Source organism: Balaenoptera ricei, chromosome 3 (genome assembly GCF_028023285.1).
Source record: "Balaenoptera ricei isolate mBalRic1 chromosome 3, mBalRic1.hap2, whole genome shotgun sequence".
NCBI classification, from domain to species: domain Eukaryota; kingdom Metazoa; phylum Chordata; class Mammalia; order Artiodactyla; family Balaenopteridae; genus Balaenoptera; species Balaenoptera ricei.
The window spans coordinates 64,626,125-64,870,917 of record NC_082641.1 but is presented as its reverse complement, the minus strand read 5'-3'; the positions used below and the strand labels follow the sequence as shown (position 1 = coordinate 64,870,917).

Sequence of the window (244,793 nt, the reverse complement as noted above, 5' to 3'; positions counted from 1 at the left end):
TTCTGCATATGATATACTCAGATATTTTCTAGGCTCTCCTATGTTCTTTCATTAAACAATTGCAGATTGGGACCAACCAAACTGTTCCTCTAAAGAGTTGAGTTCCCAGTGTGCACATGATTCTCTAAAGAGTTGAGTTCCCAGTGCGCACATTCTGTCCTAACGGACCGTGGTCCCTCCGGCTCCCCTGGCAGAACAGGCAGCAAGCTAGAGGTCTGTGGGGCTCACCAGCTGCTGTTTCGCTCTTTCGCTGTTTCATGGCACTTCAGGCATCAGGTGAAATAAATCCAGTGAGCCTGAAATAGCCCAGATCCCAGATCCAGAGAACGGTGAGGCTTTTGAAGAGCACGGAGATGTAGAATTTAAAGGATGGCAGTTACAGTGAGAAACCACTCTTTCTTTTTCCCCAATTCCTTACTAATGGACATTTAGCCTCCCCCCCCACCTCCCACACCTTACCTCAACCCCTCATCTTTTACAGTGTAATTTTACATAAGTTAGTAAGTAAGGTCAGAAGAGAAGTTGGGATCTTATTGAGAAAAGGGGTGTGGTATCTTCTTTTGGGGGCCTAGTCATCCTTACACTTAACGATAAATGTGGTGTGATGGGATGGCAGCCTCCACAGGTGACTCAACAGAAATTCCAGATTTCTGAAAATCCTTCAGATGTGATCTCTGTCATATGACATGTACTCCTTTCTTATCATTGCCAACTCCCTGCAAAGGGTGGAGGCTCTTTCCACACCTAGTGGCCAGGGTGGCCATGTGGCTGGCTCTTGCCATAGGGACAGGAACAGAAGTGAAGTGTGTAACTGCCCTTTCACTTGCTCTAAAGGAGATCTCCTGTCGTGGGCTTATTCTCTTTCCTGTTCCCGAATCCAGCTGGAGCCTGGATTTAGCAGGACCCAGATTTGACCAGTAGGCAAGGGCGATGCCATAGGGAATGACCAAGTAACACGAGGAAAGGAACCTGGGTTCCTGAATCCCCACCAGGCTGATTGCTCATTTCAGAAATGGAAAAGGAAACCAGTGGGACAGAAGGGACCTACATTCTTCCTTTCCTCAGTTCTCTCTCGTGCTCAACAGCTGTGTCATGTTTCCTTCAGCTCTAAATGTTAGGACAACTTCATCTACTTGACAAAAGTTTAAGTATTTTCATATGTATTATTCCACGTAACTATTGCAGTAATTCTAGATGGCTCGGGGGCTCATCCAGGGTTGGAGCCGGTGACGGCTGGGCCAGGCCTCCACCTCAGCACCTTTTCTCTCCACAGCCTGTTTGTGAGCTGCCATTAGGTGAACAGAGCTGTTTGGACAGTAATGAGTTCTGTGCCTGGAGGTGGTCAAACCTGGGCTGACGATGGCACAGGAAAGACGTAAGCCCTGGAGAGACAGTGGAACTAGATGACCCTTAATATTTTTTTGAGGTCCTCCAAATTCTCTAATATTTTAGTACCTGCAGCATGGCTTCCTCTAAACCTTTTCCCCCACCAAACTTCAGAAGTATAACAAAAGAATATCTGAAGGAGCCCATTGTGATGAAAGAGACAAGAGAGAAAAATGCTAAAAGAATCAAATGAAGAGACTAAGGAGATTTTGGAGAATTCGAGAAAGGCAAAGTTTAATTTGCATACAGGCATAACCCACACCTCACCCGGCAAGTGTTAGGCCACAGCACAAACCCCTCTGGCGGAGTCACAAATGTCCGTAGATTTGCAAAGCAACTGGACACAAACGATATACTTCTCAAAGTAACACGTGGGTTTGTCCATCTCACACACACATACAAATCACAAAGAAATACACTTAAATCCTCTGCAAAAGAGAGATGAGGATGGTAATCAAGTTACCTCACATTTGGACAGCACTTTACAGTTTACAGTCTAATCCATTTTGTCCTCATGACAGCCCTGTGAGGTAGGCAGCACAGGAATCACTATTAACTCCATTTCACAGATGAAGAAACTGAGGCTCAGAGAGGTTTCAGCACTGGCCTAAGGCTTTAGATGTAGACCTGAGCCTAGGACTCAGGGCTAGAATGCCCAGTCCAGGGCTCTTTCACAACTGCCTTTCCATGGAAAAATCAACGGTGGTGTCAAAGACAGTGGTTCAACCTCATTTATTGATGAACTCTTATTTTTCTTGAGCAAGTGAGATCAAGTACAATCAAATCAACCCTAATATTCACGTCATGTGGTGTGGTAGCCAAGATGAATAATTTTCTGAATCATTCATGTGTTTATACCTACAACAAAATGGTTGTTTTCTACTTTAGCTCTGCCCTGCCTTAATGTTAAGTCACTGACAGACATGGAGAAATGACACTCTGATTAGATTTCACTGACTCAAGTCTTATTACCAGGATTCACACAGTGGTGTCTGTAATCAAGTCATTATTTAAAGCTACAATCTGTTGTCTTTCTGAAATGAAAATGAATCCTATTCACTTACTCCTTCTGACTGTGGACATTAGCCTAGCTCTATCCTTTAGCCATAAATAATATGTTATCTTTTATACCATTTCAACAGCAGTAAAAATGATAAACTTCACAGGCTGGTTTTTTAAAAATCTTATAAAGTGAAGGGAAAGGTTTTTTTTTTCTTTTTTTCCCATCCAGGGGGAATAAAATAAAACTTTGAAAAGCTAAATAAAATCCTTTATTTTAAAATAAAAGTTAATTTTATTAGGAACAACCCCTCTATTGCATTACTCTTTTTAGTTAAGAATTTAAAAGTGGCCCAATCATTGCTGACCCACGGTCTTGTCTGTTATAGCACTGTGAGAAAAAAAAAAAGAGGGGCGGGTCCATCATCACCCACACTCCAATTGGAACATAACGGAGTTTTCTCTGCAAAGGTATTCAGTATCTGTACTGAAATTTAGCAAACAGTAATGGGGACTTGGTGTGAAAGCCAGTTGAAAATATTGCAACAGTTGTTTAAAATTCCCTCCTTAAATTCCTTCAGAGAAACACTAAGGAAAAGTGGCAACATCCTACTTCATGCCTGAATCTGTATAATATATTGGCTTATGTAAGAGATTTGTCCCTGTAGCAAAACTGGATGTCTTAGTTAATAACCAAAGGCATCCCCTAAAATCCCCAAGATAATTTCATTGACAGTACAAAATGTGGCTATTCATCTGAAAGCAAGAAACTGGATTTTACTTCTGATTTTCTGGGTTCATTTTGCAAGAATATAAGTGTTCTCTACTTGGCTGTTAGGGCCTGACCTCCCATCTAGTCACAGAAATGGGTCTCATATAATAGAATATAAGCAGACAAAGCCAGGGGTGCACGCTCCAACAGTCACACAAAGCTTGCAAGGCAGAAGAGGATGGGTGCTTTAAACAATCAAAAAGAAACCACAAATTGCTCTTGGGGATTTTAAGTGTGACCAAGTTGAAAAATGCACTTTCTCTCCCAGCTGGCCCCAAAATAGTGCAGGTCATCAAAAGCAACTCCCTTGGAGGTGGAGTTCTCTCTCTTGCAGCTCCAGCAAGGCTTCAGACTACGAAGCAGAAGGAGGGGTGTGTGACTCTCAATAGAATGCAAAGGTCAGCATAGACTACTGACAGTGCCCAAAGTTGACCACTGGGGGGCGCTTCCAACATCCTGCAGGAAATAGGCCTGAAAGCTTTGTCACTAGTTGAGGAAAACCTGTATGCCAAAAGGGGAGACGTATTTGGAAATTCCTCTAGTTCCTATTTTTCTCTAATAAGAATGGCTGCATTGCCTCTGGAACATTTGGGTCAGAGAATTAAGGGTCCAAACTTCCAGGGACAGTGCCCACAGAACCACACCCTCCCTTCTGGAAGACTTTGGGGACTCTAAGGGCAGAGTCCGATGCATCAACCTTTCTGCGTGTTGCTCTGCCTGAAACTACTATGTGTGTGGTCCTTTCACTGATTTGTCCTGGTTTTAGTTCACCTTCAAAACTATGTTTTTGCACCAAGAAAGTTAACCTTTACTTTCATATTCTTTTGCAAGACTTTGAGGTGCTTGGTGCAACTGACATATATTAGTTCAAACTCTGTTTCTGAACATTGAGAAACAAATTGTAAGTTATGCATTGTTAGGATCCAAACAACCCATGCTTCTTATCATGCATCAAGATGCATCAACCTCTTATTTGAAATTAAAGAGAAAAAACGAGCAACTTTTTTAAAAAAAATAAAAATAAAGCATCCATAAGTCACCCTCCTTGGGTTTAGTGCTATCCTGTTGGCTAATATGAGCTATTGAAAATATTTTTGTAATGGTCTTCAAATATTATAAGTATTTTCTTTTACTGACTTGATATTTCACTACATAGTTATGTACAGACATGGCCCTTACCATGCAGGAAAAATGTACATTCTCCACCTCTGTGGGACATTATCAGTTCCCTGGGTCTTATGAGCCAGCAAGTTGAATTTATTAGTCAGCTGTCAGCTCTAACAACATAATTAAAGTGCAAAGAAAGAGAGAAAGCAGCCAGGTCAATTTTTTTTCATTGTCTGCATCAATATGCTTCATGCCTGCCAGATGCAATAGGCTCAGGTAACAATAACTCTATATCTTTTCTCTTCTTTGAAAGCAGAGGTCTCCCTGAGAAGAGAAGAGGGAGGTAAACATGAGATAGCCCTATTTCTTCAACAACCAACAATCCTGGGAGAAGCAAGGTTGCTTTCCCAGCCTAGGGTAGGAGGACTAACCCCTGCATTTGGTTTTCTGACACAAGGGCTGTTGAGTGGTTGGGTCCATTTCCCATATACTTACAATATTTTCACTCAGAAATGTCTCAAAATTTAAAGACTGGGGAAGAACCGTCTACCAACAGCACACAGAAAGGTGGGTTTTAAAAAGAAAATCCCACTAAACAGCTTTAAAAAAAAAAATACAATCAACGTTCATAGTGAGGCTAAAAATGGTTTGTGTAAATCAGAATAGATTCCCACAATACCAATGGTGGGGGGCGGCGGGGGGGGGGGGGAAGAAAACAAGCACAGCAAGGTGCAGAGATGATTTTTAAGTGTATCTTTTCACTTAGCATTGAAACCCACTCTTCCCTGTAGCACTTTGTGGCCTTTTGTCGTATTCCACAGTTTTGTCGGTGAGGTGCGTGGGCATCGTTTTGCAAAGCCTGCACCTGTCTCTCCAGGGGCATTGGCTTCCTGGTCTCCACAGCCTCAGGAAGAAGCCCCCCAGTCCCCCACCTCGAGAGAGCCACTGGCTGGGCTCCTCAGGGGCACAGCTACTGAGTTTTTAATTATGGAAATGTTACGTACAAATCCACCTGACTTTCAACCTGTCTTTCCTGTCCTGTTGCCTAAAGACTGAAAGAGCAGTTTCAGAACATGCCATTCCTCCAATATAAATATTTATGATGCACTGAGAACCATGCACATGCTGAGGACTGAAATTGCTTATGTGTCGGCCCATCCCTACAGAGGCAGCCTCGGCTCTTCTGGAAGCCTGTAACAAAGGAAATGTAACAGAAGCAGTTAAACCCTAGGAGAAGACTGGGAGGTGCACCGGGCCAGTAAAGTACCAGCGAAACATCACAAGTCTTTTCCATGGACCCTCGTCCCCGAGTTCTAACAGAACATGCAGCAGAGTTTCAAATTCCCCTTCTTAACCTGCTTCATTAAAATGGCTACCAGCACCTCCCATCTTATATTCCCTCATGCAAATGTGCCCTCAGCTTTACCAAATATCAATCTCTTCACCTTCCCACCCAAGTCTGAAGCATCTGTCTTCGACTCCAACCAACTGGGCTTCCCTGGCTGGAGACAGAATTCCCGTTTGGTTCCATCATCTTCGGGGGACAAAGGAGACTGGCTTCGTCGTCTCCATCACCCCCGTCCTCCCTGCACTGTGGGAGGCGTGGCGTGCACAGTTCTGTCCCTTCTGCTTTCCACGAAAATTCCACGGACTCGGGGCAAGGCTGGATCGTCAAGCAGGGAGCCGAGGTTCAATTTTTAGAGACAGCTCATACAGTGTATCTTCATCTATGATGAGGGCTTTGTCAAGCAAGTACTGAGTGACCTGGAGAAAAAAGGGGAATCCCCACTTTGAGTTTTTTCACAACACCAGTACGTACATTTTCTGGATGGAACCCGACACAATTCAACGTTTTCTCCTAAGCATTGAAATACTTTAGGTAACTAAAAAAATTATGAATATATTCTTACTGTAAAAAAGAAAAATAATCACACATCTCTAGTCCTCTGTCAGCTCCCACCCCCAGGCACTGCCCTCAAGAATTGCCACTGTTATCAGTTGACTTGTATTCTCCCAGACATTTTTCTGTGTCTTTCTAGACATTACCATGCACTTACAGAAATCATTTTTTCCCCTTATAAATGGTATCAAAACGATACATTTTATTCTGCTTTTGTCAAACTAGAAGTCGTGGAGATCTCCCCATGTCAGTACAAAGAGCTCTAACTGCTGTGCACCATTAACAGTGTGACATATCAGAGTTTCTTTAATGATCTCATATTGATGGGTGTTTGGTTGCTGTCAATGTTTCACTATGACACAAAGTTACAGTGAAGTCCTTGTTAGCATGTTTCCTAGTGTTCACATGTGAATGGTCCTCTAGACACTGGAAATGAAATGAAAGGAAAGCATATGAAAATGAACATGTTGGAACATGGGGTAGCTCCATGAAAATATTTCTTTATTTTTACTGAGATATAACAGACATAAGTAAAATTAATAGCTTGATTAGTTTTGACAAATGTAAACACCCATGTAACTTACATATATAGCATGCTAGAGAATAACTCCATCACCCCAGAAAGTTCCCTCATGCAGCTTCCCAATTAACCTGCTGCCAGAAGCAATCGCTGCTCAGATTTCTATCACCACATGTTCTGTCTGCTCTAGAACTTCACGCAAATGGAATCACACAGTATGCACTCTTTTGTGTCTGGCTTCTTTCACTCAGCATAATGTTTTGAGATTCATCTATATTGTGGTGTGTTTCAGTGGTTTGTCCTCTTCCACTGCTGAGTAGTGGGTCCATTGTATAGATGTACCACAATTTGTTTATCCATTCGTCTATTTATGGACACCTGGGCTGTTTCCAATTTTTGGCTATTATTAAGAAATGCTATAAACATTTTATACAAGACTTTTAATGGGCATGTTTTCACTTCCCTCTTGGATAAATACCTGGGTCATAAGGTAGATGCATATTTAACATTTCAAGAAACCTCCAAATGACACAGTTTTCCAAAGAGGTTGTACCGTGTTACTCTCACCAGCAGTGTATAAGAATTCCGGTTACTTGGTATATTAATTTTTAATTTTAAAAGATAACATAAAATGACCTCCAAAATTGTTGTACCTATAGTACCTAAAAGCACCTGTTATCCCATACGCTAACTAATGTTTGCTGTTATCAATATTTTAAAAATTTGTCTTTCTGATAGCTGATAATGATGCTTCATAATTTGCATTTTTTCTTATTAATGAAGTGGAACATTTTCCAAATATTTATTTGTTTCTTCTTCTGTGAGTTACCTGCTTATAGCTTTGTCAATTTTCCTATTGAGCTATTTATGCTTTTCTTATAGATTTATAGGAACACTTTTACTCTGTCTCTTTGTTTTACATGTTACAAATATTGTCTCCTAGTCTACTGCTTGTATTTTGACTTTTTAAACAATTGCCCTTTGTCATATAGAAGTTTTAGATTTTGATTCAGCAAACTTTATCAAGCTTGTCTTTTACAGATTTTGCATTCTGTGTTTAGGGTCTTTCAAACCCAAAGGTCATGAAATTTTATCCTATATTTTATTTAAATAATTTAATATTTCTTTTTATATTTAAGTAGTGAATTCATCTGGAATTTATTTTTGTGAATGGTATAAGATAGCCAAAATTCCTATTCCATTTACACAATGGTCAGTTTCTTTCTGGTGCTTTCTTTAAACGTCTCCTTTATCCCATATTAGATTTTCATATAGACAAAATCTGCATCTGGACTTTATCCTGCTCCATTGAGTTTGTATTCCTGTGCCAATATAGTCCTGTTTTATTCACTACAGTTTCAGTGTCTGTATCTGGTAGGGAAGGCTCTCCCTTACTCTTCTTATTTTTCAAAAAGTCCTTATTTTTTGGGGGCCTATTAAAGCTTCCTTATGAGTTTCATAATAAGTATGTCAGGTTCCATGAACTAATAGGGATAATTGGCTGTGAGTTATATGAGAATCTTCTGTCTTACCTTCTCAATTTTTCTGTAAAGCTAAAATGATTCTAAAAAATAACGTCTATTAAAAAATGAAAAGAAAAGAAGGAAGGAAGGGAGGGAGGGATGGAGGGAGGGAGGAAGGAAGGAACAAAAGTAAAGAAAGAAGAAAGAAAGAGGTAATAAAGACCAGTTGTGTTTGGGATGGAGAAAGGAAGGGGGTATAAGACGTGAGATGAATCTTGAAAGATGAGTAGGGACCACACAATGCAAGACTTTTTGGACATATCAAGATTTTTTTCTTTCCTTATCCTAAGAGCAAAGGGAAGCCAATAAAGCAAACAACTTCCACTGTGTGTTTCAGAGAGTTCTATCTGGCTGTAAATTTGTAGAATGGATTTGCATTCTGTAGACCAGGTAACAGATATTGGTAGTTTGGACCAGGGGTGGTGGTGGTAGGGGTGGTTCCAGCTTCACAAGAAATACAGGATGTAAAATAGATAGAATTTGATGATGAATTGATATTCTTTTTGCTTTCTTTCTTGTTTTTCTTACTCAGAGTTACCAAAGGTTTGTCTGTTTTATTGGTCTTTTCTTTGAGTCAGCTTTTGGTATTATTGATCTACTCTACTGCTGTTTCCAATTAATTAATTTCCACTTTTTTCTTCATTAAATTCTCTTACAACCACACAATATTACCTTTGGCTGATGGTCTATTCGATAGGAAGTCTGCTGGAACTGGCGTATCTCTCTGATGATGTGTGATATCTGACAGAGAAACAACAAAAGCAAAGCCTAAGTACTGCCCTGTGCTGCAGCACATTCTTCTGGGAGCCCATCCCAGAGTAGTCAGTCCCTTCCTCCAGTGAGGTATCTGGAGCCCTGTCCTATCACGCTCCAGGCCCCAGGGCTTTCTTGCCCTTTAATGAGCCACACAAAATGTTAACAGCAAGGAAATACTGAATTCACCATCAGGGAAACAGCTGTCACGGGGTGGCCTCAGGTTCAGGAGTGGCAAGCCCTGGGTGCTAGTGTCCATGGGCTCCTTGCTTCTAACTTGGTGCTTAGAACCCAGCTGTCCAGCAAGAAGCCTCAGCATCTGTCTATCACTGGTCAGTCCTAGAAAGTCATCCCTGGAGCTTTTTTCCCTACCCTCTTTGTCCAGACTGCAAGCTGAAATGGGCCTGCGAAAATCTCCTGAATCAGCCAACATCAGGTGTCCACCACCAGTGTCCACCACCTCTTCCACCTCGAGCGTAAAAAGAAGTGAACTTCCATGACGTCGCCTCTTCTCTATAAGCCACTGATGTCACTGAGACAGCCTGATTGTATGAAATTCTTACCTACCATTCTCATCTTGGAGAAATTGACGAGGCCTTCCTCAGTAAAGTTTGGTGTTCCTTCTTCAATAAATGCCAGGTCTGTCAGGTACATCCCCAGATAAGGAACAGCAGGGGGGTTACAGCTGCAAGACCAAGAGGTACTGTTGTCATGCTCATTCCCACCAGTGTCCACTTACCTCCCCATTTAAAATAAATAGGAAGCAAATGTGCTGCTCCCACCCTGAAGAATAAAGTCTTTTAATTCCATTTTCAGAAGCACACTTACGATATGCAGAGTTTTAAATATGCCTCACAATAGAATATGATACAAAATTACCGCCCATGCTTTACTATGTGTTTGAGACAATGGTATTTCAAACAACAGGATGTCTTACAGACAAATACAAACGTTTGCTAGCGAGACTTGCTTGCAGTATTTATCTGCATTGGCCACACTTCTCTGAGGAGTAAAAGCATGTAGGAAAACCCCATGCCCTCACCTCATTAAAGTGCAAACATTCAACCTTAAAGAAGTGGGTGGAAAAAAAAATCAATGTAATTAGAGCTTGTAAAACTTGTTTTCTGTTTTAGTTAGTATTTAAATGTTTTAGAAGGTATAGACTTAATTAATATCACAACTACATGCTAAAGTGAGACCTTTGCTGTTTGGAAGGGGGATGAACTTGTTTTTCTCAAGGAGTCTAGAGGCTGAGAATATGGCCTTTTGATCCAGAGTGAACTGGGTTTGAGTCCCTGCTTGACCACTTACTAAGTGATGCAGGGCAAACTCTCTGAACCGCAGTTTTCTCGTCTGTAAAATGGAGACAATAAAACTTATCTCTTTAGTTTGCTGTGAGGCTTAAATTAGACACATCAAGCACTTCACATAGAGTCTGTCATTTAGCCAGTATTCAGTGAATAGTTCTTGTACTACTGTTGTCATTGTTGTTACTATGAGTCTTTCTTTCTCTCATGGCATCACAGGACAATATTTTCCAGAGTAAGGCAAGTATGTGCAGTAGATGATAAGAAAACAAGTTGCAGGAGAATACATTTTATTCTCTCTCTCTCTCTATCTCTGTGCGCGCGTGCGTGTGTGTGTGTGTGTGTGTGCGTGTCTGTAGAAAGAGAGAATGATCCAGCAATAAAAGGTCAAAAATACATAATAATAATCAATAGGCACTGGAATATTTAAATAAAAAAATCACAGGAGGGCTTCCCTGGTGGCGCAGTGGTTGAGAGTCTGCCTGCCAATGCAGGGGACACGGGTTCGAGCCCTGGTCTGGGAAGATCCCACATGCCGCGGAGCAACTGGGCCCGTGCGCCACAATTACTGAGCCTGCGCATCTGGAGCCTGTGCTCTGCAACAGGAGAGGCCGCGATAGTGAGAGGCCCGCGCACCGCGATGAGGAGTGGCCCCCGCTTGCCACGACTGGAGGAAGCCCTCGCGCAGAAACGAAGACCCAACACAGCCATAAATAAAAATAAATAAATAAATAATTTTTAAAAAAATTAAAAAAAAAAAAATCACAGGAGATCACTGTGTTTAAGAAATACCAAGTCAAGAAACTCTTTATAGTAAAAGAGTTTGATTTACTCTTTATGTGGTTTGATTTACTATGGTGATATTTTCTTCTTATTTGGAAAGCTCTGCATACCATGAGTATATCTATAAGCTATTTACTTACTGTATCCACAGTATTCCAAATGAAAAGGGAAATCAGAAAAACACCTATATGATGGGAGTTGTTCCCATTTGTTTTTCTTTTCAAACCAAAGTAGGAGGTAAGTGACTATTTGTACACTATAAAAATTATATAAACATATTTCTGAATTATGAATAATTTAATAATTAAGATAGACATACTTTTTAAGGGTTTCTCTGAGATTTTTAAATCTTCCTTCAGATGAAATAGTCTTCTGAAGCTTGTCCATTAGAGCTTTTGTCTAGAAAGAAACAAATAACTTAGTATGTCATGAAAATATTCCTATGGTTTGATAAGGTGGTAAGTTACCAAAAGATGCTCAGTTCTCTTCTACAGTGGCAGTTACTGATACCTTTGCCAGACTACTGTGATGTGATATGACTTTCAAAGTATAGAGGGGGGCATTATTTTTAAACTTAATGTTTAAACAAAGGAGGGAGAACACGTGGAGAAGAAAAGTGACTACACTAATCATTGAGCCAAAAAGAGAGAAAATGTGTAGAAAAGAAAAACTGTAATGCACAAGAAACTTAGGAACTTAAAGAACTGAAAAGCACATGTTGAATAGGGAATCTTAAAGGAGAGGTCTTGTGTCAGGGAGTTTTCACGATGAATCTTTTCGACTGTTAATTTCCAAGTCATCAAAGCACGTATTCTGTTGCTTGGCTATGGACTGACCAATATCGACTCTGATGAAATGTGACATGTGTGTGACAGGATAATATGCTCTTTGTATCCAGTGCCTAATGGCTGAGGCCACCACTGCCTTAGAGGAAGGCAAAACCCAGCCATGGCCAAGGGGTCAGTGTCCAGCTTTTAGATTCTGATATAGCTGTTTGAAGCCCACTTTAAAAATACTATTCCATAAAGACGCAGACGTAGAGAATGGACTTGAGGACATGGGGAGGGGGAAGGGTAAGCTGGGACAAAGTGAGAGGGTGGCATGGACATATATACACTACCAAATGTAAAATAGATAGATAGTGGGAAGCAGCCACATAGCACAGGGAGATCAGCTCGGTGCTTTGTGACCACCCAGAGGGTGGGATACGGAGGGTGGAAGGGAGACTTAGGAGGGAGGAGATATGGAGATATATGTTTATGTATAGCTGATTCACTTTGTTATACAGCAGAAACTAACACAACATTGTAAAGCAATTATACTCTAATAAAGATGTTAAAAATTTTTTTTAAATTAAAAAATTAAAATAAATAAAATAAAAATACTATTCCAATACCCATTCATCATAAAATCTCTCAAAAACTAGGGAAAAGAAAGTAGCTTCCTCAATTTTATGAAAAGCATTTACAAAAAGCCTGCAGCTAACACCATCCTTAATGGTGAAAAGCTGAAAGCTTTCCCCCCAAGATCAAGAGCAAGGTAAAAATGTCCTCTCTTACTATCTCATTCAACATAGCATTGGAAAGTCTAGCCAGAGCAACAAGGCAAGAAAAGGAAATAAAAGGCATATAAATTGGAAAGAAAGAAATAAGATTGTTCCTATTTACAAGTGACATAATTGTCTATGTAGAAAATTCCAAGGAATCTACAAAAAAGCTCCTAGGACTAATAAGTGAGTTCAGCAAGGTTACGGATACAAGACCAACACAAAAAAATCAATTACATTTGTATGTACTAACAATGAATGTGTGGAAACCAAAATTAAAACCACAAGAACGTTTAAATATCTCCAAAGAAAACGAAATATTTAGGCATAAATCTAACAAAACATATACAGGACTTGTATGTTGAAGATTTCAAAATGCTGATTTAAGAAATCAAAGAAAACCTAAAGAAATTGTGAGAAATACTGTGTTTATGGACTGGAAGACTCAGTGTAGTAAAGATGTCAATTCTCCCTAAATTGACTGGTTTAATGGAATTTCAATGGAAATCTCAGTAAAGCTTTTAAGACAGAGTTTTTATCCTAAAATTTATATGGAAGTCACAGCACCTAAGGTAGCTAAAATAATTTTGAAAGAGAAGAATAAAGTGGAGGAATATAGAAAGAACTCTCAAATCACAAAGGTAAAAAAACCAAACAATCTAATTAAAAAATGAGCTGAAGACATGAGTAGGCATTTTGCTGAAGAGGATATACAGATGCAAACAAGCACATGAAAAGATGTTTAACATTATTAGCCATTAGCAAGTGCAAATTAAAACAATGGTGAGATTTCAAAATGGCTAAAATTAAAAATAGTGATAACACCAAATGCTGACAAGAATGTGGAGAAACTGGTTTACTCATACACTCCTGATAGGAATGTAAAATGGTACAGCTTCTCTAGAAAAGAGTGGCAGTTTCTTATAAAACTAAATACACAATTACCATATGACCCAGCAATCGCACTCTTAGGCATTTATCCCAGAGAAATGAAAACTTATAGTCACATAAAACATATTCATGAATGTTCATAGCAGCTTTATTTGTAATAGCTGAAACTGAAAACAACCCAGATGTCCTTCAAGGGGTGAATGCTTAAATGAAACGTCATATATCTACACCAGGAGGTACCGTTCAGCAATAAAAAGGAACTAAGAATTGATACATGTAACAACTTTAATGGATTTCAAAGGAATTATTCTGAGTTTAAAAAAAGGCAATCTCAAAATGTCATATACTGCATGATTCCATTTATACAACATTCTTGAAATGACAAAATTACAGAGATGGAAAACAGATCTGTGGTTGCCAGGAGTTAGGGAGGGAGAGGGGGGAAGGTGGCTGGCGCTATAAAAGGGTGGCAGGAGGGATCCTAGTGATAGAACTGTTCTGTATCTTCACTCTGGTGGTGATTACATGCATCTATCCCTGTAATAAAAGCACACTAAACACACACACACACACACACACACACACGTATACACACAAATGAATACATGTAAAAGTAATGAAGTCTGTATAAGATTGGTGGATGGTACCAATGGTTAATTTTGTGGTTGTGATATTGCCTGTAGTTATGTGAGATGTTACCACTGGGGGACACTGGGTATAGGGTGGAAGGGATTTCTATTATTTCTTATAATTGCATATGGACCTACAATGATCTCAACATTAAAAGTTTTTTAAAAACAGTTTTTATAAAAGCTGTGGCTTTAATTTGCAAGGTCCAGGCTTTATTCACAGAAGAGTTTGCCAGTTCTAGGGGCCAAACTTGGGATTCTTAGAGCGTTCCATTTTTACTAAGGAATGGGGGGAGGGGATAAAAGATATGACTTAGGCTTGGTTTCTTGCTACATAGGGAGGAATTTAAAAGGCTTGGAGAGAGCAAAGAAAATAGAATAGAGTAAGAAGCAATGTCTCTGAGAGGGGCTTAAACCCTCAGAAGGGGCAACAGAAACCAGACAGCTTTGAGGAAATGTCAGCAGAATATATGCTATTCTTCCTGCCTGAAACCCTGGAGGTGGGCACCCTGAAGACACCCTTCACCAACTTTGGGTGGTCACAACAAGGCAGGCACAGTGGTCTGTGAAAGAAGGATATGTAGAGAGGGCCTGGCATAAACACTCCTAGCCTCTGGCGCCCATGGGACATGGAGGAGCCTAGAAAATTCCCCCAACACCCTTTGAGAGGGTCAAGTGAGTTATCTAGTAATGAAGAATTAGCCTGCCCACTAGGGATCAGCAAGGGGCACCACAGCCTGTAGTAGAGGTAATACGCACCCCATCTCAGAGAATCAGTGGAGCCAGTGAGAGATGAAGGGGAGGTGAGGTCAGCCAAGCTCCCTGCGTGCAATAACCATGCCATGTTCCTGGCAGGGTAGGATGACCATTTGAACACAAGGCACAGTCAACTCACAGTGGCTTGTACCCAATGACTAAACTGCCAAAGACTACAGCAGGAGGCCAGTGGGTGCACACAGCCTTCCACAAGCCTGGAAAAGCCCTCCCTAACACCCACTGACACTCAGGGGGAAGAACAGGAGGAAGAGCAGGGGGAAAATGGTGATGTCACTTGAATCTTGAAATTATCTGAAGGAAAAAATAAGCGTGAACAAGCTAAGTCCAATTAAAAGAAAATTAAGAAAGTTATATTTCTTCACATTCAAGTCATTATGCCCAAACTTGACTACCTGAATGACAAAGAAGAGGTGAACATGGAGGCCCTCTGTCCCTGGTCTTTGGCCCTAAGGCATTTGTACCTTTACTTTGAGGGAGAAAGAATGGATCCACGGACATCACTGTGCCCACTTGGAATCAATGCGCCCTCCCTAAATAATTCAGGGAACAGCTCCTGACTGTCAACCACATTGTCTGAAGTTGTCCCCAGATATGTTATAATGAATATTTTGGTTTGCATTTTCTTTTCTAAATTAACCATTTAGAAACGTATATGAGCGGAATCAATTAAGTGGTAAGAGCACAGTAATTACCCATGTTGGCACCTTTCTTTGGCAACAGAGCTGCTCCTTTCAGCTAATTATTTCCTAATCAGTAATATTTATCTTGGCTCTGATCTCCCAGTGTCATCTCCTCCTCGCGGCAGCGGGAGGTGTCGCCCGCTGATGCTCACCTGCTTGGACACCTTGGCCCAGGTTTTCTTCAGCCGGTAGATGGCACTTCTGTTTAAGGCTGAGGTGATCTCCAGCACGCCGTTGTAGTTGTGCAGGCACCGGCAGATGTCCGCCACGGCCACCCACTTCTCAATTGCGTTGGCTCGGGAGCTGACATCCGCATAATTCATGATCTGGGAGGCCACCAGGTTACTCATCTGAGACAACGGAAAAGCCAAGAGAGGGCAGCTAAGAGTCAAAGCAATTCATGCAGGCACGATACCTGAATTACCTACAGAAATGTCAGCAAAGCAGGTGTCAAGGGATGCGAGATCAAGGTCCATCTAGATATCAACCTTCTGAAGAAACTAAATGATAACAATAACAACACACGAATGAACACCTGCTCATCCTGAGTGAAGAGACGGGTTGTTCGGCATCAGCTTGTTGGGGGAAGAGGTGATTTTGCTAATCAGTAATTTTGATGAAGGAGTCATTTCCAGTAATTATTGAGAGAATGGCAGAGAATGAGCTAACCCCTGAGGAATGGAACCTTTGCAGATCAGGGGTTTCACTTATTGGGGCCTCTCCCAATGTTCCTTGGGTCCCAACAGTGTGGGGATAGTCACTCTAGGAAGCCTCAGTTATCACAAAGAAAACACATTTCCCCCCAATCAAATCAAACTCTAACCTACCAACTCTCAAACCAGAAACCCTTAGGTGCAGAAGAGAGAACATTTTCATCTTCTCATCTTGCTGAATTTTTTTTCCACCAGCAGTTAAAGGGACCTATAGTTTCAAGGCTAAGCACTGTAATTCTATTAGTTAAAGCCAAGAGAAAAAGAGGCAGCTTAAGAGGCTCAACACTTAGAATATGGAAAGGAAAAGGCTAGAACAGGATTGATTACTAATAAAGGGAATCTAGGGTCCATAATCTTATATCCAAACACTAAATCTGATGAGTACACCAATTCTTTGATAATTCCATAGGTATTTTAAATCTCACAGGGCCTCAGAACTATCATTGTGCATATTTATTAAAGAAATTATTTTGTACTGAGCACCTAGTAAGGACCATTCTTTTAGGTTGTGGGAACAAGAAAAATAAATAAATCAGTCTCCCTGACCTTAAGGCGCTGAGCCTGGTTAGGTGGGAAGGTGAGGAGAGGCAGACAGAAACAAGTCAATACCACAAAGCGAAACGCAAAGCTAGGGCTGTGTGGAGGGGGAGCTTGAGAAGCAGAGGCAGCATGGGGCAGGTGGCCTAGTACAGAGGAAAGAGATCGTGCCTGCACTGAACCCTGAAGGGTGAGGAAGAGCTAGCTACTGCTTCCCATCAAAGTAGAGGAGTGTCTGCAAAGGGACAGAGGGGGAAGGCGTGGTGGCATGGAGAATCTGGCAGCTGTCCGAAGAGCACGGGGGTTGGTGAGAGACAAGGATGGCAGGAGGCAGGGCTCCTGCAGGCCGGGTTGAGCGGCTGGGGCCGTATTGTGAAGGTGAGAGGAAGCCACTGACAAAATGTCATCAAAGAGATGTAATTCGATGGGCCTCTTAGAGAAGTTATTTCCGTGACACTGTGTGAAGAAAGGGTTGGGTGGCAGTGAGATGGGGGTGGGGAGATAGTGAGTTAGGAGCTCTTGGAGAAAAGAATGAAAGGCCAAATCAAGATTATGGCAGTGGGAAGGGAGGGGAAAAGAAGAGTCTGAGACATGTAGATTTAGGGTTCACTAACATGTTGAGGGGTGAGTGAGGTGGGGATAGGAGAAGAAAGAGTCGAAGATGACCTCCAGATTCCGTGCTTGGTTGAGTGAGTGGCTAGTGGGGCCATTACCCAAGACCAAGAACAGAGAATAAGATGAAGAAGCAGGCTTGGTGGGTCTGGGAGGTGATGATGATGAGTTCCATTTGCAATCTGGACACAGTGCAAGTGGCCACCCAAGTAGAGACATGTGGGTATGGAGCCTGGGACTGAACCTCTGATTTCAGTGTCCATTTCATCCCAAGTGTATGTACAGCACAGGCAAAAAAGAAAAAAAAAAGGTTTATTGTGCACAGAAGGGGCTCTGCTTCTCAAAGAGTGGCCCAGACAGGTCATGTGTCCTGTCCTTTAGGAAGCAGTGGCATTTGATGCTTATTATGTAATAACATCTATTCCACATGTACCCTCAGCAAAGCACTGTCTTGGGAATTTGCACTGTTGTTTTGTGTTTTGATTCTGGATGACATTAATTTACCTACAGGTTTCCTGGTAGTCTTCTTTTTTTAAACATTATCATTACTCCTTTTACCGTACTTTAGTAGAATTGAAAAGGGAGCCTTCCCTTTGCCGGGATAGGCCTGAAGACATTCCAACATCTGTGGTTCTTCCACAGGACTAAGACCATTAGAACAGCACCAATAGGGAGTAGGAGGGTATAAAAGCAACTCCATCTTACTGCTGCAGAAGAGCAGAGGGGGAGATGGACCGACAGCTGGTTACCTTTGCACACAGTCTCAGCGTCACTGTAATTATGCTCAAAGAGGTTCCTTCCCACCCTGGAATGTATTGGGACTGAATGATGTCAGTAATGACGAGGAGCAGCTGTACCAACCCAGTCTTACCATCACCAGTGCCACCAGGGGCCAGTGACACAGTGCTGTTAGAACTAGTCAATCTACGACCATGAAGTAATGATGATCATGATAAAAATAACAGCAGCTACCTATGCATCATTGAGCACTTACCAGACTTGTGTACCATCAAATGTGAACCTCTTACGTCTGGAAGGTAACTGGAAGTTATCACATCACTATGAACTCTTAGAGGAGATTTAAGCTTATTTTTTTTTTTTTTAACATTCCATCAGTTTTGTTTAAAAAGTGGGTGGCAGACTTCCTTTCATTTAGAGAAGGCATCTAAAGACCCTGATACTCATCTTCCTATAACACGCCCACACAAGGTTTTATTTTTATGGTTACTCACATCATTGAAGTGTTGGCTGGTTTTCATAATGTAAGGTGTTCTTTCATTTTTATCCAGCTTCATCCACCCCTGCCCAAGAAATTCTCTGAAAATTCAAAACAAAACACAAAATCAATTAAGTTTTTTAAGGGTGCCTATGATCCTGGATAATTATTATGAATATTATGTACATTAAACTTGACATTGCCCAACTCCTGCTGTTCCATCTCAAATGAATTTTAGCTCAATTCTACCATTTCACCACTTGATGCCAAAATGAAAAAGATTCTTCAGTTTCAGCTTTCTCTTATAAATGTTTGGAACCGGGTCCCTATTAGGATCATTATAAAGGCTTCTCTGAAATTGGAAAACAATGACAGGAGGAATAAAGAGCTTAAGTGCTAACTCAGAAACCAAGATCATTTTCCCTGGATCAGCTTTAAAAAAATCTTAAGCCTTAGCAGAAGGCTTGAAAAATCCATCACTACCAAAAATGTTAATCAAGAACAGCATGTTTTCCTCCACTTTGCTCTGACAGTCTCCAGGAGAATGTCAATTCCATGGGCAGGGACTTTCCTTTGTTCTCCCCAGAGCCCGGAACAGTACACGTGGTAAGGGCCGAATGAACAAATGCTGGTGTTAGCACTTTGCAGCCCGTTCATGTGATGAAGGCAGTTACGGTGGTGGGAGCTCAGCCTGGAGGAAGGTCTGTCTTCCGAATAACATCCCTGCTCCTTCATTTCACTCGTGAGTGGGTCACCGGATCACAGCAAGCAAGGGACAATCAAGCTGGAGCATACAGGAATTATTTTGTCAAGGCATTACCAAAAATAAAATGAAATTACTCTGACACATTCTTAATCCAGCAATGTTGACTGAGTCCCTTGACGTGGGTGGTACTGTTCCCATCCTGCAAGGCTGCTGGACATAAAGATGTGCTTTTTCCACGGATGAAGATTGGTACATGTTCACAGCGGCACAGAGGAGGAGAGGTGAGAAGGGTCCCGGGAAGAGACCACACCAAGGGCAACCACAAAGATTCAGGCTTTGCCGTTTCTCCTCTTCCATAGTGGTCATGCTCCCCTCCCTCCTGAATCCTCACCGCACTGGAGGATAGTCAGGAGGTGGGGGGAAGAGGCACTGCACTCCTAACTCAAGTCATCAAATAGTCAGTGGGTTCATTTGTACTGCCAAGGGGCCACGTTCCTTTTTTCCCCATGTTCATGGATGGGCCTACAATTGCTGAAAGAGGGAAATAAGATAAAATGCATAAAAGAAAAGTCTGCAGGAGCATCTTCCGGCCCTGCCCCTTATACTGTAGCTCCGACCAGCAACACGGCTACGCCTGAGCCTCCATCATCCTGGATGTCCTCTTCTCTACACGCGACATGGACCACACTCATACCTCTTAGCCAGCCCCTCCCTTACCTTTCATTTAGTTATAATTTCACAGGGGACTTATGCCAACAGTTGTTACTTGTCCAAACAAAGGCCTTGGTTGTGGAGCTGCTGATTAGGACAGCAGGAGGGGGCTTAAAGAGCCTCCCTTACTCTGCACACGAGGCAGTTAAAAGGCAGTAGTGACACAGATGCTCATTACGTGACATGACAGCGTTCACTCGGCAGATACCCACTCCAAGTGTGCTCTGTGCAAAGCACTGTCTTGGGAGTCTACGCTGTTCCGGAGTCTCGATGCTCAGCAATACCTGCTGATTTATGGATGTAGGGGGAAAATTGCAGCAGAATTTACAGAATTTCCCAACATCAGTGTTTCTCAAAGTATAGTCTTAGACCACGCAGAATTATCTGGGAGTCTCATTGAAAATGAAATTTCCTGGGCCTCAAACCTACTGGAATCAGGATCTCTGGCGGGGGGGTGGGCAGGGGGCGGTACCTAGGGATGTACATTTTTAACAGGTCTCCCAAATGATTTTAGGCACCATGAAGTTTGAGAACCACTGTTATACTGTATTGAGGTTTCTATAACACAAAGATGTGAGAGGACAGAGAACTTTGCATTCTATGGTAACTGTAGTACATACAGAAACACAAGAGTGACCATCCTGAGAGCTCCCAATATTTCCATATAAATATTTCCAATATAAAGTGGAACCAAAAGACATTCAAGTGGGACCAAACCAACATAAGATTAAGAGCCACAGCTCTGCGCACACACATCTGCTGAGGAGCAATGTCAGCTGTGAGGCAGCCAGCCCTGCCTTCAGGGACCTGCTGCTGTGAGGGCACACTCACTCGTAGGGAATGCTTCTGAAAACGATGTGGTCCAGGAGGGTGATCTGCTCAGCCAGCTCCATGGCTGACAAGGTCTCAAAGCACTCAGCCTTTGCACAGTCCGTCTGCAAGAGATGAGGGCAGGGAATGAAACACACCTGGAAGCAAGGTGCCGGCCAGCTCACTGCAGCTGCTTGGAGTACGAAGTCCACCCTAGATTCCAGCTATGAAGAAAAGGGTAGAAAGCTCAGAAATATCAGCCGGCGTTAACATCATGGACCAACTGCTAAACCCCAAGCCAAATCTGGTTCTTCTCACACAGTTGCAGCGACAGAATATACAGTCCAGTTATGGGCACAGTGCTTGCCTTTGAGAGGTAAGTCTTACATATAATTGTGCAGGATAAGACCACGGCTGAACTTACCAGTTGAATTATATCCTCCAGTTTTAGGTGGATGTCATCTTGATCATCTTGTGAAAGGGCCCTAAAAAAAGAGTCAAAATATCCTCCATGAAAAGAAAATAGACATACCAGAAATGAAATGACAAAATGCAGTTCAGTTTTCCCTGGGGGGAAGTCGGAGGGTTCCGGTCTGCGAGGCTGTGGAGACGTGAGTTGAAGACAGAGGGTCAAGGAAACAGGAAAACACACATGTTAAAGGCAGAGGAGGATCATCAAGAGAGCTGACTTATAACAAGGAGCCAACCTGCTACATACAAGTTGTAAATCAAACACCCACTGTGAAAGTGAAGCAGAGGGTAAGCTGGTGCTTTGCGTTACTGAGCGGATCTATGCCACGAATCTGGGTGCCTTGCGTTGCTATCAGTCAGGGTTTCTAACAGGCCCAAGTGTCCCATCCACAATCCTCCAGCCCCTACCTGGCCCCTCCCTGCTGATGCTGAGGCAGAAGATGCAGGCATAGGTAGACCAGAAGCTCAGGGGAGTTCCTGGGCAGCAAGAGTTCAAACAATACCAGGTAGAAAGCCAGCAGGTGAACTCTTCCCCTTTGCTTCCCAGATGGGCTTTCCTGAGACACATTTGGTACTGTATCCCCACACTTGGTGTTATTCAGCTCTCAATAAATATGTTTTTTGATCAGTGACAAATGAATAAATGAATACGTAAGTTAAGGTGGGTGCTGGTTTCAGAGTGACAGTGATGCTTTCACGTCCAAGAGAAGTTCAGGGTCCAGGAAAATTAACCTGATTATATAGCTTGCCACCTGGACCAAACACTTTAAGTGTCCTAAAAGGAAGGCACAATCACATATTAAAAGTATTAAAATATTTAAACAGTGCCCAACCATGTAGCCTGTCTGCTGGAGGACGCTAGTTTTAAAAAGCAACAATGATGTGATGTTCTATTGTGTTCTGAGTTGATAAAAACAAAACTATCACCCTCGAAAATACAAAATCAACTGAGGTGGGTACTTGTATGCTCATTACATGCCAGGCACGTGCTAACCATCTGACACACACTCTCTCCTATATCATAAAAAATCCCTTTAAAGTAAGCATTATTATCTCCATTTTATAGATGAGGAAACAAAAGCTCGAAGTAATGGGACTAACTGGCCCAGGGTTCGGTCCAGTTTGCTTTCCTGTTGCTCTTGCTTGTCATGAGCAGGCTTATGAAAGGCACCACTTCAAAGGTCCAGCATAGAACACACACCAGAAAAGGTCAATTCCCTTTCCTCTATCTTCCTTCTCTCTAACAAAAGTTCTTGGCTGTTTACCCGGGAGCAGAATCCTTCTAGATCACAGGAATGGCAGTCTTCCTGTTTGCAATTAGCCGTATCATTTGTGAGAAGAAAAAGTCACCATATGCTAAAGGGCAGATTAAGGTGAGGAAAAAATGAGTAAACATAACTCTTTCTCCAAAGACTGTTACATCACACTTAAGGGTTAGACACAGGGGAAAAGTGACTCTTTCCCAAAGCGCATGTCATCCTTTCTACGGTAGCCTGTGTTCTTGGAGAGAGATCAGTGGCCTTATAACTATGTGTACCCATGGAAAAGATCCTTTTTATGAGGCTGGGCAATATTCTTAGCTTGGAAAGAAATGGTCCAGAAGTTATTTCGCTTCTATCAAATGTTCCTCTCCTCAACGATCTTACCCTAATGTTCCAGGATACATCTGGCCCCATTCAGTTACCTAACATTTCTCTCTTCAAAAGAGTCTGCCCTATAAATCAAAATAAATGCTATCTCTTTTGAAAGTGTCCCCTTAGAACAAAAGTTCTTAACCCTAGAGTATCACTAAATAATCTCTAGAGGTCCACAAACTTTTAAAAATGATATGCAAATGTGTGCATATATTCATATGTTCATTTTTCTGAGAGGAGACTGCTTCCATCATCTTCTTTTGGGGAATCCATGACCCCCAACAAGGTTAAAAATAACTATAGAAATGTATACTCTGCCATAAAATGGCATGTGACATTGCCATTTTACAAAAGATTTTCAGTATTATTATTAAGGAACCAGCTCCAGAATTTGATGCCCACCCATGAATTCATTAGTGATGGCAAGTCGAATTCTTTTTTCTTTTCTTTTTTTATGCATATAGTTACAGTTTTATTATAAAGGATATAACTCAGGAACAGCCAAGTAAAAGGAAGAGATGCATAGGGCAAGTCGAATTCTTAAGGTAGATGTGACTCGAGGAAATAGCTCAGAAAAATATAGAGATGTGTTTAATAAATGAGGATGGGGCTTCCCTGGTGGCGCAGTGGTTGAGAATCTGCCTGCCAATGCAGGGGACACGGGTTCGAGCCCCGGTCTGGGAAGATCCCACATGCCGCGGAGCAACTGGGCCCGTGAGGCACAACTACTGAGCCTGCGCATCTGGAGCCTGTGCTTCGCAACAAGAGAGGCCGCGATAGTGAGAGGCCCACGCACCGCGATGAAGAGTGGCCCCCGCTCGCCGCAACTAGAGAAAGCCCTCACACAGAAACGAAGACCCAACACAGTTAAAAATAAATAAATAAATAAATTTATAAAAAAAAAAATGAGGATGATCCAGCTGTCAAAAAATACTTTATGCTTTGTGACCACCTAGAGGGGTGGGATAGGGAGAGTGGGAGGGAGGGAGAGGCAAGAGGGAAGAGATATGGGAACATATGTATATGTATAACTGATTCACTTTGTTATAAAGCAGAAACTAACACACCATTGTAAAGCAATTATACTCCAATAAAGATGTTTAAAAAAAATACTTTGCACCAAAATTAAAAGTGATTAGAAAGTAAAAAACTGAATTATGACTAATTATCTTTGAAGACATTTTCAAGCCAGGAGGTGAACAAAATCCACCTAGTAAGAGAGGTAGCCCTGACTACAAATAAAGAGTAGGAGCAAGAGGTCATTTTGGTGTAAAAGTTCTAATGGGTCTGAACAAAATAAATGCTATGCCTAAACACCGACATGTCAAATATTCTTGACCTGTAACATGTAAACATCCACAGTGAGTACCTTAGTTTGATGCAAAAGTTTCACAGAAACACAATCGCCTGGATTTCCTTTGATTCTGGTAAACTGATTCAATTAAACCAAGCAAAACATTTATCCTGGCCTGTTCATTTGAATACCTGGTTTATTGTATGAAGCAATTTGAAGAAAGTAGTTTTTCTTCTACAAAAAAAAGGAGTCTAATGCTGCTTGGGGCTGTGTGAGGTTTGTGGGTCCCCTTTTCATGACTGAACCCATTCCAGTTGACCATCCAAGAAGTCAATCATTGTTTCTTTTCATTCTATGGCACGTTAGTTGTCTACAAAAAAAACTATACTGCATAGATTCAAAAGCCAGCTGGTCAGACAACGTTGGAGGGTCGTGGTATTTTAGGAATACAAAAGTCTTGAGCCTAGGTTTTTATTCACAAACAGGGCCACAAAATACCTATGCTAATTAAACTTCTTCAGCATAAAGTAACCCCTGTGACACTGTGTAAGGAGGGGATGATTCATCATAGAAAGCTTTCACTTTACTGCATTAATGTATTATGTGTTTAAACACGTGTCATGTTTATATCTCACTGTTATATGACTTGAATGCATCTAAATCTTTAACATTGGGACTTTTTTTTTTTTTTTTTACCTCTCACAATCCTAACTTGTATTCCATGGGAGGTATGTTCAGAAAAGTTCCCTTCAGATGTGAAGGCCTCTCTAACCCTGGTCCAGTTCCAGCAGAGGATGAATTTGCTTCTAGTCTTCTGACTACCTTAGAGTTTGATGAATACTCCAGGATCCTGGGTTTTCCCCACATGTATCACTCATTATGATCAATTTAATATTTATGCACTTATAATGCAATACCAGATAAAAAACTTAAAAGGAAAAGGGATTATGCAAATTCTAGAACTAGAAAATTTCCCCTTCAAGTGTAGAAATCATGTAGTCTTAAAAACAGAGCCAAGAGCAACTGGCCTCTGTCCTCGCATGGGCTGCTTGCTTGCTACTGTGACAGGCTGGCCTGGGCCCATGGCATGGCCTGCCTCAGACTCTTCTCCTCCCCACCTTGTGAATGGTTTAATCTCATGCTGCTTCTGGGACCTGCCAGACCACCTCTTCCTTCCCGTGCTTTCTCAAGCATGACTTTCCTTCCTGCTGGGCTTACTGGAGCCATTGTTACCTATGCTCTGGCACTTTTTTTTTTTTTAAAAGGCAGATGTCCATAAATGCATGGAAATGTTTAATACTAAATTCTCTTTGTTTCAGCTGAAAATAATTCCCTGTTTGTTTTCAAATTAAGAAATGAACTAACAGGAAAATCTTTATAATTTTCAGGGTTGTTAAATAATCCTTTTTATTTCTGTTTCTTTCTCATATACCCCATGATTTCCTTTTTTTCACAAAGAGATTTCATGAATGATAACATTCCTTCAGTTGATGGTTCTGTCTAGGTCTTACTTCCTACTCTACTTCCTAATCATTCTGACATGATTTTTAAAAACACACATTTCATACATATAAACATAAGTATCGGATATGGAAAACTATCAAAACCCCTAAAAACTAATACATGATTTATTCCTCCTATAATCACAATCTCATGTGCTGGGATAGGGACCCTGAAACACAGTGCAAGTGGAATGAATTACTTGGTAGGAGAAATTCAATCAAATATCAGTTGTTTTCTTGTACCAAGGTTTTTTTTTGTTTTGATTTCCACAAATCTATTCACTGGCTTGTTGGGAAGATAAGTTAGTGCCCCAGGGACTCAGCTGATTCAAACTGTGACTCAGGGTCTGGCTGTCTGCTCAGCTGATGGGCTGGTGACCCCACCAGTATCTGTCAGCTTTAGCTGACATGTTCAGGGCTAAACAAAGGCTTTGGTTTTGTTTTGGCTTCATGGGAAGAAAGATGGTGAGAGATGGGAGAATAGGTGGGGTAGTGTAACATCTATTCCCTGCTTGGCTCTGCAGGTGGCTTTTGAATTCTTACGGTGAAAGACGGTGGAACCAGGTAAGACGTGGAAAGAGCTGTTTTCACGAGAGACAGAGACTCTGGGTTGAGTGAGGCTGCTCTGGGACCCAGGTGGCACAGGGACAGGGCAGGTGGCATCTTTCTCAGCTTTTTGATAGGGAAATGGTGGCTTCACAAGACTGCCAGGCAGCATGCTCCACAGAAACCGCGCTGGCACTGAAAGGTCTCTCCCTCAAGGAGCCTCAGGGCGGTGGGCTTGAATAAAGACGCTGAGGCAGGGAAATGACTGGGTTCTTTCCTGAGCACATATTTCTGGAGACTTTCAGAATACTTGGAAGACTCTGCAAGGGACTAGAATTCTGGGTGGGCAGCTAGGGGGCACGCCACCAGTGGAATTGCTTTTTTGTTTTGTTTTTAACTTCTTTTTTTTCTTTTACAAAGTAGCAGTAAGTGGGTTATGACTATGGGGGTTTCTTTGGTAAGAAATTTGTTGAGATATAATTCACATACCAAACAATCCATCCATTTAAAGTGTATGTGTATATATATATATATATATATATTTTTTTTTTTTTTTACTATTTTTTAAATAGATCTTTACTGGAGTATAATTGCTTCACAATACCGTGTTAGTTTCTGTTGCACAACAAAGTGAATCAGCCATATGCATACACATGTCCCCATATCCCCTCCCTCTTAAGCCTCCCTCCCACACTCCCTATCCTACCTCTCTAGGTCATCGCAAAGCACCGAGCCAGTCTCCCTCGGCTATGCTGCTGCTTCCCACCAGCCAACTATTTTACATTCAGTAGTGTATATATGTCGATGCTACTCTCACTTTGCCCCAGCTTCGCCTTCCCACTCCATGTCCTCAAGTCCATTCTCTGTGTCTACCTCTTTATTCCTGCCCTGCAACTAGGTTTATCAGTACCATTTTTTTTTTTTTTTTTAGATTCCATATATATGCGTTAGCATACGGTATTTGTTTTTCTCTTTGTGACTTGCTTCACTCAGTATGACAGACTCTAGGTCCATCCACCTCACTACAAATAACTCAATTTTGTTTCTTTTTATGGCTGAGTATTATTCCATTGTATATATGCGTCACATCTTCTTTATCCATTCATCTGTTGATGGACATTTAGGTTGCTTCCATGTCCTGGCTATTGTAAATAGAGCTGCAATGAACATTGTGGTACATGTCTCTTTTTGAATTATGGTTTTCTCAGGGTATATGCCCAGTAGTGGGATTGCTGGGTCATGTGGTAGTTCTATTTTTAGTTTTTAAAGGAACCTCCATACTGTTTTCCATAGTGGTTGTATCAATTTACATTCCCACCAACAGTGCAGGAGGGTTCCCTTTTCACCACTCCCTTTCCAGCATTTATTGTTTCTAGCTTTTTTGATAATGGCCATGCTGACTGGCGTGAGGTGATACCTCATTGTAGTTCTGATTTGCATTTCTCTAATAATTAGTGATGCTGAGCATCTTTTCATGTGCCTCTTGGCCATCTGTATGTCTTCCTTGGTGAAATGTCTATTTAGGTCTTCCGTGCATTTTTTAACTGGATTGTTTGCTTTTTTGATATTGAGCTCCATGAGCTGTTTGTGTATTTTGGAGATTAATCCTTTGTCTGTTGTTTCATTTGCAAATATTTTCTCCCATTCTGAGGGTTGTCTTTTTGTCTTGTTTATGGTTTCCTTTGCCGTGCAAAAGCTTTTACGTTTAAGTCCCATTTGTTTATTTTTGTTTTTATTTCTGTTACTCTAGGAGGTGGGTCAAAAAAGATCTTGCTGTGGTTTATGTCAAAGAGTGTTTTTCCTGTTTTCCTCTAAAAGTTTTATATTGTCTGGTCTTACATTTAAGACTTTAATCCATTTGGAGTTTAGTTTTGTGTATGGTGTTAGGTAGTGTTCTAATTTCATTCTTTTACATGTAGCTGTCCAGTTTTCCTAGCACTACTTATTGAAGAGGCTGCCTTTTCTCCATTGTATGTTCCTGCCTCCTTTGTTGTAAATTAGGTGCCCACATGTGCTTGGGTTTATCTCTGGGCATTCTATCCTGTACCACTGATCTATATTTCTGTTTTTGTGCCAGTACCATACTGTCTTGATTACTGTAGCTTTGTGGTACAGTTTGAAGTCGGGGAGCCTGATTCCTCCAACTCTGTTTTTCTTTCTCAAGATTGCTTTGGCTGTTCAGGGTCTTTTGTATTTCCATACAAATTGTAAGATTTTTTGTTCTAATTCTGTGAAGAATGCCATTGATAGTTTGATAGGGATTGCATTGAATATGTAGATTGCTTTGGCTGTTCGGGGTCTTTTGTATTTCCATACAAATTGTAAGATTTTTTGTTCTAATTCTGTGAAGAATGCCATTGATAGTTTGATAGGGATTGCATTGAATCTGTAGATTGCTTTGGGTAGAATAGTCATTTTCACAATATTGATTCTTCCAATCCAAGAACATGGTATATTTCTCCATCTGTTTAATGTCATTTTTGATTTCTTTCATCAGTGTTTTATAGTTTTCTGAGTACAAGTATTTCACCTCCTTAGGCTGGTTTATTCCTAGGTATTTTATTCTTTTTGTTGCAATGGTACATGGGAGTGTTTCCTTAATTTCTCTTTCTGATTTTTCATTGTTGGTGTATAGGAATGCCAGAGATTTCTGTGCATTAATTTTGTATCCTGCAACCTTACCAAATTCATTGATTAGTTCTAGTAGTTTTCCAGTGGCATCTTTAGGATTTTCTATGTATAATATCATGTCATTGGCAAACAGTGACAGGTTTACTTCTTTTTCGATTTGTATTCCTTTTATTTCTTTGTCTTCTCTGATTGCTGTGCCTAGGACTTCCAAAACTATGTTGAATAAGACTGGCGAGAGTGGACATCCTTGTCTTGTTCCTGATCTTAGAGGAAATGCTTTCAGTTTTTCACTATTGAGTATGATGCTTGCTGTGGGTCTGTCATATGTGGCCTTTATATGTTGAGGTAGGTTCCCTCTGTGCCCATTTTCTGCAGAGTTTTTATCATAAATCGGTGTTGAATTTTGTCAGAAGCTTTTTCTGCATCTACTGAGACGATCATATGGTTTTTATTCCTTACTTTGTTAATGTGGTGTATCACATTGGTTGATTTGCGTATATTGAAGAATCCTTGCATCCCTGGGATAAATCCCACTTGATCATGGTGTATGATCCTTTTAATGTGTTGTTGGATTCTGTTTGCTAGTATTTTGTTCAGGATTTTTGCATCTATGTTCATCAGTGATATTGGTCTATAATTTTCTTTTTTTGTGATATCTTTTCTGGTTTTGGTATCAGGGTGTTGGTGGCTTTGTAGAATGAATTTGGGAGTGTTTCTCCCTCTGCAATTTTTTGGAAGAGTTTGAGAAGGATGGGTGTTAGCTCTTCTCTAAATGTTTGATAGAATTCGCCTGTGAAGCCATCTGGTCCTGGACTTTTGTTTGTTGGAAAATTTTTAATTACAGTTTCAATTTTATTACTTGAGATAGGTCTGTTTATATTTTCTAATTCTTCCTGGTTCAGTCTTGGAAAATTGTACCTTTCCAAAAATTTGTCCATTTCTTCATGGTTGTCCATTTTATTGGCACATAGTTGTTTGTAGTAGTCTCTTATAACCCTTTGTATTTCTGCAGTGTCAGTTGTGATTTCTCCTTTTTCATTTCTAATTTTATTGATTTGCATCCTCTCCCTTTTTTTCTTGATGAGTCTGGCTAAGGGTTTATCAATTTTGTTTATCTTCTCAAAGAACCAGCTTTTAGTTCTATTGATCTTTGGTATTGTTTTCTTTGTTTCTATTTCATTTATTTCTGCTCTGATCTTTATGATTTCTTTCTTTCTACTGACTTTGGGTTTTCTTTGTTCTTCTTTCTCTAGTTGTTTTAAGTGTAGGGTTAGATTGTTTATTTGAGATTTTTCTTTTTTCTTTAGGTGAGATTGAATTGCTATAAATTTCCCTCTTAGAACTGCTTTTGCTGCATCTCATAGGTTTTGGGTAGTTGTGTTTTTGTTGTCATTTGTTTCTATGTATTTTTTAATTTCTTCTTTGATTTCTTCAGTGATCTCTTGGTTATTTAGTAGCACACTGTTTAGCCTCCATGTATTTGTGTTTTTTACAGTTTTTTTCCTGTAATTGATTTCCAATCCCACAGCATTGTTGTCAGAAAAGATGCTTGATAGGATTTCAATTTTCTTAAATTTACTGAGGTTGATTTGTCCCAAGATGTGATCTATCCTGGAGAATGTTCCGTGGCACTTGAGAAGAAAGTGTATTCTGCCACTTTTGGGTGGAATGTTCTACAAATATCAATGAGATCTATCTGTTTTATTGTGTCATTTAAAGCTTGTGTTTCCTTTTCTATTTTCTGTTTGGATGATCTGTCCATTGGTGTAAGTGGGGTGTTAAAGTCTCCTACTATTATTGTGTTACTGTCAATTTCTCCTTTCATGGTTGTTAGCATTTGCCTTAGGTATTTAGGTGCTCCTATGCTGGGTGCATAAACATTTATAATTGTTATATCTTCTTTTGGATTGATCCTTTGATCATTATGTAGTGTCCCTCCTTATCTCTTGTAGCAGTCTTTATTTTAAAGTCTATTTTATCTGATACAAGTATTGCTACTCCAGCTTTCTTTCGATTTCCATTTGCATGGAATTTCTTTTTCCATCCCTTCACTTTCAGTCTGTATGTGTCCCTAGGTCTGAAGTGGGTCTCTTGTAGACAGCATATATGTGGGTCTTGTTTTTGTATCCATTCAGCCAGTCTGTGTCTTTTGGTTGGGGCATTTAATCCATTCACATGCAAGGTTATTATCGATATGTATGTTCCTATTACCATTTTCTTAATTGTTTAGCGTTTGTTTTTGTGAGTCTTTTTCTTCTCTTGTGTTTCCTGCTTACAGAAGTTTCTTTAGCATTTGTTGTAAAGCTGGTTTGGTGGTGCTGAATTCTCTTAGTTTTTGCTTGTCTGAAAAGCTTTTGACTTCTCCATCAAATCTGAATGAGATCTTTGCTGGGTAGAGTAATCTTGGTTGTAGGTTTTTCTGTTTCATCACTTTAAGTATATCCTGCCACTCCCTTCTGACCTGCAGAGTTTCCACTGAAAAATCAGCTGATAACCTTATGGGGATTCCTTTGTATGTTATTTTTTGTTTTTCCCTTGCTGCTTTTAATATTTTTTCTTTGAATTTAATTTTTGTTAGTTTGATTAATATGTGTCTTGGTGTGTTATTCCTAGGGTTTATCCTGTATGGGACTCTCTGTGCTTCCTGGACTTGGGTGACTATTTCCTTTCCCATGTTAGGGAAGTTTTCAACTATAATCTCTTCAAATATTTTCTCAGCCCCTTTTTTTTTCTCTTCTTCTTCTGGGACCCCTATAATTTGAATGTTGGTGCATTTAGTGTTGTCCCAGAGGTCTCTGAGATTGTCTTCAATTCTTTTCATTCTTTTTTCTTTATCCTGCTCCTTGGCAGTTATTTCCACCATTTTGTCTTCCAGCTCACTCATTCATTCTTCTGCCTCAGTTATTCTGTTATTGATTCCTTCTAGTCTATTTTTCATTTCAGTTATTGTGTTGTTCATCTCTGTTTGTTTGTTCTTTAGTTCTTCTAGATCTTTGTTAAACATTTCCTGCATTTTCTCAATCCGTGCTTCCATTCTATTTCCGAAATTCTGGATCATCTTTACGATCATTACTCTGAATTCTTTTTCAGGTAGATTGCCTATTTCCTCTTCATTTATTTGGTCTTGTAGGTTTTTACCTTGTTCCTTCATCTGTGACATATTTTTTTGCTCTCTCTCTTTTTTTTTTTTTTATGAGTTGGATGTGTTCCTGTCTTACTGGTTGTTTGGCCTGAGGCTTCCAAGACTGGAGTTTATAGGCTATTGGGTAGAGCTGGGGCTTGGTGTTGAGATGAGGACCTCTGTGAGACCTCACTCCGATGAATAGTCCCTGGAGTCAGAGGTTCTCTGTTAGTCCAGTGGTTTGGACTCAGATTAAAGTGTACATTTGAATGATTTTTTTAATTGCATTCACTTGTTTATTTATTTAATATTGTTGTGCAATACTAAATTAGTTTTTTTTAATTGAAGTGTAGTTGATTTACAATATTGTGTTAGTTTCAGGTGTACAGCACGATTCAATATTTTTCCACATTATAATCCATTATAGGTTTTTAAAGTTATTATCATTTCTTTTCTATAGACAAGGTAATGAAGCCTAAGGAAAGTTGAGTTTGACAAAGATGTAGCCTGGTTTTACTTGGGCTGTATTGGCTTGATGGCAGAAACTATTTTTCCCAAGAGCTACTGTCAGTGCTTTCTAATAATAATAATAACAACACCTGTAGCAGTAATATGAGTACTAATTATGTTTCAGGCATTGTGTTAACCTCTTTACACATATTACATCATGTGATTTTCACAACAACCCAATGAGGAAGGTATTGATAGCTCCACTTTATAAACGAGGAAAATGAGGTTGAGATTGATTAAGAAACTTGACAGCTATTAGTGGCTGAGCAAAGATTTAAACCTGTGACATCCTGCAAAAGTTAGAATCAGACTCTGCTAGGTGTTACACTCCCAGGCTGTACCATCTACTAAAATTTCCATTTCTTATCAGTCTTACACTTCTAATTCTCAGGTCACTTACTCAGCAAAAAGAATTTGTACATCTTAAGCCTGATGAATAATAAAGACCTGAGATGGTAAGTAAGTTTCATCTGAAGTAGTAGTGCCAATCGGCTGAGTTCTGAGCTCGCCTGCGGGTGCAGGAAGAAAGCGCTCAGGATTGATTGGTGATATCTGGCATGGGTGCTGTGATAGGACAGGCAACATGAGGGCCTCAAACTGGCCAATCCTGACAGCCTTTCCCAGTCTGAGCCCCACCCCACCCCCATTTCCCTGCCAGCTATTTAGTCAGACGTTCCTAGGGGCACACACTTCCAGAACCTAGCTTTTAATTATCAATGTTTTAAATACAAGGAGGATAATCAACTGTTCATGTGGAGAATAGAGGAACAGCAATCACTCACAGATATGACCACTCATCCACCGATATCAGGCTTTATCTGAAGATGTATTTAGAATTTTAAAATCTGAAAATAAACATAGTAACTGAGTCCCTAAGCTCACTTAGATGTTTCATAGGATGGAAAAAGTGACAAAGGCTCTTAATAGTTTCCTAGGGTTGTCCTAAACAAGTACAACAAACTAGGCGGCTTGAAACAACAGAAATTCATTGTCTTAGAGTTCTAGAGGCTTGAAGTCCAAAGTCAAGGTGTCCGCAGGGCCATGCTCTCTCTGAAACCTGTAGAGGAATCCTTCCTTGCCTTTTCCCAGCTTTTGGTGGTTTGCCAGCCAATTCTTGGCATTCCTTGGCTTGCAGCTGCATCACTCCAATCTCTGCTCCACCTTCACATGGCCTTCTCTCTGTGTCTCCCTCTGTCTTCCCACGGGCATCTTCTTATAAGGACACCACTCACATTGGATTAGGTGCTTGCCTGCCTCCAGTATGACCTCACCTTAACTAAGTACATCTGCAATAGCCCTATTTCCACATAAGGTCATATTCTCAGGTACTGAGGGTTAGGACCTCAACATACTTTTGAGGGGGACACAATTCAACCCATAATAGCCCACAGACCAAAGAAGGGTCTGGCTATGGGATCTTGAGCTAATGGGACTAAGAATGACTTGTAGGCCAATTGCTAAAATGGTACAGACCAGAATCTGGCATTGCTGCATCAGGGAGGGGCCTCCAAAGGCATGGTGGATTGAGCTAAATTGGACTCCCCTCTACACACAATCATTCTGGAAAACGAAGAAACAACAATAGAGTTGAGCATAGAAGAAAGGAAGGGGTCTTTCCAGAGGTTGCGAATGAAGAGGGAAAGTAGAAATCAGAACGGTGAAGGAGTACCAGGCCCTGGCAGATAGGTGCTGGGCTTTCCACCCCGAGTAGGGACAGACATATAGTGAGGTGGAAAGCTGTAACTGAAATGTCCACACAGAGACATGGATGGCTGCCCTCTTCATGTAGAGTGGACTGGAAAAAATCCACCCATCTGTTCGAGAAGCTATAAGAAAGTTTGTTACCTGCTTGGATGCTTGGTGTAATGACAGACACAAGCAGCCTCTAGTGGGAAACCTGAAGTACAAGACTTTGTCACACTGAAGTGTGGGGTCCAAATTTATACAACCTACCTGATGTGGAAATCTCCACCTAAGAAGCTGATGGTAAAATTGGTCCAGGACCAGTGAAACAAGCTGAAGAAAACGCATAGCTGCTCTATGGCGGCATATCCACAAGCCAGGTGCACAAGACTCCCGCAGAAACACTACAACCCCGCTCATATACATGAGCTTGTAATAGACATTTAGAACCCACATGAGGAAAAAACACCTCTGCAATGCCTGCTGGACCTGCAGGAGAGGATCTTCAGGCTTTTCGTTCTACAGTAAACCACCATCTGCCCACACAAACAGGAGCGATTGTACTGCACACAAGTTATGTCACCCAGTCTGAAGTCTTCCCGAGGCAGCTTTCCCAGTGAGGACAGAATCCCTGCTGCCCCTCAGGAGTCTAATATACATCCTTCTGGTTTGACAAGATCTTATTTTCTATGAACACAGCACAAATCAACCAGTGTGATTAATAGGCACCTACAACTGCCTTTACCTCAGGATATTCGCTGTGGCTTTCCGTTCTTGGGGAAGAAGATCTGGGTCTCGCAAAACTTCTTCTAGCAAGTTTAGGACGTTCATCTTTAGTTCGTTGTTGAGTTCAAAATCCTATAAGATGAAATGGATCTTTTTAAATTTTAGTTTTGAAGGGTTTAGCTCCATGACACCGTTCCTCGTGACAAATTTATGGAAATTAAAATGTATGGGCCCTAGACCCTTCCCCCTCCAGAGATTCTGACTTAGTTGGTTTGGGATGGGGCCCTGCCACTAGGCTCCCTGGGGGATAGGAATTCCTCAAAGAGACATGTGTGCCCCTTAGCCTGGAACACTGCCTCCCCCCAGGTTTATTTCTATTCATCTCTCAGCTCTAGGAGGTGATACATTTTCTCCCAGGAGCCTTCTTAAGTTGACCGAGTGGGATAAAGAGCTTTTCCTTGGTGTTCCCATGGTACAACCTATCATAACTTACTGTACTATAAGGGCTGATTTAATTGTCTGGTTTCCCATTGGTCCGTGAGTAAGATCAGTAACTGGGGCATAGCAATAGCTAAAAAAAAGATTTTTGCAAGAATAAAATCTGTCATTTGGGCAGTGATTTGAATGAAGAACTTCAGTACAGATATGCTAAAGAATAAATGATACACACCAATGGGGCCATGTCAAACAAACACAGGAGTGAGGTTGAAAGGGTACCCACCCAGCAAAGTTGGGACCATATGAACACCAAAATGATTAATGAGAGTAATAAGTAATAACCACCTGAATCAAAACCACCTGCAAGTCCCTACTGATGCCCACAAACAAATACATAAATAGAGAAATACATAAAGAGGGCGGAAGAGAAAACTATTCTTTACAGTGGACTTCCAATAAATGCAAAGGAATATAAGAGTTAGAAAATCACCATTTTTGACTAAAGCAGTAATAACTGATCGGGTAAGGATCATGAATAGATGCTGAAATTTATGGGGAAACAGAATTAATAGTGTCAGAGTACTCCCCCCAACAATGCTACCATTAGAGATTATTTATTAATTACAAAGGAAGAATCTGACAGATGCCACCTGAACCAAGTGATCAGAGTTGCCATCACCAGTAATGGAGCAAACCAACATCATGCAACCACTAGTGTAATGTTCCGTGAAGAATCATCACTTAGTATTTTTGTCGCATAATCTCTCACCTGCATTGCGAGGAAGCACTGACCTGCACACTCCAAAAATGTTAATGTCATCAAAGACAAAGAGAAACTGAGAAACTGGTCCAGTTTAAAGGACACCAAAGGGACCAGAGCTAAATGCAACAGGTGAGCCTGGATTAGATCCGGGATCGAGGGGGAACTGCTACACAGGGCATTACTGGGACAACCAGCAAAAACTGAGTCAGAACTATGTACTAGTTGAGAGCATCCTATCCATGTTAAATGGTCCTGAATTTGATCATTTTGCCGGGGCTGTTTCAGAGCAGGTCCTCGTTCTTTGTTGGGGTGAGGGGAGGAGAGAGAGAATGTGAGAGAGAAAAAGGAGAGGGAGGGAGAACACACATGTGGTAAACATGTGAACTATCAGTGATTCCAGATGTGTATCCGTGCACTTTGTTTAATTCTGACATTTTCTCTTGATTTGAAAATTTTCAAAGTAAAAAGTTAATAAAAAGGTAAAGTTGTAGTTCTTTTATTACATGCATTCTCATAAAATACCAACAGCATACTGGCAGCATCCTGGGATTGTCAGGTATTCAGAGGTGAACTGAATGCTGCCATGACTTGCTTTCAAGATCTGACTCTGACAGACGATCTTTGTACATGCAGGCATGAGGGTTTATTTTCCCTCCTATATAAAGTTACCTATTATAAGTACATTTTAACTTTAGGAAAACTAATTTTGAAGCACTGACATTCTGAATTCTTTTAAATGATTAGAGAGAATATTGCTAATTGCAATGGATCCAATAAAAAGAAAACAGCATACTTTTACTATATTTAGTAAATTAGGAGCATAAAGTCCATAATTCCACAAATTGTAGACAATGCAAAAGTCTAACTTAACTTGAACTGAATATTTGTGAGCCTCAGGTTGGTGGAGAACAGTGTCATTCATTTTTCTCAATATTTCACTTTCACTGTTTGACAATCAGTACCATTTCTTCGAGAACAGGAGCCACTAGGGCCCCAGGCAACACCTTCAGCTGATAAATTTTCCTAAAATTTCACCTACTTATTGTCCAACAGCTTCTTGGTTATTGCTATTCTTTTAAAATGTATGCGAGGAGGAGAGAGTAATACCTTGCTGCCGCTCTTTTCCTTTGTCCCCACCCCCCAATTTCAAAGGTAATGGGAATGATGTTTATAAACAGTTAATGATCTCACCTACTTCAATCTTCATGCACTACCAAAGGATTTCTCAGCCACCAGGAGTCTTTGCTTAATGAATATTTGATATTTATTATTGAGATGATTGAGTCCTGTAGCTATATTGAATCTCTCAATGATGCAAATAATCTGATTATCATAAATGGATTAGTGTGAAGGACATCAAGCCAGTGTTTGGACCTTGTTGGGGGCTAATTAGTGGTTTAATCAACAAGCATCCCCAAGCACCTACTGTGTCCCAACCTGGGCTCAACAGGAGGAATGCTTCTGAGACCCCAGGAAGGCAAATTCTGTGAAAGGTCTTGTTAAAGAAAACAGAATGTAATTTGATTATTCTGAGCTCTGGGAAGACTAGCCTAAGAGAGACCTTTGCAAACTTGGTGAAATCTGCCCAGACACTATCTGAAGCACAACAAACGGTTACAGGTGAATACTCGCTTTGCTGAGGATGTAGCTAATATGAAGTAGATTAGCTAATGATGGCTGACTATGAAATGTAAGAATTCTCACTCATAATTTTCCTTTACACTTGCACAGGCTTTTATCACGTTCAAAGTGACCTTCTGTATATGATTTCAGCTCTTCCTCAGCCGACCCAGGGGCAGGTAAGGCGGGAACTAAGATCCAGTTTCACACCCAGGCGGCTGAGGCTGACAGAATGTGATCACGTGGGGTGAGATGAGGCACACAAGGACGCGGCCGCGCGGGGACAAGAGCACAGATCTTCCACCTTACTTCCACCTGCGCTTCGCAAACTGTCACGTGCCCACGAATCACCGCGGATTCCGGTGCACCAGGTCTGGAATGGGGACTGAGACTCTAATTTTCTAACGAGCTCCTGGGTTTTGCTGGTCACACTTTGAGTAACAAAACTTTGTCATTAAAAAAAATTCATGCAAAAAACAACTCAGAAACTGATAACAATCTGAATCCTGTGATGTACAACTTAGAACGTAAATTTTTCTTTTTTCACCAGTGCATGTAAAATCCAGAATTGGCCGTTCAAAAATCCCTGTTAAAAACATAGTACCTACTACTCAATGAAAAGAAATCTGAATCAGCTAAAAGGCACTTGCCCTATTTAAACCCAGAGGTAGATTATTCACAGTACGTCTGCCTGACCGCCATTTTGTAATTATCTAGAATCTCATTTTTGGCTACATTTCCCCAGGTCCTGAAATGGGAAACCAGAATACTGGGTGGTGGAGGAACACCGGCTCCTTGGCAAAGTCAGCAAGCAAGGCGCCCACAAGGTGGCGCTCCTGGGTCGCCTGGCTCGTCGGGAGTCGGCAGCGCCTTTCCCGGACCCGCGGGCGGTGTAGAGCGAGCCGGGCCCGAGCCAGGGAGCTTCGGGGTAAGATGAGTGAACCCCGCGGCACCCAAGAGGGCCTGCAGTTATCCCAGCAACAGCTTACTTAGGTTAGTTTTCATTTTCCAATTCATCAAGCAGGGCTGAGGAGGCTGAAGACTGGAAAAAAGAAACCACCCTGTTTTCAAAGAGGCAGAGCCCAGAAAATGTGAGACTTTTACATTTCAGTCTCTAAATAGGAGACTATAGCTCGTGTTCTTTCAGCAATTACTGAGCACCTCAATACCTAGGGCTCTGGGGGAGACACAGAACAGCCAACAGAAGGCTGGGCGAATGGAGGAGATACTAACCAATGAAATCCAGGGAGAGGGGCTTTAAGAGGGGGGCATCCCGGGCTTCCCTGGTGGCGCAATGGTTAAGAATCCATCTGCCAATGCAGGGGACACGGGTTCGATCCCTGGTCCGGGAAGATCCCACATGCCACGGAGCAACTAAGCCTGTGCGCCACAACTACTGAGCCTGCGCTCTAGAGCCTGCGAGCCACAACTACTGAGACTGCATGCCACAACTACTGAAGCCCGTGCGCCTAGAGCCTGTGCTCCTCAACAAGAGAAGCCACCACAATAAGAAGCCTGTGCACTGCAACGAAGAGTAGCCCCCGCTCACCACAACTAGAGAACGCCCGCGTGCAGCAACGAATACCCAACGCAGCCAAAAATAAATTTATTAAAAAAAAAAAAAAGGGGGAGCATCTAAAAGCAGGTGAGACCCTGGTGCCTGACTGAGTCTTAGGAGAGGGGCAGGTCTGGAAACCCCCTGTAAAGAGGTGACAGCTTAAGCAGAGTGTCCAAGAGTGGAATGTGGCACACAGCAAACGCTTAGGAACAAAAAGTTACCAACCGATGATGCGAGAATCCTCCTGGAGAGGTAAGCTATTGGGACATAAGGATATTTTACCAAGATTTTATAGACTCTACTCAAACACATTCAAAAATGATTAGGAGAGTCAATATTTTCTCTAGGTTAGTGAACAACTCCTGAGGTAATTATCATAACTGAGACTTAGTGAGAGTTTGCCACACGCTAGATGATATTCTAACCACCCTATTATCTAATTCAACCCTCAATAGCAACACAGTTACAATCATTATTATTCCCATTTCACATATGCGGGAGCCAAAGTACAGAGACTTTAAGTATCTTGTCCAAAGTCGCACAGGTAGCAAGTGGCAGACCCAGGACACAAACCTGGGCAGTGTCAGCTGAAGCCTGAGTTTTTAACTGCTACATAAGGACTCTCCAGAAACAGTGGTTATCATTGAAGAAGCACTGGTGGCTTGGGCTGAAAGACACATCCGAACAGTAGCTGGTTACCGTGCTGAGCCTGGAACTATCTCCCACCTATACTAACAACCTTTTGAGACACAGATCCTGAGGCTGAGGTTTGTATGAATAAGACTAGACTATAGAACAGAAAAATCTGTGAGGCAATAAATCAGATTCTCTAGCACTTTAAAATTAACCCCTGTTGATAGTTTAGACACCTTGGAAATTACCTTCATTCTTTCAGGAGAGCAGGGTAATAATTATAATATACTACATATGGCCAAGGGAACTCTAGGACATTGGGAAAGGCTGATTCAATAAACACAGTTTGAGGGTAAAGAGAATTATGAGAGTAATTTTCTCACTGTAATCAGTACAGTGTATTCCTAACAGTGGCCAGAGTTTTTAAAAGGAAAGTGGAAATACTGCAGAGTGGAGTAAAACCCCATAAATTTTAATACCTAGACCGAAAGACTCATAAAGAAGGGGCTTAGGATGTGTTAGGCTCAAAAATAAGAGCCTAAGGTTTGACTTAATGATTTTCAAGAAAAGGAAAAGCAGCCTACTGTTTCCTGCCTTCTTGACTACAGAAGATGACAATTTTAATTGAAATTGTGGTGTAGATTTAGGTTAGATCCGGGCCATTTTGTCAAATGGGAAACTGAGGCAAAGATGCTGACCAATCTTCCCAAATCTACACAAATCTACGATCTCCCCTGGATGTTAATGAACTAAAAATAACAAGCCTCGGGCTCCCCTGGTGGCGCAGTGGTTGAGAGTCTGCCTGCCAATGCAGGGGACACGGGTTCGAGCCCTGGTCTGGGAAGATACCACGTGCCGCGGAGCAGCTGGGCCCGTGAGCCACAGTTACTGAGCCTGCGCGTCTGGAGCCTGTGCTCCGCAACAAGAGAGGCCGCGACAGTGAGATGCCCGCGCACTGCGATGAAGAGTGGCCCCCGCTCACCGCAACTAGAGAAAGCCCTCGCACAGAAACAAGGACCCAACATAGCCATAAATAAATAAATTAAATAAATTAAAAAAAAAAAAAAAGCTTGCCTTCAATTTAAAAAAAATAATAATAATAACAAGTCTCTAAAACAGTGTGGTTTTCAGCTCTTCTGGGAAGGGGAAACTTCCTTTAGAACTTTAATGTTGACACCTGATCCCAGGGGGGATTGTGCTGGCTGAAAGCTGGTATGGGGGACCCTGCCCATTACCTGCCTGGCCTTGTCTACCTGCCACCACCCTGGTTTGCCCGCCTTCTCACCACCTCTGGGCAACCTTGACTCTGAATTGGGGTTTCTCACTGGAAAAGTGAACGGTAGAGTGTTCCAGCATTTCTCATCACCGAACTACAAAAATATTTTAACCACTATAAAATTTGGTTTTGTCTGCACTATAAAAAGAACAGCCTGGGACTTCCCTGGCGGTCCAGAGGTTAAGACTTCACCTTCCAATGCAGGGGGTGCGGGTTCGATCCCTGGTGGGGGAGATAAGATCCCACATGTCTTGCGGCCAAAAAATCAAAACATAAAACAGAAGCAATATTGTAACAAAATCAATAAAGACTTTCAAAAAATATGGTCCACATCAAAAAAATCGTTTAAAAAAAAAAAAAAAAGAACAGTCTAACTGAAAATTTTAAGGAAGGGCATTAAGTTTGGAAGGAAACCCTACAAAGCAATACCATAGTAATTCTAAACTTTCCAATACCTGTTCAACACTTACGAGTTATTAATTACTCATAAGATTTAGAATCTTCAAAGAGGGACAGGATAGATAGGAAATGTGTGCCTGACTGTCATGTAGGAGCTTATTATGTACCAGGAAAAGGTAGTAAAATCCAGATATAATTAAACCCCAAATCTGGTAAGCATGGGTGCTCCTGGTGGGCCCTCAAATATTTGTTGGATGAATGGATAAAAGTTCCTGGGAAGGGTTCTTAACTTCGAGACAAGTGGTAATAAGCTACCTAATTCTTCTTAAACTGGCAGCTTGGGAAATTAGTTTAGCAGATGTGAAGTGGGAGGCTACGCGAGGAGAAGGCACAATGCAAAGTGTGGAAGCTATGTCAGAACAAAAATAACTGGGAAGAGGCAAATGGCAAGGAATGACACCAACTCAGCGAGAAGGAAAAAGCCATGCAGAAAATCATTTGTTTGATCATTTTCTAACATGACTCTGCATGTGAATGACTTGCTAAAATTCAGCCTCTGGACCTGAAGAGCTGTGTGTATAAGAATTTTAAATATTGCCCTACAACCTTGAAATCAGATAGCTCCCAAGCTTACATCTTTAAGGTTCAAAAGAGAATCAGCCTGTTTAAAAAGCATTCATCAGAAAAAAAGAGAATTTTTCCACATGCTGTGTTTTCCATTGGTTTCTAGATAGGTGGTTAATTGATATGGATTGTAGCTTTCAAGACAATGGCAAGGATTGGAGGGAGAAAGAAGAGTTTGGAAGGGCCTGGTTTTTTTTTGTTTGTTTGTTTGGGTTTTTTTTTTTTAACGTCTTTATTGGAATATAATTGCTTTACAATGGTGTGTTAGTTTCTGCTTCATAACAAAGTGAATCAGCTATACATATACATATATCCTCATATATCCTCCCTCTTGCGTCTCTCCCTCCCACCCTCCCTTATCTCACCCCTCTAGGTGGTCACAAAGCACCAAGCTGATCTCCCTGTTCTATGTGGCTGCTTCCCACTACCTATTGATTTTACATGTGGTAGTGTATATATGTCCATGAAGGGCCTGGTTTTAAGCCTGATTTTGTAAACTTCTTAGTTAATTAATGCCACATGCCAAGAAAATTTAACTCGAATAAAAGCCTTAGGAAAACGCTAGAATGTGTTCTCTAAGCTATGCTTTGTTCTCCCTTCCTGGATTCATGAGAGGGGAAAAAACTGATAAACAGCTGGTAGGTTTTCCCCACAGAGAAGAGACTCAGAGTCATAGGAATGTGGTAGAATTAGAACCTTTGACATCCATCCAGAGAGAAACTTTACACCAGGAGATGAAACATAGGTTGGTGACAGACTGGGAGCAGAGTGGAGAGGAGAGAAACACAAAGGAAATGGCAGCAGGTGAGATAACACCTTGGACCTGAATGAACAATTTGATGGACCAACGTTAAGCGGGCTCCTTAACGGAGCGGAGTCCTAAGGTGACTTAAAGTGATGGAGGGTTGCTAGTCCTGAGGACTCAACTGCACGCCATGGTCTCCAGAAACGCTTCCAAGGTCCAAGAGTGATTATGAGCATGCAGAATGTACACTGGGAAAAATGAGGACCCCCTATGGCACTTTCATCAGAAAACTCTTACAGCAGAGATAAGAAGCTATCAAAGTACATAAAATCCCATGTGTGCTTCTCCGCATTTTCTCTGTCAATAAACTCCATCCACAAAAGGTTAAAGAATCCCACTAGTTCTAAAGGGAAAACTAAATTTCTGTCTCAGCAACTAATGGAAACTGAAAGTAAGTTCCATTTAAGACACGGGTTTCTTAAACTCTTAATTCTATTTCACACTGACTTGAATAAATCCTGTTGTAAATGTCTTGCCAAGCATTTTTTAAAAGACAAGCATGGAAAGCTTAAGGAGAGTTTAAAGGATAACAGTAGGGATGCATAAAAGATAAGAAAAAGCTCTGGTAAGCAGTTCAAGGAACTAGGATCTTCTTACTTGGTTGTTTACTTGGACCAGAGAAAAAGAGTTAGGATCTGTCTTCAAGATTTAAAAAAAAAATAAAGAGAACCCATATTTATCAGATAATAGTTTCTTATATTTTATATTTTCTAGAGCAATTTGACAAATCATTCTTTTCTGCAGAAGAACCCCATACAGATCATTAGGCCAATTTTACAAATTTACAGTCAGCACATACTGGGATCAGACTAGAATTCAGGTTTCCAGATTTCTCTCCTCACGTGAGTCCTTTTTGATCCAGAAATTAAAGTGAAATGTGATGCTATTCTGAGGGGAGGAGAGAACAATGTCAAAAACAACAACAACAAAACCCAGCAGGATCAAATACTACACAGGTGAAAATAAGTACCAGCCTATGTGTCCAGGAAATCAGGAGGAGCCAAAAGGACTTTAAGTTGCTGTCCTAATTAAACTAAAGAGAGCATTCCCTATTTCATTTTGGCTGCCTTCGTGGGAAGTCTGAGCTTGTGAACTAACGCTGGTTTGTACCTGGTGGATGTTTGAGATTTCATAGCTTAGGCATTCAGAGGACAACGGTGGCGGTGTGGCCAGCTAGAAGCAAATGGGGACCAATTAATAAGGACGAGACTAATATAAAAGGTATGTGGCCCACGGATTATATTCCCATTTGGTGATTTTTATAAAAGCATTTGCAAGGTTGAAGCAGTAGATGACTAATTTATCATTAAAAATAAATTTTTCATAGCTGCCAGCATGTCACATTGTGACTGAATTCTCTCTTCTTGTTCCCGGCACCCTCCCCCCAGAACCCACTGGCAGGGGAAGGCCCAGAAGCCTCCTTGTACTTAGGGGCCCCTGAGCGGTGGGGCTGCATCCCGATCCACCTAGGATAGTGGGGTCTGGGGTCCCGAGGCCTGGAGAATAGCGGGGGTTTTCTGACCTGTGACCGTGGACAGCACCAGCCCCAACTCCTGCCCTGGCCAGTGACCGGCGGAGACTGTTAATCACTGTCTGAACGCAGGAGGCACTGCAGTGGTTTCTGGAAGGGAGAAAGGGCTCTGCCCCATGTCAACCTTTAGCAAATACAAATCCTTTGTCTAAGTGACACAGAGTCTAGGACGAAAGTAACTTTTCTAAGAGAAGACTTAGAGGAAGCAGTGTCAGTGCTAACATATGATACGCTCACTGTTTTGAGTCAGAAGTGGCTTTTTACTTTACACTTTTGAGCGGTCTGCATCCCAAGCGTTGGCCGGCGAGATGGGGAGGCTGTGAGATGGTTGGTTACGAGCCTGAGCTGGGCAGCCAGCAGCCCGGGTGCGAAACCTGGTTCTGCCACTTGCCACCTGCATCATCTTGGGCAAACTGTTTCATCTCCAACCTTCAATTTCCCCATCTACAAAGCTGGGATTATACCTTCCCTCTCTCAAAAGGCTGGAGTGAGGAGTAAAGGACTTAGTATTTGAAAACTGCTTAACAATACAGTATTGTTAAAGAATGTTTTGAAAACACTGGGAGTCTGTCATTCAGAATGCATCGTCAGAGAGGAAACTGCCTTCTAGGTGGGGGGTTAGGTTTTCAATTTCTTGTAAAAGATGGTATGTCCCATATTGTAACTAAGACAATCTCAAACCTCAGGCTGGCTCAGAGATCATTTGCCTGGAATCCCATCACCCCTCCTCCCAGCTCGTGCCAGGGGCACATCTCCCCTGGGAGTGGACATGGGGAAATCTCATCCAGCTGTGGTGAGGATTCGGGAACGGGGCGTTTGTAAAGTCCTGGGCATCTTCAGGAGAGTGAGGTCAGGAAGCACCCACGTGTGGCAGAGAGTACTGTGGACAGGGAAGCACTCTTTCTCCTGAGAAAACTCCAAGATCAGGCAACCCTACTCTGAAGGCTGCCTTGTGAGTGGAAAGAAGATCTGTGGCCCAGGAGCAGACACTGGGCAGTGCATGCGGACAGGGTAAGTCCTCCACGGCAGACTCGTAGGAGCGGGTATAGACAAGGAGGGGGCTGAGCCCGAGGAGAGGACAGGGCCGGAAGCAGGCAGAGAGCTGTCCGTCGAGGCGATGGGAGCTGCCTGTTCAGTAGCTGGTTCTTTTTTATGCATTTCATTCTCCCGCCCACAACAAAAGTCTGTACTGTGCTTGTCCTGGTCCAACCTCCGTTTCAGATTTGCAGCAAAGGATAAATCTGAATTTAGTGCTTTAATCTGAGGCTGGATTTTGCGTTTTACTAAGCAACGTCAACAAATTAAAAAATTTTAAAGGGCCCCCTGTCATCTGTCAAAATAAGAAACAGAAGAGATGAAATGATAAACTCCCATTTTAGGACACCCTGATCCCTGAGGTCTTTGAACACACTAAGCACTGGCCATCACGGCAGCACCCACTTTTCTGCCTCAATAAGTCAACAGGGCATGTTCCCACTGTACCGCTGGCCTGGGGCTGCAGGCCCAAACCAAACCTAAGGATGCTCATTGTGCTTCCTTACTGGGAAAAAGCCATCATCTCCTCTGTCAGATTTATAACCCCAACACCAATGTTACATAAAGGTTTTGCTTTTGTCTACATAAGCCCAGTATGGGTGTGTCCCCCTTCAGCAGGCTCACTGGGGCCATAGCGGGGACCACCCATCAGGTTCCTGCTTCCAAGGAACGGGGCACTGCAGGGGAGCGTGGAAAGAATTCTGAGCCAGACGTCAGAGCTGGGTCTGGCTCACTGCTGAACTTCTGAGTGGCCTGGAACTGTGTTTGTTATTCTGTAGCCACTAGTCACACGGGGCCAGAGGCTACTATTCTGGATGCTATGCACGTAGAACATTTCCACCGCTATAGAAAGTTCACTGGGCAGTGCTGATCGAACCTCCCTGAGACCTAACGGCTTCACTGGTCAAATAGGGGTAATAGCATTTTGTCTGAAAGCCTGGGTGCAGCCCAGATGCACCCTCACAGGGCTCTACCGAGAGCAGCCATCCGCAGTGTTCTGAGGATCCATCTAGAACAGTTACTCTAACAGGAGTTACCTTCCGTAACCCCTCACAGTCACAGGGTGGAGTAAGTAGCACCATCCCCACTTCATAGAAGAAAGGGAGGCCTGGGGGAGCGAAGCAGTTTGCTGACACACGATAGGGAAGGGTTTCAATCCAGGCAACTTTGACTCTGAAGCCTGTGCTCTTACCCACATCGTCCTGCTTTTCCAACAAGATCCTGAAGGCCCCTCTGCTCGGGATCCATGGAACATGGACAGACGGCCTGGGTTCAGCTCCTACTAGGACTTTTGGAGGCGTAAGAACTTTCACCTCTGCTGCTCTGAGTGACTACGGAGTGGGGCTGTGAGGGCTGCTAATTCCTGTCTGATACCTCAAGCTACATTTATTTGTTAATTGTGTTCAGAAAGTGTTATAGAATATATTTTTTAAGGTTATACAATAATATTTATTTTCCGTTTAAAAGATTATTTTGGGCTACTCAAATACAATAGGCTTCATATTAGAATTTTTGAAAGCTGTTGTTTTCCCTAAGCACTCTCTCACTCTGACAATCAGTTGCAGATGATAAAAATTTACTAGCTTTGTCCTTTCTTTGTCCTTTCCTTGATACACGTATGGTAGTTAATCTAGTTTGTAAAGGATACAAGTAAGAATGACTATAAAGTGACACTGTCACCTCATAACTGCCTCCTTTTAAGTTGACCTGTTTTTATACCCTACCATGCAGCTAATAGACAGTAGCATACAAATAGCCTTATAGAATATATTTTTTAATGAAAAGACTAATAGGGTCTGTGTGAGTATGTGTATATGTGTGTATATATTTCTATGATAAAGTATATATAAAACCCTCTTATAAATGTATACATACTTACACCCTTATGAATATAAATTTTAAAAGTATCATACACAATGTTAAAAGTAAAAGAGCAAACTGGGGGAGGTAATAGAAATAAAAGCAAAAATAAACAAATGGGACCTAATCAAACTTACAAGCTTTTGCACAGTAAAGGAAACCATAAGCAAAACGAAAAGACAACCTACGGACTGGTGGAAAATATTTGCAAATGATGTGATTGACAAGGGCTTAATTTCCAAAATATGCAAACAGCTCATACAACTCAACAACAAAAAAACAACCCAATCGAAAAACTGGTAGAAGATCTAAATAGACATTTCTCCAAAGAAGACATACAGATGGTCAATAGGCACATGAAAAGATGCTCAAAATCGCTAATTATTAGAGAAATGCAAATCAAAACTACAATGAGGTGCCACCTCACACCTGTCAGAATGGCTATCATTGAAAAGTCTACAAATAATAAATGCTGGAGAGGGAGGAAAGGGAACCCTCCTACACTATTAGTGGGAATGTAAGTTGGTACAGCCACTGTGGAAAACAATATGGAGGTTCCTCAAAAAACTAACAATAGAGTTGCTGAATGATCCAGCAATCCCACTCCCGGGCATATACCTGGACAAAATAATAATTCTAAAAGATACATGCACCCCTATGTTAATAGAAGCACTATTCATAATAGCCAAGACATGGAAGCAACCTAAATGCCCATCGACATTTATGATGGACATTTATGAATGAAGAAGATGTGGTAATATATATATATATATATATATATACACACACACACACACACACACACACACAATGGAATATTACTCAGCCATAAGAAAAAATGAAATAATGCCATTTGCAGCAACATGGATGAACCTAGAGATTATCATACTAAGTGAAGTAAGTCAGAAAGAGAAAGACAAATGCCATATGATATCATTTATACGTGGAATCTAAAATGTGACACAAATGAACCTATCTACAAAACAGAAACAGATTCACAGACATAGAGAACAAATTTGTGGTTGCCAAGAGGGAGGGGAGGTGGGAGAGGAATGGATTGGGAATTTGGGGTTAGCAGATGCAAACTATTATATATAGAATGGGTAAACAACAAGGTCCTATTGTATAGCACAGGGAACTATATTTAATATCCTGTGATAAACCATAATGGAAAAGAACATAAAAAAGAATGTATATATTGGGTTGGCCAAAAAGTTACAGAAAAACCCAAATGAACTTTATGGCCAACTCAGTATACGTATAACTGAATCACTTTGCTGTACAGCAGAAATTAACACAACACTGTAAATCAACTATACAAATTTTTTTTTAAAAAGAACAAACTGGGGGAAATGAATGTAATTGGCAGATAAAGGGCTTAATCCTTACATATAACAAGTATATAATATCAATAAGAACAATACTAAAAGTAACAGAAAACTGAGTAATGCCCAGGAAGAGGGACACTTGACTGGGAGGGGCCTCTCCAGTGCCAGAAATGTTCCATTTCTTGCTCAGGGTGGGAGTTGTACAGGTGTGTTCATAGGTAAAAAGTCATTGAGTTATACTCATGTTCAGTGCCCTTTATTTGAAGTATGTAATATCTCAATAAAATGCAAAAAAGCACATAAACTAAGGAGTTCTTCATCAGCAGCTAAATATGCTCTGGGTCCATCATACAATGAAGGTAAGAGGACTGAAGTGAGTTAGAAACATAAGAGTTGAGTTATTTTGATAAAGTCTGTGAAATTACTCTTGCCAAGGCGACCTACACTTCCTGTACCATGAACAATAATGAAATAATCAGGCGGTGGTACTATTTTTCATAGATCTCATTAAATTGCTCTGTAGGCCATCCTTCCCCACCCTTTAGGGCAGGCACTAAAGTCATCCAGAAGCTTTACTTACGAGAACAATCTCTTCAATCAAAATGTCCAATCGAATATATTAATCGAAGTTCCATTTCAGTCCAGAATAAGCCGTTTCCCTCCTGCCTCTGCCTGGCCTGCCTCAAACCTAGAAGCCCACATGGGAGGCCCCTTCTTCTCTCTCCACAACCTCCTCTCTGCTTTCTTGCTATCACTTCTGACCTTCCAGGGAAAGAAGGTAACCTGATGTTCTGGAGCAGGTGGAGCCTGGGCTGGTTCCTACTGGATGTGGTGGATGGGACAGTGGCTAGCTCCCCCTTTTGTGGCACTTGGTGGGATTTTTGGAGACCACTCTGCTGGAGACGTAAGGTCTGCTACCCCGACTCCGTCAATGTCTGGATTTTGCTCATGCTCACATCTACCCCAGTGTCTGGCACACTCTTGGGCTCAGTTCTTATTAGTAAATGAATGAAGGAGGTGAGAAAACTGAAAAGGGAGTAACAATATTCCCTCCATAAACTCCTTTGGGAAGAAGATTTTTATGTAAGTAGGCCATTTCTGTCTGACCTTACACTTTTAAAACATGTAGGCTAATTCCCTCTAGCCTACAATTAAGAAAATAAATGACGGTTTCATTCTCAGCCACTTGTCATTCAGATGGTACCCCTTGTCTGATGAAGCAAGTCGTAACCTGCGGACACAGCTGCAGGCTCCTTTATCAGTGCCATTCCATGGTCTGTAAAATCCCACAAACAAGTGGACAGAGTATTTTTTCAGAATTAGTTGATCAATAAGACAACTCAGGAAAATCAAAATTGCTATAGATTAAACAAACGAGACCTTCCACAGATACTCGAGTGTAGATCTGAGCTGTTTATAGCCAGCCTCCAAGTCCCTCCCTGGCTGTGCACAGAGGACACAAGCAGAAACGCTAACTCAAAAATATACACGCACCCCAATGTTCATAGCGGCATTATTTGCAATTGCCAAGATATGGAAGCAACTTAATGTCCATCAACAGATGAATGGATAAAGAAGATGTGAGATATACACACACACACACACACACACACACGCATATATACAATGGAATATTAGCCATAAAAAAGAATGAAATTTTGCCATTTGTAGCAACATGGATGGACTTGGAGGGTATTAGACTAAGTGAAATAAGTCAGACAGAGAAAGACAAATACTGTATGATATCACTTATATGTGGAAACTAAAAAATACAACAACTAATGAATACAACACAAAAGAAGCAGACTCACAGATATAGAGAATACCCCAGTAGTTACCAGTGGGGAGAGGGAAGGAGGTGGGGGGCAATATAGGGGTAAGGGGCTAAGAGGTACAAACTAGTGTGTATAAAATATGCTATAAGGATATATTGTACAACATGGGGCCAATATTTTATAATAGCTATAGAGTATAACCTTTAAAAATTGTGACTCACTATATTGTACACCTGTAACTTATAAAATATTGTACATCAACTATACTTCAATTAAAAAAAATTTTTTTAAAAAGCTCTACAGTCCTGAAATATGCAGACACCTTGGAATTGTGTGACTGACACGTAAGGCTGTCCGGCAGGACACCCTTAAGAAGGGTGTGGACACCTAGTGAAAACACTCGCTTTACTCAGATTCTCTCTACACACAGCCCTGATTTCTGGTCCACTAGAGGTTGTATTCTCTGTCTTGGCTGACTTTGGAAACTATAAAGGCTAGAAAATGACTTCCTGGAGAGAATGAACAACAGCAACATTAAAATATAAACTCAACCACTATTACTGGGCCTCTACCATGTACTCAGCATTGCGGAGCCGGTGAAAGGAGATACAAAGATCCCTGTCTGGACGGAGCTTCCAGGCTGGTTGGAGGGAGAGGAAGTGCGTATCTCTCCTGGCCTCAGCTGCAAGGGGTATAGTCATAGGCACCTATGTTGTACTTTATGTCCTTCAAGCTTCTTAATCCAACGTCACCTTTAATTCTCACCACTTCCTTAGGTGAGGTAAAACAGGGATGATTGTTCTCTTTTTTAGAGGGGGAAATGAGCACCCAGAGAGACTGAGTGACCAGCTCAGGGCCCCAGGGAAGATACAGTGGCGGAGCTGGAAGGAAACCACAGGTCGTCCCCGACTCTGGGCTGCCGCTTCTCCTGCTGGTCCATAGACAGGGCACACGGGAGAAACTCAGCTCGGCCTTGTGGCTGCACTTTCAACATGCAAGGAAAAAACTGAGTGAAAAAGCACAACAAAATGAGGAGCAATTAGGGCAGAGTATGTTCACAGATGAAAATGTTTAGAATCAGGAAAAAAAGGAAACATTTTAGCCTTACCAAATACTAAAGGCTAGAAGTTTCCAGGAGAAGAAATGGCATTCTAGCACTACCTTTGGGGGGATGGGGAGAGTTGAAGGAGACATCCTAGGGAAATTTTATATCTCTGGAGAACCAACACCCATACTTCTGCAACTCTTTATTTCTCCTGAAATAAGTTCAGGGTAGCATCTGCCAATATTAGTTACCTTTGATGAGAAATGAGAAATAAATGCATGATATCCAATACTTTGTAGGAGACTCGATTTTCTAGATCATTTGGAGACAAATTTACATCTTGTGTCACTGTGGCTTTTCTGTTTTCTACAAATTGCAGTGGTGTCCCTACTTAGTCTACCATGTGAGAAAAAATGCAATTGTTAGCATGCTGCACTGCTTTGTGAAATGAGGACAACTCCCTACTCATTTTTTTAAAAGCTACTACTTCAGGTAGCCACAATAATGCTACATTCTTCCTTATATGGACTCAACTGGTACTGAATGAATCAGATAACAAAACCCCTCTTGTCCCAGCCCTTCATGTGTGATGTGAAAACCAAAGACAACAAAGATGAGGGTTAACTGGCAGAGTCAGATTATAGCCCAAGTTTTCTGACCAGCAGTCTCATCTCACAGCTGGACGTTGCCTTTGGAAGAGTAGAGACCTTTAGATAAACCTGACATATATACACTACCAAACGTAAAATAGATAGCTAGTGGGAAGCAGCCGCATAGCACAGGGAGATCAGCTCGGTGCTGTGTGACCACCTAGAGGGGTGGGATAGGGAGGGTGGGAGGGAGGGAGATGCAAGAGGGAAGAGATATGGGAACATAAGTATATGTATAACTGATTCACTTTGTTATAAAGCAGAAACTAACACACCACTGTAAAGCAATCATACTCCAATAAAGATGTTAAAAAAAAAAAAACCTGAATAAAGGCATCAAGCTGTGCTGTTAATCCTTCTTTAAACACCGTGGTGGTCACCCTGCTTAGGGTCCCTCAAGTCAGGGGACACACTCCCACCTCCTCTAACTCACCTGGCTGGGGCTGTGCCACAGTGGTGAGAGGAGATGCTGGGCACACAATGGGGCCTCTAGGACCGTGAGCTGAACCAGCTCTGTCCACTGGAACTGTTTACTAATCCATTACCAAGAGCCTGCCTTGACCTGCTCTTGGTAACAACCCACTAAATTGATTCCTCTTTCCATTAAGACATTATGACTGGTCTGGTCTCTATAATGGTCACATAGGAAACGTAATGAATTTGGAGAAAGAGTACATTTTAATTGTAATTACATTTAAAATAAAATGTAATTAAAATTGAATTTAATTACATTTTACTTGCAATGTCAGTTGGATAAATAAAGGTTTTGTTTAAAATCCATTACCATATGAAACTCTATAATGGTGCTATGCCCTTACTGCTCTACAAAATTCAGAAGAGAGAATTAAAAGGAAAGCACTTACTTTCCCAAAATAGTCAAATAGCAACTTCTCTTGTAAGTATTGTTTACCAACTGGCAAGTAAAACCTAAAGTCTAAACCTTGGATCCAGGCCATGAGGTGTAATTAAAAGCACTCTGGCTTTGAAATGGACAGACCTGGGCTCAAGTCAAGCCTAAAGCAAATCAGTAAAGGGAGGAAAGGAGACCTGGACACTGACACCAGCAAAGAAAGTCCTAAAGCACCTGCCAAGAAGCAGAATGTTACAGAAACACCCTGCACCTCAAGTGCTTACACAGAGGACGATGGAGAACTCGGCTGAATGAGGAAGGTGACAGGCTGTGCACATGATGAAGTTATGCCAGGACCATCGAATGCTAACCGCAGATCCCCGCAATCCACTCACTCGTGCAGGGAAGGTAAGAAAAGACAAATGAGTGAGTGGTAAGAACTGCCTTTGGCACATCGGGGTCTAAATTTTATACTGTAATCCTGACAGGAGAATAGACTGGATGCCTCAGCAATTTGTACCATCCACACATGTAGCGATGTACCCCCTGATGTGGAGAGGGTCTGGGAAGCTGGGCTTCCCAGTGTGGTTCCCTAATTGGAATTGATTACAATGTGCTTTCCCATGTGTGAGCACATCTGAAGTAACAGGCTGCAAAGTATCTGAACTGTCCAAAGAAAAGATAACACCTAGGGGCTTTTTGGATTAGAACTAAAGGCCACCAGGACAATCTGAATAAAGAGATTCTTGCTTTCACATCAATCCATTTTCTACTCCAAGGGCTTGGTGCTATTCAACTTGATATTGCCTGTATGAACACATGTATACATGCATGTACAAGGTAGCTATCAAATCAGACGATAACATTTTGCTCTAAATCTCTTAATTATAAGTGACGGATTCAGTACACCAATCTCTTCCCATCATGAATTCTCTCTACCAAAAGTAAAATAACCCCAGCCTACTGTAATTTGATTTGTGGTACTTTTCCAGCTACTATAAGAGTTATATGTGAATTGTGAGGGATCCCTGTTTGAGATTTGAAAAAGAGGGCACTGGACTTCCCTGGTGGTGCAGTGGTTAACAGTCCGTCTTCCAATGCAGGGGACACGGGTTCAAGCCCTCATCCGGGAGGATCCCACATGCCACGGAGCAGCTAAACCCATGGGCCACAACTACTGAGCCTGCAAGCCACAACTACTGAGCCCACATGCCGCAACTGCAGAGGCCACCGTGATGAGAGGCCCATGCACCGTGGTGAGGAGTGGCCCCTGCTTACAGCAACTGGAGGGAGCCCGTGCACAGAAACGAAGACCCAACGCAGCCAAGAATAAAAACAAATAAATACATAAATTTATAAAAAAAAGAAAAAGAAAAAGAGGGCACTGGGGATTGATAAAAGGAAAGTGAGGCTGATGGGGAAGCAAGGTTAGAGCTCCTGAGGGAAGATGTGGAGGAGAGGAGGGAGCTGGGGCCAGGGAAACCTGGGCTGTGACTTTGAGTCTTGGTGTGAACTTGCAGGGGCCAAGCTGTGACCGGGGAAGAGAGCAAATTAGCATCTGCTCAACTTTGTCTATCGAAGCTACTCTGCATCTCTAAGCCACTGTCGGATCCAGGAATCAGAAGTCAAGACTCTGAGTCAAAACCCAGAGATGATGGGATGGACGGTCAGGTGCAAGAGAAATATCACTATCATGTTTTATCTGCAATGAGGCAAAAGGGATTCAAAGCAGCTCACTGAGACTGTGCAAAAGAGAGACTAGACATTTCCAATGAGCTAAGGATGGTTCTCAGAATTTGGGTCATACAGGATCCATTTTTATTTACTAAAGATGTGTAAGATGAAATGTTTACATACTTTATTTAATGTGCTGTCTTTGTTTTTATTTTAATTAGTATTTAAGAGTTGTCACAGGCTAACTGGTGGTGAGGTCCAAATCCCACTTGTTCCAATTAGTGAATTGTCTTGCCACAGGGGTTTCAGAAGCCTGGCCCTCGTGTGACTCTCTCTGATGAGCGTTCATTACCAAGGGCCAGGCGGTAGACCTCTGAGAATATAATGAAGTGAGCCATGGGAGTTCCTTGCATTTTTTTCTTTTTCTCTCCTCATTAGCTAACTCACATTTTATGTTTCCCGTGTTCTGATCTGAGCCATGAAGGGCCCCCTTCTCTCTCTCAAACTCTCCTTGCTGGGTGCTAGCCAGCCAGTGTCCAGGAGGGCCCACCCTTTATTTGGCAGTGGGGGCATTGTTTGGCACAATTCATGCCTTGAATCAATGAGGCAAAGGGGGCCCTTGCTTCATTTTGTGAGATGGTGAAATCCATATAAATTCTATAAACTTGCACTGAAAACACACAAATAGATAACAAGCAGGTGTCCTGTCAGCATGATGCAATTTAAAAACAGAGTACATTAGACTCTTGAACAACACAGATTTGAACTGCATGGGTCCACTTGTATGTGGATGTTTTTCAATAGTAAGTTCTACAGTACTGCACAATCTGCAGTTGGTTGAATCCTCAGACGTGGAGGAACAACATATATCACATGACCATGGGTACAGAGGGCCAACTATAAGTTATATGCAAATTTTCCACTGCGCAGAGGGCTGGTGCTCCTCACCATCATATTCAAGAGACAACTGCACTAGAAACCAAAACGTCAAAGGGCATGAGGCAAAGTATCTTCTGAATCGGGCTGAGAAAACACTCCCTGACCAGACACCAGAGTGTCTGGTACCAGAATGCTGCTTACTTCCAGGGGCACCTGCCGTTTACTTCCAGGAGGTACCACCCCAGCTGAGCCAACTCCACTTACAGAGAGGGCCCTGTGAACAGTGCTCCCGGGTGGCAGGGGACAGTGGCCCTGCCACAGCTCTAGTGCCCACAGTGGGTGCTGTTGCCTGAGAGATGAGGGAAGAGGGGAGCCCTGCTTGATCTCTTGTGCCGTGCCCTTTGTAGATCTGAAACAGCAGATGTTAGCGGTACACATTAGTTTGCTTTGATCTGTATGCCCGCCCTCCAGTTTCTTCCCTTCCTATGTTCCAATTTCAAGGTTTCAAACTCCATCTCAAAAGAATCAGAAGGCGTTGTAATGATTTAAAAAGTTGGTTTTAAAAAAAATCCTTGAAAGTCATTACCGAGGCCACTGAATTACCTGTGCGTGCTTTGAGACCCAGTGACGGAGGACGTTCAGTACGCGATTGGTGGCTGTTCTACGTATGATAAACTCTTTGTCACATGTTCTCTCGGTGTTGTTAAATCCTTAGGAGGAAAAGAAACACACACATGTTGTAGTTAAAGCCACTCCCCAGGGACCTGGAAAAGGTCACTTATTTTGGGACATTGGTTAATGAAACTCACAAATGACACATCTTGGCAGAGGAGCAAGTGGCTTCAGACTGCTGTGGGTGCTGCTTACTTACCTATTATACCCTCAGCAGCGAGGCCACCACATAGTTACAGGTGCAATTAAATGAATAATGTGCACATATTTGTTAAAGGCCACTGATTGAAGCTAAAGCCGGTCTGGTGACACTTCCATTTGTGCCTGTCTTGTTATATAATATAAAGCCAAGAAGAAGTTTTAACAAAGTGTTTGAATCAACATTAGTTTATACTTTTGCTCCAAAGGCATTATATAACCACAAACATTTTCAATATCTGTAGATGGATGAGCCTTGGCTCACAGATGATACAAATACTTTCTTGTGCACCCATGTATTGAGAAGCAGTATAGCATAGTGGTTAAGAACATGAACTCCACAGTCAGACTGTCTGGGTTCAAATCCCTGTTCTCCTACTATGTAAGTTATGGCTCCTCTTTGGTGACCAGTTTCCTCATGTCCTGCATGGGATAAGTGTACCAGCCTCAGAGACTTGTTTGGAGATTAAGTTAGTGCATGTTAAGCATTTAGAATGGCACTTGAGAAAACAGTGGGAGCTTATTAAAGTCACCAATAACCTCCATGTCTCTATACTCAAGGGATATCTATCATATCTCCATAGGAAATCTCATCTAATGATCACCTATAAAAAATTACTCACATATTTATGTCCCAAGATTTCTTCTCCGAACTCTAGACCCATACATCCAATTGCCTCTTGATATTTTCCTCTTAGATGTTTCAAAAACCTCAAACTCAATATGTGCAAAAGAAAAACCGATGGCCTTTCCACCAAACCTTGTCCTTTTCCAGTGTTCCCCATCTCAGTAAAGGAACACCATCAGCCATCCAGTTACATAAGCCTGAAACTTTGGAATTGTTCTTAGACCATCTCTCTTCTTCTCCCTGATAACTTTACTTGCAAAATAAATCTCAAATCTGTCCACGTCATCATATCCACAAAGCCAAAACTGGCATCGAGCTCCAGCAATTATCATCTAGTCCACTGACAATAGCCTCCTAACTAGTTTCATTGTCACTCCTGCCTCCTCAAATCTGTTCTCTTTTCTGAAGTCAGAAAGATCTTCCAAAGGGCAAATTAGATGTGTCATTCCCCTGTTTAAAGCCCTTCAATGACTCAGGATAAATACAAAACTCCTTAACACAGCCTACAACATTGTCCATGGTTTGGCTCTTAGCTCCCCCTCAGCCTTTTCTGAGACCATATTCTTCTCACTATTTCCTCTTCCATTTAACCACCCTTCTTTCAGCCCCTCATCCTCACCCCAGCGCCTTTGCATATACCGTCTTTCACTCAGTGAAAGCCACTCTTATTTCACTTCCCCAAATGAGCCCTTCCTGGCTTGAGCTGGGTAAATCCCCCATCACACATCTCACAGCAACATGCACGTTTACTTTCTGACACTTGCTACATTTGCAATTTTACATTCATTTATGTGATTATTTGTGTCCTCCATGAAGATAAGGATCAGATATGTTTTTGCTGAGCGTGAGCACATATGCGGCATGTAGCAGATGCTGGACACAATATATATTTGCTGAATGAATGAACAAAAGCTTGGATAGTAGGAACTAACTATTTATTTGAATATGCTACAAATGTAAGGATGATTCAGTGAAAGACTGAACGAACAGTCATCAGAACCCATGAATGAGTTACACGAAAAAGTCCATGAGCTTCTAAAGGGCAGGGACCCCTTCTCCATACTCCTCTTTGACTGTAGACAGGCATCTTCCACCCACTAGCAGACACTGTCAGAGGACGATGATGTGCTCTTGGCAGACTAGGTATCTTGAAAAAATCTTTTGCTATTAGAAGCTTAGAAATTCTGGGTAAAATATAATAAATATCTTTTTAAATGCATAGCTGAGTTCTCAAGAAAATAAGGAATTTTCCAGGGTCAAACACACAGAGAGATCTGAAAACCAGAACTAAGCCTCTGAATTATTGCTGTCTGCCTTAAGAGGAGAGCAGTTTACCAGTCTTGGTAACAGGAGAGGTGGATTGTAAATCCACGTGATTCAGGAGACGAAGGCCCAGGAAGTGTGAGTGACAGAATTAGAACTGAGACTCCCACATAAAGTTGGAACTCTCGAAAGACCATTCCCTCTGCCCAAGAGAGGATTAGGAAAAGAAATTCTCCAACCCGCAAAAGGAGACAGTTAAGAAACTTGACTGTCTTAGCCTGGATCTCAGTGAGGGTGAAACAAAGGCTCCCTGAGAACTGATAACCACAGGAGCACCTCATGTAGGTTTGAAGCCCAGATTGAACCACTACTGGCTGGCCCCAGCCAGGGATAACTCTGGAGGCCCTGACAAAAGCACACACAAAACCTCTCCGGAGGGACAAACGCTCGCCCTCAGCCTATACTGGATGACCAACAAGAAAGGCCTCTGAAGAAAACCTCACAATCCCAAAGTACAAAACACACAAGCCATCCACCATGAACACGGGTCTGTAGACACAGGGATCAGGAGCTCCCCACCTCACCCCCCCCCCCACCACCAAGAATTTCAGAAACTAGAACTATGCAATAGTTCTAGTTCAAATATCCTAAAATTAGGATGTTTATAAAGTCTAAAGATATAAAAGTAGGAACTGAAAACATGTGAAAAGAATTTAAAATATTTCAAGTCAAATTTTACAAGAACCACATAAAATGTCTTCAAATTAATGGAATTATTCTTTCAATTACTGCTGACAAATAGACAAGTTGAAATTTAAAACGTGGATAGATATTATAAATAAATACAGGTTAGACCCAGTTGAATAAAGAAAGAGTAAACTGTAAAGAGATCTGAAAAATAGATCTGAGAAAATTACCCAAATGCAGTACAAAGAGCTAAAGAGGTAGAAAACAAACATACATATGGAATGTAAAAAAAAAAAAAAAAAAAAAATGGTTCTGAAGAACCTAGGGGCAGGACAGGAATAAAGAATGCAGATGTAGAGAATGGACTTGAGGACACGGGGAGGGGGAAGGGTAAGCTGGGACGAAGTGAGCGAGTGGCATTGACATACACACACTACCAAATGTAAAATAGATAGCTAGTGGGAAGCAGCCGCATAGCACAGGGAGATCAGCTCGGTGCTTTGTGACCACCTAGAGGGGTGGGATAGGGAGGGTGGGAGGGAGACACAAGAGGGAGGAGATATGGGGATGTATGTATACGTATAGCTGATTCACTTTGTTATACAGCAGAAACTAACAACACTGTAAAGCAATTATACTCCAATATAGATGTTAAAAACAATAAAAAAGTAAAGAGGTAGAAAACAGGAAAGAGGGGAGACTGGCTGTCTGATTGGGAGCGTGGTTTTACGTGCTATATTACAGCAAGACCATCCGTATCAGCTGAGCACATGAGAGCACAGTTAAGGCAACTTCAGTTAATGACTGGGCAGCAGCCCCGTTTATAAAACTTGATCTATCAGGATTTACTACAGGTATGCCCCTCAGATAGATAGTTTATGTATCTGGTTTAGGGAATTTCTAAATTGGTGGTTTAAATAGAATTGACAGAGTATTTCTAAGATCAAAGACCTCCATCTGTTGATCAAGCAGTGAAAAAGAGTCCCATTTTTAACAGATTTTAAAGCTCTGTGATCAGAGCAACAATTTTCTGCAACTTGTCAGATTTCCTCCTTATTGCAAACCACCATCTAAGCTGGGGGCTGCTTGGGCAATATTTATTTCTGAATTTAAACATGAACCACATAGCGAATTGGTGGCAATATCCATGTAGAAGGCATTCTGTCATAAAATAATGGATCTACCCCCAAGAAGTTCTTATGCCATTTTTTGGAAGAGCAAAGTGTCACAGCACAACCAAACTCCACAGACACCAGGAGAGTTTGTTTTACTAACATCACACATCTGGAATACTGTCACCCCGAGATTCCTGTCTTTCCAATTTATGCATGTCTTTTTTTCAGTTGTAGGCACTGGTCAAACAAGCTAATTTGGGTTAAAAAGCCATCTGGAAAAGTGTTAAGAACCAAATCACCGTATGTGTGAATTTAAGAATGAGATTCAACTTTATGGTCCTTCCCCCAGACACCTTGTGAGTCATTCTCTCCCTTATAGCAATTGGTAGATGCAACATCTCTCTGATTGAACTATACACTCCCTGGTGAAGGGATTTTATCTCAGGCATCTTTGTAGGCCCTTCAGCTTTGCACACAGGCACTCAGCAGTTATTTTTCTTAACAAAAATTGCAGCACTCCCAATGAAAACTATTTGAAAGTGTCTGCAGATGCTATGTATCTGAATTAAGGGCATTTTCCCACCATATTGCTATGATGACTATGTATTTGAAATCTATCACAAGCAGGACATACAATAAAGTAGTGGGGAGGGAGGCAAGGAAATTTTAAAATAGAGAAAAGGAGGAAATTTTTCATTTTATACTTCAAATGATGTGATACTTAGCTAACTTCACTGCCTACTTTGTAAGAGGCAAGTAAAATAATGGTGAGATGGCAATAAGATTACATGTAGGTGGATTATGGGCTTGTCCAGTTAGAGCTGAGGACAAACTGTCAAAGACAAGGAATTCTTGAACATGGGAAGGTATTTTAACATCTAAAGTAGATCGCCAAGAAGTGGACCATGGAGTTGTTGTTAAGGCCAACAAAGCATCTTTAGGCCATCCTCTGACTTGGTGAGGAAAGTTAGAGTACAATCAGGAAGAGCCAAAAAGCACAGAGATAATATTGATGTCAGTGGTCCATGGTGATGGGCTGCTTGGAAGGAAACGTAAATGCTAACTATTGGTTACTTTAACCATGCTTCTAGAACCTGTTTCTTATTGTGAATAATTTTATCCCCAGTACCTGGCATTGTAGGTCTTAATAAATTTAGGCTTATTGAATGAATGCATTGAGATCACGTTAATGACTATATCAGTGAGGCAATTAAGAAAAATGCCACAACAGTGATGAATAATTTTTTACAATATACAAATGGGACTCAATCTCTCCAATAACATCAATGTTATCCATGTGCTTTACTTTGTCCAGTAGATATCTTTCTTTAAAAATCACGTGCAGTACAAAATCATATAATTGGTTTGTACATTTCTGTATTGGATTACAACTGTATTTCTACTCTGGTTGTTGGCATGGAAAAATCGTTCATATTTATTGTTTCTTTGTGCCAGGCATTGTGCTAGGAGCTTAACAAGTGGTCTATATTTTAACCCTTGAAATAATAACAATTGGCATTTATTGCATGCCCACCAAGTACCAAATATAGGACCATGAGTAATGTGGCTTCTTCAACAACAACAGCAACAAAGTAGGGTAAATGTTGTTTTCCCCATTGACAGACAAATAAACAGGAAATCAGAGAGGTTAAGAAACCTGACAAAGGTCACAGAGTTAATAAGTGGCAGAACCAGGACTTGAGCCCAGGTCTGTCCATTTCCAAAGCCAGAGTGCTTTAAATTATACCTCATAGCCTGGATACAAAGTTTAGACTTTAAGTTTTACTTGCAAGTTGGTAAATATTATTAAAGCTACAAGAGAAGATGCTATTTGACTATTTTGAGAAAGTACTTGCTGTTCTCTTAATTCTCTTTTCTAAATTTTGAAGAGCGATAAGAACATAGCACCATTATAGAGTTTTATACGGTAATGGATTTTAAATGAAAACTTTTATTTATCTAACTGGAATTTAAATTTTCTCAAAGTGTACTCTTTCCACAAATTCATTACATTTCCTATGTGACCATTATATAAACCAGGGCTTTTAAAACTTCCAGTCATGACTATTAATGGGCAGTGAGATCAGTTTAGTGGGTTGTTATCAGCATTTAAACAATGAAATAGATGAAAACTGAGTAGACTGTACATAGTGAGAGTGAGTATTCTTTAGGGAAAATTTTGTACCAGTTGTGTGTGTGTGTGTGTGTGTGTGTGTATCCTGGGTCAAAATGTAAAATGTATGAGAGTGGGTTGCAATAAAACAGTTTGAAAGTGACTAATACAGAGAATCTGATTATTAGCACTATGTTTAAACCACCTGCATTCATTTCCCAGAAATTCTGGATAACTAAGTCTGTTCCTTACTCTGAAACATGTCTGAAGGAACAAGCAGAGGATGCTCATCCTCTTATGGTCCCCCCTTTGTTTCTGTCACTAAACACTCTTCCCATTTTCCACCCAATCCTCCAGGTTGTCCACCTCTGCCTCATTGCTTGGTTTCTGGTCTGTTCTTGAGCTGACTCCATCCAGTTCTCCCTCCCTCGGGGACATGATTCTCTCCCACGGGTTTTTCTACATATTCCAAACTGACACCTCCAGTTCCACCGTTTCCCCAAATCCCTCATTCCTTGTAAGAAATGCTTCTTACAAGATATTTCCATATTAATGACACATTCTTCTCTCATAAAAAACATATCCCAAAATCAAATTTATGTTTTTTGCTCTCAAGCGCCTCCCCACCCTACCTTTCCTGTTGACTTAATGGAACAACGATGGTTTCCACTTCTCAGGTGGGAAACCTCACGCCTCTCTGTCTCTCCTTGCTTTTTCCCATTAGGTCAACAAATACTGTTACCTTTTTGGTAGCGTCTATCAACCTATGTTCCAGGTTCTCTGTAGGTATTGGGTGAACAAGAGATGTGGTCCCTGCTCTCATGGAGCTGGCTCTTTAAATGGGGAGAAGGTAGCCTCCAAACAAGTAAAACACCAAAAATGTGTAATTCAAAACCCTGCAAATGAGCACGGTGCTGTCTCTTCAAGAGTAATCTCAAATATCCCTCTAATTTGTTACTGCTCCAGCACCAAGTACTTCTAATGTCTCCGTATTGTCCACTGAACCAAGTCTAGAATATTTTCCTATATATGAAGAGGTTTTATTAGCTAGTAAACTGAAAAAAAAAAACAGGCTAATGCAGACAAGCAGATTTGCATGTACACTGTGCTGAACATCGTGATAACAGTATTCACTGAGTCTATAAACTAACAGACTCATTCTTGAGAGATGATCTAGAATAGCTACAATTATGGAAACTGAACTTTAGTCTGTATATGGTAGGAAATTTGGTGTAGTAATCTACTGGTACATTCAATTACTCCTATTTTAATGGACTCTTAGTTGGCAATCTTTTATTTGCAAAGGGACAGAACACCCAATTCAAACTCGCTTAGAGTAAAAAGGGAATTACTATTTTATATATCTGGAGATAGTTCTAGATTCAGATCCTGTTTGATTCAGAGGCTCATGTTAGCCTGGCCCATGTCTACTTCTCTTTAGTGCTTTAATTCTGCTCTCATTTCCAGGTAGCAAAAATGGGTAAGGCCATGCTAGACTTATAACCTCATATCACACCATCCAGAGGATGAGAGGGCATTCTTTCTGGTACCTTCCACTAAAGATAAAGAAATTTGTAACCTAGAAGTCCTTCAAAACATCTTTGCATTTCATTGACCCAAACTGCATCATCCCCCTTCCTCAAACTCATATCACTACGGCAATGGTGGGGGAGGTGTCAGAGATGGCGGGGAGATGCATGTGTGTGTGTGTGTGTGTGTGTGTGTGGGTGGGTGTGTGTGTATGTGTGTGTTATGAGGAGGTAAGCTCCCACTCAAAGCACATGGCCAGAAATGTGAAAGGACTAATGAGGCAATGAACAAATTTTGCATAGTGGGTTTTAAAACAATTTTTCTGTAAGTGTGTCCTTATCCTTGGTTTGTAAAGTTCTTCTCCTTACTCAGCTTAACCTGAGATTTTCTCTAAGTGCAATTAACTGTAACAATGAAAAGAACCACATCCTTGTAGAATGAGGAAAAGAAGCTCAGCAGGTCTATCATTATTTGTGATTAAAAAAATACATGAAGAACGGCAAAATCAGTATCTTCCCTTTGCTTTCACCTTTCAAGAAAATCAGTAACTAAGACTGTCAGCTGAATTGTTCTCATGGATTTTTAAAAATATGTGCTGTTTAGATTCTTGAAGAAATGATTATATACTAAGTTTAAAACAAAACTTATTGAGAACCATTGGGTGTTACTTCTTTTAATTCTCACAATTGTATAAAATATATTCCTCATTTTTACAGATGAGGAAACTGAGACTCAGAGAAGTCCAGTAGCCACCTAAGGTCACAGATGGTAAGAGCAGAGCCAGGATTTACGGCGAGGTCACTGGATTCTAAAATCCAGCCTCTTCCCACTGAAACACCCTGTCTGAATGCCTATTCACAAGAAGCGCTAGCTGCCCATGCTTATCGCTATGTAAGCTCCAGCCCTCCCATTGCTGCCATCAGCTTTTGTGCTGGTGTAAAGATGCAACAAGGACACACAGCCAGTATGGAGGGCGACGGTGACTTCTGACAAAGAAGAATGGGGTCCTTTGACGAGTCGGCGACAAGTGAAGCCACAGAATAAGCAAATTTAAATGAGTTTTCAAGAAAACTGCTGAGACAAGAAGGAAAGAGACAGGCTAGAAACTGAGAGGGGACACAGGTTTGTGGGAGACAATAACTTGAACCAGTTTGAAAATTAAAATATGGCAATATATTAAAAGAAACCAAGAAATCTAATACTCTTGGTCAGAGTTTCTTGACAGTAAAACCAGTATTACCCAGGCCTTTGAAAAATACAGTAAATGCTCTAGAAATGGTTAACATAAAGAACACCAAAAAACAAAAGGAACAAACTTTAAATTTCCCAATTATTTATTTTTCTGCCCAACTTTATAACCAACTATCTGAAAAAAGAAAGGAGGACGATTTTTCTGTACGTTATCTGAATTCTCTGATGGGCATCTGCTACCTCTTCTGGATAAGAGGCAGCTCACCAGTCTGATGTGGAACAATATTCCTATCCTTGCATTAGGCAAAATTTCCCCACAAACCAAAATAATAGTAATTTTCCAAATCCTTCGACATTTCTTTCTACAGAATGCTACACACACATCTAGAAATGCTTTTCCACAGGGACAGGGATGGGACAATGAGTGATAGCTCCTGACCCCGGGAGGTGTGTATAAAGCGTGTAAACAGTTGTGAAGGAGCATGTGCCTAAGTGTGCAAGGAGCGGGGATGGCTACAGAATTAGCTGAGCTATTCTGAAGAAGCCACTGCAGAGAATTTTAGAGATGGTTGGGGAGGGGGGATAAAAATAGGCCATTTTCTCCCCCTCAATTGTTAACATTGGAATGTACACAAAAAGTTTCAATGTATAAAAGCACTAAATTTTGCCAGTAGAAAATGAAACATACCTTGGGAGGGAGGGTGGGAGCCACAAAACACAAAGGAAGCCCATTTTACCAGACACAGAATACTGTCTTTGTGCCAATCACTTTCATAGGAACTGGGGTACAGAGGTGGACAAAGGGAAACTAATTAGCTGCTTACAGGAACTTACGTTCTACTGGGGGAGACAGAAATAATAAATAATAAATCATGTCAGTGGTATTATTATCTACATACAAATGAATAAGGTAAATTCAGATATTGAAAAGAAGAGCCATGTGGAAGGTAAACAGGCTAGTGTGTGTGCGTGTGTGTGTGTGTGCGTTCGAGAGAGACACACACACAGAGAGAGACACAGAGAGAGAGACACACAGAGACACAGAGAGAGAGAGAGACACAGAGAGAGAGACACACACACACAGAGACACAGAGAGAGACACAGAGAGAGAGAGAGAGAGACTCACAGAGAGAGAGAGAGACACACACACACACAGACACAGAGAGAGAGAGAGACACAGAGAGACACACACAGAGAGAGAGACACACAGAGAGAGACACAGAGAGAGAGACACAGAGAGAGACACACACACATACACACACACACAGAGACACACACAGAGAGACGCACAGAGAGAGACAGAGGGAGAGACACAGAGAGAGAGAGACACACAGAGAGAGAGAGACACACACACACAGAGACACAGAGAGAGAGAGAGAGAGAGGACATTTGCTAGGCTGGGTTGGGAAGGCCTTTCTAAGGAGGGGATGGAGACAGGTGAGCTGGGACTTGAACAATGAATAGGAAATGGTCAAATGAAGATCTGGGGGAAGAGTGTTTCAAGCAGAACGGTGAATGAAAAGGCCACAAGACAGCTCAGCTTGACTGAGGGCCAGAAAGTGGCCCAGTGTGGCTGAGGCCCAGAGAACATGGGGCCCGGAGACGGGAGATGAAGCTGGAGGGCGGGCAAAATCACCAAGCATCTTTCAAGCCAAGTGAAAGAGCTGGACTGTGTTCCCTGGTATTGGGAAGCCGCCAGAGGGTTTTGTGCAAGGGAATCATGATTTCACTGACACTCTAAACAGGTTCCTCTGGCTGCCTTGGGTAGTGTGGACTGGAGGGGGCCACAGTGGTGTGGGAAAGACCAGGTATGAGGCTGTAATCCAGGTGATGCTGGTTTGCACAAAGCTTGTGGCAGCAGTGGTAAGAACTGTTGGAGATGGAGGGGCTAAGACTCGCTGATGGACTGGATGTGGAGGTCTGTACTGAACTGGATAGTGTTTCCCCAAATTCATGTTCACTCAGAACATGTCAGTTGTTATTTTATTTGGAAACAGGGTCTTTGCAGAAGTAATCAAGTTAAGATGTCAAACTGGGTTAGGGAGGGTCCTAAATCCAATGACTGGTATGGTTATAAGAAGAAGGAGATTTGGACACTGCCACCGCCAGAGGGAAGAAGGCCCTGTGACAACAGAGGTAAAGAACAGAGTTATGGGGCCACAAGCCAGGGAACACCAAGGCCTGCCAGCAATCACCAGAGGTTGGCAGAGGCAAGGCAGACTCCTTCTCCAATGCCTTTGGAGAACACGGCCCCGCTGCCACCTTGATTTCAGATTTCTAGCCTCCAGAACCATGAAAGAACACATTTCTGCTGTTTTTAGCCAACCACTTGAGGTAATTTTTTACAGCAGCCCTAAGAAGCCAAAACGAGGTCTAAAGGAAAGAGAGGAATCAGGAATGGTTCCACTGTTTGGGGCCTGAGCAGCTAGGTTAGATGATGATGCCATTTCCTGAAATTGGGGAAGGGTAGGTTTTAGGGAGAAAAATCAAGAGTTTGGTTTTAACCTGAAAGATGTCTCTTTCAGACATCTAAGTGGCAATATCCATGAGGCTCTTAGGCATAACAACCTGAAACTCAGATAGAAAGGCTCAGACTGGGAACGTAAATTGGAGACTATCAAGCATTTACATAGTACTTAGAATCATAAGGCTGCATGAGCTTACTTAGGCAGAGAGCGTAGACAGGAAAAAAGGCCACATGCAGCCCTTTGATCCCACGACCGGTAGAGATTTTGTATAAGAGGAGCCAGCAAATGAGACCAAAAGGGGGAGAAGAGCAAGGTGAAAGGAAAATCTGGCACGTGTGGTGTCATGGGGACAAAGAGGACAAGTGTTTCAACATGGAGGATGCGATCAGCTGCCCCAAAGGCTGCTGAGAGGCTGACTAACATGAGGGCTTTGGCTTCAGCAAGATGTAGGTCACAGGAGACAAGAGTCATTTCAGAGTGAAAGTCCAAGAGGATAGGTTGGGGGGAAATGGAGGTGATGAAGTGGAGACATTAAGTATGGCTCACTTGTTCAAGACACTTTGCTTTGAAAACAAGCAGCGAAATGGAACAGGAGCTGGTAAAATGGGTGATGTAAGGACACGGTGGCATGCTGATGGGGATGATTGGGTAGAGGGGGAACTGAGGATGAGGGAGGAAAGGGTAGTAACTGCGTGAGAACACTTCTCGAGCACGTGGAAAGGGAGGGGTGGACCCAACAGCAGGGCAGGGATGATTCTTCCAGAACCACTGGGAGAAGCCAGAGGATGAGTCCAAGCGCAGTGGGCTGGTGAAACTAGTGGAGGAGAGAGGTCATCCTTCCTGTTTTCACTGTGCAAACAGTAGGAGAGAAGCTCCTCAGCGAATATGGAGAGGAAGGTGGAGATGTGAAGACAGGAGAGGACTAGAAATCCTGGCATGTAGGAAAGTGACTTTACTAGGATTCCTGGCAGCACAGAACACCCATTTGAGATCTGAAGACGAAAGGTGAGTCCAGGCAGCACAATTCTGCAGGCCTCTCAAAAGAGCAGCTCCACTCTATGTGAATACCAAGTCCATCTGATTCTGTCAATGTTCAGTTAAGGTCCTGGTTGCTCCAGGCTCCACGCCTTTGATCACACCATCAGAACTTGCCAGGCGGGCTTCTCCCAGAGGCGGCCGCAGAGAGGCGGAGGGGCAGAATGCAGGCTTTCAAGCCTGCAGCCGCTCTGTGGCCTTTCATTTAAAATTCTGTGCGTGCTTTGAAACTTACAGAAAGCTCAGCGGGGAGAGTATCACTGCCATCCAATTGTGTACTGAAGTGTGCAGTTTACAGACCTCTCCCAGGATTTCAGACAGATTCTGAGCAGCTTGCTGTATAATTCTACTCCAGTGAATTAGTTTAACAGTGCTGACGGACGGATGATCCAACCCTGGTCCCTTAGGCCAACAACTTCAGATCCATCACCTTAGTTGCCGAGGGCAACGTCAAACAACTCACAATTCTGATAACGGTGCAGTATGGCAAGACTCTAAGCACACGCTGCCAGGATGGTCCCATTCCTTCACCCTCAGCACGCCTCGCCACCTGTGACTTGAAGACTGCAGGGACATCAGGAGACACCGAGCTCCCCTCTTCAAAATCTCTCTGCCACTCCATCCCCACTCTCTTCTTTCCTCCCAGGAGAGAGCAGCAAATGTGATAGAAGAAATAACAGACTGGGGATTTTTACCTTATCTTACTGAGTGGCCTTGGAAAAGTCCCTTTGTCTCTCAGGGTCTCAGTTTCCTCTTTGGTATCATGCGGAGCTTATCTAGATGCCCCTAAAGTCCCTTCCTCAGGGCCTCCTTGGATAAAGCTCAGGTCTCCCCACCACGTGTCTGACACCCTCGCTTCCCTGGCATCATCAATTACCTGCCCCCCCCCCTTCCCCCATCTTTCCTCTAGCACCTTAGTCTCCACGGATCCCTCCCCTCTGCTTACAAAGGCCTGTCCTCAATGCTGCCACTCCTTCACATGTGACAATGGATGCTGTGTCTTTCTCGCTTATCCTAGGTATCCCTAGAATTATAAGTAGGCAAGGGCTTTTGGCAGGAGAAATAAAGTGTCACCTTGCCCCAGTAATCCACCTTTGGTCCTGAGCGCTTCTTGGTCAAGTAGGGCAACACCAATTCCATACATCTGATTGCATCTGTGATTTTACATAAGGCCTCCTTATGACCAGAGCCCCATCTCTTTTCTTTGAGGTTCAGTGACACTGAGGTACACCAGGTGGCCCCATGTGGCACAGACAGAACCAGGTCAGACTGTAGGAAAGGATGCTGGGGCTCCTAAGAGTCAAGTCACCAGAAGGAAGGAGAAGTCTGAACTGATACCCAGAATAAGTCCCAGAGCTTAGGGAAGGTGTAAACCACGTGGTCTGAGCAAATCAGCAGAGATCTGCACGGGCCCCAGGGGTGGCCATAAAGAGAGAAGGGTTCACAGGAGCATCTCTGTGAACTGGCCAAAGCTTCCACATCAGCAGCAGAGGCACCTAAGACCAGCGAGTGGGGTCTTGATGTACTTAGAACTTGACATCCGATCTAGAGAAGCACCAGGCAAGTGAGGACAGGGAAACACACCACCTGCAATTCTTCGAAATATTCCCAAGGAAGTATTTGAAAGATGGACGTTCCAATGATAATCCATATTGGAAGCAAGGTGGAAGAGGCAGTTCTTAAATTGATTTAATTCAGGTATAAGAAGAAATCAGGCCTCACTTTGAGGTTCCAGGCTGAAAGCCTGGGACATTGTGTTACGTTTGCATGTCTCTTCATGTAAAGAGTCTTAACACACAGTGGGAACTGAGTCAACCTGTTTAATTGTTGTTATTTTTTTTTATTCCAGGATTTTTTCATTCACTTCATCACTGTGGATAAACATACCAACATAGACTGGTTCCACTTATTGGAAGACCTTGGAATGTCCTGAGTCAGGAGATTCCTGAACTTCCCTGCCTTGGAATTTACCACACTTTGCTTCCCATCCCAGCCTCCCCAGGGTCTGTAACCACAAGACTTGAGGTGCCGTAAAGTACTTTCAGTTTGGTAACTGAGGACTCGGAAGAAAGGCTTGTACACAGCTGTGAAACCTTCAGCCCCAGGAAACGCCATCTGCGTGAAGGCAGGGTTGCACTGGGCCCTGTCCTTGCGGCTGGGAAGCCATGTCTCCGCAGAGTGTTGCAGACAAAATCTATTTGTATCATTTCAATGGAAGACGGCTGCTCCATGCTCAGTGTTGAAAACTTTCCAATAGATGACTAACAATTCTTAAAACATGTTTGAAAGCTTCAGAATTCCTCTTTGCGCTACCCAGACACCTTTATCTCATCTACATAGGACTTTAACTCCCATATAGGAATTTCATAGGGAACTTCTTCCCTCCAGAATCCATACTTTGCTGATCAGATCAACACCTGCTAACTGGTGTGCAACTGCCAGAAGGTACCAGAAGCTCCCCAAGAATTCCATCCCCTATTCTGTGTTACTGTCACTATTCGTCAGGCTAGAGAAAATCCTTTTTTAAAACCACAAATTCTGAAAGTATGTACTTTTTAACTTCCCAAGAAATGATTCAACAGTCTAAAAATGATTCAACACTCTACTAGATACTTCTGCAAAAATATTTTCTACCAAATCAAGTCAAAGTATTTGGTTAATATAAATACAAATTAACAAACCATATTGATTCCTAAACTTCATGAAGGTTGGACCTATTTTGTCATCTAACTTGGCCCAATTTTAAGGCCAGAGACCTTAATTCACACAGTGAATAGTGTGGTGTAAAGTCGTTTTGGTTAGAAAAATAATTTTCCAAAGGTAAACTAACTTCTTGGACTTGAGGTTCTATTGCAAGGCTGTAAAGTATACTAAAGCCGTGGACTAAGTGTGAGCATGGCTGAGAAGTCACCTTGCCCAGAAGAAGAAAAGATGGCCCTTGTGCTCGTCTCTCAAATTCAAGACAGCGACTCTGTCTTTCTCATCAGAGGTAGAAGGCCTCTGGATTAAAAGGTCTAGGGAAATATGTTACAATGCAAGCATCATTCTACGAGTTAAAACATTATGGTTATTGTTATTTTATAGCTAGCATTCATTCAGTGCTCACTTATGCCGGGGACTAAACTCATGTAAGCTTTCCAACAATCCTAGAAGTCATTTACCCTCGTTTTACAGAAAATAATAATGATTAAATAAAAATAATAATAGTAATAATAGCAATTATTTATATAGTATTCATTATATGCCAGGCACTGTTCTAGCACTTTACACTTATTTAACCCGCACAATAACCTCATGAGGTAGCGGAGTTTTTGCACATACAGTGTCATCAGGTACCAGTCACATCAACTACAGATGTGACTGCAGCAGTCCTAGGTTCTAATTTCCCCAGCTTACAAAAGTTCCCCAATGAGCAAACACATCCTGGTGCCATCAGCCAAGCCCAGCTCTCTGATTACACATCATCTCATGCTGGGACACACGTTGCATCTGTACTTCCCAGGTCAGAAAAGAAGTGCTGTTTATTCTCAGCACAGGACTTGATGTGCACTCATATACACATAACTGGGGTCCCACACGGACACTCTAATCGCATGTTTCTTTTGTAGCTAGACCACATGTTGCGCAAACATTGCTTTGCTTGAAGATATTTCAAATTACTGAGTTTGGTGGTCAAGAGAGGTGCATTTAAATTTGTGAGAGCACGTTATGTGCCTATGGACTACCTCATTTTTGCATATTCTTCCAATACGGTTGTTCATGTCTGTATTTGAATTAAGATGGTTTAAAAAGAACATTTTTTTTGTAAGCATAACTAACTACAGTAAGTCCCCTACATACGAACCTTCAAGTTGAGAACTTTCAAAGATGCGAACATGCGTTCCACCAACGTCAGGCGTGAGTGAAATTGCAGCCTGCCCTCCGTCTCCTATTGCTGACGATCCTTCGGCTCTACCATCTCCCACCTCCTCTCCCTCCTCCAGTCAGTAACTCTTCTTGCCTGTTCACTCGATGCCAGCCCCTGTATGCCAGCTGTTGTACTGTACTACTGTACTTTTGAAAGTACTGTACAATTTAAAATGTTTTATTTTTTGTGTTTGTTTTTTATGTATTATTTGTGTGAAAAGTATTATAAACCTATTATAGTACAGTACTATATAGCCAATTGTGTTAGTTGGGTACCTAGGCTAACTTTGTTGGACTTACGAACAAATTGGACTTACGAACACGGTCTGGGAACAGAACTTGTTCATATGTAGGGGAATTACTGTACATGTAAATGCCGAAGATGGAGAGGAGTTCCTTCATGTCCTCTGGGGCTGAAAGGCTCAAAAGTATTTGGCTAAAAATTGCATTTCCCAGGCTCTCCTGCAACTCAGGTTCTGAATGCAAATTAGAGCATCTGCTCAGGGCCTGGAAGGTGGAAATGAGACAGAGGCCATTACCACTGCAACAGCCATTTCTGCTGGCAGGCATGGCCACGGAGGCCAGCAGTGCCCCAGCCCACAGGGGCAGCCTCCGCAGAGGCAGGCCGCAGTTTCCTGATCACTGATGGAATGAAGTCAATGTCTTCTTGGGTCAGCAGTTTCCCGAGATCTCCTGTGTGTCCACCATCCAAGGACAGCAGAAGCAGCAGCCCCAGGTGGGCGAGTTCTACATGGTCCCCCATAAGTGATTCCCTGAAGCCCAGTCTTAAGCCTATTCCTTCCTCTGTACCCAATTCCCTGTAATAAATCTCTTCCCAAGGGAAATAGCTAATTTGTTCCCTACAACCAAACTTCCATAGATAACAGTTAGCAAGTGTCCAATGCCAAAGGTCCAGGAATTAGCCTATGATGCTCAATATTTGTAATCAGAAATGAGGCAGACGAGGAGGTCAGTGTCTGAATAAGTCTTGACATTCAATTAAAACAGCACATCCCACATTCAGGGGTACCTGGAGGCTCTTCAGTTTTGTTATGCTGAAGCCTGCCTTCTAATAGACCTCCATGATTTCTAGGTAAAAACCCACTGATCAAAATTGCTTTCTATATATGCCAGAAGGAAAGAAGGAAAGAAAGGGGGGGGAGGGGTGTAGAGAGAGAGAGAGAGAAAGAAGTCTCAGTAGAGGTAAGGAGACTTCACACAGAAGCTTCTCTCTCACCCTGAGGACAGTTCTGGGTGAATTAGGCACTCTTGAGCCCATCTTTAGAAGATAGCCTGTGAGAATTTTTAAAAACCTGTCTCTGTCTATGTTTCAGAGAAAAAGCCTGACTGACAAAAGAAATGAATTTAAATAGACAATGATTGAGTTATTTGTAGTGAAGTGGATGGACCTAGAGTCTGTCATACAGAGTGAAGTCAGAAAGAGAAAAACAAATACTGTATGCTAACTCACATATATGGAATCTAAAAAAAAAAAAAAAAAAAAAAAAGATTATGAAGAACCTAGGGGCAGGAAAGGAATAAAGACTCAGATGTAGAGAATGGACTTGAGGACACAGGGATGGGGAAGGGTAAGCAGTGACCAAGTGAGAGAGTGGCATGGACATATAAACACTACCAAACGTAAAATAGATAGCTAGTGGGAAGCAGCCGCATAGCACAGTGAGATCAGCTCGGTGCTTTGTGACCACCTAGAGGGGTGGGATAGGGAGGGTGGGAGGGAGACACAAGAGGGAGGAGATATGGGGATATATGTATATGTATAGCTGATTCACTTTGTTATAAAGCAGAAACTAACACACCATTGTTAAGCAAATATACTCCAATAAAGATGTTAAAATAAATAAATAAATAAATAGAAGATGATAATGCATATCTGACTAACACACAGGCAATGAGCTCACCGGTGCCAATAATGCTCATAGTAATTAGTAATCTTCATTACAAGGATTTAAATAAGGTATCAAATCATTTGCACACAATTATATACAGGAATCTTTGTATACAAGATGGAAAGAGGCTACAGTAGAGACAAAACAATATTTATATTTTGTCTAAGAGGTCCTCTCCAGTGTTCAGTAAGTTCAGCAAATTAGAAAAGCCTATGACTGGTAAATAGCACATCCTCCCGATGGCATACTTTCCACCTCTGGCTCCTGAAGACTCTAAGAGCCAGCTCTTATACTCAGCTCCAAGGGCGAGGATTTAATAGCATCTCAATCATACAGTGAGGTCATTCATTAGTACTTATTCCCCATCATCAGCCCAGAGAAAAGGCTGTTTTCTTTCAAGATCACACCTCAGAAATGCTCTCTGATGAGGGAAATTAAACCAAATCAGTAGATCACTGCACCAGCCATCACGTGGCCCTCTTTCTCTCAGTATGACCAATTCTGTCACCAGCAAGATAATTTTTAGTTCCATGAAAGCCTGCCTTTGTACCAGGAATGCCAGTGGTTCTACACTTTACTAACTTACTCTCTTGGTAAGATGCTGTGGGCAATTGTGCAATGATCCCAAGATGAATTTGAATTGAGTCCTTGACCCATCTCAGCCTCAGATCTCATGATGGGAATGCAATGATCACAGCAGACAACTGGCACACACAAATGCCCTCTTCTTAGCTTAAGAAATCTTCAAAAGGCATGGACAGTTCCTTAAGCATCAGATGAATTAACCTACTCTAGTTTAGGTTAGATATTATAAGAACTTTTAAAGAAGGCAGGAAAGAAATACATACAATTAGAAGCTCCTTTCTTACCCACCTCCAAAACCACATTCCCTGACATTTGGTTTCAGATACTCCAGCATTGATGATGCTATAAAGCTTCCTTCAGAGTTCTTACTAGGGTTTTCCTTATAATAAGATCCCTGGGAGAGAGTTCAGAAAGAACTCACCTAATTCATATCAACTTTTGCTCTAGAGGGAAGAGTTCAAAGTTACAAGGCACTTATAAAACTCTCTAAGCACTGCTCTTAGCTGGAATAGTAGAGTCACTAATAAAATAAAATTTTCACTGGAGACAAAAGTAATAATATGAAGATAAAATAGCTAAGCCAGTAAACAAAAGAAATGAACAAATGAAAGCACATATAATTTTTAACAGGTTTACTGAGATAATTTACAAGCCATGAAATTCACCCCTTTTAAGTGTATAATTCGCTGATAGGTAGTAAATTTATAGGGTTGTGCAACCATGATCACAATCCAATTACAGAACATTTCCATCACCCCCAAAATATCCCTAGTGCTTACCTGCACTCATTCCCTGTTCCCACCCCCATGCCAGGCAAGCATGAATCTGCTTTCTGTCATCATAGATTTACTTTTTGATCATTCACATAAATGGAATCATCCTGTGTGTGGTCTTTTGCATCTGGCTTCTTTCACTTAGCACAGGAGTCAGCAAAGTACCTACTGCTTATTTTTGTAAATAAAGTTTTATTGGCACACAATAACACCCAATCATTTACATATTGTCTGTTGCTGCTTAGAGAGCAGAGTTGGGAAGTTGCCACAGAGACTATATGGTCTCCAAGCCTAAAATATTCACTACCTAACCTTTAAAAAAAAAACCATTGCTGATCCTGACTTAACATGGTATTTTCGAGGTCCATCCATGTTGTAACATGTATCAGTCAGTCATTACTTTTTCTTGTGGAATAACATTCTATTGTATGCATATATCACATTTGTTTATCCATTCACTTGTTGATGGCATTTGGTCTGTTTCTAATTTGGGGCTATTATGAATAATGCTGCTCTACACATTCACGTTTAAGTCTTTGTGTGAACATAATGGCTTAATTTCTCTTGCGTAGATGCCTAGTACCCAGGAGTGAAACTGCTGGATCCTATGGCAAGCTTATGTTAAACATTTTAAGAAACTACCAAACTGTTTTCCAAAGTAGCTGTTCTTTTCCACTTTCCCACGAGCAATGTAGGAGGGTTCCTGTTTCTCCACATTCTCACAGCCACTTGTTATTTTTTTGGTCAATTTTATTATAGCTGTTCTAATGGGTATGACGTAGTATCTCATCGTGATTTTAATTTGTATTTTCCCTGATGACTAATGAGCATCTTTTCATGTGCTTTTTAGCCATTGCTTTATTTTCTTTGGTGAGATATCTACTCAAAAATTCTAGCCACTTTTACTTCAGTAGTTGGTCTTCTTATTATTGAGTTCTTTATATATTCTGGATAGAAGTCCTTTGTCAAATATATGATTTGCAAATATTTCCTCCCACTCGTCTACAGGTTATCTTTTTCGCTTTCTTCTTGGTGTCCTCTGAAGCCCAAAAGTTTTCAATTTTGATGAAGTCCAATTTATCAATTTTTTTTCATTTATGGATCTTGATTTTGATGTTGTATCTAAAAATTCTTTGCCCAACCCATGCACTAAGACTTTCTCCTATGTTTCTTACTGAAGTTCATCATTTTAGCCCTGACATTTAGGATTAAGTTAATCTTTTTGCTTGCAGCCAGCCATTGCTCCAGCACCATTTGTTGAAAAAGACTATCCTTTCCCCTCTTGAATTGCTTTGGTACCTTCATAAAAAAAAATCAATGGACCATAAATTTAAGGATTTATTTCCAGACTCCTACTTCTGTTTCACTGAAATTTATGACTATCCTTATGCCAGTACCCTATTATCTTGCAAACTGTAGTCTTCTGTTAAGTTTTGCAATCAGGAAGTAGAAGTCCTCCAACGTAGTTCTTATTTTTCAAAATTTGTCTTAGCTATTCTGAGTCCTTTGCATTTCCATAAAAATGTTAGTACTCTACCAGAACAAAAAAAAAAAAGAGAAAGCAAAAATAAATATACATTTAAAGCTACGTGTTTTTTTAGGACCAGCTTGTCACTTCCTGGAAACAAACCCATTGGTATTTTGATAGGAACTGTGTTGAATATACAGATTAGTTTTGGGAAAACTGAACCTTCTAATCAATGGGCTTGGTACATCTCTCCATTAATTTCTCTCAGCAATGTTCTGTACGTTATAGGATACAAGCCTTTCACTTCTTTTGTTAAATTTATTCCTAAGTGTTTAAATTCTTTTTGATGCTTTGTGAATAGAATTGTTTTCTTAATTTCATTTCAGTTCATTGTTAGTATATAACATACAATTGACTTTTATATATTGATCTTATATTCTGCAACCTTACTGAACTTGTTTATCAGTTCTGGTAGGTTTTCTTTGAGGATCCCTTATGGTTTTCAGCATATAGGATCATGTCATCTGTGGATAATGACAGTTTTACCTCCTTCCTTTCTTCCAGTCAGGATGCCTTTATATTATTATTTTTTTCCCTCTGGAAAAATACTCCAGTACAATGTTGAATAGAAGTGGCCAGATATCCTTCATATTGTTCTTGATATTAGGAGGAAAGCATTCAGTCTTTCACTATTAAGTAAGATGTAAGCTGTCCATTTTCCATAAATGCCTTTAATCAGACTAAGGAATTGCCCTTCTAGTCCTACTTTCTTGGTTGGATCATATGAAATGTTTTCTCTGTTCCTGTAAAGATAATCATATGATTTTTATCCTTTATTATATTTATATGATGTATTATATTAATTGATTTTCTGATGTTAAACCAATTTCACATTCCTGAGATAAAATATATTTGTTCATGGTGTTTAATACTTTTCATAAGTTGCTAGATTTGGTTTGCTAATATTTTATTGAGAATTTTTATATTTTATGTTCATAAACACTATTTCCCTGTAGTTTTCTTTTCTTCTTATGTCTTTGTCTGGTTTTGGTATCATGGTAATACTGGCCTCATAAAATGAGTTGGAAAGTGTTTCCTCCTCCATTTCCTGGAAGATTTTGTGAAGCACTGACATTATTTACTCTTTAAATGTTTGGTAGAAATCACCTGTGAACCCATCTAGGTCTGGGATTTTCTTTTGGGGAAGATTTTGAGTTAATAATTCAATTTCTTCATCTGTAGTATAAAGTCACCCTATTTCTGAATCTGATAGCTTTGTACTGGGAAGGGAGTCATATACTACCAAAAAACCTACCCACCTATACCTGAACAGAAAATGGATAACCTGAATTTGGATATCCTTTTCTTTTTTAGATATGTTAAACCATTTCATACATTGACAAAAAGAGTATTGAGGATTTTAGCGACAGCTTCAAATTATTAGCAATAATTGTCCAAAGGCTGAGTTTAGTACTTATAATCTTTATTTGAATTTGAACAAAAATACCTCTTCGTTCCATAGATTTAGTATTGCGTCTCAAGATCCTTCTAACTACAGAAAAATCCAGTGTTTCCAGTACTTCAACATAAATGAATAAAGTATTATAATCATTATGCATAAAAATTAATCAGGGGCTTCCCTGGTGGCGCAGTGGTTGAGAATCTGCCTGCCAATGCAGGGGACACGGGTTCGAGCCCTAGTCCGGGAAGATCCCACATGCCGCGGAGCAACTAGGCCCGTGAGCCACAATTACTGAGCCTGTGCATCTGGAGCCTGTGCTCCGCAACAAGAGAGGCCGCGATAATGAGAGGCCCGCGCACCACGATGAAGAGTGGCCCCCGCTTGCCACAACTAGAGAAAGCCCTCGCTCAGAAACAAAGACCCAACACAGCCATAAATAAAAAAATTAATTAATTAAAAATTAAAAAAAAAATTAATCAGGATTGAAAAAAATCACAAACCGAACTGAACAACAATGGAAACTATTCTGGAGCATATACATGATCATAGCACCAGTATGGCTGAGTCCAACCCCGGATATGGTCCAAGACAGTACCTATGAAAATCATCCACGGGAATGTCAGTTCCAGCAGCTGGACCTGTGATAGACTAGCATGGCTGCGGCAGTGTCAGGGGAAGTCTCGAGGAACCCTTACCTAAGAAAATACCAGAACTTACCACAGTAGGTGAAATAACGCTATTCAGTCATATTGGAGATATTCTCCTTGATCCCAGACTTCCTGCCTTTCCAATCTCAGAATTCTCTCTATCCGACAGAACCATCTCTTTCTGGCACAGGACAACCAAATGGTAGGATTGTGTCAATAAGCATGAAGCACCAGGAAGTGGGGGTTAATTCATTTGCCATCCTGCAACCTACACTACAAATTTGTCTTCACGTAGCCCCTTTCCTTCTGATTATCACTGTGCTGGAAAAAAGTAAGTTAATTCTCAAAGTTCCAGCAAATTAGACACGATCATTCCTTTTTTAGTGATGAGGAAACCGATGCCCAAAAGAGCTAGTAAGTGACTTAACCCGGAACTTGCGGGTAACACAACAGGCAATCAGGCAGGGCACCCGCCCCTCAAGCCACTGAAAAGTACAGCCAGTGCATGAAAGCAAACACCATGTCAGATGACCTCGCCTTTGATAATGGCAACATTTTGCGCAAGATTTGTTTGCTGGGATGTGTGACACTTTCAGGCTAGAAGGTTGCAAGTGTAATTGTCATTATTAAGATACCAGTTCCCTATGGACCGAAACTCAATTCCCCTTGGACTCTACCCAGAATGGAGCCCAGGTAAATGCCTTCTGACTCGCAGTGCAGCCAGGGATTTGCCTCAAGCCCTTTCCTAAGTGACATGAGGCATAAATAAATAAGCTCAGGGGACATCTCTCTAGGGGTGAGAGGGGCTGGACAAGCTCATCTGGGAAGTGCATTAGTCCCTTCTCTTTGGTTCTCCCCACTTAGATTTCTTACTGACACCTAACACTTAGCTAATTGTGAACTGAGATCATTATACTGTTAACTCAGTCTTTCAGGCCTTGGACGTGCAATTGAACCGTCTGTGTGGCTTCTCTTTTTCACCAGGTACTATATATATAGTCCATCAAAAATGTCTACACTGACATTTCTCAGACTCCTCCCCCTTCTGGAACAGTCCAGTGCAAATCCTAAAGCATCTCCTACTATTACTACTGTAAAAACATACTGGTGAGCTGCTCGCCTCTTCTCTCCCCAGTTACCTGTCATAATACATAAGAGTCAGCTGTAGTGGATACCATTATATAGCACAGATTCATGTAACAAAGTTATTTCTAAGTCTCTTGATTGTGCCCAGAAACTACATTCTTTTCATCAGATGACTATGGGATGACACACAATTAATACTCTTTTGCAGTTATTTTACTAATTCTTGTCCCTATAAAAGTAGTCAGTAGGGGGCATGGTATACATGTATGTGTGCATGCTCACACATGCGTGCACATAAGTGAGACCGGAAGAGACAAAGAGAATAAATGGATGACAGGAGAATGCATTCATTTGAATTCAGCTCCGGCTTGTTATGATGACAGGGGCTGGAGATCTAATGGTAAACACAACAGTCCCTGTTCTCAAAAAGCTTATGAATCATGTGGAGGAAACAGTCAATAATAACAGCGGGAAATATTCATTGAGTGCTTAGCTGGTTCCAAATGCTAAGAACTGCACATAGATCATCTCTTCTAATCCTCATGACAACTCTATGAGGGAGGTACAATCATTACTCTCACTTTTCTCAAAGATGAGAAAAATCAGACTTAGAGAGTCTGCCCTAGATCACACTGCTTAGACAAGTGGCAGAACTCAGATACAGGTTTATTTGACACCAAAATCCACTCTCTTAACCACTTTCAATCCTGACTCCTTGGAGAATCAGTCATAACTGCTCTCACCGATACCCCATTCCCTCTAAGGCCCGCATGGTCCCTGTTCCCTGAATAACTTCTTTTCCCACAGCCAGATCACCAGACACCAGCAATCAGAGGCCACTTCTCCAGTAAGCACTGTTCTCAGGAGGGGACACTCAGCCTTTCTTCCCACCCTCAATGTGATAAAAACAGAAGCTCGAATCCTCAGGCCTGTTAACTCCCACCAAGAGGGCAAGAGGGCTTCTTAACGGCATCCTCCACGCACCTGACAGCTCCAAGTGGACCAGACACTCTGAGCGCACCACAGATCCCAACTGAATTGTTTTCCACAGGAAACAGCCTGAGTATTCTCAAAACCCAGATTGGAATTCCACTAAAGATGGCAGGGCAATACTAAAAGCCATCAAACTGTATGCTTTAAATGGGTGAGCTGTATGGTATATAAAATATATCTCAGTAAGGCTGTTTAAAAATTTGAAAATGACAGGGCAGCCAATCCTTGAAAATAAAAGGCTTCTATCTCTAAGCCACCATCGAAGGTAGCTGAATGGCAGAATGTATTTCAAGGAAATGCATGGGCATGGTGGGTGGATTTTTAAATGATAAAGTAAATAAGTAAAATCTGGTTGGTGAGTTCAGGGTTTTCTTCTATTTGCCATGATATTTATCTGAAGAAATGTTTAGGAGAACAAACAAATATGTTCAAATCCCTAAAAAATGTCTTTCTTTGTGTCAATCAGTATCCAAGAACCAACCTCAAGAATGCTTTGGTGGTAGTCCCTGAGCCCTGCTGGAGAATTAAATACAAATTATGAAACACGCAAAGGAAACCAGGAATAAAAGGCAATCTTTAAAACTTCCTTATGTATAGGAAGTGACTGAATCTGAGCGGGAAGGAAACTGAGATTCATATTTGAAGATGGTTAATAATTAAAATCATTAAAGAATTAATTAATTGGATACCAACTAATTGTTCAACTGTCCCTTGACATTTCAGAGGTATGGCTCTGAAATACCACTTTACAAAAGTAACCTGGTTTAATAGAATGAGCACTGGACCAGGAGTCCAGAGACTTGGACTCAGGGCCTGTGCCTGCAATTTATAACCGCCTGTAAGTCACTTCCCCTCGCTGAGCCCGTTTCTTTATATATTAGAAGAGAAAGATAATACCTACCTCTCCATTTCCCAGCCTGGTTGTGATGGACACACATGCTGTTACTTATAAAAGGGCTTTGAAATTGTAAGGCAGTATACAAACGTGAGGTGTAGGATTAGGTCTTCATAAACCCATACTGCTAGGATAGAAAAAAAGGAACGAGAACATCACTTACAAATCTTTAACACTGCAGTGAGCAAGGTAAGCCAGGTGGAGGCAGGAAACTCTAGCCTTTGCTAAGACTGTTAGCTTCCGTGCCTGCCGCTAAAGGGGACTGTGGCTTGTTTTCCACACATCCCACAGGGATCAAGAGAACTGACTCTGGTAGCGTATTTGCCAGATGAAACTTTATCCTGACTAAGATGCTCTGTTTTGAATTAATTCTGAATGGTGTACAGGATCTTGAAAATTAGAAACAAGCCCAAAGAGAAGTCTAGAAAGTGGAGGAGGACTAGAGGCAGTTAACATCTGCACTGTTGCCACTCGAATGCGACACACGACTAAACGTCGAGCCTCAGAGTCTTTACAGCTGGTGATCCAATACAGTAAGTCCCCTACATACGAACGAATTCCATTCCAAGAGTGCATTCATAAGTCCAATTTGTTTGTAAGTCCAACAAAGTTAGCCTAGGTACCCAACTAACACAATCAGCTAGATAGTACTGTACTGTAATAGGTTTATAATGCTTTTCACACAAATAATACATAAAAAACAAACAAAAAATAAAGACATTTTTAATCTTACAGTACAGTACCTTGAAAAGTACAGTAGTACAGTACAACAGCTGGCATATAGGCCTGGCATCGAGTGAACAGGCAAGAAGAGTTACTGACTGGAGGAGGGAGAGGAGGTGGGAGATGGTAGAGCCGAAGGATCGTCAGCAATAGGAGACGGAGGGCAAGCTGCAATTTCACTCACGCCTGAGGTTGATGGCACAGGTTCTGGTTCCGTGCTGGATTCAATTCTATCTACCCTCTTGAAAAAACGATCTAGTGATGTCTGGGTAGTAGCTCTTTTTTTCTCATGACAGATGACATGGTAGCACTGGATTGCATTCTGAACGGCTGCTGCAGGTTCATATACATTCTACATTCAGGTCCTGTGCCTCAAAAACTAACAGTACCTTCTCAAATAAAGAAAATCCCCTTGCCATTTCCTATATCATGAATCTCTTCGGTTCTCCAGTTATTACTTCCTCTTGTCTCTCTTTGTCCTTTCTCTGGGCCTCCAATTCCTGGCGCTTCTTAGTAGTACCAGCTACATCACCGCTGCTTTTACGCTTACTTCCGGACATCCTGGGCTTGAAATAAAGACACTGTACTACTGTACTCTATACAGTATTGTACAGTAAAGTACACAAAAGCACAACCACTTACGGAGGATGCACGCACATGACAATGTACTCCAGACACGTGAACTAACTTATGTGACTGGACATGCAAATGCACGTTTGCATCTTTGAAAGTTCGCAACTTGAAGGTTCCTATGTAGGGGACTTCCTGTAATATCTAAAAAAGGAGCTGTTTGCCCCTCCATGACTATTTGTTACATTTATTAAAAACAAACAAACAAACAGACATGCACACAAAAACTTATCAGGATACTATTATTTATCTCTATTTCAACAAGTCTATTTCCAGTTTTCTGTAGGTTTATAGCTTCTGATTTTGTAAGACACTGAAATATACTTTGTATAAGACTTTCATCACTTCTCCTTCTGATTCACGTGTCGACATCTTGGTAATGTTAATTTACTCCAGTACGACAGACACTGCCTCCACTTAATGTAAAACCAGCCAAACTGCTAAGACTATAACACACACCACGAAGTGTGCAACCATAGGAATAATGTGCAGATCCAGAGGAAAATGCTGTCCCAAAGTCAAAAACAAAAAAGCTTCAAAAACCTATGTTCAGAAAACTGACTAATTGGAAGAGTGAATGCATGAAATACTTTGAAACTATATTAACTTTTTCTTTCAGCGTCATGTACTGAAGGCTTATTATTTTGCTAATGTGACATTTTCTCTGGGTTCTCAAGTCCAGAATTTAATAACCAATAATTATACTGATTATTATCAGTATCCTAGAGTTTACATCTTGATCATTTGAAATTTACTTTATGCCTGTTCATCTAATCTCCTCAATGGGATTGTCAGTTCTTAGAGGGTAGAGGCAATGCCTCGTATTTAACTTTTATCTTTCCACAATACCTGGTATGGCATAGTGTGTACATGGAAAAACCTATATAACTAATTGAAGATTAAGCAAAATCAAATAAACTTGTTCATCATTTAATCCAAAGAGTGGGAAAGAATAATGCTTTTAATCCAGGCAGAGATTTCTGAATCTCAATACCAACCTCTCTGATGAACAATCAGATTTAGACCTTTTGTTTAAAAAATCCAAAGCAGCTGACGTTTCTAGGAGCCTTTCCAACAGAGCTGGGTAGTAAGGTCAGTGGCAGCTAGACTTCCAAACCCCTCCTACTCCCCAAAATTTCTTTGGAATCCCCATGCCACCGAAGCCCTTCCCTAATATCATTGGCCCAGTTTCTAGTCACAGCATCTCAAGAGCCAAGTTTCAGTCCCAGAATCACAAAGTCAGTGTTTAGAGAATACAAACCACCTACCAATGAGGAATTCACTAGCTTCTTTAGAGCTTTGTCTTAGTTTTCTAAATGCCCCATAGTTCCAGGAGACTAGCTTCTCTGCAAAGGGGCCTCAAACTGGGACACTCCAACCCACTGGGTAGCTGAGATGCTAGGGTGATTGTAATGTGTCACATAGGCCAGCTTCAATTTCATCTTAAAATGATAATTACAGTTTTAAATTCAGCATTACAGACAGACAATAGCTACACAGGGAGGCTCCTCTCAGTTTGCAGAACAGAGTAGAGCCGTTAAGTTCCTTCCTATTGCTAAGCAACAGTTGTGTTCAAATCAAACTGCTCTCAGCTCTCAAACAGTAGAAAAATAAGGCTATTCAATTCAGAGCACTACAGATAAAGGGAGAAGAATAAGGTAGATTTAAGCTACATGTTAATTTTAGATATATTCTCTCCATTTCAAAATTTTTGGGGAGAATAAGCGCAGGGTGTTCTGTCCTATAGGAGCAGCCCAGACATGTTTCTCTTTCCAATATGAAAATATGCTCCCTAAGCACAATTTGATCTTGAATAATTTCGCCAAGGTTTACTGGCAACCATGATACCACCTGTAGTAGCTATCTATCGCTGCACAACAGATCACCCTGAAATTTATGGGCTGAAAATAACAAACATTTATTATTGCACAGTTTCTTTAGGATGAGATTTTGGAAGTGGCTCAGCTGGGTAGCTCTGGCTCAGGGTGTCTCACAAGGTTGCAAGCCAGATGTCCACCAGGGCTGCAGTCATCCAAAGGCTCAAGTGGGGCTGGAGGGTTCACTTCTAAACTCATGCATGAGGCTCTTGGCAGGAGGCCTACTTTCTAGTTTCTAGCTGGTCTCATGGGCCTCTCCTCATGATATGGAAGCTTGTTTCCCCCAGAACAAGTGATCCAAGAGAGAGACTGACCAAGACAGAGGCCACTATGCCTTCTGATGACCTAGGCTCCAAAGTCACACATGATCACTTCTGCTTAATTTTATTTGTTAGAAACAAGTTACTAAGTTCTGCCCACACAAAGATAATGAGAAATTAACCTTCACCTCTTGAAGGATGGAGTATGAAAGAATTTGTGGACACATTTTTAAAACCACCAGACCACCCACCAGAAACATTCATGTCCTTTTCCAAACGAAATGGCAGCACTGTAGAAACCCAGAGAATGAAGTTCCAGCTCTGCCTTATCTATGTAAGGCAGAGGTTGGGACTGGTAATAGATCCTATCAGTTCTCTTTTCATTAGCCAGATGATATGATTCAAATCTGCCAGCTACTACCCATGTGACCTTAGGTGACTTACTTAACTCTCTGTATCTTAATTTCCTCAACTGAAAAATAAGTATAATAATAGTAATATTATTATACTCATTTACTAATATACTCATTATATGAATAATACTATTAATTATATATAATAGTATTATTATATATTAAATATATAATAATACTATTATTAGTATAATGAGTACATTATACTCATTATACAAATAATAGTAACTACTTCACATATTAGTTAACATATGTAAAGTTTAGAACAGTGCTTGGTATATAGTACACCCTATAGAATTATATAACTTTATTGTTGTTGCTTTTGTCATGTTGATAATAAGTTGATAATTGCATACACAAATGCCCAACAGGGAAGCATAGGACAGGGGTCTGCAAGATGTGGGCGCAACTCTGAGAGGCCCTCTGCAAAAACTACCCACAATTATGATGTATTCACCAGATAAAACAGGCTAATTACATGTTATTAAGTTGTGCCTTCAGGTCTTCCTAGCACTTGTGATGCCACAGACTACAAATGCCAGTTAGATAAACAACACTGGAAAAAAGCCCATATTCTGTGCCTTTCTTACAAGTTTACTCACTAAATATCTAAACTATTTAAACAGAGCTGAGTGCTCTCACAAATCCAGAAAAAAACAGACAGCGGGGTCCATATGTGACATTAATGTAATTCATGGTACTCCATATATTACTGCAAATTTAATCCAATTCTCAATACAGAGATAAATGCTTCCTCTGACCAGGTTATATCATTGTACTAAGACCCTAGTTTCTGCGATCCTGTGAAAGAAATCACAGACCCCTCAAGGCTGCTAGCTAAGTAAGAATCTAACCTCAGATGACTAATTTCACTGGGGTTCATCTCTCTGGAGTTACCGTGCTGCTGTATCTGTCAGATGAATGCCAGGTGGACACAGAGGTGGAAAGAAGATGGAAAGAAATGGGTATGCTGCAGATGAAGACAGGAGCAAGAGTCAGTAACAAAATTATGTAACTCAAGTTTCCCAAGATCTTGTTCTTTATGAAATAAATGTGGGATTAGAGGCAATATCAGGGCAAAGAAAGAAGCAGTTTGGTAGTGGACAGATCTGAGCCTCATTCTCAGGCACTGTGAGAACCTGGGCCAGGCCCTCCAGCACTCTGGGTCTCACACTTGTTTCAAAATCTGTAAAATAAGAAAGACAGTCCCTAAAATCCCTTCCATGGTGAAGGGGTGACAATGAGTCATCCTCCAGATCTTTGAGATAAGATTACCCTGTGAAAGCAAAAGTAGTCAAGCCACAGTGGACACGAAGAGATGGACTTCCTATAAAATAGCCCGGCCAAAGGAACAGGAAATAGTTTTGGGGAGGGAAGACTGAGGAGATTCAGGAGTCCATTGCTAGCACTGAGGTATGTCTCAGAAACTCTTATCTGGATCAACCTACAACTCCAGCTGTAAATGATTACAGTAAATCTGAGGTCACATACTGGTGGCTCACAGCCAATTGTGGTCCACAGAAGTATTCTGCTTGGCTGGACAGTATTTTTTAAAGAGTATGAATTCACTTCCAACATTTAAAAATTGGAGATTTCACATAAATATCCAGATTTCTGGTTTTTCTTTAAAAAAGAAAAGAAAGAAAGAAAACAGATCTGACGGCCCTAGTCTGTATTCTGTCATGGCAAAAACCAGGGGGAGCTGAGCAATGGCTGCCCCTTTTTCACATGGTATCAGCCCTCCAGTCTCCCTTTCGGTTACCTGCCTGGCCCTGAAATGGATGAAACTGTACTGCAGTCAAGTAGCAATTAAGCAATGTGAGCGAATCAAAAAAGTGAAAAGGCACAATCAACTGCATTGTACCTTTGCTGAGGAGATACAGTAATAGAGGAGAATGGTCTGCTTGGAGCTCAGGAAAGGGCAGCACAAAGAAGGAGAACTTGGCAATGCAACATGGTCAGGAAAGAGGGTGCTCAGGCCAGCTGGAATGAGGATTTGGGTTTGCTTGAAAGGCTTATCAAAAACACATGATGGGCAAAGGAAGTGCTCCATGTGATCTGGCTTGCTGCGGGCATCCTCCCAGGAAGAGAGTGCAATGACCCCCTGACATGAGCATCCCTAGCTGCTTTGCAGGCTCATACTAGTTAAGAGGGATACATTAGGAGTTTGGGATTAGCAGACACAAACTACTGTATATAAAATAGATAAACAACAAGGTCCTACTGTATAGCACAGAGAACTATATTCAATATCTTGTAATAACCTATAATGAAAAAGAGTATGAAAAAAGAATATATATATTGAATATATATATTCACTTTGCTGTACACCAGAAACTAACACAACATTGTAATCAACTATACTTCAATAAAAATAAAAACTTTATAAAAACAATGTAACTTCTCAGTTCCAAAATTTTAATTCCAGTCCGTGTGTGTGTGTGTGTGTGTGTGTGTCTAAAAATTAGACTGGAATCCATTAGCACAGAATATCTTTCCATTTCTTTGTGCCTTCAATTTCTTTCAACAATGTCTTATGGTTTAACATTGTTAAAATGTCCATATTACCTAAAGCAATCTACAGATTCAATGCATTCCCTATCAAAATCCCAACAATATTTTTCACAAAATAGGACAAAAAAATCCTAAAATTTATACAGAACCACAAAAGACCCCAAACAACCAAAGCAATCCTGAGAAAAAAAACAAAGCTGAAGGTATCACACTCCCTGATTTCAAATTATACAATAGGCATGCCTTGGAGATATTGCGGCTTTTGTTCCAGACAATGGCAAAATAGCAGATATTGCAATAAAATAAGTCACACAATTTTTTTGGTTTCTCAGTGCATATAAAAGTTATGCTTACATTATACTGCAGTCTTTTAAGTGTGCAATAGCATTAGGTTTGAAAAAATAATGTATATACCTTAATTAAAAACACTTTATTGCTAAAAAGTGCTAACCGTCACCCGAGCCTTCAGCAAGTCATAATCTTTTTGCTGGTGGAGGGTCTTGCCTCAGTGTTGATGGCTGTTGACGGACCAGGCTGGTGGCTGCTGAAGGCTGGGATGGCTGTGGCCATTTAAAAAAATACGACAACCAAGAAGTTTGCCACATCGATTGACTCTTCCTTTCGCCAACAATTTCTCTGTAGCATACAATGCTGTTTGAGAGCATTTTACCCACAGCAGAAAACTTCTTTCAAAACTGGAGTCAATCCTCTCAAACCCTGCTGCTGCTTCATCAACTAAATTTCTGTAATATTCTAAATCGTTTGTTGTCATTTCAACAATCTTCACGGCATCTTCAAAAGGTGTAGATCCCATCGCAAGAAACCACTTTCTTTGCTCATCCGTAAGAAGCAGCTCCTCACCTGTTGAAGTTTTAGCATGAGATCGCAGTAAGTCAGTCACATCTTCAGCCTCCACTTCTAATTCTAGTTCTCTCGCTATTTCCACCACATCTGCAATGACTTCCTCCACTGAAGTCTTGAACCCCTCAAAGTCATCCATGGGGGTTGGAATAAACTTCTTCCAAACTCCTGTTAATGTTGATATTTTGAGCTTTTTCCATAAATCACAAATGTTCTTAATGACATCTAGAATGGTGAATCCTTTCCAGAAAGTTTTCAACTTACCCTTCTCAGATCCATCAGAGGAATCACCATCTATGGCAACTATAGTCTTATGAAATATAATTCTTACATAACAGGACTTGAAAGTTAAAATTACTCCTTGCTCTATGGGCTGCAGAATGGATGTTGTATTTCGCAGGCATGAAAATAACAATCTCGTCGTACATCTCCACCAGACCTCTTGAGTGACCAGGTGCACTGTTAATGAGCAGCACTATTTTGAAAGGAATCTTCTTTTCTAAGCAATAGGTCTCAACAGTGGGCTTAAAATATTCAGTAAACCATGGTGTAAATAGATGTGCTGTCATCCAGGCTTCGTTGTTCCATTTATAGAGCACAGGCAGATTTAGCATAATTTAGCATAATTCTTAAGGGTCCTAGGATTTTCAGAATGGTAAATGAGCATTGGCTTCCACTTCAAGTCACCAGCTGCACTGGCCCCTAACAAGAGAGTCAGCCTGTCCTTTGAAGTTTTGAAGCCAGGCACTGACTTCTCTCTAGCTATGAAAATCCTAGATGGCATCATCTTCTAATAGAAGGCTGTTTCATCAGCACTGAAAATCTGTTGTCTAGTGTATCCACCTTCATTAATGATCTTAGCTGGCTAGATCTTCTGGATAACTTGCTGCAACTTCTACATCAGCACTTGCTGCTTCACCTTGCACTTTTATGTTATGGAGACAACTTCTTTCTTTCAAGCTCATGAGCCAACCTGTGCTCACTTCAGATTTTTCTTCTGCAGCTTCCTCATCTCTCTCCACCTTCATAGGATTTAAGAGTGTTAGGGCCTTGCTCTAGATTAGGCTTTGGTTTAAGGGAATGTTGTGGCTGGTTTGATCTTCTATCCAGACCACTAAAACTTTCTCCATAAGAGCAATAAGGCTGTTTCGCTTTTTTATCGTTCATGTGTTCACTGGAGTAGCACTTTTAATTTCCTTCAAGAACTTTTCCTTTGCATTCGCAACTTGGTTAACTGTTTGGTGCAAGAGGCCTAGCTTTCAGCCCATCTACTCTTTCGACATGCCTTCCTTAATAAGCTTCATCATTTCTAGCTTTTGATTTAAAGTGAGAGACATGCAACTCTTCCTTTCACTTGAACACTTAGAGGCCACAGTAGGGTTATTAATTGGCCTAATTTCAATATTGTTGTGTCTCAGGGCAACAGGGAGGCCCGAGAAGAGGGAGAGAGGCAGGACTGGCAGGTCGGTAGAGCAGTCAGAACACACTCAGCATTTATCTATTAAATTCACCATCTTTATATGGGTGTGGTTCATGGACCACCCCCAAATTAAATAGTAACATCAAAGGTTACTGAACGCAGGTCACCGTAACAAGTATAATAATAATGAAAAAGTTTCAAATATTGACAGAGTTTCCAAAATGTGACAGAGACATGAAGTGAGCAAATGCTGTTGGAAAAATGGTGCTGATAGACTTGCTCGACACACGGTTGCCAAAAACCTTCAATTTGTGAAAAATACAGTATTTGTGAAACACAATAAAGCAAAGTGCAATAAAATGAGGTATAACTGTACAAAGCTATAGTAATCAAAACAGCACGATATTGGCATAAAAAAGACACAGATTAATGAAACAGAGTTGAGAGCCCAGAATAAACCCACATATAGATGGACAATTATAATTTATGACAAAGGAGCAAAGAACATACAATGGGAGAAAGGATAGTCTCTTCAATAAATGGTATTGGGAAAACTGGACGGTCATATGCAAAAGAATGAAACTAGGCCACTATTTTACTCCATATACAAAAATCAACTCAAAATGGATTAAAGACTTGAATGTAAGACCTAAAATCATAGAATTCCTAGAAAAAAACATACGCAGTACACTTTTTAACATTGGTCTTAGCAGTATCTTTCTGGATATGTCTCCTGAGACAAGGGAAACAAAAGCAAAGATAAACAAATGAGACTACATTAAACTAAAAAACTTCTGCACAGCAAAGGAAACCATCAGCAAAACAAAAAGACAACCTACTGAATGGGAGAAGATATTTGAAAATCATATATCCGATAGGGGTTTAATATCCAAAATATATAAAGAACTCATACAACTCAACAACAACAAAACAAACACCCTGATTAAAAAAAGGGCAGAGGATCTGAGTAGACATTTTTCCAAAGACATACAGATGGCCAGTAGGCACATAAAATGATGTTCAATATCACTAATTATTAGGGAAATGCCAATCAAAACCACAATGATGTATCACCTCATGCCAGTTAGAATGGCTGTTCTCAAAAAGACAGGAAACAACAAGTGTTGGTGAGGATGATGAGAAAAGGGAACACTCATACACTGGTGGTGGGAATGTAAATTGGTGCAGCCACTATGGAAGACAGTATAGAGATTCCTCAAAAAATTAAGAACAGAATTACCATATAATCCAGCTATTCCATTTCTGAGTATTTATCCAAAGAAAATGAAGACACTAATCCAAAAAGACATATGCACCCCTATACTCAGTGTAGCATTATTTACAATAGCCAAGATATGGAAACAACCTAAGTGCTCATCAATGGATGAATGGATAAAGATGTAGTCTATATACACAATGCAATACTACTCAGCCATAACAGAAAGATGAAATCTTGCCATTTGCAACAATATGGATGGACCTTGAGGGTATTATGCTAAGCGGAGTAAGTCAGATGGAAAAAGACAAATGCTGTATGTTTTCACTCGTATGAGGAATATAAAAAAATAAAATAAAATAAACAACCAAAAATAAAATAAAATAAACACTCATATGAGGAATATAAAAAAATAAGATAAACAACCAAAAAAAATAAAATAAAATAAACAACCAAACCAAACAAAAATGAACATAGATACAGAGAAAAGAGTAATGGTCACCAAGGTGAAAGGGACATGGGGGAGGGTAAAATGGGTAAAGGGGGTCAACTGCATAGTGATGGATGGAAATTAAACTTTCCATGGTGAGCACACAGTAGTGAATACAGAAGTTGAAATACAATGTTGTACACATGAAACTTAAAAATAAATAAAGAATTTAAAGTAAGACTTGGAATCACTGTTAACTTACATTTGGTTTGCCAAAGCTCTTTGTTTTTCATTAATAATAGTGATAACAATGTTTTCATTAAAAAATGTAAATGAGATACATCCTGTCTCCCAAACTTCAACTAGCTATCTTAAGACATTTTTATTGTAAAATGGTTTTTATATGTTTTGGAAAAAAAAAACAATAAAAAATATGTCTCAAACTGGCTGTAGGAATGCTACAACCAGAGAAGGAACAAATACACCTTCTCCATCTAGTTTAGTGATTCTCCATCTTGGCTCCACATAAGTATCACACAGGGAACTTTAAAAATCCTGATGCCCCAGAGGGACCCAGACCAATCAAGTCATAATCTCTGGGGGTGGGACCAGTTATTGGTATTTTAAAAAGTGAGTCCAAGCCTAATTCACACCAAGCTCAGATCTACTATTGGCTACACAAGCCTGAGTGGTTTGACAGAGGAAAAAACAGATTATGAATTATCTATTTTACAAGTACGAAGTCACCACCAATAAAGAACTCACTATTTCTCTAAGCAATTGTAACTGTGCCATTAATTTTCCTATAAATGCATTCAGTCATTCCTCTACTTTGTTAATTTACTCTGACTTGCATAGAATGGTAAAACCTATAATCTTTTCACAGATAATCAAGAGTTGCTGGTAGTACCTCCACTGCCATTATTTCTACTCTTATAAAAATAACCCACCTCACACTTTCATATTTCATTTTAGATCATTTCATAAACCCTATCATTAATCCCAGAGCTTTAGGTATATAGTAAGCACCATGATATGCCCTGATATGTGTATTTATTGGATTTGCATTTCTATTCATATCATAACTATATCCAAACTGCACCTGCAGATTCCCTGTATCAGCAGCCATCTGAAAGGCACAGATTTTAATTCTACTTTAATGCAGAGCTCCTAAATTTGAGCAGATGTTTGAAAGTACATTTCAACCAGTGTGGCGGCTCATAAGACTCATTTTTTTTTGTCTCAATCTTGCATAGAGCTAAAACTTATAGAGTTAGCACTTATTTGACTAATTGATGATCACTGGTCCCACTCCCACCTCCACCCGCCACCCCGTGATCAGAATTTCCTAAATCTGCTCTGATTCCAAGAATGATCAGGGCTGGACTCATAAACAGATTTACCAGGAAGCCAATGAAGCTTAAGCCTCGGGGCCTCTCAATGTGTATGGGCCTCTTCCAAAGCCCTGGGAGGTGCTCTAAAGGTTTGTAATTTTATATTCTTTTCCTTGAGGCAGACTGTGTAAGTGTAAGACCCCACAAATCCCGGATCCATCCACAGTGGGCCTAATGTAACTTGGCTGCCAATCGGAAGGCAAGCACTAAATAAACTGTGAAATCTTCATAATGTGAAGTTAACAAGAATTAATTGTGTCACAATCGTGCCCACAGATCAGGCTTTCCTTCCTCTCCAGCAGAGGTACTCCTGTTAGTCTACAAGGAAACGGAGCATGACGTGGAAGGAAGAGACACCCATCTTTGGAAAGGACAGGCTCTAAGTGCTTAAAGAAACCAGAGGGGAAATTCCAGTCTTTTCCAGTGTGTGTGGAAATCAGGCAGGCTCAGACCTGAGGGGTAGGACTGGCAATCTTGAGTACATACCAGGCCACCTTCCACAGATAAATCAACTTTCTCTGCCTTTACGGCATGCACATCTTATCCGGCCTCTTTGCATAGAAAATTTTCTGTCCATCCTTTTGCTAAATTTAAATTCCTTTTAATGCAGTAAAGTTACCTTCTAAGCAATCATTAAAGAGAAATGGCTTACATGCAAATGCCTGCAGTGAATATTTGAAAGCATAATCACTAACTGACAGTTCTAACCCAGAGTTGCCAGATTCCTGTGTATTTTGATGGAGGCAGAGGTTGAGGGCAGGGAGGTGGGAGAGGATTAAAGCAAGAGGGAACCCGAAGAGGAGCCTGAAACATGAAAGCCCACTCTGCAGACCGCATGGCTTGGCCGGGCGGCACCTCGTTCCAGGCTATAAGCCACACACAGCAGAGCGGCACCACCAGGTGGTCCCATATTGCGGCCAGACAAGCAGACGGCAAGCCTGGAAAAATGGATGCGAGCATGAGATGTTCACTTATCTACACCGCCTTCCCTCCTGCTCACCTCTGCAGGCTCTCCACGTTCTCGTGTGCATTCGGGTCAGTAATCCCTGATTCAGAGAGTGGATACAAAGCCTGGTTTGAGACTTAAACATTAGGTAGCACTAGCTTCCTTCGGACACCTGTCTGTCCGGGTCTAGGGCTCCTCTGGGCAGTAGCAGGCTCTCCTCTCCCTGACCAGCCAGGAAGTCCAGATCATCCTCCCAGCACTTCCTCTCTTTCTGCGCCGTGTCCACCTGCCCTGGCGGCCTATGAACCCGAGCCCTTCTGCCAAGTTCTCGTAGGCAGGTGGACTCTCCTGTGGGGCTAGATCCACGGAACAGCCGAGCCCCAGGGGCGTACTGATCCCTACTCCAAAACAGACCCTCTTTCGTACCACCATTAGCCACCGAAACTGACCCCTGTGCAACTTGCTGCCTTGACAGCAGGGCCACAGATACTGCCAAAGCCATCCTTTATGTCATTTATGTCTAAACTTGAATCATGTGGCTCCAGACCCCATTGCAGGCAACGTCAGCAGCGGCGTGATAAGAGAGGTGGACCCGGCCACCCTGCACCTGGCAGTGCTGGCTGTCGTCAGTCAGCAGTCTGCCCCCACTCAGCCGGCTCACCGGGGACAGCCTTCTTGCTAAGGCTCTTTCGGCTGCAGGGGAGAAGCAGGAACAGGCCGCAGAGCGGCAGCAGTGTTCAGATAGTGAGGAAGACTTGGCTACTGCGGTTACTTTATCCTCTGGCCCATCAGGCATGGACAAGCCCAAGCCTGAAAGCCATTCTCCGTGAGAACTCTGCTTCAATCTCAGGCGGAAAAAAGGTACCTTTCCCGACCCAGCCTCCAGCAAATGGGGAAATGGTCTCATCCTGAACTGACCTAAAAACTACTTTCCCTTACAAACCGTATTTAAATTAAGAGACCTGTGAGGAAGCTCTGTATTTCACTTTTTCCAAAGACAGACCAGCTTGTGAGAACAAAAGACAGAAGAAGGTCTTAGCAAATCACAGTTGATAACCAACTCTGCCGGAAGTGTAGGGAAGACTCCTTTGTTATCTCATCAAAGAAATGTTCATTATTATAACATGTAGTCAACAACAGAAGCCAACTGGATTGAGAAGACATCAATACTACTACCATTACAGGCTGTACTGTGTTATACTCACGGGAATTGAGGGGAAGGTTCTGGGAATATTTGGGGCAAAGAACATCCCCAATTTGCCTGACCACATCCAGTGAAGTGTGTGTGGTAAAATATTTAAGACGTGGAATGTAGTCAAAGTGCAAAGATTTTCCATTCAGATGGGATATATATATATATATATATATATATATATATATATATATATATATATATAAACTATGAATTACTATGGTAATTCATGTTCCTTATAGTATATCTCTTTGTTCTTACTTCAATTTAGAAAGATTTCACACAGACAGTATCTACCAGTTACTATTGTTGAATATAAGTTCATAGGCTTTGGAAATGGACTTCTTTGTGGTAGGTGAGCAATGGCTAATTAACAAAATACACCAAAAATACACTCCCGGAACACAGAGAATTAGTTTAGGTGAAGATACTCACAGCAACTAGGCTGTTTAAACCACATACGGATTTATTTTAACATAACGTTCTCCTTGCACACGAGAGAAGAGGACAGAGATCATGGATAACATTTTTCATCTATTTAAAATACCGTGCTTTTATTTTAAGTACTTCTTTACCCTGAAGATTAACTGACAGCAACTCAGAAAGCATCATGGAGCTACTGGAAATGAATTTTGAGTCCTCTGAAGCAACAGATCCCTCCCTCCTCCCCACCCCCTCCACAAACCTTCCCTCCCACCTTGCATATGCTTTCAGCACTGGACTCAATTAAAAGGGAACCACGTGTTCTCGACAATTTGGCTAAAAAGGCTAAAGAACTCCATAAAACAACATGAAAGAAATAACACATCCTTCTCTGATACAGAAGTTCTCAAAAGTGTTACCCACAGGCCACTTGTGTGAGACTCACCTCAAGGTGCTTATTTAAAAGACGGTATCACACCAAGACGCACTGACTTAGGGAGCTGGGAATCCGCATTCTTAAGAAGCTGCCCAGTGTATCCTCAAGACGCTGGCAGGCAAGGACCACTGATTTACCATAAATTGCCATGTGTCTGCACTCAGCTGCTGGCCCCTACTCACCGGGTGGGCTCCCATGTCCTGCTGCAGCTGTGGCAATTGCAAAAGCAGAAGCAGGCGAAACAGAGCAGTGGGAGTTGTCGGCGGTCTGTCCTGGTTATTTCAAAAGAATGGAAATGGCATGGTGAGGCAGTTGGATAATATTACGTAACAAAAATTCTCATTTTCATTCCAGCACTGGATGAGTGCAAATACCCTGCGTTGTCCTTATTAATAGGCAAATAACAAGATTCTATGTTCGCAAGTCCATTCTAGGTGTAGCCCCAAGAGAAATGAAAGCATACGTCTGCACAAAAACTTATACGTGAACATCCATAGCAGCATTATTCATAACAGCCAAAAAAGTAAAAACCACCAAATGTCCACCAACTGGTGAAATGATAAACCAAATCAAAAATTCTCATACAAGGGAATATCATTTAGCCACAAAAAGGAATGAAGTACTAATACATACTACAACATGAATGTACCTTGAAAACATCATGCTAAGTGAAAGTCAGTCATAAAGAGTCACATATTGTATGATCCCATTTACATTAAATGTCCAGATTAGGTAAATCCATAGAGACAGAGAGTAAATTAGTGGTTTCCAGGGGCTGGGAGGGAGATGGGAATGGGCAGTGACTACTAATGAGTACATGGTCCCTTGGTGGGGGAGGTGATGAAAATGTTCTGGAATGAGACGTAGTTATGGCTGCCCAGCCTTGTGAATATATAAAAACCACTGAACTGTATATTTTAAAAGGGTGAATCTTATGGTATGTGAATTTTCTCTCAATATAAAAAATATTTTTAAAAAATAGTCTACATTTTACTGACGGAATTTTCTTCTCAAAATACCTTTAGAAGCAGAGATGGGTTCTTAAATCGAAGGATGCACTCAGCACCTTTTTGTAGCCCCTCTCACTCAGATACTTACACACAACATTTGATAATATTGCTGACAACCTCACTGTTTTTCTCACTCAGGCTTCTAGTGAAGATAGTTCGCTGTGATTCTGTGATTTTTGATTAGTTTGCCCCTAAAGTTATATAGTCATGCTTAAAATAAATAAGAGGGGAAGCAAAGAGCTGCTTAATGTGCCCAAGCATGAAAGCACAGAACAGCTGTACCCTCTCCTTCAGCAGTAGCCTGAAAACATTTGTGAAACAAGGTGGCAAGTAGACAGATGAACAGGCAAAATTCAGCTACACAGTGAGAAAATGTGTGATACTGTCCCCATTTGGACCCACCATATTATCACAGATTTTGGTTTTCTTCCTGTATCACTGGGATTTAGTCAGATCAGGGAAGAAACAAAGAACTTAGTTAATCCACAAACAGGATGAGGATTTCCAAACGATGTTTATATAAATTTAAAAAAACTTTAAACGAATATAAACATACGAAAGAGACTATACTAAAACAGAGCTCTAATAATAGTAAGCAAGTGGACAGCATTTAACTCTTGGCTTGGTAAAGTTTTGCTTTCATAGGCTTTGGCCCCAAACTCTTACAGGTTTAATGAACTCAAGGGAGTCTGTGCACGTGGCAATGGTCAAAGAAGTTGCCAAGGCTTGGACTGACCAAGGCTCTAAGAAGAGTAAAGAGATTTGGCTAATTCCATAGTAGTCCTATAACAAGCCAGGCAATCTAGCTTGTTACCTTGGTTTTTCAGAACTACCCAAATGTCAGGGTGACCCATGACTGACCAGGAGCCCCAAAGGGCTAATATCTATCAAGGCAAATCTGCTGACAACAGCCTGACCCAGACTAGCTTCTCTTGGAGGTGATGGCAATGAAAAGAGCTTCCACCACGAGGCTAAGGCTGCAAATGAAATGACCATTTGGAGCCACGCACTCTATCTTTTGCTAAACTGCCTTACTTAAAGCAGGAGTATGAGAGTCAGAAAACGTCTACGTTTTACATGGGTTACTTAGGGTGAATCTGGTTTCATAATTGAATAATTTTCCCTTCCAACTTGAAATAATTGGCTTGAGGAGAAAAGAAGAAAACATTTCTAAAACAACTGTAATTTGGATACATTTATTTGAGCAAGGAGGAGATAAAAGATTTCTGTCTTTTGCTCTGACAGTCTTCCCTCCAATTAGAAAACATTTGGTATATTCTAAAACAAATTATGGGATAATGTTTTATAATTTTCATAACTATAGAAAACATACCAGATCCTGCCACTAGCAATAATGAAGGTTGGAGTCCCATGCAACTGGAATTTATTTTAGTTGAAACAGTGTTCTTAATAAGGTCCCCCCCCCCCACCCCGACAATTTTGTGTCCCAGATGAACCTATTGAATACAGACTATCCTGGGATTCATGGTAAGGTATCAGGTTCAGAGTCTGGGAACATTTTGGTAAAACCAGCACTGAAATTCAATCAACTAGCAACTAAGAACAGGCTATTCAATTCAGGTTACTCCACACAAAGTGCCACGCAATGATGGGGCCAAATAAATATTGGTTATACTAATGACATACGCTCTAATCATTTATTTTCCACTACTTGGTCCTACAGTAACATTTGCTTCCCATTACGTTTCATAACCGAGACTAAAAATATTCGGGGAGTGAAACAGTAAGGCAAACAAAAGATTCAGGAGCTAGAATCATCCCTCGCTTGTGTGTTTCTGAGTCCCTTTCCGAGCACTCACCTCCGGGCTGGCGGTAGCGGAGATGCCGAGGAGTTGAGGGTGACCTGCAAGGTGAAAGTTCGGTGGCATCTGCCGCGGGGGAGCTTTCCACTCCTGCTCGGTCCACCGGCGCAGACTCCAGCACTGCTGCTTTAAAACATCATGAATTTTAACAACCAGGCCATGAATTCAAGAGCTTCTTGTCAGTATCATGCATGGAAACACAAAAGTTCATTATGGATAATAAGCATTTCATGTTAGTCTATATTTGTAAAGGACTTTATCATGAAATCGAGTCACTCTTCCTGGCGGAATGTTAACGACACAAAGTCTAACTGTGGCTCATCTCCACACCGGTCTTGCTGACCCAGCTGAGCCTGGTTGACCCTCCCAAGCCCCTTTTGTTCAACACAACAGATGTTACTGATAAAAAGAAGAGGATATGCAGTGGCTTTCCCGCCCTCCAGAATGTTTCTGCCTTCTTGGAGTGGGAAAAGAGGGACTTTTTCCAGATGGTAAATGAAAATTGGGACTTCATTAGTACTTTGCCTGGGTTGCTCCCTTAAGACAATTAAAGTTTGAATCTTTACCATAAGGAGCCCCCCTGCCTAAGGATCTACAGCTCTACCGTCCAAAATGGTAACACGAGCCAAAAGTGGCTATGTAAATTGAAATGAAAACTAAATTTAAGTGAATATTTCACTTCCTCACTTGCACTGGCCACACTTCAAGTGCTCAGTAGCCATGTGTGGTTAGTGGCTACAGTACTGAACAGCATTTCCATCCTCCCAGAAAGTTCTATTGGGTAGCCCTGTCCTAGAGCTACAGATCAGCAGGAAGCAAGTGGAAATTTTTACAATGAACAGTTGAGAGATTTTTAAGATAATTTGCGCCTCTTCACTGCAGCTAACATCCCATGAGTAAAAGAAACAATCCAGAGTCACATTTAAGCTATTACCACACTCCTCGCACTAGCTTATTAACGAGGTAAAATTACAACTTTGTGTGTGTTCTTTTCAGGAAAAGCACTACAAAAATTTCATATATTTCCAACAACTCTTCCATTTCTTTTTCCTTGGGCTTTTCATCAACCGATAAAAGCTGTGTCACCTCCACTAGTTTTCCATTTACCCCTGTCAGCAGAACTACTCTCAACTCAACTCCCTTTACCATTCCATTCAAGATTTCACTCAACAAACTTGACAAAATCGCTAATGACTTCACATAAAGCCATTTTTACACTTGCATGTGATTTAGTCCCTTAGAAGTATGGCCCCAAGTCAGCTCTTTTGAAAAACAAAGGGGCCAGGGAAGGGAAATGGTTAGAATCTTTCCTCGAATGACATAATTACAGTCAAGCTGGCAATGATGCAGGATGGAGACATAAAAATCAGTGCTTAGCTGTTAGTTTTATTATTTTCTAAATAACTCCCTCAAAATGCAGTAATAGAAGGCATCTGCTTTGCAAGAACAAGCAGAATATCAAATGTATGTCCTTGGTCTGATTCAACCATTCATTCCTCTTAGGCAAATGAGCAAATCATTTAGTCAGCAATTACACCGAACCCAAAAAACTTCCCAGCGAGAGAGCTGGACAGGCCCCGAAAGTCCACTGAAAGAACAGGAAAGCACAGAATAACACTGTAAGCAAACGAGCACCTACAGAGAGGAGAAACCATGCCAGCATTGGGGGGGGGGGGGGGGGGAAGAAGCGTTTCCTTCTGGCAGGTTCACTTTCAGTCAAGTTCCATGCAAAGCAGCTTTGCCTGCAGAACGAGTGGGCAGATGTGGGCTCAAAACAAATGCTAAAATTGGGAGCACTTTCAGCCCACAGGCAGGCAATTTTCAAACTAAGAATATAGAAACAGACACTAGTGATGTGGGTCGTGCAGCGATGCTTAGACTGCTTGCACAGCCATGGCCCAAGAGAATGTTGATGGGGTAAGAGACCCAAACACAGTGAGTGAGCTGCCCCATGGCTCTCCTTTCTTGCCTGCTGTCGGTTATGTTTTTTGTTGAGATCTCACCATTGGGTGGAATCTGGATGTGAGCTGGGCTGATATTTGTGCTTTTTAGAAGGACCCAGGATAGCAGAAGGTGGGGACTTCGTGGTAGGAAGAAAGAGGGGCACTTATAAATGTTGGGTGAGCCTGGAACAGATCTGGGGACCGGGTGGGGGTGAAACCAATTGCATTATTTTTCCCTCCGAAGTTCACAGTCTCACTCATTTTGAGGGATATTTCCTATTTCTCTCCTTTCCCTTCATGTCATTTGAAGTTCTCTTGCCAGGAAATATTGCAAGGCTGGCATTATAACTGCAATGACAATAACACTGGACAAAGGTTACTAGCATTTTTCAAAGAGGGTACCCTGAAACTGTCTAGCTGGACAGCAGTAAGAGAGACCCATGACCTCAGTATGGAGCTAATGGTGAAGCTGATCTTGTGCAATGAGGTTTGTGGAGTTGCATCCTGAGGTGAAAAGCAGAAACTGTACAAACTCTTGGCACAGGGTTTCTTATTCAAGTCTGCCAGCTCTCTTAAGTGTTACCATTATGCAAAGCACACGCAAACATCTTTCAAATTAAAGACAGATCATTGTCTCCCTTTACTTTGCCAACTGGAATTTTCAAGACTAGATAGCAGAGTTAATACGGCAGCACTCTTGGCTTCTGTAGACATTATGTGCATGTGCACGCGCGCGCGCGCACACACACACACACACACAACTTGTCAGGCTGACACTGAAGTAAAGTGTTTCATCCATGACTTTTCTAGAACTATTCATGATCAGTATTGCCTATATACCAATGCAAAATAAAAGGAAAAACTAGATCTATAATTCCTTTGTTTCACCTTTTCAGAAAAACGCCAAAGAGCTCCCTAGACCCCAGTATAATTCTAAGCTTTCTATTCAGTGTCTCCTTTATGAGGATCCACAGGATAAATTATTCTCAAGTCTCAGGAGCAAGAAAAGATGTGCCTGCACACCAAACTATTCTTAGCTTTCAATATGAATCACGTAACTGATTACATTCAGAACCAAAATCAGAGTGACTTTAGGAACTGCAGAGGACCACACAGTACTCATCTGTTCACTAACCATATCCACGGCTTCATACGATTTTCCCCCATTGCCTGATTTCCTTATCTATTTTAGTTTTAATCCAGTGTACCATGTGCCTCTTTGAACTACCATCTTAAATACTTTCAAGAACAAGATGGGAAGTAAATACATTAAAAATAATCAGAAGACAGCTACAGAAAGAGAAAAAAAATCAAGATGCGAAGAGGTGGCCCAAACCAAAGTGTTTAATAGAAGGATTGCTGGAGGGGGGCGGAAATCATGGTAAAAATGAGAGATAAAGGGGGACGTATTAGTGGGTAGATGTGACTAAGACACACGGGGCAGAGGAGCGGGCATCTCTGGAGATGAAGTTGGCTCTAATGGGCTTCAACAAGTGCCATGGGCCACACATGGACACAACCCTGGAATGTCCCCACTCCCCCACAGTGAGAGGAGCTCTGTATTTAACCTTGACCCGGGAACTGCAAAATCATATTTCTACCCCGAGAACCATGTGGATAAACTGACCCTTGAAATTCTAACTGCAAATCATCTGTCTAGGGAAAATCCAGCGGAGAAACAGAGAGGCATTAAGTTCTCAACTTTGTCTATTTCTCTAATGTGAGAAAGAACCTACTATTTCTGCCACACCATTATTCATGGACCCTCTCCATCTGCTGGGCCCTGGTCAGAAATGATCCAAGCTGCTACGTAACAAGCTCTCTAGCTGATGCTAGCTGTGCCCACAACGATCCCTGATCCCACCTCTGCCCAACACCTACACTGACAAGTCTTTGCAGCCTTTGTCAGTGTCCTTTCCTGGGAGCTTGATCTGGTTCTTTTTCATTTATCTTGGTCTCCCCAAGTCTAACCTTTTTCCAGCTTATCATTCCTGGGGAAAAACTACTGATTCCTACCAGTGATCACACCTCTATCTGAGACAGCAGGCCAAACAGATGTTACGATATGGCATTGGACCATCGCTATGCACTTTGGGCTTGGACTTCAAAGACCAGAACTAGGGAACTTGGTGACCACTGTGGAACAATCCATGTGTAAGTTATAAAGTGTAAGAATTAATTAAGATGGGTAATGGGAAGCTTGACTGAGGACCTTTAGAACTACGACACGTACTTAGTCTATAATGCAGAAAGGAATAGATTTTTCGTTTGCTCCTCTATTCAAGAAAAAAAGTTAATACCTATACTACTAAGCATTAGCCAAATTAAAACGCAATCTCTGGGAAATTTCAAAAAAGGAGAAAGATTCTCACCATACTCCTGTTAGGAGGCCACTATCAAAAGAAAGAAAATATTAAGTGTTGGCGAGGATGCAGAGAAACTGGAACCCTGTACACTGTTGATGGGAATGTAAATGGTGTAAGCACTATCAAAAACAAAACTTTCCTCAAAAAATTAAAAATAGAATTACCATATGATCTAGCAATCTCACTTTTGGGTATATATGCAAAAGAATTGAAAGCAAGATCTTGAAGAGATAACTGCATACACATGTACACTGCAGTATTATTCAGAGTAGCCAAGAGATGAAAGCAACCCAAATGTCCATCAGTAGAGGAATGGATAAAGAAAATATGGAGTATATATACAATGGAATATTGCTCAGCCTTAAGAAAGAAGAAAATCCTGGCACATGTTACAGCATGGATGAACCTTGAGGACGTTATGATACGTGAAATAAGCCAGTCACAAAAAGGCAAATACTGTGTGATTTCACTTACATGAGGCATACAAAATAGTCAAACTTGGGACTTGCCTGGTGGTGCAGTGGTTAAGAATCCGCCTGCCAATGCAGGGGACGTGGGTTCGAACCCTGGTCCGGGAAGATCCCACATGCCGCGGAGCAACTAAGCCCGTGTGCCACAACGAATGAGACTGCGCTCTAGAGCCCACGCTCTAGAGCCCGCGAGCCACAACTACTGAGACCGCATGCCGCAACTACTGAAGTTTGAGTGCCACAACTACTGAAGTCTGCGCGCTTAGGGCCCGTGCTCAGCAACAAGACAAGCCATCACAATGAGAAGCCCACACACCGCAACGAAGAGTAGCCCCTGCTCACCACAACTAGAGAAAGCCCACACGCAGCAACGAAGACCCAACGCAGCCAAAAATAAATAAATAAAATTTTTTTAAAAAGTAGTCAAACTCATAGAAACAGAAAGAAGATGGTGGTTGCCAAGGGCTAGGGGCAGGGAGAAATGCGGAGTTGTTCAATGGGTATAGAGTTTCAGTTTTGCAAGATGAAAGAGTTCTAAGTATGTATTGCACAACAATGTGAATATACTTAACACCACTGAACTGTACACTTAATGGCTAAGATGGCCAAAAAGAAGGAGGAGGAAGAGGAGGATTCTTCAGGAGCGTTTAAAAAAGTTTACTAGATGCTAGAAAGCCCCAGGAAGACTAGTAGCAGGGTTTCCTCTACAGAGCTGCACATGGCGTCAAAACTGGACAAACGCTGCCCCTTCAGAAGCATTGGTCACTCCTGCTCTCAGAAATGGGTTTCACCACTGGGGGTTACCATCAGCCCTTCGCTCATAGGTTCTCTTTGCCCATAAGTTTGCCTGTTTCCTCTGTCCAACTGAGACAGGAAGGAAAAGGGCAGAGCACAACCCTTAAAAGAATGACACAACCATGAAGAAGAACAGGATACCACAAAAAACAGAACCTACTAAGCCCAAGATGGTGGAAGATTCGACTCCCAGGAGACCTTGAGCCTCATTATACACTCATTGTAATGCATTAACATACTAAATGACACACCCACCAGTGCCATGACAGTTCCGAGGCTGACCATAAAAGGCCAAAAAGTGGGCGGTGGCCCAATTCCTGGAAATCTCTGCTCCTTCCCCAAAGTAGCTGGAATAATCCTCCCACTCATTAGCCTATGAAATTATCCAGCCCATAAAAACTAACGGCCCCAACACCAGGGGCCACCTCTCTAGCCTTCTGTCTATGAAGTGTGTATCTCTCTAAATAAGCCTGCCTTCACTTTACTATGGCTCACTCTTGAATTCTTTTCTGCGTGTAGGCAAGGACCCTCACTTGGTGGCCTGTCCCAGGGACTCACTCGAGACCTGGGACATGACCGTCCTCTGGTGCCCCATTTTTTCCCCACAACACAACCCATTTATCCATTCTTCTTGGCTCATGTCAATGACACTTCCTGATTCTGCTCAAACATTATCTTCCCCGCTTTTCACCTTCTGGAGCACTCCATCTATACCTCTTGTACCATCTGCCCTTATACTTATGTTTTGTCCACCTTCTCCAGGGAACTATATATAAGAGGCCTGGGAACCATCTTATTTACCATTATGGACCCTGTAGCACAGCAACCTGCACAGAGAAGGTGGTCACACAATGACTCCTGAACAGACCTTACCGTGTTCTCATCCCAGCCTCAGGGGCAATCAAACCAAAGCCTCAGAGTCACAAATGTCTGGCACTAAAATGCTTATTCCTAAAGCTCTCTTAACTCAAAATAACATGAGAAACCAGACTTACCTCCAGATTTCCCCTCTCCTATTTAATACAATCCAGTAAAGGAGGGGGAAAGAACTTTCCATATTCTGGAAAGTTCCTGTGCTTCCCAGGGCGCTCTGGCCCAGAGGAGAGGTTTGAGATAAGCCTCCCAAAGTCATTCCCACCATGGAGATTCCCAAGCACTGGCCTGGATCAAACCCCAGATGCACCTGTCACCTTGTGCATCACCTCATTATTCCCAAGAAAAATCCATCCTGATTCTACTAAAGCTTGTTGTTCTAATGACTTTTTAATTATCTTTCCCCCTTTCATCCTCCTTAGTTGCTAATGTGTCAATTTCAAGAATTTCTTGTTTAAAAGGGTGCTCCTTTTGACGATGACAACCACTCCAGTTAAAATTCCATTAAGTACTTCACTCAGAAAGCTTATTTAAGTGATGTGAGCTAGAAACTGCATAGACTCTTGAAGCAGGTAGAAAAGCAGGGGTCTATGCTTCCATCTGGGTGATCCTCCTTAAAATCTGGATACTTTGTCTGACTTATTGCCCAATTTTTTATTATGTTATCAGTAAAGAAATCAGTTACTATATAGTAAAAAAAAAAGCTGTTTGCTAACTTGGCCGTGAAATCTTTTTTATTTTCATCACAGAAACACTGGATTATAAAAGAACAAGGATCACCTCCTCCAACCCCTATGTTGTACCAAGCTGAGGAGGGTAGGGAGATGTGCCACAGGAATCCTTGATTAGTCCTCTGAGTGTTCTGCTTGATTTATTCATTTAACAAAAATTTACTACCTGCCAGGCACTGGCCAAGGCACTGACAGTACAGAGGTGAACAAGACAGACAAGGTTGCTGATCTCATGAGCTTATATGGGAAGACTGTCCAGGCAGAGGGATAAACAAGTGCAAAGGCCCTGAGGCAGAAATGACCCAGGTGTTTCCTGAGACACAAAAAAGGAAATCAATGTGACTGTAGCCTAGCAGATGAGGGAGCGTGGCAGGAGGAGGGGTTAAAGAGAGAGACAGCATCCAAGTCTCATAGGATCTGAAGGCCTTGGGAAGACAAATGTGCTTTATTCTAAGTGTGATAGGAAGTGATTAGAGAATCTAGTCAGGAAACCAGATGATCTAATTCACATTTTTAAAAACCACTTTGGCTGTGTCATGGATAATGAACACTGTCTCAGACTTAACTTTTCTCCCTATATCTCTGTTGTAATAGGGAGCATTGCCTTGGAAACTAAACTGAAGAAGTCATCTTAATGACCTAGCTTCCAGGCTAGGTCGTCACATTAGCAGGGAAAGGATGGAAGCAGTACAGGTGCTTAAGGTAGACACTGGAGGAGGGGAAGGCTCTGAGGCTCAAGGTCATGGACGAGGGTGCCCGCAACCTATCTCTATGCCAAATATCATGCTATGCTCTTTAGCCAACCAGCCTTAATTCCACCAAGAACCTTCCAGTGATAACCCTTTAGATGACACCATTCTTCCATAGACAACTGACTGCAATTAGCCTTTTATCATAGAAGGCGGCTAACCTTGCTCTCCTTCCACAAAGGCTAGAGGGAACTACAGGAATTTTCCCTTCTAACTAGCCATTGTATTCATTCTACTTTCTATGCAGAAGTAGGAAAGTTGTAAAGAAAGGAAACTAGGGCTCCAGAAGGAATGGTGGGGAAACAGGGGGCCAGCAAATGCAGGGTATGGCAGCTGGATAATACCTCTTTGAATACTTCGTTTTAGCTTGTTACACAGATCCACGCGGGGGTTATCTACATGCTCTTCTACAGATCCTGGGCTTTGTTCTGGAGAAGAAAGGCCTCGGCTAAGATCCAGCGGTACTTTACCAGTGTGTGGTGGTGGGGATGCAGCAGGGCTGTGAGTGGTGGTGGGGCTGCTGGACGCCGAGGAGGCGGTCAGGTCCAACACTCCTATCCTTGAGTTCAAGGGAGAAGTCAAGGACAACTTTCTGGCCCTCACGGGGGAGGACGTTCTGGACACAGCCAGTGGTGGCGGGGAAGAGAATTTGCGACACAGGCGCGGGGATTTGCCATCCACCAAGTGTTCACCTCTGCTATTCTGGCTGGTAGCGAAAAACAATTCCAACGACCTAAAAATAAGAGCAAACGCTATTAACAGATTGTAGCCAAGTGAAAATGAGTCCCCTGATGTCATTCAGGAACATGCTCCCTATATTAAAAGGCCACAATATCATCACACTTCTGTTGCTGGATTCACCTTCATTTAAATGCTGCATGTATACCACACACTTGCCAAAGGAACACAGACACTATTTAGGCTTAGTCTAATCCCCTGCTACTAAACTGTGGTCCAAAGACAAGTCACACTGGTAACGGGCTCCACTCCAGACCTACTGAATCAGGGCCTGCAATTTAACAAAAAAGGAGAAAGAAAAGCCCCAAACAATAGAGTTATCTTCCAAATATTCACAGAGCAAAGGCCACTTGGAAACTTCAGCTGCTTCCCTCGGGAACTATCTGTGACCTCGACTCCCGCCGCCCCCTCCTTCTACTGGCGGGGCCTGGCAAGTTCAAAGGCAAGCCAGTGCCCTGCAGGGCAGGGCTGCCCATCTGCACGGAGATCCAGGGACCAGGTGGGCCACACTTTCATCACAGGCTAGTGCCGGGCCTACCTGACGGGGATAGAGGTGAAAGGCCTCTTGTATATGTCAGAAAGCTTCCCCAGCACCACGGCTGCCGTCGTGAAAATCCGATAGGTGTGCAGAAAGGTATTGAGGAAATCGATACTAAGAAACCGCAGGTCTGTCAGTCGCTCCAAGAGGCGCTCCACGCTGGCATAACGGATCTGGGGCACCTTGCAGGAGTTGAGTGTTTTACTGAAGCAAATGTCAGTGTCATCCTTGTGAAGACGGGCATCAGACCTACGCACAAGGCAGGAACATGAGGACAAAACCAGGGCGCGGCTGCCTCTCAGCCCCTGAGTATCTCAATATTTGTAAATATACACTCATGTCTGGGCTTCCCCTTACATTTGATGAAAGATGTGATACACATTACATACAACAAAGCAGGGCTGTAAAAACATCAAACGTGCCATTATAATTTAGGAAGTTCAGAATTAATTGTGGAGGCGTTAATAGTTCATTTCACTCTGTGAATTCCTTCTGCAGGGGAGGAAAAATAATTCTCCCTCTACCCTCCTGAGTTGTTGGCTGAGACTCTGTGATAAAAGACAGATTGACAAGAGAAAAATAAACAAGTTTATTAACATGTATACCTCACGTATACATGGGAGATAACCAGGGGAAAATGAGAAACTCACAGAGGTGGCTTAGAACTCAGACTTAAATACCATCTTACAGGGAAAGGGAGGTGGGGGGTATGTAGGCCTCTCAGGGGAGAGTAAATGATTTTTAGGAAAGATGAATGAACCCTTAGAATAGATGGAAGGTATGATAGTTTGTGACAGTTTGCCTGGGTGTGATGTCGACATCTAGTCTCTCCTGTGACAACTGTCAATCTTCCATGGTTGGTGAAACTCCTGGGAAGGGGATTTACGACAACTGAGTTCCTTTTGGAGAATCTGTCTTTAGGCAGATAAGAAGAATTCAGAAAAATCCTCTCTCTGCATTTGTTGTTTTTCAAGTGCCTATAGCTCAACATAATCAATATGCCACAGTGGCATATTATAGGGTGGCATATTCTGCTACCCTTCACTTCTTTCTCTGGTTCAATCATGTTTTATTAGGAAATTAAAGCCGAAGCCCTATTTAGGAGGGGCATTGCTTATGCCCTCAAATCAGAATATCAGAAGTGTGATTAAAAAGTAGCAGGTGACGTTCTCCCCACAGAGGGGTGGGGAGGAAGAGGAGACCCAAATATCACTGCTGTTATCCGTGGTTATTTCTTTTTCTCACTTCTAATTTTGTACATCTGTGCTTTCCCCCTTTTTTCTTGATTAAACTAATAGATTATATTATTAGGTATTTCCCCTCTGGAACCAGCTCTTTGATTGATCGATTCTACTGTTTTTCTATATTTTAATTCATTAATTTCCATTCTTATCTTAGTTATTTCCTTCCTACACTTTCCTACAGTTGATTTTGTCATTCTTTTTCTAACTTCTTGAATGTTAGAAAAAGAATGCTTAATCCATTTCATTCTTTCTGGCTGATAAATGCATTTAAGGCCAACCATTTTCTGAATACAATTTAATCCATAAATTGTGTGAAATGTTGTGTTTTCCTTACATTTTCAATATTCTGCAGTGTTAAAAATGTCTTCATAAAAAAAGTAATGGCTGTAATACAGGCAGTCAACTCTTCTAAAGATTCCCCCTGAACAGTACCCACCTGCCCACCTGCAATGCTGGGCTTTTCTCATTCTCTAAAACTTCCCACCCGGCTGCACCTCAACCCATCACCCTGAGGCCCCTGCACTGGAAGCCTGTGGCAGCCTCTCCAGGTGGACAGCAAACCGGAGGGAAGATTCACACAGCAGCCCTCAAGATCCTTGGCTGTGCTCAGAGCCCTCAGCCCATGGTGCACCTTTGTCAGAAAGGGCAAAAGAAGCCGGCATGGCCAAGTTCATAAGATGAATAGCTTGGAAGCTAAGGCTGAATCCAAGTGGGGCTCAAAGAAATGCATACCTTCGCTAGGACTGCCCGTAGCCTTCACATTCCCATCTGAGACCCCATGTCCCCCCCTTCATGGCAGCACCTCAGAACAGACAGTCAATGAAGTCCTGGATTTCACCACTTGATTAAAGGATACACTACAGGGCCAGTGATGTTCCGTGAGGCAGCTGCTTGCTAAGAATCAGCTGGCTTGTTGTGAGTGCCCTTCATTAGCCCTTTCAGCACTTCAAGGGATTTTAAGTTATATATTTATTTTCTTTGGGATAAAAAGAAATCAATAGCTTCCTTAGCTTGTTCTTGGAAACGTTCCACCCCAAAGTAAGCTCAGTGCAGATGGAAGGGCTTCATTTGCAGGCTTGAAAGAGCATTTTAAATGAGTAGCTTACTTCTGGTGAGGAACTAAGGGTGGCCTGTTAGTTTTAGTCACATCACTGATCTCGAATAAGTGCATCTTTTGAGATTCTTGAAAATAGCATGGCTCTTTTTTGCACTTAGTATGTGACCCCCAACCAACTTTACTTGTCTGGTTCTTAATCTTTCTCATTTGTTAAGAGACCTTAGAAACTTTTATGAATCAACCAGTCTGTCTAGAGAACGGCTAATCGAGGTAATCACTTTTTCTCCCACCATTTTCCCACCTAAAATCTCTATTTTCTAAGAAAACTGAGGGCAACTATTATTAAAAGAAAGCAAGCGTTAGCCTATATACATAAAGCATAAAATATCACTTAAAGGGATATAATCACCTAATAAATGTCATGATTTTGCATTCTATTCATAGTTTTGAGCTTTGCATCTTTTGACTATAATTACTTTAACCAAACACTAGGAGGAAAAAATATATTGTAGCCAACATGAAATTGAAACTGACTAATTGCACCACTGTCCTTCAAAATTATGACTATATTTTCATTTTAAGTAAAGAAAAGAAATTAAATATTATGAAATTATTTAATTTTCTTTTATTACATTGAACGAAATCTTAATTTCCTAAGGGACCCTCAAGAAGATACAATGCATTACTTAAGCCTCCTATGATAATAACAACTCCTTTTTGGTAAACACTTAAAAAAGTAATTTTGAGACATCAAACCCAAATCACCTATTGTAATTAGTAAGTTTTAAAAGGAACTGAGTGCCTGCAAAGTAATGCCATTAGGGTAGGATAATTTTTTTTCTTTAACTCCGTAAAACGTCTTTTTTTTTTTTTTTTTTCTCGTTCCATGTAGCCAGAGAGATGTGCAAGGAGGCAAGAATACAGAATTTAGGGTAGAACAGTGCCATGGAGGAGACTATCAGAAGGAACAGAGATTGCAAAATCATCCTCTTTTCTCTGACTGAGGAGAACCAGGCTCAATGAAGCAGGGAAAAATAGAAAGAAGAAAGATATGAAATACATGAAACTCTGCCTTGGGAATATATCTAGTAGTAGAGTACAGATGGGCATCCAAACATGTGTGGCTCCAGTAGGAAATCCCTACAGCCCGCGATACAGGCTTCTGTTCTCCCAGGAGAGCGGTTCCAACTCATTGCAGTGACCCTCGCTGTGCACCCAGACGCAGGAAAGTCTTGGTCTGTACAGGAGGCAATTATATCAATACAAATGAGACTGGACATGGGCATTAGTCAAACTGCCATCACAGAGCAAAGAAGATGCATTCAGGCGCCAGCCGTAACTTGGTCAGGCACAAAACTACAATTTTTCTCTGTACTAATTTTTAAAGTGAACAAAATGTATACATAGTGGGCGTGCAGCTGCCCGAAGGTTTAGGAGCTTATAACTTGGCCACCAAGTCCAACTTATTCTCATTCTAAAGCAGACTGGACTTTCATGGCTGTCTAAGCTTCACGAAAGTACTCTTAATAAGGAATTAAGATAATATATATTATTTTGTGAAATATTAAAATAAGAATACTATGGAAGAAAACTAACCTGGTGATGTGAACTTAAAAATTAAGTCATAATTTGAAACTTTTGACTTAATATTCCATACTCGGTTTTAATTTTAGTATCGTACATTTTTAACTGATCTGTTTTTTTCAAACTATACTAAATTAAAAACCTAGAAAACTGAATGCTAAAGGAATCTTTGCCTGAGAGTTTTAAAATGACCCTACACAAAATGTTTTAAAATTTGACTAGCAATTTAAAACAGTATCATCCTTTTATATTTTTTCTGTAGTAATTATGGCACTAGTATAATGTACTCTGCCTTCATCTGATACAATAATTAATAAGTTTTAAAGTTTATACCATTGGAATGATGCTAATTATAATTAATACCTATCAGAAGAGAAAAGTTGATGTTGTTTCTTTGTCTTAAACAGCTCAGACCTAAAAAAAGTCCACATAAAAAGGCATGGAAGACAAACATTTTCTTAGTTTCATGTAACTTTTTTGGAAAGATATAACAGGACTGCTTTTAAAAATACATTTTATTCTTAGAATTAGGACTGCAAATAACCAAGAAAATGAGAGTAGGGAACGATTTGGTTAGCTTGAAAATCCTCCCAAAACAACTTTTGAATTTGGAAACAAAAAAGTATGTAGAGACAAAAGCATTAATATAGAGAGTTATGACACACAGTTATTGATATAACTTCTCATTTTAAAACTGTAGTTTCCTTAGTGATCATATTAAATTATAGGATTTGCTTTTTTTTGTTTGTATGTTTTTGTTTTGTTTTTTCCAGTGTTGATCACTTTCTTTTTTTTTTTTTTAACATCTTCATTGGAGTATAATTGCTTTACAGTGTTGTGTTAGTTTCTGCTGTATAACAAAAGTGAATCAGCTATATGTATACATATATCCCCATATCCCCTCACTCTTGCGTCTCCCTCCCATCCTCCCTATTCCACCCCTCTAGATGGTCACCAAGCACCGAGCTGATCTCCCTGTGCTATGCGGCTGCTTCCCACTAGCTATCTATTTTACATTTGGTAGTGTATATATGTCAATGTTACTCTCTCACTTCGTCCCAGCTTCCCCTTCCCCCTCCCTGTGTCCTCAAGTCCATTCTCTAGGATTTGCTTTGTTAACAAAACATACAGAGAGCAGGATGGCAGGCCTGGGCAATAGCCTCTGGGACAAATCCATATACAGGCTGTGGGTAAATGGTACCATGGAAAAGCCAGTTAATTCATGTTGAGTGTCTTCAAAATCTAAATGTATCTCTACAACCAAATCTGACTAATATGATTCACACCCACTGAGAAGACAGCAAAAGAATCTGCCAAACTTTTGTCCACCCTCTGACACATCTGGCTATCACTTTACCTATTGAACTTGAAATTTTTAAAAATACTTTTTATTTTATATTGGAGTATAGTTGATTAACAATGCTGTGATAGTTTCAGGTGCACAGCAAAGTGACCCAGCTACATATATACATGTATCCATTCTCCTTCAAACTCCCCTCCTACCTAGGTTGTTACATAATACAAAGCAGCGTACCCTGTGCTATATATGGTCCTTGTTGGCCATCCACTCTAAACACAGCAGTGTGTACATGTCTATCCCAAACTTCCAATCTCTCCCTTCCCCCCACCCTTCCCCCCTGGTAACCATAAGTTCGTTCTCGTCTATGAGTCTGTTTCTGTTTTGTAAATAAGTTCATTTGTATCATTTCTTTTTAGGTTCCGCATGTAAGTGATACCATACCATAAGATATTTCTCTTTCTCTGTCTAACTTACTTCACTCAGCATGACAATCTCTAGGTCCATCCATTGAACCTGAAAATTTTGATAGGCTTTTTGTACTGAGGAAGGCATCTGAACAGTATGAAAAACTATTTTTCTATGCTGTGAGTCAATAAACTAGGAATCTGAAAAAACATTGTGATAGTCTTATTATTTATAATGGCATATCATGAATGATCAATCACATTACTGTCAAACATATTCAGAGTAGGAAGCAGAATCCTACTGAAACAATATTTTATTCACAGTTTTACATTCTCTACCAAGTTGATCCTGATTAAAATGTAAGAGAAAGGATTATCACACTTACTTAATCATATGTGGCACAGAAACTTTGGAATTTTCTTCAAACACTATAGTCATTAAACCATTACACCGTATGTTGTCCACACACTGTGAAATTTAAAAATAGACAGTTAAAACCCACACGTAAACCTAGGCAGAGCATATATTCCCAGAATTATTTATAATCACAAAACAATTTAGTTTCTCATTTGTGCACATATGTACACACGCGCGCACACACACACACACAGAGGCAGGGAAACATTACACACTGATGAACAGATTCAATATCCAAATACCAAAACTGTGCACCTGGCAAATGCCTGAGGATGGATATAAGGGCTACGTTTTCCTAGAATGTGTTTCCCAAGGATTCTGAGCACAATGTCACATCGGCACAATTCTCTGGCAATCCCAGCACTACTTGAGAAGTTTACACCTCTAGTGAGGTATAAACTGCCTCTGCTATATTCATTCTCTGCCCTAGGGGGTGGTATGGGGCAGGCAGAGTAGAAATGGTGGCTTGCTTGGATGGAATTCATCTTCTCTCTCACTAGTAAGCTCTGTGCCTGCTTCTCGGTGCTTTTTGCCAATAAATTCCCACATTTTACTAGCTTCTCTAGCAGTTTCTACTGGCACTGTGTTAGTTTGGTGAGGATGTATTGTATAATTTCTCCTGTTTCTGGCACACATAAAGCCCTGTTCATCTCCTTTCTCTTTTCTTTCAGGAAATTTTGCTAATTTTCTCTACCTTCTTTATTTATATCTATGCCTTATCAATTCAAAATTTCCCTTTGCAATTACTTTGGGTTAGAGAAGGATTTATTCTGAATTATACGTATTCTCTTTAAACAAAACAGAAAATGAAAAAAAGATTTAAACAATCTTTAAAATCAGAAATTACTTTTAGTTACTAGGATACCATGTAGTACTTTATGACTGTAATTAAATGGTGTGAAGAAGCTGATTGCCAAGCGATTTCACAGAGCTCTTGAACTCAGGGTTTATCCTAAACCCCAGTGTTTAATAAAAGAATGAATATGCATATAAGAAACTTTGGGTCACTGGCCTCCCCTAACTATTGATCCCCTACTTAGCATATCAGCCACTTTCATGCTTGTTTTTCCTTAAAAATTTGTTTCCTCATGTCTTATGCCATTATTTCAATGACCAGGTATAGAGGATCTCAACTTCCGGGAATAAAGTAGAATATTTTAAAGTTCCCCTCAATTCATTTCTCGAAGCACCTGGAATTTGGAGTTATCTTTTTATATGAATAATTATGGTTATCTAACTACAAATTAGGTTACATGTGCTTACATGTGAGTTTATACTATATCTTATTCCCATAGGTGGATTACAAAAATACATAGAGTAAGACAAAGTCAAAATTAGTAAGAAAATTAGAGAGGATTTGGATAAAGGGTGGAAAATAATAAGATGAAGGCTGGGATCAATCCACCACATGTACTTTATGTTGAGAAGTCCCAAACACTTGCTATACGTGGTCCCCAAAATTAGCTGAGCTATGCAGCAGCCAACTCAAGGGGGCCACATGATGAGCTACAAAATTCATGGTTTAATAGAGGCTCAATTCACCCTAGTCTGAGTCCAGAGGAGAATTATCTCATGGGTTCTCCTAAGGAAAACACTGAATAATGTCGTGAACATGATCCTCAACGACATCCTTAAAGTAATCACAGTTTTTTTTTTTTTTTTTTTTTTTAAATATCACTTATAAATTTATTTATTTATTTATGGCTGTGTTGGGTCTTCGTTTCTGTGCGAGGGCTTTCTCTAGTTGTGACAAGCGGGGGCCACTCTTCATCGCAGTGCGCGGGCCTCTCACCATCGCGGCTTCTGTTGTTGTGGAGCACAGGCTCCAAACGCGCAGGCTCAGTAGTTGTGGCTCACGGGCCCAGTTGCTCCGCGGCATGTGGGATCTTCCCAGAACAGGGCTCGAACCCGTGTCTCCTGCATTAGCAGGCAGATTCTCAACCACTGCACCACCAGGGAAGCCCGTAATCACAGTTTTGACCAAACCATTTCTTATAAACTCCCTCAACACTGGATGAAGAGTACAGTTCCAAACTAACCACTCTGTGGCGGGCCCCAAAGAATGGGGGCCTGCCTTTGCTCGTCTGGTTCCAAGCACAGATTTCACACTCTTCAGAAAAGGGTATGCATAGGCTGCTCTTCTTTAGGCTAAATAAATGCTGCTCCTCCTATCAGTTTTGAGCAGCAGGAAGTTGGACATGGTATTCTTCCATTAGTCCTGAAACTGCAATATCCTAAGTTAGTATCCAGTTGTATGGAGTCAATGTTTCCACCAGTGAGCCAAGCTACCAGTAGGTGGGGTATCCTCTTAGGCCTCAAAACAGCCACAGGACCTCAAAGGGAGAGCTCTCAGTCAGGGCTAGATGAAAAGAGACGCCAATGACTCCATTTCTAAGCATGAACAAACAGGGGAAAACGAAGAGATGAGGCTGGCAGGTGTGTGCGTTTATAATGGAGAAGACAGTAAGAGAGAGGGGGCCCGGGTCTGATCCCTGTTCAGGGAACTAAATCCCACATGCATGCTGCAACTAGGAGTTCTCATGCCACAACTAAGGAGCCCGCCTGCTGCAACTAAGACCCGGCACAACAAAATAAATAAATATTTTTTAAAAAGATGAATAAGGTAAACTACTTTAAATTCACTTTCCTAATTCCAGTGGGAAAATGGATTAACATTATCCCTGTTCTTATGAAACTATGAGTGTGGGGTTTGGAGGAATGGGGGAAAAGATTGTATGGGGACAGATACTGCACGCAGACAGGGAAAGGAAGGAGGGGTTAAGTGATCCTTCACCCCAGGGATGTTTCTAGCTATACCTTAGACTTTTCACTCTCACTGTTTCTGAGCAGAATGGGGATGCCACTTGGGCAACCAACACAGGGAGTGGGAGGGCAGAGATGGTGCTTGGTAAGAACTGTGGCAAGTAAATAGTGTTCCTTCAGTTTCCTTTAACAGTCTAAGCAATAATATAGTTACACAAACAACAGCCTTAGGATGACTTAGGGCTATAGTTTTCATGTTTCGATTTTCTATTTGGTTCTTTGACTGATCAGCCTGGTCCTTTTTACACAGTGATCTATTCTTTTCTTTCCTTCCTTCTTCCTTTCCTCCCTTCCTCCCTCCCTTCCTTCCTTTCATAGCTTTATTATATTTTAAACATTCTTTTTCACAGTCTTTTCTAAGTTATCACTCTATTATCTGAAGTTCCAGCAGTGCTAATTATACTGCTCACTATGTCTTCTGACTCTCGCTCTTGATAGATCGTTTACTCACAAGATTTGTAATTTTTGATTTTGAGCACCTTGTCATGAGCCCTGAACTGTTGAGGTGTTGCTAATGCAGTGACTTTGCGTTTGCTTCTACCAAGCATTTTGGGTTAGCAACAGTCCAAATATTGTTTTTGCATTCATTTCTCAGTTTGGAATTTTCACACCATGTGACTATTGTAACTCTGAATTTCAAATCCATAGGCCAGAAACACATTTGTTTTTCTCAAAGGAGCTTTTTCAAAATTCAGAACCCAGGCTTCCCTGGTGGTGCAGTGGTTGAGAATCCGCCTGCCAATGCAGGGGACACGGGTTCGAGCCCTGGTCTGGGAGGATCCCACATGCCGCGGAGCAACCAGGCCCGTGACCCACAACTACTGAGCCTGCGCGTCTGCAGCCTGTGCTCCGCAACAAGAGAGGCCGCGATAGTGAGAGGCCCGCGCACCGCGATGAAGAATGGCCCCCACTTGCCGCAACTAGAGAAAGCCCTCACACAGAAACGAAGACCCAACACAGCCATAAATAAATAAATTAATTAATAAAAAAATAAAATTCAGAACCCAAGGGGCTTCCCTGGTGGCGCAGTGGTTAAGAATCCACCTGCCAATGCAGGGGACACAAGATAGAGCCCTGGTCCGGGAAGATCCCACACGCCGAGGAGCAACAAAACCCGTGCGCCACAACTACTGAGCCCGTGTGCCACAACTACTGAAGCCCACACGCCTAGAGCCTGTGCTCCGCAACAAAACAAGCCACCGCAATGAGAAGCCCGCGCACCGCAACGAAGAGGAGTAGCCCCCGCTCGCCACAACTAGAGAAAGCCCGTGTGCAGCAACGAAGACCCAAGGCAGCCAAAAATTAATCAATTAATTAATTAATTAATTAATTAAAAGAAAATTCAGAACCCAAGACAAAGACAAACTTCCTTATATCTTCCCTGGCCTAATGGGTTTTTTGAGTTCTTATTTCATGGAGGGGGCAGCCTTTCAATGCCCAGGCTTCAAACAAGGGCTTCAAACAAGGATCTCAATTCCTTTTAGGGGCCCAAGGCTAACCCTCGCTCCTTTTGTTAATACCCCTCAGGCGTGGGACCAATATCCAAACTAAAATCATTCCCAAGTCTCTGTGTCTTCAGTTTACATGCTGTCTACCCTGACTTTAAGTTCCCTTGTTATTTCCGGCAACTAGAGATTTCCCTTTATATCTGTGAATACCACCAATGTATTAAATTTTTTTATTATACTGATTTTATGTATTAAACATTTCTTGTTTGTAGCTAGAAGGGATCTAAATCGGTGCAGTCCTCCACACTGCCAGAATTGACACTTGGGATAAGTGTTTTAGATCCAAAAGAGAAGATTTATGTGACCACTTTTGAACATCTTATTATCCAATGTCAGATCTCATTCATAAATCTTTCTGATTCATTGTGTTAAGCATTAAAATTACTTTCAGCAGGAAGAAAAAGAAATTTTCACTTACACTCAAGTTTCAGGAGAAGAAAATGTACATGCAATCTGAACTATAGCTCAAAAGACCATGTAATAAGAAGTCATATTTAAATGTACAAAAAGGTCTTTGATAACTGCCACACCTATCTGTGCGACGGATGAATATATATATATATCTATCTATATACATACATGTATATATAAAACATATTACAGTATATTTATAATAGAGGAGTGTCTTTTGGTTTTTTTTAACATCTTTAATGGAGTATAATTGCTTTACAGTGGTATGTTAGTTTCTGCTTTGTAACTAGAGGAGTGGTTTTGAAATGGACTCGTTTCTCAGAGGCTCCACAGACAGGCTTCAGTGACAGCAAGGGTGTGAACAAACAGGACTCCTGGGGGCTCTGGGTCCACCAGTTCTACATCAACCAGAGAATTTTGCTTTTATCTCACTTCCATTTGGCATTTTCAGTACTGCCACATTGAAGAAAGAGTTCTCTTCCAGAAAAAAGTTAAACTACAACAGAATTTATGTTTACGAATGTGTGTATGAACATATTTATATTGGAAGCCATGGTATATATTCATGATCATATAAGCACATATCTTGGTTGTGTTGGGGAGAAGAGACTGAGTCCTGGGAAAATGAATGCAGTTCACTCAGTTAAGAAGAAAGACATGAAAATAATCAGGATGTCACAAATCTTTAAGGATATATTGAATTTATGTGAATTACTGTAAACCTTGAAATTAATAGGATATTAACAAAAGCAGATTCCTAGGTCACAGCTATTCTAGTTCAGTTTGTGATGACTATGACCAGGGTGGAGCCTGGGAATATGTATACTCACAAAAGGCCCAGGTAATTTTTTTGATTTATTTTTTGTTTCTTGGGGGTTTTTTTGGCCGCACTGCACAGCTTGTGGGATCTTAGTTCCCCGACCAGGGATTGAACCTGTGTCCCTTGCAGTGGAAGTGCAGAGTCCTAACCACTTGACCACCAGGGAATTCCCTCCAGCAAGGTTTTTTGAGGGTCTTGCTTAAGGAAATATCTGGTCAAAGTCAGTGGTCTACTGTGTCACCATATTTCTTTTTACCTTCCTAATACATCTAAGTAGTAGGAAGAACAGTAAATTCAATTTCTCTCTTTTAATTTCACCTTTTTATATTAAAGTAAAATATTCCCTATTGATTCCAGAGAAGTTATTTTAAGGGAGGAAGCATGTCAGTGTGCCACAAATTTGCCTGTATTTTGACACATCTGCCCAAACCAAGAAGCTCAGAGGTGAATTTTAATTCTGCATTTTAGTTGATACCCATAATTATAGAAAAATCTGTTTAATACACCATTATGTATGACAGTGAGACATGCACAAATGAATGCACTATATTTAAATGAATGGTCAAATCTTCAGCCTCAAATTTTTCCCTATAAATAGATGAAAAAGGGAAGAATTATTGGTCAAGACCATTAACCACTTGCACATTTTGTTGGAGGCACCAACGGTTAATTATGACCTTGCTGGTGGAACTAAAAGTATAATTAATCGTTCAAGCCATTGTCACTTCTAAAGATTACAGCTTCAGAGAGAGAGGCCTGACAAAGCTAAACATCTTAATTTTTGTATAGAGTTCTCTATGTGAAACTGGGATTGTATCAATAGTCAGGCACCACTTTATTATCTCAAATAAGAACTACACGTGATTAGTATAACACGGTACAATAGTTTAGCAAGGTGGTATCAAATCAAGCCAGGAAAAATTAAAATTTTGCAAAACAAAGAGTGACAAAAATAATTAGACAAAATAATGGAGAACATATTCATAATTTGGACTGAAAGAAAATGCTCATTTCCCTAGTCTGTAAGGATAGCTCCAACGGATAAATGTCCATCTGGTATAAACAGACAAGAAACAGAAACAGTGGAAAATGTTAGTCTCACTGATAATTACAGAAATGTACATTAAAACCACTAGAAAGCAATATCACTTTTCCATTAAATAGGAAAATGTGACAAATGTGACAAAACTCAACATTGGCAGGACTTAGAAGAAAGTTGCACAGATACCTTGCTGATGATGTTGTGAAATGATGAGTTACATATTCCTTGGAGCGTTTGGGCAGTCTGTCGAGTCATGTATCATGAAATCATGAAAGTGATCAGGCCCCCTGTACCAGCCTTACCGGCTGTGGGTAAGATACACCACCAAGGGACCTTTAAAAGGGGAGAAACTCCCTGTGCAAAGATGGTTAGCACCACATCATATATTAATGCTGAAACTTGGAAACTGCCTGAATGCCTAATTATTCAGAAAGAGCTAGAAAAGTGGTAAGTTAACATGATAGAATATACATATATTGCTATTAGAAGATACCAATATGACGAATTCACAGGAATATAAAACGATGTAAAAAGCAAAAAATGATGCATATATACACGTAGAGCTGAACTGTTAAATTATTTCTGTATGGCAGGATTATGAGGGTTTTAGAGGTGGAAACATTTGATTTTCAGAACAGGGTTTCTCAAATTTAATTGCACAAAAATGATCTGTGGAGCTTGTTAAACCTGGGGGGTGTCTGGAATGTGGGTTCAGGAATCTGTATTAAAAAAAAAACCTTCGGACCTGCTGTATAAAAAAATAAATAAAATTCAAAAATTCAAAAAAAAAGAAAACAACCTTCCGGTAATTATCTGTGGAAGACACTTTGATAAACATTTATTTAGTGATCTGGGTGCTGGGAGTCTTTCTGGTTTCCTTTTTGTGTCCATATTTTTACATATACATGATAAAATATTAAAAAGTACATTTTCAAGCATTCTGTAGACTCATCTTAATAATGAATATGTCCAGAGGCATACTTGGAATACTGACAAATTCCATCAACGTGTGTACAGCACATAATTTTCCCCATAAGATGAAAATGCTTTAAGCAGAGAACAAAGCCCGGTTGAGATGCAGTCTGCTGGGTAGTAGGCTAGGCTCAATCAATAGTGGAGCACTCTGTGTCTACCACTCACCATTCAAACCCTGAGTCAGGAAAATCACTAAGTGTCTCAGAACACTCACTACCAGACTCAGCTTTCAGTAGCAGCTGACATCATCACTCCCCACTCCCTGATACATTTTCTTCACTTGACTTACAGGACACCATGTCCTCTTGGCTATCCTCCAATTGCTCTGCTGATTCCTTCTCTTCTTTGTTGTTCTCCAGGACTCCTCACCCAGTCCATGGCCCTCTTCTCAGTCTATCTACATTTACTCCCTGGCTGATCTCAACAGGCCTTAAATACCATCTAAATGGCATAGAGTCTCCCACCTGGACCTCCCTCCAAGCGCTTAACATCTATATCCCACTGCTTACTTAACAACTCCACTTAAATTACTTCCTCTTTTTGTATTTTCCCTCTTGCACATTCCCCTTCAGCCACACTAGCCTTCATGCTATTACTCAAAATATGCAGTGTCCTCCTACTCTAGAGTCTTTGCAGTGGCTGTTCCCTCTGCACTGCCAAGGGAACGACTTTCCCTTCATTACATATCAACACGGTATTTCCATCACCTGCTGCAGTCTTTGTTTAGATGTCTTCTTCAAAATAAGATGATCACCTCTTAAAAATTGTACCAACCCCCATCTACATCCAGTAGCCCAATCCTTCTTACCCTGGCCTATCACCCTCTGACATAAAATATTATATACTTACTTATTATGTATACTGCTATTTTCAGTTTTCCCCACACTAGAATGTAAACTACACAAGGTCAGGGAATTTCTGGTTGCTGTTGCCTCCTGTCCATGATATATCACAGGTGCCTAAATAGTGCCTGGCATACAGTATCACTCCATAAATATATTTATTGAATGGCTAAAATCATAAGTGTCAAAGACACACGATATCAAGGCTCTATGGAACACAGTAATTTCATGTAATGATATCATCGTCCCTCAGAAAGATACAATTTTCTGTTGTTTCCTTCTCCAATTCAATTGTACATATAATCAGCTTAATATATTAGTCATAGAAACTTGGAGAAACAGGAAGAAGTTGTATACTCAACTCAAGATGTAGACTAAGTAGAGAGAATCACTTGGATGCTTCTGGGAAGCAAAGTATTGGATCCTTTCTTTAAAGCACCAGGCATAGAATCATTCATGCACCCCATGGGTCTTTCTCTCTTAGCAATGCCTCACCAGGCCCCCTAAGGAAGATCACTTAATGCTTTTATCAACTCTGTATCTTAGGAGCCCCAGTTACATCATAAGGTAGAAGCTATAAGCAGCTGGAAAAACATCTTTGCCTACACTCCAATTCTCCCTATTTTTCCTACTTATCTTGGCTTCACAACACATACAAAATTTTGTTGCATTAAGTTGTCTACTTCCCTTTCTTCCCTACTAGCCTGCCTATCTCCTTGAGAGCAGGGACCGTTGCCATATCCCTGGTACCTACACAGTACCTGGCAGCACATGGTGATTGCTCAATTAACGTGCATAGAATCAATGACTGATTCAGAGTCTCATCAGGTAAAAGATGTACTACAGAGACTTAATTAAAGTATTAATTCATACAGCATAGAGCTAATGAAAGTATTAATAAATCAACACAAGGATGTAATTATGCAAATACACAAGATCCCATATTTTCATTCCTTTGTTAACCAGAAAAGCAGCACCTTCACTTCAGCTATTTATTCATCATCAAAACAGTCCTGGGAGAAAAGAAGTAAAAATCCAGATTTCCAGTAGAGGATATTTAGAGTGCTAATAAAAGACCTAGATTAGGTTTGAGTCCTGACTCAACACAGTTGTGTATTTGGACAAATGCTTATTAACCTTCCAAACCTCAGGTTTCTCACCTGTGAAATGGGACTACTATTTCTGTTAGCCTTCAGAATACTACTGTAAGGGTCAAATGAGACTGTAAAATTTCTTTGACATACAAAAATAATTATTTTGCCCATTCATTTTCCTTCTATTTCCCCTCAGTTTTCAGTCACTCCAAAAAAAATTAAGTATCTGAAGAACTATGATATAGTTTCTATTTATACCTAAGTCTTATACAGTAAGTTCCGTAAGTTCCCTACATATGAGCCTTCAAGTTTTGAACTGCCAAAGATGCTAACGTGTGTTTGCATGTCCAATCACATAAGTTAGTTCACGTGTCTGGCATACATTGTCACGTGCGTGTATCCTGTACAAGTGGTTGTGCTTTTGTGTACTTTACTGTACAGTACTATATAGAGTACAGTAGTACAGTATCTTATTTCAAGCCCAGGATGTCCGGAAGCAAGTGCAAAAGTAGTAGTGATGAACTGGTATGCTAAGAAGAGCCAGCTGTTGTACTGTACTACACTACTTTTCAAGGTAATGTATTGTAAGATTAAAAACGCTTTCTTTAATTTTTGTTTTTTTTTTATGTATTATTTGTGTGTAAAAGTATTATAAACCTATTACAGTACAGTACTATATAGTCAATTGTGTCAGTTGGGTACCTAGGCTAACTTTGTTGGACTTATGAACAAATTGGACTTATGAATGCGCTCTCAGAACAGAACTAGTTTGTATGTAGGGGACTTACTGTATATAAGTACTATGAGCTCTTCGGAAAAGGAAGACAATGGGATCTATAGCATATGCCTTTCCTGTTTGCCCCAATCTTCCTTGAGTTAACAACTTTGAAGATAATAATCAAGCTTTCTTTTAATATTTACACAGCTTCCCTTTTCACTTAGATTGGTTAATGGAACCAAAATTAATGTGGAGCTTGGATTGAAGAATGCCCAAGTCCAATCATCACTAATTTTGACATTCTTTCAAATGCTGAATAAATGAAGCAATTCCCTAACTGGGCATTGCTGATCAAGGAAAGGTAAGCAAATCTGTTCCCTAATTTTTTCTATATAAAATACAGGAGCTCATTTTCAGGCTTCGTACTACAGACAGTATCTCTTCTTTGATTTGATTCCATAGTCCTTGTTAGCTGTTTTTGAATCTCTCACCATTTTCCTACCTCAGTAACAAATAAGCAAAAAAAAAAAAAAAAAAAAAATCTAGTGAGGTCACTGGAGAATTTATTACTCACAGGGCAATTTTAACACTGTCCAACACAAGTGATTACATTATCAGCTTGTACAAAAGTGACCAGGACACAAAATGCAATAACTACATTTCAAGTAAATTTTAAACAAACAACAACCACAAATGATTTAATACATGAAGACATATAGTGGTACTGGTAGTGACCACAGCAACCAGATATAATTTTCTAATAAAAATAAATTGACTCTAAAACTCCTTCCCAAAAGTTTATGTTGTAAAATTTAAAACAAAAAAAAAACCCCAACTTAGGGCCAAAGCCACTTGCTTACCTGACTGATGTCACTCGTCCAGGCAGCTTTCTCCTGGCGTGAAGGTGCTAACAAGACCACAGTGAAAGGGGCAGCGTCAGGAGGCTCCACCACTATTTTAAAATCCAGGTGTCCAAACACTTGACCAGAACCTTTGGCTTCAACACATGTAAACCAAACAATTAGATGTGAACACAAAAATATGAGTGACAGTTGCTTTCACATGGTTCTAGTAATACAATCAATGTGCATTTAAGTCCAGGATCTCATTTCAGCAATATGGTGCTTCTTGGGCATGGGGAAGGCTTTGTTAAGCTCATAAGCAGATGAAGAAACTGAGATCAGTAGGTTACTCAGGACTAGGATCCTGCTTTCCTTCTCATTTCATGGTTTTTTTTTTTTTAATTTCCATAATTTACGGAATTCCAACACACTAATTCAATCCCTTTCTTTTCTGCCACTGCAAAGTCACTATCAAGAGACAAATTCAGTAAAATGTGAATTCCCAAAGACGGTTTAACAAGGTCACAGGTTAAATGGCTCAACAGAATTTTTCATATATAAATGAATTCAGGGAGTTTATTCTTAACATCTTTCCTGCTTCTTTAAGCAGCTCTTCTTAGCTTTGAATGAATAAAAACCATAGGACTATTTAATTCTAATATAATTCTAAGTGATAGTATGTGACTTACAGTCATCATCGCTTGTATCGGGCTCCTCAACCAATGTACATTCTATTAGAGAGAGAACTCCACCTGTCTGGAAACAGACCAATTTTTCATTAAGAGGCTAAGAGTCTTTCACAGGTTGGGAACCTGTGATTTGCAAACCTTACATTCAAACTGCCACAGAAGAAAATAGCAATTCTGCTTCATAAATAATTTTTCATAGAGTCCAAAATTAAACTTAGATGTGTAAAAGTAATTGAATTCATTGAACTTCATGGTTCTTCCCCACATCCGACTCTCACTCCTGATGTTTATAAAATTTAGCAAGTCAGTCTATGGGAGACTATATGGCACCTTAGGGGCCCTGTAGAGTGAATGAAGCTCAGCAAAGGGCAGAACTCTCCAACCAGGAAGTGATTTAAGCAGTAGGAAGCCTTTGTTGTGATGTGGGATAATATTTTCAGGCACTAATAACAGAAGGTACAGATAGGCAGACTTCTTCTGTTAAGGGCCAGCTAGTAAATCTTTTAGGCTTTGCAAGCCATGTGATCTCTATCGCAACTGCTCAAATCTGCTGTTCTAAAAAAGCATGAAAACAGCCAGGGACAATATGTAAGGAAATGAGTATGGCTGTGTTCCAATAAAACTTTATTATCAAAAACAGGCAACAAGCTGCGGGCCATAGTTTGCTCACTCCTGGTACTGAGCAAGATAAAAGAGCATTTAGTAAATATTATATAATCAGTACACTGCAGTAATTTGACAAGATTTTTGTAGCTCAGTAGTCACCAACTAGTAATTTTGTCCAGGTTATGATTTTAATTGCTCTTCTTTATGGCAATGCACACTTAAATTTCTATTACTTTGGATCCAATTGACAACAAAGTAAATGTCAGGATTGGTAACTGTATATTACCTCACCATGAAATCTGACAATCTATTTTATGATAGCAGGCATAGGAAAGTCATAATTAAGTTAACCTCAATGCCTCTTAAGTGCATGGAACATAAATGGAATAGTCATATAAAACCAGTACCTTGAGCAGATGCAGCTTTCCTCCTGAACTTCTTGTACAAATTAAAAAGTGTTTTGTAAACAAGAAGCATTGTCTTTCTCCTTCCTTTTTCAAAGACAATGAACCCAGGCGAACTTTACTAAGTTTCCCCCTCTCAACGGAAGGTACTTGAATAAGAGAACCTGGTGATCACAAAAGTGAAGAACACACAGTAATTACAATTCTGTCAAGTGAGAGCTGTTCCTGATGTAAAAACACCAGGGCCTGTTTCCCAAGATACCAAGGATTTATTTGATGCACCATTGGAACAAGTAAATCCCCTGCACTCGGAGCAGAAGAAACAATGCATTACGTTTTAAGGGTTGCACACTAATTCCTACTATTTTTGTAAAACACTTTAGACTTGATTATCTACAAGCTGGAAAATAAGTTTACAAGAAAGCCAAATTGAATTCAAAGAACGAGGCACTTCTGCCATCTGTCCTTCATAATCTGATCTCAATCAATTTATTTACATAAGAATAAGGTACATATTATATAATTAGATAGAGTAATAAAATAACCTAATAAAAAGCAAATCAAATTTAATTTTCCTGGAGCCCTGAAGGTAGATAAATAGCATTAATATAGTTTACTTTGTATTTTAAAAATAGAATGTACAATACATGTACATTATAAAAATACACAAATTATACAATTCAATGCAATTTAGTTAAGGACTATTTTTAAAGGGCAGTCATTTCAGGTTACATTTAAATTATATGTGATAAAAATTTTTTGTGGAATCTAAATGGAAAAGAAACCACACAAATTCTATACCCAGAACATTCCTGTGAGCAAAACTGTCTTCCATTCAATGTGAGAAGCTATGCATAGACTTTATATAGTTTCACCCTAATAATGACTGCCTGCTCCCCACAAAAGAAAATTCTAATCTAAGTTAAATACCAAACCAAAAAGTACTACAAAAGATGCTAGCAAATACCTTGCCTCTGACTTCTGAAATGCCCTGAGCCAGTAATATTTCTACTATTTGTTTAATCCACCACCTACTCCAAATGCAGCCTTACAAAGGCTCCTATCAGCCTCATAAGAACTATTAAATTACTATTTATCACTTAAATATTAACAGTGGTCATCACTAAGAGATGAGATTGCAGGCAACTTTATTTTCCTCTTCATACATTTCCTGGGTTTCCCGATTTTTTTGTTGTTGTTGTTGTTTGTTTTAGAATAGTAAAACTATGACTGTGGGTCACAAAATGTTTACACTAACATCTGAATATTCCAAACAGCATCTACTTTTACAGAGATCTAAAGATGTGCTGGGGGTAAAGAACCCAAGTTTCTACGGATTCCCTGAATTCCATCTATTCAGGTGAGTGTTTAGGTGGGGCTGCTTGACAAAGGCAGAATTGCTGAGGCAGTCCTGGGGGAGGGTGTGGGACTGGGGAATGAGGGCGGGAGAAGGCTTGGTTCCAGTGAAAGGAATGGGCAAGAAGGAGGAGAGGTAGGTGGGAGCAAAGTGGCAGAGAGCACAGGCAGCATGTAATTAAATATGAAGAATAACGGAGCAATGAAAAAAGCAGAAGGCAGAATGCTTAGAGGAGTAGACGGGCAAGTAACAGCAGCAGCAGGATTGTATTCATGAGACCCGTGGGTGAAACCGAAGCCACAGGAGATCTTCCAGAGGACCTGGGTCATCCCCGCCAGGAGATGGCAGTGGATTCAGCAGCATAACAACTGAAAGTCAGAAAGGGAATGGATGGGAAAAGACAGTAAGTTTTAGGTTTGCCATGGGCGGTCGTGAGTCATCTAGGCAGATAGGTTAGGGCAGAGCGGAAGACTGCAGCATAGACAGGTGGGCAAGCGGGTTTGAGAGTCATTTTCAGAAGGGATATAACCAATGCTATGAAAACTGGATAATAATGTGTTCACTGGTAAATGCTTCTAGCATTTAATGATTTTGTAAATCAGAAATTATAGAGTACACTGTTAACTCATATATTAATCATTACCGTGAATTTTAACTTTGAGGTAAAAAAAAAACCAATGTTTCCTTGGCAACTATACACTAATATGCTTAATCTATAACTGTTCATCTCATATCCAAATAGGAGACTGTGTGCATTAGGTATGTACAGAAGTGTATACATCTGAATTAAAAGTGAGCAATTTCAACACTGGTTTATAAAATAAGCTTGTTGAAAAATAAGTTAAGTGGATATTTTTTTCACATTTCATCTTATGTTTGACATGATGTTTCAACACAACTATGAGACTTGAGGATTCCTTTCTAGTTAATACAAATTAGAGAACTCATAGTCTTGAATCAGTAATTCCTCAGTATCAGACCATTGCTGTGATACGATATTTTGCATCACCATCATCATCAGTCTATCTAATAATTGGGGTCAACTTACCAAAACACTTCTGTTTTTCAATCACTAGATTCCCATAGCATGGCATTCAAGACTGGCTAATGCCCTTATTCTTAATTCCACTCAGTAGTGTAAAAGAATGAAGAGCAATTTCCAGGTTATTGGATTAGGCGTTTGAGAAGGTATAACTATTTCTAGACCCCACGTTACAATTTCAAAGGACACTGGTACACTGAAAGTACATGATTTTGAGTCTGGGAATGATTAAAGTACCACAGAGGTTCACGTTTCATTCTCAATGCATTTAGCTCTAAATTCGGTCACCTTTATTTAATTTTCCTGATTCACATTTCCACTAGACAACAATGACTAGTATAATGGATTTTGCACAAAATGTCAACTTAAAGTGCCTTTATCTTCTAATAAATATTCATATATATTTCACGTTACTGAAAATAGACACCCATTCCAAAATTTAGATCTTCGTTTTTAAGGTTTATGTCATAATCTCACAGACACTAGCCTAGACGCCTTTATGAACATTTAATCTTCACAACAACCCTAAAAGACAGCTACTACTATTCCCCAACTTAAAGGGAGGAAACTGAGGCAAAGAGAGGTTAAGTAAATTGCCCAATATCACACAGCAAGGAAGTGGAGGAGACAGGATTTGACCTCCATGACGTGGTTATATGTCTACCTATTATTGCCGCAGACACTTTTGCTCAAGAAACTTTGAAAAGATTTTGGAAAATAAATGACAGTGTCAGACCACTGCTATGATATAGTCCTCTGCATCGTACTCATCAACCATCTAGTAATTGGAATCAATTTACAATAAAACCTGTTTTTTCAATCACGAAATTCCTACAGATTGACATTCAAGATTGGCTATCACACCTATTCGGAGGAGGCCTTTCAGATGACCTTATTTTTTCTAGTCCTCAGAATAAAAATTCATTTGAGATTGAAACCACATACATATTTGTACATAAGCGTTTGCACACGCACTCACGCATTGAAAAACAGACCGTATATCACCCCTAAAAGTAAACAATGCAAATATTAGTATACAATTAGAGATAAACTATAGTCCATTTCATAGAAAATAGAATCAAAGTTAAAAAAACTTTTTTAAAAACCCACTTCAACGAGTTTTAAAGCCTATTAAAAGTATTTAGTAAAAGTAATAATAGGAGCAACCAAAGCAAAATAATGCAAACTTTCCAAATTGTCCATAATTGGATTACTTTCTACTTTCAGATTAAGGTTCGATTTTTTAAACACCTTTATTGAAGAATTCCCAAACAGACTAACCAAACCAAACAACACAGAAAAATACTGCTGAAAGGCAAATCATTATATCAATATCAATACAGCAATAACATCAGATATATTAATAGCTGGCAGAAGCACCTCAAACATGTAGTACAGAACAAGCTATAAATAACATCTGGACATGAATCAAAGGGAGAGGCGGCTCATGACTGTTTTTCCTCCAGGTGCAATGAAAAAAAATATGATTTTTTCATTGGATTCGACCTTCTAGCATTTTTCAACTAAGTTTGTAGAAATATATTAAATGTTTATGTGTAATAATACTTTTCAGTCCAAAGTCCTTTCAGAAATTGAATACTAGTTACAAAAACTTTTGTTACCATTTTCACATAGTATACAGCTCAAGTCCTTTAGTGAGTATTTTTCAGTGAACTCCAATTACAAGAAAAATACAAAACAAGACAGCTGACATTCAAAACTGTAGTTCAACAAGCAATTCAATTTAATCCATTGTTCATTTTCCGGGTATCTATAATGGAAAGCATTGTACTAGGCAAGAGAGAATTCATAAAAACTGCCCTTCAGAGTTACAATTACTGGGAGAGACAGGCATGCAAGCAAGCGGATGAAATACATGCACCAGGAGCAAAGGGGCTTGGGAATGAGGAGGACGGTAAATTCATTCTAACTGGAGGAAAGAGGAGGGGAAGATGAGAAGGAAATTTAAAAGGCTCTTTAGAGGTGTCTGACCTGAGCCCAGTAGGACAAGCAGACCTTCCATAGGCACAAGAAAGGTGGATAAGGGCATTCCTGGTGCCCAGGCTAGGGCCAGCACATGTAAAGGCACAGAAGCAGACAAGTGCCAGGAAGGCAGGAAGCCAATATGGGGACACGGTCTGTACGGAGGAATAGAGGGGGAGTTAGGAAGGCCTGATGTTGTCAGCATTAGAGTCCACTATTACTTAAAGAAAAATGAATACTTAAAGCCAAAAATGAGAAAGGTATCATATCCCGAAATATACTTCCAAACTTTAACGTACGTGTGATTTCTCTCCTTGTAAATAAATATGGAAAATAGAACAGCATGTGGTAAATTTTTTAAGTGTTCTGTGCAAAAATTAACGTGTGTAGCACAAATAATGTCTTGTTTGATGAGGTAAAAAAAGATTTTAAGCAACACATTTTGGTAGGCACTAGAAATGCAAATATCTTCAAATAATATTGGCATGTTATAAAGAGAAACCACATTAAAGGTTAATTCTAGCTCCAAATTTATATGCCACTCCTCACCAAGTTCAAAATTATGATTGTGTGCAATATATTGCCACTAATCGATTTTGTGGGGCATGCTCCCCTGCCCCCAGAACACCTGAGCACTTAAAAAGAACTTGGAGTGTGGTTTACATCCTGCACTCTGTAATGAAAGCCACGGAGGAATATGGACTGTTAGGTTGTTGCTTCTCTACAGTTTCCAGTACAAATATTTTCAACTCTTCAAAAGCTCAATTTACTGGGTGATGCCCCCAAAGCACACCCCTCAAACATGATACCTTCGCCATCACCGAAATATGGCAGGGCAAGTTGATAGTGAGACATTTCATCTGGCAACTGGAGTTACCAATTGAATCAAATCATATCATGTGGGGCCGATCCGGAAGTGCTGATGAAAAATGGGAACAAGAGACAGCTGTTTTCACTTCGGACATTGTCCCCACTGCTATGTGAAAGGGCTCTGAGTAATGCAAGTTTCTCTTGGGCCTTTGCCTGGATGTCGTCACCACCTGGCACTGCCACTCCAATCGGCCAGAGCAATCTGTCCTCCCTGGAGCTGTAGAGAATGTCCGGTCCACTGAGGAGGAGAGTCCAGTCAGAATGTAATTTACTGTCCCACTCGTGCTTTACTATTATTGTGTTGCTGTTTTTCATGGCCCCTGAAAAGAAACAGCACAAAGGTGGGCCTCAACCACAGCCTCGGTCAAGGCCATGGGGACATCCTGCATGAACAGCATCAATCAAACAGCTAAATCAAGCCTGCTCCAAAATGCTTTCCTGGATCTGCCAGTGATAATGTGACAGGTGCAGAGACCACTTAGATGGTGGGTCTGCTGAACAAGGACTTACCTTGGCGGATGAAAGTTTGGCTAGTGTCCAGCAAAATATCACAGCCCTCTACGATCATTCTTTCTATGGCGAGGTTCTTCCTTATGTTTTCAGTGTCACTCACTTCATCGTGCATGACCCTGTCAGACACAATACAGGATCACAGTGAGAGATTTTCTATTGCCCCAGCAGATAAGCAAAGGAGCTCCATCTCGGAAGCTAGGGTTTGAACTTGTATCAGTCTAACTGGGGCTGTAGGGTAAGTCATGCTGGACTTCTAGCCTTCATCAAGTCATGACTCAAAGCAAAGCAAATGTACATCATGATTCTTAAGGATAAGTGAGTATCCTGAGAATGCTCCTTGTAAAGGCAACAGGAAAGCAATATATTATTTTACGAACAGCTCCATTCATTGAAATTAGGATGCCATTTCTTAGAGGTGGAGTAAATTAGAGAACTTTATACCATTTATCCCATATAAGCTAAAGGAACACAGATGCCAAAACACTGAAAAGTCACTGATAAATCCAAAATATACATTCTCCAACTTCTTACCAAATATGGATGCAAAAATGCAACTAACAACCATTCTTCTATTACGATGAAAGAAATGTGAACATTTTCAAACTTAAACCAAAATATGCCTAATCTCAATTATATAAATTTACATGCCATAAAACCGTTTTCAAAGATATTTTTTTTCTTGGTTAAAATTAATGTGCATGCTGACTCAGCACCATCTCAGGAGCTAGCATTTAATGTTCAGCAGAATCTGAGAAGCTGGATTGTGTCTTGCTTCTTGTTCCCTGGACATATATATTCAGTTTCCACAAAAGACTAATGTGCTACTTTGCCAGATCAAACCTTTATTATAAATTCTCCACATACCTGGACAGTTCTTCTAGTTTGGATTTAGCAAACTCCAGACTTTTCCTCTCCACATGTTCATGGGGAGTATGAGCTAGGAGTTCATGAAGTGTGATGATATACCTGGGGATCTAAAAGCAAACAAAGGCCAGCATGAGCAAAGGTCAGGATGAGTAACACTAGATCTTCTCTACTTGCCATCATCACTTCTGAAGAGCTCATCTCTACTCTTACAGTTTTGACTGTTTCACAAGTATATATTTTTAAGAAATACATTTAAAATGAACTATGCTTCAAACATCAAACACACACAGAAACGTCACCAAGAACACATGAAGATAATAAAGTTTTATATTATAAAGAAACGATTATTTTCTCAGATTTTTAATATAATCATACATTTCTTTTTTTAATTTAATTTTATTTTTTATACAGCAGGTTCTTATTAGTTATCTATTTTATACATATTAGAGTATACATGTCAATCCTAATCTCCCAGTTCATCCCACCACCCCCCCACCCCACCCCCACCCCCCCACTGCCCCCCTTGGTGTCCATACGTTTGTTTTCTACATTTGTGTCTCTATTTCTGCCTTGGAAACTGGTTCATCTGCTGTTTCTAGATTCCACATATAGGCGTTAATATACAATATTTGTTTTGCTATTTCTGACTTACTTCACTCTGTATGACAGTCTCTAGGTCCATCCATGTCTCTACAAATGACCCAATTTCATTCTTTTTATGGCTGAGTAATATTCCATCGTATATATGTACCACATCCTCTTTATCCATGCATCTGTCGATGGGCAATTAGGTTGCTTCCATGACCTGGCTATTGTAAGTAGTGCCGCAATGAACATTGGGGTACATGTGTCTTTTTTTTTTATTATAAATTTATTTATTATTTTATTTATTTATTTTTGCCTGGGTTGGGTCTTCGTTGCTGTGCACGGTCTTTCTCTAGTTGCGGCAAGCGGGGGCTACTCTTCATTGCAGTGTGTGGTCTTCTCATTGTGGTGGCTTCTCTTGTTGCAGAGCATGGGCTCTAGGCATGCAGGCTTCAGTAGTTGTGGCATGCAGGCTCTAGAGTGCAGGCTCAGTAGTTGTGGTGCACAGGCTTAATTGTTCCACAGCATGTGGGATCTTCCTGGACCAGGGCTCGAACCCATGTCCCCTCCACTGGCAGGCGGATTCTTAACCACTGCGCCACCAGGAAAGTCCCCTGCTGGAAGATCTTTAATCATAGTTTCAATTTCATTACTTGTGACTGGTCTGTTCATATTTTCTATTTCTTCCTGGTTCAGTCTTGGAAGGTTATACCTTTCTAAGAATTTGTCCATTTCTTCCAGGTTATCCATTTTATTGGCATAGAGTTGCTTGTAGTAGTCTCTTAGGATGCTTTGTATTTCTGCAGTGTCCATTGTAACTTCTCCTTTTTCATTTCTAATTTTATTGATTTGAGTTCTCTCCCTCTTTTTCTTGATGAGTCTGGCTAAAGGTTTATCAATTTTGTTTATCTTCTCAAAGAACCATCTTTTAGTTTTATTGATCTTTTGCTATTGTTTACTTTGTTTCCATTTCATTTATTTCTGCTCTGATCTTTATGATTTCTTTCCTTCTACTAACTTTGGGTTTTGTTTGTTTTTCTTTCTCTAGTTCCTTTAGGTGTAAGGTTAGATTGTTTATTTGAGATTTTTCTTGTTTCTTGAGGTAGGATTGTATTGCTATAAACTTCCCTCTTAGAACTGCTTTTGCTGCATCCCATAGGTTTTGGATCGTTGTGCTTTCATTGTCATTTGTCTCTAGGTATTTTCTGATTTCCTCTTTGATTTCTTCAGTGATCTCTTGGTTATTTAGTAATGTATTGTTTAGCCTCCATGTGTTTGTATTTTTTATGTAATTTATTTCTAATCTCATAGCGTTGTTGTCAGAAAAGATGCTTGATACGATTTCAATTTTCTTAAATTTACCAAGGCTTGATTTGTGACCCAAGATGTGATCTATCCTGGAGAATGTCCCATGTGCACTTGAGAAGAAAGTGTAATCTGCTGTTTTCGGATGGAATGTCCTACAAATATCAATTTAATCTATCTGGTCTATTGTGTCATTTAAAGCTTGTGTTTCCTTATTTATTTTCATTTTGGATGATCTGTCTATTGGTGTAACTGAGGTGTTAAAGTCCCCCACTATTATTGTGTTACTGTTTATTTCCACTTTTATAGCTGTTAGCATTTGCCTTACGTATTGAGGTGCTCCTATGTTGGGTGCACCCAACATAGGAGCACCTCAATACATATGTGCTGGGTGCACCTATATATATTTATAATTGTTGTATCTTCTTGCATTGATCCCTTGATCATTATGTGGTGTCCTTCCTTGTCTCTTGTAACTTCTTTATTTTAAAGTCTATTTTATCTGATATGAGTATTGCTACTCCAGCTTTCTTTTGATTTCCATTTGCATGGAATATCTTTTTCTATCCCCTCACTTTCAGTCTGTATGTGTCCCTAGGTGTGAAATGGGTCTCTTGTAGACAGCATATATATGGGTCTTGTTTTTGTATCCATTCAGCAGGTCTGTGTCTTTTGGTTGGAGCATTTAATCCATTCACATTTAAGGTGATTATTGATATGTATGTTCCTATTACCATTTTGTTAATTGTTTTGGGTTTGTTTTTGTAGGTCCTTTTTTTCTCTTATGTTTCCCACTTAGAGAAGTTCCTTTAGCATTTGTTTTTGAGCTGGTTTGGTGGTGCTGAATTCTCTTAGCTTTTGCTTGTCTGTAAAGCTTTTGATTTCTCCGTCAAATTTGAATGAGATTGTTGCAGGGTAGAGTAATCTTGGTTGTAGGTTCTTCCCTTTTATCACTTTAAATATATCATGCCACTCCCTTTTGGCTTGTAGAGTTTCTGTTGAGAAAGCTGTTAACCTTATGAGAGTTCCCTTGTTATGTTGTTGTTTTTCCCTTGTTGCTTTTAATAATTTTTCTTTGTCATTAATTTTTGTCAATTTGATTGCTATGTGTCTTGGTGTGTTTCTTCTTGGGTTTATCCTGCCTGGGACTCTCTGAGCTTCCTGGACTTGGGTGGCTATTTCCTTTCCCATGTTAGGGAAGTTTTTGACTATAATATCTTCAAATATTTTCTCGGATACTTTCTCTCTCTCTTCTCCTTCTGGGACCCCTACAATGTGAATGTTGGTGTGTTTAATGTTGTTCCAGAGATCTCTTAGGCTGTCTTCGTTTCTTTTCATTCTTTTATTCTTTATGCTGTTCCGTGGCAGTGCATTCCAACTTTCTGTCTTCCAGGTCACTTATCTGTTCTTCTGCCTCAGTTATTCTGCTATTGATTCCTTCTAGTGTATTTTTTATTTCAGTTATTGTGTTGTTCATCTCTGTTTGTTTGTTCTTTAATTCTTCTAGGTGTTTGTTCTTTAATTCTTCTAGGTCTTTGTTAAACATGTCTTGCATCTTCTCGATCTTTGCCTCCATTCTTTTTCCGACGTCCTGGATCATCTTCACTATCATTATTCTGAATTATTTTTCTGGATGGTTGCCTATCTCCACTTCATTTATTTGTTTTTCTGGGGTTTTATCTTGTTTCTTCATCTGGTACGTAGTCCTCTGCCTTTTAATTTTGTCTTTCTTTCTGTGAATGTGGTTTCCATTCCACAGGCTGCAGAATTATAGTTCTTCTTGCTTCTGCTGTCTGCCCCCTGGTGGATTAGGCTATCTAACTAATCATACATTTCTTAATCATAATTTTTGAAAATTGGTTCATAGAGAAACAGATATAGTTATCAGCAAGTCACTTGAGTCTGTACTTTAGATTTATTTGGCTGTTTATTATTTTTTTTTAAATTGACAATCCTACTGCAATGTTCTCTTTAAGAATTAAAACTTGGGAAAAGATATGTTCACCCTTATTACATTCTGATCCTGTTTCACCTTAACTCATCCTTGTAGCAGTAAAAAGTATTGTTTAATTAGATTATTTGTTTGTACTTTTGTTTATGAACAGACTATCTGAATTCTCTTAAAGGCAGAAACACCACCAACCCTGTGAAGAGTTTAACAAATCACAGTGGAGAGTTAACTCGAGCTATATATGTTGATTTAACTCAACATATTTTTTACTGGCTTATAAGCTAAAATTTTTTAGAAAACAGGGGCAGTGTGTTAATTTTAATAAAACCCTGCATGAACAGCAGCTACCATAATGCTGCCCACAGTGGGTCAGATAGGGAGCTTGAGGTTGCATGCGCACACAATCATTCAGCAAAACATAAGGATTATTCCCCCATTTTACGGATAAGGAAACAAGGCATGAAGAGGTTCCATAACTTGCCCAACGTGGCCTCATAGTAAATGGCAGGGCCAGCCACGAGCCTGGCTCTGACCAATGCACTAGCCCAGTGGGTCTCTTCTGCAGCGACTGGGTTCTTACTCAGCACTTAACAGGACGTCTAAGAATGAAGAGAGTAAAACAGCTTCCCAAGGCCCTGCTCTCTTGCAGGTGGTGGTCTTCATTGGGTTATTTGCTAATATTTACTGAGTGCCCAGATTTATGCACTGGCACAGAGGGCAGCGCCATAAGCACAGACCTTGATCTGCAGCTCATATTCTGGGATCACGTCCTAGGGAATGCCATCCAGGTTTTGGAAGTGCAGACTCCTCAGTTATAGGAGGATGGGGCACAGGAGACCCCTCCCTCGGAAGCACATGGGAGGAGGCTTTCTGGCTCTCTACCCCATAAACTTCTCACTAAAACAGCTGGTTGGTACATTCCATTTGGTGAAGGCTCCTGGGATAAGTATGCTTTCAAATATTCCTTTTGCACAATGCCATGATTGATAGAAGTTTGCCTCTAAGTTAGTTCTACAAGAAAATCAAGGCAATCAATAGCTAATGTACTCAATTTTCCATAACAAAGAGGGCAGGAGTGGGAGAGCCTGACTACTTATAATGCACTGAAAACCCACAAAACTAAGTTTAGTCAATAGCTTCATGATCCTCCCCCATTAATTAAATCTATTTTAGAGAGCTCCTTGGCTAAGCTTCAAGTGGATGGATTTGAAAGTAACTGGCCCACCTCATTTTCTGGTGGAGAAACAAACAAACCTGAAATTACCAAAGAGTAGGCAAAGGACTTCTGCAGAGAGAAATGGACAGCTCACCAAAGAGTTCATCTGTATATTCAAGAACTGATTATAAATCTGTCCCCCTGAAACCAAGGATCATAGCATTGTCTAGGTGAATCATAATTCTTCTTTCAATTATGAAATAATACTTGTCTAATTAGCTAATTAGCTAATTAGCTTGCTGTCCAGTTACAGTAAACAGGTGACTAGAGCAGGAAGTGGTTACTTTCTGGAAGACCTCTAACAGTGCTATCTTTGTCAAAAGCAGATTTCATCATCTGCTGACCTATGGATGTATGAGCAGCTGAAGCCAATTTAAACAGTACCAGCCAAGCCACTGTTTTTGCTAAATAAAAATTATGTTAATGACTACATTATTGTCTACAACGAATTTATTGGTAACATGAACTTACTTGTCTGATAGTTCAAATGAGGATACATTCACTGCATCATCAATTAAGGATAAATTCACTATAATTCCTCCATGTTTCCATAGTTCATCATAATTCATTGACAGCAACAACTGACTTACTCAACAAAGGGCCCAGGAAGAGGGAGAATATAACACTTTTCTAAATATACACAGGCTACCATACGACCCAGCAATCCCACTACTGGGCATATACCCTGAGAAAACCATAATTCAAAAAGAGTCATGTACCACAATGTTCATTGCAGCTCTAGTTACAATAGCCAGGACATGGAAGCAACCTAAGTGTCCATCGACAGATGAATGGATAAAGAAGATGCGGCACATATATACAATGGAATATTACTCAGCCATAAAAAGAAACGAAATTGCATTATTTGTAGTGAGGTGGATGGACCTAGAGTCTGTCATACAGAGTGAAGTAAGTCAGAAAGAGAGAAACAAATACCATATGCTAACACATATATATGGAATCTAAAAAAAAAAAAAAAAAAGGTCATGAAGAACCTAGGGGCAGGACGGGAATAAAGACGCAGACCTACTAGACAATGGACTTGAGGACACGGGGAGGGGGAAGGGTAAGCTGGGACAAAGTGAGAGAGTGGCATGGACATATATACACTACCAAATGTAAAATAGATAGCTAGAGAGAAGCAGCCGCATAGCACAGGGAGATCAGCTCGGTGCTTTGTGACCACCTAGAGGGGTGGGATAGGGAGGGTGGGAGGGAGGGAGACGCAAGAGGGAAGAGATATGGGGATATATGTATACGTATAGCTGATTCACTTTTTTATAAAGCAGAAACTAACACACCATTATAAAGCAATTATACTCCAATAAAGATGTTAAAGTAAATAAATAAATATACACAGGCTAAAAGTTTCCAGTTACTGTACCTCTCTTTCTCCCTCTGCCCCCATACCAAACTTTGCCTCCATATGCAGACTTAAGAAAAATTCTGGGCAGTGGCCCCCTGGCAGTATGAGCTAAGGTCACCTCTTCCATTCTTGTTCTACAGGAAAAAAGCGTCACATCCCAGCCTCATCCCAAGGTATCCAGCCTACACTGGAGCAAGGCAGATGTGCAGAAGTACCACCGCTAATATGATGTATGCCGAGGGAAGGAGATATAGCTGGACCATCTGAGGGAGCAAACACCTTCAGGACTCCTTAGTGAAAGGACCAAAGGGGAACAAGAAGGATAGAATGAACCTAGTAAAAACAACCTTCAAGTTTCTAGAAAGGGCAGTTTTCCCCCAAATGTTCCATGTGGTCACTCCTAGGGAGAAGGCAGGAGGGAGAGACACCAAGGAGAATAAGGCCCTCAGGCAGCAACTCCAATCTTTTCCCCTCTTGGTCTGTTCAAAATAGCTACAGAGAAGTGAAATAGTTATGGGGAAGTAAATAAATAAGAGCACAACTCAGCACTCTTTCAATTTGCACATTTCTTGCAGTTAGACCAATTCTGGCTAAATTCTTTAAGTCTGAGGCTTCGCCCAGCATCTTTTGGTTACCCTGGTCTTAAAGAAACCAGAGAACCTCAACATCTGACCCTTCAGCTAAATTCTAGGATTTGGGGCCACCGCAGTCTTGGAGGGAGGGATCCTAGACTATTAGAAAGCTCCTGGCAACACCACAAGTTGCCCAGCCCAAACTTCCAGAACCTGTCTAGTCCCCCAGAGAGCTAGAGCTCTGGGAGAGAATTAGAGCTCAGCTGCCCCGATCTCGAAATTAAGACACAGAGATTCAGATTGGTTCAATTATGTTTCCCAATGCTACGAATGAAGGGTGAGCAAGACATGCAGGTCTCCTAAACATTCTCAGTCCAATGATCCTTTTCTGACATTATGGGAATTCCCTGGCGTCAATCAAAATGCCAAGTTGTTTTTATTGGGCTTAAACTCCAGGGGGAGGAAGGAAGGTTGGTAGAAGAATATCTCAGCATTTTTAAGAAATCCAAAGGCCTTTGCAAGGTCCTACATTCAACTGTGTTTGGATACCTCACCTAAAATGCAAGTACAGTTCTGCCATTTTAAACCAATGAGAGAGTCACACCAAGGGGAATAAACAGTACTTGAAAAGACATTACTGGGCCATCAGAAAGGGAGGTGGGAACCTCTCTGAATGTGAACCTCTTCCACAATCCTACCTTTGTATGTTCATCTAAGCTGGGGGTTGCTAGGCAGATACAACTTCGGGTATTTAATCATAACCTAGAGGTAACTGCCAAAGATTCAAATAGACTCTTAGAACATTGAACTATATAAAATTTGTTTCACTGTAAATAAAATCTTAAATTATAACTTTGTATAAGGTTTTTAAAAAGCAATTTTTTTCTTTGTAGTTTTTCTGGTGAAATATTTGTTCAGAGAGGCAAAGAGTTAAACAATTCAGTTCCACAGGAGAAAAAAAAAAAAAAAAACACAATAACTGTATAAAGTTTCACTCTACTTAGGTTGTTACAAATGCATCCTTTTGGTTTTGAAAAAATGTCACTAAACTTCTATCGTGACTTCCAGGATTTCAGTCAGGAGTGACAAACTTTAAGACAAACAATTATGAACCAGAATATCATTTCTCTCTGAGGCTACAAAATGATCAGCTGGGGTCAGAGAGGCTGGTTCCAGGGGACAAAGCTCTCCACAGAAACCATAACACACATGATTAGGAGAATCATTTTGCCACATGACAGTTTGGAAGCCTGGCCAGAAGCCCCACAGATTCCGCAATGGGAACACTCAATGCTTTTCCGAAAGAACAGAATCAACACTTTTTAAAAGGACAGGAGATTCAATTCACATTTTGGCCTCTGCAGTTCTCACTAAAGAGCGGTAAGGTCTTAGATATAGGAAAGAATGCAAGTGTACTTGATCCTTTGGGTTGCTCTAACCCCAAAAAGTGAAGCCCCAGCCTCACTGCAGCAACCTGACCAGGGGCCAAGAGTCCCCAGGCCTGGGCAGTGCCTCTGGCTCCTTTGTCTCCACAGCCTCTGTGACAGGGAAGGTCCTCCTTTTGCTCTGCAGAGCTCCAGCCAAGGAAGCCTCAGCAGCAATCACAACAGGGCAGGAAAACAAGCACCTTCCCAGAAGTCCTTCCACTCCCCCGGAACCTTTTATGCAACCAGCACGCACTGGAACATTTGCACAGCATCTTATTTCTGTAAACCTAATAATATTTTTAAACACGCTGGAGGAGGAGACTCCATGGAAGAGGTCTGTGAGGAATCTTTCTATAAAGAGAAATTTGTGCCGCTTTTCACAAAAATCATTCCTCATTTGTCTCAAAAATTCCTGATTTTCTTACGTACACTAGACAGACTAGAGAGAGTATGTGTGGCATAAATTTGTTTATCTCAGGGTCAAGCTCAAGATGACAGATGATGGATATGTGCTGTAACCCCCCACAGGGAATACTTGCACATATCGCGCTGGTCACACTGGGTATCAGTCATATCAAGCTGGAACCAATGACTTACAAAATGCATCCCAGGTGACTTACCTGAAACATTGGATAGGTCAAGAACGTCTCCAGCATCCTCCCCTCACAGGCAGGGTTAGCTTCGTACTGTTTTAAGAGTTTGTCAAAATCTCTGTTTTGCTTACAATTGGCGAGCACTTGGAGGCTGTACTGGTGATTACGCACAAATTCTTGATAAATGTTCAGCATGGGGAGCAAAATATCAAACAGATCAGCTGGAAAGAAGAAGTAAACATGGCAGTTTCTCTTGATGCTCTGTAAATTATCCAAGGTACAGGGAGAAACTGTTCACTCTGCAGGAATGGCAGAGAGCAGCTCCTGGCACCAGGTGTCACACTACACGGCCCCAGTCCAGCTGCCTGAATGACTGACCTGGTAGAACACACCCCACAGTAGAGCCCAACTCTAAACCCCAAAGAACCATGACGGGCCAGGGGAAAGGATCAAAAGGGCAATGAGACAGAGTCCCAGTGCCTGAAGAAGCTCACAGATCATTACGGAAATTCAGATAGCTTAGGTCGAATAACACTGAAGCTATTTTACTCTAACTGTAGCCATATTAAGAGAAAATCTTCTCCCTCTAAAGCATGGACTTACCTAAAATTAACGTAGGCCAATTGGCTATCCTTGCCTTCAGTCCTTGATGAAATATTTCATGAAGAAACATGATTGTTTCGCTATAAAAAATGAAAATATAATTTAGTCACTGCAAAGAGTCTATTTTGTTAAAGAAGTCCCTTGAGTCCTTAAATCCTTAATAAATACATGATATTCATGTCTCTGAGGGCCTCCAAACTGTACACCCAATAATGACATGGATTATACCAGCTCCCACAAAGCAATTTATCTTTCAGACAACCTGAAAACCTCAAAGAAAATTCTGAGCTAAGCCTCAAATTTTGAAAGATGGTAAGCACCACATCACTGTCATGTAACCCTCTTTATCGATTTATAATAAAAACAGCTTTCTACTGTTAGGATGTAGCCCTTCTTCAACAGATAATCAGAAAATTAGTTTTGATCCTTCACTCTTCAGATTTAATTCTAGATGCTAACTTGGGGAAAGCTCTCTTTCACTAAAATGAGTTTTGACAGGAGAGAGGGGAAAAGACTTGACAGACCTCTACCATTACCACTCCTAAGACACCCATGACAGAAATGTAGAGAAATCTTCTAAAAAGGATGGAGCCTATACAGATATACTAAACTGAAGAGGTACATACATATAAATTAGAGATCCAAATTTCTAAAAGGTTCAAGAAGGGTAGTTACCAAAGTAACATTTGCTTTCTCCTCATTCCTACTGGAATGAGCCTTTGAAGGCTTTTCTGAACTACCACATCAGCAAAATCAAATACAGGATTATTCATGTCAGTGAAATACTTTGGTTTGTTGTAAGTCCAATTCCACTACAAGAAACATCAATGGGAAGTCCTACTATTTCCAAATGGTCCATGAAACACAATAGACACTGCTTGAAGACTGTGATTTGCTTTTCTTGGATAGAAATTTTAACTAAGCAGTGTTTGCTGTTTAATGATTTCAACCAAATCTAGTTCGGTAGATACTGTAGATTAGTCTTTCAATCTCCATTCCATCCCCCTTCTAGATGGAGAGGATAGAGAGGTGAAACTACATTTCCCAGGCTCCCTTGAAGATAGGGTTCTAGATGTAAATTCAGTTCCACCCATAGATGCACTTGGTAAGACATGGAAGGCATTATATTTTTTAAGTATAAACTCTGTGTTGAAATTCAAAATAATTGATCTGCCTAGGGCTTCGATTTCAGAGGCAAGGAAAGAGAATGTAGTTAAACAACAGAAATGACAACAAACATCCAATAAGCCTCACCTCTAAAAACATAACTCTTCAAATCTCCATCTGGGACCAAGTATAGTAAATAATTGCTAATCTGTATGAAGAGCATATAGCTTTCCAAAAATAGGCACTGTATCTTGATTCAGAATTTAAACAATATGACAGACCTGGCCTTCCACATTGCAGATCAGGAAATCCAGTGGAAACATCCCCAGAGGCAGTCTAAGACCAATGTGGTACAGGCTTTGATGGCATCACTATCAGAGTACATTCACAATTCTGTCCATTGCCATTAGAACTGTTGAAACTGCATACTTAGGAGACTGAAGTATCACCAAAATGCTACCTGTATAGCCTGAGGATCAAGAGCTACCTCTCATTCCCTTAGGGCATCTCACACACTTGAGTGGAGCCACTGCCACCCAACGTGGGGAGACCTCGCAACAGAAAAGCTTAGCTTTTAATCTTATGCTATCAGACTACCGCCCATCATCCTTCCATTTTCCAGTCTTCTACAGACCCCCAGCCACTCTTTTAATGCCTTGAGCTCTTAGCTCCCAGATCACTGTCAGTCCTTCCCCCAAAGCTACTCTTGTCATAATTTTTGGTGACTGTGATACACACACAAACAACATTGCAATGACGTAGCCTCTCTTGGGTCTTTGAACTTCTTCCTCTAAGGATCTTGTCTTCCATTGACCTCCGTCAACACTACCTTAATCGTACTCCAGACCTTGTCATTGTCAATAACTGCATCCCCTTCCCTATCTCAGTTTTAGGCACACTATTCTATGACCATCTCCTTATCTTTGAGTTCATTGCCTTTGGAAACCTGACTCCCAAAATCCCTTCCCACCACCAGGACCTGAATCCATTGATCCTGCCACCTTATCGCTGACCAAAAACCCTTCACAACATCATTTCCTTCTCGGAACAGTTTAGATTCCATGGCTCAGTGTTATAATCCCTTCCTTGCATACACCTTCAACTCCCTTCTTCTTTTCTCACTTCATCATAGTAATCTCGCACAATACCAGTACCATTTAAACCCAACCCTTCACCCACTCTGCACCTGCACCCATGCAGCTGAAAGTGGCTAAAGAATATACAGCTACTCACCATAAAGTCATAACCATGAGCCTAATACGGGCTTTTAGCGCTACCTAGCAGTTATATTATACTTCCCTCATCCCATCCATTCAGTTTTTTGCTCCTTGATCACTATTTCACACTTTTTCCTCTCTTCCCTGACTCTAGCACTTCCCTCCCATCAGCACTGTTACCCGATGTCCTTGCTTCTTACCTGCATATGTGTCCAGTACTATTCCTTCCCTGTCCATCTAATGCCAATCTCTTGACTTATTCACCACATTCTATCCACTTCTGTCTATGCAAGTTTACTGCTCCAGCAATTCTGCCCTCTCTTTCCTACATCATTCCCCCCCTCATTATTGGTGTCATTTTTATCCCATCTAAACACACACACACACACACACACACACACACACACTTCTTTATATTTTTACATTTACTTCCAGGTACCACCCTGTTTCTCTGATCCTCTTTACAGCAACCCTCCTTGAAAGAGTTCTCTCTACCAATTCTCTCCAATTCCAATTCCCCTATTATCACCTAATCAGGCTTTGGTCCCCCATTAAAGTTACCAATATGTTCCAAGTTGTTAACCCCACAGTCAGTTCTCAGTTCTTATTTTATTTGACCTTTTTGACACAGTTGCTCATTCCCCCTTGCCTTGGTTTCCATGACAGCCCATATCCTGGTTTGCATCCTACAACCCTAGCTGATCCTCTTCATTCTCGTTTGATGGCTCTTCATATTCCTAACCTCTAAATGTTGGCATGCCCCAGGGCTTAGTCCTTGGTCTTCTCCTCTCATTCATTTGTGCTTACTTCCTTGGTAATCTCATTCAGACTAACAGCTTTCAATACTATCCATATGCTAGTAGACTCCCAAATTTATACCTCCAGCCCTGAAATCCAGACTAATAGCCAATCCTGCTCACTTGATTTCTACATTTGGAATCGCTAACAGCATCTCAGACTCGACAGGTCAAGATAAAAACTCTTCATCTTTTCCGCTAAACCTGTTATTATGTCAATCTTCCCCACTTAATAAACAGCAACTCCATCTTTCTAGTTGTTCAGGTCAAAACCCTTGGACTTTTCTGCAAAATCCACATCAAACTCACCAACAAATCTTATTGACTCTACATTAAAAATATACCCAGAATTCAATCACTTATCACTACTTCCATTACAATCATCTCTTGCTTAGACTATTGCAATAGCCACCTAACAGGTCTCCCTGCTACAGTCGTCTCTCACCTGGTTTACTGAAATAGCCATGAAACTGATCTCCCTACAGTATATTCTCAACAGAGAACCCAGAGTGAACTTTTAAAACATAAGTCATATCATGCTACTTTTCTCCTCAAAACCCCACCAATCTCTCCCCATCTCATTTAGAGTAAAAGCAAACATCTTTACAATGTCCTACTGTTATCTCTCTGACATGCCCCTTCACCCACACTGACCTTGGCAGTTCCTCAAACAAGCAAGGCTGGCGTGCTCCAGCCTCAGGCCCTCTGCACAGGTGGTCTCCTCTGTTTGCATCACTCTTCCCCCAGGTAGCCACATGGCTAGCACCAACTGCAATCTCTGCTCAAATGTTAACTTACCTTTGAGGCCTTCCTAAAGATTGGCTAGAGAAACTATGGAACATTTACATAATGTAATAGCATGTAGCAATTTTTTAAAAAATAGAATGCCCTTTAGATAGCAGTATGGAAAGATGTCCAGGATATATTAAGTGAAAAAAGCAGGTATATATTAAAGTACTTGCCTTTTGTGTAAGAAGGGGGGAAATAAGACTGTATATTCATGTTTGATTGATCTACATCAAGAAACACTGAAAGGATATAAACAAAACTAATGAAAACAGTTACAGATAGCAAGTGAGGAAAATGGGGTGGGCAGAGACAGAGTTAAGAGTGAGACTTCTAACTGCTGTTTGATGTTTTCATGTTGTTAAATAATTTTTTGAACCATGTAAATATATTATCTACTCAAAAACAAATAAACTAAAATTTTAAGTAAAATATCCAAGCAGTCCCTTTCCTCCCTTCTCCCCTTTCCTTCTTTATTTCTTCCACAGCACTCATCACCATATAAAATACTGCATCTTTCACTTATTCACTATTCATTGTCTATATTCCCACATCAAAATTTAAGTTCCATGAAGGCAGGGACTTTCTGCTTTGTTCACTGATGAATCCTCAGCAGTAAAGGCACTGTAAATATTTACTGAGCAAATAAATTTACTAGAGATTCTCAGGCTCTCTGTCAGTTTTTGTTCTTCCTAAAGTACTTCTGTATAGATTACATGTAAAGACACATTAATCACTCCATTTCCCTCAGTTTATGAAGGAGATAATCTTCCCCAGCACACACTCAATAACAAGAAAACATACGTCAAATAGAGAAGAAAAAGAGAAAACTAGATGCCAGATTCAAGATAAAGATATGAAAATTGGGGGTAATAATGAAACGCCAATGATAGCTTTCTTATTTTCAATATCATAAGCTCATAAAGGTGAATTTACAACTCTTCTTTTAAGTAAGTAAAGCAAAAATTCTTTTAAGAAATACAAGTAGGTTTTTCACATGGCTCTTTAATTTATGCCAAGACAAACCTGTTGAGAAAAATACTGCTGACATCATCGTGGCTTATGGGGGGCTTCTTGGAGCTGGCCGCCATGCGCAGGGGCCGCAGGAAGCCGTTGACCAGGATGTAGAGCTGGTGAACGTACTCCGACTCGGCCTCAACCATAGTGAACACAATCTGGTTCCTCTTCCTCATACTTTCAGCATGAGGGGAACAAATGTAATCTTGCACAATGGTCTTCCATTTCCTTCTACATAACCATCCTCGCATGAAGCTCTGAACCTACAGAACAACAACAACACAACAAAAAACAAAACAGGAATCTCAGGGCAGTGTGAGATGGCCTTCTAAAGCCAGTCAGTGGGGTGTCCATTCTGTGCCATACACACCCTGCTCTTTCATTGGTGCACTGGTGAGCCCACCACCAGAATAAATAATGTCAGGCTTTGCACCAGACAGCAGAAAAAAGATGACTTTAAAATAATATTTTTCTCAGCTTCACAAGTTTCTTCCACTGTTTAAGCTGTTTAAGCCTGCCTATAAGGACATCAGAAATTAATAATATCACATATTTAGTTGTTAACATTTCAAGAAAGGAATAAACTACAGGTTTATTCTTTAACAACATAAAACCAGATATTAAAAATTTTTTTAATTGTGGTAAAAAAACACACATAAAATTTACTATCTTAATAATTTTTAAATGTATATGTCAGTAGTGGTACGTATATTCACATTGTTGTAGAAACAGATCTCTGGAACATTTTCATCTTGCAAAACTCAAGCTCTATAACTAATTAAACAACAACTCTCCATTTCCCCCTTCCCTCAGCCCCTGGCAACCACCATTCTACTTTCTGTTTTTATGAATTTAATTACTTTAGGTACTCATATAAGTGGAATCATACACGTATCTGTCTTTTTGTGACCAGCTTATTTCACTTAGCATAATGTCCTTAAGGTTCATCCACGTTGTAGCATGCATCAGGATTTCCTTCCTTTTTAAGGCTGAATAATATTCCATAGTACATATGTACAACATTTTGTTTATCCATTTATCTGTTGATGAACATTTGGGTTGCTTCCACTTCTTGGCTATTGTGAATAGCGCTGCAATGAACACAGGAGTGCAAATATCTCTTCAAGATCCTGCTTTCGATTCTTTTGGATATATACCCAGAAATGGGATTGCTGGATCACATGGCAGTTTTATTTTTAATTTTTTGAGAAACCACCATACTGTTTTCCATAGCAGCTGAACCACTTTACAATCTCACCGACAGTGTAAAAGGATTCCAATTTCTCTGTATCTTCATCAGTACTTGTTATTTTGGGAGATTTTTTTGGTAGTAGCCATCCAAGTGGGTGTGAGGTGATATTGCACTGTAGTTTTGATTTGTATTTCTCTGATGCTTAGTGATGTTGGTCATCTTTTCATGTGTTAGTGATTTCTCTCAAGAATCACCTTTGAGAGAAATGTCTATTCAAATCCTTTGCTTATTCTTAAATCGGGTTTGATTTTTTTGTTATGGCTGAGTTTTTTTTTAAATTAAGCTTACAAAATAAGTGTTAGAGATCAGTTCATAAGACCCCTTCTTTTTATAGATGAATAAACTTGAAGGCCAAGTCTAGTTGCAGCTTTCCTGTGTGGTTAGTCACACAGGAACGACTTGGCCTTCTTTTACCTGCTTTTTGTTAACTATAAGGACTCTCTTTTCCAGCCACATGGGCAAAACACATATTAACAATTTACAATGGTGTTATTTTGTGGAAAAACAAAAACAAAACAACAACAACAACAAAAACACGAAATAAAACTTAAGATCAATTTTGTAGGAATATGAAAGGCTCTAAAATTGATCTGAATTCCCTAGATATGATTTGAAAAATAACAGGCAAACCGGACAAAGTGCACTGGCCTTTGTGTTTCAGCCAACAAACATTTACTGAGCATCTTTTAAATGCCCAAGTAAATGCTGGGTGCTAAGCAGATAGGTATATGTCATAATCCTTAACCCAAAGGCTCTGCTACTAACCTACTGGGTGAACTTGAACTCTGGGCTCCATTTCCTTATCTATAAAATAACTGACCAAAATATCTGAAGTCCTTTCTAAATATTAAAAAAATTATATGATAATTTATTAGGATTTGTTATATCTAAGTGGCAGATTCAGCAACAAAGCAGGTTGCAAATTCATATATAATTAAAAGCATTAAATTACTACCAAATATTTTTTTAGTATAATTGTTTTCAACACATTCTTATACTTTTTATTTTTTTACACTATTTCACCCATATGGTCTAAATTATCACGCACTTAAACAACTACTCTTCTTTTGCAATATTTAAAATTCTCTCATTTACCAACTGATGTCAGCATACTATCAATTTTTATAACAGGCATTCATACAGTTGCCATACCTCAAACAATAAAAATTAAACACATCTTAGTAGAATTATGTGGAAGAAATTATATGCATATTATTTGGAGAAATCTAATGGGAAATTTCTGTGGACCAATTTCAATTTTTGGTCTCTTGAAGTTAAAAAATTATGTTGATATTTGTCAAGATCAGAATAGAGAAACTAATTCATTTGTAAACATCCCTTTCCACACAGACATTAGTTTGACTGGGGACACAATGGACCATAGAGTTAAATTCAAAACGTATTTAACAAGTTCAAAAATGAGGTTTTAAAAAAATTATTTCTATTAAGAAATAGGAAGATAGAAACTGTAAAAATTGTGTATTTTATCACTATTCCTCCATTTAACAGAAGTACTTTCACAAATCAACTGAGTTTTGTGTTAAATAAAATCTTTCTATTTACTTTGGCAGGTATTACCTGCTGAGCAAAAGCTGGCTTACTTACTTACTATCAGTTTCTACAACAGGATTTTATTACAATTGTTATTTTACTGATACCTTTGTTTATATGCAGCTGCATAAGCATTCATCTTGTAACAATAAAATAAAGCAAATTCAATTTAAAAAATTTTAAATTCTAAGAGAGGAATGTTGTTATTTTACTTTGTTATTTCTTGAAAACTGAAAACAGTGCAACTTAGTCCTAAGGAGCATTTCTATTTCAAATTCTGAGCAATATTTAAAGTTTTATTGCAACTGAAGGGGAATAATTACTTAGCATGAGAAAATAGGAATAAAAAAAAATTTAGAAGAAATAAAGTTCTTTAACTGTGAAGCTTTTCACATAATGTTAAAGCTGAGTAAGTGCTTTTATGCAGGACAATTAAAATTATGGAACTCAAAATCAAGATGACATAAATCAAACACAGTAGACTAGAGTGAGTGCCAGGGTCTGGTTAATTGCAAAATTTCTACAGTTGTAAATGACAATAAGGTGAAAAGAGCTGCTGATTATGTGGATGTTAAACAAGAAAGAAACAACAATAAACCAGAAACCTGAGCAGATGTATTGACTCACTCAATCTTCTCACACGTTCAAAACAAAACAAACAAAAAAATTCTCTAAATAAGCACTGAAGACTAAAGCTAAAAGAAATGTTTTTGAAATGCAATTTAAAAACTACTCCCCCCAAATACACACAAAATCAGAAGATTCAGCAGCACTTAAATAACCCAACTGGAGAACACTACTGTCTGGCTTCATATCTGGCTTTGGCATTCTTCTCACAGAATCTACAAGTGGATTCCCAGAACTGGAAAGAAATCTCAAGCTGAAACTTTTCCAGAGAAGCAACCATGTGTTATCACTCTGAAGGGCAAGTCTGGGAGCCATCGGAAGAGAAATACCAAGATTGTTCTCAGCTCAGAGTCAGGGTGGCAAAGACATCACTACAGAAAGACCACTGGTCACCACGCTCTCCCAAAGCTGGAAACCCCCAGCATCCTACCTTTTTAATCTTCTTGATGTCTGGATCCTCATCTTCTTGATTGCTTTGGTAAGGTCGCATTCGTTCCTTGGTTTTATTAAGAGCGATAATCTATAACACAAAATTGGTCCATTTCATGATTTGGGAAATACTAGACTATATCCATAAATCATAGGAAGTTATGCCTACAAGGTAGCTTATCCTCAGAAAATGTTCACTTTTTATGCACCTTATCTTCCTTCGGCGCTGAGGCAGGGGAAGCCTGACCTTCACCTCAAGCTTGTTTTGCTATGCTACTAACAAAAGTGCTTATAAGAAGTGACTGTGGAAAGTGTGAACTGGGATCTGGTTTAGAGAAATGTTAGTCCAAAACTGGGCCCTGACTGCCAGTGATGACCAGACCAAGGTCTTCTCAGCCTCTCAGTGACATGTCAATCATCTCACCAAAGGCAGCTTCCTGTAATGCCCTGTGATCTCCAAATGCAGTGACACTCAGCTCAAAGCTCTTGCTTCCTATAATCAGCCTGTGGCCTTCCAAGTACACACGGTATAGCACTCACAGATCTCCTGGGGAAAATGGTAACTGCAAAAGGAACTTCAGAGCCTAGGGGTTGGTCCAAGCCAGCCAAGAAAAGACAAAAAGGCAAAAAGAACTGAAACAACTTGGGATCTCTTTAAGGACCCAGCTCAGTTCTGTGACCTATGAAGGGTGACTCAAAACCAGGTAGCCTCTGAACTACACTTAGTAATGAAATTCCCTGGACTATCACTCAGTTGCAGGCTCTTGCAAACTTAAGGACCTACTCAGATTTACTAACAAGCAAACACTTAAAACACTGGGGTTATAATTGCCCCCCTCTACCCTGTCTTTACATTTTGCCCCATTACCAAATACTCTCTTCTGCCATTTTTCTGGCAGGGAAGTGGGAAAATAAAAGGAGTAGGAAATAAGTTATGGTTCCTGTCAAGCGACCACACAAGACATACCTGCTACTGACAGTTTCTAGCTGCAATATATACTCAGACTAAAATAGAACAGAGTGAAGACAGAGAAGCACACACAAATAAATATTGGGGAACATCGCTTGGTGCTGAGTTCCTCTCATGGAGTAAATGCCAACCTCTTTCACTTAGCAGACACGCATCTGCTCCAGCTAACTGTGGCAAAGACAGAACACAATAATTTTGTTTTAAATTACAGTGCCTGGTATAGTCTTTTAAGATGCAGGTTTGTTAAGTTTTCTGTTGTTGTTTTCACTATCTCAGATTTCAGGGTTGGATCGGGAAGTTAACAGCACTAATGATACGGTGAACAGTCTGCAACTTATCATCATCAGAGAGGCAATCATATCCCAATAGGAATCAGCTTATACCCATGAGCTATCTGCTGGAGGTGATGTACACAGGTGGCAGGAGGTGAAAACCCTCCCAGGATTTGCACAGTATGTCTTAGAAGAAGACTTGAGGAAATGGAGAAGAAAATGTTGAATGACAGAAAAACGACAAGAAGTTACCAAGGCTGAGGAGCTGCATTGTTTCTGTCAGCAAGGATACAGTTAGTAGTAGTAGGTTTCCTTCTGTCCTATTCTTTTCTTTGGAGCTAAGAAGACACTACTGCACCACTGGTCAAAAAGAGTAGAAAAACCTCATTTGCTACATTCCTCTTCAATTCTTCAGATATTGATCACTTCCCACAAGGAATGACAGGACAGCAAGGGAAGGTATACTCAGGTTTCTGTATACAGACGGAGGCACCTCGGAGAGAAGGGAGGACCCAGACACACCAACATGGCTGCCGGCTCCACGACCACCTTCTGCTGTCATTGAAGTCAATCTCACCACCTGGGGGTGCAGAGCCTGAGGAGTTTTTAAACTTGGAGCGGGGCTGGAAGTGAATTCCAACTTCAGGAAAAAATGCACCCTAGCATTATGTCTTATACTTTAATGAGTTTTTCAAAATTCTAGAGGGGAGAAGGTTGGACTCCTGAGCTTGAGAAAAAGTCAAGACTTTCTGAATTCATGTTTGGACCTTCCTTAGTTGTCATTCAGACTTTACATGAATCCATGACAGACTCACAATTATCATTACCATGAGTCAATCTGAAAAACAGTTAAATATTACAGTCAACTCTTGAAATAGTCAAGCAAATGAAGGACATCAGGAGCACAAATAATTTAAAAATAGCATATTATCCTGATATTTTACTGTAGCGTATTTACCTAATCCTAACATAGACAATACATTCACTTCTCATGTACGTGTTGATGGCAGAGGAACTAAATTTGGGATCAAAATTTTGCCCTGATAGGCCTTAAGTAATCATGAGGAGATGACAATAGACATGAAACAATGAGAAGGAATCTATCAACTGGGAAATACCTCTGATTTAAGCCTTTCGATTTCTGTATCTTGATCTTCAAGTTGATGTCGGAGTTGGTTAGCTGCAATTTTTTCTGTCTCTACGATCTGAACTAGATGAATGTACTTCTGCATTAACACTTCCCTCTCAATCAAAATGTCTGCATAACTTAAGAGAAAATTACAGTTAGTCACTGAGATATTGTTCTACCACAGTTTCATACAGAACAGCATATACTACATTTATTTAAAAAGAAGCCATAAACATAGTTTGTTAGCTAACTCTACTTTATGTAAACATTAATGTTTGGCTTACATTTGGTATCCTTTAGCTATACAGAATTTGAATCATCATCATCTTATATAACCTTTCGAAGAGTTCATTTAACGATGGCTGCGACCCACAACTTTGTCGTATAAATGAGAAAGATGCAAAGAAAATCTATTGTTTTATAAAGAAAATAGTGGATCTCCTTTAACAAAAACTGAAGTCTTTGAATTGATGGCACATATTCAAACTCTTTTATTGGGTAAGGCACTAGCCAATCAGAACAGACCTGCTACCGAGCAGAATGAATGCAGGGACCATCAGAACAGGCACTGGCTGGAAAGAACGATGATGACTGTACCAGTGACCACCAGCCCAGCCTGGCTCTCTCTAGAATTATGAGACCATTGACTTCTCTCTTTCCAAAACCAACAGAGGCAAAAATTTCATTCTAAAAACAAGTGTAGATTACTGGGCCCTAAAATCATCAGCCTAACTTGTGTATACTTCTTTGGCCAAGTGTGAAAAAGGCTAAGTTCTCTCTTAGAGTTTTTTATTGATCTCTGTGGCACCTAGATTTTTGCTTCCAGATCTTCTTGGCACTATTCAGGGTAGCAAAATGTATGTTCCTCCATTCACATAATCTTTCCCAAATGCTATGATAATAGTAATAAATAATAATTATTTATTGAGTGTGTAGGATGTACCACATATATTCTCATTCTCCCAGCGACTCCAAGAGATATGCTTTATCACCCCAATTGTACAGAGAAAGAATCTGACCCTCACAGAGGTCACACAGCTAGCAGGTGGCAGGGCTGGGATTCAAATCGAGGTCTGTCTGACCCTAAGCCCATGTTCTTAACCACAAGCTAAACTGTCTCTCTAATGAGAAACAGCACACTGGTTATAAAGAAGAATATTACAACAGCCATGTTTTGGGATATCTGCCCACTTGAGATATCTTCTACCCACTTACCTCTTCTTTGAGAACTTGGGCTGTGGCAGCCATGTTTATAACACAAAATCTGCCCTCATGACCACACTTCACTGGTCTAAAAAAAGATAACTGGCCCAAGCTAAACAAACTGTTTTCTTTCTCCTTGGAATCTCGGATTGTGCCTCTGACTTATTTGCTTGAACTGAGATGATATGAACTTGGAAGCTGAGGTTACTACTGTTGGTTAGCTATATGTGGCCAAACCCATGCCAAAGCAAAGTAAGTCTGCTGAGAGAGAAAAGAATACGCAGATGTTCAGAAAAACAGAGACAAGAAAGACAGAAAGGTAATGACTTCCTGGGTTCCTGTTGGCTTCTAGTTTCTGGTTCCAGACCCTCATGGTATCTGAATATAATTTTCCCCTTGCGTTTGGTGAGATACTGTTGCAGTTTCCACCTAATAACTTCTCTTTTTAACCTAAACTAGTTTGAAATATCTTTGTGTTACTTGGAACTAAAAGAGTCTTAAGACAATTCTAAAATCACAATTTTAGTTCCATTATCTCACATTCTCAGCACTTACATCACGTGTGCCATTAGTGTTAGAAAAAAAATACATAGTGTCAGCAATATTTTTAAGTCACTTGTTCTAAGAAATTACCCTAAGACAGTAGAAAGAAAGGCTGTGTAAGTGTAAGTGGGAAGAGGGGGAAAGAAGAAAAAAAGAGCACAGTCTTCACAGAAATATGCTTTGGGGTACCTTAAAAGGAGAAAGTAATAACAGAGCATGAGAAAATTAGTTAATATAATGAAAATTCTGCCCTTTCTCATCAATTTTATTAGAAACATGCCAAATTTCTTACAAATATGTTAGATCAGTGTTAGGTAGCAAACGAGTATTTTATTTTCTCCTATAAAAAGAAAAAGTCCAGACCGGGATGTGCAGCTGAATTCATGCAGACTCATCACCGATATCTGCCTCCCTTCACTTCCAAGATCCCACTGAAATGCTAGGAAAATTGTTTTCTGTTTAAAGAATGAAACCATAACAGCATTATAAAACAGGAAAATATGCTGTCAACAGACCAGAAGTTTTGTGAAATTCCATAAAGAGAAAAACCAAGTAGAATCAGAGTGGTGGGAAAAGTAGAGCAAGGAAACCACACATGCAGACCACTTGCAAAAGCATGGTTCCCACCAAGAACGGCCAGAGATGCTCCAAGCCAGAATCAACAAATACAAAGGACGGGAGTGGGCAAGGGAACGATCATCAGGGTCTTTCATTAAAAAGTGACTTCAGAACATCTGGAAGTTAGGTTCCTCCTCTTCCCATTCTCTAAGATAAAGAAATAAAAAGCACAACTGGCAGGAATGACATGTCCTCAAGTCACAGCCCAAGACCTGCTCTCTATAGAAAGGAGGCCATCTTCCTGAAGAAGGCTCCTCATGGGGAGGCTAGACTCAGAGAGAACACAGCTTGGCTTTACACCACACATCCACTGTAGACAGAAGAGAGAACCAAAAAAGGAAAGGCACTGAAAGGGACTAGGAGTGAAATACACTATGAATTTTCTATTGTGTAACAAATTACCACAAACTCAGTGGTTTAAACAACACATATGTATTATCTCACAGTTTCCATGGGTCAGTTTAGCTGAATCCTCTGCTCAGAGTCTCATAAGGCTGCAATCAAGGTGTCAGCCCAGGTGCATTCTGTTCTGGAAGCTTGAATGGGAAAGAACCCACACCCATGTTCATTCAGGCTGTTGGAAAAAGTCATTTTCTTGCAGCTATAGAGCTCATGCAGTTTGCTTCTTCAAGGCCAGCAGGAGAGCATCTCTGACCTCAGGGAGGGCCTCCATCCCTCTTACATTTGATTAAGTCAGGCCCACCCAGGAAAATCTCCTTTTTAATTAATTAAAAAAATCAACTGATTCAGAACCATAATTACATCTACAAAACCCCTTTTCCTTTGCCACAGAATGTAACCTAATCAAGGGAGTGACTATCCCGTCGTGTTTGCTATATTCTAGTAGCTGATAGCAAGTCACAGGTTCCACCCATGCACACTACAGGGAATAGAATCATACAAAGGGGAGTCCCAGCCAACCTTCCTGCTGTCTGCCCACATACCTGAAAAGGAAGCCTACACAAGTGGCAGAGACCCTACATTCACAGTCACAATGTAAACCCAGGCCAGCTACCTATAATAACCCTCAAGATCCTTCATTTATAAACAAAGATCACTAGACACTTGAGAAAACCAATCCCAAAGAGAAAGTAGTAGGCAGCATGTAAGATGACCCCTAGTGGTCCCTGCCTTCTGGTATTCATGTTCTTATGGAACCCCTTCCTCTTGAGTGTGAGCTGGACCTAAATGACTTATTTCTAAGGAACAGAATATGGCAAAAGTGATGGGATGGCACTTCAAGATGAGTTTACAAGGAGACTCTGGATTCCATCTTACTGGCCTTCTCTTGCTGTCTTGCCGGTTTGTGCTGGAAGCCAGTGCCATGTTGTGAGCTGCTGCACGGAGAGGCCCACATAGATGGAAACTGAGAGAGGCCCCCGGCTAACAGGTGATGAGAAACTGAGGTTTCAGTGCAACAACTGGTAAGGAAGTGAATCCAGCCAACAATCACGTGAGCGAACTTGGAAGCGGATCCTTCCCCTTCTGAGCCTTCAGATGAGACTGCAGACCTGGCCAACCCCTTGACTGTTGGCTTGCGACCTTAGGGCAGAGGCACCCAGCTAACTCGTGCCTGGATTCCCAACCCACAGACACTGTGGGGGACAATAAATTGTTTATTGTTTTAGGAATTGTGGAGTAAATTGTCAAGCAGCAAGAGTTAATAAATATAGCCTCAAATGAACAAACAGAAAAGATACTAGAGAAACAAGGCTAATTCAGGTAACAGAAGTTTATTATCTTCAGAGAGATACAGAAGGATAGTAGAGCCATAAGGCAAAAAGGGGCTGCCACGGAAAAGAAGTAATCAGATAACAGGAAGAGTTCTTGGAAACAAAAACAATTATTAAAATTTTACAGGTCAATGAATGTGTTAAACAATGGCTGAAAACTAAGCTGGGTGGTTGCAGAGAAAAAGAACACTGAACAAAAATACAAAGAGATAAGAAATAAGAAAGAAAACTGAGCAGCATGGAGTACAGATCCAAGAGGTCTAAAAACTATCTTATGGAAGTTCCAGAAAGAAAAAAACAAAAACAAAAACAGAGATTGTGATGGGGAAGAAATAATCAAGAAATCAAAGAAGACTTCTTCAAACTGTTTATGGTACAGTTTAAATAGAAAGGCTAATCCTAGATCAGCTCGGTGCTTTGTGACCACCTAGAGGGGTGGGATAGGGAGGGTGGGAGGGAGGGAGACGCAAGAGGGAAGAGATATGGGGACATATGTATATGTATAACTGATTCACTTTGTTATAAAGCAGAAACTAACACACCATTGTAAAGCAATTATACTCCAATAAAGATGTTAAAAAAAAAAAAAAAGAAAGGCTAATCCAAATGCCAGAGAGAATAAATGAAAAAAATTTAACACCCTGACACACCCTGGTAAAATATCAGATCTCTAAGGATAGAGAAAATGTATAAAAGCTTCCAAAGAGAAACCACAGGTTAGCTAAAGAAAGCAGCGAGTATCAAGATGATACACTTCTCATCAGTAACCTCGGATGCTAGATCACAATAGAGAATTGAAGGACAATTATTTCGAACCTAAATTCCTACAGCCAGGCAACCAGTCAATCAATCAAGTGCCAGTTCAAGATAGAAAGAGTTTAGTAATGACCACGCTTACTACAGGAGAAAAATTATGAGGAGGTTTTCCAACCAAACAAAACAGAAAACAAAGACAAAAGATGACATGGAATGCAAGAATACAAACCTTTGATGAAGTAAAGGACACTAGAAAGAAATCAGAAGTAAATGCATGCAAGATTCTCCTTCAAGGAGCAAATATACAATTGCATATGATTATATTTCATTCTCTGTGGAACCAAACATCAGCCGTGATAGTTGGTACGTAATATTTGTAAAACCATGATGTAAATACCCCTCACTGTTTTTTAATTTTCAGAATCAACAGAGGCTTAATTAAATTTAGAGAACAGAAGGTAAATGTTTAAAAGTTTATAAACAGAGAATAAATAATAGTGAAAGTAATAAAACCTCAGGGTTAGAAGAGAGAAAAGAACAATAAAAACACATTAAATGTCTTAATTTATGTACCTCATAGCAGAGAGTCAATACATACTGCCCAAAGTTGATAAATTAATAGAGGTTTAATGATATTATTTTAAGATAAAAAGTCAACCATTGTAAGAGCCAAAAGTAGTTAAGTAACAAAAACAGAGGGGACAGAGGGAGGAGAGGTAAGAGATATTGAAAGAGTGTTAAATTCTTCATCTTTATAGCAGGGTGCCAATAATACTGCCTAAAATTACTGAGTCAAGAAATAGACAAAAGGACTTTATAGAATATAATATATGAATGACTAATAAATACAGGAAAAAGGTCCTACTTAATCAAAGAAGTTAAAATTGTTTATCAAATGTATCAAGAGTTTTAGAAAACAGTGCTACTCGGTACCAGTAAAGATACAGTAAAATGGGTACTCTCTACTGGAGTGAGCCATTCCAGAGGACAATGTCACAATATGTATCAGAATAGGTTAAAAAGGTCATACATATCCTTGGTCACAGTAATTTCACTTCTAATAATCTAACCCAAGAAAAATAAAGACTTGCAAAAAATGTACAAAGAAACAAGATGTTCATTCATTAAAATAAATATAAGAAAATGGAAACAATCTAAATATATGTGTCTATAATATGGAAGTGATTAAAAAAGCAATAGTACATCTACACAATGGAATGATACAAGCCATTTAAAATCATATTTTAAAGAATAGTGAACATAATGTAACATACCCAAGACTTACTAATAAATGAACAACAACAATAACAAAAACCCCAGGAGATTAAAATAAATATGATTTGTGCATGCACATGCACACATGTTCACTTGCAGAGAGAGAAAATTATGTACATCACAGCTACAAGGGGTTGGGAAGTAGGGGAGAGAAAGAGGGAAAGATAGATACTCCAAACACAAAAAGGAGTTTTCTCTGGTTGGAGCAATTATGGGTCATTATTAATCACTTCTTTTGTGCTTTTCTGTATTTTTCCAACATCTCTATAATATTAAGTGGAACCCCACACACACACGCACAAGTCCTAATGGCAGTTATTTACTCTGTGAGGTGGGATTATGTGATGTTTATTTCCTTCTTTATAAGTTTCTGTGACTCCAAATTCATTCTTTCATTCAATATTTATTGACTGTTATGTACCCAGAAACTGTTCAAAGCACTGGATACAGGAATAAACAAAGTAGGAAAAAAAATCTGTGCCCTGGTAGAGTATATACTGTACTGCGGAGCAAAAGACAATAAAATAAATAAGAAAAATATGTATGTTACCTGGTGATGGTTACCTTAAAGGAAAAAATGGAGGAGTAGGAAAGAAAGTGGGGGAGATGGGGTTACAATTTTAACCAGGGTGTAAGAGAGGGTCTCTTTAACCAAGAGACCTTCAACCAGGGTCTCACTGAGAAGCCAGCACTGGAGTAACGATCTGAGGAGTGAGCCTTGTGTCCAGCTGGGGGAAGAGACTTCCAAGTAGAGGCAAGAGCAAGTGCAAAAGCCCTGTGGTGGGAGTGGGTCTGGCCTGTGTGGGGAACGGCAAAGTGGCCGGTTTACTGGGGGGAGTACGTGAGAGGCAGAAGAGGGAACAGGATTCTAATGCATGTAGACCAATATAGAGTGTCAGGTTTTTACCCTGCATGAGATGCTGAGCTTTAATCAGAGGTGTGGCAAATTCGACTTTTTAACAGGATCACACTGGTTGCTGTGGTGGGAAAGGACAGAGGTGAGGGGTGGAGTACAAGGGAAGAAAGGGAGACCAGTTGGAAGTTCCACAATAATCCAGGAAAAAACGTTAGAGATTAGTCCAGCATCTAGCATGGGGCCTGCCACAAAATAGTCATTCAAATGAAGTCACTTTCAAATGAAAAAAAAAGTCATCTAATGTGATTTATTTTGCATGGTTTATTCTTCTTCACAAAATACCTTTCATTTCTCACAATTTTCAAGTCATTCAAAGTATTTCATTTGGTCTCCATAGCTTACTGCTCTTACTGGGATATCCTCCCACCTTAAAATCATAAAGCTTTCTCTTTTTTTTAGCTTTTTATTTTATATTGTAGTTGATTAACAATGTTTTGATAATTTCAGGTGTACAGCAAAGTGATTTGGTTATACATATACATGTACCTATTTTTTTTTTCAAATTCTTTTCCCATTTAGGTTGTTACATAATATTGAGCAGAGTTCCCTGTGTTATACAGTAGGTCCTTGTTGGTTATGCATTTTAAATATAGCAGTGTGTACATGTCAGTCCCAAACTCCCTAACTATCCCTTCCCTCCACCCTTCCCCCCTGGGGAATTAAGTTCTCTAAGTCTGTGAGTCTGTTTCTGTTTTGTAAATAAGTTCATTTGAATCATTTCTTTTTAGATTCCTCATACAAGCAATATACGATATTTCTCTTTGTCTGACTTCACTCGGTATGACAATCTCTAGGTCCAACCATGTTGCTGCAAATGGCATTATTTCATTCCTTTTTTTTTAAATTAAAAAAAATTTTTAAATTAAATTTTTTTTTAAATTTTTGGTTGTGTTGGGTCTTCACTGCTGCGTGCGGGCTTTCTCTAGTTGCGGCGAGCGGGGGCTACTCTTCGTTGTGGTGCGCAGGCTTCTCATTGCAGTGGCTTCTCTTGCGGATCACAGGCTCTAGGCGCACGGGCTTCAGTACTTGTGGCACACGGGCTCAGTACTTGTGGCTCGCGGGCTCTAGAGTGCAGGCTCAGTAGTTGTGGCACATGGGCTGGTTGCTCTGCAGCATGTGGGATCTTCCCGGACCAGCGCTTGAACCTGTGTCCCCTGCATTGGGAGGCAGATTCTTAACCACTGCGCCACCAGGGAAGCCCTATTTCATTCTTTTTAATGGCTGAGTGATATTCCATTGTATATATGTACCACATCTTCTTTATCCATTCCTCTGTCGATGGACATTTAGGCTGCTTCCATGTCTTGGCTATTGTAAACAGTGCTGCAATGAACATTGGAGTGCATGTATCCTTTTGGATCATGTTTTTCTTCAGATATATGCCCAGGAGTGGGATTGAAGGATCATACAGTAGTTCTATTTTTAGTTTTTTAAGGAACCTCCATACTGTTCTCCATAGTGGCTGTACCAATTTACATCCCCACCAACAGTGTAGGAGGGTTCCCTTCTCTCCACACCCTCTCCAGCATTTGCTGTTTGTGGATTTTTTGATGATAGCCATTTTAACTGGTGTGTGGTGATATCTCATTGTAGCTTTGATTTGCATTTCTCTAATATTTAGCGATGTTGAACATCTTTTCACATGCCTCTTGGCCATCTGTATGTTTTCTTTGGAGGAATGTCTATTTAGGTCTTCTGCCCATTTTTTGATTGGGTTGTTAAAGCTTTCTTTATGTATCCCACTAGTAAATAAAAGTCTACTCCAGACTGTGTCAAATCAACTGAAAACGCATGCATGGCTTCCCTTCAGTGTAAGAATTTTCAAAGCATTGCTATTTCTATTCTACTATATTTCCAATATGTGTTTTGTCTGATTAAATTTTCTAGTTACTAGACAATGCTCAAGTTTAAGAGGTTTTTTTTTTAATTTAAAAGACATAAGGTAAACATTTATCAAGTTTGTTTTTGCCTAATCTATTCATTACTTCTGTTTCGTTTTATTTATTTATTTTTTCTTTCTTTATTCATTTTTGTTATTCAGTTTAACTTCCCTCAAGAAAAAATGGTTTCTCACTGCAAAGGGGAATAATAAAATTAAGCCATATAACTCAACATGATGGAAGCCAAACTAATCTGTTGAGTATCAACAGATGGCACATATATGGGAGCAAAATATTCTTGTATAATATCTATAACCAAAACCAAACCACCACTACTACACACAGGAGAGAAGGAAATATTCCAGTAGAATCCTGAAAAGTCCAGAGAAGAGGCACAGTATAAAGTCATAGCCCTTAATTATTTTTATAGAAGGGAAAAAACTGTATCAGCTTAGCAAGGAATTATTACTTGGGCCAGAACCTTATCCTAGTTATTTTGATTGAAGACATATTTGCTAATGAGAGATACATGTCTAATATGCTAGATAATTATAATTAGCATATATATCCAGAATATCAGAGAGCGAGAACCATAGTTAAAACCCAGGCTGAAAAGTCATACAACGGGTAACTGAAGAAACACTCCCACCGCTCCCGGATTATGCTCAATGTTATTGAGAAAACTTTGGAATCGGCATTCCTCATATCAGGGGCATCGTGGTGTCTTTGGGAGTTGGGGAAATCCAGTCCAGGATGACAGCAGTGCAGTTCCTACTTAAGCAACGTTTGAGCATGAACAGCAGCGCCCTTTTCTAAGCAAGACCAGGCCTCCAGGCATCATTCATGGCCGCTTTAGCATCGCTACCCTCCATTTTTCTGGCTCTCAAATTCTCTTACATCAATAGGTCCGTCCACTCCACTGGCTAATCAATATTTTTCATGTTTCACATCAGTGTTAGAGGTTCTAACACTAATTCACTCCAACGAATCTCTTCTCTTTCTACAAAGTTATATAAGGAAAGAAAAGCTTTGGAAAGTCATTGTTGACCCAGGTGACACAGCTTCAGTGGGGTAGGGATAGAAACCCGTTGCCAAGGGCTGAAAAGAGCCGGCGCTGCATACAGAGGACGAACAACAAAACCGTTTCTCCAAGAAGCCGGGCTGTGCTTTCGAGAGAGGTCAGCAGCTAGAGGAGGATTCAGGGCCAAGGGAGGGGTTTTTTGGTTTGTTTTAAGGTGGGAGAGATTTAAGGAAAATCAAAGAACACAAGGAAAATGTCAAAGTGAGCGGGATAGGGGGAAACAGGAGGCTCAGGTAAATAGACTGGAACTATACGGGAGAAATGGAATAATTAATAGAGCAAGAAAATCAGAGGAAAGAGGCTAACGGAGGAGCTCTCCATTGAACCAGAGATGTTCCCCTGGGGCGGACCCCTGCAGTGGGTGAGCCCAGGTGCACATGGGGACAGAATGCCTGCTTTGTGAGTGGAGACACAAGCTCGCACTGCAGTGTAAGCTGATGGTTAAGGAAGGAGACAAGATGAGCATCTGAAGCAAAAATACCGTAAGGAACAGGAAAGATAACTGACAGGGAGAAGTATTAACAAAGGGCTGCAAATAAGACAATCCAAGCCCAACTTTTCTCTACAGAAAACAAGTTCTACCACCCAATCAAGTAAATCTTTCACCCACAAACACTACTCCTTTTCTTTTGTGTTATACTGTTCAAACTCTAAGGGAAAAAAATGTCAAAGTCTCTTTCATCAGGCAAATCTGGAGGCAAAGATCTGACAGAAGTTCATAGTAAAGAAATCCAATATCTCAAAAAAACAAAGTCCACATTTTCAGCTTTTTTAATGGTGATAGTTTTACTGTTACCAGAAGAATACAAAATATGGCCTTGGGATTGCTCTGAGCTATAACATCACCACCCATTTTTGATTTTCTAGTCCTGTGGTTTTGCTATGAAACATAAAGCGTTTTCAGCTTTTCTATGTAATCACTCTTCTGATTTGTGAGGGATTTTTCCATGCACATTCTACAAAGCACTGATTTTATGGGGATGATAGGATACACACGGTGTATCCTTCAGTGTTGGACAGATTTTGTATTATACACTTTGTTCTAAATTAAGACTCTATCCAAGTAAAAAGAATGAGGTTACAAGCATTAGGTGTTTGGGACAATTACCATGGTGTGTGTGTGTCTGTGTGTGTGTGTGTGTGTGTGTGTGTGTGTGTGTGTGTTGGAGGGAGGGGTGAAGAGATTGAGAGAGAAAGAAGGGGGAATATGGACAACAGGCCACCTGAGGCACGTGTAATCAAAAGGACTATAGATAAAAACAGACCCAAGAGGCTGGATTAGAGCTTTCTTTAGTGGACAAGAGGACAAGGCTTAATTAAAAATCTTAACTGGAGGATTAAGTCTCTCTGCTCATCAAGTTCAGAACTGACAGGGTGAAGGAAAGGGCTACGTCAAGCCCTAGCCAAACTAAAGGCAACATGAGCTTTATGGAATGGAGGCATATGCCCGATTCCTTTTTCTCTTGCAAATACGCTCCCCATGAAGGAAACCCTAAGAGCCACCCGCCACAGGCACACACCAAAGGGAGGAGAGAGCATTGAGGGAGGGCGCTGAGTTTCAGTTGGAGACGTTGCAAAGCAGGCAAAAGATAGTAGGACCATCTCAAACACTGAGAGCATGAGCCATAGCTCTGCAGGTGAGCAAAGCCACATACACCCCATGTGTGCAACACCAGGCACCACATTCCCCATGACTCCAATGTTTCACAAGCCTTCCCCTGACCTCAGCCCTCCCTTGGCTTGGTAGAAACCCCGAGCCAGCTCTCCCCTCAGGACACATCTGACTTCTCTAGCAGCCCCTGTTACTCATTCTCCCATACCTGACATACCAAGGGGCAAGGAGACCCATCAGTATTGCACGGTTCCCCACTACCCCTTCCAGGCAGTCATACCCTCCAATTCCCTGCAGAAGCCCTTCCTGGCCAGTGCTCGTCATCCTGCCCCACAGACCTGCTCTCATTCATCATATGTCCTCCCAGGGAGTGACACCATCCAAGCTAGGGACCTGAGAGACATGTTAGACACCACCCTGGTCTAAGACGGCCCACATCCAGGTGGTCAACAAGGTCCTTTGAAGTCTACCCCCTACAACTCTGGAATACTTTCCACCCACCTCTCTTCCCAACTGTCACAGACCAGGTCCTTCAGGTCTTATGCTTAGGCCAGAATGGGAAGACCCTTGGAACCTCTTAGTACAACTTGGTACAACTGGATCCTCTTCCAGGCCATGTCTACCTTCTAACTTCTGAGGCTTCGTTTGATTAGGGCTCCAGAAGACAAAACGTGGGTAAAAGAGCTGTGGACACTGGCTTGTCAGCCAATGAGCCTTAAAGACCCACAGTCAACTGGGTCAGTGTTTTTGATTGTCCTAATGTCTACAACTAAATCAACCATGGTGGACAGATATGGCCAAGAGAACAAAGAAATATCAGGTTACTGGAAATGTCTAAAGTTCCATACCCAACGAGCAAACCACTTGTAGAACAAGCGCAGACTTCATTACTATTAAAATACTCTGGCCTCACCTGATCCCGACAGAAACAAGACTGAGCCTTGCCAGCAGCTTCCCATGAACCGGCCAGTGCCAGTAATACATGATGAAATGATATTTTAGATGTGCCAGTTTCTAGAAATATAGTATCAACCAACTTTGAGCAAAACTGGAGAAAAAGTTTCCTAGACCAGGTCAAATCTTCAAAATGAAAATGTTAATTTCCTAAAAGATGTTTTCCTGGGCCAGATCTAAGGAAGAAAACATGCAATCTGACATGCCAGGAAATGACTTAAAGGTCCTCTGAAGGCAAAGGGGGGCAAGTTAATTCGGTTCTGGGGTACAAAAGCCAGCCTCAAGAATGTGATTTTCATGGCACCAAAGATAGAGCATCCAGTCCAGTACTGAGAGACACCTCGGGAAAAGAGCAGTGACCAAGAAAAGGATTCTGAGCAGTCCCTGTTTCTACGTAGGATCTGCAGCTCAGAAAAGAATTAGCCTCAGGCTAAAACAGTCATCAGTCATCAAAAGTTCAGACTTAAAAAGAGGGATCAGTAAACCCATAATTATTGAGCATTTTCTATTCAAAAGGCAGTAATACCAAAGTAATGCCATCAGACTGTCCTCTAAAATGTTTAGTCAACCAACCAGTTGTTTAATTAGCACAATGCCAAGCAAAAACGGTTGACAAATCCTTTCTCTGAATGAGCTTCATTAACTTTCTGGCTCTGCTAATATATGAACAAAGTCAGGATGAATTTCACAGACCCAAGTTTATACCAAAAACTTGACTCAATGAAACATAAATGAAAAAGTTATTATCTTCTGCGATTTAGAAAACAAAAATTGAAGAAGCATCTCAATGTAATAAGTCAAATATAAGAACTCAGGTACGAAGCAGTCAAATTAAAAGGAAGCCATCAAAGAACCCAGTCCTGGACCTCAAGTCAAAGGAAAAGCAAATCTAACGGACCAAAAGTCAGGACATCAAGAAAAAAGATCAATTATTAACCAAATCTTCAAATCTAAAAGAGAAGAGAATTTTTACCATTCAATTACCTAAACCAATAAAGTGGTTTCTAAAACCTTTGTTTCCTGACAAGATCATGTGAGCCCTGGAATGATCATATGTCAGTCAACACCAAATAGCTACTGACCTACTTCCACATATATGACAAAGTTTTCTTCGTATACCAAAAAAAACCCTTACTTGAAATTTTACCATTTTAAAGTAATTCATACTCTATTTCATTCACCACAATATTTGCTTGGCAACTACAAAGGCATTTAGGCTACTAACGGTACTTGGTTCTTCTGCGAAGAAAAAAAATGGGCAAATACACGTGTTTTAAATTATTTACTTCATTTTAACTCCCAGGTAAAAAGGAATAGAAGTGGTCACAACGATTGTGTCTGGAAATGACCCAAGGGCTCTATGTGGCCAACTTGATACTTCTTTCACCTTTGAAGACCTGACTTTTCCTTCTACAGTGAGTCAGTCTGCACTAGTTCTAAGTCTGAGCAAAACTCTCAGACAGAGACACTGAGAGTGAAGACAGCTGAACAGTGTGCCGGATCATGATGCTGGCAAGCTGCACCGGGGCCCCCGTTGGAGAGCAGCATTTGGTCGCCAACCCTGTGCATCTCAGAGAAATATTTTGCAGGGGAGGAAAGAAAAGGAACTGAAATCTTTTGCAAATAACACCTACTCTCAACCCTGACCTGACATTAATCCATTTTCATCTCTGAATTAGAGGAAGAGAAAAAGAAATAGAAGAGGGAAAGATGGAAGAGAAAAAGAGATAATAATGAAGAACGTTACAATATAGAACATCGGTTAAAGATTCTGGAGCCAGAGAGACCTCAGTTTGATCCCAGTTCTGCCATTTAACGACTTTGTGTTAGACTTGGCCACTCTGCTTAATCATCATGAATCTTCGTTTTCTCATCTGTAAAATGGAATTAATAATACCCTACTGGGTAGTTGTGAGGAATAAAAAAAGAAAGATAAGTATGTAAAGCATTTAGCGTGCTGCTTGCCACAGAGCAAGGTGGTCAATATACAGTAGCTGAAGAAAGAAGAGTGGAGAGGAAAAAAGTCTCCAGGGCTCAAAAACAGCCTGAACTCAGGACAAACACCTTATACGCTTTATAATCAATCTGAGAACATTTCCTAGTGACTACATAATTAGCACTGTGCTTCATTCAGAAATGAATGTGTCCTCATCCTCCTCCTCTCATGGTGCATACAATCCGGCCCAGGAAACAGAAATCACACACGTGAAATAAAACATAACCTACGTTGTACTAAGTTGTTAAATATTCCACATGTAGTAAAGCAAGCGCTGCGGCCACTTGGAGCGGGGGGCCAGTGAGCACTGGCTTGCGGGGGAAAGTGCCCGGGAGTGGGTGTTAGAGACAGATGTGAATAGACTTATAGGAGAAGGTGGGGGAGGCATATCTGGCAAAGAAAAAGCCTGAGTTTTGCCACTGAAACACCGAGGATTCGAGCAGGGAGGCATGCAGTGAGGAGAGCCGGGGTCAGGGCAGGGACAGGCAAAAAGCAGCAAGTTTGGGAGCCATTCAAAGCAAAAATGGACAGGACTTCGGAACTAAATATGAAAAATAAACAAGAGGGGTCTGCCTGCATCTCTTTTGGATTCTTCATTCCCGTTTGAGGCCGAGAGTGCTTATTTCCACCTTCCTGGTATTTCTCAGGAGGAAGCCAAAGCACACCCTTCTCTTTGCCTAGATAGCGCTTGGCGTCCCCTTTCTCGATAACCAGGCTGCACAGGGCAAGGTTCACAAATGCAGGCTCGGCTGGGTCCGTACCCCAGCTCTGCCACTCACTAGCCGTGTGGTCTCAGGCAATCAAGCTAAGCTCCCAGGCCTCAGTTTCCTTATCTGTGAAAGAGAGGGTAATTCTGATACGTCTCTCACAGACTGTTGAGAGTGTAAGTGAATCAAAACATTTAACAAATTCCTTAATTCAGAAAAACTTAGAACAGTGCCTGGCACAGAGGCACAAATCTTATGTTCAGTAATTATCATTATTATTGTTTTATCTTTTACCTTTAATCTTTAGCCAGAACATACCCACAGGAAGTGCAAAGAATCATCTCACACACGACTAAGGAGGAGGAACCAGGGGGAAACCCATCTTGGAATTGCAAGTTCATCCAAAACTACCGCTGATGGTGAAACCCCCATGCAAGACTCAGACAATCCAGCGTCACACAGAGGATTTGCGCCCATACCTGGCTTGGTGAATGGCCTCCATCCACTCTTTACCGTCCTGCTCCTCCTCACAGCGCAGCTCTAGTGGTTTCTGACCTTCGTGGCCAAAAAGAACAGTAAAGTAATACTGGAAAGAAAAACAAACCAAGTTATGTTTTATTTTTCAGGCATAACAGCGTAACGACATGATATTTCCCTACAAAGGCTATATGTTTACAACATGCATCAGCATTATGTAAATCGTATTTCAAAATGTCATGGCACTCCCAGTCCACTTGGCAATGACTTGCTACCTAGAAGATACCATAGGCTGCACCTTAACACCCCTCAATAAGATTCAACTCACAATAGCTCAGATACAGAAAAGGTATTTGATAAAATTCTACACAAACACACGATTAGAATTCTTTGTAAACTCCAAAGTGAAATTTCTGAACCCTGATAAAGGATATCAACCAAAAACTTACTACAAACATTTTAGCTAATGGTGAACTATTACAAGCAACCCTTCTAAAATCAAAAATAAGAAAAAATGGCAATTATCACCACTTGCATTTACCAATTCTGTCTGGAGGGCAACATAGAAAAATAAAGGAAAAAAGAAATGGAAAACAAGGGGGAAAAAATCAATTTGCACAGATGATGTGTCTACATTAAAAATTCATTGAAAAACTATTAAATAAGAACATCCCTCAAAATTGTTGAATATAAAATCAATACACAAAAAATTTATTGCACTTTGATACAATATCAACAAATAGGAAACAATTTTGAAAACACAGCATTTCCAATAGCAAAGAAATATAAATGACGAACCTAAGAAAATAAGTTTATCACCTCTAAAGAGTAAATTAATCTATAATTTCAATGTATTCTAATAAAATTACCAACAGGTTTTCTTTGGGTGGAATTTGACAAAGTGAATCTAGAATCTGAGCTAGGGACAGGAGAAGCTGTCACTTTAAACCAGTCTATTTGAGGCTAGACATATTAATTACCAAACTGAGACTGTCTGGGAAGGAAATATGACTGGAGAACTTTTGATTATAGGAGAACTATCATCAAATACACTGGGCCTGCTCAAGACTTCATCCTGGGGCACAGAAAGGACCAGCCCCGCACAGCTGCTCTGAGACAGAAAACCAAAGACAAAACCTGAGTTTTTTCTGTTGTCCCACCTTCCCACCCTACCTCCAAATTTCTCTTTATTCAATGTGACTGTTACATACTCATTTTCTTCAAATGAATTAAAAACCTTCAGGACAAAAGCTTTTAGTCTATAAAAAACATTGAATCACTATGATATACACCAACACTAACATAATATTATAAATCAACTATAACTTCAATTAAAAAAACCTTCAGGACAATCATCCTAGAGATAAATTCTTAAAGATCCTAGAATTTTTGGCACATTTTTACAAAAAAGGAAAAAAACTGGCTAAGAGACCTCGTGTTACTTGTGCATAAATCATCAGCCAACTGAGGACATGTCTGTGAGATAATCCACCGCACTTCCCCAAGGACAGTCCTTAGCCCCGTAAGTGACAAGCTGTCTTTAATTCTTAAACCTCTTGCCCAGCCAGAGAACTAAATACTATGAACTAGCGGGAAATAATCTGATGAAAAGGCCACTGAGAATGGGAAGAATTGAGTTTAGCACTGTATTCAATAAAGCTCCATTTAAATTTGAGAGGAAAGGAGTTGAAACTCAACAAAATAACAAATCAGTGGCTTAAAGGGCAATCCTATAAGTGATGGCATTTCAGCAACAGCTGGCTACCAGCCAAGGCCAGATGCCCCGTCCAGGAAGAGGAAACATTTAATGAACCTGATATCGAAAGGCTGCAACCAGCACCTCAACAGCAGCTGCTGCTCGGGAACCCAATTAAAAGCCACCTTTAAAAGACAGCAAGGTAATTATATCAGCAGAGTACATCCAAAGGTTAGACTATGTCTCAGGCATGACAATGATGGAAAAAGTTTTGAGAAGTACAGGTTACGTTTCCAGGAGTTCAAATTCAGCTTAACCACAAATACTCAAACACTGCCTCTACATGTACCTGCAAATTATTCAACTTAAGCCATTCATCAAAAACTTTTCTTTGTGTATTTTGGCCTCATTCTGATATGAACTCAGGATACCATGGATCTATGTGTCGGACCTGGGGCTTTAGAGGTCCCCTTGGGGATCAAAAGCATTAGCAGACACCCTTGATGGTACTCTGTGACCTCTGACCTGCCCCACTGCAGGAAACTAGGAGGGGAAGTTCCAAAGTACTGGGTCATCGTGAAGTGCAAGGAAGAATTAAAACAGTGATGACCTTGTTTATGTCTTTAAATTCAACATCTACAATGGCAGTGAGCTTCCCTTCTTTTTCTCCTTGGATAGGTTCACCTATTCCCAAATATACTTCTCCAGGCAGATGCTCTCCCACTGCCAGCCCCATAGTTCTGCCATTAGCCAGCATTTCAATCAAGTCGAAAACTGAACTCACTCGTTACCTTCCCTCCCTCCCTCCCACCCGCTAATGCTCCTCCTTGTACCCGCTGCCCTCACAACTATTCCTTCTCCACTTGTGTTTTCTCTGTCAAGTACGTCTTTATCCAACAGTTGTCCCAACTAGGAACCTCAAAGCCACCCTCAATTTCTCCCTCTTATCAGCCCCACATTGGGTTTCACCAATGCTCCCTCCTAAGACTCTCTTCTGGCTTTTATTATCCCTCACCTAGATTACTGTAACATCTTTATCACAGATGAAAATGACAGACATGACAACTTTGAAATACTTTCCAACTGAGACTGCTTTGTCTTATAGCTGGTCTCTCTCCTTCGTTACATCTCAGCTGCTATTACAGCCCAAAATGGGAGGTTAATGGCCTCTCTGGAAGGAGGACTGGATGACCTAGGGGAAGTCCCAGTGGGTTGTGAACACAAGAAGAAATGTGGAAGAGAAGTAGCGGTGGATGTGGGTAAGAAGGCAGAAGGCAGCAGAGACACATATGGTACAGCTTCTCCCCACTTGAGCCTGAAATCCCAGAGAAGGTTGAGGACCTAGAAGGGTTGATGACAAAGCCAAAAGCCGAGGAACTTCTGTACCACTTTCCTTTTGGAGCAACAGAGGATGTCATCTTACGCAATGTTCTCCTGCCCCACACCCACCCTCATGACAACGTGGGGTGGTGACCCCATGGGTAATGACCGTATCATGTAAATCAGTAAAATTGTGTCACAGCGGTTAGGTAAAGACAGGGCCTAAGTTTTGAGTTTAGCTATCCAGAGCCCCCCTAGTATTCAAGTGGTGTGATGTCCCTGAGGGTACCATGGAGGACTGTAGCGGGAAGGGGGCTATCAGACCTCATGGGGGGGGGTGGGCTATGCAGCCCCAGCAAGAGCCAAGGTGTGGCCGTGTAAGCAAAACGGACACCTGGACCCTGACTGACCTGAGAGAGCATGGACCACAAGTTACAGCAGCCATACACTTTAGCAACAGATGACCAAGGCAGAGCCAGGACAACACCAGACCCCAGTCAGCACCAGCAAGGACCGCCCCCCAACCTCTGATAAAGACACACATACAACCTCAAGGGCATGGGACCCCCCCACTTACTGAGACACCATCTTCGTGAGGCACAGAAGAGAGAATGCATTACTTTTTACATGATTGGAGCAGACTGAATTTACTACTCTCAGCTAAATGCCGGTTCTTTTTTCTCCACTTACTAAGTGGGGAAGGGGTCTTAAGGAGAAAGTCTGGTCAACTTTAGGGAAAAAAATGTTTTTGAACATCTAAGTGCAGTGAGGGTAAATCTACAACCCTGTCCGCAGTCTTACCCAGCTCCCTCCAGCCCAAACAAGGTGGCCAGAGTTCTCTTCCTAAAAGATAAATCTGAGTTTTCGTATCCGCTTACAAACCCTCACTGGTATTCTCAAACACCCACACCAACTGGCCCCATTCTCCATTTTTAACCTCATTTCTGCCTCTTTCCTACAAAGTACACCACACTCCAGCCAATCAACCCATCACTCCCGCAAGAAGACAGACACGCTGTTTCCTCAGCCTCATGCTACTGACAGAGTATGGTCTCCAGAGTCACCAAACCTGGGTGTGAATCCTGACTCCTCCAAGTGGTAACTCTGAGACCTTGGGCAGGTCATGCAACCTTTCTGAGACTGAGTTTCCCCTGGTCAATGAGAGGATAGAGAGGAAAGAGACCTTACAGGACTGATTAGCTGACATGCAGTGCCTGCACCCGGGAGGCACTTAACAAATGTTAATTCCCTTCCCTCTCAGTGCATCTCTGTCTTGACTTTCTTCATCTCCAGTCCCTTCTCCACCTACACACTCTTATTGAACTTTCATGACTCATGTCACGAACCGTCAATTCTGCTAAGAATCTTTCCCAGGCACCTTCTGGCAAAAAGGAGTCCCCCTCTTCTCTGGCAATAACCCCGTGCACATTGTTCTCACATCGCCTTAGAGTTGCCCATGCATGTGTCTCCCTTCCCTGCAGGACTTGCCCCTTTGTACCTTTGATCCTAGCACTGTGCTGGGCACACACAAATCCCTCAATAATGTTTGGTGAATAAATGATCATCAGTAAAGAAACATGAGGTATAGTTAACCTAATAAATTTGCTTCAAACAGCCACACATGACAACTTCATGACTATATAATCACATCCAGGTAGACGTCCAGAGAAAAGATTCAGAAAGACCCCTAAAGCTACCAAATACATATTTTTATAAGACAGAAAACAGAACATTATGATGTTCTTTACAACCCCCTAGACAAGCAATAAGAACAGATACTGTAGGTTGGCAGATTCACCAAAGGGTCTTACCTCTTACCTACAATAACCATAAAATGCCAGAAAGACAACATAATGAACAGATCTATGAAATTTAAATGTTCAGGGTCTTATTGGTATCTATTGAAGCTTTATATGCATTTTCATTTTTCAGTTGTCTGGTTTTTATTATAATGGGTTTGCTGCTGTTTATGCTATGTGTTTTTGCAGAAAGAACAAATGTAACCCAATATGAGAACACAAGCTCACTTAAAACGCTGGGCCTTAGGCTTCTGCAAGTTAACAAGTTTATAGCTAAAACAGTGGCAATTGTTGGAGGATGGTATCATAGGACCACTTCCACATTCTCCATTTCTGTATTGTTTGAATCATTTACAATAAAGACATAAAGCTATGTAGCCAACAAAAATATGCTCATTCCATTTTCAAATTGTTTGAGTCATTTATAATAAACACATATAGCTATATAATCAACGATAAAGATAGTATCCATTTTCAAAACTATGTCTAGGTTTTTATAATACTACTTATATACCCAGAAAAAGTACATGATGTTGGTCAAATCAATGATGTTCAAAAGAAGATTAAAAACCACTGTGGGTTTTCTTAAAGTATTTGGCAGAAAAATAATCTCTTTTAAAAAAAACTGCTGTGCCGTATGTATTATTATTTTGATGGTACTTCAGGGTTTTAAATTATTACGTATGTTGTTGACATTTTTTCAGTTTCAGATTAAGAGAACTAAAACCAACGCTCTCTGCAGCCTTTGAGGCAGAGAATCCTCCTCGAATCCTCTTCCCACACTTGGCTCCTGTCTGGGAGGGATGGGAGGCCCTACAGGAACTTGCTATGGTCTCCTCTCCACAGGCCACATTTCTGACCCTGCGAGTCAGACACTGGATGGGATTTTTAAAAAAAAGATGGATGCCTTCCAAATGTTCCCAGCTTGGTGACTTACACACCTGGGGCTAATGGTCATGAAAACAGAGCAGCCTGGAGTGGCAGTGCCTCTGGGACCACAGCATGGCTCTAAAGCCAGGAGGAGCTCTCAAACCCCACCCAGGCCTTGGGGTCTGGCCTTCCTAGTCCCCAGGAATGTGAATAACGCTACTGAGTGGCCCTCTGCAGCCCGGAGCATATTCTTCCTGCAGCAGCCCCGTGCGCTGCTATGACCATCCACGTCAGTCAGAAGGGACACTCCAAGTGTCTCTGGATGTGGAGATGGATGAAAACCATGGACAGCAATTCTCCAGTCTAGGTGCATCTCCCAAGCAATAACAAACTCTGTGCTCATGTTAATCTAGCTATGATTCATTACCTCCTGCTCTTCCTCCCTTCTCCCCTTTCTTTCTGTAACTGCTTGTAGAGTGGAAATGAAATACATCTTAAACATTTGATACATTTGACGAAACTGAGCTTTATGTGCCCTTACACTAATTTTCACTCCTAGGAGTTTAACTTCACCCAAACTGATAACTATCTTTACCATTCACAGGAACTTCAATTTATGTTCCTAGTATGTGACTGGCCCTCTGTAAGAGAAAAGTATCCCATCCCTGAGCCCTAGAGGCAAAGACAGATCACTCTAAATCTGATTTGCTGCCACTGACCTGGCAGTATGTGAGAGAGAGATAAGAGAAGACAGACTGAAAATAACATCCAGGTGGGCATAAAAAAAGGGGAAATACGTCATGTTTTTTGATACCATCCCCTCCCCTCCTCCTCCTGGCATTCCTACTCTTTTGTATTTCCTGCCAGTGCAATGTTACTTGCAAGGGACTTCTCTGCCCACTGCACCTGGTCACCATTGTGCCAGCTGATGGGACACACACTGAAGAAGAAAAGCCTAAAGCATTATATCTTGGACCCAGCACCATTGGTCTCTGGAAGAGAAATCATTTCACTCTCCTGCCTCAGGGACTGTTTTTATATAGTGGGATCATTTCTTGACCACAACTCTATCTCATGGGTACTTTTAGCTCCAAAGAAGACTCTGTGTAAATTAAAGGAGACCGTATTTTCCAACTACTTCATAGACTCCATCTTTTCATATCATGGTTACACGCTGAAGCTCATTCTTTTTTTTTTTTTTTTAATTCATTGGTTTATCTATTTATTTATTTATTTGGTCCTCGTTGCTGTGTGCAGGCTTTCTCTAGTTGTGGTGGTGCGTGGGCTTCTCATTGCGGTGGCCTCTCCCGTTGTGGAGCACAGACTCTAGGTGTGTGGGCTTCAGTAGTTGTGGTGAACGGGCTTAGTTGCTCCACGGCACGTGGGATCTTCACGGACCAGGGCTCGAACCCATGTCCCCTGCACTGGCAGGCAGATTCCCAACCACTGCGCCACCAAGGAAGTCCCTGAAGCTCATTCTTTATTGTTAAAACATATGTTAAATCTCCCAACTACTTCCTCCTACTACTTCAAATCTCCTACTTCCTTCCTTTGTTCCTTCTTAAGAACAAAGACCTAAGGTGCTGAAGGCTTTCCCCCTCCCCACTGGTTCACTTCCTTTTCAACTCTGAGATTCAGAGGTCTTGCCATGGGCATATTCACTTCAGTACAAGCCGACTTCACAGATTCATGTCGCACCTGAGCAAGCAGTGTGGTTCCACAGAAGGTGACCGAGGCTAGAAGGAGGGACATCAGGATTCTGAGTGTGAACTCTGGCAAACTCCTCTCGTGCTGTTTGTTCTTGGGCGAAGTGAAGACAAGACTACCTCTCCTACTAACCCCAAGGTGAAGATAAAATGCAATAACACACATCAAAGTGTCTTGAAAAGCATGAAGTGTGTCTTGTCATTCCTGTGGTGGTAGAACTGCCAGATCTCACCGAGAAAGCGGTCACCTCGAGTCTGCCTCGGACACCGCACTTGTTCCAGCTCTGCAAAACTGGGTAATTCAAGTGTTCCTCCTGCTTTCTCCCCACTGCTTTCCTCAGATAATAGCGCATGGGGAAAATAAAGGATGTATTAAAATTATAAACCAGCACACTGGGTACTTGGTAATTAAGAAGAGGTCATACTGTTTTTATTATGGTGGTTGTTGGTTGTTTTGTTCTTGTGGATGCTTTTTTTTGTGGTTGTTTGACAGTCATGATGAAAAGATTTCTAATTTTCCCGAAGGCTTAGAGAAGAGCTGTATTTTGAATTTTCAATGACATGCAAGAATTTGCTAAATGATTTGTCCCAACAGAAACCAAAACACAGACTGTAAACTTGAAACTATGAATAAAGCAGAGTATTAACATGCATAAAATCCACGCTATGCTACAATATCAGCATTTAAGAACTGCCTCAGAATGTATTCTTCTATTAAACATATTTAAATGGACAAGAATTGAACTTAGAATCCAGCTCAAGGAGTAAGAGTTTGACTGCCTCCTACTGTGGTTTTCTACCACAACAGGAAAAATACATTGTGTCTGGCTTCCAAATTTCAGAGAGAAGTGAGTCAAATTAAACTGTGCCAAGGGGTCAGAAAGCCTGTCATTTTAAGAATGGCTAAAAGAACTTGATATATTTGGATGCACTTCAAATCTCTGAAAGATTATCATATAAAAATTGCAACAGAGAAACTTTTAGCAACCAAGGGATCTGAGGTCCCATAAATCACCAGTTATATTGAAATTTATGAACAGGGAAGCATGATACATGGTGGCTTAAGTCATCATCCCTGACTCACAGGAAAAGGCAGTGATTCCTCTTCATGTTTCGTTACATTCTCACATAAGTGCCTTTCTCTTGTATCACCACTCCAGACAGGGACAGATGTTATTGACGATAACATTTGATCTTTGTGACTGGCTTCACCCCATCCCCAGCCCTCCTGTTTACTTACTATCTTTAAAGAGAGACATCTAACTCATGTCTGCCTAGAGCCACCGACTGAGCACACATGTGAATTCAGTCACCAATGTCACAGCCTTCTCTTACAGCAAGGCAACTAAACTTTAGCACCATTCCAGTGTCCACTCTACCCTGGCCTCTCCTGAACTAGTCTGGAACTTCTAACTTCACACGAAACCTCCAAAACCTTTTTACTTCATGCCATCTTCATCACTTTCTCATTTCAACCATTGGTTTTACTTATTTCCCATTGGCCAACCATATTCTCATTTGTGTAAAAGTACGTACAGTGAAAATGTATGCTGTTAACACCTAGGTTAGTTAGTCCCACTTAGCAGTGAAGAGAATACTTCAACAAAGAGACTTGAGTAAGTGCTAGAGCTCCCCTGCTGCTGCAAGGAAATGTTTTGAGGTGCTCTGTCAAAGAGGGACAATGGTTATGCCGAAAAGTGGGCAGGGGAAATATGTCTAATGAGACCATCTTCAGATTTATCCTGTGTAGCTCCAGAAGGCACAAACAGGAATAAAAGGTTAAAGTGAGAGATTTGGAAGACTTTTCTAAACACAGGATGGGGTGCTGCTGCCAGCTGACCATATCTCAATGGTGTTTAGAAAGGGATTCCTGCCATTGGAAAACAGAACCGGATGGCCTCTAATACCCCACAGTATCAAAATCCTTTAGTAGCTGTAACATACTCTAGAATTTCACCATTAAGGTATGCAATAGAGGAAGCATATAAACAACGGTTAGACCAGCGTTCTGATTTTGCTGTTCAATATCTCAGTTTGTATTGCATGGCAATTTACCAAAATGGGAGTAAAAGGAAATACATGTCTAAATAAAGAAATAATTAGTGCCTTTTAAGAGGTAAAGTCTTTTATGACATTGTGCCTGGTTTATATTGATAATCATCAGTTACACTTATCAGATCAACTAAGAACCACTGTTGCACTGATGGTTTTTAATCAGAAGCATTGGGTTCGTAACAATACAAAACTGACAGAAAGAGTCCTTTGAAATCTTATTTCATTTGTTACATTTTAAGTGCTAACTACTCAGCAATAATTATTAGCACTTTAATTCATTGAGCAAACCTCAAAGATGGAAGCCCTAATAATAATGATAATCAAATAATAATGATCAAATGCCATAGCTCATGAACCAAAAACTGGATAATATAAAAAGATTAATTTAATTAATTAATTTTATTTATTTATTTATTTAATAAATAAAGAAGTTTTCTAAATCAATAAGGAAAAGCCAAATATCCTAATAGAAATGTGGGAGAAGAAACAGAATATTCATTTGCCCACAAACAAAACAAAAGTTGACACAAATAGGTGAAAATATGAAAAAGAAATGCATATTAGTGCACTAAGACTATCTTTTCAAATTGCAATTTTTTAAATAATAAAATCCAGAGTTAGGAAGTGTAATGTGCTGATTGAAATAAAAACAGTTACAAACTTTGTGGAGATGGTTGGCAATTTGTATCACAGACTTTAAGCTATTCTCTGATACTAATGAAATCATTAAAAATACATTCAAAGACTTATGTCTAAGAATGTTTATAGCATCATTAACAATAATAAAATTGTCCAACAATAGGGGACAAATTAAATTATGGGATATTTAAACTGGAGCACTCTGAGCAATTAAATTAATAATCACACTCTGTAAGAATATTTTCAGGCTAGCCCCTGAACTATGCGTAACAGGAAAACTTCCAAGGAACCCTGTGAAAAGTAACAGCTACAAGAGTGAAAAGACTGATCAAAGATTTCAGCTACTACCCGCCACAGGAAGACAGAGTTTAGAAACTGAGTCGTCCAAGTAAGCTGCGTGCTAGAATAAAAATGAACATTCTTCAAAGGAAAACAACATAACCCAGAGTCTTTAAAATGTATTATCCAATATGTCCAGTATATGCTAAAAGGTTAGTAGGAAAAAAACAACAGGAAAACTAGGGTCATAATCCTGAGAAAATATGACACAGATGTTGAAATTAGCAGACAGAACTTCAAAGCAGTTATTTAAAATGTATACAAAGACAAAGGAAAAGAGAGTTATAATGAGAACACAGATGGGGAATCTCAGCAGAGAAATGGAATTCTAAAAAAAGGAGCAAATGGAAATTTTAGAAATGAAAAGCATAACAACTGAAATGAAAAAATTAAATGGATAAACATAATTGCAGATTAGAGACTGCTGTTTCCAATGAAAGGGTAAATGTAGCAAACCTGCCACAAAGAAGACAGTTGATCTCCTTAAAAATGGTACCATATGAAGGCTCAGTGTTGATCTCTAATGCTGTCAGTTTGGACATTTAGCACAACAAGAGCTAGATCAGTCTTAGTAAGAATAAACTTATGCTGTTGGGCCCATGAGTAGCCTCCTTCTCTGCCACAATGGTCATTTTGTTCATATGCTCATCGTATCAGCACTGGGGTGACCAGTGACAGACATTATCTGAAATAAAGTGGCCTGGTCAGTTTGTTGATTTGGTCGTTTAGTGCCAAGTAAACTGCCTGCTAGAATAAGAAATGAACACCCTTCAGAGGAAAATAGAATAGAATAGAATCCAGAGTCTTTAAATCTCTCTAGTGGATGCTGCAGAGATTGTCACACTTGGGGCTCACTCCTATTTGTCCATCCACATGCTTCTACTCAGGTCTTGCCATCCCCAAACTTCTAATCCTTTTCCTTCCAGGTCTTTGATGCCAGCCAGAACATTCACCACTTCCCATAAGTTTATATATGTTTGAGTCTCAGACCACTTCTCTTCCCACACAAAGTGGATGATCAGGGGCACAGTCCGATGGTCCACCCATTGGGAGAATTTCTCATCACAGTCTTTCAAGGCCATTTGGAGCTGACCCATCCGCAACCCAAGCTTGGGCTTTTCCCTTTTCCTTCACTGAGTTGTACAGGATACCCTATACAGCCATAGGCATTAGCTGAGAAAAGGGTGCTGGTGTAACAGTGGTGGATGTCGTGGAGGTAAAAAGTAAAACTTGTGTGTCAGAGTTGTCCCACCACAGGCTGAAATGGCTGGACCTTTATACCACTGCCTCACTCAGTCACTGAATGTGGGCTGCTTCAGGAAGGGTGTAATCTTGGACAAGGCAGCTCTCTGCAGCTGTAGTAGACTCTGAAGGAGCTGACAGCTAGAGATTGTCTGCTGACCAACTCCCTGCAGCTGGGTAGCAACTCTTTCTCTGAAGGGGGATCTGGCTGATGCACTTCCATGCCTAGCAAAATCTCAAATGTCCTTCAACAGGTGAATAATAATGTGGTACATTAGTACAATGGAAAACTATTCAGCAAGAAATAAATAACTGCTGATACTCAAATAAACATGTATGAATCTCCCCATAAACTATTAATAATTACACAGGAAAAAGCAACTTTTTGGTGAAGAACTCTGGCAGACACCACCATAACCAAATGAATAAGCTAAAGAAAAATTATGAATTCATATCTATGGAAAGGGAGAGAGAGAGGGAAAGTAAATGGGGCAAAATATTCATACCTAGTGAATCCGGGTAAAGGACATACAAGAGTTCTTTGTATTACTCTTGCAATTCTACTAAAGTTTGAGATAATAACAAAATTTGAAGTTTTTTAAAAGTTAAGTTGCTAGAAGGCAAATTCACGGTCATATCTCCACGTATCTAAGGATCTGCTGTAAAAGTTCAATTACACTATAACATTTCCATTGACAGGGGAAAAGGTCAGGAAGTCAAAAAAGCAAGATTTAGAGCGATAGATGGAATGAAACTAACCATTTACTCTAAAAGAAAGATAAATATATGTAACATCTATTTATTTATAATATGTGTTTGTAAATGGATAAAGAAATATATTGAAAACACGTACTAAATGAAGAAAACGTAAAAGCAAATCCCATCATCCAGTAATTCTACTTCCTAGAGAAACACTCAAAGAGCACATACAAAGATGCTCATTGCAATACTGTTTTAAGAGCCAAAAAAAAGACAACAATCTAAATATTTATCAATAAAAGGATAGCTAAATACACTATAGTAAACCATGAATAAGTAGTTTAAAAGAATGAGTTCTACATGTACCAACATTTATAGGAAAGGCAGTAAAAGCAAGCTAGAGAATACAGAATTAACATTTATGAAAAAGTATTAATGAAAAAAATGGAAGAAAAAAATGAAAATGTTAACAGTAGTTACCCCTTAGTAATTATTATCTTCTTATTTATACACTTTATGCATTTTTCAAATTAGCCATAATGAGCATATACATTTTAAAGACATAAATATAAATAGTCCTATGAATGGTAAAGATTTGAAAAATACTCAGGGTCAATTAGACATTTTTCTGCTTTAAAACAAAACAAATAATGCTAAAGCATCGCAGTGTAAAAAAGAGGGCTATATGGTAGGCATTTACTTATAAGTAGAAAAATGTACAATGAATTGCTGGAAACATTTATGTAAATAAAAGGACTTGGAGCACATCTGGTGGACACGCCTGGCTATTAAATACCAAAGGAGCAGGATTAGGAAGGGAACTCAAAATGTTTTCTGAATGTGAACTATTAATGATGGTTTTGCTGGGCCTCTTCCCCAAAAAAAGACGTTTAATATTAAAAATACATTGTCACCTCATTTGTTGATAGCTGAAAGTTTATGGCTGTCAGACATTTAAAAGAAAACGACAATCTCAAATCTCCACAATCAGAATGGCTAAGAATATCAAACTTCAGTCCTGGAAAAGAAAAGTCACACATGCACATGTTCATTAGCTACAGCTGTATATTTTTGCTGCTTCTCCAAAAATCCTCAAAAAGCTAAACCTCTCCCAAATTCTCCAAAGCAGGGTGTCTTTAATTTAGTTTATGCCACACTCTAATTTCTCTTTGAGGAAGACATAACAAGTAATTCAGCCTATGCCTTATGCATTTGATTCTTTTCTTCATTGTGAAAATACAAGCCAAATGCCACGGGTTTGTCTACCACCTATGTAAGTTATTTACCCCTTTTGAAAAAGTTTATTTTTTGCACATGAAAATAATCACATTAATCATATAAATACAGAAAATAGAGAGAAGCAAAATTAGAGGGGGAAATTTATCCATAATCCCAACATCATCCAAAGACAATCATTGTTAAATTTTGATGTATTTCAATACATTCTATTTTCTAAAAGCCAGTTTAATATAGTTGAGCTCATGCTGCATATGCAATGTTACTCCAGTTTTTTTCAAGTTACATGATAACCTAAATATGTTTCCATGTTACTTAAAATGTGGTAAACATTTATAAAAGCCTGTATAGCATTGCACAGAGAGGATATACTACAGTTTACTTAAATTTATTTGCCTATTTTTGAAACATTTAGAAGGTTTTCAATTATTCCTCATAACATTTCGGTACATAAAATTTTTAATTTGAATATTGAGTTAGTCCGTTGATTGAGAGTCTCAAGAGTGAACAAAAGATATGAATAGTTTGGGGTTTTTTTTTAACTTGTTTTTAGATTTTCTTTAGGGATCTTTACTCCATGTTTGCCAAGGTTGACACAAGGCTGCATCTGACGGGCATGATAATCAGCTACTCAAACGACAAACAACACACCACAATTTCAGCAACAGAGTGGCCCCATTCGTGAAACTATAACTGGAAATTATAAGCAGTTGAGTATTCCTACCCTCTGGGAGCTGACACTCTCAGGGGAGCTTCTTTAACCTGGGCAGCATATGATGTTCATGTCTGCATGTTCATGTCTGGGCATAAGAATAGCTAACATCTATTCAGTGCTTAACATACGCCAGGCATTGTACTAAGATTCCTTCTGTATTTTCTCATTTAATTCTCACCATGACTCCATGACTTATTCCCATTTTACAGATAGGGAAATAGGCTTAAAGAAGCATGACAGTCATCCCCAATCCACCAGGGCATGTGCTCTAAGCTGTAGGCCCAGGACAGTAATGGACTCACATTCAACCAAACACACTGCTTCCTATTCTCTGTTGTGAAAGCTTAACACATGGCAAAGCTAGCCAGGTCATATGAGTCTAAAACCCTGGACTCTGACACAAAGGTCTGCTCTGCTGAGCCAACTCACCACAAAGGATGGACCACATGGGAAGGAGAAATAGATGGGCTGGAACTTGGATAGACAGTAGGTATGTCCAGAAAATAAATTTCCAAAAATCATCAAGTCTACAGAGTTTTACCCCTGAATTTTATAGTGTTCCTATCTGCTGCCCTAACCATTTCTATCCTCATTTCTAATCTTTATATCAACAGCCCAAGAGACAGCAGGTGCCATAAAAAAGGAAAGGAGGGAGGAAGGGAAAAAGAGAAAGAAGGAGGGAGGAAGATATCCACTAAATATTTATCAACCACCTTATTTTAGAAAGTATCATGCTGGTATGTTATACACATACAAGCACACACACACACACACACACGCAAACATATGTATCACTCTCTGGTCTTAAGGACATTACTATTTAGCTAAAGAGCCAAATTAGGCACTCATAAAACAACTGAATAACAATGTAAGACTAAATAACAGTGTAAGGTGTGTCAAAGTGCTGAAATAAGCTGTATGAAAATGGCAACCATCATCATTCATTTTTTCAGGTTTGAGACAGTTGTTCCTGTATATCAGACCATGCATCCTGATTTCGGCCTATTAGAAAATATTTACTATAGATGAAGACAATAAATGCTATAGGAGATCAAGTGCACATACATCAAAATACAAGTTAAGTCGCTCCCCAAGGCCAAGTCCCAGGGGACTAGAGCATCCAGAAAGAAGGACAGTACAGAATATGGGAAGAGTAAGTGTGAAGAAACTGGCAGAAATGAGGCAGAGGTCTCTTACTGGATGTTCCTGGGGAAGTTCGGGGCCTTTAGAACCTCTCCATTACTGCCACTGCCAAGGGATGTGGACACTTCTGTTGCTCTTTCCAGTCATGTCTCCATGTCCTACTCACCCCCTCCCAAACAAGGATGCCCCATCTGATCTGCTTGCTCAGCATTTCACATTCAGTGCGTTGGTCTCCTCTATGGTGGGGTCACTGCTTTGAAGAACAACATAGAGTCACCCTTCTCTCTCAGTTGTACCTGCAATTAGGGGAGTAAGGTTAGCAGTCATCATGGAGAGGCGGGTGATCCTGACGGTTGACTTTTCCGGTCCTGATGCCAGACTCCTTGGGTTCAAGTCCCCTTGATGTCCCTTATGAACCTACATATCCTTAGGCAAGTTGCTCAATATCTCTGTCTTTCAATTTTTGCATCTAAGAATGTGGCTGATTGTTACACCTACCTCACAGAGTTATTGTGAAAATTACCTGAATTCTTCCATATAAAGAATTTATGTTCATGAAGCTATTTTCACTAACAAATTTGGGTTTGCCCTGCTCTTTATTTGCAGGGCCTGAGTACACAAGGGAAATAGGAAGCTCCTCTTTCAATGTCAAGCTCAGGCCACACTGTCCTACATAGTCAGGGGGTGAGGTGCACCCAGATTAATAAATCGGCCTTTGTCTCTCATTTGACTGGATATTCTTCTACACGTGGTCCATTGGTGATAACCTCAGAGGAGGAAAGGAACACAACCCTCTAACAAAAGTGTTGTAAGGTTGCAACAATTTATCAGATTTTAAAGAGCCACAGAAACTACAGAAAATAAATTTTATTCCATAGGCAATAGTGATTTATTATATTTTCTTGGGCTGGAACCATGAGATAATAAAAGCTGTATTTTGTAAGAATTAACCCGGCAGTCATACACAACCTTCTGCAGAAAGTCTCTGTATCCATTCAAACCAGGTTCTTAAAGGTTAAAAAAAAATCCAGCACTTATGATTTTTTTCACATTTTCTAGCCAGATGTTTAAGAAGTCTGTATTACAGTACTAAATTTCAACAAAACAAGAACTGTGCCTCTGATCTCTTAAATCCTAGTGCCTGACATATAGTAAGGGCTCCATAATGCTGACTGAATAAATACAAAACAGTATTTACTATAACCAAAAGAATACCGTGAGAAAGTTGAGTTTGATGGCACAAGTTAAAGATAAAAGGGAAAAAGAAAAAGTGAGGGAGTGTCTGCCCAGCTAACTTCCACCGCAGTACACAGCAGGGGCATCCCAGGAACCGACCCTCTCAGATGTGTGGTGCCAGAGGGTAGGGGCCGCTCCAGCCTCAGGGCCCAGCTTGAGAAAGGTCCAGGGCAAAGAATGGACCTCTGCACCCCAGGGAAGAAGGGCCTGCTTCACTGTACAGAACCATCTCTCAGGAACCAGAAAAGGTCAGTGTAAATTTTCAAGTTGTTGAGCTTGAAAACCAGCAAGTAGGCAAAAGGAAACTCAAGTTCACCTTTCCTTCCAACAAGGGAAAGAACCTTGGGAGCATGTTTTCTGGGAAGAACTGGTATACTTGAAACCACAATCAGAAACGTTTTGAACAAATTACATTGTGAAAAAAATAAGCACATGATTTTGATGGCATCTAATCAGTCAAAATACAAGAAGAGGAAATGGATTAGCTGCTCCGGGGTATGAAACTATGGATTTTAAATCATTTGCAGCCTCATCCCCATCTACTGTGGACATATCTTTCTACTGACTACTTTGAATGGAACACACTTTTGGGAACACCTTTCCACTCTCAAAACTGTTGACGGTTTCAGAAAACCATTTAAATCGAGAGACTGCCACTTTCAAGGGTCCTTCAGTCAGAGTAAGAAGCATCGAAGTGAAATCAAGAAAAGCCTAAAGGGCTATCAAAATAGGATCCCAACAGAAAACTGTGAACCGAGTGTGATTACAGCTCAGTAAACAACAAAATAACCTAAAGTGGGAAAAAAATGACAGGAAATACCCCAAGACGTTCAAGTAGATGTCATTGGGTAATACAAATTTAAGTAATTTGGGTTCCATAGTCATCTAGTTTTTAAAGGAGCATTTATTTGTTTTTATTGGAAAAACATACAAACATTTAACTAACTAATTACATATTAAAGTCCAAGTTTTTTTTTCAAACTAGGAAACAAAATATAGCATCTAGGGACTTCAGTGGGGGTGTGGTTTGTTATTTAGACCTCACTGGAAATAGTTTCTTTCATATCTTGAAAACCTTTTATTATCACTCAGGAAATTTTTTTTTAACTTGGAAGGGACTTTAAAGATTGTCTGATAAAAAAGTACCTCATTGTACAGCTGAGGAAACAGTGAATTTCCTAACAAATAGCCAGTCAGGGGCCGACCTAGAACTCTGACCCACAGTTCCTGCCTCCTAATCAATGTTCTCTCCAACACTGAGCCTACTTCACCAAGGAAAGTGCCCCTTCCCCTTCCCAGCTAGGAAGAAAAAAGCAGTGCAGAAAATCATGTCTCTTCACACCTGGGTATATACCCAAGAGAAAGGAAAATATATGTCTACACAAAAAGTTATATATGAATGTTCACAGCAGCACTATTCATAACAGCCAAAAAGTGGAAACAACTCAAATATTTATCAACTGATGAATGGATAAACAATGTGGTATATCCATGAAATGGAATATTATTCAGTCATAAAACGGAATGAAGTACTGATACATGCTATATACACACATGGATGAGCCTTGAAACCACTGTGCTAAGTGAAAGAAGCCAGTCACAAAGGACTACATATACATAATTCCATTTATATAAAATGTCCAGAATAGGCAAATCCATAGAGACAGAAAGTAAATTAGCAGTTGCCTAGGGCTGGGGGGTAGGGGATGGGAAATTGGGGGAAATTGAATTGTTTTAAAATTCACTGTGGGGATGAGTGCAACTGAAAACAAATACTAAAAATTTATCAGCATGCATTGCACTTCTGTTCCAAGTAAAGAATACTGATGATGTCATATTGAGGAGAAAACAATCATCTACGTAGATTATGATTTCAATCAGGGCATTTATACTTTTTCCATATTTGCTGCCCTGCGATTGGTTATGCTACCCAAGCTCTGGAACTCCTGCCTCTCTCTGTTAAGATGGTAAATTCTCCAGAGCCATTTCAACTGATGAAATGACCCAAATTAAATAGCTGCATATACCATCCTGTGGAAAAAGCCAGCCAAGAGAGCCACCTGCTTTAAAGAACAATACATTATTAAGATGTAAGAAATGAATCTGCTTCAAATGGTTTAACCAAGTAGTTAGGTGTCCAGTGGTTCTCACTCACAAGCCAGCTGGTGGAACGTTGCTATTGGACTGGACGTGCAGCCTCCTGGCCTCACACCACACCCAAAACAGCCTCTTAGCTGTTTGCCCCACCTCTTACTCACAGAAAGTCCATGAACTTACTGGGAAATGGATCCCACTCCGTGATCAGTAGGTCAATCACTGCCCGGAAACAAAAGGGCGTGCAAGAAGTAACGTGCCAAGCCCTATCTGGTTTCAAATCAAGGAGGAGACCTGAAATCTAAGAACATCTAAAACTCAGTAGCTGAGCATTATTTCCTCTCCCCCGTTCAATGACAGGAAACTGCTCATTGTGTTTAGAGCTCAGCAGCAAATGAGAGCTTTATTCTGGCTACAGGCCTCAAATCATCCCAGAGAACCTTAAATGCTCTGAGGCTCTGACCAGCCTGCCTGCCAACATTAACACAAACACAAGCACACATGTCAGCTCCCAGCTGTCATTGCACCAGCAGCTCTGCAGTAGGCACTCTACTTTCAGGCAGGAATTTTTAAGCCGGAGGGTGGGGATGCGTACACCCGGCACCCTGTTAGCACCTCTGCTCTAAAGTTACATGAGCCCCTCTCTAGGCGAAGCCCCAGCTGTTACCTCCAGGGCCCTCTTCAAAGACCTAGGACAATGGTAAACATGTAGAAGGCTCAGCTCCCCACCGTTTGGGGAAGAAAATATAGGTCTCTTTTTCCTAAAATAATTGAGAAAAAGTAGATATTCTGTTAACTATAGACCTAAGTCTATACAGTTCAGCCTCGTCACTGACCCTGTATTTCTATTTTGATGCTTTCTATTTTGATGCCTGAAATCAAAACATACTGGTTTTATACAATTTTATTTGTCAATTATACCTCAATAAAGCTGAAAAATTGTTTGTTTTCATGAATAAACCTTAAGATACAAACCAATTTACTTTTCCTTTATTTAAAAAAAAACCTAACCCTTTGTGATATTAAAAAAACTGAGATAACTACTTTCCTCTGGCAGGTAATCAATTACTTTGACCAATTCACACCCACTGGACAGAGTTCAAGGGACTCTCATTAACAGTTTCCATCTGGTTTGAAGACATCAAAAAAGCGGCTCTTGTCCATAAGTGGACCAATGGTCAGAGTCAGGTCTGCCACGCTGCTTGCCAAACCTGTCATAATAAATGTACCATAATGCTGATAATTTATTGTTGGGGAAAATGATAATTCTATTATCAAATATTCCATCTCACTCTATCTAGTGAGATAACATCTTGCAAAATCCTGGAAAAAAATGGCTTAATAACAAAATTTCCAGGTCTACACAATGAATACTCTTATTTACATGATCTGGATATTCCACAGGAACTAATATATTTTAAAATCTAGACTGTTACTAAGTAAAGGTACACTAAGATTTTTTTTTTTTACTTCTCCGAAGATGCAAATTTATCCAGCAGTAATTATAGTCCCTTCATTTTAATATCACATAATCACTTGTTTACAATGACAAAACTGCATCTTCTGAGTCACAGAAAATATTAAGAATGGATAGGTCACCACAAGATATTGTCCATATGTTCCTTAACTCCTTCTCAGTTATAGTTTTTTTTTCCATGATCGATCATTTAAAACAGGCAGCAAATGAATGGCATTTCAATAGCCACCTAGCTATTTTAGTAAATACCTGGATCAAAACATAGTACTAAATCCAGTATCCAGAATATAAATGCGGGAAAGAAAAGCAAATAAATAATTAGATGTATTGCAGAGAAAAAATAAAGCCCTGAAAATTAAGTTGACAAATTTGATAACTACTCCCCCTCTATAAATAGGAAGAGTTGTTAAATGCTAAATATGCCACTTTTACTTCCTCCAACAAAGCTAAACTAGAAGGAAAAGTTGGTTGATATTCTTTCTGAAAACATACTTTCCACTGAATATATATAGTAGTTTGCCAACTGGACTACTGATGCAAAGCTATTTGCTAAAACCTACAGTGGTAACCAAATTATCTAATTCCACGTATAGATGTGTCTTCGTAGATAAACTGAACAGATGAACCCATTTCCAACCAAAATGAATGGACACTTTTCTCCCATTCCTAAGAGGCCACCAATTCTGTCACAGTTCAAGAGGACATGGAAGACAAGGCCCTGTTCGAACCAGCAGGTGAGGAGAAGCCCAGATTTCCCTTCGACCTAACACAGGTTTCTAAGTGTCTACCATACAGCCAAAACCATGCTGGGAACTGTTTGTCTATCAAGATAAGAAACTCTTTTTCTCAGCCCTCAAGGAGCTTACAATCCCACAGCAAAACAGAGGCAAGAAAACAAGTAAATAAATACAAATCAGGGTAAAATTAGGTGTCATGAGGTAGTTGCTCTGGCTTTTCAAAAAAGAACAGTACACGTGTATGTCTGTGAAAGCCCTTTGGTCATCAAACATCCACATCATACCCTTCAATTGCCCAGGGGTGGCAGCCGTGCTCAAGAAAGAGGGAATCCTTGACCCCCAGAGTACCAAGGAGCATCTTTGTGGTCCCAAAGGAATGAGGTCTGAGGGTACAAACAGACTAGATGTTTGTGTTCCCCCAAAATTCATGTTAAGTCCTAACGCCCAATGAGAAGAAATTAGGAGGCGGGGCCTTTGGGAGGTAATTAGGGCATGAAGGTGGAGTCCTCATGAATGGGATTAGTGCTCTTATAAAAAGAGACCCCAGAGAGATCCTTCACTCTTTCCACCATGTGAGGACAGTGAGAAGATGGCCTTCTATAAACCAGGAAGCAGGCTCTCACCAGACACCCAATTGCCGGGGTCTTGATCTTGGATTTTCCAGCCTCCAGAGCTGTGAGAAATAAATTTCTGTTGTTTATAAGCCACCCAGTCTGTGGTATTTTGTTACAGCGGCCACGCAGACTAAGTCAGAGGGCCCTAAAATGGCAGTGAAAACTGAGATGCTCAAGTGTAAAAAGAATAAAACATACCAAGACTGCAGGGATACATTTTTCAGGGATACCAAGTAGTACACCTGAAAGCTGTGGGCTCCTGCAGTGAATCCAAATTTACACAGCAGAGAAGCCCAACAAAGGTAGATAACTCCCCACTCGAGCCCATCATTAGCTCAGAGTATCTCATCCTTGATTAAAATTATACTAGAGAAGACCTATGTAACAGAGACTAGCTTCATTCACAAATCTAATAAAAAAGACTGCTGCTGGAAGGCTATTGACTGCGTTAACAATTCTATTTCCCAGGGGTGAAGACATAACAACAGAGAAAGCAAAACAGCCTATTAGATCACAAATATCATCTCAATCTCTTTAGAACAGTGCTTCTTAACTAAGGCTGCATGCATCCTTAAGTCTGGTAGATATGCCCAATCTATTTAAACAGGAAATGAGAAAAATATAAAATAACTGTGACAGCACTCACTGGTGCATAACTCAGCCATGCAAACAAGTCACCTCCCTCACCACTCACGGGTTCTCTTTTTTTTTTTTTAATTGAAGTATAGTTGATTTACAATGTCATGGTAGTTTCAGGTATACAGCACAGTGATTCAGTTATACATATAAGTAAATAAATATATAAACACTATATATATATTCTTTTTCAGATTCTTTTCCCTTATAGGTTATTACAAAATTTTGAGTATAGTTCCCTGTACTACATAGTAGGTCCTTGTTGGTTATCTATTTTATATATAGTTGTGTGTATATGTTAATCTCATTTTTGAAGCATCTAGCTCCATAGTTACAGAGGCTGCGAGGTGCAGCAGCAAGCAGCTGGTGTCCAGTTAGGCATGTTGTCCTGGCTTTGTCTGTGGTCTTCTTGGTCTTGGCCAACATGACAGAGTGTCAGGGCTGCAGCTCTGTTTGAATTCAGCTAGCCAACAACATCCCTGGTTGTAGTTATCTGTGCTTTTTGTACCACGTTGAAGAAACCCAAATTGAACAAAGCCTTTCTTTGTTCAGTCATAACATGCAGATTGCACAGAACACCACCAAGACAATGTACCCTCTGAAATCTGCTGCGTTCAAACACCAGGCCCACGCCATCAGAGGTGTCTGCGTGGTTTTGACAGTCCAGCACTGGGTAAAGTCAGATATGCCCTTGACGCTTAAACTTTTACTAGGAAGAGTTCACTGCATCAGTTAAGATACCAACAGGAAACCAGTGGCACCCTCAGATTAGGATAATTTAGGGTACATTTACAAAACTGAGGAAAAGAGTGCAGTAACAGGGCTGCCAAAAACAGTGAGAATATCATCCCTCTCCAAGCCTTAAGGGACAAGGGGAGTTAGTATTTACCCAAATCAATAAGGTAGGGAGTCTGCAAGGATGCTACCTTAAAAGGAAAAGTGACCTTTAGTCGAAGTATGTAGCCAGACTGAGGCAATCTCACACCGAGGGATCCAGCGGAATGCATATGCTGACTTAATTCTCCCCACTCCTGCCTGTCGACTGAAAAAAAAAAAAAAAACCACAAAAAAAAAACCAATGCACAACCTAAAAGTTGAGAGTTATATTTTATTCAGGGATCTTACTGAGGACAATAGCCTGGGAGACAACCTCTCAGATAGCTCTGAGGAACTGTTCCAAAGAGGTAAGGGAGAGGCCAGGATATATAAGAGTTTTTGCTGAAAAAAAAATGTAGTCAAACATCAAAAGATTACTGCAAATCACAAAAAACAGATATCTCAATTGATGATTTTAGTGCTTTTCTATGTATGGGAAGATGCAAGAGTCTGGTCTTATAAAAATTATTCCTTTTATATACATCTTAACTATCTAGGGTCAGTATCCTGTTTTTCTCCATCCTGAATCCCCCTCAGCATGCACTGTCGGGGACCAGCTGCTGGGGCTGACGGTTTGATGGTGGTCAACAGTCATTGTTTACTGAAATGGCAGGCAGTGTTCTTTATCCACATGCCTATCTCCTGTTGGGCTCCTTACTGGCTGAACCCAACTAGAAGTCACCAGGCATGGTAGTCTGATGATTCAATGCATACAAGCAGAGAGTATAGGGTAAAGAAGCAGGTGGGTGTACACCCACTTATAGGGTGGAAAGTGGGTGTACAAGGGTGGGTGTAGAAGGTATTCTATGCAGCTCTCAATGGAAAAAACAAAAAGCAATACAGAAATCCAGGGAAGGGAAAATGCAAAAGAAATTCATGGTGCAAATATGAAACCCATTAAAATGTGGCCAAATGTGCTAAGTATATTGGAAAGAGAATTTATTTAAACTTATTTTTTTTTTATGAATGTATTTATTTGTTTTTGGCTGCGTTGGGTCTTCGTTGCTGCACGCAGGCTTTCTCTAGTTGCAGTGAGTGGGGACTACTCTTCGTTGCAGTGCGCGGGCTTCTCATTGTGGTGGCTTCTCTTTGTTGCTGTGGAGAATGGGCTCTAGGCGCGTGGGCTTCAGTAGTTGTGGCACACGGGCTCAGTAGTTGTGGCTCACGGGCTCTAGAGCTCAGGCTCAGTAGTTGTGGCTCGTGGGCTCTAGAGCACAGGGTCAGTAGTTGTGGCGCACAGGCTTAGATGCTCCGCAGCATGTGGGATCTTCCCAGACCAGAGCTCAAACCTGTGTCCCTTGCATTGGCAGGCAGATTCTTAACCACTGCGCCACCAGGGAAGTCCTTAAACTTTTTTCTTTTTTTTTAAAATTAATTAATTTATTTATTTATTTATTTTTGGCTGTGTTGGGTCTTCATTTCTGTGCGAGGGCTTTCTCTAGTTGCGGCAAGCGGGGGCCACTCTTCATCGCGGTGCACGGGCCTCTCACTATCGTGGCCTCTCTTGTTGCGGAGCACAGGCTCCAGACGTGCAGGCTCAGTAGTTGTGGCTCACGGGCCTAGTTGCTCCGTGGCATGTGGGATCTTCCCAGACCAGGGCTCAAACCCGTGTCCCCTGCATTAGCAGGCAGATTCTTAACCGCTGCGCCACCAGGGAAGTCCTTAAACTTATTTCTTGAAGACAAAGAAGTTGTGGCCCTGGTACCAGAGAGAAAGAAATCTAATCACAGTATAACTCTGTATACTGCAATAAAACCTACTTTCAGCTTTTGTCTCTCAAAAGTCAACCTATATATAAAGCAGATGACTATTTAAATTTCAAATGTATAGTTTCAATCATAATAATTTTCACAGTAAAAATTGGGGGAGGAGAGCAGAAGGAAGGGCAGAAAACAGAGAATCAAGAGGTACTGTTAAAAGTTGGTGAAATAAGAAATAGAAATTTACAAATATCATTAAAAGTTATAAAATTGGAATATGGTAACCACTGTGGAAAGGTTACCTCAGGCCTTATTTGCCCAATACGTGAGCACCTTCCCCTGGGAGTTTCAGCTTCTGGAAGAAATAGCTCAGCAAACATGATGTCTTCTTGTTCCAGTCATTCAAAACTCTCCTCCAGCACCAGTTCTTATGCTATGTTCCCACGGTCATCTTCCTATTTTAAAGATGCAGCTGTTCTCAATGGAGAGATAAAAGCTTTGACAACTTTAAAGGCAAATACTGCCCAATTTTCTCCTGTGCTTTGAGTTTCACTTCTGTATGAACCACAGAAATTTTTGAATTTTGTGACAAAACAAATGAGTTCCATGATATGTGAAGCTATTGCTGTTTCAGCATTTCAGAATCCCCACTTTAGCCATCTTCCCTCGATAAATACACCAAGAAAGAAAAATGGTTGTCTGGGCCTCACTGAGATCATACTTCGTTGTTGTTTTGTTGTTGTTAGACTTAACTAAACAAATTTCTTGAGATTGATGTTGCTGTAAGAGGGGTTTGCTCTTGTATTCCGAAGTCTCTTCATTCTTGCCTTTAGTGAGAGTCAATAATATCCTTAAGCGCAGAAAAGACCCTCTGCTCGATGAAGACATTGTAGTTTGCAGAGTCCGTGGAGAAGTCTGACCCACAAACTGGACGCCAGATGTCAGATGATGAAGGCAAATCTGACAGCTTCCGAAGAAGACTTTGAGAAGGTAAATTAGTAAACCACCCTATCTGCGCCTGCAGCTCCTCATAATTGAGGAAAACAGAATCTTCTTTTAACATCTCAAAGATGATTGTTTACAGAATTACAAAGAAAGTATTTTTGTGTTCATAAATATTACTCTGAAAGGTTTTTTGTAACATTGGCTAAGAATGTTTCAACTCGATTAATTGCCAATATAAGGGGAGTCTTTAGCTGTAAAATCTTTGTTAGCTAATTTTTATCATGTGCCTCATTTTAAATTTCATGTTCTTGCTAGAAAGAGGAAACTTCCTTCTTAGTTCACTTTACTGAACCCGTGTGCACCAAAGAAGTGAGACAAACACAGCCTTTCCCAAGTCTCCTGCAATTTCCTTCTGAATTTTCTTTAACACAAATTACGTTTTTAACATCAAAGGTCTAGTTTAGCTGTTTTGTAATGATCAGTGGTCCCCAACCTTTTTTGGCACCAGGGACCGGTTTCGTGGAAGACAATTTTTCCACGGACGGGGTGTGGGGGATGGCTCAGGCGGTAATGCGAGCGATGGGGAGCGATGGGGAGAGGCAGATGAAGCTTCACTTGCTTGCCCGCGGCGCACCTCCCGCTGTGTGGCCCGGTTCCTAACAGACCGCGGCCCCGGGGGTTGGAGACCCCATAATATATGACTGAAACGAAAGTGAATCATATCAATTCACACATGCGCGTGTGTGCGCGTGCACACACACACACTCACTGAGGCAAAGTAACTTAACTGGTCATGCCTGATCCCCAACCCTGAAATTTATCATTTATGCAATTATTTTACATAAAGGACAGTCTACTGAGTCCAAGAATTGTAATTACTTTCTTCTTAAAGTGTTAGTTTAATTTAAGGTATAAAATCAAGAATAAGCACTTAAGGTTCAAAGGTAAGCAACAGAGGCAATAAAAATAGTGATTTGACTAATAACTATCGGGAGGAGGGGAGAGACAGGGAAAGAGTAGAGGAGGTAAAGTAATGAGCGAAATCGTCATCTCTCACTGCACAATGTCAACAGAAAACGTAGGGGAGCAAAACGTGTCACCCCAAAATGTCTTTGAAGACATTTGGCAATGCAGATTATTTTGAGGTGAAAACAATCAAGGCCCAAAAGACTCAGGAAAAAAACTGTGACCTTCCCCCTCACTGCCTAAAAGCATTTAGATAGAGGACCTGTTCCCAGAATAGAGCTTACCAGAGATACTTGCAAAGAATATGCGCTAGGGAAACTCAGCAGGGCCTAAAGACCAGAGTCCACTCTGCATCCCATTGTCTCCGTATAGTCCAGCAAACATTTATTTACCAAACAGTTCCTTTTCTATCTCCATATGAACTGCCTTCCTCCCCTCTGAAGTCCCAAAGCACTACCCACAACATCCTCTTTTGTCTTTAGCTGAAGATGGGATAAAAGGTGAGGATTTCGGCCAGTTTGGCAAGTTACTCAGTTCTCCTGGGTCTCTCCCATGTATACATGTTATTAAACTTTTGTCTGATTTTCTCCTGTTAATCTGTCTTACGTCAATTTAATTCTTAGGCCAGCCAGAAGAACCTAGAAGGGTAGAGGGAAATTCCTTCCTCCCCAACAATACTGTCAAGAAACAGCGGTTTGTATATTAATTAAAACCTCCAGAAGCAGGAAAGGCAGACACAATTAAATGCTGTGGGCTCTTGAAGTGGGATTAGAAATGAGAAAGAGTGGGCGGTAGACTTGTCTTTTCATTTTAAATCTTTTTACACTGCTCAGATCATTTTAACCGTGTGTGTACTTGGGTAAATATTAACTTGTATAAACATGTAAACACAAATATATAATAAAAACCCCAGGAGACTTTTTTGTAAAAAATTGAAATGCTGATTCTAAAATTTAAATGCTATACTCCATATATGATTCCATTTATATAAAATCCTACAATAGGCAAAGCTACAGTGACAAAAAATCATTAGAAATTGCCTGGAGCCAGGACTTCGGATGGGGATCTACCACAAAGGGGCCCAAGTAAACTTTCTGGGGTGATAAAATATTCTATATTTTGATTGTGGTTGTGACTACACAATTGTATACATGTGCCCAAACTCATGGAAATGTATACTTTAAATGGATGAATTTTATTGTATATAAACTATACTCCAATTGAACTTTTTGAGAAATCTACTATTGTTTGAGAAGCTGGAGGAAAATCCACTATAATTCCCTCAGGAGAGTATATTCCCATGCTTGACTTCAAATCACAACATTTTTGTGGCACAGCTGATCTTCCTTCAAGCTATCACGTCAGTGAATACTAGCTAAGAGGGGGGTTTTTCACGAGAGAGCCTGTCACAGAGGCAAGGCCACAGTGCCATCTTGTCATTCATCTGTGAGATTTATGGATCAGAAATTGAATTTTCTCCAACACTATAAAGATGAAAGCAGCAAATGAAATTTTATGAAGGTTTTATTTTTGTCCTGCAGTCCGAAAACTATTCTCAAAGGATTCATTAGGACAAGGACAACGCAGACTCTCAGAAATCGGACAAAGCGGTCAGCTCACGTCTGCTTTATTTCCTCGGCTCTGCAATTTGATTGTTGCCACTTACTTAACGTGCCTGTCACTGCCCAGGGGCCCTTTATTCACTGAACTCTACCAGAGACCAGGTCCTGGGTTAAGCCCTGGAGCTACAGCAGTAAACCAGAGATAAGGTCCTGAGTGGAGACAACACGAAGACAGAATTTCTTTACCTTGAGGAAAATCAAAGCATTTGTTTAGGAATGCGAAGTTACGGCAAGTGCTACATGTCTTCTATTTTCCCCTCCCCGACTCCACTCTTCTTCACCCCGCTCTGTGTCCCTGGAAGCTGAGGTATACAGAAACCCTCCAGCCTTTTACTGGGTTTGGCCCATGGTGGCCACCATCCAGAGATGGGAGGGGGAGTAAAGCTGAGCTCAACTCTCTACCACGACTGGTTGCATCCCTCTACAGCTTTTGTCGAGTAGTTCCCCAAAGCTAATCTCTCCAGTTTCTATAACCACTTCTCCTCCCCTCATGCCTTCAGGCCTAGAAGTGCCAAGGGCTCCCTGCTCCAGCTAGCCCTGGGCACTGCACTATGCCCTGTTGGTTCCCAAAACCCTGCCTTCACCCTTGCAAGTGGTCTCTTTACTGACCGCCCCTCAATTACCCAGTGTGAGAATATCAGCTCTTACTTGCCAAGACCTAGGCTAATACAGAGGACTTTCAAGACAAAAGAAACCTTGACGATATATTTAAACCTCTCACTATACAAATTAGGCAACTGAGCGATCAGTAGCAGCCACTGGATTTAATCTATTTTGTATAAACTTTCCCTGAAATTAAAGTTGATGACGTTCTGCTAGAGAAAGCTTTAGTCACAAATTTTCTTCCCTTTTTAAGCAATTTAACTTAACATTCGAAATTTCATATTTCATTTCAAAATATAGCTCTGTTGAGCAAAATAACGCTCGTGGAAGACTGCATAATGGATATGCGTCCATCCATTTCTCCAGACTTGATCATTTTATCCCTGGAAGCAGTCAGAGAGCTGTATACTTAGACTTCGTCATTTGGGGCCCTTGTAAAAAGGTCTTCACTAAATTATGCATATATATATACCATCAGCCTGTATCGAAGGACCTTTTGAAAAACAGTCCCACAAAACACTCTACCATTTATTTGAGGAATGCTGGTAAAAGCATAGTTTACTACACATACAACGTTCCCTTTATGAGGTGTTTCTTTCGAGTCTAAGCACAGGGAAAACTGCTGAGCCTTAATCTTAGGGCCACAGTGCACCTTATCACTGACTCAGGGAGTCTGGACGCTCTCAGCCAAATCTGTAGCTCACTTCTAATTAGTGAATGGCATCTTTGAGGAAATGTTTTGTGTGCTGACCCTATTCCTAGCTTCTTTTCTTTCCATCTCCTTATATAATTTATTTTATTTTTAATCTCTGTGGGTGTATCTTTGTGGGCTGTACAATAAACTGAATGCTTATGTCCCCCCACCCCAGAATCCATGTCAAAATCTAATCCCCAGTGTTATGGTACTTGGAGATGGGGTCTTTAAGAAATGATTAGGTCATGCAGGTGGAGCCTCATGAATGGGATTGGTGTCTTATAAAAGAGACCCCAAATTGCTCCCTCACCCCTTTGCCATGTGAGGACACAGCAAGAAGTTGGCCATCTGTGAACCAGGAAGCGGGTCTCACCAGACACCAGATCTGTCAGTGTGTTGATCTTGGACTTCCCAGCCCCCAGAACTGTGAGGAGTGAATTTCTGTCATTCATAAGCCACCCAATCTATGGTATTTTTGATACTTAAGCCCAAACAGACTAAGACAGGCTGTATCAAATTCTTTTTGAAATGAGGCAGAGATGAAGATAATTCAGAACAAACTTTCAAAAAAGGCTGAAAATAGTGACATGTATTTTTCCTCATGAAGCTTAGTCTATATTTTAAGCCTCCCTTAAAACCATCAAGAAGCCTGAAATGGGATGATCATCTTTATAACTTACTCTGAAGCTTATCCTAGAACCAATTCCTTCCTATTTTGTTGAAGTTTCTTCTCTCTTTCAAAGTAAGCCCCTGACTGTACCTCCCTCTTATTCTCTTCTGCAAATTAGAACGCTAGTCTTCGCTTTATTAACCAGAAACAAAGTGGAGCAGATACTAGATTACATTGGATGAACTTGCAGAAACCCTCAAGAAAGTCAATTCCCTGCGACGTGTCTCACAGGCATAAAGGTCACGGGTGCTCCAGGGTGGGGCTGGGGAAACCATCCCTCCTGCAGCCTCAACACCAAAGGGAACATTCAGATCTAAGAAGCAGGGTCCTTCCAAGGACAGTACTGCCTTTACTGAGGGTCTTGGTCTCTCAGTCTCAATCAGTCACAGTCACTGAGTAATTTGCCTCTGTGACGTGTGCAAAGAGTTCTATTCTCTCTGTTAAAGGCAATGGGACTTCTCTGGTCCAGGATGCAGCTTAGGGGAGGAGTTGTGATGGAGAGGTTGGGAAGCAATGTGGCAGGTACTCGTGTGGAAGACTGTCTGCATTGTGAACATCCTAATAGGGATTTCCTCCCCGGACATCCCATCCTGAGAGTCACCCCCGCGTCTACAAGGTCCACCAGCCTTTAAATTTACCCATGGCAGCACTTAACTTATCTAAAGGCCTTCTGCCTCCAGAATTCACATCGAAGTTGTTAGACGGGTTAACAGACACCTTCTCTGGTAAAGTTTCTGTGTAAACTACAGGTGCTCAAAATATTTCTGTAAAATTTAAACATGCTTGCGTAATTTAAAAAGAAAAACATTTTCAAAATAAAAGCAACTATTTTGCTTTCATAGATAGTATCCTGGGAACACATTCGATAGTTGAAAAGGTTCTTCAAATGTGTATTAATACACATCTCAGTGATAGCAAAGCAAACAGACACACCAGAAATAGCTCTATTAATAAAATAAAATAAAATATAAAGGGGTGCGTAAGGTGGGACTTGGAGGTAAAACTGGAAAAAGGCAGAAAAGGTCCTATTGAGTGTGAGAACCCTGATGAGGTCTCCCTAAGCTTGTTAGAAATGCACAATCTAGGCCTTGACATGCTCTAGTCTGATTTACAAACTTCTCCAACCTACAGAAGCACCATCACCTACCCGAGCTTACGCAGTTCACCCCGTGTGAACCTCCATGTAGTAAGAAGTCAACACTTTTAACGTATGATGGCAATTTGAACTCCCCTCTTTCCCAGAGTCACACCAAGGAATGCCCACAGAATAGAGGTTAGAAGTCACCAGGATGAGGGGCAATGCCAGCCAGCCAGCAGCCAGCAGCCACCCCACGGGAAGGGAAAATCTAGCTGGGAAGTAGGAAGAGCCAACAACGAAGAGAGGCCCAGAGTGTCAGGGAGCTCAGAGCTCAGGCTGGGGCGACAGGTGCGGGCCCTATGACTGGCTACACGACCTGCACAGGGCTGGCCTGGGGAGCAGAGCAGCGCCCTGACAAGCCCCCATCCCAGCCCCCACCAGGCTTGCACCTGGACCCACGGCCCCGCTCATTAAAACAGGGCCACTACCATGAAGAGCCGCTGGTGCAACCAGCCAGGGAACGGCAATGCCCCCAGCAGACCGGAGCCCCAGCCTCAGAACTCTTTGGCCCAGCAATGGGGGTCCTAACTGCTGGTGGCTAGAGTTCCCTTCCCACTCCTTCCAGAGGCAGCAAGTGTACAGGAACAATCAGGAGGATCGTCAGGACTCCGAGAACAGACTCTGAGTTGGCCATGAAACTGTGGGCGTGAAGGAGCTCACCTCCTTCCTACAGACCCTGGAAATCAAGCCACTATTAGACGAGATAGTGTGCCTTTGTGCAATTTAGAAAGTGGCCCTCCAGCTGGACAGAAAAAGAAGAAAAAGCCCTCCGGCAGTCAAATCGGTAGGGCCTTTTCTTTGGGCAATGGGAGCACTGAGCTTAGCAAATGGAAGGCACCTGTGTGCTAAGAAAACGGCCCTCCTCTCGCCAGGAAACACCGCTCCTGCTCAGCCCCCAGCACAAACAAGTGTGCAACAGACAGAGCCATCTGCCCTCTCCACCTTGGCAGCCTCTAAAGTTAGGCTGGAAGTGAGAGACTACATAAGCACAGGCGTCCCAGAATCCAATAAACAATCCACACAAAGAACAGTATTCTAGAAGTGAGCGAATAGTTCCCAGAGGACTCATCCGTCTCTCACATCTCATTATGACTCGTATTATAATTGCATTTTACACAGTATGACTATATTGAGTTTTATAGACTGACTGATGGCATGATTAACTACAGCATAACTACACTGTATCGTGTTGGCAGTCGTGGAATACATCTCAGAATACAAGAATATAATAAAGCCCAGGCTGCAAAAATGGAGCTGGGCGGGGAGTAGGGTAAACCGCTCTGCTCATGGTCTGCTGCCATCCTCCCGTTCTCATTTGCTAACACGACGGGGCATTTTATGAAAACATTTTCCCACCACTCTACAGTAATAGCTCCAAACTGCAGCAACATTATTAGTTGTGCCAATGATAAAGTTTGCTCCAACACAAAATTTCACACAGATGAGTCTTTAAGGAACCCTCACTACAGTAGGATGTCTAAACTAAAAATGGCTGCCCAGAAGTGAGCAAAATCACGAAAAACATTTCCATAAGTATGTTTTTACTCAACTCTTTTAACATTCAGTTTCTTTAGGCCAGACTTTATAGAGTAGACTTAACCTGATTTTAAGTATTGACACACACGAAGGGAGTTCTTTCTTTTAAAAAATAATAGTAATAATGTTCAACTTTCTGAGTCACAATTAATGTCACCTTAATTGTTTTCATGCCTGCAACAAGTCAATTTTATGATCATGAAAGTAAATCATGTATATACAAACTACACATATTGTGTTAGATTTCATTTTTCTGTGTTTGTATGTATAAGCTATACATAGAGGTTAATATTGTTAAGCATTTTGCACATGTCTGCTCTCAACACTGTTATATCCCTGCATCAACCCTATGAACTGGATGTGACTTTCAGCCTCATTAAGAGATGAAAAACTGAAGCACAGAAAGGATAGACTGCTAATACGTAGCAAAGTCAGTATCTGAAGCCAGGCAGTATGTGTCTCTCTCAACTGCTATCAAATAAATGCAAACAGTATCCATCAGGGCCTGGACTATGTATACATCAACTAAGATTTCAAACACTTAACAATGACTTAATTCAGCAAGACTCTAACATTTAATAACAACCTTCACAGAATGGTACTAAGAACTCCAGATAACTTAAAAGAAAAATAAGATATTGGCCTTGGCTACAAGTACTTCGCAGAATAATAAAAAATAAAAATATATACATAAAGTGCATTTATTTCAAAGCTACATAGAAGTGGAGATGATAATGTGGTATAAATGAAATAAAGAGAAAGATGACAGATATAACAGGAAGCACTGTGGAGGTGATCCCTAACATAGCTTTCTAAGGAACCACTGGATTGGCAGTGATGGAAGAAGGGAACTTCACACCATGATCAAAAACAGAGGCAAAAAGTAACAGGAGTGATGGAGGTGGCAGTTGGAGAACAGAATATATGTCACGAAGTATTTCAAGTCATATGAAACTGTGATAAGCTATTTCACAGTGGTTTTCCTTTAACAAAGAATCTACATTTTACACTTATCACCATCATTATTCTGGCTTTATTATCCTTTCGTCTCAGTGTTCTGGGGCAACACTCTTAGTTTTAAGTGAAACCATATCCCCGTGTTCCCTCCATGGTCTGCTTCCCACTAGCGTACAACGATTTGCTCAGAAACAAACTAGCAGAGTAAACGAGCGATGTCACTACACAATGACCCACCACTTAACGTATTTGCAAAAATTGTCTTTGCCTGAAGCCAAAATAAAATGAGTGTTGAATTCAAATGACTTAGGATACTTGTCTGCTTATTTTAAAAGATGATGGAAAGGTCTACAGTCAACCAATATGTTTTATTTGGAGAGCTCCTGCCCGACTAGATGCTCAGCCCAGGGTAAATGGTTAGCCCCCAAGGATTTGTTGATCCAGTGGGAACCAAGTCAACAAAATGCCTGACATACAGTCAGCACTCAGTAAATGGGAGCTCCCATTTCTTGAGCAATGTAGCTGAGCCATGGGAATTGAAGTAGAAGTCAAGAAGCAAAAGACAAATACAAAAGGCAAATCAGAGAGCTGAGAAGCACTGGACAGGGACCACTGGAAGGGTGTGGCAAACTCCCTGGCGGGGTCAGAGAGCTGGTCTTCCATGGAAGAGGAGGGCATCTGGCAGAACTAGGAAGCTGGAGAGCATTTCAAGCAGTGAACACAGTAAAGCACACGGCCTGTTAAAGAATGATGACCACCTCTGTGTGGCATGACTGGGGTCCAGACATGAGGAGAGTGGGAGTAACTGGGCCAGACCACCGAGGGCTCCGGGGTCCTGCAAAGAAGGCAGGATTATCTAGCAGTTACAAGGAGCCAGGACAGACATTAAGCAGGAAAATAATCTGATCATACTGATTTAAAGAGAGAGGTGTGATGGTAATGTGGAGGATGGACTGGAAAGGAGGCACGGAGGTCACGAAGTGCAACTGAGGTAAGATAAGGGTCTGAATTCAAGTAGTGATGAGCGAGAGAAAAGGATGGACTTCAACAAATACTGAGAGATTTCTCCCTGAAAAATATGTAGCTTAAGCTCCCAAGTTAGAGACTGTTGGATTTTCTTGTGTTCACAAAGCATGGGGCATGAGGCAATTCAGACTACTGCCTTTTGAATACAAGGATTAATTAACAATTCTACCATCCAGAACGTTCCTCTCCTACTTTCCTTCTTTCAATAAACATCTAAAAGGCACTAACGACATGTCTTGTAATGGTAGCTAGGGATACAAAAGCAAGTAAGACACAGTTCTGGTGGTCAAGGAGCTCAGAGTTTAGTAGAACACAGACGGATGCATAGATAATAACCACAATGATCCCAAAGCTGTAAGAAGTGTGTATGAGGTGGTACGTGCACAGAGAATTACAAACTACCTCACTGGATGGAGCAGGTAACATTTGACTCCATTAATGTCTTAATAATCTAAAGAACCTATCACCAATTTTTTAATGATATACATACTGCCGTTGACTTATTTCCCATTAACTTAGCTGAAGCAATGGATAAATTGTTTAAAATATATAATACCAGAATAGCACATGTAATAGATTCTATGAAACTTTGTTTAACATTGTGAATGTTAAAGGTAAATCCCATTTGTAGAGCTCTGCTTGCTAGCTGGAATTCACCTATTAACTACTACGGTGAAAGTAATTTTCTTACATTTTCAACTGATTCTCAGGATTGAATTTCATCATGGAAATAAACAAAATGCCAAAAACTACCCAGACCTATTGGGGTCAGTCACACACTCTGTATTTGCCTGCCAAAATTAAAAAAAAACAACTTTGCTTTGTAATAGCAATCACTTTAGGCTACTTTTGGTGACCTTAGTCCACTTTCAAACAATTTTTCCATTAACTGGCAGGAGTTCCCATGGTACTCCACCCGCTCCACATCCTTCCTATGCTGGGTCACTTAAAAATAACGAGCCATGAAGCATTTTTAAATTTCAGGAAATTATTTTAGAGGAAAAATCACTGGCCATCACAATTGTGGTGAAGTGAAGACCCCAGGGTAGATCTCGGAAGGTTTTCAAGTAAGAACTTTATTTTTTAGGTAAAGTAACTTCTTTACTCCCTACCAATGACTGCTTACCTTAATATCAAGACAAGTTGTGTGCAATATGTGAGGAATCTGGGGGGAAATGCTTTTTATCTCATGTCCCTCATTATATGACAACAAAATCTATTTTTATGAATTCCTGTCCACATAAATATGCTCACTAAGAATTCTGAACTTTTTCAAGGAGCTATTTCATGCATTAGTTACAAAGTGATTAAGCAATTATTTTAATTAATTACATAAAATATACAAGTCTATTATAGAAAATTAGACCATATAGATAGGCATGAGGAAAATTAAGATAACCCAAAATTCCCCAAAGAGAATCAGTATGAACAATTAGAACCTATTTTCTTTCTTTCAGAATTTTTAAAGTACAAATTCATATATTTCTCTTTAAAATACTGATTGTCTATAAATACTTTTTAATAATTCATTGCCATCATTTATATTGGCAATATAATTATGTAGATATTCCATAATTTAAGTAATCAATCTTTATAGTGGGGCATCAAAAATTGTTTCCAATTTTTCTTCATTAAAGGCAATAATGAGCATAGTACTTAAATACACATCTTTGCACAGTCCTCCAATTGTCTCCTTAGGACAGAAGGCTAGAAGTGGAGTTGCTGAATCAGAGCAGACATGATAAGGTCATGATTTTTATATCACAGGAAATATATAGCTCATAGATTGTTTAAAACATACATAATGAGAATAATAAGTGAATACCTGATTTAAAGTAAAATATAAAATAATAAATATATCTGTATTGGAAAAACACAAAGGAAAGTATGTATCTTTATTTAACGGTAAGAGTTTACATCTATTAAACTATAGCTTAGCTGTCAACAAAACAAAAACCCTCAAACTAGAATATGCTTAGGGCTCTGTTTGCTAAACTTGTGCCCCAAGAGAAACCAACTAGGTTTATTTAAGAGACTCCTTAAAGAAAGAGCTCTGTGGGCAATAAACTTGGGTGCTATGCTATAGTCAGCACTATACAATAGAAGTATAACGTGCATCTTAAATGCAAGCCACACATGTAATTTTAAATTTGCTAGTGGCCGCATGGAAAAAAAAGGAAAGAGAAACAAGTGAAACTAATTTTAATAATACATTTTATCTGACCCAGGGTATCTAAAATATCCTTTCACCATCTGATCAAATAAAAAAAGAATTATTGAGATATTTTATGTTCTTTTTTTTTGGTACCAAGTCTTCAAATTCCAGAATGTTTAAGTGTAAATATATATAGCACATCTCAATTCAGTCCAGCTACATTCTAAGTGCTTAAAAGCCACATAGGACTGGTGGCTACCATAATGGATAGGCAAGCTTTTTCTGTAAAGGGCCAGATAATAATTATTTTAGGCTTTGCAGGCCAAGAGGCAAAATGGAGGATATTGTGTAGGTACTGAAATAGCACCTTTTGCCTGGGTGGCCCATCCAGGGTGGTGAGCAGCTTTGCACCCAAGTGCCCTCAACTGGAAACATTTTCAAGCTGAAAACAACTGGCCCAAAGGGGGACAGGGACACTGCTGACACTGTAACCTGGATTCCAGTGAGCCCCCGTCTCCTTCTGAGTACCCAGGTCGTTGCCACTTGGACAGGTGGCTAGAACAGAAGAGACTCAGCAGCTGAGATTCCTAGACAGAGGTCTTACCATCCGGTGCCCTGCATTTGCCACAGCGAAGAAACCAACGTGTTGGCAACCAAAGTAGGCCAGAGGGGGAACAGAGGCCCAGGGGCGTGCCACAGCTTGGTCTCTGCAGCTCACTGTGCCAGCCTACCTTGGTTCTAGAATAGACTATCAAGTAAGGGAGAATTAACAAGGCCATTTGCATAGTAAAGATTCTGAGAAATCCTGTCATGAAGAAACCTGCTTCACTTTGGATAACTCAGCCTTCTCCCACACTTTTCTGGTGTGAATCCATTTTAACAAGTGATAAACACCAAGGCACACAAGTGGATATTTCTCATAACACATGGCTCTCTTTGAGAGATACTGCTCTGATCTAATTTTGAAAAGCCCTGTTTGATATCAGGAAAAATTCCTCACAGTAAACCTTATTAATAATAGAACCAAATTCCTAAGTTCTTTCTCAGGCTCCCATCTTTCCTTGTTCCATTTTCCACGAACACCATGCCAGATGGCCTTTTCAACTCTCCCCCGCCTCTCCCCTCCCCACACTGGTGTCCCTCCAAGTCTCTCCACAACTTACAAGCAAATGAGTGTGGTCTGCCCCATCTGCTTTTCTGGTCTTGCCCAAATGTTACTCCCAGCTTGAACCTAAATGTCCCAGCTTAAGCCAAAGTGAACTTAGCTCCTCCTTCCTCCTACCAGTTAAACTTGGTTCCTCTGTCAAGGACCAAGGACTTCAGATGTGCCTGCAACCCTCCCTGGCCACAAAGCCAGAAAGGTCTTCCTCGCCCCCTGAACACATACGGCCTTTAGTAAGCCTCACACATCCTCAGAGAACTCCTTCAAATACACCACCTACCCTCCCCTCTAGACAGGCAATTTCAGGATCAGGGACTAGACCTGAAACTTCATTCATAGGCCTCAGTACAGTACTTTGCAGCAAATGCTCAAAACCTGCTTAGTGAAAAAAGGAAGGAATGAAGTGCCTGGGCTCTGATGCAGGGGGATCTGCCTTGTGAGCACATTCAGGCCTCCTAAAGACACCTGAGGTGAGAATATACATTCAAGCCTTCATGGGCAGAAAAGCCAATCTAACCCTTGTCCTGATTTATCATTTTACAGCATGAGTCACATCACTGTAACGCCCCAGTGCGAGTGAATTAATTCACTGGTCAAACTTCTATTTCCCTTTATGACACACTTTATCCTTTAAGTAATTGTTCTCTGAAGACAAATTTAATACATTGTAATTTTCCCACTGAAACTTTGTTTTAAAAAAGCACTTTTTAGAATGAGAAAGGAACTGTCTGGGATATCTCTTAAAGAGGACGTTAGTTACTAACGCACCAAAACACACACACACACACACACACACACACACACACACGTGCACTCACAAACTTCAGTAACAACAAATACAACTCTTGTTGTAAGAGTCTCTTTTCCATCTCAGCTGTACCACATGTACTACTGAGACTGCCATTTAAGAGTCTAACCGTGTTTCGTAAATTTTTTCAAAGCTATCAGGAAGTACAGGTACCGTAATTTCCAAAGCAAATCATGACCTCATGACCTGAAAACCCAAATGCTTTCATGGGACCATAGCGATAGAATATTTTAGATCAAGATTGTCCTAGAAAACTTGGAACCCATGCTGTGATACCAATTAAGCCAAACAGTATGAACAATAACAAAAACAAGTCTTAATAAAATCTAAAAGAGCAGGGACTTCCCTGGCGGTCCAGTGGTTAAGACTTCGCCTCCCAGTGCAGGGGATGCGGGTTCGATCCCTGGTCAGGGAGCTAAGATCCCACATGCCTTGCCACCAAAAAACCAAATCATAAAACAGAAGCAATATTGTAACAAATTCAATAAAGACTTTAAAAATGGTCCACATCAAAAAAATCTTTTAAAAAAATGGAAGGTTTTCACTTTGTAACCAGTGTAAGTAAATAGTGTTGGTGTATTGGGACTACAGTAACACTACTGATATATAAAAACACAGCTCCAAAACTTTAAGTAACTTTTAGACAAATGTGCAGAAGAGATTAGAAAGTATCTAGGAAACACTTGGTTGGGTTTAACTCTGATGTCATGAGCAGCAATCCTGAGGAATTTGGGAACTGGGCGTGCAGGGGGTGTGGTGAGTGGACTCTCTGGAAGCATCCCACTTCGCTAGCCAACAAGACTGCCAGGTGAAAAGGCAATGGATTTTCCTCCTTTATTCAATGTGACAGAGAGTCTCCAAACAAACTTGCCTTCCAGGATCCTAAAATAATCTTCAAATAAAATGTTTCATCTAGCAACCTAAATGTCCATCAATAGATGAATGGATAAAGAAGATGTGGTACATGTATACAATGGAATATTACTCAGTCATAAAAAAAGAATGAAATAATGCCATTTGCAGCAACATGGATGGACCTAGAGATTATCATATTAAGTGAAGTAAGTCAAAGAGAGAAAGACAAATATCATATGATATCACTTATTTGTGGAATCTAAAAAAATGATACAAATGAACTTATTTACAAAACAGAAATAGACTCACATACATAGAAGACAAATTTATGGTTGCCAAATGGGATAGTGGGTGGAAAGGGGGCAGATAAATTAGGAGGTTGGGATTAACATATACACACTACTATATACAAAATAGGTAAATAACAATGACCTACTGTATAGCACTGGGAACTATACTCAATATCTTGTAATAACCTACAGTGGAAAAGAGTCTGAAAAAGAATATATATATATATATATACATACACACACATATATAACTGAATCACTTTGCTATACACTTGAAACTAACACAACATTGTAAATTAACTATACCTCAATAAGAATAAATAAATTAATGTTTTGTCTAAACAACAAAACCAGAAAGCCCATTTATTTAAATTCACAGCAGTGTACACGTTTTAAAATAAGGGACATAAGAAGATCAATGGCATTCTTTCAGAAGTTCTGTTTGGGGCCAAAATTATTCTCATTCTCATCAAAAGCCACAGGGAGAGGCATGACGGGGGTGGGCTGGTGGGACACCAGGAATATGAGAGATGTTCTGCGTGGAAAGGATAAGAATAAGCCCAAAGAGGCAAGGCAGCTGTTAACAACATTAAAGGTAGGAAAGAATGAGTATCCTAACCAGGGAGGGTTTAATTGTTTTGTTTTGGTCTTTTTAAATCACAAAAGGTGATTAACACAATCCAATTTAAGGATGGGCTAGAATTATCAGTCAAATTTGCCCTTCTCTAAACACAATGGAAGAATATGAAAAATGAAGACTCACTGCCAAAAAAGTTGATAATTGTGTAGTTGTATGGAGAAGCAACATCTTGAATTTTAGTAATCAAAGATCGTGTGGCTTAGAGGGGTTGCAGGAAGAGATAACAACCAAGATAAGATTAGAGTTAAGCACTTCAAAAACCAAGCACTGAATTTTCCTCTTTCTCACATGGTCATGATATTCCCTATCCTTATATTTAATTATTATCAAAAGGTCAAAGGCCCACAGCATATGATACAATGTAGACATCCATATACCTCTATGCTCTTGCAGATACACATAGAGCAGGGACTTCCCTGGTGGTCCAGTGGTTAAGAATCCATCTTGCAATGCAGGGGACACCGGTTCAATCCCTGCTCAGGGAACTAAGATCCCACACCGCAACTACTGAGCCCGCGCACTCTGGAGTCCGTGCGCCACAACTAGAGAGAAGCCGGCGCACCGCAACAAAAGATCCCGCGTGCCACAATTAAGTCCCGACACAGCCAAAAATAAATTAATTAATTTTTAAAAATTTCTTTAAAAAAAACCACATAGAGCAAAGAGCACTGAAAACACAAACAAATGTCAAGTATCTTAGTCTGAAACCTCCCACTTTTCTTTGTGTCTATAATGGTATTATAAAATCAACATAAATTAGTAAAAGTTTATAGGAAAAGGATTCCCACATCAACCAAATATGCACATTGATAGGAAACACATTCTAATTTCAGAAAATGTAAAACATTATAATCCAAGTATGCTTAAAATCAATGGAATATGGTAATTTTAGGCATTTCTACTTTATGCATTCACATGGAGCGCACTTATCATGATCCTAGGCACTCTAACTAATCATAACAAACACCCCCTAGGAAAAGTAAATCCCACCAAAAAGCATTCATAGGTCTATAGCTTTATTCCCCAAAATTAGACTACCATATTTGGCCATATTTGTTTCTGTATTTTACTCACAGATGAGATTGTACTTCCATTCCAGAAATTTACATTTTATGTTGGGTTTTTAACCGGTTACAAAACTACCTTGAAATGCAAGTGGGGCATTTATTAGAGAAAACAGCTTTTAGTTAAGGTGGAGAAGTTGGGGAAAATACCCTTATGATCAGCGTTAAAAGGCTGCCTATCACTTCCTGCTTTTTTGTTTGTTAATTTATTTGCATATGCCTCCACCTGCCCTGACAATTTTTTCACACATGTCATCCTGATGTTCACTGCAGCATTAATTACTATACCAAAGCAAAGCTTTATAATATTAAAACAACCTAAAGATCCAATAGCAGGAGAATGTTTACATCTGCGTGACAAAGAATGCTGCACAGTAATTTAAAATAATGTTTTCAAAGATATTTACTGGCAAACAAAATGTTCACAATGTTCAATTAAAAAATATCAAGATCCAAAACTCTACATACATAAAATATGATCTTGATTATGCTCCACTTTAAAAATGTCTATTTATTATATTCATACACTGAAAAAAAACTCTTGAAGGAAATTCTCCAACAATTCAATACATAATTTTTTCTGAGGCATGGGATTTCAGGAAATTTTAATTTTCTTATTTTTTAGTTCTCTGAGTTTCAAATTTTACACAAAAACATTACTCCTTTTTTGAGCGAAAGAATTTTATAATTCATTAATAAGTTTAATAATGTGCCTAAAAAGTTAGAAACTGTAAAGGAAACACAAGTAATATAGAGCTATTAAGAAATCAAATGGATAAAATATGTGAACGCATTTTGAAAGCTAGTTACACACCTATATCATTATTTAATTTTTAATTAATAATAATAATTTAAATTTCTATTGCAACTGCATAAAAATACAAGATTAGATATTAATGCAGAGGTCTATTTGGGTTCATGAGCTAGTGTCTGAGACACTAGCAAGACAGTTTCAAGATCATAAACCTCAGACCTTTACACTCAATTATTTACAAACAAACAAGCTCTGTTTTTTATCCCTGACCAAATGTTCAAGAAATTATATAGTGCCTTAATTATTCTCTCAAAGAACTGGAATAAGAATGCAGGTATTTTGACTGGTATCCACTTAGGCTACAATGTTGCAAGAATAACCAATCACTTCTATATATAATTCATGGAATCAGAAAATATATACTATCTATATCCATTCACTGATGTCCTTTCTTTCCCCAGCTTTATTGAGATATAACTGACAAATAACATTGTGTAAGTTTAAAGTGTATGTGATGATTTGATATATTATATGTTGTGAAATGATTACCATGATAAGGTTAGCTAACAAATCCATCACTTCACATAGTAACCACTGTGTATGTGTGGTGTGTGTGTGCACATACACATGGTGAGAACATTTCAGATCTACTCTCATAGTTAATTTCAAGTATACAATACTGTATCGTATAGTCACCATGGTGTACTTTATTATTTTTTATTTATTTATTTATTTATTTATTTATTTATTTATTTATTTATTTTTGGCTGTGTTGGGTCTTCGTTGCTGCAGGCAGGCTTTCTCTAGTTGCCGCAAGCTGGGGCTACTCTTCGTTGCGGTGGCTTCTCTTGCTGCGGAGCACAGGCTCTAGGCGCATGGGCTCAGTAGTTGTGGCGCATGGGCTTAGTTGCTCCACAGCCTGTGGGATCTTCCTGGACCAGGGCTCGAACCCGTGTCCCCTGCATTGGCAGGTGGATTCTTAACCACTGTGCCACCAGGGAAGTCCCCATGGTGTACCTTAGATACCCAGAAACATTACTTTTATGAATTAAAAATTGCTTTAAAAATGTTCTGTTAAATTAGGAGGTTGGGATTAACATATACACGCTACTATATATAAAACAGATAACTAACAAGGACCTACAGTATAGGACAGGGAACTCTACTCAATATGCTGTAATAACATATATGGAAAAAGAATCTGAAAAGAATATATATATATTCAGTTATATATATATATATATATCTGATTCACTTTGCTGTACACCTAAAATTAACACAACATTGTAAATCAACTACACACCAATAAAATTTTTTTTCAAAAGTTAGGAGGACAACCAACAAAAAATAATAATAATAAAAATAAAAATGTTCTGTTTACATGGCAATTTATGCCAAAAGGGAGAAAAATATGTAAGCTGTGGATTTATTTATCTTTCAGTATACATTTTAAACACTCTCTGTAAAAAACTGAACTTTTAAAGCACAAATACCAATTTAGCTACATTTTTCTTCAGAAAAAATTACCTATTAATCTCACTTTACTATATTTAATATGTATTACAGTCAGAAGGATTTATACAACAGAAAGTATCTAAATGACAAAGAAAATTTTCTTCACTGATTTATTTAGGTAATATTCTCCTGCACTTAGTAAAAGTAATCTTCCAACTATTTCTTGAGGAATTTGTCATCCACTAAATATTCTCCATAGAACTTAAGAACCTTGGGCTCACAAAGATGCCAACAAACTAGGCAGAGAAGCCATCTGGTTCTCAAAATGGATAAAATGAACAGAACACACACCTGCAGTAAGCAAACTTTCAATTAATTTGCTGTTTAAACAGCCCTCACTTAAATGAAAAAATATAATTGTAAAGAATTTAAAAGTAATATTCTTGTAGCATTTTAGTTTACAAAACACTTTTTATATAGATTACCTCAATTAATTTAATATTCCCACTTTCTTTACAAGGTAGGAATTATCATGCCCATTTTCCAGATGAGGAAATGGTTAAGCCTCAGAATCCATACATTGTTGAAGGTAAATCTAGAACTTGAACTCGGGAACTTCATCTCAATGTACTGGGCATTCTGTACCGTTTAACCAGATGGCATGCCATTGCATCTTCAGCGCTGTAAGACAAGGACATGGCAGGAGAACAGGAAGAAGGATGGTCTCAGCTCAAACTGGCATGCGGAAAATGAACTTGGATAATAACATTCACAGAGGAAATTACAGCTAAGGCACTAGAATCACAAGATGCTATGGTTCAACCATTTGACTGCACAATTCCAGAGACAACAGGTGAAACTTGCCAGCAAAACAAATACAAGAAGATACTCTGGCCTGGAACACAAAGACTGAGTACATATAAATGCCTTCTCCTTCGCTCACATTGACATTGATGGCACAAGTTGCAAGTACCATTCTCAGTTGCCTAATGTTTCAGACAACAGTATTTGCTGCTCTGGGTCAGGAGAGACTACAATCCAGTTAGACCTAGTGGCCAAAAAGCAGTAGCATAAATCAAAGCACTGAGGATGTGGACTCACTTCAAAACATAAGCGATCGTATCAGAGTCAAGAGACACAGCATAGGCAAGGTCAGAAATGGCAGGGAGCGCTATGTCTTCTACATCTTCAACACTGGGCCCCTCAAGGTGCTAAGCAGACACCAAGAAGGAAGCCTGTGCTAGAAATCAGCAGCAAGGGAGAAAGACAGGGATGCTTTGGAAACAGACTGACCTGCTCCCCAACACCCCACTCTCCACCACATCAGCACAGGGCCAAGCATATAGAGATTACAGAGGCTACAAAAACTGGTTCAAATGCTTCCCTTGGATAAATATGGGCCCATAGCTTTGCTTGTTGACATATAACATATATAACATATAGTTTCCTTGGGTGGAAACGTTAACTTACTTTATGGGCTTTATGAACGTGGCCAGATCAGACTGAGAAGTTTTCCACCTAAACTGCAAATGTACCAAGGCAGAGAAGAATGAGACTGAAGACAAAAACTTTTCCCTCCTGGTTATATATTCCTAGCTCCTCGTTGAGGACCAAGATCAACAAGTGCTAAGTCACTAAACTAGGCTCTATTAACCAAGTTTGCCACTTAGTTAAATTTTTCCCTGGGAGAATTACTAAACCACTAAAGCCTCAGTATTCTTATCTGTAAAATAAAGAGGATACCGTTATCTCGGGATGGTTGTGAAGATTAAATGAGATAATATATGTAAAGTGCTTGGCTCTTTAACCCCAAATCAGCATTTAATGGTAACTCTTACAATTGTATAATACAAAACAATATTCATAAAATACTAACAAATTAGTATCTTAAATGAAATAGTCTAATTTTACTTTGTTTTACTTTCCAAGAAAAAAGGGCTAACTTATGCCTGGAGAAAGATGACTGCTTTAAATTAAACACTCATCAACTAAGATAGATAGATAGATAGATATAGATAGACAAGTATACATACACATACAGTTAGATAGATGGTAGACAGACATCAGGTATGAGAAGACAATCTAAAAGTTTAAACTAAATCTACTATGTTAGGAATAAAATGGGACTTACACCGCGGTACCCTCAAAATATACACCTCACCACTCCGTAGTGGGATAAAGATAAAAATCTTTATTTTTATCCCACTTTATCCTACTTTTTTTATCTCTGTAAAAAAATCTTATGACTACAAAATGAATTTTTTGCTTCCTTTTCTTCAAAAACACCATATTCAAAGATGTTCTGAATTAAATTGATAAAATAAGGGTTAGTTGTGATTTGACTTCCTAGTATTTTATCATTACTGAATTAGAAGTAATTAACAGATAAATTTCCAGAAAAAAGAAACAAGATAACTTTTCCACTGCTTTGAAAGGAGTTTCACTCATTTTTAGACTCACTATTAAAACTCATTTCTAAGTGGTAATGACCAGGTAGCTTGTTACAGACCCTCACCTACCACTCCAACACACACACACTAAGAACAATTAGAAAAGCTGCACACAACACACACACAAACACACACACATACACACACAAAATAATCCATTTGAAAGCATCAGTCAGCTAACACGGCAGCCAGGACCTTGTTAAGGTCTAAGGTGTCTAAGGAGTAAAGACACCTTAGAGAAGGGAAGTCAACTAGTGGGTCTGACAGTCTTTGAAGTTGTTCCACTCAAGGAATTTGCCAATTTCTAAGTAGTACAGAGCCAAGAGGCTAAGAGACCAGGCAGAAAGCTGCAATTAAGAGGCTGGAAATCAGCACTGAGTTTTTGGCAGTCCCATGGGGCTTGGAAGAGACCAAGGAGGAAGGGTTTATGTAAACACCCAGAATTCCTGGTACGACCTTGGAAAGGCTATACTTCAGAAATTAGGAAAAACTGGAATAGTGTTCTCACAAACCTGAAACCTAACTTTCATCAGCTCATTCTCAGAATGGATTAGTGTAAATTACCCCACATTAATGCCTGCAAGAAAGCAAAAGTAAATCCTCTCTGAAGGAAAACACATCACGCAAAGCCTCAAATTACCTCTTTGATTTTTCACACACAATGTCCACCATCCAAACAAAATTACAAGGCATGCAGGTGACCATTAGCTTACAGCTGAGTCCTTGTCAAAACTGACCCATAGAGGTCTTGTAACTCTCCAGCCTGAAATTCCCATTTTTGGATGAATCAGCTCAGACTCAAGAACTAACAAGGTAGGAACGGCTAAAACCTTGTTGGTTCAATGGAAAAGGTATATTCAAGAATGTAGCTGGTCTGGCCCCAGAAGCACCTCAGCTTTACATTTTAAAAAGTAGCAAGTATCTCTCTGTGGGGAACTTTATCTGCTCTGCTACCTGAGGCAAAGCCACTGACTCAGTAGGGTCCTTGATTCACAGAAATTCCCTAAATATCTGGGCCCGGTTCACTGATGGTTTGGCTAAGCTGAAACCCAATGGTATCCATTGGGGTGCTGTGGCAAGTCAGCCTCAGTGTCAGCTATGCAGAAGAAAAAGCAGACGTAGTTGCTCCAGTCAGAGGGTAGGGCTCAGGCTTTTGAGCTGGTGCCAGTGGCAGAGCTGTTTGGTCTGCCACTTGGAAAACTATAGACTGTAAGATTAAAGAGACTCTTCTTTGGAAACACGACCCTGGGAACGATCCATGTCTGCTGACTGTGCTGTACGGATCAGTCACGTAGATGTCCACAGGAAGGCCTGTGGAATCAAGGGCTGTGGAATCAACTGGAATCAAGCTGCGCTGGAGCCTGACTCTGTTTCTAATGTTTTTATTTATTTATTTATTTTTGGCTGCGTTGGGTCTTCCTTGCTGTGCGCGGGCTTTCTCTAGTTGCAGAGAGCTGGGGCCACTCTTCATTGCAGTGCGCGGGCTTCTCATTGCGGTGGCTTATCTTGTTGCCGAGCAGGGGCTCTAGGCACGCGGGCTTCAGCAGTTGTGGCTCGGGGGCTCCAGAGCACAGGCTCTGGAGAAGGCTACCACTGCAGGGCAGACTTGTGACGCCTGCCAAAAGTTGACCCATTTGTCTCACAATGGGAGAGGCCAGGTCACAAGGGGTGCAACCCCTTCCCACTCCTGGTAGATTGGCTACACCAGACATTCAAAGCCCTCTCAGGACTAGCAATGCTACCTCACCAACTGTTGATACTTTTTTAGGTTACTGGTTAGCTGTTTCCAGTCACACCACTGTGGCCCTTGAAACTAATCTGTATACTCAACAATGGACTGACTGTCCAACCCTTTCTCCCTCATTCCCTCCTGGCCCATATACTTTAGTAAGGCAGTTTGATCAGTGAGTGCAGGTATTCCAAGAAAGGGGTCATCCCTTCTTGGCCACTTCCTGGATAATGATCAGGACAAAAGGGGAAGAATTATAGGGCATTATACAGATATATTTTGAAAACTGAGGATTCTGTCTTGACCAGCGCTGGGCATGATGCATTTTTCTTTCCCTAACAGCACCCCCAGGCCAGCCTAGATGACACAACCTACAGGTGGCAGCAGAGCTGAAAGGGGGTGTCAGGGATTCAAGCTTAACTCTGGTTAAGTTTTATAAAAGTACCTTGTCCCTCTTGCACCTGACCCTTCCAGATGAAAGGTGTAGGTGCGAGTTGGGGATGACTGGAAACAAAGTGAAGTTAGAGCTTCTGAAACGGGACACCCAGTTTTGTGAATAACACTGCTATGAAAATTCTTATACAAGTCTTTGGTGCATATACATCTATGCATCTCTAGAGGAAGAGCAACAGCCCAACACCTGGGGAGGGGACACCTCAGACCCTAGAAGGTATGAGGGAGAAAAGAACATTATGATTTTTTGTCATTTTGAATTGCCCCTGGAGCCTTCCTCCAAAGGGAAAACATCCTGGTGTGGCAGTCCAAAGCTGCTGCAAGTGCATTCTGTTTTACTTACTGCTGCATCTTTTGTGATGCACTTGATTGCTTTGACCACAGAGCAGCAAGGGAAGGCCCCAGCTCCTGCACCTTCTACACAAAGCACCTCCGGATGCTGTCCCCGTCCCCATTCATTTCATGGGCAGAAAAATGCCACAAAGAAAAAGACAGACAGTTTATACAACATTAAAGTTTTAAACTTCTCTTCATCAAATGACACTTGTAAGAAAGTAGAAAGGCAAACCAGAGTAGGAGAAAATATTTCCAATACATATAACTGACAAAGGACTCGTGTCTTCATATATACTAGGATGAACAAGATGATGTTCAATTATTTTTGACATTCAAAAATGGCAATTCATAGAGTTTAACTTAATATTTTAAAACTCCTACAGATCAGTAAGACAACTCAATTTTTTTAAAAATGGGCAAAAGGTTGAACAAGCACTTCAAAACAGAGAACAATCAAACGGTCAAGAAATACCTGAGGGACTTCCCTGGTGGCACAGTGGTTAAGAGTCCACCTACCAATGCAGGGGACATGGGTTCGAGCCCTGGTCTGGGAAGATCCCACATGCCACGGAGCAACTAAGCCCGTGCGCCACTACTGAGCTTGTGCTCTAGAGCCCACGAGCCACAACTACTGAGCCCGCGTGCCACAACTACTGAAGCCTGCACACCTAGAGCCTGTGCTCCACAACAAGAGAAGCCATCGCAATGAGAAGCCCGCACACCACCACGAAGAGTAGCCCCGGCTCGCAGCAACTGGAGAAAGCCCGCATGCAGCAATGAAGACCCAACACAGCCAAAAATAAATAAATAAATAAATAAATAAATAAATAAATAAAAACAAAAAAACCTGAAAATGTGTTCAACCTAATTATCAGAGAAATGAAAATGAAAACCAAAATGAGATACTGCTACACACCCACAAGAACGCTTAAAACTAAAAAGACTGATAATACCAAGTATTAGCAAGAATGTAGAGCAACTGGAATTCTTATACACTGCTAGCGGGAACATAAACTGATATACCTATTTTGGAAAACTGTTTAGCAGTAATTACTGAAGTTGAATATAAGTAAGTCCTATGAACCAACAAGTTCATTCCTGGGTATATACCGAACAGAAATGTATACATGTATGTGCACAAAATATCTGTACAAGAATTTCCATAGTCATATTATCTGTAATAGCTTCAATCTGGAAACAATCCAAGTGTTCCATCAACAGTAGAAAGAGAATGGATAAAGAAACTGTTGTATACTCATCCAGTGGAATACTACAAAGAAACTGAAAAGGAATGAATCACAACACCCAAAGACATCGATGAATCTCACAGATACGATGTTGAGGGAAAGAAGTCTGACACAGAAGAGTACTTATTGCATGAGTCAATGACAAAGTTCAAAAACAGGCAAAAGCAATCCATGATGTTAGAAGTAAGGATGGTGGTTACCCATGGGTAGGAGCATTGAAGAGGAATAGATGTGAGGTTACTTTCTGGAGGGCTGATCATGTCAATGGCTTGATCTGGATGCTGCTTACAAAAATATATTCACTTTGTGAGAATTCAGGAAGCAGCACACTTATGATTTGTGCACTTTTCTATATGTATGCTATACTTTGAAAAATATGCTTAAGTTATTGTTAAAAGAACAACATTCAAATAATTTTTAATATTCAAGTATTAAGAAAGTAAAGGGAAATTATGAACATGAACCCTTAGCAACACAGGAGGCCTATCAGGACCAGAGGACAGAAACTATCTTACTGGAAAGATCTTATTGATAAGGTAAGGATGTACAGCTACTACTGAAGGAAAAGAAGGTGGCTTAAATGCATAAATATTAGTTGGTGAAAATAATATTTACTAGCTTGATGAATACACTGGACATGTCAATAATAATGTCTCTCACACCCACCAAACTTTCCATGAAAATCCCTCACCCACAGTCCCTGCTGCTTGACAGCCAATTTATGGACCGGTCAGAGACCAATGGTCTTGTCTAGCCCCCAAAATGTGAACTGAGTCAATCAGATTCTCTCTCACGAAAAGAAGCGCTTGAATATACTGAGTGAACAAGAGGTGCTGCAGTGAGAACTGAAGCAGTAAAAGCAGAGAGAAAGGGGCCACAATATGTTGAGTCAGTATCACGAGGGGCACAGCAGCCTGAAGGAGGGGAAGCAGAAATTATGAGAAAACAGAAGCAGTAAGGAACCAAAGAGGCATAAACACACTGAAAAACATGTCAGCCAGTACCAATGTCCGAAGCACAGCTAGGTCACAATAAAGGTGGAGCGGTACTCGCCCTTATATTGCCCTACAATATTCCCACTGTCCCCCACCACACACAGAGGTTCCCATTATTCAAGACAACTTGAGTTCATATCTCTCCCTTGCAATCAAAAGAGCCTAAGGCAAATAATCATGTGACAGAGACCAACTCACCCTAGAAAAGCTTAGCAACACTAGAGAAAGCAAACTGCACACTTGATTAATGAAACCTTAGTAATTGCCTTAAAATAGCATTGCCTACTGTTGGGTCTCAGAACCGATTCTGAAAGATGGATGAAACACTGATTTACGGATGACATCCCGATTGTTGCAAAACTATGCAAAATACTGAGTGATGAGAAGCATTAATGGCATCAGAGGAGAAAGCACTCACTCAACTCTAAACAAGACTCTTCCAGCTGCTGGAAGAGTTTGGTAAATGGACTTCAGTAAAGAAAAGAAGATCCCTCAGTAACAGAGCCACCAATAATTTAATTTCTTCTAGAGTGTGGTCAAATCATGAAAATACCTTTACACCATGATCATGGTTAAAAACTGATTTCAAATTTTTCTTTAGGATTTAACATGCCGGAACTTATTTAAAAGCTAATTCTACTACCTTTATGTCTTCACAACTACTGTCTCAAGCTTTCTCCCTTAAAATGATATCAAAGAAACAAAAAGATGATGACAATTACAGTAACACACATTAAAAGAGAAACGCATTACAAACTATTTCCCGGATCGTTCTTTTCAGAGTTACACCTAGTACAATCTTCAGCGCCAAACAAGAGCTGTGCCAAAAACCAAAAACTTCCTTATTTACAAGCGAAATAATGATGTCTGGGATTTGCTTTAAAATAGTCGAACAACAACAACAAAAAAGGCATGTGTGGAGAAAAACAGAGATAACAAGAAAGCAGAAAGCTGAAGATTGTTGAAGCTGGACGATGAGTATATTGGTGTTCCCTAAACTGTTCTATTTTGTCTGTGTTAAATTAAAAGTATTTTTTAAAGAGGAAGAAAGGAAAAAAACACCTAAGTGACCCTAGTAATGAAAGCAACAAGAAGAAAATCAAAAAAGAATTATATTAGAAAGGGAGTAATAAAAACACCAGCTGACAAATGTGCTATGTATGTGCTGGGCCCTGTGTTGAGAGCTTGGCATGGACTGTTGCCTATGAGTCTCCCAACAACTGGATGATGTAGGTACTATCGTGATCCCCATCACAGGCAGGGGTCCAGGCTTAGAAAGCGAAATTGCTCATCATGTATCTGGTAAGCAGCTGAGTGGAGACTGAAACCTCCGCGGTTTAACTCCTGAATGGAACCATACACAATACTACCATCTGACCTGGAAAGTGATATTTTTAAAGTTAAAAGAAAGCAAGTTCATGCTGGATATGAGTGGCCTCCTATTCCTATGCATCACTGACATTATCTCGTTATGACTCCTTCTGTAAAGAGTTATGACGCTCCACAGTGAGCCTTAGGCCAGGCTATTACCTCCCCATTCCCACATTTCTAACCCAGGAAACCTCCTAGCTTTCCAGTCGTCCCTCTACTTGACAGCACTAACCCTCCTGTTTACATTAGTCACACAAATGGCATGAGTTCATAAATACAGTTCGGGAAATGAATCAGGCATTGTCTACATTAAATCAGAAAATGACAAAACAAAACATTTTAGGAATCTGAGAAGAATGCAAATACCAGTAACCAGGGTCCCTCAGATCCCTGCTGTTTCCACCATCATCGGTCTCAGCAATGTCACAATGGTAAGTATGGGAAGAGCTAATAAAAGAAATTATGGCCTACATTTAAAAAAATGAAGCACTAAAGGGTCAATAAATTTTATTTTTAAGCATAGCTTTTCTTAAGGTTGTTTTATTTGTATCTTCTCAGATCTTATGAGAATTCTATTTTTCATTGACTTACTGTACTCTGATGCTGTAACTTATACACCCCTCCCCAACTTTCTCATTTCTTCCTTTACAGTTCAAAAAGAAAAGAAATATTATTTAAATAAACACAGATCAACTCAAACTTGGTTTTTTTTTTCTGCCCTCTCCCTAAAAGTATATTTGAAGCATTTTGTATTCACTATGAGGAGTTTTAAGAAAAATGATTTGAATCTTCATTTTTCGTGAATCATAAGTTTTTCCAGTGCTAGTAAAAAGTAAAAGTGTGAGAACATGTGCTTTCTGCATCCTTGTTCCACTTTATGATACCAATGTTTTCTCAAGTAAAAGAAAAAGGAAAACTTGCTGCTGTTTGGTTTTTTCCCCCCCAAATATACATACAATCATATGTGAATTCCTTAGGCAAAAATGGTAAAATATACCCTTTGGTGGAGCCAAAATAATGTATTTCTAACTTCACAATCAGCTAATATTTGAAAATTTCACCAACTGAAATGTAATGAATAATTTTGGAATAATGGTCAATTTTTAGAATAATGGCCAAATATTATACAGTAACCAAACATTTACCATAGTGCTATATTGATACCTACAAATATCGTTTCTAGTTTTGTTTCAATATTAACTAAGATTTTACTATACATGGTCTTGAATTAAGATAAACTAATTTCAGAGAGGAATTTATACCGTGATTAACTTAAAATCATTAGTCCTGTAAAATAAAGCACCCCAAATTGTACACCGATTGGATTTACAACTCATGTCTTGAAATACATGTCTTAATGATACAAATAAAAACCTATAAACTCCAATATATATAACTGTATAACAAATGTTTAATATTTAATGATGGAAGATAAACTCAATAAACATACACACAACATACACACACAGATATACACACATATCCCTTTCTTGTAGGACAAATAAACAGGCATAAAAACATAAAGCTACTTTAAAATTGTGAAAATTAGGATTTCAGACCTGAGTGAATCCATATTATTTGTCAATATGGCTTATTTCATTACAAAATAATCTTAAATACTAGTTTTTCCTATTCTACAAAATCAAAATTATACTGACGTAGCATGCATATTTATTGAAAAATATGGACAAGGTCAACTAAAAAGTATAATCTGCATTAAACAAACAGCAATAACAACAACTGCTTTAACAAACTACTACTATTTGCTTGCTAAAACCAGAAACATTTGGTTATCATACATGCTTTAGGACTTATCATCCAATGAAAGAAAAATATCTCTATTTTTTAATTCCTGAAAGAAAGTAAAAAATTTGTTATCACACTACAAATATTTTCCACCATTTAGTAGTGCATTTAGCGCTCACTTATTAAAACCCACAGAAAAATACTTGTCACAATAAAAATTCATTTTTATGTACATCTGTCACATCAAAGATAGACTTTTCTATGTAGAATTCTTAACGATAAGTACAATAATATAAATAGTAAGGTTTAGTGTAGTCAAAATTAAAAGAACTATATTTTTCTAATCCATAGATTATTTTTCTTCATTTAAATCTAAATTGGAAGAATGATTACAAAATTCAAGTGATAAATCATTTCTTTCCTAATTACATTTTAAAACGTTTTACAAGGTTTAACAAATACTTTTATTCCATTTGCCCTTTATTTGTGTTCAATAAGCAAACACTGAAAAGGAAACGCTGAGTTTGTTATTATACTTCAATTAAACCACATGAACTGGAACAAAAACCCATCATCCACGCTCCCCACCCTCTACAAATATTTCAGGGTTTGCATGCCGCTCTGCCTAATTTGATAAAATGATTAAAATCTTCTGCTTGTGGACAAGTTTGGAAGGCTAAAATGACTGGCTAGAAATGAGGTGACAGGGGAAATCACATAACCCTTAATCCCTTTAAAACTAAATCAACATGTTTAATTCAGCACTAATATGACAAGTATCTACTATTTAAACCTCCAGAACTAAGGAGATATTCCACCCTCACCACGCCCCGCCCCCCAACCGAAACAACTGAAATCAGGCTGAATAGACCACTTAACATTCCCAGGAAAATAAGAGTAAAGATGGCTTTGTTCCTATGTCTCTCCTGCTAGCAGGCAAGACAGATACAACCACTTAAACAGATCAGGCTAATTGGGATGTGTATTTTCACCCTCAGAGCAAATATTTTTAAAGATTCCTTACTGAAGTAAACGAATGCCATGTAAAACTGTTTAAACATAAATCTCATTTTTCTTTGAAAATGTAATGGTCTGCAATTGTATTTCTCAAGAATCGAACCTGTCCTGTAAATGGTTTTTAAGGGGAAATAAGAATAAACAAAACAGTGATTCACATACTACAACCCCAGCCCCCTATTCCACCCAAATTTGAAATTTCTTGAAGCTCAGTGGATTTAAATAGTCTCCTTAGTAAGGCACTCTTCAAGATTATTCAATCTTCATACCTAGAGCTGGACTTTGGTCATCTCCTAAAACTCTTGAAGCCTCAGTCTTATCATAGGTAAAAATGAAAGAACATTACCAGTCTCCAAGAGCTGAAGTGAGGTTCAAGTTAGATTTAATAATGGAAGATAACACTGAGCTTGGCACATAGAAGGTACTTACTACATGCAAATTCCCTTCCTCCTTAAACACCTTCACCTGGAACAAAAGGTAAGTTTTTCATTTTCCATAAATGGAGCTCTTTTAGAAAGAAGTACTACCAACACACATTTTCTAGAAAATGAACATCACTTAAAATTTTCCATAACTGAACACATTTTGATTATATCACCATAACTATCCCTAAGAAATAGCTGGTATAGAAGGTTGATAAGAGAGCCTTGCAATCTCCCAAGGACCTACCAAAGTGAAATCTTGGGACACTATTGAGAAAATGGAGCAATGCAAATATTCCTTCAACCTATGCACATTTGGAAAGTGAAAAATACCTTTCTTTTTTCTTCTTAACTGGAAACAGTTTAAGATAAAATGGTGAAAGAAAGGAAGGAAGGAAGGAAGGAGGGAGGGAGGCAGGGAAGGAGGAGAGGGAGGGAGGGAGGAAAGATGGAAGGAAAGAAGAAAAAAAGGAAAAAACCTTAATTTTCTTTTGTCAACCAACTTACTTTGAATTATTATTTAGAAGAAGCAAACGAATGAATGTTTTCTTCTTATAACTTATCACAGTTAATTAGAATCTTTAAATTATTTGAAGGAGAAGTAGAATTTAAACTGGCAAGAATGATTAGAGGCATTTTATAGCAAGAATTACATCAACTGTCACTGTCATTACAATGTGTCGCCCTCCAATGAGAATGATAAGAACGTCTTTGTCTCAAGCAGTCATGTTTCTATAGTTTTGCACATCTGCTGACTGGATTTATCAGAATATCCACGTCAATCACCTGCTTGGCCTTAACTACTCAGATGCAATGTTTATTACAGAGACTGATAATCTTTAAATCTTGTGAAATTGTCTTTCACATCCTGTGCACAGCAAAAAGCTCACACTCTCTGTTATAATCTTAGAAATAGGAGATGTCATTATTGGAAGATAACTCAGAAATCATCCTAGCCAAACTCTTAATTTTTATTAACACATCTGAAAACAGATTTCATTAATAGAAAAAACAGAGGAAATGTTAAGAGATTTGCCTTTAAGAAGTCACACAGAAATGGTGGAGGAAGCCCATTCTGCCTCTCTAAGTCCCGTTTCAAGCCCTAACCTTCAAGTATGTTTATGGGGTTGATGGAGACATATATGTGGAAAGTTCCAGAAGCATACTTGGAGAAGCAGACCTTGACAGGATCCCTGCTCAGTGCCTCACATCCACCCTCTACCTCGCCAGTTTCACAGGTCCACCATGTCTAGGTGCCTGAGATGAAGTGAGCACGTTAGCAATACAAATTAACTGAAAGAGAACCAACTGCATAAACTGTAGATTTAAGGTAAACTTTTTTTTTGTTTCTTATCTTTGCAGTTTCTTCTTCATTCTTCAAACACACCCAGACAGACAGTGTTACACAAAAAATATCAGTCTGCTAAGCCAACCCACAGAAGCACCCACAGAAGCATGTCCAACACAAGACAAACTGACAGATTTCCCAATCCAACTCCTAATCCATTTTGGAGTGCTTGCTTCTCTACATCTCAGTTTTACTACAAACACCAAAGGTTCTAATTTCTAACCTCGAAGAGATGTATAAATGATTGAGAAATACTCATAACTTATATGATGATAAACAGAGAAAAAAATTCTTAATAAGGGGACCTTTTTAGGACTTCCATTAGAAAGTGGCAGGAGAGTCAAACTATTTGGAGGTTACATTTCTTTATAAAGTATGGTTTAAAGAAAATTGTCCTGAAGATGAGAGTCTGGATATTCTCCAAGTAGAAAAATCTTGGTTTTCATGTGTTAACAGGTCAGACAACCATGATAAGGTGCAACAGGTAACAACGCCCCACTCCCAGCTCATAACAAAAGTGGCTATCTCCTGATATTATTATAAACACAAAGAGAAAATATTATTTGTAATTGAGTCAATGATGTATCTTCAGAATAATTTCAAGTACCCTATTTTAGTAAAGACATAATAACACTTTAAAAACCTACTGGTTTTTGCTCCCATGGGCCTTGGAACACATGCCTTAAAAAAAAAAAAACAAACAAACAAACAAAAAAAAACTCACCAATGGAAAAGAAAAAAAAAGAATAGATCCTGAAAAAAATCTCTACCTATTTCCTCAAAACCCCTCCTCCTGCTCTCAGTTTAATTTCTAAAATGCCTGACTTGAATTTAAACTTATATTTCCAGTATCTATATCTACAAAATTGGAAATCAGTTTTTCAAAGAACTCTCAACATGCCCTCAAAAACCAAAGGGAATATTTTTAAATTTTCAGATGTAGAAGTGTTATACCAAGTTTAATCAGTTAAGTCTGAATGATTTATAGTGAAACCAAAGTGAAAAAAATCAAACTTCTGGTTGATCTACTTTTAGCTCCTCTTAATTTTACACATTGTTTTATGAGCCCCCAGGGGTTATGTAGGCATCTTACTCATCTTTCCATCGCTAGCGCCTCTCACAGCCGCCCTCGGGGATTTGCAGTAGAAGCTGTTTGGCCTGACTTACATGGAAAATTAAGCTGCTAAAAATTTTTATGCAACAACAAAGACCATCAGCCTCTTTTTTTCAAGGTGGAGATCTAGAAGCAAAGTGAGAACATTTGGGAGCATAAAATTAGTCTGCTTTAACTTTAATAAGAAATGGTGATTGAAAAAAAATACAAATTTCGCACTTGCAGGAATGGGAGGCAGGGGGCGGGAGTTACTAAATCTGGAGGGTTTTTTCCTCCCTAAGTGCAAAACCTAGCAAAACTAATAAAATTATGACCCAGAATAAAAAGGTCACGTTCATTTTCGAAGCATTCATTTAAAAGTATACAGAAGCGTTCTTTAAAAATGCCCGCATATTTACACATAGCAGGAATGTGGCTACCAAATATTAATCCTGAGGGAAACGGATACACATTTACCTTCATAATTAGACACAGCAGGCCAAATGTTAAAGTAAACTGCCATAAACCACAAAGACAGATTGAAAGTGACCAACAGAAAGTGCCCGTCCGTCCTGGGAGCCCCGCTTGTTCCCTGCACAGCCACTGATCAAACATCTGCAGGCAAAGAAACCTACACTCACTAGCCGGGTGACGGAGAAACCAAACTTTTCCAAATAAGTTAGTTCCGTCTTGCCAATCTAAATCCAACAGGTGTCAACACACGTCGCCACACTAAGTCCTTCCGAACAAGGTGTAGAGAAGCAATGTAAGGTTAGCAAGGAAGCTGCAACGACCCGACAGCTTTCAGGGTCTCGGAAAATATAAAGCCGAGCCCCTATTCCAACGGATCACAAGGAGATGGAGGACAGGGCGGGGATGGAGATGGGGAGGCGGAGGAGGGGAGCTGTCCTGCCACAGACGCCGCAGGGGAATCTCGAATCTCGGAGGGTGGTCCCAGTGTCGGATCGGGCCCTCGACCTCTGGGCTTAGAAAAAGTGGGCCTTGCCGCGGCCGCAGGCAGGGAGACGGGGAGGGGATGGCGCGTAGTACCTGCTTATCCAGAGCGTCCCGGGCGCCGCCCGGCCCGGCCCCGGCCCTGGGCGGCGCGAGTGCCCGCTCGCAGCTGCAGCCCTCCAAGAGGTACATGCCCGCCGGGCGGCAGCTCTGCTCGCCCTCAAAGTAGAAGAGCACATTCTGGTAGAGGGCGAACCACTTTTCGTGCCAGCGGCTCGCCTCGGTTGCCTTCTTGCTCAGGAAGCCGCGCTTGGTGCCCTCTTTGCGGGCTAGGAAGGCCAGGTACAGGGCGTGCCCCTCGTTGTAGCGCACGCTCTTCTGCATGGTGAGGGCGCTGGGGGCTCACCCCTGCCTCGCGGCCATCTCCCGCCGGCTCGTCCGAAGGCGCGCCCGCTCGGCTCCCGACGGCGGAGGACTCTCCCTTTCCGGGCGCCGCGCACAGGGCACGCCGTCGGCCTCCCGGGCGCGGCGCGGTGCGGCGCGGCGCGGCGCGGCGCGGCGCGGGTCTGAGGGGCGCCGGGCCGTGGCCGGGGCACGTTGTCTTCCGCCACCGCCGCCCTCCCGGCCGAGCGAAGCCCCCGGAGCCCCCGACGCCCGCGTGGAGAGTGGCCCCCCGAGGGCGGCCGGCCGGCCGTTGCTTTGCCCAAAGTTGCGGGAGCCCGAGCCCCCGCGGCGGGCTGGGGCGGCGCGCCGCGCCGCAGCCTGTGGAGGACTGTCCTCGGGCAACTCGCTCCGGGAGACAGAAGGTAAAACGTCACGTGGGAGATCAGCTGTAATCGGCTTGGAGACCGATTTAAAGGGCAAAGTCGGCGCGGCGGCGGTGACGGCGGCGCAGCCCGCTTAACCGCGGCGCGCGTCCCTCCCTCGCCCGCCGGCCAGGCCGCTGCCTCTGCTCCGGCCGCGAAGGGGCGGTTCGCGCAGAGGTGGAGGCGTGCGGCGACCGCACACACCCGCTCACACGCGCGCTCGATCGCACGCGCACACACACACATACACACAAGTATGTAGACTCACAAACACAGGCAAATGCACACTCACAGGGTGCGCACAGTCCCAACACAAACGCTTGCGTTTGCACAATTACACACTCACGCATACAAACAGGAACACACAAATACACAGTCACAGACACCACACACTCCAAAACACACAAATATATTCGCACAAATACACACAACGCAATACTTCAGCACACAGAAAATTATGCGCTCACATATATACAAGTAACACCCACAACGTGCATTCCTACACACAAAAATACAAACCCATTTACAAATACACACGTAGGCAACCACACACATGCACACACTGACACGCTCACCCAAACACACATCTACACACACAAATCATACACTCATCCACACGTTCAGCCAAACTCACGCACACAATATAGACACATGCGCACTTTTACACTCATACACACACCCATACAAACTGCACACAAATACCCATACACAACACGTTTATATTTGCACACTCATGGTCATACACTCACACAAATGATCATATACAGACACATACATGAACACACACACATGAACACACAAATGCGCACATTCACTCCAAAGTACACACAAATAACATTCATACACAAGCACTCACAAACATACAAATACACATTCATGCAAATTCATACACTTCCACAAACCCACTGACACATACAACACACTCACACTCATCCACGACTGTGTTTCCGTGGCAGTGAGTGGAGTCACAGGATGGCTTTGCATAACGGGCAACCTTGACTTTCCCACCTGTACTTGCACTGCTGTATTTAAAACTCGAGGTGAGTGTGACTCTCCTGTTCCCAGAAAGGTATTGGATGCTGTTGGTTCCCTGTCAATGACCGTGATTTCTCAGGATTAAGATGAAAGAGACTAAATTTTAAGCACAGGGTTTTCAACCAGGAAAAAATACCCAAACAGCGAGACTTGTGGCCCCTGACAGAATCGATTCCTCAGAGGCCACGCTGTCATAGGTTCACTAGATACCCTTGCTGGGACTGGGATTCATTTGATAAATAAATCTCACAGGCTCAGCCAGAAAACCAAGACCCCTAGTATACAATATAAGTGGAAAAGAAATGATGTGCACAGCAGCTGTGAGAGAAAGCTAGTGAACACTCCAGGGAGTACCAGTGTTTGATTCTGCTATATACATTTTTTAGTCCCCTTAGTCACTTATCATAAAAATGGTTTGTCAACATGTTTATTGTTAAAGACAAAATAATAATGATCATAATAAAATCCTTTTCTGGGCCATGAATCTGCCACAATACACCTGTCTTGTACCACTAGTTGTGAGTTCATTAACTGGTAGTCCAGGGGTTCTGCTGTAAGTTGTGTTTTTGCAGAATATTTTAACCCTGCCTCACTGAGCAGCTGAGTGTTTCCATTTTACCTCAAAAAAAATCACTATTAAAAACTATAAAATAGGGAAGTGGCCATTTGAAATTACAGTATGAGCACTGTGGTCATTTTCCTTTACATATTTTTAAATAGCTAAAGGACAGTGCTTTGCAGATTTGGGTTTAACTCAGCTGGGAGCTTGCATTGTTCTTTAGAGGAGATACAAACAAGTATAGAGACACTAAGTAAATGTGGACAAGGTTTTGAGCCAGATTCTAGATGCAGAAAAGATGGCAATTGCCTCAGGAGGCTTTTCATTGCCTTCTCTGTGATCTAAACCCCGTAAGCGAGTTGACAGCAGTACAGTTGATGAGCTCCATTTTTGAGTGGAAACCATTAAGGGTGTGGATTCAGTACAAAAACAATTTTGCAATGAGTATTTAGAGCTCCTAACCACTTGTGTTTTTTCAGATGTGAAACTTTTTTTTTCCCAGTAAGCAATGTCTCTGGTGTTGAGGCTAATTTCAGTGCTTATTTATCCTTTCTGTCTACTCAAATATCCTTTGATTTGAACCACAAGAAGTATTCTTCTCAGCCTCAGTCTGTCATCACTTCCTACCATGGACGGTGTTGTGGCCATCATATGCCCCCTGATAGCAAGAGAAAGGAACTCTGATTTCTTCCAAAATTTGGCTGGTGACCATTATGGGTTTTAATTATGGAAATTCACTGGGAGAATTACTTATTGATCACCTGTTTATGTCCTCAACACTATATTTAAGTGATGTAGAGGATATAGGGAAAAGACTTTGCCACTGCCCCTATGCGCTCAGTCTACTGAGAATAGGATTTAATGTTTAGGCACTTCTCACCTAACTGTTCCTCCAAGGCACAGCTGCACCACCCAGTAGGAGAGCTTATGTGCAGTAGGTATCCATGCGATTCGTAAATATTTCCCAAATTAATTTAATATTTGGTCACTGAATTATTAAAGAGGGCACACACATTAGCAAACATTAGATCATTCTGTAAGACTGTAAGAGACGGAAACAACCAAAAATTCCTGGACATTCTAGAGAAGCTATATCCAGTGACTGCCTGATGGGCATTTGTGGGCTTTTAGCTTCCTTCATCCATATGGAAACTGCACCCCTGGAATGGTGCCATCTTGAAAAACAAAGGGCCAGGAGGTTATGTAAATGAGGATGCTTTTCCCCCCAGCTGATCAAACAGGCTGGCAAAAGGGACTGTGTTCCAAGTGGGTGGAAACAAGCTCTTCTATGAATTCATTATTTTTCCTTCTTGCATTTCATGGACTCTTTCCCAAAAGGGTCAGTTTAAGTTGATTTTCGAGAACAGCAGTGCATTTCTCACTGATGATGAGAGTCCTCTTTGACTTTTTCTAGGCAAGTTAAGAGAAAAAAAATTAGCGATGAGCTATCATATCTGGAAACCCTAATTACTACTTGTAGAGAGAGATGATTTCCAGATAATTTGACAAAAAAGGAAGGGAGGGAGAGAGGGAAGGAGGAAGGAAGGGAGGGAGGAAGGAAAGAAGGAAGGAAAAGAGGGAGGGAATAAAGAGGGAAGGTAAGAAGGAAAGAGAAATTTTCATCTGAGTTGTCCAAAGCTATTAAGGTTGGGGAGGTGGAGGAGGGGAGCTCATTCTACATGAATAGAACCTAATCCATAGCTTTTCCAAATCCCTAATTCAGGCATGAGAAGACATTCCAGGACAGCTCTGTGGTCAAATACTATTCAAAGGTTAGGAGGACAGCAGGCAAGAAAGTGAAGAAGCAGCAGGCAGGCAGGGCCTGGAGAGCGTGGTATCCCAGAAGCTAAGTAAAGAAAGTGTTTAGAGAAAGAGAGAGTGATCAGCTGTATCAAATCCTTCTTTGATGTTAAGTTAGATGCTAACCATTGAGTTTGGACAATGAGGGGATCGTTGGTGATGGTGACAACCATGGTTTCAGTGGAGTGGTAGGGCTAAAAAGACTAAATGGAATGGTTCACACACGTTACATATATTACACTCAAAATCCAGGATGCAAATCAAAAACTGTTTTAGGAAAAACTCTGTCAATCAACTTACCAGTATGGACTTGGAAGCTCAACACTCAGATCATGTCACTCTAAGCAGAGGCAGCTGTAGGCCCCTATAGGTAAGTGCCAGGAACATTCTGACAGGTCAGGTCATCACGTGCCCCAGGACCACGTACACCTGAGTGAGAAGCACTGCTGAGTTTGGAAAAGACTCACTGCCACAGAAGAATGTGCTACAGGGAAAGACACCTGGTGAAACCCTGTCACGGTCACACAGCTGATAATGATAAGATTGAATCCAACCTTATCACGGTCACTGCTTGTCCAAATGGTCACACAGTGGGGGGCTATCTGGCTGCTTCAGCAAGGAGTCTCTTTATTCTGCTCTGTCCCACTAAAGACTCTGAGCAGATGTTCTTGGTGGCTCTGTGTCATCTTGCTGGATTCAGTTTCTCCTCATGCTGTAGGTGCAGGTGCAAATGGTGTAGGGCACAGGCTGTATGCTTTTGCTTAGCCTGAACTCTGAAAGTTTTGAAACCTTGGGGATAAGAAGTAGAAAAGGAGTGGGTGAGGCTGTGGGAGTGATTTGAAAACCATAAACAGTTTTCTGTCTCTTAGGATCTGGAGCCTTGGATTCCCCTTTGGTGTAGAAACTATTCCTTCATAAGAAGCCCTGTAATAGGCTCTTCAGTTCAGAAATATGAAGCAAATGCCCTCTCATTCTGGGAGAAAACTGTGAAGGGATCTAAATGCGAGTGTTTTGGCTCAAAAGCTCAGCATTCTTTTGTAATACATGTTATTGTGTGCATAGCTACTCTAGGAAGAGATGTTTCTTTTTCTTCTGGCAGAGACCGGCTTGATACAGAAATAAAAGCACTACTCTCCTCTCCTGGCATGGAGAGGACTCTATTTCCCAGCCGTTCTTACCATATAACTGGGTTTTGGCCTAAGGGATGTGGGCAGACGTGATGGGCACCTCCTTCTAGGTCCTTTCAGGATCATCTCTGCTCTCTCTTCTCCTTGGTAAGAGTAAAGACACATATTGAAGTCAACAGGGCCATAGGATAGAAGAAGCCACAGTCCCTGAGTCACTGCATGGCTTCGAGCTGCCAGGAGCAGCCCAACCCATGTGACATTGTGACATAAGCAAAACATAAACTTTTGTTTTATCAAGCCACAGAGATACTAGGTTTGTTGTTACAACTAGTGTTAATTGCCCTGACTGATACATTTCTCTGGGCATTTAAAGTTCATTATACTATAAACTGTTCTTTGTACTTTTTAAAAACAGGCTTATTGTGGTATAAATGACCTACAATGACTGCACATATTTAAAGAATACTATTTGATAAATGTTGACATACTTGTATATCCATGAACCCATAGCCACAATCAAAATAACAAACATTTCTATCACTCCCAATAGTCTCCTCATTCCCCTTTGAAATTCCTTCCTTCCCACCTCTCCTTCCCCTCCACCCCCATGCAAACACTGGTCTACTTTGTCACTGTTAGTTTGCGTTTTTTAGAATTTTGTAAAACGGACTCATACAGTATGTAGTCTTTTTGTCTGGTGTCTTTCACTCAGCATAGTGGATTGAGATTCATCCATTTTGATGAGCTTATCAATAGTTTTTTCCTTTTCATTTCTGAGTAGTATCCTGTTGTATGAGTTCATCCATTTGCCTGTTGATGGACATTTGAGTTGTCCTTTGGATTAACCTAAGAACACTAAGATTTTCTCCTTTATTTTCTTTCAGAAGTTTTCTGTTGTTAGCTCTTATATTTAGATCCATGATCTAAAGGTATGAGGTATGATTTGAGGTTCGTATTTTTGCATATGGCTATCCAACTGTTCCAGCACCATTTGTTGAAAAGATTATTCTTCTACGGAATTACCTTGGCACCCTTGTCAAAAATCAGTTGGCTACACATGTGTGGGTCTATTCCTGGACTGTATTCTGTTCCTTTGATGTGTGTCTTTATATATATATATATATATATATATATATATATATATATATATATATATATATACACAAATTTACATTGATATATAACTTTATACCAACTTCACACTGTCTTGATGAACTTTTTAAAAAGTCTTAAAAAATCAATAGTTTAAGACATTAAACTGCATCTCCTTCTTTAAAATTGTTTTGGCTATTTTAAGTCTTGCAATTCCATACAAATTTTAGATTCAGATCACAAATTTCTGAAAAAAAAATTGCTGGGGTTTAGATTGGGATTGGATTGAATCTATAAGTCAATTTGGAGAGAATTGACATCTTAACAATATTGAGCCTTCCAATCCATAAGCATGGTGTATCTCCCCATTTTCAGTCTTCTTTAATTTCTCTCAGCAGTGTTTTATAGTTTTCAGTGTACAGGTCTTCACAACTGTTGTCTAATTTATTCTAAGTATATCATATTTTTTGATGCAATAGTGTCTTAGCTCAGGCTGCTCTAACAAAATACCATAAACTGGGTGGCTTGTCAGCAACAGAAATTTCTCATGTCCTAGAAGCTAAAAGTCCAAGATCATGGTGCTAACATGGTGGGGTCCAGTGAGAGTCCTCTTCCTGGTTGCAGACTGTGGGCTTCTCCTATCCTCATAGGGTAAAGAGAGAGAGCTTTGGTCCCTTCATTGTCTTATAAGGGCACCAATTTCATTCATGAGGGCTCTACTCTCATGGTCTAATTACCTCCCAAAGGCCCCAATTGCTATTATCATCACACTGGAGATTAGATTTCAATATATGAATGGGGGGTGAGGGTGGACACAAACAGTCAACAACAAATAGTAAATGGTATGTTTTAATTTATTTTCTGGTTGCTCACTGACAGTATATAGGTATAAAATTTAGTTTGACATTGATCTTGTACCCTGAAACCTTACTATATTCACTCATAAGTTCTTATAACCTCTTCATAGACTTGTTTAAGATTTGCTACATAGACAATCATGTCATCTGTTAATAAAAATGCTTTCATTTCTTCCTGTCATATCAGTATGTCTTTTATTTCTATTTCTTGCCTTTTACTATGGCTAAGACCTCTAGAAAAAATGTTAAATAGAAGAGGTGAGAATGTACATCCTTGCTTGTTCCTTATCTCAGGAGGAAAGGATTCACCAGGTATTATGTTATCTGTAGGTTTTTCATAGACGCCCTTAATCAGGTTGAAGAAGTTCCCAGCTATTCCTGGTTTGCAGAGTTGTTTTTTTTTTTTTAAATCATGATTGGATATTGAATTTTGGCAGATGCTTTTTCTTATGTTCATATGGTTTTACTTTTTAAATCATTCAATATGGTGAAGCAATAGTTTTAAGTAATAGTGTTAAATAGACATTGCATTCCTAGGATAAGCTCTACTTCATCATGATGTATCATCTACTGTTAATCCTGTACAGTGCATTTTTCATCTCAAACATTAGATTTTTCTTCTCTAAAAGTTTGATTGGGTCTTTTTGTCTTCCATTTTCCTTTTCATCACACTCATGCTTTCTTTTACCTTATCAAACATATGGGGTATATTTATAATAGCTGTTTTAATGTTCTTATCCATCAATTCTGTCATTTATGTCATTTCTGGGTCTGCTCTTATTAATTACATTTTCTCTTTCCTATGAGCCACATTTTCCTGAGTCTGCCATTTTTGGTTAGATGCCAGATACTGTGAACTTTACATTTTCAGTTCTGTTGTTCTCATTGTGTTTGTTTGTTTGTTGTAATATACTCTTTTAAATATTTTTGACTTTGTTCTGGAACTCAGTTAAGTAACTTGAAAATAGTTTGATCCACAGAAGACTTACTTTTAAGCTTTTTTAAGGAGGTTCAGAACAGCCTTTCATCTAAGTTAGTTTGGCCCACCCAGCTGAGGACTCTACTTCATATTCCTTGTGTTAGGTGATATTTCTATTCTGACTACTAGGAAGTGGTGTGAACTCTGGAGCTTTCTCCTCTTGCTTCTCTCTGGACTTTTTTTTCTGGCCTTACTCATTTTCTCACACACATGAGCTGATCTGAACTCAGCTAAAGACTGGAGGAGAACCTTCTGCGGATTTGGAGCTCTCTCTTTATGCAGCTGTCTCCTCTCCAGCAACCTGTCCTGTGTATTCTGGCCACTGGCTTCCCTGAACTCTAAATCTTGTCTCTTCAGCTCAGTGAGGCCACCAGGCCTTCTCTGGGTTCTCCCTTTCAGGGCCGCAGCCTGGCAACTCTCTCCAGGATGGCGGGGCGGTGGGGAGGAGGTGGCACTTGTAGGGCTCATCTCGCTTGCCTCCCTCACTCAACGATCGCAGTCCCTTCCTGCCTATTGTCCTGTGTCTGGAAACCACTCCTTCATCTGTTTTGTCCTAGATCGTGGTTGTTTAAGGCAAGAGGTAGAAGTTCTGTCTTCGTTCTTGAGAAGTTATTTGGCGGTTGCTCATAGGTGATGAAGAATTCATGTTGCTAGGATATCTACAAAGTAAAAGACAGGTAGGAGCTTCAACCCACATGTAGGAGAGACTGAAGAGGAGCTGCACCAAGCTCGGCAGAGCCTCACTGTGGTCTGGACCACTGATGTCCTCCCTACCCGAGGTGTGTTATTTAACACGAAAGACCACAGATGGCTCATATTGGACTATTAAGTCCCATTAGAGCCTTAAAATAAGCCCTCATGGTAGGGCATGTGTTTTCTCCAAATGAAAGTGATTCTTCCTTTCATAAAATCATCCTGAGAGGAGGTTGATTCTAGGACAAGTGAGAACTGAAGAGGAAAGGTTTGTGTCAAAGGGAGAGAGAAACTTTTTCTCCAGCAGGGAACTCCTAAGTTAGTCTCCATGTTAACATCTACATTCTCCGTTTTGTCGGAACCCTCTGTTCTCTGTTCTGAGGGAAATGAAAGAAAGGAACGATTCCATCATTGAGATGGGGTGGTAAAGGTGAGTGGTGCTTCCCCTTGCCAATCTCATTTCCCACTGGCCTGAGGGTGGGCAGCGGCCCATAGTTGCATGGAGGTGATTCCAGCTTCAAGGAGACACTAGACAAAGGTCCCTGGGGCTGGCAACTCAATGAGGAGGCTGGTGCAGGAGACCATATGCAGATCTTTTGGTGAACCCTCATAAGGAAGCACCCTAGTGGCCTCTTAGCAATTATTGAGATATAATTGACATATAACATTATATTAGTTGCAGGTGTACACGTCATGATTTGATATATGTACATATTGCAAAGAAAACATTTTGAGATGGCGAAGTTTCTACAGTCAACCGATGGGGGTTGAAAGCATGAAAGCATGATCATCAGTCTAGATATTAACAGACATGTTTCCTATTTACCCTCCCTGACTGTTGGTGTCTAGACATACGCGAAGAGATGTGTAGGGTTGGTGGTTTTCAACCTTAGCTGCATATTAAGATCATGGGAGCTTTTTAAAAAGACCAGTGACTCTGCCCGTCCCCAGAAATTCTAATTCAAATTAGTCTGGGGTATAACTCAGGCAACTGCATTTTCAAAAGTTTCCAAGTAATTTGAATGGCTAGCTAGGGTTAAGAACCACTGCCCTAGCCTTTGAGGCATATATGCCTGTACAAAACCATTCATCTCATCTGGGCCTGCAGAGTAAAACCGCTTGTCTTCTTCCTCTTCATTTTCTTTCTTACTCTGCCAGGATCCACTGCAGGCTGCCTGGTGACTACTGCTCCTCTCACACCCTCTCACTACTCTTCTTTGTCTATTTTTCCTCAATCTGTCTTATATTGGGTTATTTCACCTGTATCCACAGCACTGTGCCCTTAAAAGACTAACCTCACCCAGCCATGAACAGCCAATCAGGGAGCTGCTTTCCTTCTGGGTGTCAGCCTCCATAGCCAATCAGGGAGCTACTTTTCTTCTACATAGCAGCCTGGTCAATCATAGCACACTGGCTGTGAGTTTCAGAGCCTTGTTTCTCCCCTGAAATCTGGTCTTCACAGGGTGACCACCTTGTCGCAGGTTGCCCAGGACTTCCTGGTTTTAGCATCAAAAGTTCTCCATCCTGCGAAACCCCCCAGTCCCCAACAAATGAGATGACTGACCTCCCTAATCCTGGAGCCCCTGCATGACTTCTTTGTTCCCAAGAGCTGTTTGTTTTTTAAGGCCATTGAAGGTTCAAGTCCATCTGAGTACTTGAGGGTGGAAGTGGCAAGTTACCAATGACCTAAGACTTACTATCCTGGAGCTTATTATCAAATCTTTATGCAGTTAAATTTCCATAGTTTATTTCAAATGGTAAAATTATCATGTTCAGTAAATGTGTCAGAGTCAAAAACACACATAGAGTAGCATATGTTTGCCTGAGGCAAAGAAAATGAGATTCTGTAACTGCTAGTCTTAGTTCTCAAGTAGTATGGGAAGATAATTTTATAATGTGGATTATTATTATTTGTGCGGACTTTTGTAAATATTATTTTAAAATGTATACAAAGAATAACAACAGGTGAGTACTTTATATTTGAAAAAGGCATTTACTTACCAACCACTAGCAAAGCATATGCTCTGAATTGATTTTCCAGTGCCAGCGGTGGACTTTGGTGCTCCATCCACATTCCTAGGGGCCAAGGATAGACATCTGGACCGAGCAATGCTGTGAGGAGCGGAGTGGTGCTCACACAAAACCTGGAAGTGGCAGTATGCAGAGACAGCATGGGCCTCTGAAGGACACTTAAGAAAGAGAAATTCCACCATCTGTGAGTCATCACTTTGAGTTTATTATTACTATATCCCTGTGCATTTATTAAAAATGCATAGGGCTTCCCTGGTGGCGCAGTGGTTGAGAATCTGCCTGCTAATGCAGGGGACATGGGTTCGAGCCCTGGTCTGGGAAGATCCCACATGCCACGGAGCAACTAGGCCCGTGAGCCACAATTACTGAGCCTGCGCGTCTGGAGCCTGTGCTCCGCAACAAGAGAGGCCGCGATAATGAGAGGCCCGCGCACCGCGATGAAGAGTGGCCCCTGCTTGCCACAACTAGAGAAAGCCCTCGCACAGAAACGAAGACCCAACACAGCCATAAATAAAAATAAAATTAAAATAAATACATAAATAAATAATTTTTTAAAAAAATGCATATACTCTTAGTAGGGGCACACACCTTTGTGTGAATGGATTTATCAACTCATATGCCTGCCTAACAGGAGAAATAGAGCAGCTCAAAAGCCCTGGATCAAAAGGAGGAAAAATTGGAGGGAGGGAGGGAGGGGAAGAGAGGTGGAGTGTGACATTGAATTCTAGGCAAAATATATAGTTAAAAGAATTGTGGGGAGGGATATGGGGAGATCTTATATCATTCAGGATCCAGTAAGGAAAATTTGAATATTTTAAATAGAGAGAATTTAATTCAGGGATAGAAGACCAAAGGAGTCAAATGGGGTTCAGCGTGGAAACTCAGAGACTAAGACCTGCAGGAAGTCAGTACAACTTCTAAGCTGTAGAGACAAAGGGAGAAGATGAACTCCTGGGCACCTGGAGTCACCTGGCAGAAGCTGGAATCTTGTGGGCTTGTCTGGCAGGAGCTGAAGCCATGGAAGAGACTCAGCTATTGCTGCAGACACTAGCCAAGGCAGAGATGCGGGAGAGAGAGAAAGAACTTGTTTACTCTCTCCTGCCTTCAAACTCACCAATGTCTCTTGTTGGCTGAACTCACCCTGAGCCTGGCAGACAGATGCAGAGCAGGGTGACGGCAAGAAGTGAATGTGAGAGCAAGCAGGCCCAAGACTGGCAAACACCTGAAAAATATCTACCTCTCTGCTTCATGAGCACACCAGTGGCATGCTCTCAGCACTGGGTACTCCAGCCCTAGATTTCAAAACATACAACCTTGAAGGCAGCTCTCCAAAACTCCCAACCCTATTCTCCCAAACTAGAAATAAGTTTATTCTGTAACCAGCTGAATGGCCTCTGTGACCCAGATCATCAAGAGGTCAACTCAATAAACATTTATCAACTTCTTACTTGTTTTGGTGGTGATGGTGGAAACAAATAGGAGTAAGACTCTAGAACCTCCAATAGTTTCCCATTTTAAACAAGAGGGCAAGCAAATATACAACTATTTATAATGCAAGACAAGACAAAAGGCCAAAATGAGTTTTCCCCGTGGCCATCAGAAAAACAAGGTGGCTGAGCTAGATGATTAATAAAAAGAGAGCCAAATCATAGTTCATAGTTTGTATTTTCCAGGCTGGTGAGTTACGGTAAGACTAAGGACAGGAGAGACTTGCTGAAACTGATTAGGTGAAATTCTTTAGCACAAGTCCACATCAGATTCCCTGACTCAAATTCCATCTCTCACTAAATAAAGTCCAAGTTTCTTCCCCTGGCACAGAGGGTCCTCTGTGACCTGGTCTTGATTCCTGGTTTGTCTCATGTCCTACCACTTCAAATATTAATCTCCAGGAACTTTAAAATTCAAATTTTAATCTCCAGGCACTTCAAATATTAATCTCCAGTAACTCCATATTTCTGGTAGATCTCAACTTTTACTATGTTCAACAGTGCTTGTCGAATAAGTGACTGTTTCATGCCTCTAGCTCTTTATTTGCTTCTGTAAGAGCAGCCTTCTGTCTTCACCTGACAAGTGTCTGCTTATCCTGCAAGACATGGCTTGTTTATTTTTCCCCGGTGGAGGCTTCGCTGAACCTCCAGCTGGATTTAGTCTTCTTTCCATGTGCTCTAGTTGCATTATCTCTCTTTTAGCATTTACCACAGTTTGGGAATTATCTGTTTACATGTCTGTCTCTGATACTGGATGGTAAGATCCTTGAGGCCAGGGACCCTGTCTTACTCATTTCTGAGCCTCAATAGAGGCCCCAATCCTGGGCGTTGTAAAGGCTCAACTGCACTGAACCTAGCTATGACCCACATTAGTTAATTGCTACCCAAATCCCTCTCCACTTCTCTTCCCTAACAGTACCCTAAAAGTAAGAGTATTTCGAGGAGTGGGCTCTAATCTGCTCAAGCCACCAGCATATTCCACCTCTCCCACTCAGAGTAATCGATCTAAGCCAGTCCAATCAGAGTGAATTGAAACTCTAGGGCAAAGACTAAGGCTTTCTCTTTGCTTAGATGTGGATGAGAGCCAAGGAGCCTCTAGAACATCAGCCGTCATCTTGCAACCATGAGGAGAGCCAGCCTTAGGGTGGGATCAGTGCTGCGGAAGACAAAATGGAAAGACACGTTTGAAAAGGGGTCAGGGAGTGGGAGGATCGATGACACTGTTGAACCTCTGGATCAAACCAGCACTGAAGTCTGCATTCTCAGTTGGGTTCTCTGTCATGTGCAGTATAACGAGGTTGGTGTGATACACTAGGAAAAGATTAGTATCTCTAGAGTTAAGCACACAATCAGGAAACAGTAAAGGGCAGCGTCGAAGAAACTACATGATTCTCCAATCACTAGTCCAGCCCTTTATGGGTACTTCATTCTATTTTCTTCTTCATACTGCAGTTGTTTGTGTTCTTGTCCGGTTCTTTCCTCATAGTGCAAATTTCCCCAGGACAGGGACTCAGCTGTTCTCATCTTTGACACCACTGGACCCAGTACAGCTGGTCCCATGGTCTCAGGCTGAGTGGCTCAATACAGCTGAAGGAGCATCTGGGCTTATATGGATAAGACCTGCTGGTACGCTGGCAGTGGGAACCACCCCTGTGCTTTCTCCAACCATGTGCACTACCCCTTCTATTCTATGGAATTCAGTGCAGCTCACACCCCAGATTAGGCTCAGGGGAGGACCACCTTCCCTCTTTTCTGCCCTCTCAGACTGATAACTCCCACCTGTGCTGGACACATTTTTTGAAGTGGAAATCAGGCCACTCAAACTGAGAAACTGGAGTTTCCTAGTAGGAAAAACAGGGGAGAATGTGTGAAGGAGGGACAGTCCTGGTCCCGCAAGAGGGTTATACTCACTGCTCAATTGCTACC

The 244,793-nt window shown here is 40.6% G+C and overlaps 1 protein-coding gene across 8 annotated transcripts; it reads right to left on the bottom strand.

Annotated features, from left to right (window-relative positions):
- Window positions 1–1,593: 1,593 nt before the first annotated feature.
- Window positions 1,594–230,916, bottom strand: RASGRF2 (Ras protein specific guanine nucleotide releasing factor 2). Of its 8 annotated transcripts, none has more exons than XM_059916673.1 (27): window positions 230,498–230,916; window positions 171,074–171,180; window positions 155,310–155,457; window positions 152,951–153,040; window positions 149,100–149,353; window positions 144,167–144,246; window positions 143,591–143,784; window positions 134,546–134,655; window positions 133,679–133,797; window positions 127,920–128,080; window positions 126,907–126,973; window positions 126,236–126,372; window positions 115,111–115,193; window positions 109,136–109,384; window positions 108,204–108,592; window positions 99,930–100,058; window positions 97,282–97,371; window positions 56,343–56,449; window positions 35,016–35,128; window positions 21,303–21,363; window positions 20,900–21,003; window positions 18,668–18,752; window positions 15,726–15,923; window positions 11,370–11,449; window positions 9,528–9,645; window positions 8,880–8,948; window positions 1,594–6,028 (listed from the first exon to the last, which is right to left on the bottom strand). In XM_059916673.1, exons 1-27 carry the CDS (start codon window positions 230,783–230,785, stop codon window positions 5,936–5,938), a joined length of 3,723 nt encoding a protein of 1,240 aa, XP_059772656.1. In that variant the 5' UTR covers window positions 230,786–230,916; the 3' UTR covers window positions 1,594–5,935. The 8 variants fall into 8 exon arrangements, 7 of the variants coding, with proteins under 7 accessions (XP_059772656.1, XP_059772657.1, XP_059772658.1 ...); XM_059916674.1 differs by having other exon boundaries at window positions 99,930–100,055; XM_059916675.1 differs by having other exon boundaries at window positions 99,930–100,055; window positions 108,330–108,592.
- Between the last annotated feature and the right edge of the window lie 13,877 nt (window positions 230,917–244,793).

Bases quoted from the DNA above. Each gene is read 5' to 3' on its own strand.
- RASGRF2 (XM_059916673.1), bottom strand. From the start codon at position 230,785: ATGCAGAAGAGCGTGCGCTACAACGAGGGGCACGCCCTGTACCTGGCC. The intron at 153,041-155,309 runs GTATTTCCCAGT...TTTGTGTTATAG, and splicing joins TCGAAAGGCTTAAATCAGAG to ATTATCGCTCTTAATAAAAC. The intron at 15,924-18,667 runs GTGAGTAACCAT...CCGTTGTCTCAG, and splicing joins CCAGCCAACACTTCAATGAT to ATGAGTAACCTGGTGGCCTC.